Raw genomic sequence first — 288,358 nt, 5'->3', positions numbered from 1 at the left:
CTCCTACATTTGAGAAACATTCCCAGTTAGGGAGATTTGTTAATACCTGTGCACAGGAAGAGTGAAGCGGTTGCCCATAGCAACCAATCATATTGTTTCTTTCATTTTTCAGAGGCCTTTATTTTTAAAATGAAAGAAGCCATCTGATTGGTTGCTATAAGCAACTGTACCATTTTTACAGGTTTTTTGAGGTCTTTGGGTCCCCCTCAGCTTATCAAAGATGTTCTGCAGCTTCTATTGCCCCATTGTCTTTTAACAATGTTCCACCTAAACTAATGAGCATTTCCAATTATGTCAAAACTACAACTCCCAGCAAAACTACAACTCCCAGCATGCCCGTTGTAGTTTTGCAACAGCTGGAGGCACATTGCTTGAAAAAACACTTCCCTAAAATAAAACTTGTAGTTAGTAGAGGTCTTTGAGTTTTCCATATGCTCCTAAAGATGTTCTGCAGCTTCTATTGACCTTATTTCAGGATCCTTTTTATAAGTACAAGTCATTGAGTCACCCTCAGCTCCTAAAGATGTTCTGAGTCTTCTATTGATCCTACTGAAGGATCCTTCCAGTAACTACAAGTCTTTGAGTCACCCCTAGCTCCTTAAAGATGTTCTGCAGCTTCTACTGACCATAATGCAGGATCCTTCCAAAGCCCTTAAGTCACCCTCAGTTCCTTAAAGATGTTCTGCAGATTCTGCGGGCCCTACTGCCGAATCCTTTCAATAACTGTACGTCGAGTCACCCTCAGCTCCTTAAAGATGTTCTGCAGCTTCGACTGACCTTATTGCAGGATCCTTCCAATAACTGTAAGTCAAGTCACCCCTAGCTCCTTAAAGATGTTCTGCAGCTTCGACTGACCTAATTGCAGGATCCTTCCAATAACTGTAAGTCAAGTCACCCCTAGCTCCTTAAAGCTGTTCTGCAGCTTCTATTGACCCTAGTGCAGGATCATTTTAATAATGATTAGGTCCCCCATCCCCTAAAAGACATTCTGCAGCTTTTACTGACCCTATTACAGGGTTCTTGAAGAAAGTTTCCACCTACATGCCCCCCTCATCTCCCTAAAGATGTTCTGCAGCTACTATGGAGCCTATAGTAGTGTCCTTGAAGGAAATTCCTCCTAAATTTGAGAAACATTCCCAGTTAGGGAGATTTGTTAATACCTGTGCACAGGAAGAGTGAAGCGGTTGCCCATAGCAACCAATCATATTGTTTCTTTCATTTTTCAGAGGCCTTTTTTTTTTAAATGAAAGAAGCCATCTGACTGGTTGCTATGGGCAACTGTACAATTTTTACAGGTTTTGATAAGTCTTTGGGTCCCCCTCAGCTCATCAAAGATGTTCTGCAGCTTCTATTGACCCCATTGTCTTTTAACAATGTTCCACCTAAACTAATGAGCATTTCCAATTATGTCAAAACTAAAACTCCCAGCAAAACTACAACTCCCAGCATGCCCGGACAGCCAAAGGCTGTCCGGGCATGCTGGGAGTTGTAGTTTTGCAACAGCTGGACACCCATTGCTTGGAAAAACACTTCCCAAGAATAAAACTTGTATTTGATAGAGGTCCTTGAGTTTTCCATAGGCCCCTAAAGATGTTCTGCAGCATCTATTGATTTAATGGCAGAGTGGTGGCCAATCCAGGGGGGTCACTATCCTTTCCTTCACCCGAGGCAAAGATTTAGTTGTCACAATAGTCCTGGTATCTAAATACCCTGGAAAAAATATTCTGCCCTTCCCCCAAGTCATGTCCTTGCTTACAGGAGTGGTCTCCCAACTTTACATTCATTCAGGGCAATACTGCAGATAGAGCAGCCATCTGTTTGCCACCCAGCTTTCCCAGGAATTAAATGTCTGAAAATTATTATAGCTAAAGAAGATAGATAGATAGATAAAGGCACAATGGCGGCAATCCTCACCCTGTGGCTCTTTAGCATGTGCAGAACTACAACTCCCAGCATGCCCAGACAACCTGTGGGCTGAGCCTTTTGATGTCTTAGAGAAGGGTTTTCTAACTAGTCGCTCTCCAGCTGTAGTAAAAGTACAACCCCCAGCATTCCTTAAAGGCATTCGGCTGTAGTTGTAGTTTTGCAACAGCTGGAGAGTGGGGAATACAGACGCAGGTTGTCAGGGCATGCTGGGAATTGTAGTTTTTCAAGACCTAGGAAGCCACATGTCAGAGAACACTGACCTATAACAGTGTTTTTCGACCAGTGCCTTCAGCTATTGCAAAACTATAACTCCCAGCAAGCCCGGACAGCCTTTGACTGTCTGGGCATGCTGGGAGTTGTAGTTTTGCAACAGCTGGAGGGACTCGGGTTCGAAAAAAACTGCTGTAGGGGACGGGAAGGTAGATACTTAGCTTTCCTATGCTCCTGAGCTGCAATGGGTAAATCAGGTGGGAACCCAGACTCCTGATAGCCCAAGATACAAAAGAGAGATCAGGTGGGCACCCAGCTTTCCAGGACTCCTGATAGTCCTAGATACAAGATAGATGTTGTGGGCAGCCAGCTTTCCTAGCCTCCTTATTATCAGGTAGTCGCTCAGTTATTCCAGGCTTCATACCTATAAAAGGAGATCGGGTAGTCACCCAGCTTTCCTTGGCTTCTGATAGCCCAGGATATAAGGAAGAGATTAGGAGGCACCCAGCTTTCCCAGGCTTCTGAAGATACAAGAGAGAGAGAGAAAAAGAGAGAGATTTTACAACAGCTGGAGGCACATGGGTTGGGAAACACTGATCGATAATATCAAAGTATAAGACTCAGGTTGTCAGCTCATGCTGGGAGTTGTAGGTACACAAGAGGGCATGCTAGGAGTTGTAGTTTTGCAACAGCTGGAGGCACACTGGTTGGGAAACACTGATCTATAATATCAACCTATCAGATCCTGGTGGTCAGGGCATGCTGGGAGTTGTAGTTTTGCAAGAGCTAGGATGGGAACACTGACCTATAACAGTGTTTTCCGAGCAGGGTGCCTCCAGCTGTTGCAAAACTTCAACTCCCAGCATGCCCGGACAGCCGCTGGCTGTCCGTGCATGCTGGGAGTTGTAGTTTTGCAACAGCTGGGGGCACATTGGTTGGAAAACACTGATCTATAACATCAAGCTATCAGACCCAGGTTGTCAGGGCATGCTGGGAGTTGTAGTATTGCAGTCACTATAGATTTCCTTGCAAGTTAGATGCAAATGCAATTTGATGGACAGTGAATAGCAGCTGCAGAACATCTTAGGAAGATAACATTTCTTCCTGCGCTGACCTTTACCTATTGCAACCATTGTCACCCCTAGGCTCTATTATGTTGAATTGATGTAAAATATTAGAAACAACATTTTTTAAATTATTATTATTTTGCACATTTTAAATACATTCAACATATTTCCTTCCCAGATGGAGGAGATTCTGCTGAAAGAAATCTGCTCATTCCACAAGTTGCAAGTGTCTGTCCCCAGCCCTGCCTAGTGCAATGTTTGGGGCTAAAATAAGAAGCTATCCCCAAATTATCTTCAAAACTTCTCCCCCCTCCTCCCTGCAACCCCATCATCCATCACTCTCCCCTATTCATTGATATTACAGAGGATAAAAAAGAAGTCTCCCCTGAGTATCCTTCCGCCTCAGTAGGCAAAAAAATAGTCCCCTCCACTTCTAATTCTTTGTATTCCCTTTCAAAGTGTCTCCTCCGCCTGCTTGAGGCTCCTCGCCTCCTTCCCTTCAGGTTTCCCACTGAGTTTCATTCAGCTGTGTTCCCATTTTCTTATTATTTTACCTAAAAATAATTTAAAAAAAAAACCTTCCCTCACAATAAAAAAAAATATATAAAGAACCTGATATCAAGGGGCGTAGAGATTGCAAACCCCAAACCCACGTACAAGAGAAGAGAGAGAGAGAGCTGCGCGCCTCAACCAAACGCGATGCAAACGGAAGCGCCGGCTTCGGTGACAGACAACAGCCCCGGCCAATAAGAAGCGAGAGCCGCGTCCAAAATTTCCCAAGCGTCCAATAGGAAAGCGGGAAAGGCGGGAAGAGCAGGAGCAGCGGGTTAGGTTCTCCCCCCCCTCCTCAGCCGCTGTGGCTGTGAGGCAGAGTGTGTGCGGCTGTAGTGCGGGCGGCGATGTGACGGGAAAGTTGTCGCTTGTTTTGTGGGGGACTCGTCAGGCGGCGGCTGCGACTTCTCATCGGTATTCAGTCTGAGGGATCACTATCGCAGCCGCGGTTTTAAGTCATTGTTCACACTTGGTGCCTACTGCGTTATCCATATATATATATTTTTTTTATTTTTATTTTTTTTCACCTCCGGAGGAGCACTACTCTAAATGCCCGCAGCCATGATAGAGAAGGGGGCAGAGGGGTCGGGCAAAAGGAGGGGCAGGAATAACGCTGCCAGCAGCAAAAGTTTGACGGCTCCGAACGGCAATGGCAGCAACTCGTGGGAGGAAGGCAGCAGCTCGACCTCGTCCAGCGACGATGAGCACGGTGAGTGTGGTAGCCTCGGAGCGGTGGTAGCCTCGGAGCGGTGGTGGTAGCCTCGAACTCTCCCGCCCTGCCCGGCTGACTCGTCCTATCTTCTCTATTACAGGGGGCGGTGGCATGAGAGTGGGCAGCCAGTACCAGGCGGTGGTGCCGGACTATGACCAGGGTAAGTGATAAGGCTATATACACCGGTGATAGCCTCAAACTCTCCTTATTGTTTGCTTAGTGCTGTGCTCTAGGGGGCGCTGTGAGAGGGGGGGGGGGGGAGGAGGAGTATCGCGATGGCTGCGGTGTGGGGACATATCGAACGAAATCAACTTTTCATTGCCTCCTTTTAGCGGACTGTTCACATGGAGTGTTGCGGGAAACGCGTGCGGTCTCCGGGAAGGAGGGAGTGGGGGCCCCTGCTGGCCAGACCTGGGTACTGTCTGTGTTGTGGAGGAAGCAGAACTGCTGTCTGGGCATGCTGGGAGTTGTAGTTTTGCAACAGCTGGAGGCACCCTGGTTGGGAAACACTGGTTTAGATAATCTACAACTCCTTGCATGTCTAGTCCAATGTTTCCCAGCCAGTGTGCCTCCAGCTGTTGCAAAAACTACAACTTCCAGCATGCCCAGACAGCCTTCGGCTGTCTGGGCATGCTGGGAGTTGTAGTTTTTGCAACAACTGGAGGCACACTGGCTGGGAAGCAGTACTGTAGTAGGAAGTCGGGTAGGTATTGCAGCTTTCCTAGGCTCCTGAGCAGCAGCTGCAATGGAGATCTCGTTAAGGTGGGCACCCAGACACCTGATAGCCCAAAATACTTGATACCCAGCTTTCCTATACTCCTATATACAAGAGAGATGACATGGGTACCCAGCTTTCCCAGCCTCCTGACCAGCAGGTATAGTGGCTCACTTATCCCAGGCTTTATTCCTATAGAAGGGCTAAATCAGGAAGTCACCCAGCTTTCCTGGCCTTTCGATAGTCCTGGATACAAGGTAGTGATTAGGTGGTCACCCAGCTTTACCAGACTCCAGATTAGTACAAGATATGAAAAAATATCAGGTGGGCACACAGTCTTCTTACTATCAGGTAGTTGCTCAGCTTTTGCACACTCCCAGGCTTTGCACCTATAAAAGGGGAAGGTCAGGTAGTCACCCAGCTTTCCTAGGCTTCTGATAGCCCAAGATACAAGGAAAAGATTAAGTAGGCACCCAGCTTTGCCAGACTCCTGATAGTCCAACATATAACAGAGATCTGGTGAGCACCTAGCCTTCCCAGGTTCCTGATGGTCATAGATACAAGATAGAGATGGGATAGTCCATTAATTTCCCAAACCTCTGACCTTCATACCTATAAGGGGGAGACTGTAGGTACTTGGCTTTACCAGGCTCCTGATCATCAGCATCTTTTCTAGTCTCCTCATTGTCATAGCGATAAGAATAACATCAGGTAGGATACTTAATCCCTCAACCATATACCTATGGCCGGGTAGAACAGGGGGGCATCCAGCTTTTCCAATTTCCCGAGAGTCATATATGTAGGGGAGTGATCAGTTAGTCAATGTTATTCCAGACTTTGAGTATGATACCAGTATTGGGTTTAGAACAGGTAGGCACCCAGCTTTCCCAGACTCCTGAACATCAGCTATAAGGTGGACATCAAGTGGTCATCCATCTTTCCTAGTCTCCTGAGCATTATAACTGCAAGAAGGGAAACAGTAGCTTAGCTTTTCTGGTGTCCGGAGTGTTATAACTGCAAGGTGGAAAACAGTCACCCAACTTTCCGGACTGCTGAAGACCATTTAGCTCCCATCTCTCCCAGTCTCCCGAGTTTTGTAGTTATAAGGCAATTGAACCCAGCTTTCCCTGACTCGACTCATGAGTGTCCAGACTCCTCCACCTGTACTCAGGAGTTTGGAAAAGCTGGGTGACTACCTGTTCTCTCCCATGTCGCTATTAGGCTTAGGTCTGGTCGTCTCCTTGTTTTCTAGACTGAGTTACATAACTTCAAAAGGAAGAACAGGTAGTCACCCAGCTTTTCCAGATTACCTATTGTCGCCTGTCCTTTTTTCTTTTTTTTTTTTTTCTTTGTTTAATCGATTTCTGGGAAAGTTGGGTGGTAGCTGGTATGATAGCTTTTATAACTTGGGTAGAGGGATATCACTTGACTTTTTGAGATTTCTAAGCCTTGAATATGCTTGGTTAGGGTGGAGCATATGAGAGATCACTACACAAGTAGACACATTTGCATTTCAGGAGCCTGGAAAAGCTGAGTGACAAGCCCCAATAGGTCTTGCAGTGGAGTCCTGTTTTGTATTCAATCAGGAACAGGTCTAGCAAAGCAATACATCAATGTCGTTTTTTATTTTTTTACAGCCTTTAGAAGTCAGGGCATGCTGGGAGTTATAGTTCTGCAACATCATATTGCATTGTTTTTATATAGATTTGCTTAACCCAGTGTTTCCCAACCAGGGTGCCTCCAGCTGTTGCAAAACTACAACTCCCAGCATGCCCGGACAGCCAACGGCTGTCCGGGCATGCTGGGAGTTGTAGTTTGCCATGACTGGAGGCACCCTGGTTGGGAAACACTGGCCTAACATGTGGCTCTGCAGCTGTCGGGCATGCTGGGAGTTGTAGTTTTGCAACTGCTGCAGAACCACATGTTGGGCCAGTGTTTCCCAACCAGGTTGCCTCCAGTTGTTGCAAAACTAAAACTCCCAGCATGCCCGACAGCTGCAGAGCCACATGTTAGGCCAGTGTTTCCCAACCAGGGTGCCTCCAGTTGTTGCAAAACTACAACACCCATTTTTTTTGGGTAAAGAGGGCGCCAGGACATGATGTCGTGACCTATTCTGTGCCGTCCTAAAAGAGCCCTAATATAAGGTGTAGTCCCTTCTTTTTACCAATAATTTGGCTTTATTTTGTATACTTTGTATTGGTTTGTATCAATTACTAAAACATTGTTGCAGTTAACACAAGTACCGTAATTCTGATACAAAAGAGCACAAGTCCCTGAGACAGTCCTGGGTGGTAGCCTCAAACTCTCCAGCACTTGCTGCCTGCCACGCTGCAGCTGTCTGTTATCTTGTGTAATTCCATAAACGCACAGCAGGGGGTGCGATCCCGGGAAAAAAATAAAAATAAATGATCAAAATCCCTCCCATATCCATCTTTACTTGTATATTTACAATTGAATAAGAGAAAAAAAATAGAGAAAAAAAATCAACTTCCCCCTTCTGTTGTAAGATAGAGAATATCTGGCAAATCCACCACCAGACTTGTGCAAGACGAACCGAGGGCATCACAGCAGGGGTGAGAAGTATCGAAAGGGGGGAGGGGAGGCATTAACATTGAAAAGACCAGATCGTCCTCTTCTAGTTTGATCAGTGTTTAGGTTTGTTGCAATGTTTTTATATTTTTTTATTTTTTACATTTGTTTTGTATATACAATTAAATTTTTGCAAAGAAATATAAGTGCACACCCAGCTTTCCCAAAATGCCGAGCCTGCGAACTGACATAGCCGTTCACACGCCAGTGATGTTACGTCATTGCCGCCAGTCGTAATTGTAGCTGTGGTTTGGAGGGGTGCGGAGATTGTCTGTCAGTCCGGGTGCCTCAGGGGCCGATAGTTTCTCCTCCAAAGAAGACATCGCCTCTGTTAATAATGTATAAGGAATCTATAGGTAGAGAGCACTCCTGTTATACTATAAAGGGATCTATAGGGTCAGTGCAATCCTGTTATACTATATAGGGATCTATAGGGTCAGTGCACTCCTGTTATACTATATAGGGATCTATAGGGTCAGAGCACTCCAGTTATACTATAAAGGGATCTATAGGGTCAGTGCACTCCTGTTATACTATATAGGGATCTATAGGGTCAGTGCACTCCTGTTATACTATATAGGGATCTATAGGGTCAGTGCACTCCTGTTATACTATATAGGGATCTATAGGGTCAGAGCACTCCAGTTATACTATAAAGGGATCTATAGGGTCAGTGCACTCCTGTTATACTATATAGGGATCTATAGGGTCAGTGCACTCCTGTTATACTATATAGGGATCTATAGGGTCAGTGCACTCCTGTTATACTATATAGGGATCTATAGGGTCAGAGCACTCCTGTTATACTATATAGGGATCTATAGGGTCAGAGCACTCCTGTTATACTATATAGGGATCTATAGGGTCAGTGCACTCCTGTTATACTATATAGGGATCTATAGGGTCAGAGCACTCCTGTTATACTATATAGGGATCTATAGGGTCAGAGCACTCCTGTTATACTATATAGGGATCTATAGGGTCAATGCACTCCTGTTATACTATATAGGGATCTATAGGGTCAGTGCACTCCTGTTATACTATATAGGGATCTATAGGGTCAGTGCACTCCTGTTATACTATATAGGGATCTATAGGGTCAGTGCACTCCTGTTATACTATAAAGGGATCTATAGGGTCAGTGCATTCCCGTTATACTATATAGGATCTATAGGTTCAGTGCACTCCTGTTATACTATATAGGATCTATAAGTTCAGTGCACTCCTGTTATACTATATAGGGATCTATAGGGTCAGTGCACTCCTGTTATACTATATAGAGATCTATAGGTTCGGAGCACTCCTGTTATACTATATAGGGATCTATAGGGTCAGTGCACTCCTGTTATACTATATAGAGATCTATAGGTTCGGAGCACTCCTGTTATACTATATAGAGATCTATAGGTTCGGAGCACTCCTGTTATACTATATAGGAATCTATAGGGTCAGTGCACTCCTGTTATACTATATAGAGATCTATAAGTTCAGTGCACTCCTGTTATACTATATAGGATCTATAGGTAGAGAGCACTCCTTTTATATTATATAGGGATCTATAGGTTCAGAGCACTCCTGTTGTGGAATCTATAGGTCGGGTGCACTCCTGTTATAATGCATAAGGAATCTTTAGGTTCAGTGTATTCCTGTTATAATGTATAAGGTATCTTAAGGTTTTTATATTGCTGTAAAATCATATGGGGCAGTGGCCTCCAAACTGCAGAACTCCAGCTGTTGCAAAACTACATCTTCCAGCATGCTGGGAGTTGTAGTTTTGCAACAGCTGGAGGCACCCTGGTTGGGAAACACAAAACTAACACACCTGGATAGTGTTGGGCATGGTCTAATGCAATAGACACCAAACTGTGGACCTCCAGCTGTTGCAAAACTACAACTCCCAGCATGCCCGGACAGCTGTTGCCTTTCCCAGCATGCTTAGACCTGCCCTGTGAAGTGTATCCGTGTGGTCTGTCCTCTGCAATGTGTACGGTTTAGGAGTTAGTGCCGTGCAATACCAGCCACGTGATAAGAATAATGCAGTACCCTGTGGAAACATCTTTTGGCGCTCCGTTTCTTTCTATGGCATCAGTTTTCCGTAGCGTGTGACTTTTCGGCGGATCTCCTAAGTCGCTGACCACTGCAGCTTAGGGGCTGGGAGCGAACGAGAGCGGCGCGGTGCCAGAGTACAGGCCACAATGTTGGCAGAAGTTATGGTCTGGCCCAGACTTTATTCTTTCTATTATGTGTCCTATTAGTATCCACGCTTAGTGGTGGTGGGGGGGGGGGGGGGCATAATATTGTAGTAGTATAGCTGGGAAGGCTTGTGTATGTTCTATTGTATTATCCCTTTGGTTGTACAGTCTTATTGAGTGGGCCTGCTGGATTGTGCAGTGTTTTTCTATATTTTTTGTTGATGCGGTGTATCGGAGTTGGCCGTGCGTTCACCGTCTCGCACCTTTTGTCGATGATGTAGGGTGTTGAGTTTGCTGGAAGGTGCAGTATCTGCGACTCTGCCTGCACTGACTAATAGACACATGTCATATCACCCGACCCCCGCTGCTCATTGCGTTGTCATCAGACCGCATTAACCCTTTGAAGGCTGGCTGGAGAGTGTACATACACGCATATATATATAATTTATAATAATGAATAACTATAATATTATTAAAAAAAAAAAATGTATGTATATATATATATATATATATATATATATATATATATAAATATAATTTTGTTATTAAAAAAAACATATTTATAGATATATATTTTTTTTCTTTATAAAAAAAAAAAATATATATATATATATATTTTTTTTAATATACAGTATATTATAAAAAAATATATTTTTTTATTAAAATATATATTTTGATTCCCTTCTTCCAATTTGGGCACTTTCATTTCATGCCTGCACATATTGCACGCCCTCCCCTTTTGCTGAGCGAGACGCGCGCGCTCTCTCTCTCTTTTTTTTTTTTTTATTTGTATTTTTTTTAAGCTATGCAAATGGTGGGTGCCTGGGCCAAGACAGATTCAATCACTTGTTCGCAGCAAAAGACACTCCTGCATTGTATTTCTTATGAGCTGTGACACTACTCACCCGCCTGCTTTACAATATGGTGAACGTGAGCTGGGGAAGGAGAAGGGGGGGGGGGGGGGGGGTCTGCTGTCATGGTGGTGAATAACTTTAGCACTTATCCCCTTCTTTGTACAACACCCCCCCCCCCCCCCCTTGCTGCTGCTCACTATAAGCTATATGGCATTGTGTCCTCCTTCCTTTTGTAGAATTATATTTATGGTGCTGTATATAGGGATTACAGGGATATCGATGGCAAGGAAACTCCTTTTAACTTTCTTGCTGCATTGTGTATTGAGTTTCCTGTTATTTTTAATCCATGTCATCTACTTCAGGCAACTCTCCAGCTGTTGCAAAACTACAACTCCCAGCATGCCCGGACAGCCAACGGCTGTCCGGGCATGCTGGGAGTTGTAGTTTTGCAACAGCTGGTGGTCTACAGTTCGGAGACCACATATCAACCATTAACTCACCCAGTGGTTTCCAAACTGTGGACCACCAGCAAAACTACAACTCCCAGCATGCCCGGACAGCCTACTTTTATTTAGAAGGAAGTAACTGTGGTGCTGTAGTTCTGCGTCTCTCATCCGTACGGGCGACTGTGCTTGGTACTGCAGCTCACCCTCTATTAAAGTGAACAGGACCGGAGCTGCAGTACCAGGCACGGCCTCGCTCCTGTATACGGGGATGTGGTGCTCGTTGCAGAGATACGATCCTATAATTCTTCTGGGATATGGGTTTTTAAGCCGCAGGAGGAAAAAAAAAACAAACAAACCAAGCCTTATTGAATTGGTAAGGAATACCATTAATCTGACATCCAGTAATCCGGCGTGGTTTCCAATAGAGATGAGCGAACTTACAGTAAATTTGATTCGTCGCAAACTTCTCGGCTCGGCAGTTGATGGCTTTTCCTGCATAAATTAGTTCAGCTTTCAGGTGCTCCGGTGGGCTGGAAAAGGTGGATACAGTCCTAGGAAAGAGTCTCCTAGGACTGTATCCACCTTTTCCAGCCCACGGGAGCACCTGAAAGCTGAACTAATTTATGCAGGATAAGTCATCAACTGCCGAGCCGAGAAGTTCGTGACGAATCGAATTTACTGTAAGTTCGCTCATCTCTGGTTTCCAATTTGGAGCTGCGTGATGGGAGGGCTGGGCTGAGAAACTGGATTGTGAGGTTTTTGTGAACATAGTCATAATAGCGTAATTGGTTTATTCTGGTCTTTCTGACCTGTATCTCCACCTGTAGACATAAATGTATACACTTAGATAATGACTTCTGGCATTTTGCAACACCGGGGGGGGGGGGGGGGGGGGGTAGGGGGAGGATTTAATTAATTTATCTATTGAATTTATTGGAATTTCCTGAACTGTGATATATCCATAATTTTTTTCTTAAATCTATTGTATTCTATTTTTATTTTATTTATTTTTTTATGTTTCTTTTCTGCCCTGGTAACAGATATTGGGCATTTTTAGGGCTTAGGCTATGTTTATACACCAGAGTTTTTTGCATGGAATTCCCCATAATTCTGCATGAGTTTATAGCCAATACACTTTAATGAGATTCTGTTGTCCCATTCACGCAGAATTTCTGCTGCAGGAATTTCATTGAAGTGAATGGGCTTTTAATTTCTGAGGAATTTACTGCAGAAGTCCATGCAGAAATTCTGCTGTGCGAACATAGCTTTAAAGTTACCGTATGTGCTTTTCCAAAAAGGAAAAAAATCTCATTGATTTCAATGGGTAATGTTAATAATAGACATGTTTACAGTCAGGTTCTGCATAAAACTTTCCATTGCAATGTAAAAAAAAGTACTGTAGCTATGATCATTTTTGTTTGCATTCTCCTTTAAGTTTAATAAAGGGGGGCGCGTCATTCTTCCTTAAACTTAAAGGGGTATTCCAGGCAAAAACTTTATATATATATATAATATATATATATATATATATATATATATATATATATATATATATATATAATAAACAGATTTGTAAATTACTTTGATTAAAAAAATCTTAATCCTTTCAATAGTTATTAGCTTCTAAAGTTTTCTGTCTAACTGCTTAATGATGATGTCACGTCCCAGGAGCTGTGCATGATGGGAGAATATCCCCATAGGAACTGCACAGCTCCTGGGACGTGAGTCATCAGAAAGCAGTTAGACAGAAAACAGCAACTCAACTTCAGAAGCTAATAACTATTGCAAGGATTAAGATTTTTTAATCAAAGTAATTCACAAATCTGTTTAACTTTCCAGAGCCAGTTGTAGTATACAAAAAAAGTTTTTGCCTGGAATACCCCTTTAAAGGGGTACTCCGGTAAAAAACTTTATTTATTTTTTAATCAACTGGTGCCAGAAAGTTAAACAGATTTTGTAAATTACTGCTTTGAAAAAAAAATCTTAATCCTTCCATTACTTATTAGCTGCTGAATACTACAGAGGAAATTCTTTTCTTTTTGGAACACAGAGCTCTCTGCTGACATCTCTGTCCATTTTAGGAAATGTCCAGAGTAGGAGTAAATTCCCATAGCAAACATATGCTGCTCTGGACAGTTCCTAAAATGGACAGAGATGTCAGCAGAGAGCACTGTGCTCATGATGTCAGCAGAGAGCTCTGTGTTCCAAAAAGAAAAGAATTTCCTCTGTAGTATTCAGCAGCTAATAAGTACCGGAAAGGATTAGGATTTTTTAATAGAAGTAATTTACAAAACTTTCTGGCACCAGTTGATTTTTATTTTATTTTTTATTTTTTATTTTTTTTACACTGGAGTACCCCTTTTAATGGAGAACGCCAGCAAAAAATGACTTTATCCCTCCCCACAGGATAGGGAAAAAGTAGTTAAAGGGGTATTCCAGGAAAAAAAACTTTTTTTATATATATCAACTAGCTCCAGAAAGTTAAACAGATTTGTAAATGACTTCTATTAAAAAATCTTAATCCTTTCAGTACTTATGAGCTTCTGAAGTTAAGGTTGTTCTTTTCTGTCTAAGTGCTCTCTGATGACACCTGTCTCGGGAAACGCCCAGTTTAGAAGAGGTTTGCTATGGGGATTTGCTTCTAAACTGGGCGTTTCCCGAGACAGGTGTCATCAGAGAGAACTAAGACAGAAAAGAACAACCTTAACTTCAGAAGCTCATAAGTACTGAAAGGACTAAGATTTTTTAATAGAAGTAATTAACAAATCTGTTTAACTTTCTGGAGCCAGTTGATATATAAAATATTATTTTCCTGGATAACCCCTTTAATCGCGGGGCATCCAACTGCTGCGGCCGCCCAGCAAACTCCAGGATGGGACCCCGGTGCACTCGGTGAGGAGTGAGTGTCATAGATGGCATGCGCTCCGTTCATTTCTATGAGAGCCTGATGATGCCTGAGAGCTGTACTCTGGTCTTTTCGGCACTCCCGTAGAAATGAATGGAGCGCGTGCCTACTGCAGCACGCGGTCCTCACTGAGCGCCATGTCCCGTCCTAGTGATCCTTGAGTTGCTTGATCAAAGAATCAATGACCTGCAATGATAAAAGTGCAACTGAGAAAAACTCACAAAAAGAAAAAAAAAGTCATCAAATACACCTTTTGGGTTGGAAGATACAAGACTGCATCATGAAGCACCAAAAAAAAGCTATCTATTTATTTATTTATTTATTTATTTTTAAAGCTAAAAAAAAGCCACAAAAAAAGTGTATGCAAGAGCAAAAGACACGCCCGAGTGAAGAGCTGCACCACTGCTCTTTCTGTGCCGCTGGCAGCTGGAGGTCGGCCCTGAATCTCACTACGTTTCCACACGTTTCCCTCCTTCCAGCTCCCATTAAAGCCAGTCGAAGCTGGGAGTGCTCTAGCAAAACCGTGCATTTTTTGACATGTTTTATTTAATTTTGTATTTTTTTTTTTTTTTACTAAATACTGCAGTGTGAACGTATGCAAACAGCCCGGCTGTAAGTCCAGAGGTCTGAACTGAAAGTCCAGGCCTTGTGTCTATAATGGAGAAACTCGAAGCATTTCCATATATTGCACATATACAAATACCTTTTTTTTATTTTTTATACTTATTCATTTGCTTTGATATACTACAATACATTCCTCCCAGTCATGCCATTCTCTCCCACTGCTTTTTTTTTGCAATATTTATATGTAGTTCTTTACTGTCGTTTATGCATTTTGCATTTTATTCATGCACCACGAACCTGTAGGTTCCAAAGAGGCACGTGTATCTCTGCTGCAGTGTGTAACAATGCCATAGGGCAGTGTTTCCCAACCAGGGTGCCTCCAGGTGTTGCAAAACTACAACTCCCAGCATGCCCGGACAGCCTTTGGCTGTCCGGGCATGCTGGGAGTTGTAGTTTTTCAACACCTTGAGGCACCCTGGTTGGGAAACACTGCCATAGATCAATGTTTCTCAACTTATATAGTGAACAAGTATATGGTACTCGCTCTAGCCCAGCGTTTTCTAACCAGGGTGCCTCCAGCTTTTTACTTCATTAAGGGTACATTCCCACACGGCGTATTTGCTGCGTATTTGCTGCGTATTTGCTGCGTATTTGCTGCGTATTTGCTGCGGCGTATTTTATTTTCTCTGTTGAAGTCAATGGGTAAGAAAATACGCAGCACCAAATATGCAGCAAAATACGCCGCGTGGGAACGTACCCTTAAGGAGTAAATAACCATATTACAAAAAGGTCTTTAATTTTCATCAGTAACAACATATAAAAAGTTTTTGCATCTAAAAGTGCCCATTTAAAGGGGAACTCCAGTAGAAAACTTTTTTTTATTTTTATTTTATTTTTTTATGAACTGGTGCCAGAAAGTTAAACAGATTTGTAAATTACTTCTTTAAAAAAAAATCTTAATCCTTTTAGTACTTTGTAGCAGCTGTATGCTACAGAGGAAATTATTTACTTTTTGAATTTCTATTTTGTGTTGTCCACAGTGCTCTCTGCTGACCCCTCTGTCCGTGTCAGGAACTGTCTAGAGCAGCATAGGTTTGCTATGGGGATTTTCTCCTGCTCTGGACAGTTCCTGATACGGGCATCAGGTGTCGGCAGAGAGCACTGTGGACAACACAAAAAATAAATTAAAAAAATATTTTCCTCTGTAGCATACAGCTGCTAAAAAATACTGAAAGGATTAAGATTGATTTATTCTTTTTTTTTTCTTTTTTATAGAAGTAATTTACAAATCTGTTTAACTTTCTGGCACCAGTTCATTTAAAAAAAAAATAAAAAAAGTTTTCAACCGGAGTACCTCTTTATGTGGTCACAGATCCTTTCTAGAGCATTCTGAGGGCTGTAGTACATATATATACAACACCTAAATAAGGGATGTACTGCATGATAGGTGTAGTTGTACTTTTAAAGTAGCCTCTCCTAGGCTTTCGCAGGCCCTTACTAGAGCATGCTAGTTCTTGTAGTTCAAGCATAGCTATGGGGGTTGTAGTAAACAATAAGGCATGCTTGGGCTTGTAGTTTAAAGGGTTACTCCGGTGGAAAACATATATATATTTTATTTAAATAAACAGGTGCCAGAAAGGTAAACAGATTTGTAAATTTCTTCTATTAAAAAAATCTTAATCCTTCCAGTACTTTTTAGCGTCTGTATGAGAAGAGGAAATTCTTTTTTTGTCTTGTCCACAGTGCTCTCTGCTGACACCTGATGCCAGTCTCAGGATCTGTCCAGAGCAGGAGAAAATCCCCATAGCAAACCTCTCCTGCTCTGGACAGTTCCTGACATGGACAGAGGTGTCAGCAGAGAGCACTGTGGTCAGAAAGGAAAAGAATTTCCTCTGTAGCATACTGCTGCTAAAAAGTACTGGAAGAGTAAAGATTTACAAATCTGTTTAACTTTCTGGCACCAGTTGAATAAAAAAAAGTACCCCTTTAAGCACAGATATTGAACTAAAATTGGGGTGTGTGGGGTTTATACATGAAATCGAGAGAATGGAACTTAAAATTGGGTAAGATTGCAATCGCAATATGACATTTCCCCAAACTCATTCAGCCCTAATTCAGGCAAAATCTTTTGCGCAACGGAGAAATGAAGTGCACTATCCAGTGCATTTGTTGGCTATGGCCCCTGGAAGCCTGTGCAAACATTGGATGCGCAAAATAAAAACTCACTGCACGTGCAATTCTTCCGATGTACGCCAGTTAATAAATTCCCCCCACGTGTTTTTCTACCGCCTGTTCTGTTGCTGTAAGGCCCTTTCGCAGATGTACAGCCATAGCGTCCTAGTCTGTGACTTTAAGCAGGAACGTTACACATCGTTTCCTCAGCGCAGAAAGGTCTTCAGACGGCAGACAACCTTCAGGATTGTGCAAACACCGGTGGCGCGTAGCTGAACCCTGCGTCGTAATGCGTAACGTTCCCACGCGGCTTTCAACACCCACAAATATATCCTGGTGACTCCATAGTCACCGTGAGCTCTGAAAAGTCTTATTGTGTCTGCAGCTTTTTCTGCAGTTCTCTTCAATAAATGGATCACTGACATCTATTTTCTGTACCTTCTGCCTATGCACGATGCATTTATATAAGAGTTTATACTGGGAAAAGCATAGAAAGGATTGAAAGAAAGAAAGCGCTGCATCGGCAGAATCCTTGGTTGCGGTATCTGTGCATAGTGCTGTATTTTACTGCTCAGCAATGGGAGTTTGAAAGCAGATACAGTCGAGCGCCTTCTATGATGCTTAATCTATCATACCTGGATTTGCTATTATTTATTATTGTTAGTATCATCATTAATAATAAGCATAATACATATAAAAACATCAAAATACAAGAGAATGATGATAAAATATTACTAATAATAAATTATTTTTTATTCTTATTATTTATGATTATTATTATTAATACAATAAAACATAAATACTAATAATTATTATTTTATTATAATATTAAATATAAAATATACTACAGTAATAATTATAATAACTTTAATATTAAAATTATTATAATAAAACATTTATTTATTTATTTATTTTTTTTAATTTTTTGCTTTGATCAAATTGCCGAATTGGTGACATCTGTGGCCTGCTGAAAGTAATACTAAAATATAAATAATAGAGGGGGAGGAAATCCAGCAATTTTTCCTTGGGGTTGCCTCCATTACCCACCTCTCATCCATGCCCTACTCTTTGTCGCAGATCTAGGGCTGCGGTTCTAGCCATGCTTTTGCAATAGCTGTCGGAGCATGCTGGGAGTTGTAGTTTTTGCAACAGCTTAGGTTGAATACGATTTGGTCTAATGTGTATGAGATATTTACCCAGCGTTCAGTTGTGTATGTTAAACATGCTGGGAGTTGTGGTTTGTTACTTGTTGGAGACCATTAATTGAGAGCAGAGTTTCCCCCCCCAACTAGTGTGTCTCCTGCTGTTTCAAAACTGCATGCCCGGACAGCCTTACCCGGACAGCCTTACAAACACTGATCTAGAGGATGTAAGCATGCTGGGAGTTGTAGTTCTCCAAGTGCAGGATATTTATAAGTTGCAGACCATCTAGTGTGTATGGGGGGGGGGGGGGGATTTATCAAAACCTGTGTAGAAGAGTGGTGCTGTTGCCCATAGCAACCAATCAGATCCCTTTCAGTTTTAGAGGCCTGTGAAAAATGAAAGTAATCTGGTTGCTATGGGCAACTGCACCAGTTTTTTTTTATTTTTTTATTAATCTCCGCTTATGTATCTAGATATTCGCTCGGCGCTTGTTCAAACTAAATAGGCCTGATCCTTTGTTCTCTAGTGACAGGTTTCTTGAGAAGTCTGTCAGCAGTTTACTTCCCTTTCCCCATAGAAAACACATGCACGCTCATCAAAATGGAGCATGCATGTATATGAAGAATTCATTAACTATTAAAAAGTGTTTGGCCACCTTATCTGCTGACAGGTGTCTGGCAATAACATATCAATATGCAGTAATAAAGCACCTGGCATATTGAAAACCACATTCCCTATTCTCCGTTCCTCCAGTATTTGCACGGTAGACTGACCTTAATCTACCCCCCCCCCCTCCTCCCTGCTCCTCTTTGCTATAGGAGACAGGAAGTAAAAAATCCTGCCCCTTGTCCCTTTGTCAGCGCAGATGCTCAGCCGTCAAGAGGACAATAAAGGGGTTATCCAGCATTAGAATAACAGAGCAGCTAATGAACCGCACCACTACTGTCCTCCTCAGGTTGTGTGTGGTATTGCAACTCTGCTCCATTCACTTCAATTGGACTGAGGTGCAATACCACACACAACCTGAGGACAAGTGTGGCACAGTTTTATTTTGAATTTTTTTTATTTATTTTTCAATAAAGCATTTGGATAACCCCTTTTTAACCTATGTTCTCTGAATCCTGCGGACAGTTCTGTCTATATTTATTAATCCTATATGGGTCTAGCTTTATTTTTAGAATAACTGCAAATGTTCTCAGATTTTCCCGTAGCCGCTGCTGCTCCATGTGGTTGATGACCCCCTAGTGGTAGAACAATTGTATAATGCAATCAACTAAAAAAAAAGAAACTGAAAGCATGCTGACAAGGTTTCCCCACCAGTGTGTCTCCAGCTGTTGCAAAACTACAACTCCCAGCATGCCCGGACAGCCGTTGGCTGTCCGGGCATGCTGGGAGTTGTAGTTTTGCAACAAGCAGAGGAACACTGGTTGGGAAAAATACTGTTGTAGTGTTGTGTTGAATAACTACAACTCCCAGCATTCCTGAACAACCTGGGTCTGATCTTTTGATGCATTCGATCTGTGATCGCCCAAGCTGTGGCTCACGAGCTGTTGCAAAACTACAACTCCCAGCATGCCCTGACGACCTTTGTCTGATATGTTGGTTTTGGATCTGTGGGGGAGATTTATCAAAACTTGTCCTATAGCAACCAATCAGATCACTGCTTTCATTTATCAGAGCTTGTGTAGTGTTCTCCTCTTGTGCAAATATTAGTGTATTCACCCCCCCCCCCCTCCTATACTGAATATACTAATATACGGACCCCCAAAGTGTTTTAACTAGTGTCCTGGTCTCTAATGCGTAGGTTGGTGCAGTGATCCCCAATCAGGGTGCCTCCAGCTGTTGCAAAACTACAACTTCCAGCATGCCTGGACAGCCAGAGGCTGTCCGGGCATGCTGGGAGTTGTAGTTTTGCAACAGCAGGAGGCACCCTGATTGGGAGACACTGGGGGGAGATTTATCAAAACCTGTCAAGAGGAAAAGTTGCCGAGTTGCCCATAGCAACCAATCAGATTGCTTCTTTCATTTCTAAAAAATGAAAGAAGCGATCTGATTGGTTGCTATTGGCATTTCAGCAACTTTTTCTCTGGAAAGGTTTTGATAAATCTCCCTCGTGTCCCCGAACATGTGGCTTTCTACTCCTTCAAAACTACAACTCCCAGCATGCCTGGTAACCTTTGATCGATTTTTATTTTATTTTTTTTTATTTTTTTTGATGTTTTAGCTCGGTGTGTGCCCCAGTATCCAGCTGTTGCAAAACTACAACTCCCAGCATGAGCTACAGGTAAAATAAAAAAGGAAAAATTCCCTTTATAGTGTTTCCCAATAGAGATGAGCGAACTTACAGTAAATTCGATTCGTCACGAACTTCTCGGCTCAGCAGTTGATGACTTTTCCTGCATAAATTAGTTCAGCTTTCAGGTGCTCCCGTAGGCTGGAAAAGGTGGATACAGTCCTAGGAAAGAGTCTCCTAGGAATGTATCCACCTTTTCCAGCCCACCGGAGCACCGGAAAGCTGAACTGATTTACGCAGGATAAGTCATCAACTGCCGAGCAGAGAAGTTTGTGACAAATCGAATTTACTGTAAGTTCGCTCATCTCTATTTCCCAACCAGTGTGCCTCCAGCTGTTGCAAAAATCTTGCAACTGCTGGAGGCACACTGGTTGGGAAACGCTGTGTGCTGGTTACTTTTCCTCTGCTGCAGACTATAAACAAGTTGGTATCATTAATCTGATTCATTTGTTAGTAACCATAAGTATCTAATCTTAGTTGGGTGTCGGCGGTCTGGATACTGTAGGACTCCGCTGTCAGCGACTTTGTATCATTATCTTATCGCCATTTGCTCAGTCAAATGCATTACAGTTATGGTTAAAAAAGGAGTCCCCCCCCCCCCCCCCAACCGCAATTTAAGTTTGTATAAATGTAAAGGACATAAGCGGCTAACAGATCCGTGGTGCCGCTTAACTCAAGAGTAAGGAGGGGGATCGAATAGAACTAGTAAGATTTAACTTGTCAGGATAGGGCAGTGTTTACCAACCAGGGTGCCTCCAGCTGTTGCAACACTACAACTCCCAGCATGTCCAGACAGGTGGTTAGGCTGTGCTGAGAGTTGTAGTTTTGCTCAAATTTCCAGGGATGAACGAACCCTTCTAGGTTTCTACAGTACGTGTTGTTGGATTTGCCACACGTCTTGGACCTGTTTAATGGAGTTTTTATCTGATTAGTAAAATTACAGAATATTACCATGAATTAGAAGCCGGATTCATTGATTTTCCACATTGATTTCCTATTTAGATGGGGGATAAGATGTCTAGGGGTGGAGTACCCCTTTAATGAAGTGTTTTTTCTTTTCCAAGGACGGTTTGATCTAGGTCTTATCTATAGACCTTCTGTCAGGGGTGAAAGGTAAATCAATGCTTTCCTGGAAGTCTCCCCGTTTGACTTCCTGTTAAGAGCAGATCTGCCGCAGGTTACCAACACGAAGTTTAATGGCTCTGGACTCCTTTGAAGATGAGCTATGAAAAGATATGACGGAATGATTTGTAAGAGCAGAGTCTTCTGGCGGTGACTCCTGGTGAGGTCATAGATCGTCCTGCGGTTGTATAGGGTCCTGTATTGGCATGCCTGTGTGAGGACGCACAACCTCAAGTCTGGAGCAGGGATTCCAGAGATCAACTCCTACCAAGATCAAGAGAAACAGCGCCACTCTTGGCTGTGACTTGCATTGTAGTTCTTCTTTATTTAAAGTCTTGGTGAAAAAAAAACAGAATAGGGGATGACTTTTAGATTGCTGGGGGTCCAACCACCGGGGCACAAAGCGGGGGCCGCCTTGCCCTCTCCATATATCTTTATAGGAGAGCCGTTTGGCTATTTTTGGCTCTGTCATAGAGCTATATAGAGCGTGCGTGAAGACCCCGCGTCAGTGTGACGTGCCGCTCCGGAGAAGAGCTGGGGCTCCATACAGGAGATCGCGGAGGACGGGTCCCAGCAGTCGGACCCCCGCTATCCTAGAGTTAGATATGTTATTCACCACAAGACTTCTCCTTTTAAAAGAAATATGCAGCCGTAACAACTTATCCACAGGCTAGGGGATAAGTGTCTGACCGCTGGGGATCCGAACGCTGGGACCCACCACAATCTCCTGCTTGGGGCCCCTGCTCTCCCGTGCATGACGCCGCGGCCGACACGCCTCCTCCATGTAGTTCTATGGGAGAGGCGGGGAAGCGGCGTTCCTGCCTCTCCCATAGAACTGTATGGGAAGGGGGGGTAATGCCAGGGCCCATTTGAGAGGTCACAGGGGTCCCAGCAGTCGGACCCCCCCGCGATCAAATGCTTATCCCCTATCCTGTGGATAGTGTATAAGTTATGGCTGCATTTGTCCTTTTTAAGTGAAGTGCTGCAATGTCTATGGAATGTAGATGTATAGCAGTTGTACACCTCCCCTCCCAGCTCTATCTGTATACTGCAGCTCTCAATGGGATCAGGATATATAGTAGTTATACCCCTCCCATCCAGCTATATCAAGGGGAGGGGGGTACCGAGAGTACTTCTCTAAGACAAACTTAACTGGTAGACATGTAATTTTTTTTCCCATTGACTTGTATACTTTGTTAGGTAAGGAATTAAAACAAAGTTAGAAAATAGCGAACCAGTTATTTTTTTTTTTTAAATCTTATTTATTTATTAATTATTATTCACAAAAAAAAATGTACACACTTATATGTATATTTCTGTGTTCACACATTGCTTTTAAATCTATTTGTTTCCAGGTTGTGGCTTTTGCTGCAGATGTGCCACAAATTAGTCTCCAATATTCTAATGGCAACCAGGAGAAATAAGTGGAAATAAGTTACATGTTGTTTCTATAGATGGACAGAAACCTTTATGCAGATGTGTTCCTAGCATGTGACCGAGGTTGCTGGACACCCCCCCCCCCCCCCCCTCTTTTTCCCATGTATTGGATGCAGTTTGTTACTGGATTTGGGTGCAGATTTCGCATCAAAACAAAGTGTAAACAGGGCTCTAGGAAGGAATGTTTGTGATCTTGACACAGACTCGTAATATTTCCTGTTTTCGCTCAGTGATTAAGATAATTTCACCCAGAACGCATTACGTCTCATTAAAAAATGTTTTTTTACATACATCTAGAAGAGCTTCGTTCTACTGCTAGTGTTTCCCGACCAGCGCGCCTCCAACTGTTGCAAAACTACAACTCCCAGCATGCCCAGACAGCCAAAGGCTGTCTGGGCATGCCGGGAGTTGTAGTTTTGCAACAGCAGGAGACACACTGGTTGAGAAATGCTGATCTAGACGATTATATATTTCTTTGCCATATGCCTAGAATGCTGGGAGTTGTAGTTTTCCAAGTGCATTATATTTACTTGCTGGGAGTTGTATTTTTGTAACAGCTGGAGGCACACTTGTTGGGAAATTGAGGGAGTTTTTTTTTTTCTCTTTTGTATTTTTCTACCTGTAGCTCAAGGGAATGAAACGGAGAAATGTTTTTGTTCCGATAATTATATGGATATAACTACACCCGTATGGCTCCTTGTCTCTTACTAATCCCAGAAATTCCCTGTATGACGAGCGTTTATCTTGTTACCTCTGGGAGGTTTTCCGGAGTCTTATCATCCGATATTGAGCGATGAGACTCGCGGGCCATTAATACGAATCGATCGCCAATTATTCAGCATATACGATATGTATGTATATGATCTCTCCGGTCCTCCACCATTAATGCTCCTTTTCACATTGTCGCCCTCGTGCCTTCAGGAGGATGTAATGTGCGGCTCCGTGCTCTTCCATGTATCGATCTCTGTTTACGCTATCCCGGCTACTTCTTCATCACCATAAAGGCTCTTTGCTATATGTTAAAATATGTATAAGAAAAGATGATCTTAGGAAGCAAACAGTCGTATTTTGACTTACATCTTCTGTAAGGCGTCTTAATATAATGGTGCAAGACCACACTGGAGGTAAACCTAAGAAGGCAGAGTATATTAAAGAGCAATGTATGTATGTGTGTATATATAATCGCCATGGCCGTAAATGTTGGCACCAATGAAAATTTTCAAGAAAATGAAATATTTCTCACAGAAAAGGATTGCAGTAACACATGTTTTGCTATACACATGTTTATTCCCTTTGTGTGTATTGGAACTAAACTAAAAAAAGGAGGGAAAAAAAGCAAATGGGACATAATGTCACCAAACTCCAAAAATGGGATGGGTTATTGGCAACCTTTCAAAATTGTGGATAAATAAGATTGTTTCAAGCATGTGATGCTCCTTTAAACTCACCAGGGGCAAGTAACAGGTGTGGGCAATATAAAAATCCCACCTGAAAGCAGATAAAAAGGAGAGAAGTTCACTTAGTCTTTGCATTGTGTGTCTGTGTGTCACACTAAGCATGGACAACAGAAAGAGGAGAAGAGAACTGTCTGAGGACTTGAGAACCAAAATTGTGGGAAAATATCAACAATCTCAAGGTTACAAGTCCATCTCCAGAGATCTAGATTTGTCTTTGTCCACAGTGCGCAACATTATCAAGAAGTTTGCAACCCATGGCACTGTAACTAATCTCCCTGGGTGTGGACGGGAGAGAAGAATTGATGAAAGGTGTCAACGCAGGGTAGTCCGGATGGTGGATAAGCAGCCCCAAACAAGTTCCAAAGATATTCAAGCTGTCCTGCAGGCTCAGGGAGCATCAGTGTCAGCGTGAAATATCCGTCGATATTTAAATGAAATGAAAAGCTATGGAGGAGACCCAGGAGGACCCCACTATGGAGGAGACCCAGGAGGACCCCACTATGGAGGAGACCCAGGAGGACCCCACTATGGAGGAGACCCAGGAGGACCCCACTATGGAGGAGACCCAGGAGGACCCCACTATGGAGGAGACCCAGGAGGACCCCACTATGGAGGAGACCCAGGAGGACCCCACTATGGAGGAGACCCAGGAGGACCCCACTGCTGACAGAGACATAAAAAATGAACTTGAGTTACCAAAATCCTTCTGGGAAAACATCTTGTGGACAGATGAGACCAAGATAGAGCTTTTTGGTAAAGCCCATCATTCTACTGTTTACCGAAAACGGAATGAGGCCTACAAAGAAAAGAACACAGTACCTACAGTGAAATATGGTGGAGGTCAGTGATGTTTTGGGTTGTTTTGCTGCCTCTGGCACTGGGGGCCTTGAATGTGTACAAGACATCATGAAATCTGAGGATTACCAAATCTGAGGATTGTCAGAAAGCTGGGTTTGCGTCCAAGATCTTGGGTCTTCCTGCAGGACACTGACCACAAACATACGTCAAAAAGCCCCAGAGATGGATGGCAACAAAGTGCTGGAGAGTTCTGAAGTGGCAGCAATGAGTCCAGATCTAAATCCCATTGATCACCTGTGGAGAGATCCTAAAATTGTTCTTGGGAAAAGGCGCCTTCCAATAAGAGACCTGGAGCAGTTTGTAAAGGAAGAGTGGTCCAACATTCCGGCTGAGAGGTGTAAGAAGCTTATTGATGGTTATAGGAAGACACTGATTTCAGTTATTTTTTCCAAAGGGTGTGCAACCAAATATGGAGTTCCAATAATTTTGTCCAGCCCATTTCTGGAGTTTGGTGACATTAATTTTTTTCCCTCTGTGTTTTGGTTTAGTTTAAATAAACACAAAAGGGAATAAACATGTGTATAGCAAAACATGTGTTACTGCAATCCTTTTCTGTGAGAAATACTTCATTTTCTTGAAAAATGTCAGGGGTGCCAACATTTAATGTAATTATACACTTAATCTATATAAAGGGTGACCTATGCATGGGGTGAGCTATTGCAAATGTCAGTCTCTGCCTTTTTAATGCATTGCTGCCTGTGTAACTCTACACTTCCCTACTGTAGCTCTCAATGGGGCTCCTTGCTTCAATGAGGAGGGTGTCTGGTTGAGCGATATCTCATCCAAATTGCAGTAATTCAGGGAGGAGGGGGTTAATTTACCATTGATTTTTGTTGCGAAACCTGACGGTCAGCATGGAACCACCCTGCACTGGCTGCTAACAGTGTACAGGGCTGTGGAATCTGGTTGTTGTTGTTGTTGTCTTCCGTCGTCGCTGTCGTCGTCGTCTCCTTCTCCTTCCAGCAGATGGATTTTAGGGGTTACTGTCCCTTTAAAGGCCAATCATGGTTGTTACTGAGTTGTAGTTTCATTGCTGTATTGTCGCTACAATGTTTTATCCACAATTTTGCAACAATACTACAATGTTTGAATACAGCCTGAAACTATAAAGTGCAGCTGCATAACAATTCTCCCGGCTGCTGGATGTGAATGTACAGGACCCTATTGTGGGGACCTATAGAATCGAATATCTAGGTTTGGATATTGAATTGTAGCCATGAAATAGGTTTTCTTAATCTGATGTTAGAAAGAATACATTCCTATAAATGGCATCAGTCCAAACTGCAGTGATACTCGCTGCACTGTCTGAACACCCGTGTACTGCAGCACAGACAATAGGCCGGTGTTTCCCCAACCAGGGTGCCTCCAGCTGTTGCAAAACTACAACTCCCAGCATGCCCAGACAGCCTTTGGCTGTCTGGGCATGCTGGGAGTTGTGGTTTTGCTACAGCTGGGAGGCACCCTGGTTGGGGGAAACACTGCAATAGGCAGATGGACGGCACGCGACGTGGCTGGTTGTGTATCAGGTAGACGACCTGTTGTTAAATTATTTATCAGACGTTATTCTAGGGCCGCCCTGACTGAGCGCAGGAGTCGGTAATCGCATAGCTTGTATACTCTGTTTCCTAGTCTGGAGATGTCGGTGTTAGGTCAGGGATCTGTACAGGAGACATCTGCACTGCTCAATGCAACTTACTGCTCAACTAAATCATTAAAGTATTGACCTCTAACACCCTGGTTATCTGCACAGTATTTCACCACTTGCCATTTGGCTGTGTAGATCTTCGTGACTAGCAAAGGAAGATTGATATTTGCCACTGTGTACATACATTACATTACTTATCCTGTACTGATCCTGAGTTATATCCTGTATTATACTCCAGAGCTGCACTCACTATTCTGCTGGTGAGGTCACTGTGTACATACATTACATTACTTATCCTGTACTGATCCTGAGTTATATCCTGTATTATACTCCAGAGCTGCACTCACTATTCTGCTGGTGAGGTCACTGTGTATATACATTACATTACTTATCCTGTACTGATCCTGAGTTATATCCTGTATTATACTCCAGAGCTGTACTCACTATTCTGCTGGTGAGGTCACTGTGTACATACATTACATTACTTATCCTGTACTGATCCTGAGTTATATCCTGTATTATACTCCAGAGCTGTACTCACTATTCTGCTGGGGAGGTCACTGTGTACATACATTACTTATCCTGTATTATACTCCAGAGCTGCACTCACTATTCTGCTGGTGAGGTCACTGTGTACATACATTACTTATCCTGTATTATACTCCAGAGCTGCACTCACTATTCTGCTGGGGAGGTCACTGTGTACATACATTACTTATCCTGTATTATACTCCAGAGCTGTACTCACTATTCTGCTGGTGCAGTCACTGTGTATTGTACACACATGACATTAGGTATCCTGTATTAAACCTCAGAGCTGTAGAAAGAGTTTAAGATATTTCTTATACAGAATTTCTTTGTACCTGTTTGTAGTCTTTATACGTCTTGAACGTTTATAATCTGCAGATCCTTCTACATACCACAAATACAGATCAGTGGTTGAATTTATTGTTTATTGTATCTGATGCTGAGCAGGATCTTTCCATAGTGTGTACACTGCGCCCTCTACAGGCAAATGCTGGAAGTCCTGCACAGTTTTTACTGAAGATTGGAAACTATGATTTCTTACATTTATGAATTTATGATGTTAGTCTCTGCACAGGAAAAGTCCAGAAGGACTGGGGGTTGTTTTTTCTATTTGTTTGTTTTTGTTTTCTGCACCTCAATAGCTTTGTAAAAAGAAATGGTGATGTAGTAGGATGATGATATGTATGTATATGTCCTGCTCTGTATTATTGTTGTACTAAACATATTAGTACACAGTTTACATTCTTTGGTGACCTTTTCCAGGCAATAAACTCTTAGTATGCATTAAAGGGGTTCTCCACCATAAGGTGATTTTAGTACGTACCTGGCAGACAGTAATGGACATGCTTAGGAAGGATCTGCGCTTGTCTTGAGGCTAAATGGCTATGCTGTGATATTACCATAACACTGGCTAGCTTTCTGTGAACTTGTATTTCCTGTTTTCAGTTTTCTTGTTTGACTACAAATCCCATGATTCAATTTTCCTCCCTCCCACACATCAGGCACCCCACCCATTGAAACATAAATGAGCTGCATCCATTCAAAAGACCTGTGGTTTTCAATCAGGGTGCCTACAGCTGTTGCATTAGTAGCAGATTGACCTCTCTCCCACCAAGTGATCTCTCCACCCATTGAAGCAGACAGACTCCCTGTCATCAGCTGACTAGCGATGTCAGGTCTCAGCCGCATTGTAAGCTTGGAAAAATCTGACACAACAGTAATTTTGTTTGCTATTAAAAATAAATAGTGGGGTGAAAATCACAGAAGAATTGTGAGAAAACCATCACACACAGGTACAGACACTATATTATGAACTACACTAACTTTACAGCCCCTGTAGTATAGTCAAATTGATGAATCTGCATGGTATATATAGGTGACGCACAGGATGCTCTGGCTCTGTGTGAACTATTATGTTTTGAAGGTTAAGTTTTACAGCGTACTTTTTATTTCAGGTAATTTTCCAGGATGCACTGCCCTATATGTGTACATAAGGAGCAGCACTTTGTGGCAATTATATAACTTGTATATGGTATATTTTAGCAGATTTCTGCTCTGTGTGTTTCACCTATAATTTGCAGTTCTCCCAGACCTGGTGGGCGTGAAACTCCCTCTTCCCCCTCCTCTATAGACTTGTATTGCTTGTCTCTTAAAGGGGTATTCCAGGCCAAAACTTTTTTTTATATATCAACTGGCTCCGGAAAGTTAAACAGATTTGTAAATTACTTCTATTAAAAAACCTTAATCCTTCCAATAGTTATTAGCTTCTGAAGTTGAGTTGTTGTTTTCTGTCTAACTGCTCTCTGATGACTCGCATCCCGGGAGCTGTGCAGTTCCTATGGGGATATTCTCCCATCATGCACAGCTCCCGTGACGTGACATCATCATTGAGCAGTTAGACAGAAAACGTCAGAAGCTAATAACTAGAGATGAGCGAACTTACAGTAAATTTGATTCGTCACGAACTTCTCGGCTCGGCAGTTGATGGCTTATCCTGCATAAATTAGTTCAGCTTTCGGGTGCTCCGGTGGGCTGGAAAAGGTGGATACAGTCCTAGGAGACTCTTTCCTAGGACTGTATCCACCTTTTCCAGCCCACCGGAGCACCTGAAGGCTGTACTAATTTAGGCAGGATAAGTCATCAACTGCCGAGCCGAGAAGTTCGTGACGAATCGAATTTACTGTAAGTTCGCTCATCTCTACTAATAACTATTGGAAGGATTAAGATTTTTTAATAGAAGTCATCATTTACAAATCTGTTTAACTTTCCGGCGCCGTTATCAAGCTTCTTCCCTCTTCCCTAAACTCACTCTAAAAATCATCACAGCTTTGTCCTGTGTTTAAAGGGGTATTCCAGGAGAATATATATATATATATATATATATATATATATATATATATATATATATATATTCTCCTGGAATACCCCTTAAAACACAGGACAAAGCTGTGATGATTTTTAGAGTGAGTTTAGGGAAGAGGGAAGAAGCTTGATAACGGGCGAAAGAAGCATTTTTGTTTTAAGATATATTACAAAGTCTCTTATATTTGCTTTTGATATTGATTTATGCAAAGTTTTTTTTTTTCCATGACACAAACTGCTGTCAGTATTGTTTAGTCTCCCGATTGCAGAAAAAACAGATTTTTATATATTGTTAGTATTTGTATTGTTTTTATTGATTCATGTGTATATATAGTATGACATTTTTTTCCCCCCCCTACAGAAGTGGCAAAGACATGTCAGGAGCGGGAGAACCTCGGCATGTTGGTGTGGTCACCTAATCAGAATTTATCTGAAGCCAAATGTAAGTATCTGTTCCTCTATATTGACTTTATTCAACCTGTGGCTTTTTACCTGTTGCAAAACAACTCCCATTATGTCCTTAGGCTGTAATGACTTGATGGGAGTTGTAGTTTTGCAACAGCTGGAAAGCCACAGGTTTGCAAGCACCTGCCCCTGTATAGAACAATGCATTATGTCGTACAACTACAACTCTCAGCATGCCTGTGAAGGCATGAAAGTTGTAGTTTTCAACGTTATGAATGCCGCCGTGGCATGATGGGAAGTGTAGTTTTGCAACACCGGGAAAGCCACAGGCTATAAATCCTTATTCATTTTTTTTTTTTTTTCTTTATATATACTTCTAATGCTTATTATGTTGCAACACTACAACACCCAGCATGGCCTATGATGGCTCTTAGGAGCCGCTTGGAGAACATTGCTCTATAACAAGGTTTTCAAAACAGTGTGTCTGTAGCTGTTGCAAAACTACAACTCCCAGCATGCCCGGACAGCCAAAGGCTGTCAGGGCATGCTTGGAGTTGTAGTTTTGCACAGTTTAAAGGGGTAATCTAGGAAAAAAATATTTTTGATATTTATATATCAACTGGCTCCAGAAAGTTAAACAGGTTTGTAAATTACTTCTATTAAAAAATCTTAATCCTTCCAATAATTATCAGCTGCTGAAGTTGAGATGTTCTTTTTTGTCTGACAACAGTGCTCTCTGCTGACATCTCTGCTTGTTTCGGGAACTGCACAGAGTAGAAGTGGTTTGCTATGGGGATTTGCTTCTACTCTGCTTCTTCTCTGGACAGTACTTAGAAAAGTACTGAAAGGATTAAAGTGGTATTCCAGGCAAAAACTTTTTTTTTATATATCAACTGGCTCCGGAAAGTTAAACATATTTGAAAATTACTTCTATTATAAAATCTTAATCCTTCCAATAGTTATTAGCTTCTGAAGTTTTGTGTCTAACTACTCAATGATGATGTCACGTCCCGGGAGCTGTGCATGATGGGAGAATATCCCCATAGGAGCTGCACAGCTCCTGGGATGTGAGTCATCAGAGAGCAGTTAGACAGAAAACAGCAACTCAACTTCAGAAGCTAATAACTATTGGAAGGATTAAGATTTTTTAATAGAAGTAATTTACAAATCTGTTTAACTTTCCGGAGCCAGTTGATATATAAAAAAAAGTTTTTGCCTGGAATACCCCTTTAAGATTTTTTAATAAAAGTAATTTACATATCTGTTTAACTTTCTGGAGCCAGTTGATTTATAACCCCTTAAGTATGCAGGACGTAAATGTACGTCCTGGTGAGCTGGTACTTAACGCACCAGGACGTACATTTACGTCCTAAGCATAACCGCAAGCATCAGAGCGATTCCAGGATCATGCGCGGCAGGTCCCGGCTGCTGATCGCAGCCAGGGACCCGCCGGTAATGGCGGACATCTGAGATCCTGCGGATGTCTGCCATTAACCCCTCAGATGCTGTGATCAATACAGATCACAGCATCTGCAGCATCGAGGTCACTAAATTGGATGATCGGATCGCCTGCTGCGCTACCACGGCGATCCGATCATCCAGCACGGCAGACGGAGATCCCCTCACCTGCCTCGGCTGCCTTCCCGGCGTCTTCTGCTCTGATCTGCCTTCGAGTAGACGATGTCCAATAACCCTGATCAGTGCTATGTCCTATACATAGCGAATAAAGAATAAACACTAATGAGGGTAAACCCTCAGACTGATGCCCCAAACTAGGAAACCCCCCCTAATACTTGTAAACTTTATTAAGCTCTGTAGAGCATAAAACCCAAAAGTGCAAACTAATTTAAAAACAGAGTGCTACCGATCCAATGCTGCTGCATTAATGATTAAGTGTCAGAATGCACATCACATTTGACTTTAGTGTGTGATACGCTGCTTAGTATCTATATCGCCGCAGTGGTAACTAGATGGAGGGATTTGCATTCAGTTGAGAATACTACTGAGTTATTGTCGGTATAAAACTCTGCTAGGTAAAATCGCATTGTTAGCCTGTCCAACGTTTCACCGATGGACTCTGCTTTGTCAAAGACTCGTAGGCTATACATAGGACTGAACAGTATTAGCAATCGAATGATTGCTATAAATAGTCCCCTATGGGGAATATTAAAGTGTAAAAAGTAAAAAAAACTAAGTTAAAAAAATGTGAAAAACCCCCCTCCCCCAATAAAAACGTAAATTGTCCCATTTTCCCTATTTCACCCCCAAAAAGTGTTGAAAAAAATATTTTATATACATATTTGGTATCGCAGCGTACGTAAAAATAAAATGTTAATGATACCATACGGTGAGCGGCGTGAACGTAAAAAAATAAGTCCAAAATAGCCGCTTTTTTATAACTTTTTATTCCCCCCCAAAAAAAAGGAATTAAAAGTTTTATATAAGCAAATTTGGTATCACTAAAAAATACAGATCACGGCAATGCAAAAAAAGAGCCCTCATACCGCCGCTTATACGGAAAAATGAAAGTTATAGGTCTTCAAAATAGGGGGATTTTAAACGTACTAATTTGGTTAAAAAGTTAGCGTTTTTTTTTTTTTTTTTTCTTTCTTGCGCAACAGTAATAGGAAAGTCTGTTATTATGGGTATCATTTTAATCGTATTGACCCAAAGAATAAAGAACACATGTAATTTTTACCATAAATTGTACGGCGTGAAAACAAGACCTTCCAAAATTTGCAAAATTGCGTTATTTTTTTTTCCCCCCCACACAAATAGTATTTTCTTGGTTGCACCATACATTTTATGGTAAAGTGAGTGATGGCATTACAACAGACAACTGGTTGCGCAAAAAAACAAGCCCTCATACTAGTCTGTGGATGAAAATATAAAAGTTATGATTTTTTGAAGTTGAGGAGGAAAAAAAACGAAAACTTAAAAATAAAATTGTCTGTGTCCTTAAGGGGATAAAAAATAAATAAAAATTTCTGGATAACCCCTTTAACATGCACAGTTTGAAAAACGAGGGGTGGCTGGACTACATTGCACTTTTGGTCTTGTAATGTAGCTTTTTGCGTTTTTAAATTAGTGTTTCCCAATCAGTGTGCCTCCAGCTGTTGCAAATGTACAACTCCCAACATGCCCTTTGGCTGTCCGGGCATGCATGAATAGTTATATTTCACTCTAAATACTTTAATTTTTCAATTTTTGTCACATTAACCAGACTATGGGCAGGTTTATGGGGGAAAAAAACTGTTGCCGATAGCAACCAATCTGAGCTCAAAGCTGCACTCTAATTGGTTGCTGTCAGCAAGAGAGTCTTTTTCTTTTTTAGACGGTTGCATAAATCTCCCCATGACAGTGTGTGCTGCATTCTGTGTTCTGCCAGCAGATGGCAGTCAGGGACTGTGTATGAGTCACATTGCACGGTGTCTTGCTGCAGGCGTTCCAGTCCCAAATCGCACATTACTCGAACATTGTGTCGTGCCCTGTGGGCAAATCATCATTTTCTATTTTGGTTTTTCTGTTTGACATTTTGTTAGGTCACTAATGGAGCTATATATATATATTTATTTCACAGTTCCTTTCTGAATTTTCAGTCTCACCTACCTATTTGAGCAGCCTGAAGCCGATACTTGCCATTTTTAAAGCCGTGTTTTTCAAACAGCTGTCTAGGCATGCAAGGAGTTGTAGTTTTGCAACAGCTGGAGACACTCTGTTTGAAAAACACTGCTTTAAAGGAAATCGGTCACCCTAATCACCCACACTAAACCCAATACACTAGGTGAGGCATAGGCAACCTTCGGCACTGCAGATGTTTTGGACTACATCTCCCATGATGTGTTTCCAGCCAAAATGCTGACAAAGCATCATGGGAGATGTAGTCCAAAACATCTGCAGTGCCGAAGGTTGCCTATGTCTGCACTAGGTTATAGTGTGGGTGACCAGGAGTCCAACGAGGTGTCACTTACCAAAATTGGTCCTTTGATATTTCCCCGAGAATTTCCTTTGCTCCATTGAGTTAATTGCGCACAGGAGGCGGGGCCCAGCCGGCTGCCCGCCCCTGTTTCTTTAAGCCTCCTCTACTGCCGGCCCCTCTTATCATATTCAGCGACTCAACGTCCTAGTGATGTGAGCCACATGTCACATGAGCGCAGCGCTTAAAGCAAGGAGCACATGCGCTCACGTGACATGCGACACGTCACTAGGACGTAGAGTCGCTGATTATTATAATAGAGGGGCCGGCAGTAGAGGAGGCTAAAAGCAGGGGGTGGGCAGCTGGCTGGGCCCCGCCTCCTGCATGCAATTAACTCAATGGAGCAAAGGAAATTCTTCAGGCAATATGAAAGGAACCACTGGACCGATTTTGGTAAGTTACACCTTGTTGGACTCCTGGTCACCCACTCTGTAACCCAGTGTTTTGGGTTTAGTGTGGGGGATCAGGGGGACAGGTATCCTTTTTAAGGCATTAAATGGTGTATCCAGGAATAGAAAAAGAGCTAACTTCTTCCAAAAAAAAAAACAGCACCACCACTGTCCTCAGGTTGTTTGTGATATTGCGACTTTGTTCGCAATACAGGTGTGGTGCTGTATATGTAAGAGATCAGCTCTGTTTTTCTAATCCTGGATAACTCCTTTTTTAATGCTCACAGAACAGATTTGCTGTTGAAAATTTCTGCAACAAATCTGCACAAGAAATCCTCACCAAATTGTGCAGATTTGAAGCAAAAGCTACAAGGTTACATTTTATTTCCCATTTTAACTTCTATTAAATTGAATATGCAGCAAATTCCTGATCATTCAGATAGGTTGCACATCCATACAGTAGGTCAGTTTCTGCACGTGTATAAGACACATTTCTGGAGTTTTCTGCTTTCAGCACCGTTCTGCAGCATTTTCGTCTCTTTATGCGATCAAGAATTTTTATGCATCGTGTTAGGGTTGACAGAAGTGTTCATCATGTGTCCTTACACGACTATATTATCAAAGCAGCAGTCGTCGTCTCTATGAAATGTTTTGGTGTGAACCCCCCCCCCAATATTCTGTGCAAAGGTTTAAAGGGGTACTCTACTGGAAAACAGATTTAATCAACTGGTGCCAGAAAGTTAAACAGATTTGTAAATTACTTCTATTAACATTTTTTAATCCTTCCAGTACTTATCAGCTGCTGTATGATCCACAGGAAGTTTTTATTTATATATATATATATATATATATATATATATATATATATATATATATATATATATTTTAACTTCCTTTCTGCCTGACCACAGTGCTCTCTGCCGACACCTCTGTCCATTTAAGGAACTGCTCAGAGGGGTGTTAGCAGAGAGCACTGGGGTCAGGCAGAAAGGAAACTCAAAAAGAAAAGCACTTCCTGTGGATGATAGCAGCTGATAGGTACTGGAAGGATTATTTATTATTATTATTATTATTATTATTATTATTATTATTATTATTTATTTTTTTTTTTTTTAATAGTAATTTGCAAATCTGTTTGTAACTTTCTGGCACCAGTTGATTAAAATTTTTTTTTTTTTCCAGTGGAATACCACTTTAAGACAAAGACATGCTGGAAACATAATCACTTTCACTGGCAGAAATGCCTTTTGAGGAACCCTAGAAGAATTTATATGCTGATCGTAGGATTTTCATTGTATGCGTTAATGTAACCTCCTTTTTTTTTTTTTTTTTTTTTTTTTTCCCCTCCCCAGTGGATGAATATATTTCTGTTGCAAAAGAGAAACACGGCTACAACATGGAGCAGGTAATGGATTATTTGTACTGATGCCGTCAGGTTTTATCTTTTATTTTTCTACACCTGTATCATAAATATGTCTTTGCAGCTGCCATGCTTGTAGGAATGGTCAGCACCGTGTAGGCCAGTGTGCCTCTAGTTGTTACAAAACAACAACTACCAGCATGCCCGGACAGCCAAAGGCTGTCCGGGCATGCTGGGAGTTGTCGTTTTGCAACAGCTGGAGGCACCCTGGTTGGGAAGCACGGTGTTACACAATAGGTAAAGCAATGCTTAGATGAGCATACAGTAGGTGAGCAGATGAAATATACAATACAGTACAATCTGTAGGTAACATATTATAGAGCAGGATTTGGTGAGCAGATGATATACACTGCTCAAAAAACTAAAAAGAGAGGAAAGAGCGTTCCATAGTGGAATACCGCAGGTATGGGGTCCACAAATGTAGTAGAAAAGGCTCTTACCAAATGCGGTTGTGTAAGCTCACACACAACAGTGGTCAGAGTGAGTGAGAGACGGGTCCAGTCTGCAGCCTTCCCATCCGAGCAAGACAATGGCAGGAGGAGACTTCTGGATGTGGAGGGATTCAACAGCGCTGACCAGGAGCAGACACGTCAGGTAGGTAGCTTTATTAAAACAATGCAACACGTTTCACCGCAGGTGCGGCTTCATCAGGCAACTGCCTGATGAAGCCGCACCTGCGGTGAAACGCGTTGCATTGTTTTAATAAAGCTACCTTCCTACCTACATGACGTGTCTGCTCCTGGTCTGAGCCGTTGAATCCCTCCACATCCAGAAGTCTCCTCCTGCCATTGTCAAAAAACTAAAGGGAACACTTAACCAACACAATGTAACTCCAAGTCACTGACACTTCTGTGGAATCACTCTGTCCACTCAGGAATCAACACTGACTGACAACCAATTTCACATGCTGTTGTGCAAATGGAACAGACAACAGGTGGAAATTATAGGCAATTGGCAAGACACCCCTCCCCAATAAAGGAGTGGTTCTGCAGGTGGTGACCACAGACCACTTCTCAGTTCCTATGCTTCCTGGCTGATGTTTTGGTCACTTTTTAATGCTGGCGGTGCTTTCACTCTAGTGGTAGCATGAGACGGAGTCTACAACCCACATACGTGGCTCAGGTAGTGCAGCTCATCCAGGATGGCACATCAATGCGAGCTGTGGCAAGAAGGTTTGTTGTGTCTGTCAGCGTAGTGTCCAGAGCATGGAGGCGCTACCAGGAGACAGGCCAGTACATCAGGAGACGTGGAGGAGGCCGTAGGAGGGCAACAACCCAGCAGCAGGACCGCTACCTCCACCTTTGTGCAAGGAGAAGCAGGAGGAGCACTGCCAGAGCCCTGAAAAATGACCTCCAGCAGGACACAAATGTGCATGTGTCCACTCAAACGGTCAGAAACAGACTCCATGAGGGTGATATGAGGGCCCGACATCCACAGGTGGGGTTTGTTTTTACAGTCAAACACTGTGCAGGACGTTTGGCATTTGCCAGAGAACACAAAGATTGGCAAGTTCACCACTGGCGCCCTGTGCTCTTCACAGATGAAAGCAGGTTCCCACTGAGGACATGTTACAGACGTGACAGAGTCTGGAGACACAGTGGAGAACGTTCTGCTGCCTGCAACATCCTCCTGCATGACCGATTTGGCAATGGGTCAGTAATGGTGAGGGGTGGCATTTCTTTGGGGTCCGCACAGCTCTCCATGTGCTTGCCAAAGGTAGCCTGACTGTCATTAGGTACCGAGATGAGATCCTCAGACCCCTTGTGAGACCATATGCTGGTGCGGTTGGCCCTGGGATCCTCCTAATACAAGACAATGCTAGACCTCATGTGGCTGGAGTGTGTCAGCAGTTCCTACAAGAGGAAGGTATTGATGCTATGGACTGGCCGCCCGTTCCCCTGAATCCGATTGAGCACATCTGGGACGTCTCGCTCCATCCACCACAGACTGTCCAGGAGTTGGCGGATGCTTTAGTCCAGGTCTGGGAGGACATCCCTCAGGAGACCATCCTCCACCTCATCAGGATCATGCCCAGGTGTTGTAGGGAGGTCATACGGGCACGTGGAGGCCACACACACACTACTGAGCCTCATTGGGACTTGTATTAAGGACATTACATAAAGTTGGATCAGCCTGTAGTGGGGTTTTCCACTGTGATTTTGAGGGTGAGTCCATATCCAGACCTCCATGGGGTGATACATTTGATTTCCATTGATAATTTTTGTGTGATTTTGTTGTCAGCGTCAACTATGTAAAGATGAAAGTATTTCATACGATTAGTTCATTCATTCAGATCTCCGACGTGTTATCTTAGTGTTCCCTTTATATTTTTGAGCAGTGTATATAATACAGTACAATCTGCAGGTATCATGTTATAGAGCAGGAGGAGGTGAACAGATGATCTATACGAATGGTCCTAGGTGAGGTACACGCAGGATATCCCCTGAAATACATTTTCTGTTAGTGTTTTCTATCAAATTGAATTTGTCTGTGTTCTCCCATGTTGTCGGTTCCTCTGCTAAGATTATCCATTGGACTAGTGGTGCCCGTGTGTGTGTGTTATATGTAAACATTGGCAGCGTACTTGTGAAGTGTCATTCATAGTCCCAGTATGGCTTACACGATTACACGCTTCCCTCGCAGGCTCTTGGAATGCTTTTCTGGCACAAGCACAACATCGAGAAGTCATTGGCTGATTTACCTAACTTTACCCCGTTTCCTGATGAATGGACAGTGGAGGATAAAGTTCTGTTTGAACAAGCGTTCAGCTTTCATGGAAAAACCTTTCACCGCATCCAGCAAATGGTGAGAACAACGCAGGGAAACTGTTTGCTGCATCGAAGCCCATAAACTCTTGGTTAAAGTTACACTGGGACCATACAGGGGGATGTGTTACGTATCATTGTTTACAAGACTGCATTATATACTAACAAAGCATTGCCTGATCTCTCCTGAGAGGTTACTGTACATTCCCAAGGCTAAAGCAAGGGTCAAAAAGGTCCCGTTTACAGATCACTATTTCATCAATTTACTGATCTAGCTGCTGTATTGCTGCTTGTATTAGAGATGGTCATGATCAGTACTGATCGCTTCATTCAAAGGGAGAAACTGAGGGAACCCATCACAGTGAATTACTATGACGTGATCCAGGCTTGTATGGATGGACAGGCCGGGGTTCATTAAAGTGATACTCCACTGGCCAGCGTGGCCACACCCCTCAATGGAAGTCTTTGGGAGAGGGCGTGTGCGGGCCGTCATGTCCCCTCTCATTGACTTGCATTGAGGGGGCGTGGCCGACCCCTGCAGCAACTAAATGTTCCGAACGCTGGCCAGTGGAGTACCCTTTTAAAGGCCCCCAGGACTTTCTCACTGCATTTCCTATTGTTAGTGCATACTTTGGTGCTTCCTTAACAACATTTGTTTGGTCTTTTTTCAATCTTATGAACTATGTTACTAAGTGACTATGTTAACAGAGTCCATAAAGTTCAACCCATATCCCTAATGAGTCCCTACGGAGTTGATCCAGAGGAAGGCAAAAAAAAAAACTCACATTAGAGGTAAAAATTCCTTCCCGACTCCAAATATGGCATCAGAATAAATCCCTGGATCAACTTTCTGTCCTTATAAATCTAGAATCCATAAACTGTAATGTTGTTGTTCTCCAAAAATGCATCCAGACCCCTTTTTAAATTCTTCTACAGAGTTCCCCATGACCACCTCCTCAGGCAGAGAATTCCAGTCTCACTGCTCTTACAGTAAAGAACCCCCGTCTGTGCTGGTGTAGAAACCTTCTTTCCTCTAGACGTAGAGAATGCCCCCTTGTTATAGATACAGTCCTGGGTATAAATAGGTCATGGAGAGATCTCTGTACGGTCCCTGATATATTTATACATAGTTATTAGGTCGCCCCTGAGCCTTCTTTTTTCTAAACTAAATAACCCTAATTCTGATAATCTTTCTGGGTACTGTAGTCCTCCCATTCCCCGTATTACCCTGGTTGCCGTCTTTGAAGCCTCTCCAGCTCCACTATATCTTTCTTGTACACTGGTGCCCAGTACTGTACACAGTATTCCATGTGTGGTCTGACCAGTACTGTACACAGTATTCCATGTGTGGTCAGACCAGTACTGTACACAGTATTCCATGTGTGGTCTGACCAGTACTGTACACAGTATTCCATGTGTGGTCTGACCAGTACTGTACACAGTATTCTATGTGCGGTCTGACCAGTACTGTACACAGTATTCTATGTGTGGTCTGACCAGTACTGTACACAGTATTCCATGTGCGGTCTGACCAGTACTGTACACAGTATTCCATGTGTGGTCTGACTAGTGATTTGTATAGCGGTAGAATTATTTCCTTGTCGTGGGCATCTAGGTCCCTAAGCCAAAGGCTGTCCGGGCATGCTGGGAGTTGTAGTTTTGCAACAGCTGGAGGCACCCTGGTTGGGAAACCTGTTGTTACACAATAAATAGGTAAAGCGTTTACTCTCTATCACGAATCTGCCTCTTTGTCCTGGACATATCCCCATGCATATCCACCTATACCACCATTTACCGTGCGCTAAATCTTTGCATTTTGTTTTACTCACAGCTTCCCGATAAATCCATTGCCAGCCTAGTCAAATTTTACTACTCATGGAAGAAGACCAGATCCAAGACCAGCGTGATGGATCGCCACGCACGCAAGCAAAAACGTGAACGCGAAGGAAGGTAAGCGAAGGATTGTAAGCGAGCACAGATGGCTCTATCAAGGACTTATACAAGAACTTGTGCAGTGGAGAAAAACACTAATGCGCCTTTAATTGCGAAAGGAACGATTTTCATGTCTTTGGCACAAAAGTGGACATGTTTGTTATCATAAGTGATATATATTGTACAGAAAGGAAAAAAAAAAGATAAAAAGAAAATGTCTTTGCAAAGAAACAGTGGTGCTTCGTTTTGTCATTCATATAAAGACAAGGATTGTAATCTGAGGAGCGCGCGCCCAAAAAAAAAAATTACACTTCTTCAACCGTCCCTGCTTCGCATTAATTGGTGTATTTTCTATCCCCAGTGCTGTATTTTACAGCAAAAAGTGTCCTTTTCTTAATCCCTACAGGAATAAGCTAGAATGGTCTTCAATTCACTGGGGGAAAATATCCATAGCAACATTATTTTCAGCTGAGCGCCAGCATTATTCGGACAGTCTGTGGCTTTGTTAATTACACGTAGGGGTTTTGCTGAATGTACTCACCCCCACTTGACTTTTTTCGTATTTTGGTACATTAGAGCCTAAACTTCAATGTTTTGTAAGGGCGTGTTCCCACAGGGCGTATATGCAGCGTATTTGACGCTGCACAAAATTTATGGCAGCAGCGGGAAATACGCTGCGAAATCCTTGCTCACTATACACACAGGGCTTTCCGGTGGCAGCCCTATGTGTGTAGTGAGTTTTGGAGGCGGGGCTGTGACACGTGGCTCCGCCTCCAAAACTGACTACATGCATAGGGCTGCCGCCGGAAAGCCCTGTGTGTATAGTGAGCAAGGAATACGCAGCATAGTTCCCTCTGCTGCCGTAAATTTTGCGCAGCATCAAATACGCTGCATTTACGCCCTGTGGGAACGCACCCTTAATCTGAGTTTTATGTGATAAATCAGAACACAATAGTCTAAGGCTGCATTCACATCACATTTTTGCAATACAGTTCCCGTATCAGGTTTTGGATGAAAAACGGATTCCTTAAAAACCGGACTAAACTGTATTTGTGTACAAATTTTAAACCGTATATAGCTTAAAAATGATGTTCGGTTGCATCGGTTTTTAACTTTTCACTCCATTATGAATAAAGTTTCACTTGTTTGATAGAAATTCCAAGAAAAAAGCTGTGCAAAGTCAAAAACCGTATGGTGAAAACCGGTTGGAACCGTACGCACATAAGGTTCTGTATGGTTCCCATTGACTCCCATGTTTAAAAAAAATAAAAAACGTATGCGGTTTAATAAGGTTTTTCACTCGGACTAAAAACCATGGTAGGCTACAATTTTGGGTAAAGGAAAAAACCTGACAAAACCCGATGCATCTTTTGGCATACGGTTTTCAATGGCGTCAATGCGTACGGTTTTCACATTGAAAACATATTCGGGAACTGTATAGCAAAAACGTGGTGTGAATGCAGCATAAGTTGAAGTGAAATGAGAAAAATATATAAATAAATCTACTGTTTAGAAATAGAAAACAGAAAATTGGCATGTGCGTATGTATTCACCCCCTTTGTTTGGAAGCCCATAAACTCTGGTGCAACAAATTACCTTCAGAAGGCCCATAATTAGCGAAATGATGTCCACCTGTGTGCAATCTGTGTCACATGATCTGTCATTACATATACACACCTTTTTTGAAAGGGCCCAAAGGCTGCAACACCTAAGCAAGAGGCATCAGTAACCAAACCCTGCCATGAAGACCAAGGAACTCTCCAAACAAGTAAGGGACAATGTTGTTGAGAAGTACAAGTCAGGGTTAGGTTATAAAAAAAAAAAAAAAAAAAAAATATATATATATATATATATATATATATATATTCTCTATATCACCATCAAATCTCATAACCAAATGGAAAGAACATGGCACAACAGTAAACCTGCCAATAGACGGCCGGCCACCAAAACAAACAGACCGGGCAAGGAGGGCATTAATCAGAGGGGCAGTGCAGAGACCTAAGGTAACCCTGGAGGAGCTGCAGAGTTCACAGCAGAGACTGGAGGATCTGAACATAGGACGACAATAAGCACATAGAGTTGTGCTTTATGGCAGTGTGTCCAGAAGAAAGCCATTACTTTCTGATAAAAAAAAAAAAAAGGCACGTTGGGAGTTTGCAAAAAATGCAAAGGAGTCTCCCAAAATGTATGGAGGAAGATGCTCTGGTCTGATGAGACTAAAATTCTACTTTTAGGCCATGAAAAAAAAATGTCTGGAGCGAACCCAACACATCACGTCACCCAAAGAACACCATCCAGCAGCCAGGACTGGGAAACTGGTCAGAGTGGAGGGAAAGATGAATGATGCTAAATACTGGAATAATCTTGAGCAAAACCTGCACCACTCTGTGCATGATTTGGGGCTAGGACAGAGGTTCACCTTCCAGCAGGACAATGACCCCAAACACACTGCTAAAGCAACACTCGAGTGGTTTAGGGGGAAACCTGTAAATGTGTTGGAATGGCCTAGTCCAAGCCCAGATCTCAATCCAATTGAAAATCTGTGCACAGACTTAAAGATTGTGTTCACAAGCTCCAACCATCCAACGTGAAGGATCTGGAGCAGTTTTGCAAGGAGGAATGGGCAAAAATCCCAGTGGTAAGATGTGGCGGCTCATAGAGACTTATCCAAAGCCACTTGGAGCTGTGTTTGCTGCAAAAGGCGGCTCTACAAAGGATTGACTTTAGGGGGTGAATAGTTATGCACATTGACGTTTTCTGATGTTTTGTCCTATTTATTATTTGCTTCACAAAAAAAAAATTGTGGGTATGTTCTGTAAATTAAATTATCTAGATCCTGAACAATCCATGTTATTTCCAGGTTGTGAGGTAACAAAATGTGGAAAAAGTCAAAGGGGGTGAATACTTTTGCAAGGCAGTGTATTTTGATGCTGACTTAAGATGCATAAATGCTCGTTCAATCGACTTCTCTCTTGTCCCGGTAAACAAGCATTGAATTCTATTGGGAAAGGGGTGAGAACTGTGCCCAGACACAGGGGGGCAGTATTAATATCCTGGCTGTGGCATGTTAAAGCGGAAGTCCTACAAATTTAAAATGGCATCACATTGGCTTCTAGAAGTTATATAACTTTCCAGAAGGCAACTTACATTTTCCTAAAATTTTTTTTTTTACTTTTCTGTCTTTAGCCGCTGCAGCAGCCATTTTGTATGCAATATGTCATCGATCTATGCAATATGCTGCTCTGTGGACGGCTAATGCGCGTAGCATTGCCCTCTCTGAGGTCGACGGTACGCCCCCTCTACATACAGTTCTATGGGGGAGGCACGAACGCTGCATCCCTGCCTCTCCCATAGAGATATGTGGAAGAGGTGTGTCGGCCGTGACGTCACGCTGCGGCCGGAATGCCACCTGCATGGGAGAGCCGCGGCAGGGCCGTAGCCCCGTACAGGAGATCACGGGGTATCCCAGCATTCGGACCCCCCACGATCAAACACTTATCCTGTGGATAGGGGATAAGTTGTCTTTTGCTGCACATGTCCTTTACATTCTAGTGGGAGGTAGGTAATACTGCAGCATATACATAATGACTCATATAAATTCTATTGTTACCAGGGTAAACCAGAGCACATGCCTGATTTTAATTTAATTTAATTAATTTTTTTTATTTTTTTTTTTATTTAAAGAAATGGCTGCACTGTGTGCAGGGGTTTGTTACATGTAGCCACGAAAGATTTCTCCTTTCCTCTTGAAACCTGTCCCTATGTCTGGTATTGCGACTTCTTTTGTTTATATATAAAAAAAAATTATGCCGAGTTGCCATACCACGCACAATCTATGAGTTAGTATGGCGCTGTTTTAGGAAAAAAACATGGCTGCCATCTTCCAGAGCTTGGACAAGCCCTTATAAAACATTACTGCCATTTGAATTAAACTTTTGACATGTCGCACAGATCGTTCAGGGTCTCTGTGTTGAGACCCCCTCCCCCTCCCATTGTTATGTAAAGAAGGGCTTTACTCCCTGGCTCAGCACTTAGTTCATCTGATTGCAGGAGATAAGGTCCATTATAGTTTATGGCAGTGGCATGCTGGGAGTTGTAGTTTTGCAACAGCTGGAGGCACACTGGTTGAGAAACGCTGGTCTGTGGAGCTTGTCTCCTGCAATCAGATATACTAAGCACTAAGCCAGGAAGAAAAGTGCACTTTACCTAGCTATGTCTGACATTTCAAGGGGGTCTTGGCACTAAGCCCCCAATAGACCTAAACTTTTGACATGTCTGTGCAACATGCCAAAAGTTTAAATCCTAGTAATTCTTTAAAGGGGTACTCCGGGGGAAAACAAATGTTTTCAAATCAACTGGTGCCAGAAAGTTAAACAGATTTGTAATTTACTTCTATTTAAAAAATCTTAATCCTTCCAGTACTTATCAGCTGCTGTACACTACATAGAAAGTTGTGTAGTTCTTTCCAGTCCGACCACAGTTCTCCCTGCTGCCACCTCTGTCAGTGTCAGGAACTGTCCAGAGTAGAAGCAAATCCTCATAGCAAACCTCTCCTGCTCTGGACATTTGCTGACATGGACAGAGGTGTCAGCAGAGAGCACTGTGGTCAGACTAAAGAGAGATACACAACTTCCTGTGGAGCATATAGCAGCTAATAAGTACTGGAAGAATTACGTTTTTAAATAGAAGTAATTTACAAATATGTTAACTTTCTGGCACCAGTTGATTTTGAGAAAAAGAAAAATCTCACCGGAGTACCCCTTAAAATTTTCTAAACCTCAGACCTGACCAATCAATTTCCCACCTACAATCTAAGGCCGGATGAGCTTCAAACTGATTTGTCAATAATTTGCAAATATGTAGAATACCTAGACTGGGTTCTCACTAATGTAAATTACATGCGAGTCCTAGTCCAGTCACTGGACTGATGACCCCAGCGATCTGTTCTGGTCATCAGATTTGTCTGTATTATGCTAATGTGAACCCAGCCAGATAGTACATTGAGTTATGTAGTTTTGAGATTGCAATTATTATAATTATTTTGTTTTTAATAAACTAGTGGAGACGAGATGGAAGAAAACAACAATGCCGGAAACAACCCGATTGACATGGAGGTCGATCCACAAAAAGAGCCTAAAAAAGAGGTTAGTAACCCTGAAATGTTTCCGTTAGTGTAATACAGTGTGTCCCAGCCAGTGTGCCTCCAGCTGTTGCATAACTACAACTCCCAGCATGCCCGGGCAGCCAACAGCTGTCCGGGCATGCTGGCAGTTGTAGTTTTGCAACAGCTGTAGGCCTCGCTGGTTGGGAACAAGTCTGCAATGGCTGGTCGGGCATGCTGGGAGCTTTAGTTTTGAAACAGCTGGAGGCACTCTTGTTAGGGAACACTGATCTAATGTAACAGACAGGTCATTGAGGGAGATTTATCAAAACCTGTCCAGAGGAAAAGTTGCCCATAGCAACCAATCAGATTGCTTCTTTCATTTTTTAGAATCCTTCCTACAAATGAAAGGAGCGATCTGATTGGTTGCTATGGGCAACTGGGCAACTTTTCCTCTGCACGGGTTTTGTTAAATCTCCCCCATTGTCTTTTAAAAGACATCTGGTGAGTTCAGAATTAAAGACATTTTGGGGGAGATTTATCAAAGAATTTAGACTGTTTTTCCTGTCTAAATTTGTCGCACAGAAAGTCGCAGTCTAAATATGTGTGACTTTTTCGCGACTTTTGCTTTTAGAGTATTTTTAGAGCATGATGCATTCTAGTCTATTTTAGACATTAAACTTTATTGGTGCTGAATTTATCAAAAGCGACTTTTTGGCGAAAAGTCACATTGGCACAAAGTACGCTGAAATGTCAGACCATGCTGGAGCAGGTTTAAAGGGGTTATCCAGGAAAACTTTTTTTTTTTTTTTTGTAGATCAACTAACTCCAGAAAGTTAAACAGATTTGTAAATTACTTCTATAAAAAAAAAAAAAATCTTAATCCTTTCAGTACTTATGAGCTGCTGAAGTTGAGTTGTTCTTTTCTGTCTAAGTGCTTTCTGATGACACCTGTCTCGGGAACCACCCAGTTTAAAAGCAAATCCCCATAGCAAACCTCTTCTACTCTGTGCAGTTCCTGAGACAAGCAGAGATGTCAGCAGAGAGCACTGTTGCCAGACAGAAAACAACAACTCAACTTCAGCAGCTGATAATTATTGAAAGGATTAAGATTTTTTAATAGAAGTAATTTACAAATCTGTTTAACTTTCTGGAGCCAGTTGATGATAAAAAAATTTTTTTGCCGGGAATACCCCTTTTAAATATAGTCAAAAGCAGTGGTCTTCAACCTGCGGACCTCCAGATGTTGCAAAACTACAACTCCCAGCATGCCCGGACAGCCGTTGGCTGTCCGGGCATGCTGGGAGTTGTAGTTTTGCAACATCTGGAGGTCCGCAGGTTGAAGACCACTGGTCTAAGGCATAGATCCCGAAGTCCGTGCACAGAATTTATCAAGAGCCGTGCGACTTTTGATAAATTAAGCGCAAAATAGACCGGCCTAATGCTCTGTAGGTTGGTTTATATGGATGCCGGAAATGGACAGCTTTGACAAATCTCCCCCTCCGTATACTGAAGACTTGGAGGCAGCGCTATGGTCGCTATTTTAGATGCAAAATTTTTTTTTTCCTGGGGTAATTTTGCACTATAAATGGCAGCACGAATCTTTTTGCTTTGAATGTGGAAAATGATTGTGTTGTGTTTAATTGTCAGCCGGCTTTTGTGCGCTAATGGTGAATATTCATCTCTCGCTGTTCTCTACGTGTTCTACATTCACCAGCTAAAATTGAATTAGAAGATTGGTCGCTGCTGAGGAAATTCATTATGCAACACTTGTTCTTTGTGTCTTAATACGGCATTTATTCCGCTAAAAGTGTCTGGAAATGGCCCCTGTTATGTAAGATTATGGACGTGAGGATTAAAGACTCACTCCAGGGGTCAGATGTTTTACTAAAGGGCTGTGTGATTTTATTTTCTCTTAGTGTTAATTGTGTGTTTTTATTTTCTTTGTTATGTCCAAATGGGCCTATAATAAATTAATTTTATTTTAAAGTTTCTAAACTTCTATGAGGCATTTTAAGATGTTCAAAATCCCACACTGGTGAAAGAGAGTTTTGATTGTGATTGATTGAATACATGTTACTGATATATGTCAAATGACAACCCAGTAAAATCTATAAGGTTTTTCCTTTGACCTCCCTTTGCATGATTTACATCCTGTATTATACTCCAGAGCTGTACTCACTATTCTGCTGGTGAGGTCACTGCGTACGTACGTACATACATTACATTACTGATCCTGAGTTATATCTTGTATTATACTCCAGAGCTGTACTCACTATTCTGCTGGTGAGGTCACTGTGTACATACATTACATTACTTATCCTGTACTGATCCTGAGTTATATCCTGTATTATACTCCAGAGCTGTACTCACTATTCTGCTGGTGAGGTCACTGTGTACATACATTACATTACTTATCCTGTACTGATCCTGAGTTATATCCTGTATTATACTCCAGGGCTGCACTCACTATTCTGCTGGTGAGGTCACTGTGTACATACATTACATTACTTATCCTGTACTGATCCTGAGTTATATCCTGTATTATACTCCAGAGCTGTACTCACTATTCTGCTGGTGGGGTCACTGTGTACATACATTACATTACTTATCCTGTACTGATCCTGAGTTATATCCTGTATTATACTCCAGAGCTGTACTCACTATTCTGCTGGTGAGGTCACTGTGTACATACATTACTTATCCTGTACTGACCCTGAGTTATATCCTGTATTATACTCCAGAGCTGTACTCACTATTCTGCTGGTGAGGTCACTGTGTACATACATTACATTACTTATCCTGTACTGATCCTGAGTTATATCCTGTATTATACTCCAGAGCTGTACTCACTATTCTGCTGGTGAGGTCACTGTGTACATACATTACATTACTTATCCTGTACTGATCCTGAGTTATATCCTGTATTATACTCCAGAGCTGTACTCACTATTCTGCTGGTGAGGTCACTGTGTACACACATTACATTACTTATCCTGTACTGATCCTGAGTTATATCCTGTATTATACTCCAGAGCTGTACTCACTATTCTGCTGGTGAGGTCACTGTGTACATTACATTACATTACTTATCCTGTACTGATCCTGAGTTATATCCTGTATTATACTCCAGAGCTGTACTCACTATTCTGCTGGTGAGGTCACTGTGTACATTACATTACATTACTTATCCTGTACTGATCCTGAGTTATATCCTGTATTATACTCCAGAGCTGTACTCACTATTCTGCTGGTGAGGTCACTGTGTACATACATTACATTACTTATCCTGTACTGATCCTGAGTTATATCCTGTATTATACTCCAGAGCTGTACTCACTATTCTGCTGGTGAGGTCACTGTGTACATACATTACATTACTTATCCTGTACTGATCCTGAGTTATATCCTGTATTATACTCCAGAGCTGCACTCACTATTCTGCTGGTGAGGTCACTGTGTACACACATTACATTACTTATCCTGTACTGATCCTGAGTTATATCCTTTCTTCCACAGAGACAAAATGTATGTAAGGAAATAGCACAGCGAGGTGTATGTGCTTATAGGGTCAGTTTAGGTGACAGATGCCCTTTAAATAAAAGTTTTGATATTTCAGAACATCAGGACTAAAATGCCCTTAATTTCTGGAAATATCTAATAGAATGATTTTTTTTTTCATTTTTTTTTTATTTTTATTTACATGTGGACAGGAGCCAAAAAATGATACCATCCCTCATGTGAAGAAAGACAAACATCCATCCCAGGCAAAGAACAGAGCAAAGAGGAAACCTCCCAAAGGAATGTTCATTTACAAGGAAGATGTTGCAGCAGTTTCTGCAAATGCCAGTGCAGCTACCACCCTGCTGAGACAACTAGATATGGAACTAGTCTCTATAAAAAGACAGGCGAGTACCACCTAACAGTGCCCAGAGAATTCTATGTGCTGTATTCCTTAAAGTCCACCCATCTCTGCAAAAAAAAAAAAATATTGTTGTAATACATTAAAAATGAAAAATCAACATTGCAATAGATCTTGGTTAAAATGTTCCTTCTGATTTTATCTGTCGCTCCTTTGGTGACTCTGCTTCCTTATTGGAATAGACAATTTAAAAAGGCACGGTCACTTAAAGGGGTAATCAGTCTTGAAGACATCTTATCCCCTATCCAAAGGATAGGGGATAAGATGTCTGACCGCTGGGGACCCCCGCAATCTTGCATTTGGCACCCACCTCTTTGAGCTGCACTCCGCGCTGCCAGCTCACAAACTGCCGGGTGCCGACCACGGGGCCAGAGTATCGTGACGTCACGACTCCGCCCCCGTGTGATGTCGGCCCCCGCTATGCAGGTCTATGGGAGGGGGCGTGACGTCCGTCACGCCCCCTCCCATAGACCTGCATAGCAGGGGGTGACGTCACGCGGGGGCGGAGTTGTGACGTCACGATACTCTGGCCGTGTGTTCGGCACACGGCAGTTTGTGAGCTGGCAGCGCGGAGTGCAGCTCAAAGAGGTGGGTGCCGAATGCAAGATTGCGGGGGACCCCCATGGTCAGATATCTTAACCCCCTAGGGCTGGAGTACCCCTTTTAAACAGCAAAAAAACTATTTTGACTTATTGTAGAGACATGTCAAAACTTTTGAATTGGTGTCCATGTTCAGACCCCAGCCGATTGCTAGAATGAGCCTGGAAAAGAGCGCACTACGTGTGTTCTCTCTCCCTACTCGGTGCCACAAGACCAAGGAAAACTTACAATGTAATTCTGTAGGAAACCAGGGTGCCTCCAGCTGTTGGGGGTAAAAAAAAAAAAATAAATAAATATATACCGTATTTATATAATCTCTGTTCTCTTTATTTATTTATTTTTTTTTTTTAAACTGTCCTATACTTTTCTAGCCTATGAAACTTCCTTCTGTCCACACTTGCGGTGCAATGTTAAAGTATCACAAGACCCCGGAGAGTTTGTTTTCTGCCTAGTTACATTTTGAGATGCCTAGGAACTGTAAAACGGAATCAGAAATATTTGAGCTGTGATAGTTGCTTTAAATTTTTTATTTTACATTTTTTTTGAAGAATAAAACATAGGGTGTAAGTGTGCATCTTTGACATTATTGGACTGTCCTAGGATAAGGCCATCGGTTTATTTGTTTGGAGGTCCAAACTCTTATTGTGGCCTAATTGTAGTTACAGCCTTTTAAAAATTGGGGTCCTATTGTCCAAGCAAATGTCACCTTTATTCTACTGGGGATAGGATTACCACAACTACACATTGATGTCCTAATGGGGACTGGAAAACCCAATTCATTTTACTATCTTAACCTGTTAATATGAATGATAAGATTATAAATGGATTCTCTCATATTCTTAGATCCAGAATATTAAACAGATGAACAGTGCTCTTAAGGAGAAGCTACAGGGTGGAGTAGAAGAGTTCAGGATTCCTGAAGTAAGTACAGGTCTATTAGCCTTTAGGGTATATTCACACTGAGGAATTAGTAATCTACTCCCGTAATTATGCGCCAGTAATCCTCTTAAATTCTGCCTTAAATAAGTTACATTGACTTTGCTACCACTCTGTTCACACTGAAGAATTTCCTCAGACGAAATTCCCACACAGAATTGTATTCTGCCAGAAGACTGAACATGTTTATTCTTGTGACAGAATCCGCAGGTAAATACCCATTTAAGTCAATGGGACTGTATTTTTCCTGACAAAATTGGTTTGGAGCTGATTTGACGCGGCTCAAACCACAAATGGCTGAACTTCCTCGACAGCATTTCCTGATCCTCCTCCTGACTTCCTCTTACAATTCTGCACAAAATTCCACACCAAGCAGATTAGGGCAGATTTGCTGAATTACCTGACCAAAAGGATTCCTGATCAATTTCTTGAACATACTCTTAAAGGAGTTCTGCAGTATAACAAAACTTATCTGCAGGATAGGGGATAAGTGTCAGATCTCAGGAGGTCTGACTGCTGGGACTCCCCCCCCCTCGATCTCCCGTATGGTGCCCAGGCTCTACTCATGAATGGAGGCGTGATGACAACCGCACAAAGCTGTGGCATTCACACCCCCTACATGCATCTTTATGGGAAAACCAGAGATAAAGCGTTCCAGTATCTCCGGCTCTCCCCTAGAGATGCATGGAGGGGGTCTGTACGCCTCAGCTTTGTGCAGAGGTTAACATGCTGGATTAATGCAGGGAGATCAATGGGGTCCCAGCGGTCAGAACCCTCTTCATCTGACACTTCTGCTGATAGGGGATAAGTATTGTTATACTGGACTACTCCTTTAAATGGGTACTTTCATAAAAAAAATTTTTGCTATTACACCCCTCATGGTAAATAAAAATTCTTTCTTATACACTTTGTTTAAAATTTTTTTTATTTGGGTTTAAAAGAGTTGCCACGAAGTGTCTCCCTACTTCTCCAGAGCACATCCCCCCCCCCCCCCCCCCCCCCCCATCTTTTGCACAGACTTTGATCTTGCAGTCTGGAGTGCTGAGGGGTGTGTGTGCAGCCTTATCCAATCATAGCTCATCTCACACTAAACTGCTCTGGGCTGTGTAGCAGAGTGAGGGAGGAAGTTCTCCCCTGTATGGCTTCAGATGATGTCACGCCTGCTGGGGAACGCCCCTTCCCAGTCTGTGAATCTGACTGAAACTAAGCAGAAAATACAGAACAATATCAAGGTAGAAAACTAACAAATAATAAAAATAAAGGTGGGGGTTTATCATGATGGGGGCAGTGAACTGGGAGGATTATAAAATTTAACAAGATCATGGCAGGTACTCTAAGAATTGTTGGCTGCTTTTAGCAATTCTTGTTTTATTCAAAGGGGTCCCCAAAAAATAAGCTGATCCCTGGGTCCTTGTCAGGCCCTCCCCAGCTGTAATGTGCAGAGTAACTCGATAGAAATAAAGTTCCCCTGCAGTTTCACCCTGGGAAAAATGAAACATGACCTTTTTATCTTTTTATTTGAAGACAAAGGCGGGAAATTGCCCATGGCAACCAATCAGATCTCTTTATTTTTAAAAAATGCCTCTGTAAAGTAAAATAAACGATCTGATTGGTTGCTATTGGCAACTGAACCACGTTTCCTCTGCACAGGTTTTGATAAATCTCCCCCAAAATTTTATGTGGCCGCGGTCCACAAGTTTTGTATTTACTATCTATCGTTATTATAAAATATTCTTTGCTAGCAAGAATAGAACTGAATGCTGACCGTAAACATGGCCTAATATGTATACACCCCCTCTCTTTCTAATGGGGTTTACTAAAACTAAATTGTGTGATGAAAAGCTATGTTATTTATGCCATCCTGATCACCTCCGGCTGACACAAAGCTGCACCTGTCAGTTGAATATAAGCTATAGATGCTATGTTATATGGTTAATTTCTCTTTTTTTTTTTTTTTTCTTCTATTTTTATATGCTTAGGTTGCTCAAAAGATTAACGCCCGCTGGACAACAGAGGAACAACTCCTCGCAGTACAAGGTAGTAATATATGAGAATTCAGGTAGAAGAAACAGACCTGGTCTCACATCTACAATCTTGTATAATGATCTGATTGCTTCTCAGCATAATGTCAAAAACTAACAGGTTGTTGTTATACATTTTTAATCAAAAAGTACCAAGCCCACTCGCCACGTCAAGGCCACCTATTTAGAGTGGGTCCCTAACGTCCCTAGCATAAAATGGCGTAGCACTGGGCGGCGACCACCACCGCCGCGACACCAGTGCCCACAGGGGGAATGACCCACTGGCAGAGCGGCCCCAATGCCACTCAAACCAGTCTATGGGCCGCACCCGCCCGCAGACACGGCACCACGGCAGCAACGGACGCCGCACAGCACCACACCATAGTAATGTATGACCAACACAATCATGTATTAAGAGGCCTGTATCAACTGTATGTACTGTACATATGTTTTTCTTCACTTTCCGGACCAGTGTTTCCCAAGCAAGGTGCCTCCAGCTGTTGCAAAACTACAACTCCCACCATGCCCGGACAGCCTTTGGCTGTCCGGGCATGGTGGGAGTTGTAGTTTTGAAACAGCTGGAGGAACCCTGCTGGGAAACACTGGCCTAGTCACTAATGCAAAATCTGGACAATGGTTATTTTTACATATGCTAAATATTTGGTTGTTTTTGTTTTTTCTACCACAGCCATCAGAAAATACGGACGCGACTTCCAAGCAATCTCTGACGTGATCGGAAACAAGTCCGTGGTCCAAGTGAAAAACTTCTTCGTGAATTATCGCCGTCGTTTCAATATTGACCAAGTTTTGCAAGAGTGGGAAGCTGAACACGGGAAACCCGAGGAAAACGGTGAATGCATTGACAAGCCCATGAAATTGACAGATACTGCTATTAAGATGTCAGATGAGGAGGAAGAGGTAAGACTTTGCTCTGGCTTATCTTGTATATTGAGGAGGGGGCACTGAGAGTTTGAAAATGGGCGGGGTCTCCACTGGCTATCCTGTATGTCTGTTCATAGCAGAATCCGCATTGCATTCCCCACTACCCAGGGGATTTTCTGCAGCGTGAAATACGCTGTGGATGTGCTGTGTGTGACCCACCCTAAGGGACTATTCACACGTGCAGTATTCTGTGCATATTTGATGCGCAGGATTTGAAGCAGTGTTCAGTCATTAAGTTTACATTGAACTCTGCAGTATAAAATCTGCAGCTTCAAATATGCACAGGATGCTGTATGTGTGTCTAGAACCTTAAGGGCAAATTAATGTAATAGAGGAAGGAGGAGTCCTTGTTATTAACCCCTTAAGGACTGAGGGTTTTTCAGTTTTTGCACTTTCGTTTTTCTAAAAATCATAACGCTTTCAATTTTGCACCTACAGACCCATGAGGGCTTGTTTTTTGCTCCACCAATTTTACTTTGTAATCACATCAATCATTTTATCATCCAATCTATGGTGAAACTGGGGAAAAAAAATATTTGTGGGTCAAAATTGAAAAAAAATGCCATTTTGTAACTTTTGGGGGTTTCCGTTTCTACGCAGTGCACTTTTCGGTAAAAATGACACCTTCTCTTTATTTTGTAGGTCTATACAATTAAAATGACACCCTACTTATATAGGTTTGATTTTGTCGTACTTCTGACCCCTATAACTTTTTATTTTTCTGCATACAGGGCAGAATTAGGGTTAATTTTTTGCGCCATGATCTAAAGTTTTTATCTGTACCATTTTTGTTCTGATCAGGCTTTTTGATCGCTTTTAATTAATTTTTTTTATGTTATAAAAAGTGACCAAAAATACGCTATTTTGGACTTTGGAATTTTTTTTATGGGCACGCCATTTACCTTGCGGTTTAGTAATGATATGTTTTTATAGTTTGGATATTTACAAATGCGGCGATACCACATATGTTTATTTTTTATTTACATAGTTTAAAAAAAAAATTTGGGAAAAAGGTGGTGTTCCAAACTTTTATTAGGGAAGGGGTTAAATCATATTTATTAACTCTTCTATTTATAATTTTTTTTTTTTTTGCAATGTTATAGCCCCCATAGGGGACAATAACAAGCATTGCACTGATTGAATACGCTGATCAATGCTATGCCACAGAATTGCATGGATCAGTGTTATCGGCGGTCGATTGCTCAAGCCTGGATCTCAGACATGGAGCAATCAAGCGCCGATTGGACAGCTGGGAGAAAGGTAAGAAGACCTCTCAGCTCCACGGTGTCCCGAAAAGCCCACTGAGTTAACCGGCGATACCTTTCTCCCATTTTAGATGCCACGATTAACTTTGATTGCGGCATCTAAAGGGTTAACACCAGACATAAGCCAGATCAGCAATGTCTGGTATTAGCCGCGGGTCCTGGTTGCTGATAGCAACCGTGACCTGCCGGTTATGAAGCGCGCTCAGCTCCTGAGCGCACTTCACATAACGGGAGCCGACACAGGACATAAATATATGTCGTGTGTCGTTAAGGGGTTAGACATTCTACAAAGAACTCCTGTCCCTTGGAAATGCATTACATAGACCGGCCATTGATTATAAGGTTGCCTGTTGTGGTCGAACCTAGACAGCACGATTGCACCCATTGAAATTATTAGGATTTCTGATGCACTGGGTCCCTCTGGAGATGTTTTACTACTAATGTTACTTTGGTTATTATATTTTGAGTAATTTTTATGTCTTTTTGTATCCCTTTAGGCTGCTCTTCTGGACGTCAGATTCACCCCTGCTTCATGAGACCAAGAACTGTTAGTGTTAAATACTTAGTTTGCCCGGAATTTCAGGTATTAAAAGAACTCAGCCAACCACCCGCTCCATGCTTCGTGGACAAGCAGCTACTTACCAAAAAGGCAAATAACTTCCAGCCCTTTGAGATATCTGCCTTAATCATCTCTGGTCACCCCCTCCCCACAGACACACATCCAACACTCGGCTTCCACTCCTATTAGTGATGACGGAGACAATAAAAGTCCATTAACTTCTTCACACCATTGGAATAATGTGATCATCTTCAGCCTGTAAATATCCCGCAACCCACCCTCCGTCCCCCCGCCCCCCCCCCCAATTCTGAAATGTTCTCGGCTGCCTGACGACCACGGTCCCGGCTGTACAGATGCTGCATGCACAAACTTGTGTTCTTTGCTTTTTTGGATGTTGTAAAATTAGTTTAGCATTAATGAAGACCACCTCCTGTACACACGAATTAGCCTCCTTTAGGATATTGTTTTCACTTTTACGGACAAAAACTCTGCAACCGACTTGTCAGATCTCAGTTTTTCGTTTTGTCTGGGATGATTTCTGCGGACACATTAAAAAATCTCCAAATAATATTTCTGGGTTCCGGGCGTTGTCTCCAAGCCGGATATTGTTTTTTGACCATTGTTCGGGAAGGAGAAGAATCAGTTTAGTTTTTTTTCCTGATTTTCCATAACTGTTAGGGAATTTGTTAATTTGTTTTTATTTCTCATTGTATAGATTTTTATTTCTTTTTTAAGATTTAATATTTTATTTAAATGGCTGCGTATTGTCTTGATAGGAAATTCTCTTCTACACAAGTAAAAAAAAAAAAAAATTTGTCAGCAAGTTATAACTTACCCCCTGTAATCTTAAAAAAATGTTGAACAAGTGTGAACATAATTTTATGGGGAATATATTCTTACCACGGACTCCAAGTGACTGATTTTTTTTGTATCAGAACTCTGAACTCCGCTGTTGGGCTTTGGGGAACCGATTGTTCTTCATTGATACAACCCAATGAAGAACTATGACCCGGGTCTGACAGACTACCACGCACTGCACTGTAGTTACAGGGAACCAATAGAATTCAGTATACAATAGAGATGAGCGAACTTACAGTAAATTCGATTCGTCACGAACTTCTCGGCTCGGCAGTTGATGACTTTTCCTGCATAAATTAGTTCAGCTTTCAGGTACTCCGGTGGGCTGGAAAAGGTGGATACAGTCCTAGGAGACTCTTTCCTAGTAATGTATCCACCTTTTCCAGCCCACCGGAGCACCTGAAAGCTGAACTAATTTCTGCAGGATAAGTCATCAACTGCCGAGCCGAGAAGTTCGTCACGAATCGAATTTACTGTAATTTCTCTCATCTCTAGTATACAACATTGGTTTTAAAGGGAGCATAAAACACGTAACTTGAAAGCTGATGAGGATGATTCATTTTACAATTACCGTATATACTCGAGTATAAGCCGAGTTTTTCAGCACGAAAATGCCCTCCATGGCTTATACTCGAGTGAACTCTCCCCCTCTCAATCCCTTCATCAGTGGTTTTCAACCTGCGGACCTCCAGATGTCGCAAAACTACAACTCCCAGCATGCCCGGACAGGCTGGATGATGAGGAAGGCCGCAGTGGTCTTCAACCTGCGGACCTCCAGAGGTTTCAAAACTACAACACCCAGCATGCCCGGACAGCCGATGGCTGTCCGGGCATGCTGGGAGTTGTAGTTTTGCAACATCTGGAGGTCCGCAGGTTGAAGACCACTGATGAAGGGATTGACAGGCGGTGATGATGAAAGGGGTGGGGGGATGATGACATGGGGGGATGATGTATTTCCCACCTTAGGCTTATAGTCGAGTCAATAACTTTTCCTCGGTTTTTGGGGTAAAATTAGGGGCCTCGACTTATATTCGGGTCGGCTTATACTCGAGTATATACGGTACTTTTTCTTTACCAAACTTTTTGCATTAGATCAAAACTGTGAAAGATGCAAAAATGTTCATCAGAAGCGAAGCTTCTCTTTAATTTCCGAGCATTAAGAGATGTGCAATGTCCATGTGACCCTTCTTGCAGTGCTTACTCGTTTATGCACATGTAAAGTTGATATCATTTCTATGATTTGAGCCTTTTTTTATTTTTTATTTATACATTTTTAATTTTACAAAACCCTGGAAACCAATTCCTTCACATCCCATAATACTAGTAAAACTTTTTTTGTTTTCCTGATAATTTATTTCTACTACAGATCATGTTTATTTAGTCAGGCTTTTTTTTTTTATTTATATCCTTTTTTATATTTTTTTATTTTTAATTTTTACTTTTTTTTACATTGCATCTTACTACTGGTTAATATCCTATTTCTTGTATAATGTGTAGCTACTTTCTATGTTTTTGTTTTTATTTTATTTTTTCACTTTTTGTTTCAGAAAATTAATATATTATTTTTTTTCTGTTTATATGCAAACACTTTAGAATTGCATTTTTTATATTTATTTGACATTGATTTTTTTTTTTTGTGAAGGTAATAGTTTTACCATGGATTTATTGATGTTACTGTATAAGCAGATTTCTCAGTCTTTAGCTCAGTGTTTCATAACCAAGGTTCCTCTAGCTTTTGCAAAAACTACAACTTCCAGCATGCCCGGACAGCCAAGAAAAGGTTCGGTCGGCTTATCGCCCCTTTTACACAGGCCCGATGTCGGGAATGAGCTTTCCTTGGAATGCTCATTTGATTTTCCCAATGTAAAATTGTCTTAAGGCTAGGTTCACATTATAGCATTTTGTAACAGGATTTTGCAGCAGAGTCCTATTGCTCTCTGAGATTCCGCTGTACAGTTCATACTATGGAACTTTATCGCCGGAACTTTCCACTTCTGAATATCATCTGCTGCAAGAAAGGACTTGACGGAATACTGCACAGAAAACCTTACAGTCTATGGGGACAGGCAATGTCCGTACAGCCTTAGTGCTTGGAACCCAGCCTAAGTGTTCAGTCTTAAAGGGGTTATCTGCTATTGGAAAAATCTAGCTGTACTCTTCCAAAAACAGCACCAAACCAGTCCCTAGGTTGTGTGTGGTATTGCAACTCTGGTCCACTAACTTTAAAGGGTCACTCCACCGAAAAAAAATTTTTTTTACTGATGCCAGAATGTTAAACAGATTTGTAAATTACTTCTGTTTAAAAATCTTAATCCTTCCAGTACTTGTCAGCTGCTATATGTTCCACAGGAAGTTCTTTTCTTTTTGAATTTCTTTTCTGTCTGACCACAGTGCTCTCTGCTGACACCTCTGTCCATTTTAGGAACTGTTCAGAGTAGGAGCAAAGCCCCATAGAAAACCTCTCCTGCTCTGGACAGTTCCTAAAATGGACAGGGGTGTCAGCAGGGAGCACTGTGGTCAGACAGAAAGGAAATTCAAAAAGAAAAGAACTTCCTGTGGAGCATACAGCAGCTAAGTACTGGAAGGATTATGATTTTTAAATAGAAGTAATTTACAAATCTGTTAATCTTTCTGAAACCAGTTGATTTAAGAAAAAAAAAATCCAGGGGAGTACCCCTTTAAAGGAGAAGTCTTGTCCTACAAAATTTTGAAAAACATATCCCCGATCTGCAGGATAGATCACGCGCGAGGGGGGGGGGGGTTGGTCTGACCGCACTGATTGCAGGGTATCCAACAGCGGGCCCCGTGCGATCTCCTGTACGGTCTCTCTGCTTTCCCTGGGAGTGGGGCCACCACACCCCCTCCACATTTCGCTATGGGAGAGCCCAAAAAGAGCCAAATGGCTCTCCCATAGAGGTATATGGAGGAGGCATGGAGGCCCCTGCTTCGGGATTGGGGCGTGACACGCCGCTTCCGGGGAGGGCCCGTACAGGAGATCGCAGGGGGCCATAGGACCCCCTGTGATCCAAATCTTAAAGTTTGTCCGAATTTTGTAGAATTAAACGTTCATGCAGTGTTTCCCAACCAGTTTAGCAACAGCTGGAGGCACCCTTGTTGGAAAACACTGCTTTAATACAGCAGAGCTGCAATACCTCTTCAATCCCCTGCAAGGAAAGTTGATGAGCTATGCTTGCTGTCATTGAATGTAAACCTTCTCCTGATCATGTGAAGCTGAGAGATGTTACCAACATGGCATGTCATACTCTGGATATAAAAAAAAATAATTCTATTCACTGAGATCATAAAATGGTAAGGAATTAAAATACAAAAAAAAAATTGCAAAACTTTTCATCCAATTAAGTAAAATGAAATCAGGAAGAAGGGATCCTTTGTACGTAGCATATCTCACGTTCTAGCTTTTAGTATTTTTTTATTGTAATATAGAGAATAGTTGCACAGAAAAAAAAAAAAAAACTTCCGTCATGTAGAATTGAATTTTCTATGTTTTTTTTTTTTTTTCCTTCCCTTTTTAATGCCAGGAAGAATAGTTACTATTGTGCTGAAGAAGGGGGGGCTGAAACGGACTCCCCTGAATTTATGTAAGTTCCTATTAGTATAAATTTAAGAGAATAGGAGGGTCCAGGAAATTAATTCTAGTTTAATATATTCAATCCAATTATTTTTTTTTTTTATAATAAGTAATAGCAATGTGAATGTTTAAAATGAAATATTTTTTGGGGATAGCAGTAAATATAATTTATTGTGCAAAATATATAATGAGGGGTTAGGTCGACCGAACGTTTTACCAGCTTTATGAATTTTTTTTATTTTTATTATTAACATTAGTTTATTTAATTTAAGCAACAGTCTGATACGGACTATGAGAGGATGAATTATTTTGCTGTCATGGTTTTCAGAAATTTCTCACGTGTTTTTTTTTTTTTTTTTATTGTACTATATAAAAATATCATAAGCTATTTAATGCAAATATTTAATGGTTTCTATGTTTTAGATGTGCCCGTTCCTTTTTCATGTAGCTGAGAAATCTTCCTTCTGTTAAAAACCAACAATGCTGTAAATTATGATCACATACGACCACTGCAACCCCCTTTGAATCTCAAGATTGGGGGCTCTGTCGGAGCTGCGGTCATTTGTTCATACTTGTTCGTTCACTGTCTATGGGACTGAAAGCGATGGACTAGCGCAGTGTTACCAAACCAGGGTGCCTCCAGCTGTTGCAAAACTACAACTCCCAGCATGTCGGGAGTTGAAGTATTGCAACAGCTGGAGGCACACTGATTGGGAAACACTGGACTAACGCTTGTCTACCTTCACTAGTCCTACAGAGAGAACACAGTGTAGGTTAGCAGATCCCTTTACTGGGGCGACAAGGGACCCCCTGTATTCATTCCACGGGTCAGACCAACCAATCTGCTATCTATTCCCTATCCTGTGAATGGGGGGGGAAGAGGGTCTAATCTTGCTCCATAGTGCAGCCTATCCTATCGCCGCATGTGGAATGTCAGTGCGGAATTCCATCCAGAAATTCCATAGTGTGAACATAGCCTCAGAATGACTAAAGTGTCTTAACGCAATGTTTCCCAACCAAGGCGCCTCCAGCTGTTGCAAAACTACAACTCACAGCATGCCCGTACAGCCGTTGGCTGTCCGGGCATGCTGGGAGTTGTAGTTTTGCAACAACGATAGGCGCCCTAGTTGGGAAACACTGGTCAAACATGACACAGTGCAGAAAAATCATGTTTTATTTTTTTTCACACATTGCTTTGGTGCCCAGTCTGCGGCCCTCCAGCTTTTGCAAAACTACAACTCACAGCATGCTCTGAGTTGTAGTCCAGGCATGCTGGGAGTTATAGTTTTTGCAACAGCTGTAGGGTCACAGGTTGGACATCTAGCAATAGAAAGTGAAAAAAAAAAGTGACGCGTTTCGGGAGCTCTTACCACCCTTACTAATACTTAGGACTATGAATAAGGCTGATAAATGCACCTGAAACGCGTCCTCATGCACCTTTTTATATAGGAATAAACATCTATGATTTTAATGCATATAATGTATAACCTGTATCTTATCGATTGGAAGCTCTACTTCAGTCTGTGCTCAGGAGTCCACTGGGCGGTCCTATTCAGTGATTGACAGACTGAGCACAGAACAAACAGCGATTTCAATCAATAAGTGGCACGTTGCACTGAATCTTTCCCCTCTCAATCTACAGATCAGTCCGCTCGGCTCGTCCAGCTCTTTACCTTCATGTCAGTAAATTTAACAGAATTTTCAAGGCAACAGGTTCCCTTTATAAATCCGGTGCTGCTTCGGGAGGGAGCTCGAGCGATTATATTTTGATGCTTTCAGAGTAATGAATATGTAAAGTGCAGATTTTGCTTTTGATCATCGTTTTGCAGTTTACAGCACAGAATGTCACATCAGTCACATCCAATCCTGGATACAACCACCAGAGCAAAGCTTTTTACCAGTCACTGTTGCACATTGTAAGTTGTCAGACGCTGATCCTGCAGGGGGCAGTAAAGAGACGCAAAGTCGTGCACATTCAGAATGCAGGTCTGGGTGTGACTGGAGTATACAACAAAAAATAAACGAAAAATAATTTATTTATTTATATATATATATATATATATATATATATATATATATATATATATATCTCGATCTATGTGTGTGTGTGTATATAGATATACACACACACATATATAGTCAGTGTTTTCCAACCGGGGTGCCTCCAGCTGTTGCAAAACTACAACTCTCAGCATGACAGCATGTTTTGCAACAGCTGGAGGCACCCTGGTTGGAAAACACTGACTATATGTGTGTGTGTATATACACACACACACACATATACGATAAATGCTAATAAATATATATATAATTTATTATCATTTATCGATCTATATGTGTGTGTGTGTGTGCGCACACACACACATAAATAGTCTGTTTTCCAACCGGGGTGCCTCCAGCTGTTCCAAAACATGCTGGCATGCTGAGTTGTAGTTGTGCAACAGCTGGAGGCACCCCGGTTCGAAAACACTGAATATATATATATATATATATATATATATATATTATATTACACATATACACACAGTATCATTTATCTATCTATATATGTGTATATATACACACACACATACATATTCAGTGTTTTCCAACTGGGGTGCCTCCAGCTGTTGCAAACCTACAACTCTCAGTGTACCCAGACAACATGCTGGGAGTTGTAGTTTTGCCACAGCTGGAGGCACCCTGGTTGGAAAACAATTGGATATATAGATATAGATAGACAGATATATAATATTTATTTTAATTTTATTTTTGTATACTGCAGTCACACCTAGAGCAGCATAATTACTTTACAAAAGTGTGTGTGTGTGTGTGTGTGTGTATATATGTATATATATGTATATATATATGTATATGTATGTATGTATGTATGTATGTATGTGTGTGTGTGTGTGTGTGTATGTGTGTGTGTATGTATGTATGTGTATGTATGTAATTATCTATAGCCGGGGTTAGACTTGGAGGCCTGTCCTGCATTCCCTGGAAATCAACTCATTCATTCTTTTACAGTAGGGCTGTTCAGCTCTTTCTAAACTACAACTCCTATGTCGGCATGCTGGGAGTTGTGGTTTTGCAACAGCTGGGGGCACCCTGGTTGGGAAACACTGAACTAGAGAGCCACAGGTTGGGGGAACACTGTAATTCAGCTATTCAATTTTAATACAAGTAAAGCACAATAGCCGTTTGGCTTTGTAAACTGGGAGGAAAGTGTAGGACCAGGGGTATAGGTTTTTTTTTTTTTTTTTTTTTTTTTTTTTGGGCCGGGTCTGTGTCCTCAATCTGTAACTTTGGTCATTCACTGGCAAAAGGATGATAGGGGTTGTATTACCGTTGCGGCAAATCATCATGCCAAGAACTGCCTGCCCCTGTCTTTTAGACTATGCATGTTGTATAATAGGGTGTTTACATATATTTAATTGCATTTATACTGGATTATTCCATTAAACAGTTGTTACCTGATGCTCACAATTTGCTACAGATTTACAGGATAAGAACAACATGCAATACTTTTAGAAATAAAATAAAAAGGTGTAAAATACGAAGATGGCCGGAAAGGGTTAACATGGTGTGTTGTGATAGATGTATTTGTAAGTAAACTTGTGTTTATATATATTTTTTTGTCTCCTTTACTTTCATTGGGAGATGAATGTCCATTGCTTACCATGCCTGTTTAGTCACTGGCGTTTTATTTTTTATTTTTTTGACTTTCAATATTTTACTGTACAAGAAAAAAATAGTGGAAGCTGAATTTATTTGTGATCTTACATAATTAAATATATTCTTTATACATGATTAAGTGTCTTTTTTTTTTTTTTTTTAATCATTTTTAAAAGGAGATACTGAGTCTAAATTCTTTGCATTTTCTGTAAATATTTCATATCTAAAAGTTGAAAACCTGTCAAAACATTACATTACTGATCCTGAGTTATATCCTGTATTATACTCCAGAGCTGTACTCGCTATTCTGCTGGTGAGGTCACTGTGTATATACATTACATTACTTATCCTGCACTGATCCTGAGTTATATCCTGTATTATACTCCAGAGCTGTACTCACTATTCTGCTGGTGAGGTCACTGTGTACATACATTACATTCCTTATCCTGTACTGATCCTGAGTTATATCCTGTATTATACCCTAGAGCTGTACTCACTATTCTGCTGCTGAGGTCACTGTGTACATACATTACATTACTTATCCTGTACTGATCCTGAGTTATATCCTGTATTATACCCCAGAGTTGCACTCACTATTCTGCTGGTGAGGTCACTGTATATATCCATTACATTACTTATCCTGTACTGATCCTGAGTTATATCCTGTATTATCATTTATTACCATAGACAGATCATCAATGTAGCGTGTTATTCTAGTCCATAGAAGTTAAGCCTTATGAACAGAAGTTACAAGCAGGTTTCTTGATTGATTTTGGTCTATATTTCTCTAGGTTCTCTAAACAAATGTTGCTAAAATTAACTTTTCTAATAATTTTTTTAATATTTTGTTGGGCATTAAAGGAATCCTTGTATGGTGCCATCTAGTGCTGGAGAGTGTGTACTGCTATTTTTGAAGTTATTCATTTATCTGCGAGTTGCCATGGGGATCCAATTACCCTCGGATCCTGATCCTTCTTTCTGCCGCTCAAAGCGGTTGACATCCTAGAATAAAAATGAAGAGGCGCTACTGACACCAAGCGGGAAAGGAAAAGGGGTCCAGAAGCGTTGTGCGTATTGCCACAAATGAGCATCTGCATTTGGTATGTGGGGATATACAGCAGTGTTTCCCAACCAAAGTGCCTCCAGCTGTTGCAAAACTATCTCCTGGCATTCCTGGAAAGCCATTAAAGGGGTACTCTGGCCCCAAGACATCTTATCCTCTATCCAAAGGATAGGGGATAAGATATGTTCGGCCCGGAGTACCCCTTTAACTATTGATCAATACAGGAAGAGTAATGTATGTACACAGTGACCCCACCAGCAGAATAGTGAGTACAGCTCTGGAGTATAATACAGGATATAACTCAGGATCACTACAGGATAAGTAATGTAATGTATATACACAGTGACCTCACCAGCAGAATAGTGAGTACAGCTCTGGAGTATAATACAGGATATAAATCTAGATTTTCCTAGCTTGTGACGGAAAATATTAGTTATATGAAGACAGGAGGCGAGTATCTTATGCATTAATCTTTCTTTATTAATGCCCATAGCAGAATTTTTATAACTTCTTTTTAATAAAATTCAAACAAAAACTACAACTCCCAGCAGTCCTAGCAATGCTGTAAGCCACACCTAGGCTGGTGGCCCCTATATAATGGACTGCCTCGGGATGATCCTCCTCTTTCTTGATGCGATGAACTCAGCAACACTGGAACACGATAGCCATCCGGAACACCGTACCGCCACTGGAGCTTTCGGCCAGCCGGCCCGCACTTCCCGACTCCAAGTCTGGAACCTCACCAACAATTCTATCCCAACGGGGATTGTAACGGAGGGACGTCATCCCAACAGGGGATGAAGAAAACTGAAGAGCTGCACGAACAGGTCAATCACCAACGTGGACACGTCGTCGATTTTCAGTAACCTGAGGAGAGACAAAGACATCCGTCACAGGGTTGGGTTGGGAGGGAAGATACTCGCCTCCTGTCTTCATATAACTAATATTTTCCGTCACAAGCTAGGAAAATCTAGATTTATATATCAGACAGGAGGCTCATATCTTATGCAGGTTCAAAGCCAGCAACCAGATAAAATACATACGAACATAAGCAAAACATCACAAAACCGACATGGAGACATGTTCCTCCGGTCTGAAGTAGAAATGACGAAAGGTAGATTCAGAAGACCAGTCAGCCGCCATTAAGAGATCAGCAAGGGAGCCACCCGTCGTGACCACTTTAGTGGCCATAGCGCCCCTGGATGAGTGTGCTCCAAAAAGGGACACGTCTATGCCCGCCATTTCCATGGCGGATCGGACCCACCGCGCCAGGGTTGCGGAGGTGACCGGATGGTGAGGCTTGACATAAGAGACAAGGAGTTGAGAAAAGTCAGGAGAGCGCAGCTCAGCAGTGAGTGACTCGTAAGTTTGAAGGCAACGAACAACACAGAGGCGAGGATGTGCTGGAAAATAAGGGTAGAAAACTGAATGCAAACTCGTTTTGGTCCTGCGTACCACCGAGAAGTTTACACCTCGAGGCGAGAATTGACGCCTAGAGATGTCCAGGGCTCTAACATCCGAGACTCTCTTAATGGAGACCAGGCACAATAGGACCGTTAGTTTGTAGGACAACAGGCGCAAAGAAAGCGCCTCATTGTCCTCCCAGCCGGAGAACATGTCCAGCAATCGGGAAACATCCCAAGTGGATTGATATTTTGGACGAGGAGGACGCTTAAATCTTATACCGCGCAACAACCTACACACCAATGGGTGTTTGCCAACCGGCAATGAGTCCACCGGGTAGTGATAAGCGGAAATTGCCGACCGGTACACGTTGATGGAGCTGAATGATTTACCGGATTCAAAAGAATCCGCCAGGTAATTTACTATTATGGATATAGGTGCTTGTATGGGATCAACCTGTCGTTGATCACACCAACGCACCCAAAATCTCCAGGCTGATCGATATGCCGATCGAGTCCCGGGGGCCCAGGCCAGGGCGAGTAGGTCCCTAGCTGATTGAGAAAGGTCGCCGTCTGTGTCCGGCACCCTGAAACCAACCACGCTAGGAGAGTCAGGTTGCCCTCCGCTACTAGAGGGTGGATACACCCGGTTGGGTTGGAGAGAATTTGCGGGAAACTCGGCAGTAACCTGGGATAATCCAAGGTCATCCCCAGAAGGAGGGGAAACCAGGGTTGTGTCGGCCACCATGGGGTGATCAACACAATGTTCGCCCTCTGGTTCGTTAGATGTAGAAGAACTTTGGGGATCATGGAGAACGGGGGAAACGCATAGTGCGTTCCCTCCGGCCATATTTGGCGAAAGGCGTCGACCGCGACTGCCTCCGGGTCTGGTCGCCAGCTGAAGAATCGAGGAAGATGATGATTGAGTCGTGAGGCAAAGAGATCTATGCTCAACGGACCCCAAAGGAGATTCAGCTGAAGGAAGATGGAACGATCCAGACGCCAATCGCTGGAGTCCAGGAGATAGCGAGAATTCCAATCGGCTACCGCATTGGAAACCCCTGGAATATATTCTGCCAACGGTACGATGTTGCGGGAGAGACAGAAGTTCCAAAAACCCTTCGCGATGTCGGCAAGGATCTTGGATCTGGTGCCCCCCAGGCGGTTGACATATTGCACCGCCGCAACATTGTCCATGCGTAATAATACGCAGCAATTGGAGGCCTCCGACAGGAAGCTCTTGACGGCAAATGATGCCGCCAGAAGTTCTAATGCATTGATGTGGAGGAGGGTTTCCTCTGAGGACCAGGTCCCTCCTGTAGTGGCGTCTCTAAAACGAGCGCCCCAGCCTAGGCGGCTCGCATCCGACTCTAGAATGAAGTCCGGACTGGAATTGAAGATCGTCTTGCCATTCCATTCGACGGCATGACGTAGCCACCACCGCAATTCTGCCGTGGCCTCCGCATCGAGGGGTATCTCGTCTGCGTACTTGAGGCCTTGCCGAAGATGAAGGATTTTGAGTCTCTGGAGGGCCCTGTAGTGAAGAGGGGCCGGAAATATGGCCTGAATGGAGGCCGCCAAGAGACCCACCAAGCGAGCTAGGGTTTGCAACGACAAAAAGCTTTTGCGCAAAACTGCCCTGATCTCTTTGCGAATGAGAGCCAACTTTGCTTTGGGCAAGCGCAATACAGCTTGATTGGTGTCCACCAAGAAACCCAAGAACTCCAGCTCCTGTACAGGGGCGAGGACTGATTTCTCGTGGTTGATTAGAAATCCTAGGCCTTGTAGGAGAGAAAGCGTCCACCCCAAGTGGAGAGAGGCTTGGTGCTTTGAGCGAGCCATGATGAGGATGTCGTCCAGATAAATGATCAGACGAACCCCTCTGCTCCTCAGGGAAGCCACCACCGGTTTCAATAGTTTGGTGAAACACCAGGGGGCAGACGAGAGACCGAAAGGAAGGCAAGAAAATTGCCACATCCGATCTCTCCAGATGAAACGGAGTAGTTGTTGGGAAGCCGTGTCCATGGGGACGGTGAGATAGGCGTCTTTTAAGTCCACCTTCACCAGCCAGTCTCCCGTTTGAAGAAGGTCCCGAAGGCAATGTATGCCCTCCATTTTGAAATGTCGATAGGCGACATGTTGGTTGAGATCCCGAAGGTTTATCACGGGGCGGAATCCGCCTCCTTTTTTCTTGACGAGGAAAAGGTTGCTGACAAACCCCGGGGATGACGGGTTGACCTCTACAACCGCTCGCTTGGACAGAAGGTCTTGCAATTCTTTGTCTATGAGGGTAGTGTTTTGAAGTGAAAACCGGATGGGAAGGGGTAGTATGCCCAATTCCGGAGGGGTGAGAAGATCTATATGGCAACCCGTTATAGTCGTGAGAATCCACGGGTCTGCCGTAATCGCAGACCAGGCGTGGATAAAATACTGAAGACGGCCCCCAACAGGAATGTGTGATAGTGGAATGGGTGGAACACTTACCGGTAGGAGGGCGAGATCGGGGATATCCTCTGCCTCCACGGCCGCGCCACGGTCTGCCCCTGGGCGGGAAGAATGGCGCCGGTTGAGCCACTGGCATGGTATAGGAGGGTGGAGCCTGGGGATACAGCGGTGGAGCCGTTGCCCTGGAATACGGCCTGTATGAAGGGGTCCGGCCGGCAGAACGGCCCCTATTTCTGCCGGCCCGGGGGAAAACCTTGTTGGCCCCTGATTTCTTTAGAGAAGTTTGGGCCTTGTCCAGACTATTGAAAAGCCCAACAAATTTGTTAATGTCTTTTACCAGGTTATCCCCAAAAAGCATACCCTCTGCCGAGGGTCCTGGTTCAGTTTCGGCTAGGTGGGTCAATTGCGGGTCAAGCCGCATCAGGATAGAGCGCCTGCGCTCAGTAGAGCACGCTGTATTGGCGCTGCCGACCAGACATATGGCCCTTTGGGCCCACCCCCGGAGTTGGGTCAGATCCACGGGTTGATCTGCTGCAGCGGCCTGTTCTGAAAGGTTCAGGATCTTTGTGAGTGGGCCTAATAGGTCTAAGATACGATCCTGGATGGTCTTTAAAGACCGTTCTACTCCTTTTTTCGGGAATTTTCCCGACTTACCCAGATATTTGGCTAGGATAGGGTCTACTTCGGGGGTAGCGACCACTTTCTTAGGTATAAAAGGTCTGGGACATTCCGCCCGTAATTTGTTACGGTTAGTCCTTTCAATGGCCCTACGAGCCCAGAACTCCACATACTGGGATACATGAGGCAACGGGGTCCAGTCACCAGAGCGAGGATGGGATATCGCGTCTGGGTGGAAAAATGGTTCACCTAGGGCATCTAGGAGTACCTCACCCTGTGGTTCAGGGTCGGCGTTGGTGGTGAACGCCGAGGGCCCAGCATCCTCATCTTGGGAATCAGACTCGGAGACCGAAGTCTCGCCCGATCCATCATCTGATTCCTCGTCAGAGGGTTCTACATATGAATCGGGCTTGGCCCGCCTGGCGGACCTCTGCCTCTTTGGTAACTCCCTGAGGCCCAGGGGTCGTTTAGAGTCTGTGGGATGCATGGGTCGGCAGACCGTGGGGGGAACTGCCTGTGGCATATTATTTACTTCCCCTGCCGGGGAGTCAGAAGCCGCAACTGTATGCTTCCTTTTCTGAGAGGCTTTACCTTTCTTTGAAGGCGGCTCATCGCTGTGAGACAGCGGAATAGGGGTCAAAGACATCACCTGATGTGGGCCTGTTGGAGCAATAGCTGAGGCCAGGGCAGCTTGAACGGACCTATTTATGAGTTCCTGTATTTGGGCTGCACTCATGAACTGTGCTGTATCTAAATTTAAGTCATCCCCCCCAGTGGGAGCAGATGTGGAAGCATCAGACATGGTAGGTATTAGTAAGTAATAGCTAGGGGAAGAGAACTGACCGGCTAACAAGTATCCTGACAGTTCAAAAGTAGTTGATAAACTTATTATATATATAGGGCTTACTGGGGAGAACAAGTCCAGGCTCCGACCTCCACACCGTCAGCACTGCACTGGCGTTACGGTGGGAGGAGAGCCGGAGGTCTAGAAGGACGCCAGGGACGAAGTCTCGCGAAACTACGTCTCCCGGAATCACTATTGGCTGTGCCCGGGACCGCCCACTAAAACATCAGTGGGGAACCGCCCATAGAACCAGCAAGGGCCGCGCCGAACGACGCGGCCTGACGAGAGGACCCGCCCCCCGCCCGCGCGCGCGAAAAGGCGAAGGAGAAGGAGGACGGGAAAAGCGCAAGGTAAGATGGCGGAAAAGGGATAGCTAGGACAGAGAAAAGTAATAGAAAGGAAAGGAAAGCCGCGAAACGCCGCTACAGGCAGCGATACACAGAATAATGAAAGTAAAACAAAATAGTCAATTAATTATCAATAATTAACAATAAATAAATATGAGTAAAGAATATGAATAAAGAAATATGAATAAAGACAGAAATATGAATAAAGAAAAAACACTATATATTGAGGGAGAAAAGACAGCTCCCTCAGCTATAAAACGCGAAATATAACTGAAAGTATATATGTGGAAATGGAATCACTTATCTGAAATCTGCTATGAGCAGAAAGAAAGAGGAGGATCATCCCGAGGCAGTCCATTATATAGGGGCCACCAGCCTAGGTGTGGCTTACAGCATTGCTAGGACTGCTGGGAGTTGTAGTTTTTGTTTGAATTTTATTAAAAAGAAGTTATAAAAATTCTGCTATGGGCATTAATAAAGAAAGATTAATGCATAAGATATGAGCCTCCTGTCTGATATATAACTCAGGATCAGTACAGGATAAGTAATGTATGTACACAGTGACCTCACCAGCAGAATAGTGAGTACAGCTCTGGAGTATATAATACAGGATATAACTCAGGATCAGTACAGGATAAGTAATGTAATGTATATACACAGTGACCTCACCAGCAGAATAGTGAGTACAGCTCTGGAGTATAATACAGGATATAACTCAGGATCAGTACAGGATAAGTAATGTATGTACACAGTGACCTCACCAGCAGAATAGTGAGTACAGCTCTGGAGTATAATACAGGATATAACTCAGGATCAGTACAGGATAAGTAATGTAATGTATGTACACAGTGACCTCACCAGCAGAATAGTGAGTACAGCTCTGGAGTATAATACAGGATATAACTCAGGATCAGTACAGGATAAGTAATGTAATGTATGTACACAGTGACCTCACCAGCAGAATAGTGAGTACAGCTCTGGAGTATAATACAGGATATAACTCAGGATCAGTACAGGATAAGTAATGTAATGTATGTACACAGTGACCTCACCAGCAGAATAGTGAGTACAGCTCTGGAGTATAATACAGGATATAACTCAGGATCAGTACAGGATAAGTAATGTAATGTATGTACACAGTGACCTCACCAGCAGAATAGTGAGTACAGCTCTGGAGTATAATACAGGATATAACTCAGGATCAGTACAGGATAAGTAATGTAATGTATGTACACAGTGACCTCACCAGCAGAATAGTGAGTACAGCTCTGGAGTATAATACAGGATATAACTCAGGATCAGTACAGGATAAGTAATGTAATGTATGTACACAGTGACCCCACCAGCAGAATAGTGAGTGCAGCTCTGGAGTATAATACAGAATATAACTCAGGATCAGTACAGGATAAGTAATGTAATGTATGTACACAGTGACCTCACCAGCAGAATAGTGAGTACAGCTCTGGAGTATAATACAGGATATAACTCAGGATCAGTACAGGATAAGTAATGTAATGTATGTACACAGTGACCCCACCAGCAGAATAGTGAGTGCAGCTCTGGAGTATAATACAGGATATAACTCAGGATCAGTACAGGATAAGTAATGTGATATTTACACTGACTCTTTAACCTTTGTTTTCACTATATAAAGGTAATCAGTGTTGCACAAAAATGGCAAAAAGTTCCACACGGTTGTTTTGCAATAATTAACAACTTCTATACATCAGAAAACTGGTATAGATGATGTAATATAGTCCTCACAATGTATATGTAAAACTGGAAACCCTCTTTAGTGTTTTTAGATCTTTCCATGGCCCGTAGATATGTCACATTTTGTTATATTCCGGTCTCTTTTGCTGCCTCATAAATGCTCCATTACCCAGGAGAGTGGTGTAAAAAAAATACAAGAATTAACCACTTATCTCTTCCGTGTGATAATGGAGAGCGAGTGTTACAATGTGTTCCCTCCGCCACTAATTAGAACCATAAAATCTGCAAAGATGACACCATAACAGGTAGCCATGAAGAATCATGGGGAAAAAATTGTAATGTTGTAGCATCCGTATAGGACGATCCTCATGTCTGCGTCTTCTCTCTCAGCAGTTATATATATATTGTTATTGATACACAAAGTCAGTGTTTTCCAACCAGGGTGCCTCCAGCTTTTGCAAAACTACAACTCCCAGCATGCCCAGACAGCTCTGGGTTATAATGCAGGATATAACTCAGGATCAGTACAGGATAAGTAATGTAATGTATGTACACAGTGACCTCACCAGCAGAATAGTGAGTACAGCTCTGGAGTATAATACAGGATATAACTCAGGATCAGTACAGGATAAGTAATGTAATGTATGTACACAGTGACCTCACCAGCAGAATAGTGAGTACAGCTCTGGGGTATAATACAGGATATAACTCAGGATCAGTACAGGATAAGTAATGTAATGTATGTACACAGTGACCTCACCAGCAGAATAGTGAGTACAGCTCTGGAGTATAATACAGGATATAACTCAGGATCAGTACAGGATAAGTAATGTAATGTATGTACACAGTGACCTCACCAGCAGAATAGTGAGTACAGCTCTGGGGTATAATACAGGATATAACTCAGGATCAGTACAGGATAAGTAATGTAATGTATGTACACAATGACCTCACCAGCAGAATAGTGAGTACAGCTCTGGAGTATAATACAGGATATAACTCAGGATCAGTACAGGATAAGTAATGTAATGTACGTACACAGTGACCCCACCAGCAGAATAGTGAGTACAGCTCTGGAGTATAATACAGGATATAACTCAGGATCAGTACAGGATAAGTAATGTAATGTATGTACACAGTGAACTCACCAGCAGAATAGTGAGTACAGCTCTGGAGTATAATACAGGATATAACTCAGGATCAGTACAGGATAAGTAATGTAATGTATGTACACAGTGACCTCACCAGCAGAATAGTGAGTACAGCTCTGGAGTATAATACAGGATATAACAGTTATTTATTGTTATTGATACACAAAGTTAGTGTTTTCCAACCAGTGTGCATCCAGCTGTTGCAAGACATCAATTCCCAGCATGCCCGAACAGCCAGCAGCTGTCTTGTTGGCATGTTGGATGTTGTAATTTTGCAACAGCTGGAGGCACCCTGGTTGGGAAACATTGACTACAGACAGACAGATCTGCCTTGGACAGTGATACAAGATTTAGAGATGTCATAGCCTAAGTATTGCTTAAAGTTTAGCTATCAGGGCAAATTGGGGGTTGCAGTTTTGTAACAGCTGGAGAGCCCCGGGTTGGGGGAATACTACTTTTATAGGAAAAACAATGTTGCAAAAAACCATTAGAAGAAATAAATTGTTCCTTGTTTCTAGGAAGTTTCAAAGAACTTTATAAAACTCGCAAGTCGGATTAGCTGCAGATCTACAGCGGACTTCTGTACCATCAAGGGAGATGTGATTTTGCACATGTCGTCTTGACACTGTGGAAATATTTCTGATGTAAAAAAATTATTTCAGTAAATTGATTACTAAATTTTTTTGCTTTTTTTTGTATAAAAAATAAAAATTCTATTAGAGAACAATGTACTGTAGGGTGTGTGCCTTTTTCCTCACCTCTTTTTGCTGATGTGACAGTCATAGGATAAGCCCCATCATGGTTTACAAATACACAATGATTTAGGTTTTTTATTGCAGCCTACATTGCTGGAGGTCACCCAGGTGAACTCATTAGACTCATAGGTGGGTTGGGGGTCAATTCACACTGCAGTTTTCCTACTTAGGGTAGGGTCACACGTGCCGTATTTGGCTGCGCATTCGCTGCACTGAATTTGCCTACCCATTGAAGTCAGTGGGGGAGATTTATCAAAGGATTTAGACTGTTTTTTCCAGTCTTAATTTGTCGCAGAGAAAGTCGCAGTCTAAATATGTGCGACTTTTTTGCGACTTTTGCTCTAGAGGATTTTTAGAACATGATGCATTCTAGTCTATTTTTGACTGAAATGCATTGGAAAATGCATTGGTGCTGAATTTATCAAAAGCGACTTTTCAGCGACAAGTCGCATCGGCTGAAGGTACGCTGAAATGTCAGACCATACTGGAGCAGGTTTAAATATAGACTAAAGCATAGATCCCAAAGTCCATGCGCAGAATTTATCAAGACCCGTGCGACTTTTGATAAATTAGGAGCCCAATAGACCGGCCTAACCCTCTGTAGTTTGGTCTATATTGATGCGGGACATAGACAACTGTGATAAATATCCCCCAGTGGGTAGCAAAATCAGCTGCAGAAAATGCGCAGCCAAATCCGACACGTTTGACCCTACCCTTTCAGTGCATTTTTTAGAGAAATGTTGCCATGAGACAAAAGTTATTTATAATCATAAATTAGGTGTTTTATTGAGATTTAACGTCTGTATGCTTTGCTCACATGTTGATGTTTATTTTTACTGCATTTTCACACTTTTTTTTTACAGCGTTTTAGCTGTTTTTGCTGTAATTTACTGTATAAAGGACATCCTTTTACTATATCTTGTACAATTGCAGTACTATCTCCATTTTTGCCTTGATTTGTGGAAAAGTAAAAAAAAAACGGCAAAAAAAAGAAAAAAGCAACAAGAAATGTTATGTATAAAGTGGGGGTACACTTTTATGTGTGAACACAGCCTCAGGGGTAGGTGTTTAACTACTATAGATCCTGATCCCATATGGATAGCAGCAGTATACAGATAGATTTAGAGGGGAGGTGTATAACTACTATATATCCTGGTCCCATATAGATATCAGCAGTATACAGATAGAGCTGGAGAGGATGTGTATAACTACTAGATATCCTGATCCCATAGAGATAGCAGCAGTATACAGATAGAGCTGGAGGGGAGGTGTATAACTACTATATATCCTGATCCTATAGAGATAGAGCTGGAGGGGAGGTGTAGACCTACTATATATCCTGGTCCCATATAGATATCAGCAGTATACAGATAGGGGGACATGTATCATTATTTGTGTATGGTAGAAGCATTTTACCCCTTTTCCCGAATTCTAAATTATGTGCAGAAGCGCTAAATTTATCAATCAAGCGCAATGAGCTTCAGAATTTGCGGGTAAATATAGTCATCTCCTCAATCCACTCTTTGAAAAATAGAATCAATGATTTAGAGCATCTTGCTACATTTAGTCCAAGATGGCTTATATTGGCGCAAAAAAAGCAGCTCTTGCGGCAAAATTTTTGGTGTAAAGGAAAAGTGCCAGTTAATAAATCCATGTGTACTATAGAGGTCACTCCAAGGTACCCTGATTCAGCCACATCTGGAGGACATGCTCTACCAAAACGTGTGCAAAAATATGCGCAAAAAAAGGGCTTGCGCAAAATTTTGCGCAGAAAAATACACACAAAACAGGGGTAAAATCTTTGATACATGTCCCCCATAGAGCTGGAGAGGATGTGTATAACTACTATATATCCTGGTCCCATATAGATATCAGCAGTATACAGACAGAGCTGTAGGGGAGGTTTATAACTACTATATACCTTGATCTCATAGAGATAGCAGCAGCCGTCACACCCCCTCCCATAGACTTGCATTAAGGGGCGGGGCTATGACGTCATGAGCTCTCGGCGCCGGCTCCAGCATTTAGAACAGTTTGTTCCAAACGCTGAGCAGTGGAGTACCCCTCTAAGGACGAAGCCCATTTTGGCCTCAATGACCAGGCCAATTTTGCTTTTTGCACTTTCGTTTTTTCCTCCTCCCCTTCTAAAAATCATAACGCTTTAAATTTAGCACTCACAGACCAATATAAGGGCTTGTTTTTTGCGCCACCAATTGTACTTTGTGATGACATCAATCATTTAATAACGAAATCTTCTGCAAAACCAAAAAATGTATATTTAATTGATAAATTGAAAAAAAACTAAAACATTTTGTAACTTTTTTTGGGGCTTCCGTTTCTACGCAGAGCACCTTTCGGTAAAAATGACACCTTATCATTAGTTTGTAGGTCCTTATGGTTACAAGGATGCCCAATTTATGTAGGTTATAATTTTTTTACAGTAGTAAAATACTAATTTTGGTGCAAGTAATTTTATGTTTAAAATTGTCATTTTCTGACACCTATAACTTAATTAATAAATTACATTTTTCTGCATACGGGGCTTATTTTCTGCGCTCTGGTCTGTAGTTTTTATCGGTACCATTTTTGATTTGATGGGACTTTTTGTTCACTTTTTATAAAATTTTTTATGGTTTATGAAGTGACCAAAAATTAGCAATTTTGGACTTTGGTATGTTTTTTTTACATGTATGCCATCGACCATGCCTTTTAGCTAACCTTATATTTTAGTAGTTCGGACTTTTACGCATGCGTTGATACCACATATGATTATTAAAAAATGTTATTACATTATTTCATAAAAAAAATGGGAAAAGGGGTGGATTCACTTTACATATACTGTTCAATGCTATGCCATAGCATAACATTAATCAGTGTTTTTGGTGCTCTGCTGCTCCAGCCTGCTAAAGCTTCCTGGAGTAGCAGAGGACTGACCGGATGGTGAAGAGGCAGGTAAGGGCCCTCCTGCTGTCCACACAGCTTTTTGGGACATCGCGATTTTACCGCGATGGTCCTGATCTGCTCCGCTGAGCTGCCGAGATCGTTTCACTTTCATTTTAGATGCCACAACAAACTTTCCACAGCATATTACACTGACTTCAATGGGGTCTGCAACGGAAATTCAACTGCCAAAAATCTGTCTTGGTGAGTCCACCCCCAATTCAGACTCGCAGCGGGAAACAGGCTGCTATCTGGCAATGAAATCTTCCAGTGTGAATGAGCCCTAATGGAATATTCACACGTACAGGATTGCGCATATTTCATGTGCAGGATTTAAAGCTGTGTTCAGTCATTTAGTTTACATTGAACACTGCAGCATAAAATCTGCAGCATCACATATGCGCCGGATACTGTATTTCTGAATACACCCTTAGGGTGCGTTCACACGCTACTACTAGCAGCGGGTTGCCCGCTGCGGGAATCCCGCAGCAAGTTATGCTACCATTGATATAAATAGGTCCACAGACAGTTCGCAATAGTGTCAGATTTGCGTACTGTCCGGAAACCCGCTGCTAGTTACTAGTCTGTGAACTAAGGGTGACACTGCAGATGCGCTACTGACCATCCCTAGAGTGTGCCTCCTGCTGTGTGTCCTGCTTTGTCTGCTCATAGCAGCAATCCTCCACTATGAGCATACGCACAGGGATCTGTGAGTCACCCGCACATGGACAGTGTGTGTACTCACAGACATCGCAGACACACTCAGCCTAGCCCAGGGAGCAACCGCGATGTCTGTCAGTACACAGCAAATGTGCTTGCGACTCACAGATCCCTGTGTGTATGCTCGTAGCAGAGGATTGCTGCTTCCAGAAGACAGAGCAGGACACGCAGGCACAGCACAAGGCACACTCTAGGGACAGTCAGTAGCGCGTCCGCAGCATTAAATACTCTGCATATGCGCGACGTGTGACCCTACCCATAGTATGCATTCACACACTAAGGTAATTTTTATGTATTTTTAATAGGCATAATGATAAGGTGAATGTCTTGTGAAACCCTGAACTGCAGATCCCTAACTTCAAACCCGCTGTTGAGACTGTGTGTGAGAGTGCACCAGTAGGGTACGTTCACACGTGCGGATTTACAGCGTATTTTATGCTGCAAATCCGCTGGTGAAGGCCCGCTCTATGCTGGCTTTACATGTGCCTGCTCGTAGCGGCAATACGCCGCTACCAGCAGACACCCTGCGATGTGCGAGTTGCAGTATACTCGCAGGGAGAGCGGCTGTGATGTGCGAGTAAGTCGCGCACATTGCTGCACTGTGTCTGCTCGTAGCGGCGTATTGCCGCTACAAGCAGGCTCATGTAAAGCCAGCATAGAGCGGGGCCTTCACCAGCAGATCCGCAGCTAAATACGCTGCGAAAATCCGCGCGTGTGAACGTACCCTTAGGGTCTATTCACACGTACAGTATTCTGCGCAGATTTGATGCGCAGGATTTCAAGCTGTGTTCACTCATTCAGTTTACATTGAAATCTTCAGCAGAAAATCCTGCGCATCAAATCTGCGCAGAATACTGAACGTGTGAATAGACCCTAAGGGTACAGCCATGTTCAGTCTTCCGATTCCGTGCAGAACATTGATGGACATTCTGCACATTTGCACAATTCAGCGGGCGCTAGGACTGCTCGGAAACAGCAATGCATTTCTGAGTGGAATCTACATAAAGAATAGACATGATTGTTCTTTCTGCAGACGCCGGAATCGGAATTTCTTCGGCTCGGGCACAGTGCAGCAGAATCCCACTGAAATCAATGGGACTCTGCTGCAGCGGAATTTCCCGAGCAGAATTCCGTATGAATATTCCCGCTTGGAAATTCTGTCATGTGAACACAGCCTTAGAATGAATATAGATATTAAGTTGAGACCACACCCACTCCATGTAAACCACACCCCCCCCCCAAAAAACTGGCGAGAAAAAACACCACATTTTTATGTTGACCGTGGTGCGTGCCAAACCTTTAATGCCAAAAAAAAAAAAAAAAAAATAAACAGGTGCAAATCGATAAATACATTTCCCAGCTTTGATAAACGCCTTCAGCCATCTTAGCGATTGCCGATCGGATGTTGAACATTTCATTTGGTGAATTGGCTGAAGACTCGATTGCCTTTCCCCTCTGCTGGATACTATATGATACATTGTATACACCAGTGGTCTTCAACCTGTGGACCTCCAGATGTTGCAAAACTACAACTCCCAGCATGCCCGGACAGCCAACGGCTGTCCGGGCATGCTGGGAGTTGTAGTTTTGCAACATCTGTAGGTCCGCAGGTTGGAGACCACCGTTATACACTGTTGTGTTGTTGATGAAGCTTTATTATTATTATTATAATTATTATTATTATTGTTGTTATTATTATTATTACATTTAAATTTGTATCTTATTTTTTTCCTGCCATCCATAGACTGCTGTGTAAAACTGCCCAGTCTGATCATTCTATTTTTTTTTTTTTTTTTTATATTCCTTGGGCTCAACCATTAGCATTTGCACAGGGGGTGAGCTCTGCCTATAGTCTCCTTTTCATTCTTTCAGGCAATCCTTTAAACAGGCAATACCCCTGTGCACTGGTGGCACCCAGCTGGAGTTACAGCAGCAGTCTATGGGCGCTATGCTGTCTGCTTATAGAATCTGCAGCTGCAGCATCTGTTCCTCCCCTGACCCCTCACCACTGCAATGGCCTCATTCCTACAAGCAGCCTGCAGATAACATGCTACCCGCTCCTGTGCAACTAGTAGATGCCAGATGCCCGCTTGGCCCATGCCTACCTGGTCGCTTACCTCTACCCCATCACATCCTGAACAGTTTTGCTTGCAACTTGCTTTTTAATTATTTGCATTATTTAATTTTATCTTTTTCTTACCATGGAATCTAGAGACCTTTGGCAAGGCGCCAGCAGTGAATTCATTAAAGTCAGGAAAAGGTAAGTGTTCACCCCCCCCCCCCTTTATATTCTTAGCACACGGGGACGAGTGACCTTAGTGCACTGGATCAGGCTCTGGGGATGTACTGGTTTTCACATTGCACCTTTTTAGTGCTGCAAAAAAAATTGCCCTCTTTTCCTTACCCCGTGCCCATGTTGGCACGCTGCATGCAGAGATGGGGGAGTGCTGCAAAGCAGGTTACACTCTGTGCCAGCTATGGGGCAGGTGATGAAACAGGGAATTGATTGCATCCTTATGCATCTGGATATGAGGGAATGTCTGCAATTATTCAGAATGTATAGTCTTGAAGAGAAATGCATAGAAATCATTCATTAAATTTATGCCCCCCCCCCTTTCCCCAGGCTACCTGGCTAATGATACCGCAGTGTTAGATCTGGGAAAAGATCATAGTGATATACACTGTATGTCTGCTTTATGCAGGGAGGAAAAAAAAAAAAAACATCCGAGATCACTGAGCGTCTGCTAAGTGGGGAGGAAGCGTGCGAATCTACGGCTTAGTCTGTAGGGTGACGGCGTGAATAAATAAATCCAGGAGTGAGCGGCGGTTTAGGGATATCCATCAGGTATGCAGCGAACGATCATGGCACAAATATTCCTGACTCTTATCCTGAAATGGCATGCGAGTAAGGCTCCGCTATCCGGATGCTGTGTCATCCAGAGAAAAAAAAAAAGGAAATTTGAGGATGGTGGAGGAGAAAGGGGTGCGAGGTCATGGGGGGATAAAATAAGAAAAAATTGTATATTATATCAGGAATGTATCATAGTCCAATGGGGAATTTAGTCAGTAGTTGTGCAATGGTGGAATTTATGAAATGCAAAATGAGCAATGAGACCCCAAAGTAAAAGCATGAAGCCTTTTTCTTATTTTTTTTTATTTTTTTCTTTATTTTTTTATTATCTAGATTTTTTTTTTTTCTCCCCCCCTACGGATCACTTATATCAATGGTATGGAATGTTAAAAAGATTTTTCCGTTTTCTGTATAATAAATGGCTTGTTGGTGTTACAGGGTATATTACTTAAGATGCTGATCCACTGTGATGATGATGATGATGATGATAATGATATAGGAAATTTGCTCTTAATTTTGCCCAATATGGAGGCCATGCCCAGGATTGGTGTCATTGGAAAAGAGGGTACATGGTATTTGATGAGTGATTATATGAAGTAATGGAACGGTTGTAGAATGTAATTTTGGGTGCAGTAACTGTGCCGGAAGCTAGAGGTCTCTGCGTTATTGTAAGAAGAACGTCCTGTACTTCTGTACTGGATTGTAAGAACATCCATTGCTCAAAATTTATATAGCGGAAAAATGTTCTGCAGAATGTGACCTGTACATCACGTCCCCGGTGGGGGTGGGGGGTTGGGGGGGGGACTCATCTGTAGTCAGACATAGAGACCAATATAATACATTTAAAGTGTGGAAAGAAACATTAGATACACACATAAACATGGGAAGAACATGCAAAATGCATGCAAACCTGCAATCCCAGACAACAATGCGCTGAGTCACTAAGACCAGTTTCAGACGGGCAGAATGTGTTTGCAATATTTGCATAAATGTGTATTACGGCCACAAGTCCCAGCCTGACCATAAGTCTGATGATCCGAAGTGACAGCTGTCATCCTTATACTCAGGACCAAACTAGCACCTCTCCACAAAACTTATTTTTGCAGTTTTTTGTTTTTTAAATGTGATTTTTGAAAACTGCGACCGAGCCTAAAAATGCCAATAAAGAGTAAAGAAATGCCAAGTGGGTTTGGAGCTTCATATTTTCTTTTGACTCCCAGCTATCATCTGCCACAAAAATCACTATGTAGTGAATTTGGTGGATTATTTTGGCCCTTTTGGAGAAAAAAAAAGTGGAAACATAGCCTAAAACAGGCACAAAAATGCAGATTGTAGTGAGTCCCAATATATTAAACCGCTAGGCAATGTAATTAAATGTTCTGAATGTTGTTTTCGCGCTGCGTGGATCAGCCACACCCCTCGTGACCACACGGCCACGCCACCTCAATGCAAGTCTATGGAAGGTGCGTCACGCCCCCTCCCATAGACTTGCATTGAGAGGGCATGACCGTGACATCACGAGGGGTGTGGTCGACCCACGCAGCACGAAAACAGCGTTCGGAACATTTAGTTCTGAACGCTGGCCACTTGAGTACCCCTTTAAAAGCATAAAGTATTTTAGAAAGTTGCAGAAGTTTTCGTTACTCCAGGTTCAGCTTTAGTTACATCAGACTGGACAAACCCTTGAACCCTTGATTTAGTGTCATTGTGTTGTCACCCGATATTACCGGTAAATGGTGTTTCCTCATTTGTAAAGTTCTTTCAAGGATCCAGGAAGATGATGATCTCGGTCAGTTTCCTGTCCCACCAGTTGTCGACAAGGATCAGTCACCGGCTGCAAATGAGAAGTGTTGTCCTTGATGATATCATATGTATTGTCTCCAAACACGAGGCGGCTACGGTGGTGTGATCCATCATACAACAAAAATTCTAGAGAATAAAAAATGTTAAATATTTTATAGGTAATGGGGAACAGCTTCCAGATCTTACTGGGCAGTGGATAAAATGGCCACAACAATCTATCACTTGTATCATTGGAAAGGATTATACAACCCCTTCAAGACGGAAATTCATCACAGAGTGTGGAAGAAGATGGATGGTTGTTCCCAGTCAGCTGTGTGAAAGATGTTGGTTGTTCCCAGTCAGCTGTGTGAAAGATGTTGGTTGTTCCCAGTCAGCTGTGTGAAAGACGTTGGTTGTTCCCAGTCAGCTGTGTGGAAGACGTTGGTTGTTCCCAGTCAGCTGTGTGGAAGATGTTGGTTGTTCCCAGTCAGCTGTGTGGAAGATGTTGGTTGTTCCCAGTCAGCTGTGTGAAAGATGTTGGTTGTTCCCAGTCAGCTGTGTGAAAGAGGTTGGTTGTTCCCAGTCAGCTGTGTGAAAGAGGTTGGTTGTTCCCAGTCAGCTGTGTGAAAGATGTTGGTTGTTCCCAGTCAGCTGTGTGAAAGACGTTGGTTGTTCCCAGTCAGCTGTGTGGAAGATGTTGGTTGTTCCCAGTCAGCTGTGTGGAAGATGTTGGTTGTTCCCAGTCAGCTGTGTGAAAGATGTTGGTTGTTCCCAGTCAGCTGTGTGAAAGAGGTTGGTTGTTCCCAGTCAGCTGTGTGGAAGATGTTGGTTGTTCCCAGTCAGCTGTGTGAAAGATGTTGGTTGTTCCCAGTCAGCTGTGTGTAAAATACAGAGTAAGTAGAAGGAAAATGGGAAGGTTATAAAAGGGAAGTGATAGTTGGACTAAGTAAGACATGAAAGCGTCAAGATAGACAACTCACTGCAATATGCATAGAAAATAGAGAATATGCCACACAACAAATCGGAGGAAAAAGAAATAGACCTCTCACCTAAACGGAACAAAACAAGAGAGTGTGGAGGATTGGATGAAAGTGGTATCATTGATCAGACCTATCTGCATTGGCCAAGGAGAAGTTATGGGAACTGTCTAGGGTCATACAAAGATGACAACCACTTCCCATAATTTATAATATGGGGCTTGAACAAAGGAATTTGATTGCCACATTAGTTTTTCGTTTTTTGCTGTAATTTTCCCCAAATTGCACCAGAAATGGTGCTATTTTACCACAGTAAAAAACTAAATTACATAAAAATTTGTGAAAAAATGCAGTAACAATTCAACATAAATACTTCGACTTTTCATAAAACCCCTCAGCTGTGGCTATAGGTCAAATAACTTTTGCCTAAAGGCAGTATTTAAGAAAAATGCACTTTAAATAAGATAATGTATCAAAACTGCACATAATGTGTACTGACCCCTACCCACTTATCAATCTAATCAGTTCGCCTGTGTAAACTCCAGCTCCAGCAGCCTAATAAGATGACCAGGTGCACTGATCAAACTCCACCCCCTCTCTCTCTCTCTCTCTCTCTGCAAAGCCAGATGAATCTCATGAAATTAGGAAATCATTTCAGTGATGGAATAACAGACAAAATAGAGATTATCCCATGCCTGCCACATCAGCTAAAACAGGTGAGCACAAGACATACAAAAAAAAAAAAACCCTATGCATTATTTTCTAATAATAGCCTATGCAGCACTATATAGGCGTAAAAAAAAATTCTCGGGCTCTAGAAATCACCCCTATGACTAGATTCCGTCCTGTGATGCTGACACTGTTATGTGAAAAAATTCGAACTCTTATGATGTGGAATATTATCGTCTGAACTTCGGGGAATTCAGGGATCAGAAAGGCTGAGAAGAACAACAAAGGACAAAGGGGAATTTTTTTTCTTCTCATTGGTGATTCCCGAATGTGTATGATCTGGAAAAACATCATAATTAAAAATAATTTCCTTTTATATGAATGAGGAATGTGGCCTGAAACTCAATGTACAGCTATAAAACAGCTGAAACATTAAACAGCTATAAAAAAAAAAATCTTTGACTTGCTATGAAGAAATAAAGCTGGTGAGTCCCGAATTTTTGCCCAGGATTATAACTAAAACTGGAGCGCTCTTTGCTCAGAGCAGTATTTTCCAACTAAGGTGCCTCCAGCTGTTGCAAAAGTACACCTCCCAGCATGCCCGGACAGCCTTGGGCTGTCCGGGCATGCTGGGAGGTGTAGTTTTGCAACAGCTGGAGGCACCCTGGTTGGAAAACGCTGTGCTCACATGGCAGAGGGATTTCCTTATCCCTATGTTTTAGGGAGAATAAAGGGAATGTTGTTGTGATTATCATTAGGGTACAGGGTCCCTTTAAAAGCTATATGAAGAATTGCCGCTTATGTACCTACATATTGCCTATAGAAATTCATGCTTCAGCAGTCACACCTCTCCTGGGAATTTTCTTTCTCTCCTTCCCTGTTATAAACCTAGCAGCCATTGAAGGTAATCTTAGTAGACATAGAGAAAACATGTCTGTGCAATGACCTTTGTATTGTAACAACAACCAAGACCTTAAAGAACCTCCTTTATATGATATAGGGGAATTTCCTGCCTGTTGATCACTGTAGATTGTTACCTCAGCTTTATATGACTTTTACCGTCTTATACCAGGGTCTACCAGGAACAACCATTTCCTGATCCTTTTAAGACAGTGAATGTCCAGCTGTTGCAAAACTACCATTCTCAGAATGCCCTGTAAAACAGGAGAGCCATTGATTTAAATGGGTCTAAATAGAAAGCAATGAATTACCTGGTCGAACTCATTTCGGTGATCATAGTTAGTGTGGTCATACAGGTACAGCTGCACAGTCCTCTCTGTCCCCTCCCTGCACTCATCACTATGATCATAGAGAGAACTGCGTGGCCATACAGTATCAGCTGCACAGTCCTCTCTATCCCCTCCCTGCACTCATCTCTATGATCATAGAGAGAACTGTGTGATTATACAGTTACAGATGCACAGTCCTCTCTGTCCCCTCCCTGCACTCATCTCTATGATCATAGAACTGTGTGGTCATACAGTTACAGCTGCACAGTCCTCTCTGTCCCCTCCCTGCACTCATCTCTATGATCATAGAACTGTGTGGTCATACAGTTACAGCTGCACAGTCCTCTCCATCCCCTCCCTGCACTCATCTCTATGATCATAGAGAGAACTGTGGGGTCATACAGTTACAGCTGCACAGTCCTCTCTATCCCCTCCCTGCACTCATCTCTATAATCATAGAGAGAACTGTGTGGTCATACAGTTACAGCTGCACAGTCCTCTCTATCCCCTCCCTGCACTTATCACTATGATCATAGAGAGAACTGCGTGGCCATACAGTATCAGCTACACAGTCCTCTCTATTCCCTCCCTGCACTCATCTCTATGATCATAGAGAGAACTGTGTGGTCCTACAGTTACAGCTGCACAGTCCTCTGTCCCCTCCCTGCACTCATCTCTATGATCATAGAACTGTGTGGCCATACAGTAACAGCTGCACAGTCCTCTCTATCCCCTCCCTGCACGGTAAGATACAGTAAACAATAAGTTACAGGTGGAACATCGCTGGACACCAGCTATGTAACATTCACCCCTTCACTACCCTAAACCACAAGCAACACCACAACTCCCAGCATGTCCGGACACTGTCGTCAAGGGATCGCTGTACTTTGGAAAGACATATCCAAAATTGGAGTAAAGAATTTGGGAGTCGGCTGTAACGCTCATAGTTGAGAGAATTTTATATTCCATTTTATGTCTAGATACAATTTGTGTATAATGATGGCAAAGTCTGCCAATACTTTCTGTTTTTTAGTGGATTCTGAGGGCTTTGTACATTGGATGGATGCCTATTTGCATTGCATTACTGGTTCTGTATGTAAGCGCAGCTCTGGAACTCCGACCAACCAGTGTGCTAGAGGCACACTGGATGGGAAATACTGCATTATAGAATAAAATGCTGGGAGTGGTAGTTTTGCAACAGCTGGAGGTACACTGGATGGGAAATACTGCATTATAGAATAAAATGCTGGGAGTGGTAGTTTTGCAACAGCTGGAGGTACACTGGATGGGAAATACTGCATTATAGAATAAAATGCTGGGAGTGGTAGTTTACAACAGTTGGAGGTACACTGGATGGGAAATACTGCATTATAGAATAAAATGCTGGGAGTGGTAGTTTTGCAACAGCTGGAGGTACACTGGAATGGAAATACTGCATTATAGAATAAAATGCTGGGAGTGGTAGTTTTGCAACAGCTGGAGGCACACTGGAATGGAAATACTGCATTATAGAATAAAATGCTGGGAGTGGTAGTTTTGCAACAGCTGGAGGCACACTGGATGGGAAATACTGCATTATAGAATAAAATGCTGGGAGTGGTAGTTTTGCAACAGCTGGAGGTACACTGGATGGGAAATACTGCATTATAGAATAAAATGAAGGATGCAATGAAAAAGTACACCTTGTTCTGTGATGAAATAAGCCCCCAAGGAGGAACAAACTAAAACACGGGCCCTCATTTACTATTCTAAACCCGACCTCTTTTGTCGGGTTTTTTTGGCGCATCTTTGTCTGTGCCATGTCGCAGACATCGTGCGCCAGTCTGCGACACTATGCGACATTTTTTCCCGACGGACCCGATGTGGATTCTCCCAAACCCGAAAAAGGGGCGTAACCCGACATTTCTGAGCTTTCCCACGTATTTATTAAGGTTTCCAACCCGAATTTGTTGAATTGTTGTGGATTTTTTCCCGACAGCTCAGAGAAGTTGGAAACCAAAACCTACAAAACCCACGTGCGACAAACAGGATGCGACATAATAATAATAAATACCAGGGGAAAAAGCAGTCGGGTAAGAAAGCAACATAGACTTACAACCCGATTTTCTTAGTAAATGAGGGCCACTGTCGCCAAGAATTACTTTGACAGGAAGGGGTTAATACTTACAATCGGCCTGGTCAATCTAGCCCATGGCTGTCAAGGTTATGGTGGGAGTTGTATTTTGCAACAGCTGAGGAGCCACAAATTGACGCCCACTGCCCTGTGGCTATTAAGGCATGATGGGAGTTGTGGTTATGCAACAGCTGGAGACACACAGGGGTTGGGCTGTGCTGCCTAATAGTAAAAGTATCACATGTAGGCTAAGGCCTCGTTCACATTGCCGTTGTGCTCTGCTGTATTAAAGGGGTACTCCAATGGAAAAAATATATTTAAATCAACTGGTGCCAGAAAGTTAAACAGATTTGTAAATTACTTCTATTAAAAAAAATATTAATCCTTCCAGTACTTATTGGCTTCTTTTATGATCCACAGGAAGTTCTTTTCTTTTTGAATTTCCTTTCTGTCTGCTGACACCTTTGTCCATTTTAGGAACTGTCCAGAGCAGGATAGGTTTTCTATGGGAATTTGCTCCTACTCTGGACAGTTCCTAAAATGGACAGAGGTGTCAGCAGAGAGCACTGTAGTCAGACAGAAAGGAAATTCAAAAAGAAAAGAACTTCCTGTGGATCATACAGCAGCTGATAAGTACTGAAAGGATTAAGATTTTTTTTTGATAGAAGTAATTTACAAATCTGTTTAACTTTCTGGCACCAGTTGAGATATATATATATATATATATATATATATATATATATATATATATATATAAAATTTCCAGTGGAGTACCCCTTTAAGCTCTGTTGGAAGTTCCGTCAAAACGGATTTTAGCAAAGAAGCAAATAGGGTATGCACTTTTTTTCTCCCGTAAACTACCCGATCCTGATGGACCCCATTCAAATCAATGGGATCTGTTTGGACCCAGTAATGTCCGTTTTGGGGCCGTTTGGCGCAAAAAAAAAAAAAAAAAAGCCAAACTGACCGAGAATGGGTCAAAGCACAATAGCAATGTGAGCGTAACCTAAGTTTCCACCGAAAAAAACAAAACTGCCCTGTAATTTTTCACTTCCAAGATGCAGTTTTTGTGGTGTTTTTCTTTTTCTTTTTAAATAGTGGGGGAGATTTATCAAAACCTGTGCAGAGGAAAAATTGCCCAGTTGCCCATAGCAACCAATCAGATCGCTTCTTTCATTTTTACCTAAGGCCTCTGCAAACTGAAAGAAGTGATCTGATTGGTTGGACTCTTCCTCTGGACAGGTTTGAATAAATCTCCCCCAGTGGGTTTTAGTCTTGGCGTTTTCCCCCTGCCTTTTTAACATGACAAGTCACGCTAAACCCATGTGATGTTTTTTATGGCAAATTTTAATTTTTTTTTGCTCCCATAGACTCCTAAGGCTGGGTTCACACCACGTTTTTCAAGTACGTTTCCCGTATACGTTTTCATTATTGAAAATGTATGTGACCATATTTAAAACCGTATACATAGACAAATAATTGAAAACCGGATGCGTACAGTTTGCTTGCAATACGGTTTTCTCCCGTACTCAAAATCGTAGTTGACCACGGTTATGTCTCCGGTTTAAAAACCGTACTGCAACCGCATACGTTTTTTTTTTTTTAACATGGACATCAATGGGAAACACACATGTATACGGTTCCATACGAGAAACCGTACACGTTTTTTACTTTGCACATGCGCATTATTATCCTAAAGTCCCCACCTAAGACCCCTCCCATTAAAAATGGACAACATTTTCAAAAACGTATGTTTTTTTTAGATAAAAACGGACGGAACCGTATGCACTTTTAAAAACGCATACGGTTTACTTTTTCCCATACTGTTCCATCCGTTTTTTTGCCATACGGTTTTCTTTAGAAAAACTGATTGAAAACAGTATGGCAAAAACGTGATGTGAACCCAGCCTAAGGGAGAGATCCACCAAGATTTTGTCCAACCAGCCCCCCCCCCCCCCACCTTCTAAAAAAAAACGCTATAGTCTCAACATACTGCGATTTTGGAAAACTGCTGCTGATCCCCAAAACCGCAGAAAAGCGCCAAAGATGAGTGAAAAAAGGCCAAGTGTTTTCGGCTTTTCAAAAATCCCTATTGACTTTCAGCTAACATCTGGCCGTGGCCTTTTTTTTTTTTTTTTTTTTGTGTGTGTGTTTTTTTACCAAAAAAAACATGGTGGACATTTGTGGCGATTTTGCAAGAAATGAAAACAAAAAACGAGTGTAAATGTAGGGGCATTTTGTGGTGTTTCTGGCCCATCCCGGACCCGCTCCCCCCCCAGCGATGACTGTTCTGGGTCTTTTTTAGACTCTCAGCCTTAAAATACATCCATGGGGCTTTCCTGAACCTCCCTGTCTGGTTTTAGAACATTTTTCTTCTCTTTTTATTTTTTTCTGGCTCCGATAAAGTGGCTCACATGGTTTCCATGTAAAAAAAAAATTAAAAGGTCACCCGGCCCGACACCATTTAACTTCAGACGACCCAATTCTAATTTTATTTTTCCTTTTATGTGACGGATCAAAGTGACCGGGCGTTCTCCTGTTACTGCTAATATAGCCGTCTACTGGCACCTCACTACTCCATGGGGCCCCGGCAGAAGATCTACCAGCTTGTAGGGCAGTGTTTCCCAAATGGAGTGCCTCCAGCTGTTGCAAAACTACAACTCCCAGCATGCCCGGACAGCCATCGGCTGTCCGGGCATGCTGGGAGTTGTAGTTTTGCAACAACTGGAGGCACCCTGGTTGGAAAACACTGATATAGGAGTTGCTCTGTAATGTATGAGCAGCTATAAGTGAAGGTGCATGATAGTCCGGGCTTGCTGGGAGTTGTAGTTTTGCAACAGCTGGAGGCACCCTGGTTGGGAAACACTGTTGCAGACTGAGAGTGACAGTGGAAGGAGCATTAACCTCCCAGCAGTACAGAGTATTTCAGACAATGATCTTGTCTAAGGGTACAGACTACTTTAGTTTTTCCCAACCGGTGTGCCTCCAGCTGTTGCAACACAACTACAATTGCCAGCATGATTAGGAAACACAGTTGTAGGGTATAGGTGACCGTCATCTATGAGCATAGATCTGTCCCTGTAGATTTAGGACAGTGTTCCTCAAGCTCTGGCTCTCCAGCTGTTGCACAACTACAACTCCCAGTGTTTGCCTGTCGCAGGGCATGCTGGGAGTTGTAGTTTTGCAACAGCTGGAGGCACCCTGGTTAGAAAACACTGTTGCAGACTGAGAGTGACAGTGGAAGGAGCATTAACCTCCCAGCAGTACAGAGTATTTCAGACAATGATCTTGTCTAAGGGTACAGACTACTTTAGTTTTTCCTAACCGGTGTGCCTCCAGCTGTTGCAACACAACTACAATTGCCAGCATGATTAGGAAACACAGTTGTAGGGTATAGGTGACCGTCATCTATGAGCATAGATCTGTCCCTGTACATTTAGGACAGTGTTCCTCAAGCTCTGGCTCTCCAGCTGTTGCACAACTACAACTCCCAGTGTTTGCCTGTCTCAGGGCATGCTGGGAGTTGTAGTTTTGCAACAGCTGGAGGCACCCTGGTTGGGAAACACTGTTGCAGACTGAGAGTGACAGTGGAAGGAGCATTAACCTCCCAGCAGTACAGAGTATTTCAGACAATGATCTTGTCTAAGGGTACAGACTACTTTAGTTTTTCCCAACCAGTGTGCCTCCAGCTGTTGCAACACAACTACAATTGCCAGCATGATTAGGAAACACAGTTGTAGGGCATAGGTGACCGTCATCTATGAGCATAGATCTGTCCCTGTACATTTAGGACAGTGTTCCTCAAGCTCTGGCTCTCCAGCTGTTGCACAACTACAACTCCCATTGTTTGCCTGTCGCAGGGCATGCTGGGAGTTGTAGTTTTGCAACAGCTGGAGGCACCCTGGTTGGAAAACACTGATATAGGAGTTGCTCTGTAATGTATGAGCAGCTATAAGTGAAGGTGCATCATAGTCCGGGCTTGCTGGGAGTTGTAGTTTTGCAACAGCTGGAGGCACCCTGGTTGGGAAACACTGTTGCAGACTGAGAGTGACAGTGGAAGGAGCATTAAAGGGGTTATCCAGGGAAAAACTTTTTTTTACATATCAACTGGTTCCAGAAAGTTAAACAGATTTATAAATTTCTTCTATTAAAAAATCTTAATCCTTCCAGTACTTATGAGCTTCTGAAGTTAAGGTTGTTCTTTTCTGTCTAAGTCCTCTCTGATGACACGTGTCTTGGGAAACGCCCAGTTTAGAAGCAAATTCCCATAGCAAACCTCTTCTAAACTGGGCGGTTCTCGAGACAGGTGTCATCAGAGATTACTTAGACAGAAAAGAACAACCTAAACTTTAGAAGCTCATAAGTACTGAAAGGATTAAGATTTTTTAATAGAAGTAATTTACAAATCTGCTTAACTTTCTGGAGCCAGTTGATAAAAAAAGTTTTTTCCTGGATAACCCCTTTAACCTCCCAGCAGTACAGAGTATTTCAGACAATGATCTTGTCTAAGGGTACAGACTACTTTAGTTTTTCCCAACCGGTGTGCCTCCAGCTGTTGCAACACAACTACAATTGCCAGCATGATTAGGAAACACAGTTGCAGGGTATAGGTGACCGTCATCTATGAGCATAGATCTGTCCCTGTACATTTAGGACAGTGTTCCTCAAGCTCTGGCTCTCCAGCTGTTGCACAACTACAACTCCCAGTGTTTGCCTGTCGCAGGGCATGCTGGGAGTTTTAGTTCGCCACAGCTTGGAGAACACAGATTACGGGTCTCTACTGCTGTACAATGCACATGTACTATTACTAATGATTTCTTATTATTATAATAATTAAATTTTTTTATTTAATAAATATGCAGTACAAAGTTTTTTAGGAGAGAGAATTATGCAGACCTTGTTGAACTTCCCATAGTGCAAATAGCAGGATCCCTAGCAGCACAGAGTATTTCAGAAGTGGAGGGCGCTGATCTTATGGAAGGTTACAGGCTACTGTTTCCCAACCAGGGTGCCTCCAGCTGTTAGAAAACTACTGGAGGCACCCTGGTTGGAAAAATTTACCGACTGAGAGTGACATAATAGAAGGAGCAGTGTCCTCCCAGCAGCACAGAGTATTTTAGGAGAGCACTGTGCTGATCTTGTGGAAGGTTTCGGATTAGTGTCTCCAAACCAGGGTGCCTCCAGCTGTTGCAAAACTAGAAATCCCAGCATGCCGGGACAGCCTTTGGCTGTCCCGGCATACTGGGAGTTGTAGTTTTGCAACAGCTGGAGGCACCCTGGTTGGGAAACACTGTTACAAACTAAGAGTGACATAGTGGAAGGAGCAATGTCCACCCAGCAGCACAGAGTATTTTAGGAGAAAATTATACTGCTCTTGTGGGAGACACAGACTGAGAGTTATATTATAGTAGAAAGAGCACGGCCTCAGCAGCACAAAGTATTTCAGAAGAGGAGTGCGCTGGAAGGTTACAGACTACTGTTTCCCAACCAGTGTGCCTCTTCTGTTTCAAAACTACAACTCCCAGCATGCCCGGACAGCCAAAGGCTGTGCCAGCATGCTGGGATTTCTAGTTTTGCAACAGCTGGAGGCACCTTGGTTTGAAAACACTAGTCCGAAACCTTCCACAAGATCAGCATAGTGCTCTCCTAAAATACTCTGTGCTGCCGGGAGGACACTGCTCCTTCTATTCGACATCACCCTCAGTCGGTAAATTTTTCCAACCAGGGTGCCTCCAGCTGTTGCCAAAGGCTGTCTGGGCATGCTGGGAGTTGTAGTTTTGCAACAGCTGGGGCAGTTTGTATCCGTATAATTTATACCACTATATGAATCTAATGTTAAAGGGGTTATCCAGGAAAAAACTTTTTTTTATATATCAACTGGCTCCAGAAAGTTAAACAGATTTGTAAATTACTTCTATTAAAATCTTAATCCTTTCAGTACTTATGAGCTTCTGAAGTTAAGGTTGTTCTTTTCTGTCTAAATCCTCTCTGATGACATGTGTCTCGGGAACCGCCCAGTTTAGAAGCAAATCCCCATAGCAAACCTCTTCTAAACTGGGCGGTTCCCGAGACACGTGTCATCAGAGAGCACTTAGACAGAAAAGAACAACCTTAACTTCAGAAGCTCATGAGTACTGAAAGGATTAAGATTTTTTTTTTTTTAATAGAAGTAATTTACAAATCTGTTTAACTTTCTGGAGCCAGTTGGTATATATAAAAAAGTTTTTTCCTGGAATACCCCTTTTAATGCTCTGGTAGTCATTTCCCCTTTAAGAAGAGACGAGTAGGATAATGTTGATGTTTCTTTCCTTGGGGAGTTCCCTATGGTAATTACATGGTTGCTCATGTTCATATTCCACACGCTACAGTCGGGCAAGAAAAGGCACCGAGGGTGAACATCGTCCTTGCGAGATCCATCAGCAAAGCCGGGCCTCCCATGTACCCGTGAGTGCTTACCTGCGTTTATTCAACCAACTAAGCTATACCGAGCCACTCCATGAATGGTGCGCACATTAAAAATGCATTATATAGGATATACCTTTACTGGATCTGAATGGATACCATTCCACCCAGCTACTTGAGCTCTGCTATGTCACCTACAGTCCTGAGGAACTGCAGGGCAGACTCTTATATTACCTGTGCGCCTTAAAAATATTCCCCAACATATACCTGCAGCTATATAGACCTGCTTTTACAAACCAGGGTGCCTCCAGCTGTTGCAAAACTACACCTCCCAGCATGCCCGGACAGCCTTTGGCTGTCCGGGCATGCTGGGAGGTGTAGTTTTGCAACAGCTGGAGGCACCCTGGTTGGTAAACACTGTTTTAGAAAACCCATACTTCTATAAGGCTAGGTTCACACTGTGGAATTTCTGGGCAGAATTTCTGCAGGAGATCGAGCCGGCGGCACTAGGACCGCGCGGACTACATTGCCGTCCCCATAGATGGCAATGTATTTTTGAGCAGATCTCCCAAAAGATCCACCCAGAAATGCATTGCAGTCTATTGGGGCAGCAATGCAGTCTGCTCGGTCCTAGCGCCACCAACTTGATCTCCGGCAGAAATTCTGCCCAGAAATTCTGCAGTGTGAACCTAGCCTAAAGAGAGCGATATGGATGCTACTCCTGGCCCGACTGAGGGACAAAAGAGGAGAATTCATATTGCGCTCATCTGATACCGGCCTTAAAGGGGTACTCCGGTGGAAAACTTTTTTTTTTTTTTAATGAACTGGTGCCAGAAAGTTAAACAGAATTGTAAATGACTTCTATTAAAAAATCTTAATCCTTTCAGTACTTTTTAGCAGCTGTATGCTACAGAGCAAAATCTTTATTTTTTTAATTTCTTTTTTGTCTTGTCCACAATGCTCTCTGCTGACACCTGATGTTCGTATCAGGAACTGTCCAGAGCAGGAGAAAATCCCCATAGCAAACCTCTCCTGCGCTGGACAGTTCCTGACAAGGACAGAGGTGTCAGCAGAGATCACTGTGGACAACACAGAAAAGAAATTCAAAAAGTAAAGAGTTTCTTCTGTAGCATACAGCTGCTAAAAAGTACTAAAAGGATTAAGATCTTTTTTTAATAGAAGTAATTTACAAATCTGTTTAACTTTCTGGCACCAAAAAAAAAGTTTTCCACCAGAGTACCCCTTTAATGGGGTACTTTGGTGGAAGACAATTTATTTTAAATTGCCTGGTGAAAGTTATTACAGATTTGTAAATTACTTCTATTAAAAAATCTTTACCCTTCCAGTACTTATCAGCTGCTGTATGCTCCACAGGAAGTTGTGTTCTTCTTTCCAGTCTGTCCACAGTGCTCTCTGCTGACACCTCTGTCCATGTCAGGAACTGTTCAGAGTAGGAGCAAATTCCCATAGCAAACCTATCCTACTCTGGACAGGTCTTGACATGGACAGAGGTGTCAGCAGAGAGCACTGTGGACAGACTGGAAAGAAATTCTAAAATAAAATAACTTTCTCTGTAGTATACAACAGCTGATAAGTACTGGAAGGATTAAGATTTTTTTAATAGAAGTAATTTACAAATCTGTTAAACTTTCTGGCACCAATTGATTTAAAATAAATTGTTTTCCACAGGAGTAACCCTTTAAGGGTGTATTCACATGTAGCAGTTTTGTTGCAGAAATTTCTTCGACTGTCCCATTCACCTAAATGAAGCCACATTGCAGAACATTCTGCAACAAATTGGTCACATATATCATTACATTAGGTTCAATGTATCAATGCAGATAAAATGGATCAGTCTGGAGACCAGGCATGTAGAGGACTGTTCAGACTTCAGATCGGGTATGCTGAAGTCATTAGCAGCTGTGGCATCTAGGCTGTTAGTAGGTGCAGGCCCTAAGCCATCCACTTGGCTCTACTCTGACCTGGTCACATGGTGCCTGACTTGTTACGATAGAAGCCAGGGGCGTAGTAAGGTCCATTAGGCCTGTCATCTAAGCACCTCTAGTAGGAGAGCAGTCAAAACACACTACAATATATATATATATATATATATATATATATATATATATATATATATATATATATATAGTAAATTAATGAGTGCCATTTAAAAGTACAACTTGTCCCACAAAAAACAAGCCCCATATGTCTGGTTAAATAAAAATAAAAAATTGAACGTTATAGCTCCCAGAAGCTACAACTCATCCCACATAAAACAGGCCCCATATGGCTGTGTTGATGGGAATATAAAAACGTTAGAGCTCTCAGAAGCTACATTATGTCCCGCAAAAAACAAGCCCCATATGTCTGTGTTGATGAAAAAATAAAACATTTTATAACTCGCAAAAGCTATTACTTGTCCCACAAAAAAACAAGCCCCATATGGCTGTCTAAATGCAAAAATAGAAACGTCGTATCTGTCAAACGTAACAACTTTTCCTGCAAAAAACAAGCCCCATATGGCTGCGAAAGGGGTTAAAGTGAACGATACATTCCATGTGCCGAAATTACGCCATTTTGCCCAAGCCTAATATTAGAAAAAGTTTTGAATGTGCAAAATAAAAAATAGAAGAACCTTGTACATGAACTTTGCCGGTGGTGATGGGATCCTGTGACAGATTATTGTGCCGTTTGATGAACTACAGTGCACAGAGGATTTATTTTACAGTGGTTTTACCTATATTGCTTTTACAGCATTATATATATATATATATATATATATATATATTATGTTTTATTTTTTTTATAATCTTCATGTAGTCTCCAGAACAACCATTATGTTGACATATTCATGTGTAGGGGAAACTCCAGAGAGTCCGTGTAAGGAAAGATCACAGCAAATTCCTCTGTGCCTCTTATTCCAAAAATAATGTTTACTATTATTAAGCCACGATAATCGTACAGATTTCATCCCATCGGTTTATTTACTTGTGGGTTAAGTATTTGTGAGGGAATAAAATTGCAATTACCGTAATTCCTTGGATAGAAGATAATGTCAGGGGATTTTCAGGCAATAAAATGTTACAAAATCTGCACAGAATGGGACAGGTGTAAAGATACCGCATACAGCAAGGATTATAGGAATATTATTGGAAGTATAGAGTTCACCATGACGTCCACCAGTCTTGTCTTGTTATAGATAAGTTGTTGGTTTATTACATATACAAAAATATAACTACTATAATACTGCTCCTATATACAAAAATATAACTACTATAATACTGCTCCTATATACAAGAATATAACTACTATAATACTGCTCCTATATACAAGAATATAACTACTATAATACTGCCCCTATATACAAGAATAGAACTACTATAATACTGCCCCTATATACAAGAATATAACTACTATAATACTGCTCCTTTATACAAGAATATAACTACTATAATACTGCCCCTATATACAAGAATAGAACTACTATAATACTGCTTCTGTATACAAGAATATAACTACTATAATACTGCTCCTATATACAAAAATATAACTACTATAATACTGCTCCTATATACAAGAATATAACTACTATAATACTGCTCCTATATACAAGAATATAACTACTATAATACTGCTCCTATATACAAGAATATAACTACTATAATACTGCTCCTATATACAAGAATATAACTACTATAATACTGCCCCTATATACAAGAATATAACTACTATAATACTGCTCCTATATACAAGAATATATCTACTATAATACTGCTCCTATATACAAGAATATAACTACTATAATACTGTCTCCTATATACAGGAATATAACTACTATAATACCGCTCCTATATACAAGAATATAACTACTATAATACTGCTCCTATATACAAGAATATAACTACTATAATACTGCTCCTATATACAAGAATATAACTACTATAATACTGCTCCTATATACAAGAATATAACTACTATAATACTGCCTCCTATATACAAGAATATAACTACTACAATACTGCTCCTATATACAAGAATATAACTACTATAATACTGATCCTATATGCATGAATATAACTACTATAATACTGCTCCTATATACAAGAATATAACTACTATAATACTGCTCCTATATACAAGAATATAACTACTATAATACTGCTCCTATATACAAGAATATAACTACTATAATACTGCTCCTATATACAAGAATATAACTACTATAATACTGCTCCTATATACAAGAATATAACTACTATAATACTGCTCCTATATACAAGAATATAACTACTATAATACTGCTCCTATATACAAGAATATAACTACTATAATACTGCTCCTATATACAAGAATATAACTACTATAATACTGCCTCCTATATACAAGAATATAACTACTATAATACTGCTCCTATATACAAGAATATAACTACTATAATACTGCTCCTATATACAAGAATATAACTACTATAATACTGCTCCTATATACAAGAATATAACTACTATAATACTGCTCCTATATACAAGAATATAACTACTATAATACTGTACAAAATGCAAATATATATCAATATCTATTTATCAGTCTGTGCAGGATACATTTTGCCTTCTGATTATGTTCCATATATTTGTACGTCGCTGTTATTTTATCTCCCCACCTCCGCATTTAGCTGTAAGTGGAATAGAAATATATTTCTTTAAATACCGAGGAGATGGCGGTCGGAGGAGCTGGTCTCTCATTACGACACTTAATCCAGCCTCAGTTATTTATTTATTTCTAATAAGTGCACTCATGAGAAGAAAAGCTAGCTGAGAAACCCAGAATTGGCGCCACCAGGTTAGGCCCCCCCACCACCCCGAGCTATACAAGGATAGCAACCGTCCTAGAAGGAGACTTGGCTGTCACTATGCCAGCTATCAGGTTCCCATGTCCTGCATTGCCGGCTTAGTCTTCCCCTACCAGCTGTTTATTTTCTCATATGTGCTGCAGGTGACCTCACAGGGCAGGAGTCACTCAGTCCTTTAAGGGATACTCTGTTGCTAGACATCTTATCCCCTATCCTATGGATAGGGGATAAGATGTCTAGCAACGGAGTACCCTTTAGAGGGGTTGTCCATCTTTGAGCTGAGTCCCCCGCTGACAGATATAAGGGGGTTGCAGTACCATGCTACATGTTGTAGCCCTCCTTTGGCGTAATGTGTAAACTCCCATTCCTGTAGTGTTGCCATTCAATGAAATTAATGTTTCATGGCTTATAAAAAAACACCACTAGGGGTCCCCACACCATACAGAACATAATCCTGTCCAGCTGCAGCATCATCTTTGTCCCAGCTGAAGCACAGGCAGGGACAAAATCCAAGAAGGGAGGGCGAGACTAGCACTTCTCTGTGCTCACTCCTGTCCTATTGTCACGTACCGGCAGGACGGGTAGTGGATCCTCTGGACCTGAGAGGCGATGGCACGGGTTGTACTGGAGGACCGGTTCTAAGCAGTTACTGGTCTTCACCAGAGCCCGCCGCAAGGCTACCAGGTCGTATCCCCCAGTAACAACTCGACCTCTCTGGCAGCTGATATAGCGTGGTACACAGGGAGCGGGCAAGAGCGAAGTAGGACGTAGCAGAGGTCAGGGCAGGCAACAAGGGTTCACAGGCGAGTATACGGTAGCAATGGGTTCGGCAACTGGCAAGGCAATATCACAGTAGGGAACGCTTTCTCAAAGGCACTAGGCACAAAGATCTGGCAAGGGCAGGAAGGGGCAGGTGCCTTTTATTGGGAAGGGCCAGTGGGAGGTGAGGAACCAGCGCACCAATTACCGGTGCGTTGGCCCTTTAAATTTACTGAAGCCGGCACGCGCGCGCCCTAGAGAGCGGGGCCGCGCATGCCGGAATCCAGGAGAGCAGAGCGCCGCGTGGGGAGCAGGTAAGTCGAACAGGGACGCGGCGCGTGAGCGGGGACCAGCCGCCACACTAGCCGCGTCCCTGCCACTGTGAGACCCAAGCTCCCGGTCAGTACGTCTGACCGGGAGATGCCGAGGCCCCAGAGCAGAGGACAGAGGCAGCGGGCGCTCCGGTCCGGAGGTGAAGACCGGAGCGCTTGCTGTGACAGTACCCCCCCTCCCCCCTTAGGTCTCCCTCTCTTTTTGGCACCAAGGAATTTGAGGATGAGACTGCGCTCCAAGATGTTATTTTCAGGCTCCCAAGACCTTTCCTCAGGACCGCAGCCCTCCCAGTCAACCAAAAAAAATCTTTTCAACCGAACAAGCTTGGTGGCTAGGATTTCTTTAACAGTAAAAATATCAGAGGTACCGGTGACAGGGGTGGGAGAAAAAAGTTTAGGAGAGAAGCGATTAAAGATAGCAGGCTTGAGAAGGGAGACATGAAAAGAGTTATGAATTCTGAGGGAGAGAGAAGGAAGATGGAGCTGGTAGGACAACGGATTAATGCGGCTCTTGACTCTCAAGGGACCCAAGTAACGAGGGCCCAGCTTGTAACTTGGTACCTTAAATCTGATGTACTTCGAGGAGAGCCACACCTTGTCACCGGGACTGAATTCTGGAGGAGCTCTACGACTTTTGTCGGCCTGGAGCGTCATACGGGTCGAGGCCTTGAGGAGGGCTGAGTGGGTCTCTCGCCAAATAGAAGTGAAGTCCAGAAGGCGGTCCTCTACAGCTGGTACAGAGGAGGGGGCGGAGGTCCTAGGCAGAGGAGGCAGAGGATGACGGCCATAGACTGCAAAAAATGGAGACTTATTGGTGGCGGAAGATTGTTTGAAATTATAAGAGAACTCTGCCCAAGGGAGTAAATCCGACCAATCATCTTGGCGAGAGGACACATAATGGCGTAGATAATCTCCCAGAGTCTGGTTCACCCTTTCTACTTGGCTGTTGGACTGAGGGTGATACGAGGAAGAAAAATCCAGCTTGACTCCGAGTTGACCACAGAGAGCCCTCCAAAACTTGGAAACGAACTGCACCCCACGGTCTGAGACGATGTGTTTGGGAAGATCGTGGAGGCGGAAGATGTGAAGAAAAAACTGTTTGGCCAACTGAGGCGCAGACGGGAGACCAGGCAGGGACACAAAATGAGCCATCTTTGAAAAACAGTCAACCACGACCCAAATGACTGTCATACCATGGGAGGAGGGAAGATCAGTGATAAAGTCCATGGCGATTTGTGACAAAGGGGTCTCCAGAACAGGAAGGGGCAGAAGAAGGCCCGCAGGTTTCTGGCGAGGAGTTTTGTCCCGGGCGCAGATTGCACAGGACTGGACGAATTCAGTGACGTCTCTGTCTAGCAAGGGCCACCAATATCTTTGAGAAATTTACTGCAGAGACTTCTTAATCCCAGGATGACCGGCAAGGAAGGAAGCATGGCCCCACTTGAGAACTTGCAACCGCTGGCGAGGAGGAACATAGGTCTTACCCGGAGGAAGTAGCCGTAAGTCCACAGGTGCTACCGAGATGAGACACTCAGGTGGAACAATGTGTTGAGGAGTGGGTACGTCGCCCACCACATCCGAAGAGCGTGAAAGGGCATCTGCCCTGATGTTCTTGGCAGTGGGACGGAAGTGAATCTGGAAGTTGAAGCGGGCGAAGAAGAAGATGGACCAATGGGCTTGGCGGGGATTTAGTCTCTGAGCAGACTGGAGGTAGATTAGGTTCTTAGGGTCAGAGAAAATGGTCATAGGGTGAGGAGCACCCTCGAGAAGATGTCTCCACTCCTCGAAGGCCAATTTAATTGCCAACAGTTCTCTGTCCCCAATAGCGTAATTCTTCTCGGCGGAAGAAAAGGTTTTAGAGAAGAAGCCACAAGTTATGGTCTTGCCCCTGGAAGACTTTTGAGTTAATACAGCTCCAGCTCCCACCGAGGATGCATCCACTTCAAGATAGAATGGCTTGGAAGAATCTGGCCGGAAGAGAACAGGTGCAGATGCAAAAGCAGCTTTCAGGGACAGAAAGGCCTCTTCAGCGTGAGGAGGCCAGATCTTGGGATTGGCACCCTTTCTAGTCAAAGCCACAAGAGGAGCCACCAGGGTGGAATAATGAGGAATAAACTGTCTGTAGTAATTGGCGAAACCCAGGAATCTCTGTATGGCTCGGAGACCAGAGGGGCGTGGCCAGTCCAGAGCTGCAGATAGCTTGGCAGGATCCATTTGCAGACCTTGGGCAGAGATGATATACCCCAGGAATGGCAAGGAGGTACGCTCAAACAGACATTTCTCAATTTTGGCGGTTACTTCTGAGTCGGGTGAGAGCTTTCCGGACATGCACTCGATGTTTTTCCAGATTGGATGAAAAAATAAGGATATCATCCAGATATACTACAACGCAAGTGTAGAGAAGGTCCCGGAAGATGTCGTTCACGAACTCCTGGAAGACTGCGGGTGCGTTACAAAGTCCAAAGGGCATCACTAAGTACTCAAAGTGACCATCCTGGGTGTTAAATGCGGTCTTCCACTCGTCTCCTTTACGAATGCGGATCAAATTGTAAGCCCCGCGGAGATCCAACTTGGTGAAAATCTTGGCTCCTCTGAGACGGTCAAACAGCTCAGAGATTAGAGGCAGAGGGTAACGGTTGACCGTAGAAATAAGGAACGGCTTGGGCAGACGGGTTGTAGGAATTTTATACTTGTCGACCAAGGAGGCGTGGATGAAGTTGCCGGCAGAGCCGGAATCCAAGAAAGCAGCAGCAGAGAAGAAGGACTTGGCCGAAAGGAATAACTGCACAGATATAATGAGGTGTGGAGAGGAAGAATCCACACCTGGTAATGCCTCTCCCACATCCACTAGGTGCGAGCGTTTCCCGAACGTGGAGGATGAAGAGGACAGTCCTTAAGGAAGTGCTCAGTACTTGAGCAGTACAAACATAGGTTCTCGTCTCTACGGCGACTCCGTTCTTGAGGGATCAGGCGAGACCGGTCCACCTGCATGTCCTCCACAGCGGAAGACCCAGAGACAGGTAGAGGTGGATGCTGGAACACTGGAGTCAGACGAAGGCAGCGTTTGGAACAAGCTTTTTCCTTTTCAAGATGGAGTTCCTCTTGTCTCTCAGAGAAACGTTTGTCAATCCTGGTGGCTAGCAAGATGAGGTCACTCAGGGTGGTAGGCAGGTCACGTGCAGCAAGGACAGCTTTAATGTTACAATTAAGTCCCTTCTTAAAGGTGGCACTAAGAGCTTCATTATTCCAGTTCAGCTCGGAAGCAAGGGTGCGGAACTGGACGGCATAGTCACCCTATGGACAGGTTTAGCAAAGCAGTCTCTGCGGAGGTAACCCGGGCAGGTTCCTCAAAAACACTACGAAACTCCTGACAAAAACTCTGGACAGAAGCGGTGGCTGGATCAGCGCAGTCCCAAAGCGGTGTAGCCCAGGCCAGGGCCCTCCCGGAGAGCAGACTGAGGATGAAGGCTACCTTGGCTCGCTCGGACGGAAACTGGTCTGATAGTAGCTCGAGATGAAGAGAGCACTGAGACAGGAACCCACAGCCTAGTTTAGGATCTCCGTCGTATTTGTCTGGTAGGGACAAACGGATTCTGGCTCCAGTGGTAACTGTGGGCGGAGGTGATGCAGCAGGTGCAGGTGGTGGTGCAGGCTGTTGCTGAGCAGGCAGGAGCTGTTGCATCATGGCGGTCAACTGGGCCAGCTGCTGACCTTGCTGGGCCACAATGGAGGTGAGGTCCGCTAGACTTGGTAGGGGAACATCAGCGGGATCCATGGCCGGATCTTACTGTCACGTACCGGCAGGATAGGTGGTGGATCCTCTGGACCAGAGAGGCGATGGCACGGTTTGTACTGGAGGACCGGTTCTAAGCAGTTACTGGTCTTCACCAGAGCCCGCCGCAAGGCGGGATGAACTTGCTGTGGCGGTAACTACCAGGTTGTATCCCCCAGTAACAACTCAACCTCTCTGGCAGCTGATATAGCATGGTACACAGGGAGCGGGCAAGAGCGAAGTCGGGCGTAGAAGAGGTCAGGGCAGGCAGCAAGGGTTCACAGGCGACTCGGCAACTGGCAAGGCAATATCACAATAGGGAACACTTTCACAAAGGCACTAGGCACAAAGATCCGGCAAGGGCAGGTGCCTTTTATTGGGAAGGGCCAGTGGGAGGTGAGGAACCAGCGCACCAATCACCGGTGCGCTGGCCCTTTAAATTTAATGAAGCCGGCGCGCGCGCCCTAGAGAGCGGGCCGCGCGTGCCGGGATCCAGGAGAGCAGAGCGCCGCGCGGGGAGCAGGTAAGTTGAACAGGGACGCGGCGCGTGAGCGGGGACCAGCCGCCACGCTAGCCGCGTCCCTGCCACTGTGAGACCCGCGCTCCCGGTCAGTACGTCTGACCGGGAGACGCCGAGGCCCCGGAGCAGAGGACAGAGGCAGCGGGCGCTCCGGTCCGGAGGTGAAGACCGGAGCGCTCGCTGTGACACCTATCAGACTGCAGCATGAAAACAGAGAGGAGGGGGTTACAGAGCAGCCTGCAGTGATTGGATGAAGAGACCCAGCACTGCACAGACGGAGAAAGTGAATGCATGGTGAGTGAGGGCGGGCTCAGTGCTTGCCTCAGACATGCCCCTTCCTGAGCAATGGATGACAGAATGAGTGAACAGCAGAACAGAGGGATTTGTGAGCCAAATACAGAAGCTAGACACATAAAAAACACATGTAAAGAATCTACATAACCTAGTGAGTAACATATAGAAGCATTATTATTTTCTGTGATATGACAGGTACACTTTCATAAACCTTCATACCGTTTATACTCATTTTTAGTAACACGTAAGCATTCCAAATGGTACCCATAAAAACTACAAGTTATCTTGCAATAAATAAATTAATAAGCCCTTACATAGGGCCGTAAAATAAAAACATTAATTATTCTTTCTTATTAATGTTTCCATTATGGCAAAGAGGCAACTACCTATAGAAATTTAGCATGGCTGTAGTTGTCCTAACCTGCAGAATAATTTTTACCGTATGGTGAACAACAAAAATGTAAAATGCTAAATAGCAGAATGACAAAATTGCATGTTTTTTTTTTTTTACCATTTGACCAGCAAAAAAAATAAAATAAAAAATAAGTAATTAAATTTAATAAAATTTTTAATTAAAAAGTACAATTTGTCCCACAAAAAACAAGCCCTCGTATGGCTTTATCATAGGAAGGATAAAAAAGGTAGGGTACTTGAAAGGCGACAATGGAAAAACTGTTAGTTAGTTAGTGCAGTTCATAATATAGTGTCTGTGCCTGTGTTTGATGGTGAACTCGCATTTTTTCTGTGATCTTTGCCCTGATGTTTATTTTTGACAGCATACAAAATCAAAGTCGTCTAAGGTTTTCCCAGGTTGCAGTGCGGCCCGAGACATTACATCACTAGTCGGGGGATGACAGGGTGAAGCGACCGCTGGGTGGAAGGGAGATCATTCTGCATGAATTGTGGTTTTGCAACAGCTGGAGGCACCCTGGTTAGAAAGGAATGGTCTACTGCATGGAAAGGAGCACAGGTGTGTGGCTGATGGGTGAGAGGGAGAAAAGTGACCTCAAACAAGGGATCATGGGACTTGTAGTTCGAGGGAATTAGGGGTTAGGGAAATGTTTCAAACTCTTGTTAGCCATTCTATTGGATAAGGTCTAAGCCCACTGTTTCCTAACCAGTGTGCCTCCAACTGTTGCAAAACTACAACTCCCAGCATGCCCGGACAGCCTTTGGCTGTCCGGGCATGCTGGGAGTTTTAGTTTTGCAACAGCTGGAGGCACACTGGTTGGGAAGCATTGTCTTAGACTATGTTCACACAGTAGAATGTCCGCCTGGAAATTTTCTGGTTGAACATTCCGCAGACAGTGGGCACAAAATATGCCGGCGCAAGTAGCGCTCGGAATTCTCCATAGGCGATTCGGCTGCGACAGAATTTCCGAGTAAAATTTTTCCGCTCTGACATTCCGCCGTGTGAACATAGCCTTAGACAATGTTTGTTTGTTTCTTTCTATCCCATCATTGGCCACGCCTCTTTCTGCCTCTTGTTCCGCCTCCCTATGACATCACACACTACCCCTTTTGCCACAAGGCCACGGCGGTCCCACCTACTGTAATAGTAAAGGGACTTTAGGATCTTATCCTGGAAGGAAATGAACAATTACTCAAAGTACCAAACGGCTCCCAGACTGATGCGACAGCTGATCCGATATCACATAATCTCATCCAAAACAATCGGTAATTACCACTTGAAAATCCCCAAACAGCCCAATCCACGTCCATAAAAATGATCATTGTGATTCATCATCGGGTGGCGCAGTAAACACGTCTCTGTGACATTAGTCAGTGTTATCACAGGAACCGATTCCCATACGAAAATAAATGTTGTATCTATCTGATGTTTTTGGACAAAGCAATAAGTATTCCATGGAAGCTTTTGTCCTCATATTCCGTTCATATATCCTGACCCCATATCCCCCCTCATATCCCAGTCCCATATTTTGTCCTCATATCCCGTCATCATATACCGTCCTTATATCCCGACCACATATCCCATCCTTATATCCCGTCCTCATATCCCAACCTCATATCCTGTCTTTATATCTCATCCTTATATCCTGGCCTCATATCTGGTCCTCATATCCCAACCGCATATCCCATCCTTTTATCCTGACCTCATATCCCATCCTTATATCCCTCCCTTTTATCCTTACCTAATATCCCATCCTCATATCCTGTCCTCATATCCTGACCTCATGTCCCGTCCTTATATCCCGTCCTCATATCCTGACCTCATATCCCATCCTCATATCTCGACTTCATATCCCGTCCTCATATTCTGTCTTTATATCTCATCCTAATATCCTGGCCTCATATCTGGTCCTCATATCCCGACCGAATATCCCATCCTTTTATCCCTCCCTTTTATCCTGACCTCATATCCCATCCTTATATCCCTCCCTTTTATCCCATCCTCATATCCCATCCTCATATCCCGTCCTCATATCCTGTCCTTATATCCCGACCTCATATCCCGACCTCATATCCCAACCTCATTCATATCCTGACCTCATATCCCGACCTCATATCTCGTTCTCATATCCTGTCCTCATAGCCTCTCTTTATATCTCATCCTGACCTCAGATGGGCTGAGTTGTGAAGATATTGTAAGCCTATAACAGAAGGGGGCATGGCTTTGTGGGAGTGGGCGTGATTTGCAAGCCGGACTGATGCACAAAAAGGGTAGAAAATAAAAGGGGAGTGGCTTAAAGTGCAGGCATGGCTTTTCAAGATGGGGCGTGGCAGCATGCGAGTAGATGTGGCTCGCAAGTTGGACTGACGCGCTTACCAGGAGATACAGAGCGGAGTAAGGTACCAGAAGTCCCATAGACTTGCATGAAAATTGAAACAAAAACCCCATCATTCCCGTTAGTGGTAGGTTAGGGGTTAATTTAATTATCTTATATTTTTATTTGACATATAAGTAACATGTGACCAAGTATTATTGAAATATCTCCAGCCGTAACGAAGTTATGCTGGAACATATATTTTCCATAGACTTGCATGGGACTTTAAACAAAAACCCCGCCCCTTCAAATGGGGGTGAGTAAGGGTTAATTTACCTATCCTATATTTTTAGTTGACATATTAGTAACATATGATCAAGATTCATGTTAATATCTTTAGCAGTTTGGAAGTGATGCTGGAACATACACACATAAAAACATATATACATACTGTACATACACACATATATACATACTGTACATAGACACATAATACATATATACATACTGTACATACACACATATATACATACTGTACATAGACACATAATACATATATACATACTGTACATACACACATATACATACTGTACATAGACACATAATACATATATACATACTGTACATACACACATATATACATACTGTACATAGACACATAAATACATATATACATACTGTACATAGACACAAATACATACTGTACATACACACATATATACATACTGTACATAGACACATAAATACATGTATACATACTGTACATAGATACATAAATACATATATACATACTGTACATACACACATATATACATACTGTACATAGACACATAATACATATATACATACTGTACATACACACATATACATACTGTACATAGACACATAATACATATATACATACTGTACATACACACATATATACATACTGTACATACACACATAAATACATGTATACATACTGTACATAGATACATAAATACATATATACATACTGTACATACACACATATATACATACTGTACATAGACACATAAATACATGTATACATACTGTACATACACACATATATACATACTGTACATACACACATAAATACATGTATACATACTGTACATACACACATATATACATACTGTACATAGACACATAAATACATGTATACATACTGTACATAGACACATAAATACATGTATACATGCTGTACATACACACATATATACATACTGTACATAGACACATAAATACATGTATACATACTGTACATAGATACATAAATACATATGTACATACTGTACATACACACATATATACATACTGTACATAGACACATATATACATACTGTACATACACACATATATACATACTGTACATAGACACATAAATACATGTATACATACTGTACATACACACATATATACATACTGTACATAGACACATAAATACATGTATACATACTGTACATAGATACATAAATACATGTATACATACTGTACATACACACATATATACATACTGTACATAAATACATGTATACATACTGTACATAGATACATAAATACATATATACATACTGTACATACACACATATATACATACTGTACATAGACACATATATAAATACTGTACATACACACATATATATATACTGTACATAGACACATATATACATACTGTACATACACATACTGTACATAGACACATAAATACATATATACATACTGTACATACACACATATATACATACTGTACATACACACACACATATATATACATACATTCACTCACATACTGTATACATATATATATATATATATATATATATATATACACACACACACATACTGTATACATACTGTATACACACATAGGGCAACATTTATCAAAACCTGTACAGAGGAAAAGTTGACCAGTTGCCCATAGAAACCAATCAGATCACTTCTTTCATTTTAAAGAGGGCCTCTCAAAAATGAAAGAAGCGATCTGATTGGTTGCTATGGGCAACTGCTCCACTTTTCCTCTGCTAAGATTTTGACAAATCTCCCCCATACTGTATACATACACACACATACTGTATACATACATATACATACATACATTCACTCACATACTGTATACATATATATATATATATATATATATATATATATATATACACACACATACACATACACACACATACTGTATACATGCATACACATATACATACATACATATACATACACACACACACATTGGGGAAGATTTATCGAAACATGTCCAGAGGAAAAGTTGACCAGTTGCCCATAGCAACCAATCAGATCTCTTCTTTCATTTTTGAAAAAAGGGCCTCTGAAAAATGAAAGAAGCGATCTGATTGGTTGAGCTGAGAAACTGGTCAACTTTTCCTCTGCACAGGTTTTTATCTCCCCCATTACATTGAGTTTTAAATACATAGATTTTGTTTAAGTTCACACTACAGAAAACGGGGACAAAATAAAAAGAACAAAAAACGGGGCGCTCTCTCGTGTAGTATTGTGGGATCAAGGGAACATGACCCACCATCACACCTTATGGTGTTGTACTGATCTGCTGGAGTTATGCAACAGGGCAGACACAACACTGTGATAGGTTTGGGGTGGAGTAGGTTGATGCAGTTTGCAGCTCACTGCCATATATCCGTATCCCCAAGGGTACGGAATATGGAAACAGGATAACAGAGAAAAATGGGGAATCGGTAGAGCGCTACTGCTTGTAAGGAAAGGACTCGATGCCACAGATGCACAGGACGATTTATTAGAATAAAAAAATACTGGACAACACGTTTCGGTGCTGGCACACGCCTTTCTCAGGTCCACAATGAATTAATGGAATAGTAATACATACAAATATTGTTTCACATAAAACAGTATAAAATAATAGTAAATAAGTGGTTGGATCATATGTATTCAATACGTAAAACAGGTCAAACAGGAGATTAAAACCAATAATAAGAGAATACATAGGATGAAATAATGTGGACATGAAAAGACACACTGAACTGCACAAAGATACCTATGTCTTGGTGTTTTTGAGGAGTCTGAGAATACTGTAAGGGAAGCCTATAAGGATATAAAAAATGGCTTTTATTGCCATAGAGTATATATATATATATATAAAAAATTTTATATAATCTATACTCTATGGCAATAAAAGCCTTTTTATTTATATAATCTATACTCTATGGACATATGGCAGTATTTCTCCGTACAGCGCCACTTTTGCCTTTCCTTATAGGCTTTCCTTACAGTATTCTCAGACTCCTCACAAACACCAAGACATAGGTATCTTTGTGCAGTTCAGTGTGTCTTTTCATGTCCACATTATTTCATCCTATGTATTCTTTTATTATTGGTTTTAATCTCCTGTTTTACGTATTGAATACATATGATCCAACCACTTATTTACTATTATTTTATACTGTTTTATGTGAAACGATATTTGTATGTATTACTTTTCCATTAATTCATTGTGGACCTGAGAAAGGCGCGTGCCAGCTCCGAAACACGTTGTCCATTATCTTTTATTCTAATAAATCGTCCTGTGCATCTGTGGCGTCCAGAGTACATTCCTTGCAAGCAGTAGCGCTCTACCGATTCAGAAGCGCTCTACCGATTCCCCATTTTTGTCTACAGAAGACGGAAGTTCCAAGTGCAGCTGGCACCGACTGAATCATTTGGTGCTCTGACTGTGTGGACATTCGCCGTCCCCATAGACGTGTCTATGTCTTCCGCGCAGACTCCGCCTAAAGGATGACCGAGATCATTCCTTTGGCGCCATTATCTCATTGTTGGAATCCCATTAACTGCCATCAGATTCTGTTGCGTTGGAATTTCCGAGAGCGGAATTTCAAAACAGAGAACCGCAGTGCAAACCTATCTAAATAGTTTGGACATTTCTGCTTGTGATGATACCAATTATTTTCTTTTGGAAAAGGGGGATTATTTGAATGTTTATTACGGAAGGGGTTCATTTATATTTGTTTATTTATTTAATATTTATTTATTTGTCCCAGAACTCTGAGTTGTGGGAACAACGTTGCCGGGATGCAGTTTTTTTTTTCCAGGTATTTTCAGCCACATCTAGGTTTGCAAAATTCTTTCCATTATGCCTTTCTTATGCAAATACTGCCCTGTGTGAACAAGGCCTTACTGTCTATTTAGTTTGCAAAAGAACCTTTTAGGCCGCATTCACACAACAGAATACATTTTGGCTCCAATTCCGTATCTGTCCAGCATTTGTGGAATTGATGCAGAATTGATGCAGAATTTCCGGATGCTTTCTGCATTATTCCGCAGCACAGTTAAAAAGGTGGTCTAAAAATGTTAAATTCCGCATGATTTCCACACCAATTCCGCATTTTTTGCAGATTAATCCCATTTACTTTAACAGGATTCCGCAGCCGAAGTCTGGAAAAATATAAGACCAGACATAGTTTTTCAGAGCGGGGAAAGCGGGATTTCCGCAAAAAAAAAAACATTTCTTAGCATAAATTCTGCTGTGTGAATGACCTTGCGGAATCTCATTAGAATGAATGAGCAATACATTTAGGTGAAATTCTGTGCGGAAATATAATGTGGAATTCCGTGCAGTATTTTTGCCATGTGAACGGGGCCTTAGGGTAAGGTCACACGTAGTGCGTCCGCAGGGTATGTGACACTGCGGATGCGCTACTGACCGCCCCTAGAGTCAGCCTCCTACTTTGCCTGTGTGTCCTGGTTTGTCTGGCAATACACAGCTACGAGCAGACACAAACTGAGCTGCGAGTCGCGCATGCGCAATGTACTCAAAGACATTGCGACATCTATGTCTTCTTATAGCGGCGTATTGCCAATCAAACCAGGACACACGGGCAAAGTGTGATATGTGTGACCTTACCCTCAGGACTTTGCCTTAATTTTATTTATTTTAATTTATTTTTTATTTTTATTTTTTATAAACAGCAGAACAAAGTCTGCCAACTCTGTTCCGTAATGCTTCGGGGCACCTCTGGAGTTCCCAGCAAAAGAAATGACCCCTGAGTTGAACTTTCACTGGCGAGAAATTGACCAATATTTTTACGAAAAAATTGAAACAACTAGGATTCCCCTTTTGTCATTTCTGGAGAAACAAATGATGAATATGTATCACCGAAAAACTGTATTGCAGCAAAGTGTGAAATGTAAAAAAAAATAAGCTTGCTGACCTAACTCCTAACAGCTTAGGGCAGTGTTTCCCAACCAGTGTGCCTACAGCTGTTGTAAAACTACAACTCCCAGCATGCCCGGACAGCCGAAGTACAGGATAAGTAATGTAATGTATGTACACAGTGACCTCACCAGCAGAATAGCGAGTGCAGCTCTGGAGTAGAATACAGGATAGCAAGAAAGTAGGATGTCCAGCGCTTTTGGTGCTATTTCTTAGGCTTTATTGGGTTATAAAAGCATATACAGAACAGAGACAGGAACGCCGACGCGTTTCGGATCCATATGATCCTTAGTCATGGCAATAAATGTGACAAACTTTCTCATATAAATACACATACTAGTAAGTCACATGGTCAATGACATTGCAATTAAGAATGGGTAACATTAAAAACCTGGAGATACCACTGGAGGGAGGCAGCAAAACAAAAAACCTGGGACACAGAATCCACCTACCAGGGATACAAAGAAGGGGATACATAATTCTAACCCAATATTGGTTTACACAGGATGTCCATAGACTGGAGTATAATGCAGGATATAAATCGAGATTTTCCTAGCTAATGTGACGGAAAATATTAGTTATATGAAGACAGGAGGCGAGTATCTTGCATTAATCTTTCTTCTTTAATGCCCATAGCAGAATTTTTTTTTTATACAATTTTAAAACGTATATTAAAGAAAAAATCTTCAAAACTACAACTCCCAGCAGCCCTTTGGGCTCTCTTCACCCCTCCCAGCTCGACTGGCTCCTATATAAAGGGCTGTCTGGGACATCTCCTCCTCTTTCTTTATGCGGCATCCAGCACAGCAGACTCCATATGAAGAACAGGAACTGCCACTCGATGATGCTTCTTGACAACGTGGTCAACAGGACCGCCGTGACCTGAACGAACTGGAACAAAAATCCGATGAACAACGGATCAGGAACATATCAGCCTCCTTGCAGAAGGTGGAAGACTTTCTCTTCAATAACCTGGAAAGACAAAAAAGAACACCATGATAGGGTTGGGTCGGGAGGGAAGATACTCGCCTCCTGTCTTCATATAACTAATATTTTCCGTCACATTAGCTAGGAAAATCTCGATTTATATATCAGACAGGAGGCTCATATCTTGCAAGTTTAAAGCTTACCAAGATAAGTAGGAATCAGAATCATAAAACCGACATAGAGACATGTTCTTCGGGTCGAAAATAAAACTGACGGAAAGTGGTCTGGGACGACCAGTCAGCGGCCAGTAAGAGATCCGACAGAGAACCTCCTGATATAACAACCTTAGTGGCCATAGCCCCTCTAGAGGAGTGGGCGCCAAATAAGGATACATCAATCCCCGCCATCTCCATGGCTAGACGAACCCACCGAGCCAATGTAGCCGAGGAGACCGGGAGATGAGGTTGGACATAAGAGATGAGTAATTGAGTATGACTATTAGATCGGAGAGGTGCTGTTCGCGTCTCATACTCTTGAAGACATCGAACCACACATAGTTTGGGATGAGCCGGAAAAAACGGATAAAAGACGGATTGAAGACCCGTCTTAGTCCTGCGGACAACCGAAAACTGAACACCTCCAGGCGAGAATTGACGCCGAGAGACATCTAAAGCTCGAACATCCGATACCCTTTTGATAGAGACCAGACATAAGAGAACGGTCAGTTTTACTGAAAGAAGCTTCAAAGAAAGATCCTTGTTATCTTCCCATGAAGAAAACATATCTAGCACGCGGGAAATATCCCACGTAGCTTGATATTTAGGGCGAGGAGGACGCTTAAATTTGATTCCCCGTAAGAGTCTGCAAACTAAAGGATGTTTGCCCACCGGTAAGGAATCCACCGGATAGTGGTATGCAGAAATAGCTGATCTATAAACATTTATAGAACTATAAGATTTGCCTGAATCGAATGTGTTGGCTAGGTAGTTGACTACCGCCTGCACAGGTGCCTGAACGGGACTAATCTCCCGTTGATCACACCAACGCACCCAGAGTCCCCATGCAGATCGATACGCCGATCTAGTCCCTGGGGCCCAGGCCAGGGCGAGGAGATTTCTAGCTGATTCAGAAAGATCATTACCTGATGTCGGCACCCCGAAACCAACCAAGCAAGGAGAGGTAGGCTGCCGTCCAGAACTAGAGGGTGAAGACCCTTGTTCGGGTTCGAGAGAAGATGAGGCAGAGGGGGTAACAACCTGGGGAAATCTATCGTCATCCCCAACAGAAGGGGGAACCACGGCTGAGTCGGCCACCATGGGGTGATCAACGTTACTGTTGCTTTCTGAGACAGGATCTGGAGAAGAACCTTGGTGATCATCGGAAAGGGGGGAAATGCATAATGCGTCCCTTCCGGCCACCGTTGGTAGAAAGCGTCCACAGCTGACGCCTCTGGATCTGGCCTCCAACTGTAAAACCGAGGTAATTGTCGATTGAGTCGCGAGGCAAAAAGATCCATATAGAATGGACCCCAAAGGTCCTGAAGTGACAGGAAGACTGACCGGTCCAGCGTCCAGTCGCTGGAGTCGATCAAGTAACGGGAATTCCAGTCTGCCACGGAATTGGAGACTCCTGGAATATATTCCGCAATAGGAATAAGGTCGCGAGACAGACAAAAATGCCAGAAGTCGGACGCTATGTCCGCTAACACCCTGGACCTCGAGCCCCCAAGGCGGTTGATGTATTGAACCGCTGCTATGTTGTCCATGCGTAAAAGTACGCAACAATTGGACCTCTGTGATAGAAAGCTCTTGACCGCAAAGAATGCTGCCAAAAGTTCTAGAGCATTGATGTGGAGAAGAGATTCCTCTTCTGACCAAATCCCGCCTGTTGTGTCCTGACCACAGTGGGCTCCCCAGCCTTGTCGACTCGCGTCGGATTCTATGATCACGTCTGGACAAGAGTTGAAAATGGTCTTGCCATTCCACTCCACAGCGTGACGGAGCCACCAACGTAGCTCCTCGACCGACTCCGGACAAAGAGTCACTTCGTCTGCATAACGTAAACCTTGTCGAAGATGAAGGGTCTTGAGGCGCTGTAGTGCCCGATAATGCAGCGGGGCCGGAAAGATCGCCTGAATGGAAGCCGCCAACAAGCCGACCATGCGAGCAATTACCCTCAAGGATACTTGACCCTTGCGTAGGATTGCTCTGATTTCTTTGCGAATGAGGGACAGTTTTGTTTTGGGTAAACAAAGGACAGCTCTTCTGGTGTCCACCAAAAATCCCAAAAACTCCATCTCTCGTGTTGGGGACAGAACCGATTTTTTGAGGTTTATGAGAAAACCTAGTTCTTCTAACAGAGATACCGTCCAATGACAGTGTAATCTGGCCAGTTCTTTGGAGCCGGCCATGATGAGCAGGTCGTCCAGATAAATTATCAGACGTACCCCTCTGCTCCGGAGAGCTGCCACAACGGGTTTCATCAACTTTGTGAAACACCAAGGGGCGGACGACAGGCCAAATGGAAGGCAAGTGAACTGCCACAGGCGGTCGCCCCACCAAAACCTTAGTAATGGTTGTGAGGTCAGATGCATAGGGACTGTGAGGTAAGCATCTTTCAGATCTATTTTCACTAGCCAGTCTCCTATGCATAGAAGGTCGCGTAACAGATGGATGCCCTCCATCTTGAAGTGACGGTAAGTCACATGTTGGTTTAAGTTCCTCAAGTTTATTACGGGGCGGTACCCGCCATCCTTCTTCTTGACTAAGAAGAGGTTGCTTATGAACCCCGGTGACAAGGGGTCTACTTCCCGTACCGCTTGTTTGCCTAGGAGCTCCTGAAGCTCCTCGTCTATAAGGGATTTGTTTATGTCCGAGAAATGAATAGGTTGGGGTGTAAACCTCATGTCTGGCAGGGATTGGAGCTCTATTTGGTAACCTGCCACTGTGTTCAGTATCCACGCGTCTGCTGTAATCATGGACCAGACGTGGATAAAATGTTTCAGCCTGCCCCCCACATAGGTGTGTGGGAGATGTGGAGAATCTGTACTCACCAGATGATGGTCTGGAACGTGGGTAGCCTCTACCGCCCCGTCCTCTCCAGGGTCGACCTCGGGGTGGAAAGAAAGGTGCAGGTTGTGCCATCGGCATGGTATATTGTTGTGGAGGTGGCACATAGGGCTGAGCGGGAGGTCTAGCATAGGGTCTATAATAGTTGCCTCGGCCGGCAGAACGACCTCTTCCTCTGCCGGCCTTGTTAAAAACCTTGCCACTGGATTTTTTAAGCGAATTTTGCGCTTTGTCCAGTCCTGTAAATAGGCCTACAAATTTATTAATATTCTTGAGAAGGTCCTCTCCAAAAAGAAGACCTTCTGCCGATGGGCCGGGTTCATTTTCCGCCAAATGTGAAAGCTGGGGTTCCAGCTTCATGAGGATGGATCTCCTGCGTTCAATGGAACAGGTGGTATTCGCCGTTCCCAACATGCACATTGCACGTTGCGCCCATCCTCTGAGTTGTGTGATATCCACAGGGTCACCCGAGGAAGCTGCTTGCTCCGAAAGATTAAGGATTTTTGTTAGTGGACCCAATAGGTCCAAAATCCTGTCTTGGATGGCCTTGAACGACCTTTCAATGCCCTTTTTTGAGTATTTTCCGGATTTTGTTAAGTATTTCATAAGGACAGGATCTATTTCCGGAGTTATGGCCACTTTCTTGGAGAGGAAAGGCCGTGGGCATTCTGCCCTCAGTTTATTACGGTTGACCCGATCAAGGGTTCGCCGGGTCCAGTATTCTATATATGCAGCCACCTGGGGCAAGGGGGCCCAATCCCCTGAGCGGGGGTGTATGATGGCCTCTGGATGGAAAAAGGGTTGCCCCAAAGTATCCAGGATAGTCTCTACTTGGACACCCGGATCGGTGGATGGGAAATCCGCCTGTAAACCCGCCTCATTTTCAGACCCAGAATCTGTGCCTTCTGGTTCACCAGATTCTTCCTCCGCCGAGTCCTCCTCCGACGTATCGAAGGAGTTAGGCTTGGAACGCCTGACGGACTTATGCCTCTTAGTACACTCCCCGAGGCCCGGGGGTCGAATGGGGTCGTTTGTCATTGCGGGGTGACAGGCCATGGTGGGCTCTGTCTGTTGCATATATGTTTCTTCCCCTGCCGGGGAGTCGTATGCGACAGTATGTTTGCGCTTATAAAGCGCTTTGCCTTTCTTGGCAGAGTCAGCAGTAACTGGCATATGAGATACCGATGGTGCAGCAACTGTCGCCAGAGCTGCCTTAACTGATCTATTAATAAGCTCTTGTATTTGTGCTGCAGATAGGGGAGCTTCTGAGAGCATATCCTGCCCCAAACCTGACTGGGAAGATTCTCCGGCCATTATAGATTAGAATAATAAGTAACACTATTCAGGCTGTGAAATAATCAAAGCTAAGCCTTTTATGTCAGAGGGAATGATCTATATAAATTTATCAGAGTGCCCAGTCTCCTACCAGACAAGCTAACAAGCTGACAGGTAAGGTACAATGAGTTAATATATGCAGCGATACCTGAGGCTCTATCTAATACCAGACAGTGACTGCTCCGATGCTAAACCCTCCACCGCTCGCCACGGAATGGCGAGAGGGGAAGGAGGGGTTGTTAGTATACAGCGCTCGGGGCCGTAATCACATGCGATTACGGCCGTGAGCGCCGCAATTGGTCAGACGCGCGGTAAGCCGCGCTATGATTGGCTGCAAGGAAGGAGCGGCAGGCCGCCTCTGGGACTATGCGACTCCGCCCCTAAAGGTTCCCGCGCGCGGTTTAGCAGCGAGAAGAAGGGGAAGGGGAAGAAAGCCACAGAGGACCTAAGATGGCGTCTGTGAGTAAAACAGGAATGGGAAAAATCTGTGTAAATAGAGAACGAAGCCCCTTACCCTTCCGACCGCAACCAGGGGTCTGCGGTCTATAAAGGACTCGTCACAGGACTAAATAAAAGAAAATATAAGAAATCTAGACAGAGAAAATATATACATATACAGTTACAGAAAATAGAAATGTTCAGATAAATCTGAAGCTACAGTAAATATAGAGTAGAGAATGATAAAACGAATTATACAAGAAAAGGAATCCAAAGGATATTAAAACTAGTGTTGCTCGCGAATATTCGCAATTCGAATTTTATTCGCGAATATCGCATATTCGCGAATTCGCGAATATTTGCGAATATAGCGCTATATATTCGTAATTACGAATATTCTTTTTTTTTTTTTTACAGTACACATCACAGTGATCATCCCTCTCTACTTCCAGCTTATGTGGTGTAAAGAAGGCTCTAATACTACTGTGTGAGACTGGTGCGCGAATTTTCGCATATGCGAACATTTGCATATGCTAATTTTCGCATGTGCGAATTTTCGCTTATGTTAATTTTTGTATATGCTAATTTTCGCATATGCTAATTTTCGCACACGCGAATATTCGTATATGCGAAAATAAAACGAGAATATTACGAATATGCGAATATTCGCAAATATGACGAATATTCGTCCATATATTCGCGAATATTCGCGAATTCGAATATGGCCTATGCCGCTCAACACTAATTAAAACAACATGAATCACTTAACTGATGTCTGCCATGAGCAGAAAGAAAGAGGGGGAGATGTCCCAGACAGCCCTTTATATAGGAGCCAGTCGAGCTGGGAGGGGTGAAGAGAGCCCAAAGGGCTGCTGGGAGTTGTAGTTTTGAAGATTTTTTCTTTAATATACGTTTTAAAATTGTATAAAAAAAAAATTCTGCTATGGGCATTAAAGAAGAAAGATTAATGCAAGATATGAGCCTCCTGTCTGATATATAACTCAGGATCAGTACAGGATAAGTAATGTATGTACACAGTGAACCCACCAGTAGAATAGTGAGTACAGCTCTGTAGTATAATACAGGATATAACTCAGGATCAGTACAGGATAAGTAATGTAATGTATGTACACAGTGACCTCACCAGCAGAATAGTGAGTACAGCTCTGGAGTATAATACAGGATATAAATCAGGATCAGTACAGGATAAGTAATGTAATGTATGTACACAGTGACCTCACCAGCAGAATAGTGAGTACAGCTCTGTAGTATAATACAGGATATAACTCAGGATCAGTACAGGATAAGTAATGTAATGTATGTACACAGTGACCTCACCAGCAGAATAGTGAGTACAGCTCTGGAGTATAATACAGGATATAACTCAGGATCAGTACAGGATAAGTAATGTAATGTATGTACACAGTGACCTCACCAGCAGAATAGTGAGTACAGCTCTGGGGTATAATACAGGATATAACTCAGGATCAGTATAGGATAAGTAATGTAATGTATGTACACAGTGACACCACCAGCAGAATAGTGAGTACAGCTCTGGAGTATAATACAGGATATAACTCAGGATCAGTACAGGATAAGTAATGTAATGTATGTACACAGTGACCTCACCAGCAGAATAGTGAGTACAGCTCTGGAGTATAATACAGGATATAACTCAGGATCAGTACAGGATAAGTAATGTAATGTATGTACACAGTGACCTCATCAGCAGAATAGTGAGTACAGCTCTGGAGTATAATGCAGGATATAACTCAGGATCAGTACAGGATAAGTAATGTAATGTATGTACACAGTGACCTCACCAGCAGAATAGTGAGTACAGCTCTGGAGTATAATACAGGATGTGAATATATACACACAGTCATGTGAGTTTGCATGTAACATAATGTAATTGGAGCGGTGTATCATTGCCACATGCAAAATAGCGCGACATGAAAACAGTCACAAAAAATTAGTCTGTAATAGAATTTTAGACGCATGTTGCACGCGACTTTGTTTCCGTTGACCCCAATGAAACTTGCATTCGACTTGCTTGCGACTTCTCTGCGATTTTGCTATTTTGTTAACTAAGTCGCAGCCCTAATAAAGTCCGGATTGAGACATTTGTCATTGTGTAGCCCTAGACCAATAAAGGATGTGACTCAGGATCTTTGGGTGTTTAAAACATGATGGAAAATAAACACTAAGGACACAGTATTTAATATTGTTCTATAAAATGTATTTCATTTAATGAAGCATTACAGTAAAAACATATTTTACATTCACAATGCAACCAGCCATCCAATATACATGATTTATCTAATATCTGAAGTAGTTCATGTCTCACTCAGTTCCTGGAATCTCTTTCTTCTGCTGGATCATGTGATCTCATAGGGACTCCTGGGAATAGCTTGTCTTTGTGTTCTCTAGTGGGGGGGTACTACCATCATTACCAGAATGATGAATTCCTGTAATATGAATTTGCATGAGGGTAGAAACCCTTATCAGAAACTGACAGACAGACAGATAGATAGATAGATAGATAGATAGATAGATACAGTCATGGCCGTAAATGTTGGCACCCCTGAAATTTTTCAAGAAAATTAAGTATTTCTCACAGAAAAGGATTGCAGTAACACATGTTTTGCTATACACGTTTAGTTCCAAAACACACAAAGGGAATAAACAAAAAAAGAGAGGGAAAAAAACCAAATTGGACATAATGTCACCAAACTCCAAAAATAGAAAAGTAGAGGAATGTCCAGCACAAAGCACGATGCAAGATGGAAATTTATTGTAGATACACACAGCAAACAGCAACACGGATCATAGAGTAAAGTGACGCGTTTCAGCAACCTTGGTCGCCTTAGTCATACAATGGTATACTCAGATCAGTTCGGCTCTTATAGTAGGCGGCACCGCCCACCTCACCAGGTGAAAACACCTGAGTGGGACGGGGCGGCGCACACCCACACACAAGGGCCAGACTGACGTCTGCGTTCACACTAAACAAAAAAAGGGGAGGAAAAGAACACTAAACAGAATGTACATAGCTCACATATGAAATCAGCTGTGAAATATCATAAACGAAAAATAATAATGTACATAATCAAAATTTCCAGGGATAGGGACTAACCAACATATATAAAAGACATGATAATAAATCAATAGTTTAAAACCACATGGTAATATAAACTGTCAGTCACATCCTAGGTGTGCTCAGATTTGTATACCATTGTATGACTAAGGCGACCAAGGTTGCTGAAACGCGTCACTTTACTCTATGATCCGTGTTGCTGTTTGCTGTGTGTATCTACAATAAATTTCCATCTTGCATCGTGCTTTGTGCTGGACATTCCTCTACTTTTCTATTGTTCGTCTTCGTGGTGTCCGCACGAGTCCGTGCACTGAGGCGGCGGTGGAGAGCTGGATGACCTTTCTATTTCTACAAACTCCAAAAATGGTCTGGACAAAATTATTGGCACCCTTAACTTAATATTTGGTTGCACATCCTTTGGAAAAAATAACTGAAATCAGTCACTTCCTATAACTATTGATAACTATCAATAAGCTCCTTACACCTCTCAGCCGGAATGTTGGACCACTCTTCCTTTGCAAACTGCTCCAGGTCTCTCTTATTGGAAGGCGCCTTTTCCCAACATCAATTTTAAGATCTCTCCAATCGTCAATTTTGGACTCATTGCTGCCACTTCAGAACTCTCCAGCACTTTGTTGCCATCCATTTCTGGGTCTTTTTGACGTATGTTTGGGGTCATTGTCCTGCTGGAAGACCCAAGATCTCGGACACAAACCCAGCTTTCTGACACTGGGCTGTACAGTGCGACCCAAAATCCATTGGTAATCCTCAGATTTCATGATGTCTTGTACACATTAAAGGCCCCCAGTGCCAGAGGCAGCAAAACAACCCCAAACATCACTGACCTCCACCATATTTCACGGTAGGTACTGTGCTCTTTTCTTTGTAGGCCTCATTCTGTTTTCGGTAAACAGTAGAATGATGGGCTTTACCAAAAAGCTCTATCTTGGTCTCATCTGTCCACAAGATGTTTCCCCAGAAGGATTTTGGCTAAGGCTGGGTTCACACCACGTTTTTGCAATACAGTTTTTTTAATCAGGTTTTTGATTTAAAAAAAACGGATTCCTCAAAACCTGACTAAACTGCATCAAAACGTGTGTAAAACGTTTTATCTGTATACGGTTGAAAACCGTATACGGTTTGAAAAGTGATGTCCGGTTGAATCTGTTTTTTAAGAAAAAAAAAGTATATGTTTTGAACTTTTCACTCCATTATGAATAAAGTTTCACTTGTTTGATTGAAATTCCAAGAAAAAAAACTGTGCGAAGTCAAAATCCGTATGGTAAAAACTGGATGGAACCGTACACACATACAGGTCTGTACTGTTCCCATTGACCTCCATGTTAAAAAAACGTATACGGGTCAATACGGTTTTTCACCTGGACCAAAAACCGTGGTAGGCCATGGTTTTCTGTCCAGAAAAAAAAAAGTTAAAAACCGTGTGGTGTGAAAAACGGAGACACCCGTATGCAATATGGTGCATACGGTTTTGAATGGAAAGTCTATGGCCGCGGTTTGCTGTACGGTTGCATACGGTTTTTTAAAAAAACGTATCCAAAAACTGTATAGAAAATCGTGGTGTGAACCCACCCTTACTCAAGTTCATTTTGCCAAAATATAGTCTTGCTTTTTTATGTCTCTGTGTCAGCAGTGGGGTCCTCCTGGGTCTCCTCCATAGTGGGGTCCTCCTGGGTCTCCTCCATAGTGGGGTCCTCCTGGGTCTCCTCCATAGTGGGGTCCTCCTGGGTCTCCTCCATAGTGGGGTCCTCCTGGGTCTCCTCCATAGTGGGGTCCTCCTGGGTCTCCTCCATAGTGGGGTCCTCCTGGGTCTCCTCCATAGTGGGGTCCTCCTGGGTCTCCTCCATAGTGGGGTCCTCCTGGTTCTCCTCCATAGTGGGGTCCTCCTGGGTCTCCTCCATAGCGTTTCATTTCATTTAAATGTCGACGGATAGTTCATGCTGACACTGATTCTTCCGGAGCCTGCAGGACAGCTTGAATATCTTTGGAACTTGTTTGGGGCTGCTTATCCACCATCCGGACTATCCTGCGTTGACACCTTTCAGCAATTTTTCTCTTCCGTCCACTCCCAGGGAGATTAGCCACAGTGCCATGGGTTGCAAACTTCTTGATAATGTTGCGCACTGTGGACAAAGACAAATCTAGATCTCTGGAGATGGACTTGTAACCTTGAGATTGTTGATATTTTTCCACAATTCCTGTTCTCAAGTCCTCAGATAGTTCTCTTCTCTTTCTGTTGTCAATGCTTAGTGTGGCACACACAGACACACAATGCAAAGATTAAGTGAACTTCTCTCCTTTTTATCTGCTTTCAGGTGTGATTTTTATATTGCCCACACCTGTTACTTGCCCCAGGTGAGTATAAAGGAGCATCACATGCTTGAAACAATCTTATTTTTCCACAATTTTGAAAGGGTGCCAATAATTTTGTCCAGACCATTTTTGGAGTTTGGTGACATTATGTCCAATTTGCTTTTTGTATTTAGTTCCAATACACACAAAGGGAATAAACATGTGTTACTGCAATCCTTTTCTGGAAGAAACACTTCATTTTCTTGAAACATTTCAGGGGTGCCAATATTTATGGCCATGACTGTAGATAGGTATGAGATAGATAGATAGATATATATTAGAAAGGAAGATATTAGATAGATATGAGTTAAATAGATATATATGAGATAGATAGATATTAGATAGGTAGATAAATATTAGGTAGATATTAGATAGATATGAGATAGATATGATATAGATAGACAGATAGATATTAGATAGGTAGATATTAGATAGGTAGATATTAGATAGATATGATATAGATAGATAGATATTAGGTAGATATTAGGTAGATATGAGATAGATAGGCTCCTGCCACACAGATAAAGGTTCAGACTCCCTGACTGTATGTTTTTTTATCTTGACCTATTTAGGGAAATATAAAGGGGAGAACAGAAGCAGACAGGTGGCTAAACTGCAGGAAAGTGAGTGCTCTCTACATTAAGCAGTGTTTCCCAACCAGGGTGCCTCCAGCTGTTGCAAGACTACAACTCCCAGCATGCCCGGACAACCAAAGGGAGTTGTAGTTTTGCCACAGCTGAAGGCACCCTGGTTGGGAAACACTGACATAAAGGAAGTGTTAAAGGGGTTATTAACCATAAAGTGACTTAAGTACTTACCTTCTAGATGCTGCTGCTTTCTTTTTGTGAAATGTCTATTTCCTGTTGGAGTTCCCTCCCTCCAATTAGAAGTCCCAGGATCCATCGTTTGTAAGTGTGAGTTCACTTTTCTCCCTCCCACACATCAGTCACCTCACCCTTGCACACATGAGCTACAGTTCCCTGCAGCCCTGTGGAGAATGACCCAGTAGTCCCTCCAGCCATTGAAGCACAGACAGGCTCCCTATGGACACTTGACTAGTGATGTAATGTCTTGGGCCGTACTGCAACCTGGGAAAACCTGAGACGACATTCATTTAGTATACCTCTAAAATAAACATTGGGTCAAAAATTACATAAGAATTGTGAGATCAGCCATCAAACACAGGTACAGACACTATATAATGAACTACGCTCATTTTACAGCCCCTGTAGCACGGTCAAATAAAAAAAAAAGTTCCAGGAATACCCCTTTAAGTGTGATATACGGCGGGGGGGGGGGCAAAGGGGTACTCTGGAGGAAAAAGAAATGTTTTAAAATATCAAATAGTGCTAGAAAGTTATACAGATTTGTAAATTACATTCATATAGAAGTCTAGAAGACCCAGGAGGACCCCACTATGGAGGAGACCCAGGAGGACCCCACTTATGGAGGAGACCCAGGAGGACCCCACTATGGAGGAGACCCAGGAGGACCCTACTATGGAGGAGACCCAGGAGGACCCCACTATGGAGGAGACCCAGGAGGACCCCACTATGGAGAAGACCCAGGAGGACCCCACTATGGAGGAGACCCAGGAGGACCCCACTATGGAGGAGACCCAGGAGGACCCCACTATGGAGGAGACCCAGGAGGACCCCACTATGGAGGAGACCCAGGAGGACCCCACTATGGAGGAGACCCAGGAGGACCCCACTATGGAGGAGACCCAGGAGGACCCCACTATGGAGGAGACCCAGGAGGACCCCACTATGGAGAAGACCCAGGAGGACCCCACTATGGAGGAGACCCAGGAGGACCCCACTATGGAGGAGACCCAGGAGGACCCCACTATGGAGGAGACCCAGGAGGACCCCACTGCTGACACAGAAACATAAAAAAGCAAGACTACATTTTGCCTAAATGAACTTGAGTAACCAAAATCCTTCTGGGAAAACGTCTTGTGGACAGATGAGACCAATATAGATCTTTTTGGTAAAACCCATCATTCTACTGTTTACCGAAAACGGAATGAGGCCTACAAAGAAATGAACACAGTACCTACAGTGAGATATGGTGGAGGTCAGTGATGTTTTGGGTTGTTTTGCTGCCTCTGGCACTGGGGGCCTTGAATGTGTACAAGACATCATGAAATCTGAGGATTACCAATGGATTTTGGGTCGCACTGTACAGCCCAGTGTCAGAAAGCTGGGTTTGTGTCCGAGATCATGGTCTTCCAGCAGAACAATGGGGGAGATTTATCAAAACCTGTGCAGAGGAAAAGTTGCCCAGTTGCCCATAGCAACCAATTAGATTGCTTCTTACATTTTGCAGAGGCCTTGTTAAAAATGAAAGAAGTGATCTGATTGGTTGCCATGGGCAACTTTGCCTCTGCACAGGTTTTGATAAATCTCCCCCAATGACCACAAACATACGTCAAAAAGCACCAGAAATGGATGGGAACAAAGCGCTGGAGAGTTCTGAAGTGGCAGCAATGAGTCCAGATCTAAATCCCATTGATCACCTGTGGAGAGATCTTAACATTGTGGTTGGGAAAAGGCGCCTTCCAATAAGAGACCTGGAGCAGTTTGTAAAGGAAGAGTGGTCCAACATTCCGGCTGAGAGGTGTAAGGAGCTTATTGATTGTTATAGGAAGCCACTGATTTCAGTTATTTTTTCCAAAGGGTGTGCAACCAAATATTAAGTTAAGGATGCCAATAATTTTGTCCAGCCCATTTTTTGGAGTTTGGTGACATTTTGTCCAATTAGCTTTTTTTCCTCACTTTTTTGGTTTAGTTCCAATACACACAAAGGGAATAAACATGTGTATAGCAAAACATGTGTTACTGCAATCCTTTCCTGTGAGAAATATTTAATTTTCTGGAAAAATTTCAGGGGTGCCAACATTTACGGTCATGACTGTATGTATTGCACTTGTTACGCCGAGCGCTCCGGGTCCCCGCTCCTCCCCGGAGCGCTCGCAACATCCGCGCATTTGCAGCGCCCCGGTCAGACCTGCTGACCGGGTGCGCTGCAATACCTCTCTCAGCCGGGATGCGATTCGCGATGCGGGAGGAGCCCGCTCGCGATGCACATCCCGGCTCCCGTACCTGACTCGCTCTCCGTCGGTCTTGTCCCGGCGCGCGCGGTCCCGCTCCTTAGGGCGCGCGCGCGCCAGGTCTCTGCAATTTAAAGGGCCACTGCGCCACTGATTGGCGCAGCTGGCTTAATTAGTGTGTTCACCTGTGCACTCCCTATTTATACTTCACTTCCCCTGCACTCCCTCGCCGGATCTTGTTGCCATTGTGCCAGTGAAAGTGTTTCCTTGTGTGTTCCTAGCCTGTGTTCCAGACCTCCTGCTGTTGCCCCTGACTACGATCCTTGCTGCCTGCCCTGACCTTCTGCTACGTCCGACCTTGCTCTTGTCTACTCCCTTGTACCGCGCCTATCTTCAGCAGTCAGAGAGGTTGAGCCATTGCTGGTGGATACGACCTGGTTGCTACCGCCGCTGCAAGAAAATCCCGCTTTGCGGCGGGCTCTGGTGAATACCAGTAGTGACTTAGAACCGATCCACCAGCACGGTCCACGCCAATCCCTCTCTGGCACAGAGGATCCACCTCCAGCCAGCCGAATCGTGACAGTAGATCCGGCCATGGATCCCGCTGAAGTTCCACTGCCAGTTGTCGCCGACCTCACCACGGTGGTCACCCAGCAGTCACAACAGATAGCGCAACAAGGCCACCAGCTGTCTCAACTGACCGTGATGCTACAGCAGCTACTACCACAGCTTCAGCAATCATCTCCTCCGCCAGCTCCTGCACCTCCTCCGCAGCGAGTGGCCGCTTCCGGCCTACGATTATCCTTGCCAGATAAATTTGATGGGGACTCTAAGTTTTGCCGTGGCTTTCTTTCGCAATGTTCCCTGCACTTGGAGATGATGTCGGACCAGTTTCCTACTGAAACGTCTAAGGTGGCTTTCGTAGTCAGCCTTCTGTCTGGGAAAGCTCTGTCATGGGCCACACCGCTCTGGGACCGCAATGACCCCGTCACTGCCTCTATACACTCCTTCTTCACAGAGATTCGAAGTGTCTTTGAGGAACCTGCCCGAGCCTCTTCTGCTGAGACTGCCCTGCTGAACCTGGTCCAGGGTAATTCTTCTGTTGGTGAGTACGCCATCCAATTCCGTACTCTTGCCTCCAAATTATCCTGGAATAATGAGGCCCTCTGCGCGACCTTTAAAAAAGGCCTATCCAGCAACATTAAAGATGTGCTGGCCGCACGAGAAATTCCTGCTAACCTGCATGAACTCATTCATCTAGCCACTCGCATTGACATGCGTTTTTCCGAAAGGCGTCAGGAGCTCCGCCAGGATATGGACTTTGTTCGCACGAGGCGTTTTTTCTCCCCGGCTCCTCTCTCCTCTGGTCCTCTGCAATCCGTTCCTGTGTCTCCCGCCGTGGAGGCTATGCAAGTTGACCGGTCTCGCTTGACACCTCAAGAGAGGACACGACGCCGCATGGAGAATCTGTGCCTGTACTGTGCCGGTACTGAACACTTCTTGAAGGATTGTCCTATCCGTCCTCCCCGCCTGGAAAAACGTACGCTGACTCCGCACAAAGGTGAGACAGTTCTTGATGTCAACTCTGCTTCTCCACGCCTTACTGTGCCTGTGCGGATATCTTCCTCTACCTTCTCCTTCTCTACTATGGCCTTCTTGGATTCCGGATCTGCAGGAAATTTTATTTTGGCCTCTCTCATCAACAGGTTCAACATCCCGGTGACCAGTCTCGCCAGACCCCTCTACATCAATTCTGTTAACAATGAAAGATTGGACTGTACCGTGCGTTACCGCACGGAACCTCTCCTAATGTGCATCGGACCTCATCACGAAAAAATTGAATTTTTGGTCCTCTCCAACTGCACTTCCGAAATTCTTCTTGGATTACCGTGGCTTCAACGCCATTCCCCAACCCTTGATTGGTCCACAGGAGAAATCAAGAACTGGGGTACTTCTTGTTTCAAGGACTGTCTTAAACCGGTTCCCAGTACTCCCTGCCGTGACCCTGTGGTTCCCCCTGTAACCGGTCTTCCTAAGGCTTATATGGACTATGCTGACGTGTTTTGCAAAAAGCAAGCTGAGACTTTACCTCCTCACAGGCCTTATGACTGTCCTATTGACCTCCTCCCGGGTACTACTCCACCCCGGGGCAGAATTTATCCTCTGTCTGCTCCAGAGACTCTTGCCATGTCAGAGTACATCCAGGAAAATTTAAAAAAGGGGTTTATCCGCAAATCCTCCTCTCCTGTCGGAGCTGGATTTTTTTTTGTGTCCAAAAAAGATGGCTCCCTACGTCCTTGCATTGATTACCGCGGACTTAATAAAATCACGGTAAAGAACCGCTACCCCCTACCTCTTATCTCAGAACTCTTTGATCGCCTACAAGGTGCCCACATCTTTACCAAACTGGACTTAAGAGGTGCTTATAATCTCATCCGCATCAGGGAGGGGGACGAATGGAAGACTGCATTTAACACCAGAGATGGACACTTTGAGTATCTGGTCATGCCCTTTGGCCTGTGCAACGCCCCTGCCGTCTTCCAAGACTTTGTTAATGAAATTTTTCGTGATCTCTTATATTCCTGTGTTGTGGTTTATCTGGACGATATTCTGATTTTTTCTGCCAACTTAGAAGAACACCGCCAGCATGTCCGCATGGTTCTTCAGAGACTTCGAGACAATCAACTTTATGCCAAAATGGAGAAATGTCTGTTTGAATGTCAATCTCTTCCTTTCCTAGGATACTTGGTCTCTGGCCAGGGACTACAAATGGACCCAGATAAACTCTCTGCCATCTTAGATTGGCCACGCCCCTCCGGACTCCGTGCTATCCAACGTTTTTTGGGGTTCGCCAATTATTACAGACAATTTATTCCACACTTTTCCACTATTGTGGCTCCTATCGTGGCTTTAACCAAGAAAAATGCCAATCCTAAGTCCTGGTCTCCTCAAGCGGAAGACGCATTTAAACATCTCAAGTCTGCCTTTTCTTCTGCTCCCGTGCTCTCCAGACCGGACCCATCTAAACCCTTCTCACTGGAGGTAGATGCCTCCTCAGTGGGAGCTGGAGCTGTCCTTCTACAAAAAAATTCTTCCGGGCATGCTGTTACTTGTGGGTTTTTTTCTAGGACCTTCTCTCCGGCGGAGAGAAACTACTCCATCGGGGATCGAGAACTACTGGCCATGAAATTGGCGCTTGAGGAATGGAGGCATCTGCTGGAGGGATCAAAATTTCCAGTTATCATATACACTGATCACAAGAATCTCTCCTATCTCCAGTCTGCCCAACGGCTGAACCCTCGCCAGGCCAGGTGGTCGTTGTTCTTTGCCCGTTTTAACTTTGAAATTCATTTTCGCCCTGCCGACAAGAACATTAGGGCCGATGCCCTCTCTCGTTCCTCGGATGCCTCGGAAGTAGAGGTCTCTCCGTAACACATCATTCCTCCTGACTGTCTGATCTCCACTTCTCCAGCCTCCATCAGGCAAACTCCTCCAGGGAAGACCTTCATTTCTCCACGCCAGCGTCTCGGGATTCTCAAATGGGGACACTCCTCCCACCTCGCAGGCCATGCGGGCATCAAAAAATCCTTGCAACTCATCTCTCGTTTCTATTGGTGGCCGACTCTGGAGACGGATGTTGTTGATTTTGTGCGGGCCTGTACTGTCTGTGCCCGGGATAAGACTCCTCGCCAGAAGCCTGCTGGTCTCCTTCATCCTCTGCCTGTCCCCGAACAGCCTTGGTCTCTGATTGGTATGGACTTTATTACAGACTTACCCCCATCCCGTGGCAACACTGTTATTTGGGTGGTCGTTGATCGATTTTCCAAGATGGCACATTTTATTCCTCTTCCTGGTCTTCCTTCAGCGCCTCAGTTGGCTAAACAATTTTTTGTACACATTTTTCGTCTTCACGGTTTGCCCACGCAGATCGTCTCGGATAGAGGCGTCCAATTCGTGTCTAAATTCTGGAGGGCCCTCTGTAAACAGCTCAAGATTAAATTAAACTTCTCTTCTTCTTATCATCCCCACTCCAATGGGCAAGTAGAAAGAATTAACCAGGTCCTGGGTGACTATTTACGGCATTTTGTTTCCTCCCGCCAGGATGACTGGGCAGATCTTCTACCATGGGCCGAATTCTCATACAACTTCAGAGTCTCCGAATCTTCTGCTAAGTCCCCATTTTTCGTGGTGTACGGCCGTCACCCTCTTCCCCCCCTCCCTACTCCCTTGCCCTCTGGTTTGCCCGCTGTGGATGAAGTGACTCGTGATCTTTCCACCATATGGAAAGAGACCCAAAATTCTCTTTTACAGGCTTCATCCCGCATGAAAAGGTTTGCCGATAAGAAAAGAAGAACTCCCCCCATTTTTGCTCCCGGAGACAAGGTATGGCTCTCCGCTAAATATGTCCGCTTTCGTGTCCCCAGTTACAAACTGGGACCACGCTATCTTGGTCCTTTCAAAGTCTTGTGCCAGATTAACCCTGTCTCTTACAAACTCCTTCTTCCGCCTTCTCTTCGTATTCCCAATGCCTTCCATGTCTCTCTCCTTAAACCACTCATCCTTAACCGCTTCTCTCCCAAACTTGTTTCTCCCACTCCTATTTCCGGTTCTTCTGACGTCTTCTCCGTGAAGGAGATTCTGGCCTCCAAGACGGTCAGAGGGAAAAAAAATTTCTTGGTGGATTGGGAAGGCTGTGGTCCAGAAGAGAGATCCTGGGAACCTGAGGACAACATCCTAGACAAAAGTCTTGTCCTCAGGTTCTCAGGCTCCAAGAAGAGGGGGAGACCCAAGGGGGGGGGTACTGTTACGCCGAGCGCTCCGGGTCCCCGCTCCTCCCCGGAGCGCTCGCAACATCCGCGCATTTGCAGCACCCCGGTCAGACCTGCTGACCGGGTGCGCTGCAATACCTCTCTCAGCCGGGATGCGATTCGCGATGCGGGAGGCGCCCGCTCGCGATGCGCATCCCGGCTCCCGTACCTGACTCGCTCTCCGTCGGTCTTGTCCCGGCGCGCGGTCCCGCTCCTTAGGGCGCGCGCGCGCCGGGTCTCTGCAATTTAAAGGGCCACTGCGCCACTGATTGGCGCAGCTGGCTTAATTAGTGTGTTCACCTGTGCACTCCCTATTTATACTTCACTTCCCCTGCACTCCCTCGCCGGATCTTGTTGCCATTGTGCCAGTGAAAGCGTTTCCTTGTGTGTTCCTAGCCTGTGTTCCAGACCTCCTGCCGTTGCCCCTGACTACGATCCTTGCTGCCTGCCCTGACCTTCTGCTACGTCCGACCTTGCTCTTGTCTACTCCCTTGTACCGCGCCTATCTTCAGCAGTCAGAGAGGTTGAGCCGTTGCTGGTGGATACGACCTGGTTGCTACCGCCGCTGCAAGACCATCCCGCTTTGCGGCGGGCTCTGGTGAATACCAGTAGCAACTTAGAACCGGTCCACCAGCACGGTCCACGCCAATCCCTCTCTGGCACAGAGGATCCACCTCCAGCCAGCCGAATCGTGACAGCACTCTTGTGCACGCTGTATATATGTATCGCACTCTTGTGCACGCTGTATACATGTACTGCACTCTTGTGCACGCTGTATACATGTACTGCACTCTTGTGCACGCTGTATACATGTACTGCACTCTTGTGCACGCTGTATACATGTACTGCACTCTTGTGCGCACTGTATACATGTACTGCACTCTTGTGCGTACTGTATACACGTACTGCACTCTTGTGCGCGCTGTATACATGTACTGCACTCTTGTGCACGCTGTATACATGTACTGCACTCTTGTGCACGCTGTATACATGTACTGCACTCTTGTGCACGCTGTATACATGTACTGCACTCTTGTGCACACTGTATATATGTTTTGCACTCTTGTGCACGCTGTATATATGTATTGCACTCTTGTGCACGCTGTATACATGTACTGCACTCTTGTGCACACTGTATATATGTTTTGCACTCTTGTGCACACTGTATATATGTATTGCACTCTTGTGCACGCTGTATACATGTACTGCACTCTTGTGCACGCTGTATATATGTATTGCACTCTTGTGCACGCTGTATACATGTACTGCACTCTTGTGCACGCTGTATACATGTACTGCACTCTTGTGCACGCTGTATACATGTACTGCACTCTTGTGCACGCTGTATACATGTACTGCACTCTTGTGCACCCTGTATACATGTACTGCACTCTTGTGCACGCTGTATACATGTACTGCACTCTTGTGCACGCTGTATACATGTACTGCACTATTGTGCACGCTGTATACATGTACTGCACTCTTGTGCACCCTGTATACATGTACTACACTCTTGTGCACGCTGTATACATGTACTGCAGTCTTGTGCACGCTGTATATATGTTTTGCACTCTTGTGCACGCTGTATACATGTACTGCACTCTTGTGCACGCTGTATATATGTTTTGCACTCTTGTGCACGCTGTATACATGTACTGCACTCTTGTGCACGCTGTATATATGTACTGCACACTGTATACATGTACTGCACTCTTGTGCACGCTGTATATATGTTTTGCACTCTTGTGCACGCTGTATACATGTACTGCACTCTTGTGCACGCTGTATATATGTACTGCACACTGTATACATGTACTGCACTCTTGTGCACGCTGTATATATGTACTGCACTCTTGTGCACCCTGTATACATGTACTACACTCTTGTGCACGCTGTATATATGTACTGCACACTGTATACATGTACTGCACTCTTGTGCACGCTGTATATATGTTTTGCACTCTTGTGCACGCTGTATACATGTACTGCACTCTTGTGCACGCTGTATATATGTACTGCACACTGTATACATGTACTGCACTCTTGTGCACGCTGTATATATGTACTGCACTCTTGTGCACCCTGTATACATGTACTACACTCTTGTGCACGCTGTATATATGTACTGCACCCTGTATACATGTACTGCACTCTTGTGCACGCTGTATACATGTACTGCACTCTTGTGCACCCTGTATACATGTACTGCACTCTTGTGCACCCTGTATACATGTACTGCACTCTTGTGCACCCTGTATACATGTACTGCACTCTTGTGCACCCTGTATACATGTACTGCACTCTTGTGCACCCTGTATACATGTACTACACTCTTGTGCACGCTGTATATATGTACTGCACCCTGTATACATGTACTGCACTCTTGTGCACCCTGTATACATGTACTGCACTCTTGTGCACGCTGTATATATGTACTGCACCCTGTATACATGTACTGCACTCTTGTGCACCCTGTATACATGTACTGCACTCTTGTGCACCCTGTATACATGTACTGCACTCTTGTGCACCCTGTATACATGTACTGCACTCTTGTGCACACTCACACTCATGCCGCCGCTGCTCGGGCCCAGCACTAGGGGATTTCCAGAGGAAGTGCCGGGACTTTCCAGCAGACAGAAGTGGGCAGGGACAGCGCACACAGCAGCAGAGGGCGCCGGGAAGGGGCTTTTTTCTTTTCTTTTCTTTTTTTTGTGTGTGTTTTTTTTTTGCACATGCCGGAGCTGAATCACCTTTCTCCCAATGTGTTTTGGTGCTTTAGCTGTGAGCAGTGGCCGGGGCTGTCAGTGACCCGTCCGGGCGTCCTCCAGGCTGCTGACGCTTCTCGGATGAATAGTAAGTAGTCTCCGCCGGGACCCCCCCCCCAGGTATCCCGCTCCCCTCCCCCACCCTGCCGGGCACCCCATTGATCCCACGGTCCCTTATCTGTTACAAATGTAGCACTGTCTGCTCGTGTGGGAGGACCGTGGCCTTAAAGGGCCAGTGCCCCTCTTTGGGCTCCTGGGGTTGGGGGGGTATTGCTATTGCTGGAGCCAACTAAATTAGGAGCCTGGACCACTATTATGGGGGTGACAAATTATAAAGAGGGGGGTCCTGCTCTGCAGTTGGGATGTGACAGGCAAGGGTTAAAAGTTCCTGTATGACTGATGCTGTAAAGCAGTGTTTTCCAACCAGGGTGCCTCCAGCTGTTGCAAAACTACAACTCCCAGCATGCCCGGACAGCCAACGGCTGTCCGGGCATGCTGGGAGTTGTAGTTTTGCAACAGCTGGAGGCACCCTGAATGGGAAACACTGCTGTAAAGTGAGGTATGAGGGGGTTTGGTGGGCCTGGACTGCACACGGATGGTCTACTGTGTCTTCTAGGATACCATGAATATTATATATAGATATATACACACATATATGTGTGTGTACTTATACTTTCATTCATACCTATACATACAAAAATGTTTTTATGCGCAAATAATACAGCTGAATATTTGTAATATATACGTGTGTGTGTGTGTATACACTTTTACATAGCTAGATAAACTTACATATATACCTAAATATAATTTATATACACTTTTTTTAAAATATATTTATATATAATGTAACCACAGTATATTCATTCAAATACACGCATATCTTTTACGTGCCTATATGTGTATACATGTGTACGAAACGCACACAAACATGCCTATATTTATATATACATTCCTACATACACGAATATATATGGTCATACATACACACCTGTATATTCAATTACATGTACACATAATATTTTGATATATACATTCACGTCCATTTATACGCTGTAAAAGGTCATCCTTCTACATATACACTCCTACACACGTATGGCTTCATATATACACTCCATCTCTACTTATATACAGTCATACACAGATATATCTTCATATACACACCTATGTTTTTATACATACACATAATTGTTATACATACGCATATATATATATATATATATATATACATACATACACATACAGTCATACAAAATATTTTCATACTTGCACACCTATATTTATATACATTCATTCATACACAACTATGTTTATATACATACACATATATTGTTATACATACACACACACACATACACACACACACACACACACACACACACACACACACACACACATATACATACACACACACATACAGTCATACAAAATATTTGCATACTTGCACACCTATATTTATATACATTAATTCATACACAACTATGTTTATATACATATATTGTTATACACACACACACACACACATACAGTCATACAAAATGTTTGCATACTTGCACACCTATATTTATATACATTCACTTATACATCTGTATCTCCATACATACACATATACCTTCATGCATACACACATATATAGATATAGATTTATTTATTTTTCATAGTCATACTTACACACCTATATTTATATACTGTACATTCATACATGCACACCTATGTTATATACATACACATATATTGTCATACATACGCACCTACACACACACACACAAATATACACACACACAGTGATACAAAATATATTTTCATACTTACACAGCTATATTTATATACATTCATACACACCTATGTTGTATACATTCACATATATTGTCATACATACGCACCTACACACACACATATATATATATATACACACACACAGTGATACAAACATATTTTCATAATTACACACCTATATTTATACATTCATACATATACATATATACATTATACCTATATTTATACATTCATACATATACATATATACATTCATACATACACACATATGTTTATATGCATACACATATATTGTCATACACACACACACACACACACACATATATATATATATTCAACCATACAAACATGTATTTTCATACTTACCTATATTTATATACATTCATTCGTACATGTCTTCATACATATACACCTATGTTTATATGCATACACATATATTGTCATACATACACACACACATATATATATATATATATATATATATATATATTCAGCCATACAAATATATGTATTTTCATACTTACCTATATTTATATACAATCATTTGTACATGTCTTCATACATACACACCTATGTCTATACACATTCATACAAATACATACTCACATATGTAGATATAGATTAATACATACACATATGTTGTCATACAAATGTATCTATATTTATTCACAGTCATACAAACACATACACATGTCATACATACACATTTTTTTCATACATAGACAACTATATATACATCGTATACATACACACATACCCTTTGCATACAATACACATAGGCATTCAGGTATACACCTCTATATTTATATTCCTACATGCTAGGGTTTCCCAACCAGTGGGCCTCCAGCTGTTGTAAAACTACAACTCCCAGCATGCTGTGAATTGTAGTTTTGCAACAGCTGGAGACACCCTGTCTGGGAAGCTTTGCTATATACACACACTTATATATATTTTTCTATACCCCTCTGTATGCATTCACACATGCCTTTATTTCTCTACCTTTATACATAGATGCACATATACACCTTCCTACGTACACACCTATAGATGCGTACACACACCCATCTCCATACATTCCTATATAAACGCTCACATATAGCGACGTTCACTTCCATAATTGTTTCTTTCTGATTCATAATTTGCTCCGGATCATCTGCTTCCTGACTCACCCTGGATAAACTTGTTTTCTCGTGGCTGTATAAGATATTCCTTTATTTTTATATATTATTTTTCAAATTATTATTCTTTGAATTTATTCCTATATTTATTTCTATTTTATTTATTTATTATTCTTTGCATTTATTCCTATTTATTTTTATATAGATATATATATTTTTAGAATTTTTTTTCACCTCCAGTGTTTACTGTATATGGCCCAATATTTTTTAGAGTTGTTGTTGTTGTTACATATTATTTTTTGTTAAGTACTTTTGTATCACATTGTAACATTGTGATACATTGTTGCATCTGTTGAGCTCACACACAGCTGTCTCCCATGGGCTTGTGAAATTGTGAAGTCATTGGAATGGGATGGCAGCGTGACAGCTGAGCGGTGCCCGGCCCTGTGCCCGGCCTCCGGTGACCTCACTACAGACGTCATGTTCTGAGCATGTGAGGCAACGTTACGGCCGCTCTTGCGCAACCTTTTTACTATCAGCCTTGTGTCATTCTTCGTGTTCCCTCCTCTTGACTCATTGAGAAACCTTTTTCATCCGGATGTTTAATTTCTCCTGGAATTTTTTTTTTTTTTTTATCTCCACATTCTTAAGACAAGGCTCTCATGGTAAATTAAGGAAATGTTTTGTTTCGGGGGCGGTCAGCGGTGTGATGTAAGTATATGACGTCGTTTTTGCAATATGTGAACTAAAGTATCAGGAAATTGCATTACAAGTAAAGAGAATCTAGTTCGGCTCTTTAACTGTGTCGGTTATGACAGTCTGTGATAGTGGTGGTCGACCAGATCTTATGGGGCCCTCTGATGTGGCCCTTGACTATTTTAGGGCCAGGAACTCTACAGCCTGTATTCATTTATTTGTTATTTTTATTTATCTATCTATCTCTATATATATTTTATTTATTTATATTTTTATTTACACCAATGTTCCTCAACTTGTTGCTCTCGGGCTGTTAGGGCATGCTGGGAGTTGTAGATTTGCAACAGCTGGAGGCACACTGTTGGGAATCACTGAGCTAGAGGGTGACAGGTTGAAGAACCCCAAATATGTTGTTATCTTTGTATGAAACCTGGCACACATTGTCATTTCTGATCTTTAGCGTGTATCTCATGGGTATAGTTCGTGCTGCATGGATTATGGGCTCATCGTGTACACAGCGCTATTACAGATCCAGTGCACATCCGTGAGCACATACTGTAGCTTTTATCTGCCTCTAGTTTTGTTTATATGTGTGTGTGTGTGTGTGTATGTGTATATATATATATATATATATATATATATATATATATATATATAACATTGGATACCATATTATGAAGAAATTATCAGTATGGACTCCATTAGTTGCTGTATTGGCGCAGGGGGACACACTGCTTTCTATGGGTATAAGGCATAAGGCAGTGGGGTCCAAACTGTGGACCTTCAGCTGTAGCAAAATTACAACTCCCAGCATGCCCAGATGGCTGTCTGGGTATGCTGGGAGTTGTAGTTTTCCACAGCTGGAGGTCTGCAGTTTGGACCCCACTGGCCTATGGCTAAACATGGGGACTTCCACTAAGTATATTGGGGAGGTAGTAGGGGTGTAGGGCATTCACTTGAATGGGACATGGCTGAAGCTGCTACTTAGTGTACGGAGTGTAGGACTACAGGGCACAGAGTAGATATGTGCTGCCCCTTCAAACAGCTTATCAGTAGATGTTCAACACTTTAACCCCAAACACCCACACTAAGGACCCAATTACACAGCCGACATGGTCCATTGTAACAGGGCCAGTGATCAGCTGGTGACAGCATACACTTGTTTGCCGACTGATCAGGCTGTTTTGACCCACCACATTCTATGGGCGGATGTACTTTATGTTAGCGGAAAATCTGCAGATTGCACCAGAGAATCAGAATCCGCAGTGTGAACATACCCTAAAACGTACCTGTTATTTTAGGTGACCTGTCGGGATCTGCTGTCCTATTGTGGGTACGTGAGGAGCAGCACTATTTCTGACCACTATATAACTTGTATATGGTATTTTTCAGCCGATTTCTGTTCTGCTGCAGACTTTAATTTGCAGTTCTCCCAGAGCTGGTGGGAAGAGCTTCCCCTCCATAGACTTGTATTGCTTGTTTTGAGCTCCCCCTCCCATAAACTTGTTTTGAGCTCCCCCCCCCCATAGACTTATAATGCTTGTTTTAAGCCCCCCCTCTATAGGTTTGTATTGCTTGTTTTAGTTCCTCCCCCCCCCCCCATAGACTTGTATTGTTTGTTTTAAGCTCCCCCTCTATAGGTTTGTATTGCTTGCTTTAAGCTCCCCCCCCCCATAGACTTTTATTGCTTGTTTTGAGATCCCCCTCCCATAGACTTGTATTGTTTGTCTTAAGCTCCCCCCCATAGACTTGTATTGTTTGTTTTTAAGCTCCCCCCACCCCATAGACTTTTATTGCTTGTTTTGAGATCCCCCTCCCATAGACTTGTATTGTTTGTCTTAAGCTCCCCCCCATAGACTTGTATTGTTTGTTTTAAGCTCCCCCATAGACTTGTATTGTTTGTCTTAAGCTCCCCCCCCCATAGACTTGTATTGTTTGTTTTTAAGATCCCCCCACCCCATAGACTTTTATTGCTTATTTTGAGATCCCCCTCCCATAGACTTGTATTGTTTGTTTTAAGCTCCCCCCTCTATAGGTTTGTATTTCTTGTCTTGTAGACACAGGACAAAACTGACCTGATTTTAACAGCGGGAAGGGGGGAGAGGAAAAGTTTGATAACCAGAATATAAGATATATGACAATGTTTCTTATATTTGCTTGTAGTATTGATCCATGCAAAGCTTGTTCACGTGCCTATTTAAGGGGAAGCCAAGCCCTCTTTCCAAATTTCATTCCTGTTCTGTATATACAAATTGTGTTCAGGTGCAAGATTTAGAAATAGGGCTCGGCTTTCAGCTGACTGTCAATCAAAACATGATTGGGGGGGGGGGGGGGGGGGGGGGGGTGGAGAACATGTTCCAGTCCTCAGCCCTTTAGGGGCTTGGAAATGCCTCTTTGTCACTTTGCATCAGAAAATAGAAGCATATGTCTACAATATGGAAGCACAGATTATGGAAGGTGCCATGTGTCTCCTTGCCCTAACAGCGTCAGCAGTTTGGAACGTGAATTGCATTTGACAGATCCCCTTTTAAGACTGTTTACACATTGCAGTAATGTGACTGCTGCTTTATTTCGGAGATATTGGCACACCTGTTCTTGGGTTGTGTCTAACATTGCATCCCAGCTCAATTGGCATCAGTGGAATTGCAGACAAGCCTAAAACGAGTGCCCACATCACGGTCGCAAGTCCTTGCCCAACCGCGGTTCTAATGGCCCAACCAGAAAGCTTTACAGGTCCCTTAGATCTTATCTGTTTGGGGGGCGCCATGTTGAGCTGGGACTTACAACTGAAATATGAATGCAATTACCGGTCTGTATTACACATTTGTGGACACGGCCTTACCACTCATGTGGGGTTTGGAGCCAAAGTCAGAAGTGGATTAAAATAGAAAGATAATTATTGGAAAGGAAACATAAATGGACTTCTCCTTCCTGCTAAATTAATTTCTGACCTTGTGTAATTCCAGCCTTAGGCAGGGTTCACACCACGTTTTTTGCAGTACAGTTCCCATATAAGTTTTCAATTTGAAAACCGTTCGGAACTTATTGTAAACTGGATGCATTGACTCTCCAATGAAAACCGTATGCCAAATGATGCATCAGGTTGTGTCCGTATGCCAAATGATGCATCAGGTTGTGTCCGTATGCCAAATGATGCATCAGGTTGTGTCCGTATGCCAAATGATGCATCAGGTTGTGTCCGTATGCCAAATGATACATCAGGCTGTGTCCGTATGCCAAATGATGCATCAGGCTGTGTCCGTATGCCAAATGATGCATCAGGCTGTGTCCGTATGCCAAATGATGCATCAGGTTGTGTCCATATGCCAAATGATACATCAGGCTGTGTCCGTATGCCAAATGATGCATCAGGTTGTGTCCGTATGCCAAATGATGCATCAGGTTGTGTCCGTATGCCAAATTATGCATCAGGTTGTGTCCGTATGCCAAATGATGCATCAGATTGTGTCCGTATGCCAAATGATGCATCAGGTTGTATCCGTATGCCAAATGATACATCAGATTGTGTCCGTATGCCAAATGATGCATCAGGTTGTGTCCGTATGCCAAACGATGCATCAGGTTGTGTCCGTATGCCAAATGATGCATCAGGCTGTGTCCGTATGCCAAATGATGCATCAGGTTGTGTCCGTATGCCAAATGATGCATCAGGTTGTGTCCGTATGCCAAATGATGCATCAGGTTGTGTCCGTTTTGCATCCTGTACGGTTTTGTCAGTTTTTTTCCCCGTACCCCAAACCGTAGTCTACCACGGTTTTTGGTCCGGGTGAAAAACTGTATTGAAATGTTTAGTTTTTTTTTTTTAACATGGGAGTCAATGGGAACCATACAGAACCGTATGTGCGTACAGTTCCATCCGGTTTTCACCATATGGCTTTTGACTTTGCACATTTTTTTTTCTTGGAATTTCAATCAAACAAGTGAAACTTTATTCATAATTGAATGAAAAGTTAAAAAATTTTTCTTAAAATAACGGATGCAACCGGACATAATTTTTCAAACCGGATACGGATTAAAATTTGTACACACGTTTTGATACAGTTTAGTCAGGTATTGAGGAATCTGTTTTTTCTTTAAATCAAAAACCTGATACGGAAACTGTATTGCAAAAAACGTGGTGTGAACCCGGCATCAAAGCGGTATCCTAAAGATTTCAGATTAACTGGTGCCAGAAAGTTATACAGATGTGTTAATTACTTCTATATAAAAATCTTCATCCTTCCAGTACCTATCAGCTGCTGTATTCTCCAGAGGAAGTTGTGTAGTTCTTTCCAGTCTGACCACAGTGCTCTCTGCTGACACCTCTGTCCGTGTCAGGAACTGTCCAGAGCAGGAGAAGTTTGCTATGGGGATTTGCTCCTGCTCTGGACAGTTACTGACAGGGACAGAGGTGTCAGCAGAGAGCACTGTGGTCAGACTGGAAAGAACTACACAACTTCCTCAGGAGCATACAGCAGCTGATGGAGTACTGGAAGGATTAAGATTTTTATATAGAAGTAATTTACAAATCTTTTGTCCCCTCCGGAGTACCGCTTTAATAACAAATCAGTTGTGTTTCCAAAGAGTTGGACTGACAAACATTTCTCTCCAGGACCGCCTCTGCATTTTTCGGAATTTGCGATATTTTAGGTGCAATTTCCCTTTAAACTTTGACACCCGTTCTAGAATACATTGTAGCAATAAAATGTTTCCATGTATGGGCAGGAAGCCAATGCTGTTAACCCTTAATGTGCTTGGACACTTGTGTCTGTGCGGGTTTTGGTTTTTCTGCTTCTCCCAACCTGTGGCTCTCAGTGCATGATGGGAGTTGTAGTTTTGCAACAAATGGAGAGGCACAGGTTTAGAGAGGTGCTGACTCCGACCCCCTCCTGTGGTCTCCTGTCCCCCCCCCCCCCCCCGGGGGTTGTGCATTGTAATATTACTATCAGCAGAATCCATGGCCCCCACCTGACCAAGCTGCTTACAGACCACATGATCCTAGGGCCCGGGATCGCTATGTTGCAATGGACATGTGTCCGGGAGAAATATTAGGGGATTTTTCTTAAAGGGCCGGTACATCCTGAAAAAAGGGAAAAGTTGCGTAAACTGTAAACAAGGTGTAGATTTCGGCAGAATATTTAGGCATCATCTTGACATCCTGACGTGGCCTATATGTGATTCGCGTAATTCTATTAGGAAATTCTGAGTTAATAAAGAAAAGGGCTTCCTTGTTCTGGATACAATAGAGAGGGACTCTTCATCTGGAGGACCAGGCACATCCATGCATTGTGATTCCTAACCACTGTTGCAGAACTACAACTCCCAGCATGCAGTCTGACCACAGTGCTCTCTGCTGACACCTCTGTCCGTGTCAGAAACTGTCCGAAGCAGGATAGGTTTGCTGTGGGGATTTGCTTCTGCTCTTGACAGTTCCTGACATGGACTGAGGTGTCAGCAGAGAGCACTGTGGTCAGACTGGAAAGAACTACACAACTTCCTGTGGAGCATACAGCAGCTGATAAGTACTGGCAGGATTAAGATTTTTATATAGAAGTAATTTACAAATCTGTATAATCTTCTGGCACCATCTAATTTGAAAACATTTTTTCCCCCTCCGGAGTACCCCTTTTTTGACCACTTTTTAGTCTGTATTCCAATCCTAAGGGAAAATCAATTTGCTTCCGATTTTACAAGGATGGCCGTAGGGTCATTGCATGCCCTTTTACAGGAGTATTTACCTCAATAAATAGTCCCCAAACCAGTTGTCTTAGGGCCCAAAAGGGCAGAATCCACTGCCAGACACCTGGTGGCCGCTTATATCCTAGAGGAAAAAGGATCAGTCAGTGGAAATCCAACATGCCTGATCCTTCTGTATCCTACTATCAGGATTCCCATCATACTCCATTAGACGTCAGCCAGTCCTTCCAAATTTGAGAGGATCCGGCGAACGTCTACTGCAGTGATTCCCAACCAGGGTTCCCAGACAGCCTTTGGCATGCTGGGAGTTGTAGTTCAGCACTGTTTGGGAAACGCTGGAATACGGTGATCGTATTTTATGGTCGCTAGTAGCCAGAATCGTTACCTGCCTGGACCAAAGGTGAAGGAACCTTTTCATATTTGGAGACGTCATAATCCATTATTGCTTAAAGGGGTTATCCAGGAAAAAACTTTTATATATATATATATATATATATATATATATATATATCAACTGGCTCCAGAAAGTTAAACAGATTTGTAAATTACTTCTATAAAAAAAATCTTAATCCTTTCAGTACTTATGAGCTTCTGAAGTTAAGGTTGTTCTTTTCTGTCTAAATCCTCTCTGATGACATGTGTCTCGGGAAACGCCCAGTTTAGAAGAGGTTTGCTATGGGGATTTGCTTCTAAACTGAGCGTTTCCCGAGACACATGTCATCAGAGAGCACTTAGACAGAAAAGAACAACCTTAACTTCAGAAGCTCATAAGTACTGAAAGGATTAAGATTTTTTTAATAGAAGTAATTTACAAATCTGTTTAACTTTCTGGAGCCAGTTGATATATAAAAAAAAGTTTTTTTCCTGGATAACCCCTTTATGACTCTTCTATCCTGGGACTTTTTTCTTGCTTTTTATGAACAAATCGAGCAAGGAAGTGACATTCCACCTGTCTCCCCTGCACTCTCTCAGCAGACTGCTGGCTGCTTCCTGCTGGTATACGGCGTATCTGATGGTCGGACAGGAATTAGATTTCCCCGCAGCTGCCCGGCTCGGTCATTGGGTTCTTCTTCCTTCTAGACCAAGTATGTGCCCTATGGAAATAAGGGAGATATCTGTGTGGAATATAAGGCACTTTAGGGTAGTGGTCTCCAAAAGGTAGCCCTCCAGATGTTGCAAAACTACAACTCCCAGCATGCCCGGACAGCCAACGGCTGTCCGGGCATGCTGGGAGTTGTAGTTTTGAAACATCTGGAGGGCTGCCGTCTGGAGACCACTGCTCTGAAAGGATTGTCCAAAGTGGACAATTCCTTTATAAGGCTTCTATTCTATCCCATTATTGATACATATAAAGGTGACCAGCGATTGGTTGGACAAAGCGGACAATGTCCAGTCGTCTTTTTTATTTCTTTGAATTTACTTTTTGGATTTTTGGATATGTTCTTCTATTGGTGCTAGAGGCTTTTTTTATTTTTTTTTCCCCCGGTGGTTTTTAATCTGTTCCAATCTACTGATGGCAGTAGTAGCTTCATAGATGGTGTTCAGAGAGTAATCGTGCTTTCAGTGATAGTGCTCTGAGGATAGTCATATCTTTAGTGATAGTGCTCTGAGGATAGTCATATCTTTAGTGATAGTGCTCTGAGGATAGTCATATCTTTAGTGATAGTGCTCTGAGGATAGTCATATCTTTAGTGATAGTGCTCTGAGGATAGCCGTACATTCAGTGATAGTGCTCTGAGGATAGTCGTATCTTTAGTGATAGTGCTCTGAGGATAGCCGTACATTCAGTGATAGTGCTCTGAGGATAGTCGTATCTTTAGTGATAGTGCTCTGAGGGTAGTCGTACCTTCAGTGATAGTGCTCTGAGGATAGTCATATCTTTAGTGATAGTGCTCTGAGGATAGCCGTACATTCAGTGATAGTGCTCTGAGGATAGTCGTATCTTTAGTGATAGTGCTCTGAGGGTAGTCGTATCTTTAGTGATAGTGCTCTGAGGATAGCCGTACATTCAGTGATAGTGCTCTGAGGATAGTCATATCTTTAGTGATAGTGCTCTGAGGATAGCCGTACATTCAGTGATAGTGCTCTGAGGATAGTCATATCTTCAGTGATAGTGCTCTGAGGATAGCCGTCAGTGATAGTGCTCTGAGGATAGTCGTATCTTTAGTGATAGTGCTCTGAGGATAGTCATATCTTTAGTGATAGTGCTCTGAGGATAGCCGTACATTCAGTGATAGTGCTCTGAGGATAGTCATATCTTTAGTGATAGTGCTCTGAGGATAGCCGTACATTCAGTGATAGTGCTCTGAGGATAGTCGTATCTTTAGTGATAGTGCTCTGAGGGTAGTCGTATCTTTAGTGATAGTGCTCTGAGGATAGCCGTACATTCAGTGATAGTGCTCTGAGGATAGTCGTATCTTTAGTGATAGTGCTCTGAGGATAGCCGTACATTCAGTGATAGTGCTCTGAGGATAGTCGTATCTTTAGTGATAGTGCTCTGAGGGTAGTCGTACCTTCAGTGATAGTGCTCTGAGGATAGTCATATCTTTAGTGATAGTGCTCTGAGGATAGCCGTACATTCAGTGATAGTGCTCTGAGGATAGTCGTATCTTTAGTGATAGTGCTCTGAGGGTAGTCGTATCTTTAGTGATAGTGCTCTGAGGATAGCCGTACATTCAGTGATAGTGCTCTGAGGATAGTCATATCTTTAGTGATAGTGCTCTGAGGATAGTCATATCTTTAGTGATAGTGCTCTGAGGGTAGTCGTATCTTTAGTGATAGTGCTCTGAGGATAGCCGTACATTCAGTGATAGTGCTCTGAGGATAGTCGTATCTTTAGTGATAGTGCTCTGAGGATAGTCTTATCTTTAGTGATAGTGCTCTGAGGATAGTCATATCTTTAGTGATAGTGCTCTGAGGATAGTCTTATCTTTAGTGATAGTGCTCTGAGGATAGTCTTATCTTTAGTGATAGTGCTCTGAGGATAGTCGTATCTTTAGTGATAGTGCTCTGAGGATAGTCTTATCTTTAGTGCTAGTGCTCTGAGGATAGTCTTATCTTTAGTGCTAGTGCTCTGAGGATAGTCTTATCTTTAGTGATAGTGCTCTGAGGGTAGTCGTACCTTCAGTGATAGTGCTCTGAGGGTAGTCGTACCTTCAGTGATAGTGCTCTGAGGATAGTCGTACCTTCTCAAATAGCACTCTATGGGCAGTTGTACTATCCTATGTGGCATTCTGAGGGTAGCGGCACCTTCCAAGATGTCTCCACTAGTCGTTCTAGCCTTGATCTTTGCTTCATCGCCTTTTTTCCGATCAGTGACTTGTTGGAGTGACGTCTTGTAGACCCGGGGGTTACACGGGTCGGAGATGGATGGAATGAGTCAGTGCTATTCCCCTGGAGTGGGCAGTGAGTTGAGTACTCTCTGTATTTTCGTAGAGTAGGCCTGGATCTCTGTGAAGACAGTGGGCTGCCGCCAGATTATAGAGCTCAGCAAGACGTACTGTAGGTGGCAGGTGAGTCGTCTCCACTGAAACGTCTAAAGTTTATTTTTTTGGAAAGGGAAAAAATATATATATTTTTATGGGGAAGAATATAATTCTGATGGATCTCGTATCGTTCTCTGTTTTTCTGTTTATTTTTACTTGAAATTTTCTGAATTTCAAGTAACATTTTAATGTGTTGATTGTTTCTTTTTCTTTTTGCTGGGGATTTCCCTTGCCTGCTAAATTTATTAGCGATGACACGCACACACACTCTTCCCTAAACTTTTTACCTACATAATCCTTCACACAGGGGAACTAGCTCCCCTCCTCCCTCTCACAGTCTAAATATAGGTTTAGGAATAGAATGACAGAACTTCAATGAAGACTGACATATAGGTTTAGGTGAATGACTGGGGGAGGGGGGAAATTGTAACGCTACTATACTGTTGGCTTGTCCTCAGTGTACAGAGCCCCGCTAGTCCTCGGTGTACAGAGCCCCGCTTGTCCTCGGTGTACAGAGCCCCGCTTGTCCTCGGTGTACAGAGCCCCGCTTGTCCTCGGTGTACAGAGCCCCGCTTGTCCTCGGTGTACAGAGCCCCGCTTGTCCTCGGTGTACAGAGCCCCGCTTGTCCTCGGTGTACAGAGCCCCGCTTGTCCTCGGTGTACAGAGCCCCGCTTGTCCTCGGTGTACAGGGCCCCGCTTGTCCTCGGTGTACAGGGCCCCGCTTGTCCTCTGTGTACAGGGCCCCGCTTGTCCTCTGTGTACAGGGCCCCGCTTGTCCTCGGTGTACAGGGCCCCGCTTGTCCTCGGTGTACAGGGCCCCGCTTGTCCTCGGTGTACAGGGCCCCGCTTGTCCTCGGTGTACAGAGCCCCGCTTGTCCTCGGTGTACAGGGCCCCGCTTGTCCTCTGTGTACAGGGCCCCGCTTGTCCTCTGTGTACAGGGCCCCGCTTGTCCTCGGTGTACAGGGCCCCGCTTGTCCTCGGTGTACAGGGCCCCGCTTGTCCTCGGTGTACAGGGCCCCGCTTGTCCTCGGTGTACAGGGCCCCGCTTGTCCTCAGTGTACAGAGCCCCGCTTGTCCTCGGTGTACAGAGCCCCGCTTGTCCTTCCCACACTTTCTGTATTTTGTCTCTGCACAGAGGCACACCCACAATATTGGCAGTGGTCTCTAAACTGCAGACCTCCAGATGTTGCAAAACTAAAAAGCTGTCCGGGCGTGCTGATAGTTGTAGTCTTGCAACATCTGGAGGCCCACTCTTTGGAGACCACTGCCATAAAGGGCTTTATATTCCGTTAGGCCTTCTTTTTAAGGGAAATGCTGGGTGACAGAGGTAGAGCTGGATTTGTCACTCGGCTTTCCCAGAGACAGAGGTGGATTTGTCATTTGGCTTTCCCAGTGCACTGAATGGTAGATTTGCATCATTGTGCATTAACACATCCCTCATAGTCAGATTGCAACCTCACTAGAGAGATTTACCATTCAGGATCCCTAATATTTATTTAGCTATCTGGATCTTATGGAGACAACGTACTTTGATGTTATTTATATGGGCCCAGAGGATATACTGGAATTGGGAATATGTTGTCTGTAAAGAGGAAGAGGAGCTGTTATGAGGTTCTGCAGCAGCTGAGGTCTGTATTATGATGTTCTCCAGCAGCTGATGAGATCCTCAGACCCCTTGTGAGACCATATGCTGGTGCCGTTGGCTCTGGGTTCCTCCTAAGGGCGCGTTCACACGGAGTAATTCAAGAGGAATTTACTCGAGTAATTCCTCTTGAATTCTCCGCTCCAAATTAATGCACCTCTCCTCTGCCCAATGACTTTAAAGGGCACCTTTCATCAAAAAAACTTTTGATATATTATAGATGAATGTATGCAGAATAACTTTCTAATAGCATGTTATTAAAAAATATGCTTCTTTCTATTTAATTTTCCACTTTGAAAAATGACCACTAGGGGTCTCCCTACCAGTCCTTGTTTATAGATTTCAGACTCATGCAGGAGTCCTAAATCTCAAACTGCCGCTGGAACACAGACAAACTCAGCACTGCTGCCTGCCAGGGAGCAGTGCTGTGCTTGTCTGTGTCCCGGCTGCAGTTTGAGGGGGCGTGGCGGGATGTCATAAACACAGAAGCTCGCTGGGACCCCCGTGATCAGACATATTATCCCCTGTCCTCCTTTTAAGACTTGACATGAAAAATCTGGTGATGCTGCTGTATTTCACCTTAAAGAAAAGTGTCTAGACTTGATCTAATTGTACCAAACCCTCAGCTGTAAATAGTTTGAGGTCTATATTCATTTTCAGCTTCTGAGATTAAACTGTGTCACAAGAATACGCCATAAAATACACGGCAGGAGATCCGATGGTTGCCCTTGATTTCTACTGTGCATTTTGACTCCTTTTTTTTTCCTGTTGCCTTTTTTTTTTTTTTTTTTTAACACGTTTTCCTCGAGGATATACACGGAAAACATTTGACTTTTTTCTAGCATATTCTATTCCTTCTTGGTTTCCTTGTTAAAGGGGTAGGTACTTCACTGGAAAACGTATTATTTTTTTTTTTTTATTCAACTGGTGCCAGAAAGTTATAAAATTACATTTCCGTTTTCTTTATCTACTATCCATGTTACAATTTTTTTTTTTTACCCCCCCCCCCCCCCCAAACAATTCTCAGATCCGGTTCCAGTGCCCTGTCCGACCCACATCATCCGCATACTCCTTCAGATAGAGCCAGAAAGTTATACAGATACAGCTGGTGCCAGAAAGTTAAACAGATATGTAAAGGACTTCTATTTAAAAATCTTAATCCTTCCAGTACTTATAAGCTGCTGTGTGATCCACAGGAAGTTCTTTTCTTTTTGATTTTTTTTTCTGTCTGACCACAGTGCTCTCTGCTGACACCTCTGTCCATGTCCGGAACTGTCCAGAGTAGGAGCAAATCCATAGCAAACCTCTCCTGCTCTGGACAGTTCCTGACACGGACAGAGATGTCAGCAGAGAGCACTGTGGTCAGACAGAAAAGAAATTCAAAAAGAAAATAACTTCCTGTAGAGCATATACAGCAGCTGGTAACTACTGGAAGGATTAAGATTTGGAAATAGAAGTCATTTACAAATCTGTTTCACTTTCCGGCGCCAGTGGAGTACCCCTTTAAATAAAGAGAAAAGAAAGAAATTGCTCGCCAAGAAAATTCTCGCCGTAGGTGACAACGTTTACACACGTTGTTCCTGTTCAGGTTTTTATTTCTTGTTTTTTTTGGCAAGGTTTTTGGCATGTACCAAAATAGGCGAAGAAAAACTAGTTACTTGTTGCTATTCACTTACAGCAAGCCAAGCTCCTGATAAGTGTAAATGAATAACTTAAACCTTTAAAAAAAAAAGAAAGGGTAAATTTATATATTATTTGTTGATTTTTATTCCCCACCGGCTGTGCAGGAAAAAAGAAAGTGATGTAATGTCTTGGCCAATAGTCAAGAGCACAGATTATACTTGTTCATAATAGACGGGGGAAGCAAAGGCAAGAGAGGGGGCAGCGTGCCCGCTGTATTATAGCGTTCACAATAGGTGTGCAAATTGCCGCAGTATTTGGTTGTGGGGGTGGGGGCCCGATACAGAAGGCACAGCGTGCACCCGCCGCCATTGGATGGTTCCCGTGTTGTCAGGGCGATGTAATAAAGGTATAATTTGTTATAATTAATGCATAAAAGCGGAGTACAGCGCCCCCCAGAGATTTTCCTATAAAGCTTCCAGATTTAGAACAACTTTAGGACTGCATTCCCTTACCTGTGGGTCTCCAGCTTATGTGCAACTACAACTTCCATCATGCCAAGGGCCCCTCACATAACGTCCTCTGCTGGAAGCACAACACTACAACTCCTATCATGCCCCCGGGTAGGAAGTAGCATGATATCAGTGTTTCCCAACCAGTGTACTTCCGAACCAGTGTGCTTCCTACTGTTGCAAAACTACAACTCCCAGCATGCCCGGACAGCCGTTGGCTGTCCGGGCATGCTGGGAGTTGTAGTTTTGCAACAGCTGGAGGCACACTAGTTGGGAAACACTGCTATGTATATAAAATTCCCAGCGTATAGCGTCCTCTGCTGGTCACTGGCTGCTCTCCAGATATAGGGGGGCTACTTATTGACTTTTTATCCGACTTGTTATCCGACTTTTTGCTTTCCGGTTATTGCAAAACTACAACTGACATCATGCTACTTCCTACCCCCAGGGCATGATAGGAGTTGTAGTATTGCAACAGCTAGAGAGCAAAGAGTTGGGAAACACCGTCTTATGTGATAAAGGGGCCCATAGAATGATGTGAGTTGTAGTTTTGCAACCATTGGAGTGTTGTAGTCTAGGGAACACCCTTGGCGTGAGGGGGAAACTCTTTCCATGATGGGAGTTGTAGTTTTAAAACAAAATAGAGATCTTCAGATTTAGGAATACTGGTGTATGTTGCACTTGTTGCTATTTTCTAGTGGTAAACTGTATGTTAGGGGGAGTGGGGGGGGGTAGATGACTTTCGGGTTCGGATGGTAGGTTGGGGATGCCGACTGTTCTGCTGATTGGGGTTGAGCAGCTATGGTGGCACATATAGTCCCTGTGATCTGTATATAGTATTATCTATCATTGTTTCCCAACCAGGGTGCCTCCAGCTGTTGCAAATCTACAACTCCTAGCATGCCCGGACAGCCTGAGCCAGTCTGATCCATATGGAGGTGCAGCAGAGCCCTATATAATTTTATGGGTGTGGTATTAAAGGGGTAATGCAAAGGAAACAATTAAATAAATTATATTTAAAAATCTTAATCCTTCCAGTACTTATCAGCTGATGCCAGAAAGAACAGATTTGTAAATTACTTCTACTTAAAAATGTTAATCCTTCCTGTACTACTGTATTCTTCAGAGGAAGTTGTGTAGTTCTATTCTGTCTGACCACAGTGCTCTCTGCTAAAAACCTGAACAGGAACAACGTGTGTAAACGTTGTCACCTACGGCGAGAATTTTCTTGGCGAGCAATTGCTTTCTTTTCCCTTTATTTAAAGGGGTACTCCACTGGTGCCGGAAAGTGAAACAGATTTGTAAATTACTTCTATTTACAAATCTTGATCCTTCCAGTACTTATCAACTGCTGTATGCTCCACAGGAAGTTCTTTTCTTTTTGAATTTCTTTTCTGTCTGACCACAGTGCTCTCTGCTGACACCTCTGTCCGTGTCAGGAACTGTCCAGAGCAGGAGAGGTTTGCTATGGGGATTTGCTCCTACTCTGGACAGTTCCTGACATGGACAGAGGTGTCAACAGAGAGCACTGTGGTCAGACTGGAAAGAACTACACGACTTCCTCTGAAGAACACAGCAGCTGATAAGTACTGGAAGGATTAACATTTTTAAGTAGAAGTCATTTACAAATCTGTTCTTTCTGGCATCAGTTGACTTGAAAACATTTTTAAGGAGTACCGCTTTAAGGTGTTGTATAACTCAACGCTTTTAAGGAGCTATGATAATAAGTCTTTACCCCCCAAATACTAATCCTCTAATGCAAGGCTCAACAAATCCTAGGCGCCAGGTTGTCAGAATTTCATCCTGGCGCCTAGGTTTATGTCCGCCCTTTCCATTAACCCCTTCCTGACTCATGTCCTATATTTACGTCATGGGTCGGGTGAGGGAGTAAGTCAAAGAAATGGAAAAAAGAAAGAAATTTATTAATAATAAAAATGGACAAAAAAAAAATAAAATAAAATAGAAATATATATATATATATATATATATATATATATATATATGTCCCCAACCTTTTTATCAGCGCCATAAACACAAAAAAATTTCAAATACCAAAATTGATGGAACTGAAAAATAGCGCTGGACATTTAAAAATAAATAAATAAAAAATCCTACTCCTAGATTTGCCACAAATTTATCAAGCCCTGTTCTAATGTACAAGGGTGAACAGTCTTGCCATAAAAATCCTGGCACAGCCCCAGTCGATCCAACCCGCCGCCTATAACCGAATGTATCCGTGTGATAGAATTTATTCTTCGAAATTTTTTCTACTTCTCTGTTCAGCTGTGCTTCTCTTGGCCACTAGGGGAGCTCTTCTATTGGCTTAAAATTTCATGATTTTCTTTTTTATTTATTTATTTATTTATTTATTTTATTTCCAGCAAAGCAACAGATTTGTTTGAGTTCATTAAGATACAAATAAAAGTTGTCGAGTAGGAGGAAGCGTGTCCCAGAGCAAGCGGGATTCTGCCTTTCTAGCCAGCATCAGATCTGCTATATTTGCATTGCAAAGGCTTTATATTGCTGTTTTCCATCCAGTTTGCTTTCGACTATTGAAAAACTACAACTCCCAGCATGCCCGGACAGCCGTTGGCTGTCCGGGCATGTTGGGAGTTGTAGTTTTGCAACAGCTGGAGGCACACTGGTTGGGAAATACTGCTATTTTGATATAATTCCCAGAGTATAGCGTCCTCTGCTGGTCACACAGTGTGACTGCTCCTGGCTGCTCTCCAAGTAGGGGGCTACTGGGCCAATCCCTCACTGTAAATAGGTTTATTATTTTGCAAATTTGAAAAGAAATGAAGGATTTCACTTTCAGTTTGATACAGAAAAAAAAATCGCTTTAGTCATTTATTATTACACATTAAACTCTTAAAAACTTTCCGCAGAGGAAGTTGTGTCTTATATGGACCGAGAAGAAAAGAGTCTGCAATCTTCCGTACAGGTAATCCCCTAGACATGACATATAGTAACACAGCTGGGTGAGGAAGAGGACGGCAGTGCAGCACAGTGCAGGGCGCATGGAGGCCGGGGAGGACTGACAGCAAAAAGGCTTCTCTCCTGGATGGAGATGGAGGGGGGCATGGTGGACAGAGGATGGGGAGCACGGGGACCGAAATAATGGTTACTATATTCTGTATGTGGTGAGTAGGAGGAAGTAATGGGTGTTGCATGGTGCCTGAGTATCATCTATCTATCTCATATCTATCTATCTCATATCTATCTATCTCATATCTATCTATCTCATATCTATCTATCTCATATCTATCTATCTCATATCTATCTATCTATCTCATATCTATCTATCTCATATCTATCTATCTATCTCATATCTATCTATCTATCTCATATCTATCTATCTCATATCTATCTCTTATCTATCTATCTCATATCTATCTATCTCATATCTATCTATCTCTTATCTATCTATCTCTTATCTATCTATCTCTTATCTATCTATCTCTTATCTATCTATCTCTTATCTATCTATCTCTTATCTATCTATCTCTTATCTATCTATCTCTTATCTATCTATCTCTTATCTATCTATCTCTTATCTATCTATCTCTTATCTATCTATCTCATATATATGTCTGTATGTGTCTATCTCAGCTATTTCAACTACTCGCCCATGTCAGTATCTCTAAATGCTGTCAGTGATTTAGAACAGCAGCAGAATAGTAAGTGCAGCTCTGGAGTATAATACAGGATATAACTCTGGATCAGTACAGGATAAATAATGTAATGTATGTACACAGTGACCTCACCAGCAGAATAGTGAGTACAGCTCTGGAGTATAATACAGGATATAACTCAGGATCAGTACAGGATAAGTAATGTAATGTATGTACACAGTGATCTCACCAGCAGAATAGTGAGTACAGCTCTGGAGTATAATACAGGATATAACTCAGGATCAGTACAGGATAAGTAATGTATGTACAGTGACCTCACCAGCAGAATAGTGAGTACAGCTCTGGAGAATAATACAGGATATAACTCAGGATCAGTACAGGATAAGTAATGTAATGTATGTACAGTGACCTCACCAGCAGAATAGTGAGTACAGCTCTGGGGTATAATACAGGATATAACTCAGGATCAGTACAGGATAAGTAATGTAATGTATGTACACAGTGACCCCACCAGCAGAATAGTGATTACAGCTCTGGAGTATAATACAGGATATAACTCAGGATCAGTACAGGATAAGTAATGTAATGTATGTACACAGTGACCTCACCAGCAGAATAGTGAGTGCAGCTCTGGAGTATAATACAGGATATAACTCAGGATCAGTACAGGATCAGTAATTATGTATGTACACAGTGACCTCACCAGCAGAATAGTAAGTGCAGCTCTGGAATATAATACAGTATGTTACTCAGTAGCAGTGCATTGACTCTGATTTGAACATTCTTGGAATAGACTCAGCCGGTTGACTCCTCCAAGGAATTCACTACAATTGGTGGAGAAGTATTTTATGTGGCTGTAATCAGGTTCTTTCATTGTCTCTGCTTTTTATGGTATTTTTGTTTTAGTGTGACCTTTATTACTCCATGTAATCGGTTCACATGGGGAATTCCGAGTGACCTTATATCCCAGTACAGACCAGAAATTTGGGTTGTCATAGGGCCCGTGTCCCTGTATAGCAGTGGTCTTCAAACTGTGGACCTCCAGCTGTTACAAAACTAGAACTCCCAGCATGCTTTGTGAAGCAGGGCCTTAAAATATATACTAGCTGAGTACCCGGCGTTGCCCGGTTTTTCCTTCCTAATCCTTGTTGGGGAGGAAAATCAACAGAGGGGGAAGTTTTTGACTTCATATCCCGTCCTCCTATATTGTTGTCATATCCCAACAGCATATCCCGTCCTCGTATGCCAACCTCATATCCCGTCATCAAATCTCAACCTCATATCCTGACCTATCCTGTCCTCCTATCTCGACCTCCAATCCCGACCGGCTTTGTGGGACTGGGCGTGATGTGCAAGCTAGACCGATGCACAAAAAGGGTAGATAATAAAAGGGTTGGGGCTTAAAATGTGGGCGTGTCTTTGTGAGATGGGGTGTGGCTTGCAACCCAGATTGCACATTCACCAGGAGATGCAGAGTGAAGCTTGTGGAGTAAGGTACTGGAAGTCCCATATACTTGCATATCCCATCTTTTATATAAGGGTGTAGGTAAGGGTTAATTTAACTATCATATATTTTTATTTTACATATGAGTAATATGTGCACCAGGTATTGAAATATCTCCAGCCGTACGGAAGTTATGTGGGAACATACATTTCCGATTGATTTGCATGGGACTTTAAACAAAAACCCCGACCCTCACAAATGGGGGTAGTTAAGGGTTAAATTAACTATCCTATATTTTAAGTGGACTTATCAGTAACATGTGACCAAGTATTATCAAAATATCTCCAGCCGTTTGGAAGTTATGCAGTAACCTATATTTCCCAAAGACCTGTATGGGACTTTATACATAAACCCCACCCCTGGCAAATGGGGGTGAGTAAGGGTTAAATCCCCTATCCTATGTTTGTTGATGACATATAAGTAACATGTGGCCAAGTTTCATGTTAATATCTTTAGCCGTTTGGACGTGATGCTGGAACATACACACATACACATATATACACACATACATATACACACATACACATACATACACACACACACACACACATACACACACATATATAAACACATACATACACACACACACATATACATACATATACATACATACACACATACATACACACACACATATACATACACACACATATACATACACACACACATATACATACATACACACACACATATACATACATACACACACACACACACACATACATACATATACATACATACACACATACATACACACACACATATACATACACACACACATATACATACATACACACACACATATACATACATACACACACACACATATACATACATATACATACATACACACATACATACACACACACATATACATACATACACACACACATATACATACATACACACACACATATACATACATACACACACACACACACATATACATACATACACACACATACATACATATACATACATACACACATACATACACACACACATATACATACACACACACATATACATACATACACACACACATATATACATATACATACACACATACATACATACATATAAATACACACACACATATACATACATACACACACACATATATACATATACATACATACACACATACATACACATACATACACACAAATTGAGTTTTATAAATATATATATTTCTTTTTTTAAATTATAATTCTTAATATATATATTTTTTTCCCCCTCTCTTCTCACCTCGAGCCTTAAAACTCATTATATCCGTTTTCAATGTGTTAAAGAGCGATAGATTTCCATGAGGACGCCCTCGAATGCCGCTCTCAATTAAAGGCGAGTGCGAAATTAGTGTCTGAGGAGGACGACGGCTTTTAACCTATTTTTTTACCCTTCTTTGTATCTGGCACCGGCAGAAGGATTCATGTCTCTAGTTTATTATCTAAGAAAATTATCTTCCCTGGGTACAAGTAGGGGCCACAAAATTAGGCTAAATTCACATCTGCATTTGGCATCTGTTCAGAATAGAACAGTGTTTCACAACTTTATATATTTTTTTTATATATATAGCTCTTCCAGTAAAATTTTAACTGTGAGGCACATAGACATTGCCTCCAGCCTTATATGCAGCTTGCCCCCGCCAAATGTTGGATTCCTCTGTAGGTAGTAAAGCTCCCCCATTGGATGTAGGATTCTCCTATAGCAAGTAATGCTCCCTCCCCTTGGATATAGTATTCCCCTGTAGGTAGTACCGCTCCCCCCTTGGATCTAGTATTCCCCTGTAGGTAGTACCGCTCCCCCCTTGGATGTAGTATTCCTCTATAGGTAGTACTGCTCCCCCCTTGGATGTAGTATTCCCCTGTAGGTAGTACCGCTCCCCCCTTGGATGTAGTATTCCCCTGTAGGTAGTACCACTCCCCCCCTTGGATGTAGGATTCCCCTGTAGGTAGTACCGCTCCCCCCCTTGGATGTAGTATTCCCCTGTAGGTAGTACCGCTCCCCCCTTGGATGTAGTATTCCCCTGTAGGTAGTACCGCTCCCCCCCTTGGATGTAGTATTCCCCTGTAGGTAGTACCGCTCCCCCCCTTGGATGTAGTATTCCCCTGTAGGTAGTACCGCTCCCCCCTTGAATGTAGTATTCCCCTGTAGGTAGTACCTCTCCCCCCTTGGATGTAGGATATCCCTGTAGGTAGTACCGCTCCCCCCTTGGATGTAGGATTCCCCTGTAGGTAGTCCCTCTCCCCCCTTGGATGTAGGATTCCCCTGATGGTAGTACCGCTCCCCCCTTGGATGTAGGATTCCCCTGTAGGTAGTACTGCTCCCCCCCTTGGATGTAGGATTCCTCTGTAGGTAGTACCTCTCTCCCCTTGGATGTAGGATTCCCCTGTAGGTAGTACCGCTCCCCCCTTGGATGTAGGATTCCCCTGATGGTAGTACCTCTCTCCCCTTGGATGTAGGATTCCCCTGTAGGTAGTACCTCTCTCCCCTTGGATGTAGGATTCCCCTGTAGGTAGTACCGCTCCCCCCCTCCCCCCTTGGATGTAGGCTTCCCCTGTAGGTAGTACCGCTCCCCCCTTGGATGTAGGATTCCCCTGTAGGTAGTACCGCTCCCCCCCTCCCCCCCCCCTTGGATGTAGGATTCCCTGTAGGTAGTACCGCTCCCCCCCCCTCCCCCCCTTGGATGTAGGATTCCCCTGTAGGTAGTACCGCTCCCCCCCCTCCCCCCCTTGGATGTAGGATTCCCCTGTAGGTAGTCCCTCTCCCCCCTTGGATGTAGGATTCCCCTGTAGGTAGTACCGCTCCCCCCCCTCCCCCCTTGGATGTAGGATTCCCCTGTAGGTAGTACCGCTCCCCCCTTGGATGTAGGATTCCCCTGTAGGTAGTACCGCTCCCCCCCCTCCCCCCCCCCCCCTTGGATGTAGGATTCCCCTGATGGTAGTACCTCTCTCCCCTTGGATGTAGGATTCCCCTGTAGGTAGTACCTCTCTCCCCTTGGATGTAGGATTCCCCTGTAGGTAGTACCGCTCCCCCCCCTCCCCCCTTGGATGTAGGCTTCCCCTGTAGGTAGTACCGCTCCCCCCTTGGATGTAGGATTCCCCTGTAGGTAGTACCGCTCCCCCCCTCCCCCCCCCCTTGGATGTAGGATTCCCTGTAGGTAGTACCGCTCCCCCCCCTCCCCCCCTTGGATGTAGGATTCCCCTGTAGGTAGTACCGCTCCCCCCCCCCTCCCCCCCTTGGATGTAGGATTCCCCTGTAGGTAGTCCCCTCTCCCCCCTTGGATGTAGGATTCCCCTGTAGGTAGTACCGCTCCCCCACCTCCCCCCTTGGATGTAGGATTCCCCTGTAGGTAGTCCCTCTCCCCCCTTGGATGTAGGATTCCCCTGTAGGTAGTACTGCTCCCCCCCCCTCCCCCCTTGGATGTAGGATTCCCCTGTAGGTAGTCCCTCTCCCCCCTCCCCCCTTGGATGTAGGATTCCCCTGTAGGTAGTAACCGCTCCCCCCTCCCCCCCTTGGATGTAGGATTCCCCTGTAGGTAGTACTGCTCCCCCCTCCTCCTCCCCCCTTGGATGTAGGATTCCCCTGTAGGTAGTACCGCTCCCCCCCCCCTCCCCCCTTGGATGTAGGATTCCCCTGTAGGTAGTCCCTCACCCCCCTTGGATGTAGGATTCCCCTGTAGGTAGTCCCTCTCCCCCCTTGGATGTAGGATTCCCCTGTAGGTCGTACCGCTCCCACTACAGCAGGAGGAGAAAAACACAGAACTCAGCACTATTCCAGTGAAATGCGCCATGTGGTAACCTCTGCTCTGCTACATCCCTGTGTTTGTGTATAATCCCTGTGTTTGTGTATAATCCCTGTGTTTGTGTATAACTATTTACAACATTCTGATTTGTAGAATGCCCTTAGTTTCCTCGTATAAGTTCTCACAATTTCTAGTGTCCTGAAAAATGTCATAAAGTAACTATAAGATCATGTGTTGTTCTAAGTAGATAAACTACAAAGCCCAGCCTGTCATAAAGGGTAAACATTCATATAGTGGTTATGTAGGAAACACAGGGCCTGGTGGGTGATCACAAGACAAAACCTGCCTGACAACTGGGCGGGGATGAAACGACTGATTCCAACCAGATTGACAGCAGCTTTGGTTGGAAATGGAGGAAATTGTGGAGCATGATGCGCGAACCATAATGTGCCGCTCCATGCTAACTCTATGGATGTTACCAAAGACATGATAAATGTTTCTTGCTGGAGTACCCCTTTATATTTTTTGTGTATGTTAACATTTTCACAGCAGCATTGGGTGCATCTAGACACTTGGGTTGTTTTTTTGTTTGTTCTTTTACTTTTCGTGCTTACAGGAAAGTTATCAGAGCTCTATACTGCCATGAACCTTGAGAATTTGCTCACAGTAAACCAGCGTCCAGAACATGGGATTCCCCTCACTGAACATGAGAGGCGGCTCGTCTCCTGATCTCTGCACAGAGAACATAGTTCTGCTGGATATGTTACTGAACTTGTTTAGAATTTATACAAAGAATGACTGTGCAAGACTAATTGTTCTGTACATACATTATAATACATCCTGTAATATACTCCAGAGCTGTACTCACTATTCTGCTGGTGAGGTCACTGTGTATATACATTACATTACTTATCCTGTACTGATCCTGAGTTATATCCTGTATTATACTCCAGAGCTGTACTCACTATTCTGCTGGTGAGGTCACTGTGTATATACATTACATTACTTATCCTGTACTGATCCTGAGTTATATCCTGTATTATACTCCTGAGCTGTACTCACTATTCTGCTGGTGGGGTCACTGTGTACATACATTACATTACTTATCCTGTACTGATCCTGAGTTATATCCTGTATTATACTCCAGAGCTGTACTCACTATTCTGCTGGTGAGGTCACTGTGTATATACATTACATTACTTATCCTGTACTGATCCTGAGTTATATCCTGTATTATACTCCAGAGCTGTACTCACTATTCTGCTGGTGAGGTCACTGTGTTCATACATTACATTACTTATCCTGTACTGATCCTGAGTTATATCCTGTATTATACTCCAGAGCTGTACTCACTATTCTGCTGGTGAGGTCACTGTGTACATACTTTACTTGTCCTGTACTGATCCTGAGTTATATCCTGTATTATACTCCAGAGCTGTACTCACTATTCTGCTGGTGAGGTCACTGTGTACATACATTACATTACTTATCCTGTACTGATCCTGAGTTATATCCTGTATCTAGAGCTGCTTTACCTTTGTATAGTGGGGTTCTTTTTTAGTACAGATGCTCAGCAGAGACAGCAGGATATAAGGGTCAGTAAAAGAGCATCCAGTGGAACCGTAATGGAAACAGTAATTCATTCCAGAGGGGGCGGGTAATGTGACATTACTTTGATATGTTATGTTCTCTCTTTGAATATTATGTAATGTGAAAGTGGAAAAAGAATGATAGACATGGAAGAAGTTTTACCTAAAACAAAAGATACAAAAAAGGTTAATAGCTATATATAGCTACTTTATATGGAACAATATTATAGTAGTTATATTTGTGTATATAGTGGACAGTATTATAGTAGTTATATTCTTGTATATAGGAGGCAGTATTATAGTAGTTATATTCTTGTATATAGGAGCAGTATTATAGTAGTTATATTCTTGTATATAGGAGGCAGTATTATAGTAGTTATATTCTTGTATATAGGAGCAGTATTATTGTAGTTATATTCTTGTATATAGGAGCAGTATTATAATAGTTATATTCTTGTATATAGGAGGCAGTATTATAGTAGTTATATTCTTGTATATAGGAAGCAGTATTATAGTAGTGATATTCTTGTATATAGGAGCAGTATTATAGTAGTTATATTCTTGTATATAGGAGCAGTATTATAGTGGTTATATTCTTGTACATAGGAGCAGTATTATAGTAGTTATATTCTTGTACATAGGAGCAGTATTATAGTAGTTATATTCTTGTACATAGGAGCAGTATTATAGTAGTTATATTCTTGTATATAGGAGGCAGTATTATAGTAGTTATATTCTTGTATATAGGAGCAGTATTATAGTAGTTATATTCCTGTATATAGGAGCAGTATTATAGTAGTTATATTCTTGTATATAGGAGCAGTATTATAGTAGTTATATTCTTGTATATAGGAGCAGTATTATATTAGTTATATTCTTGTATATAGGAGCAGTATTATAGTAGTTATATTCTTGTATATAGGAGCAGTATTATAGTAGTTATATTCTTGTATATAGGAGCAGTATTATAGTAGTTATATTGTATATAGGAGCAGTATTATAGTAGTTATATTCTTGTATATAGGAGCAGTATTATAGTAGTTATATTCTTGTATATAGGAGCAGTATTATAGTAGTTATATTCTTGTACATAGGAGCAGTATTATAGTAGTTATATTCTTGTATATAGGAGCAGTATTATAGTAGTTATATTCTTGTATATAGGAGCAGTATTATAGTAGTTATATTATTGTACATAGCAGTATTATAGAAGTTATATTCTTGTATATAGGAGCAGTATTGTAGTTATATTCTTGTATATAGGAGCAGTATTATAGTAGTTATATTCTTGTATATAGGAGCAGTAATATAGTAGTTATATTCTTGTATATAGGAGCAGTATTATAGTAGTTATATTCTTGTATATAGGAGCAGTATTATAGTAGTTTTATTATTTTACATAGGTGGCAATATTAGAGTATTTTGTTTTGTACATAGGTGACAGTATTATAGTTGTTTTATTATTGTATATGTGGCAGTATTATAGTAGTTTTATTATTGTACATAGGTGGCAGTATTATAGTAGTTATATTCTTGTATATAGGAGGCAGTATGATAGTGGTTATATTCTTGTATATAGGAGCAGTATTATAGTGGTTATATTCTTATATATAGGAGCAGTATTATAGTAGTTATATTCTTGTACACAGGAACAGTATTATACTAGTTATATTCTTGTATATAGGAGCAGTATTATAGTTGTTATATTCTTGTATATAGGTGCAGTATTATAGTAGTTATATTCTTGTATATAGGAGGCAGTATTATAGTAGTTATATTCTTGTATATAGGTGGCAGTATTATAGTAGTTATATTCTTGTATATAGTAGGCAGTATTATAGTAGTTATATTCTTGTATATAGGAGCAGTATTATAGTAGTTATATTCTAGTATATAGGAAGCAGTATTATAGTAGTGATATTCTTGTATATAGGAGCAGTATTATAGTAGTGATATTCTTGTATATAGGAGCAGTATTATAGTAGTTATATTCTTGTATATAGGAGCAGTATTATAGTAGTTATATTCTTGTATATAGGAGCAGTATTATAGTAGTTATATTCTTGTACATAGGAGCAGTATTATAGTGGTTATATTCTTGTACATAGGAGCAGTATTATAGTAGTTATATTCTTGTACATAGGAGCAGTATTATAGTAGTTATATTCTTGTATATAGGAGGCAGTATTATAGTAGTTATATTCTTGTATATAGGAGGAAGCATTATAGTAGTTATCTTCTTGTATATAGGAGGCAGTATTATAGTACTTATATTCTTGTATATAGGAGCAGTATTATAGTAGTTATATAACTACTATAATACTGCTCCTATATACAAGAATATAACTACTATAATACTGCTCCTATATACAAGAATATAAGTGTAAAGTGTATATAAGTTATAAAATGTAAAGACCACACTCGCCCACTGTAATAGCTTGTGGATCGTTGATTTATTCAGAATGTAAAATACAATTCCATCAGGTGGAGGATGTGGAGGGGAGAAGAAGCCAAACGGACTAGTTTCGCGCCGGCCGGCGCCTTCTCTGACTGGGCTACCAGTCCAGTATTATAGTAGTCATATTCTTGTATATAGGAGGCAGTATTATAGTAGTTTTATTATTGTACATAGGTGGCAGTATTATAGTAGTTTTATTATTTTACATGCTCTGGAGGACCGTCACCCACAGTATTTTAGTGATAATTTCTATATACTATCAGTCTTTTCTCTATAGGCCCCAACCAGTTTATATAGTCACACTCTATGGACATGTTCGCACGTGTTTGCTGGTTTTTATGTTCCTTCCCTCCAGGTATTGCTCGGTGTTTTTGCTCTGTGCCTTCCTGAAATGAGTCCTGTTTGGGGTTTACCATGCGTTGCCATTCATGTAAATGTTTGTTTTACTTTTGAATTTCCCCGTCAGACTTTATTGTTTCGTTGTTTTGCAATGACGAGCATTTCCACCGTGAGAACATAGAAAAGGACAGATAGGTTTTTTTTTTTGGTCCACATTAATTGATTTCCATCAGTGATTGAGAACATTATTGTGCCTGTCCTTGCTCGCAGTTGTAGGTTTGTTTCAGTGTATCACTGTAGGTTAATACTAGCAGCTTGGAGGGAGAGAGATTTGTGCTGCTGTTGTGTTAAGCTCATAGGATCTCCACCATTGTATCCCAACCAGGGTGCCTCCAGCTGTTGCAAAACTCCAACACCCAGCATGCCCGGACAGCCTTTGGCTGTCTGGGCATGCTGGGAGTTGGGGTTTTGCAACAACTGGAGGCACCCTAGTTGGGAGACACTGGTCTAGATATGTGATTCTATATGATTTTCAAGTTCCCTGGAAAGAAGAGTTCTGCACAGGGATGGGACAAACCAGAACAGGGCCCCCTCTCTCCAAGGGCCCCATAGCAACCGCATGGTCCGACTCTATGGTACGCACATTTTCTGGTATTCCTTGTTTTTCAATTTCTATCCCTCTATCTCATACTGGCCAAAGCTTAAAATGCCCAATTTGGGTCAACGAAGACCCATATCTGTCAGATGTGGAACAAGTCCAATGGAGAGGAGATAAACGCATCTCTCGGCGCAGTTACTGGTAAAGTTTTGGTCTATGGGTAAATGCTAAAAGAAGCATCCATCTTCTCCTCATTGGACCTGTTGAATATCTGATCGCTTTTACCGTTCATGGATCGGGCATACGGTTCAGATGGGGGCGGCTCACAGCACAGAACCCTGAGGAGGGCATTCTATGTCTTTACACCCCACAGCAAAGGAGAGCGGCACATGACTGCCCTCTGTGTGTTGTTTGTATATGCATTGATGGCACATAGCTGGCAATGCCCCAAAAATGGCTAATTTTGGGTTTACATACACTTTGCCTCTTTTGTAGGCATGCTGGATTGTTCTGCCAAAATCAGGACTATTGGCAAATGTTCTATCTATATATCTCTTATCTATTTATCTATCTCATATCTATCTCTCTCATATCTATCCATCTCATATCTATCACCTATATATCTATGTTATATCTACAGTGGGGATCAAAAGTTTGGGCACCCCAGGTAAAAAATGTGTATTAATGTGCATAAAGAAGCCAAGGAAAGATGGAAAAATCTCCAAAAGGCATCAAATTACAGATTAGACATTCTTATAATATGTCAACAAAAGTTAAATTTTATTTCCATCATTTACACTTTCAAAATAACAAAAAACAAAAAAAAGGCTTCTGCAATAGTTTGGGCACCCTGCAGAATTTATAGCATGCACTGCCCCCTTTGCAAAGCTGAGACCTGCCAGTGTCATGGATTGTTCTCAATCATCATCTGGGAAGACCAGGTGATGTCAATCTCAAAGGTTTTAAATGCCCAGACTCATCTGACCTTGCCCCAACAATCAGTACCATGGGTTCTTCTAAGCAGTTGTCTTGAAATCTGAAACTGAAAATAGTTGACGCTCACAAAGCTGGAGAAGGCTATAAGAAGATAGCAAAACGTTTTCAGATATCAATATCCTCTGTTCGGAATGTAGTTAAGAAATGGCAGTCATCAGGAACAGTGCAAGTTAAAGCAAGATCTGGAAGACCAAGAAAAATATCAGACAGAACAGCTCGCAGGATTGTGAGAAAAACAATTAAAAACCCACGTTTGACTGCACAATCCCTCCAGAAAGATCTGGCAGACACTGGAGTTGTGGTACACTATTCCACTATAAAGAGATACTTGTACAAATATATGGTTTCATGGAAGAGTCATCAGAAGAAAACCTCTTCTATGTCCTCACCACAAAAATCAGCATTTGAACTTTGCAAATGAACATATAGACAAGCCTGATGCATTTTGGAAACAAGTTCTGTGGACCAATGAGGTTAAAATGAAACTTTTTGGCCGGAATGAGCAAAGGTACGTTTGGAGAAGAAGGGGAACAGAATTTAATGAAAAGAACCTCTGTCTAACTGTTAAGCATGGGGGTGGATTAATCATGCTTTGGGGTTGTATTGCAGCCAGCGGCATCGGGAACATCTCACGAGTAGAAGGAAAAATGGATTCAATAAAATTTCAGCAAATTTTGGATGCTAACTTGATGCCATGTATGAAAAAGCTGAAGTTAAAGAGAGGATGACTTCTACAAATGGATAATGATCCTAGACACACCTCGAAATCCACAGGGGATTACATCAGGAAGCGTAGACAGAAGGTTCTGCCATGGCCTTCACAATCTTCTGACCTCAACATAATTGAAAATCTATGAATAGACCTTAAAAGAGCAGTGACAGACAGCCCAGAAATCTCAAAGAACTGGAAGACTTTTGTAAGGAAGAATGGGCAAAGATACCTCAAACAAGAATTGAAAGACTGTTGGCTGGATACAAATAGTGTTTACAAGCTGTGATACTTACCAAAGGGGGCAGTACAAGATATTAACTCCGCAGGGTGCCCAAACTTTTGCAGACGACATTTTTCTTTTTCTGTTATTTTGAAAGTGTAAATGATGGAAATAAAATCTAACTTTTGTTGACATATTATAAGAATGTCTAATCTGTAATTTGATGCCTTTTGGAGATTTTTCCATCTTTCCTTGGCTTCTTTATGCACATTAATACAAATTTTTACCTGGGTGCCCAAACTTTTGATCCCCACTGTATATATTACCTGTCTATCACAATCTACTCTGATATTTCTTTTTCCTTCTTCTTCGTTGACATCCTATCCTGGTGGATGTGGGGTTATGACTTTAAAGGAGTACTCCACCCCTAGACACCTTATCCCCTATCCAAAGGGGACACCCCCGCGATCTCGCTGCAGAACCAGGCCTTCGCTGCGGCAACGGAGGCTCGTAATGTCACAGCCAAGCCCCTTGTGATGTCACGCCACGCCTTCTCAATGCAAGTCTCTGGGAGGGGGCTTGGCGGCCGTCATGAGGGGGCGTGGCCATGACCTCACGTGCCTCCAGCGCTGCATTGATATTCATCTAGCATGGAGCTCCGTGCACCAGATGACTGGGTTGCCGCAGCAGAGATTATGGGGGTCCTACCGGCAGCGGGGCCACTGCGGTCAGAGATCTTATTCCTTATCCTTTACCTTTTTAATATGTAATGTGTCTTTTCATAGGTGTAGCTTTTATATTGCATTCAGACAATGTCTGTTTTACACTTATTCTTTTGTAGATAATATTGTCAAACTGTTGTGATGAATAGGCAGGTAATATTGATTTTTTTTGTTGTTTGCAACATTTAAATTAATACATATTAGGCATTTATATTCCGATATATGTTTGTGTAAACTATTGTACATTGTTTACGAATTTATTATTAGTGTCACACTTATTTTTTCCCCTACGTCTCAGACTTCACTGCTACAGACTTCCCTGTTTACTAGATTTATAGGGACAGAACATTGATCCAGGGATTTATTCTGACGCCATATTAGGTGTCGGGAAGGAATTTTTACCTCTAGTATGAGGGTTTTTTGCCTCCTCTGGATCAACTCATTAGGGATGTAGGTTGAACTTGATGGACTCTGGTTTATTTTTCAACCTTATTAACTATATTACTGTGTTTATAAAATTGTCTTTTTTTTACTTTTTCATTTTTTTTATTTTTAAATGTGATACAGTGATCCCTCAACTTACAATGGCCTCAACATACAATAGTTTCAACATACAATGGTCTTTTCTGGACCATTGTAACTTGAAACCAGACTAAACATAGAATGTTACAAACAGTCCAGATCTGTGAAACGTGTCAATCGCTGGAAGAACTGACCAACCAGAATGGGCATTCACTGGTAAAACCCCTGTATTACTGAAGTGCATGCACTGACTGGTGTCTGGTAGCGCCCCCTACAGTACAGGGAGGTATTACATGTTCTGTACTCTTTACCTGTACCTGGGTTAGCTGCTCATTTGGACACCAGGTAAGGGCGGCTCCATGTTACTTTTTTAGGACACTGTGTGTACTGTACAGGACCCTGAAGAAGCTCCTGTCCTCTACATAGACCAGCGTTTTCCAACCAGGGTGCCTCCAGCTGTTGCAAAACTACAACTCTCAGCATGCCCGGACAGCCAAAGGCTGTCCGGGCATGCTGAGAGTTGTAGTTTTGCAACAGCTGGAGGCACCCTGGTTGGGAATCACTGACATAGACAGTGATTTACAGCTCCCAGCAGATCTTTCTTACTTTTATATGTAAGGATTTGCTTTATCTGTATTAGTTATCTACTTATTTTTCTTTAATCCTCACTTTTTCCTATTTTTGGATGACCTTTTGGTGGCTTCAGAACCAATTACCAGGTTATCACAGAGTTCTGGTCTCAACATACAATGGTTTCAACATACAATGGTGGTCCTGGAACCTATTAATATTGTAACTTGAGGGACCACTGTATAAATGGTCTTTTATATTCGCAATCCTTTCCTGGTTGCCCACACAGGTTGTGTGCAGAATGTATTTTTACTATGTCCCTACTGTATGTCTGAGTCAGATTGTAAAAACAAAATTGCTGCCTCAGTTATAAAAATGTCAAAAGGCATAAAAAAAAAAATAAAAATAAAAAAGTCTCTTGTGAGTCGCGGTCACGTGGTCAGAGCTTCTGTTCGCTGCGGTGGTGACTCTTCACAGCCGGCTCCGAGGCTTGGTCCTTACTATCACATTACCGTGGCCCCTCGGAGGAGGAGGAGGAGGCGTGCTGCGGGGTGATGGCGGCGCGGTGACATTTTCACACCCATTGACAAATACTTTATAGCAGATGGAATTCCGAGAAAGACGAGTAGGTTTAGGTTTTTTGCAATCTTACACAGAACTTAGCAGCGTCACCGCCGCTTCATTCATATCATACATTGCCTCATTCTCTCCGTGATGAAAGACGATGATACGATAAGAGAGACAGGTTCCTGGGAAACGTATCCTCTCACGGCTGCGCCCATAAGAGAGAGAACCGGAATCTGGGCTGAAACTAACTGAGTATTATGTATCTGTGTCAGCTAATGGGAATTATGGACAAGCCAGGTATATATAACAGAAGGTATAGCAACACTACTAAAAAAAAAAAAAAATTTTTTTAAATCAACTGGTGCCAGAAAGTTAAACAGATTTGTAAATTACTTCTATTTAAAAATCTTAATCCTTCCAGTACTTATCAGCTGCTGTATGTTCCACAGGAAGTTCTTTTCTTTTTGAATTTCCTTTCTGTCTGACCACAGTGCTCTCTGCTGACACCTCTGTTCATTTTAGGAAGTGTCCAGAGTAGGAGCAAATCTCCATAGCAAACATATGCTGCTCTGAACAGTTCCTAAAATGGACAGAGGTGTCAGCAGAGAGCACTGTGGTCAGACAGAAAGGAAATTCAAAAAGAAAAGAACTTCCTGTGGAGCATACAGCAGCTGATAAGTACTGGAAGGATTAAGATTTTTTAAATAGAAGTAATTTACAAATCTGTTTAACTTTCTGACACCAGTTGATTAAAAAAAAAAAAAAAAAAAACTGTTTTCCAGGGGAGTACCCCTTTAAATCCACCAAGGAAAGCGGTTGCCGGCTATCTGAACCCAATAACGGATCACTTTAGGTAAGTATACAACAGCGCAGCGCTCCCAAATAATATGAAACAACTAGCTGGGGGTCATGGGCTGAATGAATTAATTTGTTGTTTCATACTTTTCGGGAGTGCTGTGCTGTTGTATACTTTTATATATAGTTCTTTTTTTGTCACATGATGAGTTAAATGCCGACAAATTTTGCAGCAAGATGGAATATTTAAAAAAAAAAAAAAGTTGCACAGTTTTGTTTTTACTTTTGCAAAGTAATATGTATGTGTCATGTTACTTGAGGTTTTGCCTGTGATACTTTATTGGGGTGGGGAAAAGAAATGACACTGTAAAGGTACAAAAAAAAAAATGTATCTTGCGCAACTAAATTCACGTACAAGTTGCATCATGTGAGGTTTTTCCAAGGGTGGTATATGTAACACAAGTCACATGTTGACCTAAGATCTTATTAATAAGATTTGTTAAGAGTTAAAAAATAAATAAATATATTTATTTATGTGTGTGTGTGTATATGTATGTATATATATATATATATTTATTATATTTTATTGCGTATATATTTTTAATTAATCAATAACAATGTGAATGTTAATAATGGATTTTATATGTTTATATTTTAATTATATACACTTATTATTAAAGATTTTTCTATTAATTAAATTACACACACACACACACATATATATATATATATATATTTATATATATATATGTATGTATAATTTTAATATAAATATATAAAATCCCTTATTAATATTCACATTGTTATTGATTAATTAAAAATAAATGCGCAATAAAATATAATTATTTTATATATATATATATACATACATATACACACACACACATAAATAAATATATTAATTTATTTTTTAACTCCTAACAAAACTAATTAATGAGATATTAGGTCAACATGTGATTTGTGTTACATATACCACCCTTGGAAAAACCTCACATGATGCAACTTGCACATGCAAGATATATATATATTTTTTGTACCTTTTCTTATTTTTTTTTTTTTTTTTTTTTTTTTATTATTATAACCTAGGATTTGCTTTTGTTTTCCATGATATATAGCCCACATGATAATATTGGGATGTGATCTGTAGACGTGGGTTCTTCCCATGCTAAGATGTAGCACGTCGCTTCAGTACCTTAGAACTGATCATGTACATGCTGGATTGCCCCTTTAAAATTTTCAGAATTGATTGAAAATGTATTTAAGCTCAATTTGTCTTAAAATTCAGTTTTAATCGTTAACTTGTTAACCAAGCATTTTGCCTCTGCTACATTTGTCCAATTGTTGTTTCTCTCCATATTCTCTGAACAATATAGTGGAGCTGAACTTGTAATGTAACTCTAATGTTGAGATAACACGTAAGACTTTACTGCAGTCCTATGTAAAATCACTTAAAGCGTACCTGTCAAAAAGTGATATGTTACTCAGGACCCAATCCTGATCATGTGCATATAATTTTTGTGTGTCTCGGACCTATATATCCAGAGATATAAGCATTTATCTGCTGGTGAGTTACTTTTTCATTGTGCAGGCTGGAGGGGGCGTGTCAGTCTGTCTCCCTCACAGGAGCAAGCCTGGGCAGTCAGCCAATCAGTACTCTCTACTCTGTAACCCTTTCCTCTCTGGTTTTATGCTGTGTCATGTTACACAGAGGAAGATGCTTGGAGCTTGCCTGCAGTAATCAGAAGACATTATGGTGAATTCATAACAGGATAAAATGTATAAGAATAGATCTTTATAAAATGAGTGCAAGGATTTTTTAGATAAAAGTACAGCATTTTTATGAATACATGTTCTATCTGTTTTATCTTCTCCTAGTAAAGCTGGATGCAAATCAGCATAGCTGTCACTATGTGTGTCATTCATCTTTCACAGACTCCTGAATGTCTGATAAACTTCTTTGTCATTCAGGAGTCCGAGAAAGCTTTGACTATTTCAGCATGCTGGGAGTTGTAGTTTAGTAACAACTGAATGTTTGCAATGTTTGTAAATAACTGTGTTAGAGCAGTGTTGCCTCCAGCTGTTGTAAAACTACAGCTCCCAGCATGTCCACACATCCTTTATCTGTAGTTTTGCATACACAATAGAAATCTCCTATACTGGATACTGGTATGCTTTACGGCCGGTATCCAATATGCTGTAAAATCTAGACTAGTCTGTCTGGCTAAAAGACAGGCGACCCCTAGTGGTGGCTATTTTGAGCTTGAATTTCAGGTGAAAATTAAATATTTTTTTTTAACAGGTGTATATTGTGAAATGTCATATTATAATGAGTCCTGCAATATATGAAAAGTTTTTAACAATGACAGTGTCTCTTTAAAGGGGTACTCCCATGGAAAACAATTTTTTTTTTTAAATCAACTGGTGCCAGAAAGTTAAACAGATTTGTAAATTACTTCTATTTAAATAAAAGCGTAACCCTTCCAATACATTTTATGGGCTGTATACAGAAGAAATGCTTTTCGTTTTGGATTTCTCTGATGTCATGACCACAGTGCTCTCTGCTGACCTCTGCTGTCCATTTTAGAAACTGTCCAGAGCAGCATATGTTTGCTATGGGGATTTTCTCCTGCTCCGGACAGTTCCGAAAATGGACAGCAGAGGTCAGCAGAGAGCACTGTGGTCGTGACATCAGAGAAATTCAAAAAGTTAAGCATTTCTTCTGTAGTATACAGCCAATAAAAAGTACTGGAAGGATTAAGATTTTTTAATACAAGTCATTTACAAATCTGTTTAACTTTCTGGCACCAGTTCATTTAAAAAAAATAAAAAAAAAAGTTTTCCACGGGAGTACCCCTTTAATCCACAAATTCAACTCTGCTCTACTACATGTTAACATCTGCTCTCCTTCTGTTGCCCATGTTCCATCTATTTATCTGTTGATAGCTGCATTAACCTTTTCAAGGCTGTCCATTTGCCATAGGCATCGGGATATCTCCTGTTACATATAGCAAATATATCTATAGACACCAGTGTAATTTAAAGAAGTACTCCGCCCCTAGACATTTTATCCTAACTTTGCGGCGATGCGGGGAGGAGGCTCGTGTTGTCACGGCCACGCCCCCTCAATGTAAGTCTATGGGAGGGGGCGTGACGGCAGTCACGCCCCCTCCCATAGATTTGCATTGAGGGGGCGTGGCCGCAACATCAAGAACAGGGCGTGATTGTGACGTCACGAGCCTTCGGCGCTGCACCAGACGCTCTAAATGAACGCCGAGTCAACAGGGAGATCGCAGGGGTCCCTAGCGGCGGGAACCTCGCGATCAGACATCTTATCCCCTATCCTTTGAATAGGGCATAAGATGTATAGGAGCGGTGTACCTCTTTAAGCCTTGGGTGGTTTTTGTCAGGGTTTCCTTTTATTTTCTGGATGAAATAGTGCAGACCCTTGAGCTTTCTGCCGAAAAGGATCTAGTAGAAGAATGTATACGTTACAGTTGGGAAACACTGCTACACGGTATACAATTTTTAACATGCGAGTCTAGATGTACTGCCGCCAGACGCTGCAACAACTTTAGTGTGTAGAGGGCCTCACAAATGCATAGCAACGTCAGAGATTTCCAAACAACATGTAACAATTTTCGGATGGTATTTTGTAGCGTTGTGTAATCGTGGCGGTGCAGACAATGGCGTTGATTGGTGTAAACTCTGATTCTGCTTGGATTGTACCTGCGTTATTGATGCCGCTCACCGATTGACGCCCGTCTCCTTCCCTCCCGTTCCAGAATTTAGCTGTTATATCATGGATGCCAGCAAACGGATCGAACCACAAACACTACAGCAGAGAGCCAATCCCGACCGCAGTCTCGCCACCACCATCTACGTGCCAGAGCAAGGAGGGTACAAGGAAAAGTTTCTGAAACAGGTGGAAGAGAAGTACAAGTGCGAGAAGTGCAGGCTGGTCTTGTGTAACCCTCGGCAGACAGAATGCGGACACCGCTATTGTGAGACCTGCATGAACTCCTTGTTAAGGTGAGACGAAGGGTGGGAGCGCAGAAGGGCGGGTGAAGAGAAAGTGACAAGCACGTAAAGGGGTACTCCGCCCCTAGACATCTTATCCCCTTTCCGGATAAGATGTTTGATCGCGGGGGTCCCGCCGCGATCTCCGTGCTGCACTGCTCTGGAGACGTCACGGCCGCGCGCCCTCGATGCAAGTCTATGGGAGGTGACGGAAGTCACGCCCCCTCCCATAGACTTGCATTGAGGGGACATGGCCGTGACGTCACGAGCCTCTGCATCGCCAGTCATCTGGCACAGAGCAAAGTTTGCTCCATGCACCGGATGTATGGGGTGCCGCAGCTGAGATAGTGGGGGTCCTGCCGCTGACATCCTTTGTCTAGGGGCGGAGTACCTTTTAAAGGGGTATTCCAGGCGAAAACTTTTTTATATATATCAACTGGCTCCAGAAAGTTAAACAGATTTGTAAATTACTTCTATTAAAAAATCTTAATCCTTTCAGTACTTATGAGCTTCTGAAGTTAAGGTTGTTCTTTTCTGTCTAAGTGCTCTCTGATGACACCTGTCTCGGGAAACGCCCAGTTTAGAAGCAAATCCCCATAGCAAACCTCTTCTAAACTGGGCGTTTCCCAAGACAGGTGTCATCAGAGAGCACTTGGATAGAAAAGAACAACCTTAACTTCAGAAGCTCATAAGTACTGAAAGGGTCAAGATTATTTAATAGAAGTAATTTACAAATCTGTTTAACTTTCTGGAGCCAGTTGATATATATAAAAAAGTTTTGGCCTGCAATACCCCTTTAAGTTCCCATTCACACTACAGATTTTCCCAGCAGAATTCCACTGAGATATTCTATTGCTCCAGCAGCCTCCCATTATGCTCTGGAATGTCTGAGCATTCACACTACTGAATTTCCACACTGGATGTTCCGCCCTGGTTATGCCAGATTAATTCTTTTGGCGAAATTCTGCACGGACTGCATTGCCATCAGCGAGGACGCTCCTAGCACTGACTTGTTCTGCCGGCACCAGACGTCCTTCAGACAAAACTTCAGATCAGTGCTTCCCAACCAGGGTGCCTCCAGCTGTTGCAAAACTACAACTCCCAGCATGCCCGGACAGCCAAAGGCTGTCCGGGCATGCTGGGAGTTGTAGTTTTGCAACAGCTGGAGGCACCCTGGTTGGGAAGCACTGCTTTAGATCACTCTGGTCTCAGTAACCAGTTGAAGTGCGCGGCAGCCACCCTCTCCGGCTGTCACTCAAACCCAACTCATTCACCATAGACTCTTAGTGACTAGATCAGATTTGGCCGCTACCGCGCAATTCACAGGGTTATAACTCGCGATCGCTGTGCGTCTCAGGACTGCGATCCGGTGGGTTCTAAACTTTTGAGACGTCTGAACGACAAGTGAATTTTTTTTTTTTTTTACGAGTTTCAGTGACACTTGAACCTTGTCAGATAGGTTGTCACTTCATCTCCCCTACACAGTAACCAGAATGACCTGCAAAGCATCATGGTCCAAGGTTTTGTCAAAGGGTCAAGATTTGTTAAGATACTTACATGTTTATTCCAGAAACCCTAGAAATCCGGTTCACAATTGCAAGATAATCTGGATCCTTTAAACAGGGGAAAATTCAATTCTCTTTCGGTTCGTCTTCATTAAGGATCTGAACGTTTTAATTGGAAATCAAGAATATTTAATATTAAAGGGGTATTCCGGTGGAAATTATTATTATTTTTTTTTTATATCAACTATAAATATCTATTATCTAAAATATCATACAAGTGAGGTGGAGGAAGCGGAGAATCACTCTGCAGCATCCTATTCCATATTTGCCAATAGTCTTGATTTTGGTGGGACAATCCTGCGCAGGTGGGGGACTTGCAAATCGCTCCCAGAACTATGAATTCTAGAGACAATCCCGGAGGTGGAGCTTTAGCGTTTCTACGTTGAAGAATTTAAAGGGGTACTCTGGTGGAAACCTTTTTTATTTTTTATTTTATTTTTTTATCCACTGGTGCCAAAAAGTTAAACAGTTTTGTAAATGAATTCTATTTAAAAATCGTAATCCTTCCAGTACTTATCAGCTGCTCTATGCTCCACAGGAAGTTCTTTTATTTTTGAATTTCCTTTCTGTCTGACCGCAGTGTTCTCTGCTGGCACCTCTGTCCATGTCAGGAACTGTCCAGAGCAGGATAGGTTTGCTATGGGGATTTGGACAGTTCCTGTCATGGACAGAGGTGTCAGCAGAGAGCACTGTGGTCTGACGAAATTCAAACAGAAAGGAACTTCCTGTGGAGCATACAGCAGCTGATAAGTACTGGAAGAATTAATATTTTTAAATTAGAAGTAATTTACAAATATGTTAAATTTTCTGGCACCAGTTGATTTAAAATAATAATAATAAACTAAATAAATAAATAAAGTTTTCCACCGAAGTGCCCATTTAAATTCACCAACATTGAAACGCTAAAGCTCCACCTCCAGGATTGTCTCTAGAATTCATAGTTCTGGGAGGGATTTGCAAGTCCCCCACCTCTTTCTAGTGCGCAGGATTGTCCCACCAAAATCAAGACTATTGGCAAATATGGAATAGGATGCTGCAGAGTGATTCTCCGCTTCCTCCACCTCACTTGTATGATATTTTAGATAATAGATATTTATAATACAGAATAAAATAGGCACATGGACATCATGCAGAAGTAAATATGTGGTGTATATCCAGGGGTCAAGTCCTGGAAAAAAAAGTGAGGGAACTCACCCATGATTTCCACTAAAAAGCCTGGTCCTGCAGGACACCTGTTAATGGGCATGGTCATCCTGCGGTGGAAAAAGTGCAGGAACTCAGTTCCCACGTTCCTGCAGGACTTGACCCCTGGTGTATATAATACCCTATTGTCGTAGCAGAATGTATCCAGTGAGGTCCCTCTTGGAATATTGTGGACATTTCATTAGTTTTTGCCCTTTTAATCTTTGTGATTTTTTTTTGCCCTCAGCTCCCCCACCCCACAATGTCTGTCTTGTGAAGAAATTATTATTAAAGATAAGGTAAGAATTTTTTTCCTTTTCAAACTTTGTTGCATGGTTTACAGAAATCTTTTAGCATGATTTCAATAAAAAGTAGAACAAAGGAACATCCCCAACACTTCTCTAGAAGCAAAAGAGTCCGATGATACCTATTGGGTGATGAGAAAGTCTTTTTGTAAATGAAAAACTTCTATGGAGTTTGTTTTAAAGGGGTACTCCACTGGCCAGCGTTTGGAACATTTAGTTCCGAATGCTGTGTGCGTGCTGCGGGGGTCAGCCACGCCCCCCACACCCCCCCCCCCCCCCCCCCCCGTGGCGTCACACCATGCCCCCTCAATGCAAGTCTGTGGGAGGGGGCGTGACGGTCGTCACGCCCCCTCCCATAGACTTGTATTGAGGGGGGTGTGGCCGTCGTGCGCAGCACGCACACAGCATTCGGAACTAAATGTTCCGAACGATGGCCAGTGGAGTACCTCTTTAAGGTCCCCAAAGATGTATATGGTACAGAGATGAGACTTGACTAGAGTGAATGCCAGATATCTAAGAGATCTTCCAACATGGCTGTCTTGTCTATGGTCCATTCATGTGGTGGCCATGGAAAAGTGTATAGAGTTGCTCAGTCCATCTGGTAACCATCAGCCATCTTGGCTGTACTAGATATATTTAGATAACTGATCCATGGGCCAGCTTCATTCCCTTAGTATAGGGTATTGAGCTCCATTGGCCATTTGGTAGCCATCGGCCATCTTGGCTCTGATAGACACGTCTGTCTGATGAGGAGGCCATCTTCACTTTATATGAGAAGATGTTGTTTCCAGTTGGTGTCCGTGGACAGTCTTCGCTCTGATAGACATGTTTCTAGAACAACTTCATACATGCAGTGACAGTAGGACAACTTTACTCCACTAGTATAGGTTGTAGCTCCTCTGTCCTATTGGTAGCCATCGGCCATCTTGGCTGCCTATTGAGCTTGTCTACCGTCTTCATTGTATTGGTGTAGTAGCTCTATTAAACTTGTGATCATAGATGTTCTCTTCTGGACATGTTCATAGAACTGGTCCGTCCATGTGGTAACATGGGGGCCTCTTTGTTGTATAGGATTGCCATGTTTTATAGGACTGTTTTGACCAACCTGAGGTCTTCCATCTTCATTCTGTAAAGAAATTTGATAGAGCGGCTCTTTTCAACTCCTCCATGTCTAGTAGACTGTCACTGATGGTCATGGAGAGTTGATGGTCACCAATTGAATTTCATGAAAATTGTGGGATCACATGTGTCCCCCACACTTATAGGGGTACTCCGCCCCTAGACATCTTATCATTTATCCAAAGGATAGGGATAAGATATCTGATTGTGGGGGTCCCGTCGCTGATTGTGGGGGTCCTCCGCCCCTAGACATCTTATCATTTATCCAAAGGATAGGGATAAGATATCTGATTGTGGGGGTCCCGTCGCTGATTGTGGGGGTCCCGTCGCCGAAGATTCGTTACATCATGGCTAATCCCCTTTGTGATGTCACACCACACCCCACTCAAATTCCTTAGACTCGCATTGAGAGGGAGGACGTAACTGTGAAATCACGAGCCTCCGTCGCCGCATCACTACGTAACCCATAGACTCGCATTGAGAGGGAGGACGTAACTGTGACATCACAAGCCTCCGTCGCCGCATCACTAGTCGTCCGGCACACTCACTCTGAACTTCATTCCGTGCATCAGATGACTGGGGTGCCGCAGCAGAGATCGCAGGTGGTCCCAGCAGCGGGACCCCCGCGATCAGACATCTTATCCTTTGGATAGGGGATAAGCTGTCTAGCGGCGGAGTACCCCTTTAAGACTTAGATCAGTGTTTCCCAACCGCTGTGCCTCCAGCTGTTGTAAAACTACAACTCCCAGCATGCCCGGACAGCCTTTGGCTGTCCGGGCATGCTGGGAGTTGTAGTTTTACAACAGCTGGAGCCACACTGGTTGGGAAAACACTGGCTTAGATGAAAGCATTGGAAGTGTTAGTAGGTAGTTTTTTTTTATTGCATTAGGTCATTACAATAATACCTTCATGTAGTTCTGATTTATTATTTACCTCAGTTACGATATTTGGTTAGTGAGGTTACGCGGCTTCCCATAGAATGTGGGAAAGTTTTCTTGTGCAACACGATCGCTGTTTACGTGACTGAAGAATTGCAACAATGTCTTTTTTTTTTTTTATTTTGCCAGTAACTTTTTGGGTCCAACCAGTTTTGTATAACTAATGCCCGAATTGTTTAAGGGAAAGTAAATATTTAATTCAGCAGCTTTTTTTAACCATTGGGGCAGATGAGACTGGTAAAGTTGGGGCACGGGTACTAGGGGCCAACCAGCCCGTACCCGGATCCAAAGGGCAGATTCTGAAATACTCTTGTTGGGAATGGGATGTTTAGATGGTGTTGATCCCCTTCCTTTCCATTCTCTGATGTATACATTAGAATACAGTCCTATCCAGGGGTGGACTGGCAACACTCAGCCCGCTCCACCACAAACAATTATAATACATTTAAAAAAAAAATAATAAATATATATATATATATATATATATATATATATATATACTCTAATATGGAAAATATATAATGTTAATGATATTAACAGTATACAATAACTATACTTATATACACAAACATACATATATAAACATATCATACACACGCACATCGCACATATATTCACACACACACATACGCTTATTAACAGACACAAAGATACATATAAATCACATAAATAAATGCAAATACGCATACATGTATAAACACATTCATAAACACACACACATACATATAAACACACACCTATATAAACACATACACACACATACATATATAAACAGAGACACATACATATATGAACACACATAAAGATACATATATAAACACATATATATACATGTATAAACACATTCATAAACATACATACTGCTGCAATTCCCCTTGGGGAAGCCTTGCAATTGCTCTAAAGCTTATGATATTCGGAAAGAGAAAACCTTTTTTTTTTTTTTTCCAAAAAGGGTTAAAATTAAAAAACATTACTAAACATTACTAATTCCCCCCCCCCCCACTGCTCTTGTGATGGTCACCCGGTCCTGTCTCAACACACCAGGAATAGCTGCTCAGCCAATCACTGCCCGTGGTGATGTCCTCCCCCCCAGTCTGGCATTTCCTGGACATATTGAGCGTCAGAACAGCAGTGGCAGAAGACTGGTGAGGTGAACTATGCCGGACATCTCTATTGACTGACTACAATTTTGGGTGTTCGAAGCCTCACAAATGGGTTAATGCTAGGAAAGAACATTGAAATGGAATATGAAAGCAAGTAGGGCTGTGGATGTAGGTCCCAATGTTGCATATTATTTAAGCCCTTTCTTTAACTTTGGCCTTGGTGGTCATGGTAGATGACCAGCCCAATGGACCCTTCGAATGAGTTCTCCATTTGCTAGTTATGGCAGATTCTTTATTTGGGCATAAAGAGCTCTTCTCAAGATGCATCCAAGTCTTCATTTGGGCACAAGGGGGGAGATTTATCAAAACCTGTCCAGAGGAAAAGTTGAGTTGTCCATAGCAACCAATCAGATCGCTTCTTTCATTTTTCAAGGCCTTTTCAAAAATCAAAGAAGTGATCTGGTTGCTATGGGCAACTCAACAACTTTTCCTCTGCATCCAAGTCTTCATTTGGGCACAATATTTTTTCTCAAGATGGATCAAAGTCTTTGTTTGGGCTCAAGAACTCTTCTCAAGATGGATCCAAATCCTTAATGACGAAGAATGTTTTCCAGGGTATTTGTACGAGATGGCCCATGAGGGTTCCGGAGTTGCCTCTGATCTGGTTTGTACTATTTTTAGGAACATCTCTAGTAATTTGTTCCCTTTATCTGTAGTACAAATTTCTTAGCGTCTGGCGCCAATGTGGGAGGGCTTGAATGGAAAATGCGACTCATTCAGACTCCGTGCAGAACAGAGAACTGCAATTACACAGGAACTGTTAACTCTTTCGTCGCCATGTGTTAACAAATAATGAAGGGGAATCCAGGAAGATGAAAAGGGGTGAGAAATCTGATAGGCGAGAAAACAGGCAAGAGTTTAGCCAAGGATAATGCGAGCCCCAGCGCTCCTGCGTAAACATGAATTTGAGTTCTGGGAGGTCCCAGCGTGGCTCACGCGTATGACTAAGACTAGCTGACAATGTGTGACTACTGCATGAGACATGCTTAAACGTCAGCCACAATTCTCCAGCGAGGAAAACAATGTTGTAGGTGATCGTAGAGCTTCTCTGCGCCACCCACACCATATTGTAAAAACTTGAGGTATTGAGCTCTGAAAGGGAAGACCAAATGGGTCATATATATTCGATTGGTGGGGTGCCGAAACTTGGAACCCCACGGATCAGCTGCTTGCCAAAACCAGGGTGCCCAATTATACAAAGAACAGAGTTGGCAGCCATCAACTCCATACAGTGTCTAGTGGCTGTGCTGGGTTATTGCAGCTCAGCTCCTATTGAAGTGAATGGAGAGCTGAGCTTCAATAACCCAGAATGACCACTAGACAATGTTTATTCTGAGAAGAAAGCATATGCGAAGCAGATCTCGGGATACCTTTTAATATGAGCTTTCCAATTAGAAGTCTTAGACCATGTCTGGGAAGCCATACATTCCCAGTCATGTTCTAAGGCTAATTGGAGAGAAATATTGAGTTTAAGGGAAAGCAACCTTGAAAAGGTGGCATGAGAGTTGCTTTGCATATACTTCTTGCCAGAATATAGGTCTCCACACCTCTTTATGATGCTCTCCACAAGGTGAAACATTAACCCTTTGGTCTCTGTGTATGCAGGCAGCATTGCCCTGGTAAACAGCTGACCAGCGAGGGTGCTAGATTTAGCAGCTCACAATCTGATATTAATTATCTAGCCCAGTGTTTCCCAACCAGACTGCCTGCAGTCGTTGCAAAACTACAACTCCCAGCATGCCCGGACAGCCTTCAGCAGGTACCTTGGTTGGCAAACACTGGGCTAGATCATCAATATGAGCTGCTATCAGTAAATTTTGACTAGAAAAACCCCTTTTAAACTTTTGCTGTGGCCCTTTTGTATTCTCGGAATCATCAGGGATTAAGATCATATTCATATTAATACTTTTAAAATTAAATTAGGGCAGTAAAAGAGGAAGTAGGACCGGAGCAGAGGAGTTGAATAGGAAAAGAGGAAGATGTTTCAGTAATTGATAAGAGGGAAGGTTAAAGAGGAGGATAATACGCGGGAAATCCTAAAAAAGGAAGATGCGCCGGGAAATCTAAAAAGGAGGATGCGCCGGGAAATGATCAATCAAAAAAATTATCTGACTATAAGTACCAATCTGTCAGCTATTCAACTTGGGCACTTAAAGCATATTAAACACTTAAAAAAAAACAAAAAATACCTTCTATATTTTAGCATAACCATCCAACTATCCAATGGGAATTGGGGACTCTCCGCTCTCCCTTGACAGATGATGCTGAGAAAAAAAGGATTAGACATATTTAATTTCATTGCCCGATCCTTTTGTTCTGCTTGGCAGAGGTATCTCTTCTCAGCAGAGCCGAATGTGCATGTGGGAAAGGGAAGGAATACCTGTTAGTTCAACAGCTAATGAAGGTAAAACTGGATTTTAACTTCAGAGAAGACCTTCTACAGGTTTGTGTCTCCTCCCCAACATTAAAAAAAATGGATTTCGTAGGAAATACAACAATGACTGGTTTAGAAAAAAAAGATAATTTGTCTCTCTTGCGTGATCCAACATTTCAAGTAAAACTCACGAACTACAACATGCGAGAAAACAAGAATCGGGGAGTGCTGGCGTTATGAAGACAGAGTTGACATCTTCAGCATTGTTTGTATGAATAAGCCTCGAGTTGAGAAGGTTTGGAAAGTCCCAAGCAAGAAACAGGATGCGTGTCTACAGGATACTTCTGTCGAAATCTGATCTTAACTCCTTGGAGTATGGTGGATGCATCTATAGGCTTTCTGAAACAAAGGGAAGCTGCGTGCCAGGGAAATTTCTGAGATGTTGACTGATAAACACGTCTTGCTCTCAACCCAATTCTATGACTACTTCATGTAGCAATGCTCAGTGGCTCAAACTTTGGCTCTAAAGTTTGGCCAACGCTTTGCGGACCAATTCTGGTTTCAAATAATTTCATGAACTGGACCATCCAATAGATGTGGGAGAGGATTGTGTCCATTTTGGACAATACATGCAAGACGCCAGGAGCAAACAGGTAACAGCCGTTTCACGCGTAACGCGTGAAACGGCTGTTACCTGTTTGCTCCTGACATCTTGCATGTATTGTCCTTGATTTGCTATTTACATGGTTCTCAAATGAAGACGAACAGAGAATAAGTTGCACTCACCCCAATAATGCAAGGGTTGAGCACCATCCATCTTTGTGTCACCCTGTTTCTTGGCCGAAGATTGGGACTGTATATGTATGCGTAGTGCCAGCTACCTTTTTTTTTTATTTTTTATATTTGTGTGTCCATCAAGTTTGTAATGGATAGATGCCGTCATCTTTCAAAGCAAGAGTGACAATTTTAGGGTGCTTGAGATTTAGAGACAAAAAGTCAGAATATCAGAAAGGGGTATAAACATGCAAGGGATCAATAAGTTTCTGTTTGGGGCAGCACTACTGAGAGTCATGTCTTTGTAGCATAGCTGATGTATTTTTCATATTGTTGTCACAAATGGTTTCAATACGGTGAATATTGGCGCCGACACCTTTCTTCCCGGGGAAGAAATGTTTTCATGAGAATCTTAAATGGGCACTGTCAGATATAAAAGCTTCTTATATGTTGTACATCTTGGCAAAACAATAGTTTTTCTAATATTATTCTTTAAAAATTTTTTTTTTTTAAATCACATTTTATTAAAGAAAACTGCCTTTGAAAATCCCACCACTAGGGTTCCCCATACCTCCTGGGACACTGATGAGTCCTACAGCAGCATGAGGGTGTCCAAGGGTCATGGACACGAGATGGCTGATTGACAAGGCTGCAGGAGGAACACAGCCTGCAGCAACACTGCTGTAACATGGAGTTTTACCAAACATGTGCCTCCAGCTGTTGCAAAACTACAACTCCAAGCATGCCTAGACAGTCAAAGGATGTCTAGGCATGCTGGGAGTTGTAGTTTTGCAAAAGCTGTAGGCAGAGGGTGGTAGGGGGAGGAGTCATCACTGTGCAGGCAAGAGAAGGACATGCCCCCTCCTTTTGACAAAAGTGAAAAGACATTGAGCAGCTGTAATATGCTATTTTTAAGTGAAATATGGGAGACATAAAAATTACATGTGCACAATCAGGATGAGGTACTGAGGAACATATAACGTTTTTTGTTTTTTTTTGTTTTATGTGGGATCTGACAGGTACGCTTTAAGGAAACCAAACCAAGACTTGTCTTTTCATGTCATCCATCATGTAGACATATTATTACAATTATAGTAATAATAACTAAGTAATATGGTGTCATTTGAGAAGCCACCACTAATTTCTTAAGGGAGAACTCCAGACAAAACTAACTTATCCCTATCCACACGATAGGGGATTTGTAGCTGGGACCCTCCACGATCTCCGGAACGGGACCCTGGTTGTCAAGATGGGACCTGGTAGACAACATTCATTTCTACAAGAGCACTGGAGATGCCCGAGTGCTGTACTTGGGTCTCTTTGGCGCTCCCATACAAATTAATGGAGCGCCTGCAGCATGCGCTCCTCACTGAGAGCCAGGTCCCATTTTGGAGATCACGGGAGGTCCCAGTGGTGAGCTACTAATCCCCCTATCCTCTTTATAGGGGATACGTTAGTTTTGGCTGGAGTTATCCTTTTAAAGGGGTACTCCGCCCCTAGACATTTTATCCTCTATCCAAAGGATAGGGGATAAGATGTCTGATCGCGGGGGTCCTGCCGCTGGGGACCCCCAAGATCTCTGTGCTGCACCCGGCGTTCGTTTAGAGCATCGGGTTCAGCGGCTGGAGGCTTGTGACATCATGGCCACGCCCCGCTCGTCACGCCCTCTCCCATAGATTTGCATTGAGGGGGCATGAAGGTGACATCACAAGCCTCCGCCCCGTGTACCGGATGTCTGGGGTGCCACAGCCGATAGGGGATAAGATGTCTAGGGGCGGAGTACCCCTTCACTATGTCTTCTGGTATCTTCTTGGTGTATAGTGGAGGTTGTTCTGGACCACACGTGTATTGGTTACTCTGGATTCGGGATGCAGTATCATACATGGAAAGCTGGTCCTGACTTGTGATTTGTTATACAGTATAACCTCCAAAATTGCATTAAAAGTGATCTTGTAAAAAAAAAAAAATGCACAAAATATATGGTGAGCTGAAAATCCATCACACAAAATGAAGTTTGGATAAGGGGGGGATCTTTTGAGGTTTCACTGTATATTAAAGAAAGAAGTTTTCACTTTCTGTTCCCACTTCCGCTTCTTAATAGCCGACTTCTGGTGCCGAAAATTAATCTTCGTTTTGTAAGTGAATTATTTCTGGGTGGGCTGAGGGAAAAGCTGGAGTTGGCATCCCGTGCCGCTAAGCATATTAGTTCCGAGGGTATAAACATGACTGTTCCGGATTATACAAAGCGTCCGAAGGAAAATGAGTTCTACAGGCAATAAAGTAATCTCTTGATTTCCAGGTGTTTAAGGATAACTGCTGCCGGAGAGAGGTGCTCGCACTTCAGATGTACTGCAGGAATGAGAGCCGAGGCTGCAAGGAGCAAATAACACTAGGCACTTTATTGGTGAGCTGTAAATGAAAGCTTTGTGGTAAATATTGCTGCCTTGTCATTACCTGTAGATTCTGTACAAAGTGTTATCATGACTGCAGACACAGGTTTCCATGCTGCCCCCACCTGACCTGTGAGGAGTGTGATAGATCAGTGTCCTGGGGATAGGTCAATGTCCTGGTGATAAGTCAGTGTCCTGGTGATAAGTCAGTGTCCTGGTGATAAGTCAGTGTCCTGGTGATAGGTCAGTGTCCCGGTGATAGGTCAGTGTCCCGGTGATAGGTCAGTGTCCCGGTGATAGGTCAGTGTCCCGGTGATAGGTCAGTGTCCCGGTGATAGGTCAGTGTCCCGGTGATAGGTCAGTGTCCCGGTGATAGGTCAGTGTCCCGGTGATAGGTCAGTGTCCCGGTGATAGATCAGTGTCCCGGTGATAGATCAGTGTCCCGGTGATAGATCAGTGTCCCGGTGATAGATCAGTGTCCCGGTGATAGATCAGTGTCCCGGTGATAGATCAGTGTCCCGGTGATAGATCAGTGTCCCGGTGATAGATCAGTGTCTTACATAGGAAGGTTTTGTCCTTTGCAGAGATTACATTTGCTTCTTTCCTTTCTTCATCCTGCCTCTCTTGCATTTTTCTTCCTTCCCGTCTGTAGTCTCACCAGCCCTTCTTTACACACTTCTCCCTTCTTTTTGTAATTTTTTTTACATTCCTCTCTTGAATCTTTCCTTTTTATACTGTCTTTTTACTCTTTACTGTCCCTCCATATTTCCATATGTACTTGCTGACCACCTTCATTCTTAAATGTGTTCTTTCCTCCTTTGCCTCCCCTTCTTTCTCTTTGTTCTCTTCTTTCTTTTTTTCCTCTTTCTTTTTTTCTTTCTTGCATTAGTCTTTCCTTTTCTTTACGTTATTTTCTTTTTTCTCCCTCTAGTCATTCCTTCCTCCCTTTCCTTCATTCCAACCTTCTTTCTTTTGCTCACCTTACTCTTTTCCTTACTGTTATTTTTTTCTCCTATCCTCTCCTCCTTATTTTCTTCCTTTCTAATATACAATTCCTTCCTTCCTACTTTCCTTCCTTCCCTCCCCACCCGCTTCTTTTTCTTCCTTCAATGTTTTCCTTTTGTTTCCTTCCTCCTCTCCTTTCCCCTTTCTTCCATTCATTCATCCATCCATCCTGTATTCTTTTCTTCCACATTTTCCTTTGTCCTTTCTCTTCTTCCCTCCTTCCTTATCCCCTACTGCTTTCCCTTCCTTCACTTATCTCCTTTTATTTCCTTTCTTCTTCCTTTAATCCATTCTTCCATCCACCCGGTATTCTTTCCTTACACACTTCATACCTTCTTTTCTTTCTTTATTCCCCCCCCCCCCCTCCTTATCCACCTACTGCTTTCTCTTCCTTTACTATTTTACTTTTCTTTCCTTCCATCCATCCATCTGTCCTTATTCTTTCCTTAAACACTTCCTTCCTTTGCCCCTTCTTTTCTTCATTCTTTTCCTCTGAATGTCATATAAGGTCAGACCCCCCCCCCCCAATCATTTACTCCTATGCTCTGCAATCCGCTATCCATTTGAAAACCAAAAAGAGAATGGACATCAGTGAAACACTAAGCTACCGCCATGACACCCTAAACCCTTGAGAAGTGTTATCAGTCTATCCCTAGAATCAGATCAGTTACATTACCAAGAATAGCGGCCTCTACATTTACCGATGTGACAATGAGTCGGTCCCTTATAGCTGGGATTACCACGGAATTATTAATGTAAAGTAATGAATGAGCCGCATTAATGTGTATTAGTAGCATTACAAGCGATAACCAGGTGCCCGGTGCCATACAGCTCAGATCGGGGTAGTCTTTCACTCCAGACAGGCCTCACCCTAGACCAGGGTGCCTCCAGCTGTTGCAAAGCTACAACTCCCAGCGTGCCCGGACAGCCGAAGGCTGTCCGGGCATGCTGGGAGTTGTAGTTTTGCAACAGCTGGAGGCACCCTGGTTGGGAAACACTGGTCTAGGGTGAGGCTTGTGGACACAACTGCAGCTCTCTCCTTGACTCACATACCCTCCTCTATATACCTTTTTAATAAAGCCCTATTACAATCATTGATTTTATTTAGCAAATATTTAACATTAAGCCATTCTGAGCACCTAATGCCAAGTAGCTGCTGCCAAGGCATGTTACGATTTGTGGTCCACAAGTTGTCCTTTCTCTTTGCAAAGACGGAATCAGTGGAAGGCCGGCTTTGTGTAACCATCTGCCCCTATAGAAAGCTTTTATTTTAAGGAATATTTACACACCAGTCTTGAATAAATCGTGAATCACGCTCCCAGCAGCTGGCATGGTTTACCTCTGGCCTCTCAGGAGCTGGCACGGTGCTATCGAATTCACGAAGAGAGAGAAATTCCCCCCCCCCGACGTCATTTGTAGAAATTCAGTAAAATAATATTTAGACAGCTGCTAAACTGTTGGGTCCGTCCTGGTGCCTCCTAATGTTACCCGTGTTTCGTTTCTTTAGATTCACTTAAAAAGTGATTGTCAGTTCGAGGAACTCGCCTGTCCCCGTGCGGACTGCAAGGAAAGAGTCATCCGCAAGGATCTCAGTGACCACATAGAGAAGACATGCAAGTACCGAGAAACGCCCTGTCAGTACTGCAAAAACCAAGTACCGCTGGTAGAAATGCAGGTAAAGTCGCCAGACGGCGCCGTCGGCCCTGTGCAAGGTTGTTTATCAAAATATTTAGGGGCATGCAAAGCCTTGATGTAGTGGCAAGTTTTTGTGGAAGCCCCAAAAAATGTACAAATGTTTCTGTGTTTTGCACAAAAATCTCATACTATTTTTTTATTTTTTTTATTTGATTTATTTATTATTATTATTATTATTTTTAATTAAATGCCAGTATTGGTATAAACAATGATACATTTCCCTAGAAACAGTGCCACCCTCGACCTCAGTTTGTGAGTGATATTGCAGTTCAGTTCCATTCAAATAAATGGAGTCAAATTGTAATACAAAACACAACCTAAGGACAAGGGTGGCGCTGATTTAAAAAAAAATAAATAAATAAATAAAAGAAACAATGTTTTTTCTTATCTTCAATAACCCTTTTAAAGTCTTTTCTTCTGTCTCCCTTTATTTTTTATGATTTTATCTTAAAGGAGATTTCCCAAAGCATTTTTTTTTCCATCTAAATATTTATGGTCTAGCCCTGGGTTTCCCCACCCTGCGGCTCCTCCAGCTGTTGCATAACTACAACTCCGGTCATGCCCTGGCAGATGAAGACTTGTCAGGGCATGATGGGAATTATAGTTTTGCAATAGCTGGAGAGGCTGCAGGTTGGGAAACACTTACCTGACCTTTTAGGGTACGTTCAGACGAGCGTATTTTTACGCTGCAGATCCGCCGCTGAAGGACCCCTACAGGGTGCCTTTAGATGTGCCTGCTCGGAGCGGCAATCCATCGATACGAGCAGACACACTGCTGCAATGTGCGAGTCGCCGCGCATGCGTGGTGCACTCGCACACATCAAGGCCGCTCCCCCTGCTCCCTGAGCTAGGACGAGAGTAGCCACAATGTGCGAGTATACTGTGCATGCGCGCGGCGACTCGCACATCGCTGTGTGTCTGCTCGTATCGGCGGATTGCTGCTCCGAGCTGGAACCTGTAAAGGCAGCATACAGCAGTCCTTCAGCGGCGGAACCGCAGTGAAATACGTGCTGGGGATCCGCTCGTGTGAACGTACCCTTGAAGGGGTTATCCAGGTAAACAGCGCCAACCCCTATCCTCAGGTCATGTGTGGTATTGCAGCTTGGCTCCATTCACCTTTAATAGAATGGTGCTGCAATACCACAGGGGTACAGGGGTGGTGGTTTAAAAAAAAATAATAATTTTTTTTTATAGCTCTGTGTGTTTATTTCTGGATAATCCCTTTTAATATCAGATTATTTGGGGGTCACCTTTCAGCACCCCTCCGATAAGGTGATAGAAGGGGCTGCCGAGTACTGCGGCCTCTTCATTTCCAGACATAGGTTCATATATTTTGTGGTGGTTATGCATTGCGGGGGAGATTTATCAAAACCTGTGCAGAGGAAAAGTTGTCCAGTTGCCCATAGCAACCAATCAGATCGCTTCTTTAATTTTTAACAAGGCCTCTGCAAAATGAAAGAAGCTATTTCATTGGTTGCTATGGGCAACTGGGCAACTTTCCCTCTGCACGGGTTTTGATAAATCTCCCCCTATGTCCCTAGAGGTTGCAAAACTACAACTCCCAGCATGCCCGGACAGCCAACGGCTGTCCGGGCATGCTGGGAGTTGTAGTTTTGCTACCGCAGTTTGGAGACCACCGCTCCAGAATGGACTTGGCACCCTAATCCATTTACATTGACATTGACTTTTATAGACTGCTTTATAATGGGCGGCGTATTCTACTGGTTTACGCAGTCCGATAACTGGGTTCCCTCTTTGTCTCTTGCAGAAGCATGAAGATATGGATTGCCCGTCGGTCGTGGTGTCCTGCCCTCATAAGTGTAGCGTAAAAAGTTTATTGAGAAGTGAGGTAGGTGCATCGCTGCCGACATGGAGCACGTCAAGTCATGCACCTATGTATATATTGGGGAGAAGGGAAAAAAAATGTAAAATCTTATGGCCGGAACCATAAGATTAACCTTAAGAAATAACAAACTCCATTATAGTACCAACACAGTGGGGAGTGATTGTTAAAACATAACTTTTACTACTCATCCATTAAAATGTTGATATATTTAACTAAACACCCCATTTATGAGGAAAAAATACAGAATCTCTAGTCCTGCCGGACCGCATAAGCAAATAAATGTTTAGATACAAATTGTAAGAGAGATACTATAAACACAATTAGCTCAGTATTTACTCGTGCACTGTAAACACAATTGTCATGGGTAAGCCCCTGAGATAGCTCAATGGTTTCTCGACGCGTTTCTGCCGAGATATAACGGCGTCCTCAGGGGAAACCAAAAAAAAGAAGATTGCGTAAAGTGCAGTTTGCATATAGTGATAAAATGATAATACAATTAATAGAATCATCCCATGTAGCTCAATATAAGACCGATACTTGGCGGCAACATTTAATGGCTGCACAAGTGAATCGCAGGATTGTTCGTGCGGCCCTTTGTCGACTGACTTTCCTTTGTTAGGGGCCCTATTACACAGGGTGATTAAGGGTGAAAAATGTGCTTTCTTGGGTGATCGGGTTGTTTTGCTGCTTAAAAAAATCAGCCTCGCATCTCCCCGCGTAATAGGGGATACGCGGTCAGTGACTGCCTTTTTTTTTTTTTTAAAGGGGTACTCCGGAGGAAAATTGAAACCAAATCAACTGGTGCCAGTAATTTATACAGATTTGTAAATTACTTCTACATAAAAATCTTAATCCTTCCAGTACTTATCAGCTGCTGTATGCTCCACAGGAAGTTGTGTAGTTCTTTCCAGTCTGACCACAGTGCTCTCTGCTGCCACCTCTATCCGTGTCAGGAACTGTCCAGAGCAGGAGAGGTTTGCTTATAGGGATTTGCTTCTATTCTGGACAGTTCAGAGGTGTCAGCAGAGAGCACTGTGGTCAGACTGGAAAGAACTACACAACTTCCTCTGGAGCAAACAGCAGCTGATAAGTACTGGAAGGATTAAGATTTTCAAATAGAAATAATTTACACTATATATAATATAATTCTAACCTTGGAAATCATCTAGAATCGTATATGTAGACCAGTGTTTCCCAACCAGTATGCCCCCAACTGTTGCAAAACTACAACACCCAGCATGCCCGGACAGCCAAAGGCTGTCCGGGCATGCTGGAAGTTGTAGTTTTGCAACAGCTGGAGGCACACTGGTTGGGAAACACTGCCCTATAGGGTTTACGAGATGTGGAGTGAATGCATTCTGCACACATTCATAAGCTCCGGCCTCCATAGAGAATTATCATTAGATGAAAGCCGCGTCCACATCCCATACTTAAATGTAATTACAGGCTTTTAATATATATCTCCACTTTAGAGCCCATGTGATGTCGCCAAACTGATATTAATTGCCGGTAACATTTAATTAAAGTTCCTTTCCTGGGTTTAATAAACTTCTTAATAATTGGCTGAATGTTACCAAGTAAATGAATGGATCCCGGTTGAGGGGAGGTTCTTGGCACCAGTGGTTCTACTTGTTTGGGCTTAAAGGGAAATTTCAAATTGTGGCAATTATATATATATGATATAAAATGTTCAAAATTTTATTAATTAGGGACAAAATAAATATATTATTATTTTTTTTATCTTTATTTGCTTTATCTCTTGGCTTTTGTGTTTTTGTTTTTTAACATCATTTTTCTTTTCTTCTTCTTCTTCCAGTTGAATGCTCATTTATTAGAATGTGTGAATGCCCCAAGTACCTGTAGTTTTAAACGTTATGGCTGCAGTTTTAAGGTCAGTATTCCTGCATTTTCTTTATAACAGCATGTCCCAACCAGTGTGCCTCCAGCTATTGCAAAACTACAACTCCCAGCATGCTTGGACAGTCAAAGGCTGTGTATGATTTATTATTATTATTATAATTTTATTATTATAATTTTATTTATATAGCGCCTACAGATTCCGCAGATTTATAAATAAGTTGTCCAATGAAAAAAAATTAAAAAATTTAGGTTGGCAATCCTGACCACCATGACATTTTTTTACCAAAATGATCCAATATACAAGCAACCAGTAGTGATTTTTAGTTGTCATGTGACACATACTACAGTCATATCAAAAGCTAAATTTATAAAAGTAAAATGATATGTGCCTAAGCTAAGTAGCTACTATAATACTGCCCCACTGTGAAGAGAAACATAACAGCTATAGTACTGCCTCCTATATACAAGAATATAACTACTATAATACTGCTCCCTATATACAAGAATATAACTACTATAATACTGCTCCTATATACAAGAATATAACTACTATAATACTGCTCCTATATACAAGAATAACTACTATAATGCTGCCTCCTGTATACACGAAAATAACTACTATAATACTGCCCCTATATACCAGAATATGACTACTATAATACTGCTCCTATTTACAAGAATATAACTACTGTAATACTGCCTCCTATATACAAGAATATAACTACTATAATACTGCCTCCTATATACAAGAATATAACTACTATAATACTGCCCCTATATTCAAGAATATAACTACTATAATACTGCTCCTATATACAAGAATATAACTACTATAATACTGCCTCCTGTTTACAAGAATATAACTACTATAATACTGCTTCTATATACAAGAATATAACTACTATAATACTGCCTCCTATATATAAGAATATAACTACTATAATACTGCCCCTATATTCAAGAATATAACTACTATAATACTGCTCCTATATACAAGAATATAACTACTATAATACTGCCTCCTGTTTACAAGAATATAACTACTATAATACTTCCTCCTATATACAAGAATATAACTACTATAATACTGCCTCCTATATATAAGAATATAACTACTATAATACTGCTCCTATATACAAGAATATAACTACTATAATACTGCCCCCTATATACAAGAATATAACTACTATAATACTGTCTCCTATATACAAGAATATAACTACTATAATACTGCTCCTATATACAAGAATATAACTACTATAATACTGCTCCTATATACAAGAATATAACTACTATAATACTGCCTCCTATATATAAGAATATAACTACTATAATACTGCTCCAATATACAAGTATATAACTACTATAATACTGCTCCTATATAAAAGAATATAACTACTATAATACTGCTCCTATATAAAAGAATATAACTACTATAATACTGCTCCTATATACAAGAATATAACTACTATAATACTGCTCCTATATACAAGAATATAACGACTATAATACTGCTCCTATATACAAGAATATAATGACTATAATACTGCTCCTATATACAAGAATATCACTACTATAATACTGCCTCCTATATACAAGAATATAACTACTATAATACTGCTCCTATATACAAGAATATAACTACTATAATACTGCTCCTATATACAAGAATATAACTACTATAATACTGCTCCTATATACAAGAATATAACTACTATAATACTGCTCCTATATACAAGAATATAACTACTATAATACTGCTCCTATATACAAGAATATAACTACTATAATACTGCTCCTATATACAAGAATATAATTACTATAATGCTGCTTCTATTTACAAGAATATAATTACTATAATACTGTCCCTATATACAAGAATATAACTACTATAATACTGCTCCTATATACAAGAATATAACTACTATAATACTGTTCCTATGTACAAGAATATAACTACTATAATACTGCTCCTATATACTAGAATATAACTACTATAATACTGCTCCTATATACAAGAATATAACTACTATAATACTGATCCTATATACAACAATATAACTACTATAATACTGCCTCCTATATACAACAATATAACTACTATAATACTGCTTCTATATACAAGAATATAACTACTATAATACTGCCTCCTATATACAAGAATATAACTACTATAATACTGCCCCCTATATACAAGAATATAACTACTATAATACTGCCCCCTATATACAAGAATATAACTACTATAATACTGCTCCTATATACAAGAATATAACTACTATAATACTGCTCCTATATACAAGAATATAACTACTATAATACTGCTCCTATATACAAGAATATAACTACTATAATACTGCCTCCTATATACAACAATATAACTACTATAATACTGCTTCTATATACAAGAATATAACTACTATAATACTGCCTCCTATATACAAGAATATAACTACTATAATACTGCCCCCTATATACAAGAATATAACTACTATAATACTGCCCCCTATATACAAGAATATAACTACTATAATACTGCTCCTATATACAAGAATATAACTACTATAATACTGCTCCTATATACAAGAATATAACTACTATAATACTGCCTCCTATATACAAGAATATAACTACTATAATATTGCTCCTCTATACAAGAATATAACTACTATAATACTGCTCCTATATACAAGAATATAACTACTATAATACTGCTCCTATATACAAGACTATAACTACTATAATACTGCTCCTATATACAAGAATATAACTACTATAATACTGCCTCCTATATACAAGAATATAACTACTATAATACTGCCTCCTATAGACAAGAATATAACTACTATAATACTGCCTCCTATATACAGGAATATATCTACTATAATACTGCTCCTATATACAAGAATATAACTACTATAATACTGCTCCTATATACAAGAATATAACTACTATAATACTGTCTCCTATATACTAGAATATAAGTGCTGTAATACTGACCCGCATAGAGAAAAATATATATAAAGCATAAACAACTTTATTAGACTATTATTGTTTTCTTAGATCATCTGGCAGTAATCTGGATTTCCTTTTTGATGTACTTTAGTGTAAACAAGCAATTTGTCTGTAAACCCTTTTTTTTTTCTGCTTTCAGGGAACAAACCAGCAAATTAAAGCACATGAAGCCAGCTCTGCTGTTCAGCATGTCAACTTAATGAAAGAATGGAGCAGTTTTTTGGAAACCAAGGTAATTTTATTTTATGTTTTTTCTTTGTTGCCCTCGGTAAAGATTCATCCAATGTATCGAAATACAGATGAAAAGTACAAACAAAAAGATAGAATTAATTAGAAGAGTAATAGAGACCTATTAACACTGTTCATGTTTTTCTTTTCCTTACTGGTTAAATGAATAGAAAAGTTACCGTAATACTTAGGGGTTATTTCTGTGTCTTTGTTGACTTTATGGTATTATGGGGTTTGCTTCCTTTTACTTGATGGTCGTGAATCACTGGAAATCCCAGGATTTGCCAGTCTGACTACAGCCCTGTTCTCTGTTTGTATAAGACAACAATCAATAAGGAACCATGTCTTTTCTTTATCTCGCAGATTTTTTTGTTTTGTTTTTTTATTGTTTTGTTTTTTTTAACACAAAAAGTTGCTGTAAAAAAAAATAAAAAAAACAACCCAAAGTTTATTCAACTAATAATTAAAAATTTAAACCACTCACAATAAAAAAATATTGTAGGTTTATATGTTTCATGTTTGAACTAAAAGGTTTAGGTTGGGTTGACACTGTAAAATCCGGGCATGTAAGGAATGTAACTTTTATTTTTTTATTTTTTTTTATGTTATGAAATATCAACAATTCCAGCACTTTGTAATCTCCACTCTGAATTGGCTTAAAGGGCTACTCCGGTGAAAAACTTTTTTTTTTTTAAATCAACTGGTGCCAGATAGTTAAACAGATTTGTAAATTACGTCTATTTAAAAAAATCTTAATCCTTCCTGTACTTATTAGCTGCTGAATACTACAGCGGAAAATTATTTTCTTTTTGAAACACAGAGCTCTCTGCTGACATCACGAGCACAGTGCTCTCTGCTGACATCTCTGTCCATTTTAAAAAGGAAATCCCCATAGCAGATTTTTTAGATAGAATTTTTTAATAGAAGTAATTTACAAATCTGTTTAACTTTCTGGCACCAGTTGATTTAAAAAAAAAAAAAAAAAAAGTTTTTCACCGGAGTACCCCTTTAAAGGGGTACTCCGCCCCTAGACATTCTTATTCCCTATCCAAAGGATAAGGGGATAAGATGTCTGATCGTCAGGGACCCACGATCTCGGCTGCGGCACCCCAGACATCCGGTGCACAGAGCGAACTCCGTGCTGGATGACTGGCAATGCGGGGCGGAGGCTTGTGACATCACGGCCATGCCCCCTCAATGCACGTATGTGGGAGGGGGCGTGACGGATGTCACGCCGCCTCCCATAGACTTGCATTGAGGGGGCATGGCCGTGATGTTACGAGCCTCCGGCGCTGCACCCGATGCTTCAAACAAACGCCGGGTGCAGCAGGAAGATCACAGGGGTCACACAAATTGAGGAATAAAGGAGATAAAAATACAAACTTTATTGACTTACTATTACAACATTGTGAGGGACAGGACATTCCCAATTTGTGCTTATTATCTTAGGTGTAGCACTAATCGCCATCGTACAGCCGCCATTATTCCTTATAGGCAAAATAAGTAACCACGCTTCTATTTGTCTTTTTATACCAAAGATTACTTATTGCACAGTCCCGGACCAGTATTTGTTCCGTTAATACACATGTACTCAACGTAGCACAGTGTATCAATCTCAAAAATTTTACTTAACCCCTTAAGGACGCAGGACGTAAATGTACGTCCTGGTGCGGTGGTACTTAACGCACCAGGACGTACATTTACGTCCTGTGCATAACCGCGGGCATCGGAGCGATGCCCGTGTCATGCGCGGCTGATCCCGGCTGCTGATCGCAGCCAGGGACCCGCCGGCAATGGCCGACGCCCGCGATCTTGCGGGCGTCCGCCATTAACCCCTCAGGTGCCGGGATCAATACAGATCCCGGCATCTGCGGCAGTGTGCGATTTGAATGAATGATCGGATCGCCCGCAGCACTGCTGCGGGGATCCGATCATTCAGAACGTCGCACGGAGGTCCCCTCACCTTCCTCCGTCCGGCTCCCGGCGTCTCCTGCTCTGGTCTGTGATCGAGCAGACCAGAGCAGAAGATGACCGATAATACTGATCTGTTCTATGTCCTATACATAGAACAGATCAGTATTAGCAATCATGGTATTGCTATGAATAGTCCCCTATGGGGACTATTCAAGTGTAAAAAAAAATTTAAAAGTTAAAGTTAAAAAAAAGTGAAAAATCCCCTCCCCCAATAATAAAGTAAAATGTCAGTTTTTTCCTATTTTACCCCCAAAAAGCGTAAAAAATAAATTTTATAGACATATTTGGTATCGCCGCGTGCGTAAATGTCCGAACTATTAAAATAAAATGTTAATGATCCCGTACGGTGAACGGCGTGAACGGAAAAAAAAAAAAAAGTCCAAAATTGCTACTTTTTTAATACATTTTATTTAAAAAAAATTATAAAAAATGTATGAAAAGTTTTTTATATGCAAATGTGGTATCAAAAAAAAGTACAGATCATGGCACAAAAAATGAGCCCACATACCGCCGCTTATACGGAAAAATAAAAAAGTTAGAGGTCATGAAAATAAAGGGATTATAAACGTACTAATTTGGTTAAAAAGTTTGTGATTTTTTTTAAGCACAACAATAATAGAAAAGTATGTAATCATGGGTATCATTTTAATCGTATTGACCCTCAGAATAAAGAACACACATCATTTTTACCATAAATTGTACGGCGTGAAAACGAAACCTTCCAAAATTAGCAAAATTGCGTTTTTCTTTTTAATTTCCCCACAAAAATAGTGTTTTTTGGTTGCGCCATACATTTTATGATATAATGAGTTATGTCATTACAAAGGACAACTGGTCGCGCAAAAAACAAGCCCTCATACTAGTCTGTGGATGAAAATATAAAAGAGTTATGATTTTTAGAAGGCGAGGAGGAAAAGACGAAAACGTAAAAATTAAATTGTCAAAATGAGTCCTTAAGGGGTTAAAGGGGTATTCCAGGAAAAAACTAAAAAAATTTTATATATCAACTAGGTCCAGAAAGTTAAACAGATTTGTAAATGACTTCTATTAAAAAATCTTAATCCTTCCAATAATTATCAGCTGCTGAAGTTGAGTTGTTCTTTTCTGTCTGGCAACAGTGCTCTCTGCTGACATCTCTGTCTGTCTCGGGAACGGCACATAGTAGAAGAGATTTGCTACAGGGATTTGATTCTACTCTGGACAGTTCCCGAGACAGGTGTCATCAGAGAGCACTTAGACAGAAAAGAACAACTCAACTTCAGCAGCTCATAAGTACTGAAAGGATTAAGATTTTTTTAATAGAAGTAATTTACAAATCTGTTTAACTTTCTGGAGCCAGTTGATATATGTTCCAGGATAACCCTTTTAATCCATATGGTGTATTAATCAATTTTTAGTAACCAATTATTCCATGCGCTCCAGTTTAGTCTCTATATTCAACATCCAACACTTTTATAGTGATTTGCGCGTATAGTTAAAGGGGTACTCCGGTGGAAACTTTTTTTTTTTTTTTTTTTTTTTTTTTTTATCAACTGGTGACAGAAAGTTACAGATTTGTAAATTACTTCTATTAGAAAAATGTTAATCCTTCCAGTACTTATTGGCTGCTGAATACTACAGAGGAAATTCTTTTATTTTTGGAACACTGAGCTCTCTGCTGACATCACGAGCACAGTGCACTCTGCTGACATCTCTGTCCATTTTAAGAACTGTCCAGAGTAGGAGAAAATCCCCATAGCAAATATTTGTTGCTCTGGACAGTTCCTAAAATGGACAGAGATGTCAGCAGAGAGCACTGTGCTCATGATGTCAGCAGAGAGCTCTGTGTTCCAAAAAGAAAAGAATTTCCTCTGTAGTGTTCAGCAGCTAATAAGTAGTGGAAGGATTAAGATTTTTTTAATAGAAGGAATTTACAAATCCTTTTAAGTGACCCAACAATGTCAATCTTTATTTCATTTTTTACCCCCAGGTGTCGAAGTTACAAAACGAAAGCTCTGAAAAGAATAAAAGTATCCAGATATTGCACAACCAGATGTGTAACTTTGAAGTGGAAATTGAAAGACATAAAGATTTGTTACGAAACAATGAAACAAAAATTCTCCATTTACAGGTAAAAGAAGAAGAAAAAAGTAGCAATGTTCAGTTTTTGTTCTTTAATATTATTTTTTCTTATGTCATTTTGTTTTCCTTTTTTTTTCTAGCGTTTTTTACAATTTATTTATTTTTATCACATACTACTCTTTTTTTTCCTTTTAAAAATTGTTGTGTTTAATCTAAATTTGATGGACTAAATAACTTTTTTTTTTGTGTACATACTTTGTACCATTGCAACACACCATAACTGAAAATGTAAAGAAGAAAGTTCTAATTTTTGCCAAAACCATTCTTCTAGGTTTTATTGGGGAAAAATCTGATTAAAGGGGTTATCCACCATAATGTGATTTTTTTTTTTTGTGCACTGGTTATATCCTGTTGGAGTTTCCTTCTCCAACTACAGGTCCCATGATTCCTTGTTTGCAAGTGTGAGGTCACTTATCTCCCTCCTACACATCAGCCACCCCACCCACTGAAGCACAAATTAGCTTTATTCCATGCAAAAAGACCAGTGTTTTCTAACCATGGTGCCTCCAGCTGATGCAAAAATACAATTACTTGCAGAATGATCCCCTTCCCACCCAGCGGTAGCTCCACCCATTGAAGCACAGATAGGCTCACTGTCTTCACCTGACTAGTGATGTAATCTCTCGGGCCGCACTGCAACCTGGGAAAACCTGAGATAAAAATAAACTTTGGGGCAAAAATCACAGAAGAACTGCGAGACCACCATGAAACACAGCTACAGACACTATTTTCCAGGTGAACATTCCTCTGCGTGAACATAGTCTTAGACAATGTTTGCCAACCAGGGTGCCTCCAGCTGTTGCAAAACTACAACTCCCAGCATGCCCGGACAGCTAATGGCTGTCCAGGCTTTCTGAGAGTTGTAGTTTTGCAACAACTGGAGGCACCCTGGTTGGGAAGCTCTGTTTTAGAAAATACATATTTCTATATAGAACCAAAGTAATATCCGCCAATCCAATAATACTGCCTTAATTTCGTAACATAGTGTTGCCATATAGTTCTCACATATAAAACATTGATTCCTATCCCAAATGATACCATGACACACTGCTAAAAAACTGTGCGGCTTTAGTTTGCTCTTGGAAATTCCATCCTCTGGCGCCTCCCAATTTGGCAACCCTTAAAGGGGCATTCCAGGATTTTTTAAATTTGACTATGCTACAGGGCTGTAAAGTTAGCATAGTTCATGATATAGTATCTGTACCTGTGTTTCATGGTGGTCTTGAAATTCTTAGTTGGCAAAGTGTTTATTTTAAACAGCATAGAAAACGAGTGTTTTCCCAGGTTGCAGTGCAGCCCGAGACATTATATCACTAGTCCAGGTGTTCAGAGGGAGTCTGTCTTTGCTTCAATGGGTGGAGTGACTGCTGGGTGGGAGGGAGATCCTTCTGCAGTGAATTGTAGGTTTGCAACCGCTGGAGACACCCTGATTAGAAAACACTGGTCTATTGCATTGAAGGGAGTTCAGGTGTGTTTCAATTGGTGGGGGTGACCTGTGGGGGGGAGAAAAGTGACCTCACACTTACAAAAAAAGAATCCTGGGATGAGTAGTTTGAGGGAGGGAAATAGCTGTTTCACAAAAAGATAAATACAGCATTATGGTTGACTCAGAACACAGCCGTTTAGCTGCAAGACAAGCACGGATCCTTCCTAAGCCTGTCCATTACTGTCTGGCAGGTAGGTACTAAAATCACCTTATGGTGGAGAACCCCTTTAAAACCGGCCCTGGGTCAGCTCCAGACTTGGGTTCCATAAATAATGTCTCATCCAGGAATCTGTAACCCACAGGGACTTTCTTCAGGGGGGGGGGGTTAGAACCTTGTGTCCTAGAAGCAAAGGTCAATAAGCTGCCTGTAAAGTATTTCTGCCTTCCTGAAAATCTCCTCCGCAGCGGAATCGTTCTCAGACCAGTCACTTCTAGATTATTATTTTTTTGTTTTATTTCAGTTCTGTCATTCACAAAAATGTCCCCGCTGGCTCATCCTGACACTCGTCCATTCATTACACATAGGGGAGAGCCGATGAGACCAGAATCCTAGACTAATAACAATAGAGTTTAAGGGTGACTCCCCCCCCCCCGCCCAAATCGGAGGAAGGGTCTGGTATAAAAGACTTATTGCAACTACAGGACAGCTTAAAGGGGTATTCCATTACTGTAAAAGATAAGTGTCTGACCGTGCGGAGGGTCCAACATGTGAGACCCCTAACGATTTTCAGATCAAGGTCCTGTCTTTCATTGTGCATGGTCTATGGCAGTGGACTCCAACCTGAGGACCTCTAGATGTTGCAAAACTACAACTCCCAGCAAGCCCGGACAGCCAACGGCTGTCCGGGCATGCTGGGAGTTGTAGTTTTGCAACATCTGGAGGTCCGCAGGTTGAAGACCACTGGTCTATGGGGACACCAGAGATACCCAGTACAGCGCTCATCTATCTCCCATAGAGAATGCATGGAGTTTATGCTCATATTCCACTCCATGCACAGGGTGAGACGGGGCACCATTCTGGAGATCAAAAGGGGGCTCCCAAAGGTTGGACCCCCCCCCCCCACGATCAGACAATTATCCTGTGCATAGGGGATACGTTTTTAAAGGGGCACTACCGTGCTGACAACTTATCCCCTATCGCTCCGGGGCCTGATGAGAGCGGGGTGCTGCGTGCGAGATCGTGGGGGTCCCCAGCGGTGGGACCCTGCAACGATCAGGCAACTTATCCCCTATCCTTTAGATAGGGGATAAGTTGTCAGCACAGTAGTACCCCTTTAAGTAGTGGAGTTATCTATTAAAGGGGTCTCAGAATATTGACATTTATTATGTATTTATAGGATCGGTGGAGCCCCCGGCAATCATACATTTAGGTGGTAGGTAGGAAGACCCCTTTAAAGTGATAACGTCACATCACTGTAAAACAACAGGACAGAAACCCCCTAAAGGGACAGTGCAGGAAGCCCTAAAGCTACAGGACCTTAATGGAAAACTATGGGGACTTAGGGTTAGATGAAAAACCTAAAGGAATAGGACAAGCAACACTAAAGTGTCCAGAGCCTAAAGGGACAGGGCAGGGCACCTTAAAGTGACCAGACCCTAAAGAGACAGAGAAGGGCCTTGATGGGTCCGGACCTTAAAATGACAGCACCATAAAACAACAGGACAGGACACCCTAAAAAAACAGGACCTTTAAAAGGGTTTTTCCAGGATTAAAAAAACAGAGCTGATTTCTTTAAAAAAAAAATAAAAAAAAAAACAGCACCACAGGTGTCCTCAGGTTATGTGTAGTACTGCAGCTTAGTTTCTTTGAAATGAATGGCTCGAAGTCGTAATACCCAACACATCCTGAGGACAGGTGTCGTGCTGTTTTTTGAAGAAATCAACTCTGGATAACCCCTTTAAATAGAAAGGGCAGAGCACCACCGGGCATGCTGGCAGTTGTAGTTTTACAACAGCTTAAAGGGGTATTCCAGTGAAAACTTTTTTTTCATATCAACTGAATCTAGAAAGTTAAACAGATTTGTAAATAACTTCTATTCAAAAATCTTAATCCTACTAGTACTTTTCAGCTGCTGAAGTTGAGTTGTTCTTTTCTGTCTGACAATAGTGCTCTCTGCTGACACCTCTGTCTGTCTCAGGAACTGTCCAGAGTAGGAGCAAATCCCCATAGCAAACCTCTAATGTTTCGGACAGTTCCTGAGAGAGACAGAGGGGTCAGCAGAGAGCACCGTGGTCAGACAGAAAAGAACAACTCAACTTCAGCAGCTGATAAGTACTGGTAGGATTAAGATTTTTTAATTTACAAATCTGTTTAACTCTCTGGAGCCAGTTGATGTGAAAAAAAATAATAATAGTTTTTCACTGTAATACCCCTTTAAGGGCCTTAGTTTGTAGACAACTGATATAGAACTTATAAGTCATGTTCCCATTGGATCCATGATTTTTTTCTGTATAACTAATAGAACACTTTACATTAAAAAAAAATGTATATTCTGTTTCTATGTCATGGATTTTCTCGCTCCTCAATATTCACATTGTGACACTGAGGACTGCGGTGATGTCGGAAATTATATGAGATATTCGAGAGAACAAGGAACCGACATGGCTCAAACCTTTCTCGTTCTGACACAACAGTTTCACATTGTCTTAAAAGGAGCCATTTCTTTGAAAAGATTTGCATTTCGTAGGCCCTGGGGTCTGTATGTGGCATCAATATGTGTATAGACAAGTGTTTCCTAACCCGTGTGCCTCCAGCTGTTGCAAAACTTCAATTCCCAGCATTCCCGGACAGCCAGAAGGCTCCCTGTTTCGGAAACACTGCCTTTGGCTGTCAGAGCATGCTGGGAGTTGTAGTTTTGCAACAGCTGGAAGCACCGGCTATATTTGTATATTTCCATGTTGGGTCCACCGCAGTTCTGGATGATTTAGCATTCTTCTTTTATGTATTCTGCAGCCATGTGTTATAGCTGGCACCGCTGTGGTTTACTTGTGGCTGCCAGACTTGCAGGAAATACCCGGTGTGGTTTGGGTGCGAGTACTTGTCATGCACTTGGGTTCTAAATATTAAAGTTGAAACAAAGACTGTGGACGGATCAACCCAACAAATGTGCTTAATTGTTAACCTTAATAATGTGTCTTAAGTCTCCTGTTTGTCAGTGCGGTATAATAATGTGTGATTTATCTACATAAATAGTTGTCACTTTGCTTATGTAAGCCTTTACTTATCCTGGGTAACATCCTATATTATATTCCAGAGCTGCACTCACTATTCTGCTGGTGAGGTCACTGTGTATATATACATTACATTACTTATCCTGTACTGATCGTGAGTTATATCCTGTATTATACTCCAGAGCTGTACTCACTATTCTGCTGGTGGGGTCACTGTGTACATACATTACATTACTTATCCTGTACTGATCCTGAGTTATATCCTGTATTATACTCCAGAGCTGTACTCACTATTCTGCTGGTGGGGTCTCTGTGTACATACATTACATTACTTATCCTGTACTGATCCTGAGTGATATCCTGTATTATACTCCAGAGCTGTACTCACTATTCTGCTGGTGAGGTCACTGTGTACATACATTACATTACTTATCCTATACTGATCCTGAGTTATATCCTGTATTATACTCAAGAGCTGTACTCACTATTCTGCTGGTGAGATCACTGTGTACATACATTACATTACTTATCCTGTACTGATCCAGAGCTATATCCTGTATTATACTCCAGAGCTGTACTCACTATTCTGCTGGTGAGGTCACTGTGTACATACATTACATTCCTTATCCTGTACTGATTCTGAGTTATATCCTGTATTATACCCCAGAGCTGTACTCACTATTCTGCTGGTGAGGTCACTGTGTACATACATTACATTACTTATCCTGTACTGATCCTGAGTTATATCCTGTATTATACTCCAGAGCTATACTCACTATTCTGCTGGTGAGATCACTGTGTACATACATTACATTACTTATCCTGTACTGATCCTGAGTTATATCCTGTATTATACTGCAGAGCTGTACTCACTATTCTGCTGGTGGGGTCACTGTGTACATACATTACATTACTTATCCTGTACTGATCCTGAGTTATATCCTGTATTATACTTCAGAGCTGTACTCACTATTCTGCTGGTGAGGTCACTGTGTACATACATTACATTACTTATCCTGTACTGATCCTGAATTATATCCTGTATTATACTCCAGAGCTCTACTCACTATTCTGCTAGTGAGGTCACTGTGTACGTACATTACATTACTTATCCTGTACTGATCCTGAGTTATATCCTGTATTATACTCCAGAGCTGTACTCACTATTCTGCTAGTGAGGTCACGGTGTACGTACATTACATTACTTATCCTGTACTGATCCTGAGTTATATCCTGTATTATACTCCAGAGCTGTACTCACTATTCTGCTGGTGAGGTCACTGTGTACATACATTACATTACTTATCCTGTACTGATCCTGAATTATATCCTGTATTATACTCCAGAGCTGTACTCACTATTCTGCTGGTGAGGTCACTGTGTACATACATTACTTATCCTGTACTGATCCTGAGTTATATCCTGTATTATACTCCAGAGCTGCACTCACTATTCTGCATTAAGAGCTGCAATCTCTGTCATCTCTTCTCATTCACTGTTGCTTACTCTGGTGATATTCATTCTGGGCAGGACCATCTTTACACCAGGCACTGCACAGTCATTTGATATTGGTAACATTTCTTGACCTTCTATAATATATTAGCTGACAAGCTTGCTGACTGTTTCCAATAACAACCAGCAGAATCATTTTATTTTTATTTTTTTATCATTGAAGTTTCATTCATTCATCTTTTTCCTTTTGTCAATTATTTTGTTTTTCTCTATGTACAGAAGGTGATTGAAGGCCAAGCAGACAAGCTGAAGGATTTGGACAAGGAAATTCGGAGTTTGCGGCAGACGGGAGATGACGAAGAAAGCGTGAAAAGCACCATTGATGCCTTTAAGGCTCGTTTAGTGCAATTGGAAACTCTCAGTAAAACTGCAGTCGCGTGGAACCCTGGTGAGAGCCGTATCTGTCTAATTATGACTAAAAAAGTGATAGGGAAGCCCGGGAGTTAAAAACATTACTGATATAATACTCTATTTAAAGGGGTTCTCCATTCTCCCCACTTGTTAGAAAGGTCCCTTAACAAAGCGTCTTCCTGCTGGGATCTCCAGTGGTCTGTGAGGAAAGCCTTTGCAGGAAGTGTTTGGCGCCGCCACAGGGCAAATAAAGGATTACACAGTGCACATTCACATCAGTGGTCACTGTAATACAGGACAGGGGGGCCTCCAGAATGAGCCTCCAAGGCTTTAATTTACTATATGTACTAAATATTTGTAATAAAAATATATTTTCAAATAATACAATATAAGGAAACAAACTAAAATAGGTGTGAAATAGTATTAAATATACTAATAACAAAAATACAAAAAAATAAATATTTACTACATATTACTAATAAAAATATCATTTATTTTAAAATAATACAATATAAAGAAACAACAATAAAAAACAAAAATAAGAGTGAAATAATATATATACTAATAACATAAATAGTAAAAATCTTTTACAAAATGACAAAAATATTTGAAAATAATACAATATCAAAAAAATAAGAGTGATATAATATTATATACTAATAACAAAAATACAAAACAATTTGCTAAATTTTGCTAATAAAAAATAATAATTTCAAATACAATATAAAAATAAAATAATATATAAAATAATAAAAAAAACTATAGAAACAAAAAAATTTGAGTAAAATTTTATTATTCATATACACACATACTAAGAATAAATATTTATTTAATATGGCTGATAAAATGTTTTATTTTAAAATACAATATAATACAAAACAACAATATAAACAAAAAATTAAAGTGAAATAAATGATATGTATATACTAAAATACTAAAAATAAATATTGACTTAATATTGCTAATAAAAAATAAAATTTTGAAATACAATATAATAAACAAATATAACTAAATTTAAGAGTTACATATATTAAAAACAAAAATACTAAAAACAAATATTTACAAAATATTACTAATATAATATTTTTAAATTTTACAGCATAATAGAAAACGAATTCGTAAAAAATATAATATTGTAAGATAATACTATGATAACAACATATAAATACTAAATATTGGTAAAAAAAATATAATATTTTAAAATACAATGTAATATAATAATATTTAAAATGTGTGTGTATATATATATATATATATATATATATATATATATATATATATATATACTAAAAGAATGCAAAATTGTATTTGGTTTTAAGAATTTTCTTTCCTCCCTTCTTCCTAAGGTGTCTTGGAGACTCAAATCAACAGACACGATCAGATGCTGAGCGTTCACGACATCCGTCTGGCTGATATGGACCTCCGGTTCCAAGTACTGGAGACGGCAAGTTACAATGGCGTCCTGATCTGGAAGATCCGAGATTACAAGAGGCGGAAGCAGGAGGCTGTTATGGGGAAGACGTTGTCTTTGTACAGCCAGCCCTTTTACACTGGATACTTTGGATATAAAATGTGCGCAAGGGTCTATCTCAACGGGGACGGCATGGGGAAGAACACGCACTTGTCCCTGTTCTTTGTCATCATGAGGGGAGAGTACGATGCTCTGCTGCCTTGGCCTTTCAAACAAAAAGTCAGCCTTATGCTCATGGACCAGGGACCATCCAGACGGCATTTAGGGGACGCCTTCAAGCCGGACCCGAACAGCAGTAGCTTCAAAAAACCCACCGGGGAAATGAACATTGCCTCCGGATGCCCCGTATTCGTCGCCCAGTCCGTCTTAGAGAATGGGACGTACATTAAAGATGATACTATTTTTATTAAAGTCATAGTTGATACCTCGGACCTGCCAGACCCCTGATAGTAGGCGGCCCGGGTGTTGTCAGGTAGAAGACAGACCAGCTTTGGGGTGTTTTGTACGTCAGGAGGGAGGTCCACAGGTTTAAATGAGGACCCGACGGTGCTCGACGAGAGAAGGCTAAAGGAACAAGGATGTAGGGTCCGGCGCGCAAGACCGCAACTTTCTGCGCATAAAAAGATCGAAATTTCTTTGTTGTGTTGATGAGAATGTTAAGAGTAGTGTAACCATTGTGAAAGTTGCAGTTGTATTTTTTTTTTTTCGTGGGTGGGTGGGCAGGCTTTAGGGATGAAGGTGGGGGCAAAATTCAAGAAATTGGAGGGAACTTTTTTTTTTAACCATCCAAAAACTGGTATTATTCAAAATTCTGTACTATTATCTCAAGTTCTTCCCGTTAACCCATTAGGTGCTATACTTGGCCGCCATCAGCAATAATGCTCTGTTGATTCCGGCTTCAAATGGGTTAATGGTGGGGTGATGTGGGACAGTCCTGATGGAAGAATTTGGGTCCAAAACTAATTGCTTCCAAGGATCCGATGCCTTATCATTAACAGTAGTATTTGAATTTTTTTTGGCGGTATTTGCCCGGTGTGGCTGAGCCATGTTTTTGAGAAGTAAAGAAACCCCAGCAAGTTTTTCAGATAACGTATGGTTTAGGCCTTGTTCACATCTGCATAGGCACCATAGGAGCAGAACAACAAAAATGAAGCCATGCCTGAACAACCTGCTGCATTCTGGGCACCAACAGCTCTCATTGGGCCCTATTGACTATAAAGGGGTCTGTCTGGTTTCCAGGATGGCGACTGGCATTTTACCAGATAAAATGTTGCTGCATTACGTGCCATTTGCCAGATGTGAGCATGTCCTCATACCGAGCCGTTACTAGTAGAGCCGCAAAAATGTGCAGCATGACCGCACTGTGCGAATACCCCTTTAATATCTTATGGTCACAGGCGATTGATGTCCGCATCTCTCTCCTAACACCATTTATTTTCATACCAGTGATGTTACGTTTGTGGTCCTCACAAGACATTTGAAAATGTTTTTTTTTTTGTTTTTATTTCCTTTTTTATGTTTTTTTTTCCTGGTGAATATGCTTAAAGTTACTAACAGAAAAGCGTCAGGTTTTTCTTAAGACTTCTAAGCTATTCAGTGTCGTATTATTTCACTTTTGAAATGTAAAACCAACCACGTGTCGTAGGTTATGACAACAATACCAATCCTTCTTCTTAATATAATAATTATTATCACATATCTGAACACTTCTTCGATGCTGTGCATCTGAAACAGAATTCAGGCTTTCACCCTAAACTAGGGATTTGTTGAACTTTGAAGTTCTCAATAAATAACTTTCGTGGTTTCTCTGGTTCTGCCATATGCATTGAAATAATTGAACAAAAAAAAAATTCATTAAAAAAATTGCCACGATGTTCCGCTTTTACAGGGTTAGATTAGAATTCTGCTTTCTTGCGCTTTGTGACCTTCCACAGCTTTGCTACGACCAGTTTGTAACTCTGTCATCTATGGAACCGCAGGTTCAAGAACAGCTGGGACTTTTCGTATAGTTCTGGCAGGCCCGCCCGGCTTCCCTACAACTAAAATTTTACAACATTTCACAAATTTACCAACATTTTTGAGTAATGAACAATATACACAATAAAAAAAGCAACTTGCATGTTTATTTACAATCGTATAACAAAAAACAATTCTGTAGTTTTCTGTGTAACAACTTTTTGTAACCAAATGAGGTTTACAGAAATTGGTGCAAAGAAAAAGTGTTAGGATAGCAAATAGTGGCCGATCAGAAAATTGTGTAGTTACTTCAAGAATCTGATCACTTGGTGTTACAGGCCCGAAACCTGAGGCTGCACAACTGAGAGATTCTGATGTCTGACAGGTGCAGGTTTATTTTAGAGGCCTGGTGTCATCTGACTAGCCTCTGTGGGCAACACAAATTTTTATTTGTATCAGTCTTTTGTACCTCTATTCCTTATTGCTACAGGGACATAGAAGGGCAAGTAGATGGGGGGGGGGTCTATGTAGCAAACAATTATAATTGGCGCCGTGCCTCTGGTGCTATGTTCTGCTGCCATACCTCTTATACAGTATAGTGGTGGACCCAGTTAAGGGATAAGGGCCTTGAACCCCACCACCACTGTTACCTGCTTATGTTGTGTGAATGGGAGAAGCTTTTTCTTAAGTTCAAGCAACTATAAGTTAATTGTGGCCAGAGGTCGTAGTTATCCCTTGGCCCTGGTGCTTGAGGGGCCACATAAGAGCAAGCAGCAGTGCGTTATAAATAGCATGTGATGCCTTAAGGGCTCCTTGGTACAAATTTTGCAATGGAGCACTGAAGCTTGAAACCACACCCACGAGGAGCTGGGTGCACAAGCCATGACCAACTTTATAACCAATGTAGAGTCATGTGATGCAGTGCCCTAGGCTTCTCAATACAATGCCTTCTTTTTATCGGGTAGCGTCTGTAAAAGCGACAGTGGATGCCGTTTAAATGAAGGGAGCAACACGTTAAGCGAGGTTGATATGATGTGCATAGACCTGGTAACAGCAGGGGATGCACGGATGAGGAACTCTGCAATTCAGCAAACACAATGAACTTCATGGATAAAAATGAACAAAGATGGAAGTGTCACTCACGGCAACCAATCAGATTTGAGCTTCAATCTTGTTTTCTTTTAGACAGTTTAAAGCAGTGATGCGATTGTTTTCCGTGAACGATTGTTATTATTTGAGCGGCTCAATATTACGTTATACAAGTCTGGTTATTCACGCTAGATTTCCTTTTTAATAACTACAATTTTCCTGCCTGCAAGCAAAAAAATAAAAATAAAAGTCTGGTCACAGTGGAGGCAGCCATTTTGTGGGCCTGAGATGGACCTAAAGGGGGACTTAGAGATTAAAATATAAAAAAATTGTGAGACAACATGGACTTGGGGACTGATGGCCATTCAGTATGTGGATGACCAACCTCCCCCCACCACCACCGCCGCCATGGCGGACACAATGCATTTTTATATCTTTTGCAATATCATTGGTCCTGATCCTTTTTGAGTCCATAAGATGGCTGCCTGTGATATAACGAGACCTGGGCACATTTTACCCTTAAGCTATATAACTTGCTCACCAACAGGCCGGTCTCAGATTGTCGCAATATGGCTGCTTCACCATGTAACCCCCCGCAGTTATACTTAAACTGGATCACCATAGAATCCTACAGCGTTACGGTCGTAATACAGTAACCACCATCTAAAAACGTGTTCACACCGCGTTTCAGTTTCCATTTAACATAAATACTTTTTAAAGGGGGGGGGGGGGAGCTGCTGTATGCCACCCATTACCTATCCACATACACTGAAAAAAAATGGACCGTAACGTGCACATTTTTATCGGCTTACACAATAGCGAAGTCCAGTGGTCTCCAAACTGCGAATCTGCAGTTGTTGCAAAACTACAATTCTCAGCATGCATTGTCCGGACATGCTTGGATTAGTAGTTTTGCAACAGCCGGAGGTCCACAGTTTGAAGACCACTAGCATAGGTGACTATATTTTTGCGAAATTAAACATTCTGTAAAGGAAACTGTGAAACGGAAGCAAAACCGCCGTGTGAACGCACCATTACTGTGTGGTCTAATTTCCACCCCTATATTAGTTTACTTTTTTATTTTATTTGTTTATGTCTATGATTAAAAAAAATTTTTCTTTACCTCCCAAAATCTTCAGCGCCTGAAAAAATAATAATCTATATATCTAATCGATTGTGAGCTTTTTGTCCCAGAGACTTCTTGCTGTATTCTATACGATGGGAGTGAATGTAATCTTTTGCATTGTACGCAGCCGCCGTTCACATTCTACTATTATGCGTCATAATGATAATGTTTACAGTGTTAGCAATTTTACTGGCCTTGTCCTAAACTTTATGGGGTGATGGTGGGGGCCAACGTCACCCCAGGACGTCACTAGGCTGTGTAGTATTTAGGAAAATAGGAAAAAAAAATACCAATTTTATTTTTGTACGGACCCTAACAGAAGAAGTATATAAATATATATTTACTACACCAAAATCTGTATTATATGTGTTTGTCTTTTGTTTTGCTCTTTTTAAACAGATTCAATTCTAGGATGACATAAGTATAGTTAAAAATATATTTAAAAAAATATATATTATTTTGCAGTATAAAAGAAAATTATTTTTTTTATTTGCCGTATGGCCCATGACTAAAACACAATGGGCGTCATATACTAAACCAGGGAGCCATAATAAGAAAGCAGACTATTTCATTGAGCTCCTGTGTTGCTATGGTCTTCCATAGCAACCAGTCAAAATTCAGCTTTCACTTTCTAAACGGCACTGGTAAAATGAAACCTGGAAGCTGATTGGTTGCCATGGGCAACAAAGCCACTTGCTCAAGCTTTGAGGCCTAGTGTTCTGCCATCACTTGCTTTAGCAGACGAGGGGGAGGGGCTTAGCAATCATGGTGGCCCCCCCTCATTTCCTTAAGGCCCTTGTACCTGATGGAATTTCCACCCGTAGAAATTCCGATTGGATATTCCGTATACCGCAGCCACAGCCGGTATTATTTGGTGCTATGATCGCGCCGGCCTGAGCAGTCTGCGTGGAATTCAGCCAAAAGAATGAACATGTTCGGAATTTTCGCTGCAGAATTTTCCGCCTCGGAAATTCCGCCATGTGAACAGAGCAGTAGAATCCCATTGAAAACAATGTGAGCCTGCTGCAAGGGGAATTCTGTTCTGAATAAATCTCAGCAAAACTTCACTTAGGGCACGTTCACACTACGAAAATTCACAAGGATTCTGCTTGCAGAATGAACGCTTAATGTCCGCGCAGGCCTATTCACTAAAGCGCAGTCCCGGGACTTTTCAGTTCAATCTTAAGGCAGCAAACGTAGTGTGAACACAGTCGAATAGGGCACATTTTATATATATATATATATATATATGTATATATATATATATATATAATCAGTGTTTCCCAACCAGGGTGCCTCCAGGTGTTGCAAAACTACAACTCCCAGAATGCCTGGACAGCCAAAGGCTGTCCAGGCATTCTGGGAGTTGTAGTTTTGCAACATCTGGAGGCACCCTGGTTGGGAAACACATATATATATATATATATATATATATTTATAATGTGTATATAAAATGTAATTATTTTTTGGTAAAAAAAACAAAAACACAGGATTGGGTCCCAGCAGATTCCCTCTAAGGGAATCTACAGAAATTCAGTAAGGAATTCCCTCAGTGAATGAATCCACACCACCCAGAATTCAGGTTAAATGGGTATTCCGGTGAAAAACTTTTTTTTCATATCAACTGGCTCCAGAAAGTTAATGTAAATTACTTCTATAAAAAAAAAAAAATCTTAATCCTACCAGTACTTATCAGCTGCTGAATTTGAGTTGTTCTTTTCTGTCTGACCACAGGTAGAGATGAGCGAACTTTATAGATATATATAGTAAATTTGATTCGTCACGAACTTCTCGGCTCGGCAGTTGATGTCTTATCCTGCGTAAATTAGTTCAGCTTTCCGGTGCTCCGGTGGGCTGGAAAAGGTGGATACAGTCCTAGGAAAGAGTCTCCTAGGACTGTATCCACCTTTTCCAGCCCACCGGAGCACCTGAAAGCTGAACTAATTTATGCAGGATAAGTCATCAACTGCCGAGCCGAGAAGTTTGTGACGAATCGAATTTACTGTAAGTTCGCTCATCTCTAACCACAGGAACTGTCCAGGGCAGGAGAGGTTTGCTATGGGGATTTGCTGCTACTCTGGACAGTTCCTGAGACAGACAGAGGTGTCAGCAGAGAGCACTGTGGTCAGTCTGGAAAGAACAACTTCAGCAACTGATAAGTACTGGTAAGATTAAGATTCCCCCCCATCCCACCCCCCTGGTCTGCTTACCCATCCACTGCACACTCGGGCCCCGGAGTAAGTAGACGGGGCCCCGTGCAGGAGATGGTGGTGGGTCTGACCTGGATAGGGGATAAGTTATTTTCCCTGGACTACCCCTTTGATATCGCTCGGAATATATAGCAGAAATCAACCCAGCAATTCAAAGTCCTACTGACTAATGGGCTTTTCTGGGGGCGGATTCTTGTTGGACGTTCCGTAGTGTGCACTGAGCAGCAGAAACTCCTTGAGATCAATGGGATTCTGCTGCAAGCGGATTCTGTAGTGTGCGTGGGGCCCGAAGAAATTACATTGGAAAACAATATAAAGGGTTAATGTAACGGGTACAGATACGGTGCAGTGTATGCCCACATAAAAGGGTCATCCAGGGTTGGAAAAACATAGCATTTGCAAACTTTTCCCCTATCCAGACTGCTGGGACCCCTTGCGATCTCCCCAGAACGGACCCCAATCTCCCTTTGCACGAAACATAGGGTTGACCCCCCCCCCCCAATGCATTCTTTAAATTGTGGGGGGGTTGTCCTAGTGGTCCGACCCCCTCTGGGTTAGACACTTAGGAGATAAGTTTGCAAATGCTAGAGTGCCCCTTTAACCCTTCATGTGTTGGTTCACAATGTAATTCCTACAGGTCAGAAACTTCATGGGTCTTACATGGTCCCTCGTGATTTGTTAGATACTTTAGGGCCCTGTTCCCCAACATGTAGCTCCCTAGCTGTTGCAAAACTACAACACCCAGCATGCCCTGACATGCTAGAGGGCCACAAAATGGGGCGGGGGTCATTGGTTGCTGGTGCACATGGGCCCCAGATACGACCACCAGTGGTGTAAACGACACATGATCACTGTAGGGGGCCCTGGTGCCCAGGAGCCCATACCTCTCTCTATATACAGAAGCTGCTAAATTATTTTTTAAATAATTATTATTGCTGTTATATATTATATATTTAGGTCTGTCGCCTTAACCCAGTAAAAGCTGTTACTTTTTGTAAGACGCTTAGTGCCTGGCGCAGTGGTCTGCAAACTTTGGACCTCTAGCTGTTGCAAAACTACAATTCCCAGCATGCCCGGACAGCCAACGGCTGTCCGGGCATGCTGGGATTTGTAGTTTTGCAACAGCTGGAGGTCCACAGTTTGCACAGACCAACGGCCTAGAGGCTCATTGACCTCATAAGTCCTACATGGTGCATATATATATATATATATATATATATATATAGCCAGCCTTCACATTGCGTAGTCGTGGGCAACGCTTAAAGGGGTATTCCAGGAAAATAATTATTTTTATATATCAACTGGCTCCAGAAAGTTAAATAGATTTGAAAATTACTTCTATTAAAAAATCTTAATCCTTCCAATAATTATCAGCTGCTGAAGTTGAGTTGTTCTTTTCTGTCTGACAACAGTGTTCTCTGCTGACATCTCTGCTTGTCTCGGCAACTGCACAGAGTAGAAGAGGTTTGCTCTGGGGATTTGCTTCTACTCCGGACAGTTCCCGATGACACGTGTCATCAGAGAGCACTTAGACAGAAAAGAACAACTCAACTTCAGCAGCTCCTAAGTACTGAAAGGATTACGATTTTTTAATAAAAGTAATTTACAAATCTGTTTAACTTTCTGGAGCCAGTTGATATATAAAAAAAAAGTTTTTTTCCTGGATAACCCCTTAAAACCTTAAAATATCTGTATCTTCTGTGCACTAGCAGATCGCAACCTGAAGAAGCACCCGAGACGCAGGGACAATGGCGCGTATTCTTTTCAGCCACAGGATCGAATATCGTCTTGGTGTAGAGACGCTGCTTCCATATCACATACAGATCATTGGTGCTTATTTTTAAGGTAAAAAAGCCAAAATGTATGAAAAAAACAAAAGCTTGAAAATCAGCAAAAACTTGTTTTACAAAAAATAGATATATATAAAAATATATATATATATATACCAAAAGGAAGATGTGGTGTCCTGTGTGTCAGGGTGAGGAATGTATCATGTACTGTCTGTATATTCACTCGTGCGTCAGCCTCACGTGGGGGGGTTTATTAAAAAAATATATATTAATAATAATAATAAATAATTGCACATGTTTATTTAATAGGCCGGTTGTCTGGATTCAGTCCCTTGTAGATATATGGGGGAGGGGGTGGGGGTGTCACGGTCTTTATTATATTATCTGTGTGTTATACTCTGTTTCTGAAACAAAATTCTAAAGTAATAAAAATTTATAATGTTATCATTGTGTATTATTCCAGGATTTTTTTATATATATATATATATATATATATATATATATATATATATATATATATAATTATTTTTAATTTTTTTACATTGGAAAGGTTCAAGGTCTTTGAACAATCCCCACTTGTCAGAATGGTCCCTTTAAATAAGCACTCTGATTTTTTCTTTTGTTTGCTTCTATAGTACAACATAGGCTAGTATTAGAGAATAATGTAGAGGTTTTTGTGTATGCCTTGTGCTTACCTGTTTTAGCTGATGTGGCAGGCATGGGTTAGGCTCCATTTTGGATGCAAATCCAATCTCTGGAATGAATTTTTAATGCTGCCTACTTTTCCCATGAATCGTTTGGCTTTGCAAAGAGATTGGGTGTGGTGTCCGATCACTGCACCTGGTCATCTAAATACGATGCAGGTGCTGAAGCAATAAAAGGAAATGTGTGAACAACCTCGGGAGGCGCATATCTGCTATAAATTCTGATCCCATATAGATAGCAACAGCAGTATACATATGGAGCTGGAGAGGAGGTGTATAACTACTGTATATCCTAATCTCATAGAGATAGAGCTTGGAGGGAAGGTGTATATCTACTATATATCCTGGTCCTATAGAGATAGCAGCAGTATACAGCTAAAGCTGGAGGAGAGATGTACAACTACTATAAATTCTGAACCCATATAGAAGCAGCAGCAGTATACAGCAACAGGACAATACAGCAGCACACTGCTAGCACAAAGATATAGATGAAACATGAGTATATAGATAGAACATGAAAAGCTACACAGCTGTAATGCAATAAATGAAGATATGAAACTATGAAAATATGAGGTACTTAGCTTGCAAATTTGGCACCAAATAGCGTGAACCGTCCCACCACGGTAAGGTGACCTCATTCTGGGACGGACCCTACACTGTGTATATGCCTCTGTGTGAACAGTACAACATGCATTGCAAGGTCTGAAACATCCAAGGCACCTAATATACACCTAATAGAGGTAGGTGGGGTGCAGGAGCCAACATGGAGGTAGCAGCAGTATACAGATAGAGCTGGAGAGGAGATGTATTACTACTATATATCCTGATCTCATAAAGGCAGCAGTGTATAGAACTTTCTGTCACACTGGTGATCACATGACCCTGTTACAGTAATAAATAGCATGGAGGCAGATGTGCCTGATATAGGCACTGTCAGAATCAAAAACATTTTATATGTTGTACAAAACATAACATTAACCTTTGTAATATACTTCATAAACACAAATTTATCTCCTTTTTTTTTTTATAGAAATCATGACATAAAAAAAGACCACTAGGGGTCCCCATACCATCCAGAACATAATCCTGTCCAGCTGCAGCATCATCTTTGTCCCAGCTGAAGCACAGGCCGGGACAAAGTCCAGGAAGTGCGGGTGGGACTAGCTTTCCTCAGTGCTCACTCCTGTTCTATCAGACTGCAGCATGAAAACAGAGAGGAGGGGGTTACAGAGCAGCCTGCAGTGATTGGATGAGGAGACCCAGCGCAGCACAGCAGATGCAGGGAGGAAGTGAATGCATGGTGAGTGAGGGCGGGCTCAGTGTTTGCCTTGGAAACGCCCCATCCTAAGCAGTAAATTTCAGAATGAGTGAGCAGCAGAATAGAGGGATTAGTGAGGCAAATACAGAAACTAGACATGTAAAGCAACTGTATGAACTAACATAACATCTGTACATGGGTAACATATAGAAGCTTTATTATTTCCTGTGATATGAAAGGTTTAACAATAAGCTGATCACAAAGGTTCCCTAATCAATTGGCTATAATCAGTGGAGAAATGTGACAATAAGCGTTAAATGTACTGCAGCGCCACCACAGGAAAATGAAGCATTAAAGGGGTACTCCACTAGCCGTCACGCCCCCTCCCATAGACTTGCATTGAGGGGGAGGGGTGTGATGTCATGAGGGGGCGGGGCTATGTCGTCACGAGCTCCCGGTGCCAGCTCCAACGTTTGGAAGAGTTTGTTCCAAACGCTGAGCAGCGGAGAACCCCTTTAAGCAGTGACTATTTAGGTTAATGGAACGTCTGTGTAATGCAGGACAGGACGGGTCCTCCAGAGAGAGAGATGCTCTTTGTAATCACTCTCCAAAAGATGAGGATCCTGAGCAGCCTGTACTGATGCCCCTAGACGCATTAGACGTGTTAATCAAAATATTTTTGCCATCATTTAGATAATTGGGGGGGGGGGGGGGGGGGGGGGGTTTGGGCCAAGCATGAGGTCAGGTCATGGTGCCATGCAGCCCCAGCCCTGGCAGACAGGCAGAGGAGGTGGCAGCTTCTGTCCATGGTCTTTTGGGTAGAGGTTGTGGTTTGACCTGAGGTCAGTGTGCATCCTGTGGGGGGGGGGGGGGGGGGCTGCATGTTGGCCTATAGTGGGGGCTGAGCTCCGTGTAGGCTCTGTGTAGGGGGACTGAGGTCCATAGGTGGGGGCTGCTGAGGTAAGTGTTTACGGGCTGAGGTCAGTGTGGGTCCTTTGTGTGTGTGTGTGTGTGTGTGTGTGTGTGTGTAGCATTAACCCATTAGTACCTGAAAGTCTGTTCGCAAGACGGATTACAACCGGGTGCCTGCAAAATAGAGGGGGAGCATCCATTACAGTACCCCCATCAGTCAAGTCCAAGCCACTGCAGCGCTTCAGCAATCATCTTAAAGAGATTTTCAGTTTTTGCACTTTCATTTTTTCCTCCTTACATTTTAAAAATCATAACCCTTTAAATTTTGCACCTAAAAATCCATATGATGGCTTTTTTTTTTTTTTTGCGCCATCAATTCTACTTTGTAATGACATCAGTCATTTTACCCAAAAACCTACAGTGAAACAGAAAAAAAAAATAATTGTGCGACAAAATTGAAGAAAAAAACGCCATTTTGTAACTTTTGGGGACTTCTGTTTCTATGCAGTACATTTTTCGATAAAAATAACACCTAATCTTTAATCTGTAGGTCCATACAATTAACATTATACCCTACTTATATAGTTTTGATTTTGTCTTACTTCAACTTTGATCGCGGCGTCTAATAAGCTTATATTAAGTGGGACAAAGCCCAGCTGAGAATGTTAGCGGTCCAAAACCCCAACTTGTCCTTCCTTGCTTTCAAAAGACCGGCTATCCAAGTGACTGAGCCCGGGACTGAGTTAGAGGAAGCTTGTGCGCCCCTTACACCTGTTCCAGAGCCACTAGGGGCGATAGCCAGATCTATACCATCACCAGCTCCCGACCCAGTGTCATCTACTTTGCCAGTCACTGCAGCCTCAGAATTACAGAGTGTTAGGCAGGACATTGGACAACGGACTAAGGCTGTGAAGGAGATTGCCACTCGGGCCGCTCCACCTGACTCTCACTTTATGTCGTCTCCTGCCCCTATGTAAAAGTTATTGTAGAAGGTGTACCGTTGGAGGTGTTGATAGATACAGGGTCACATGTTTCTACTATACCTAAAAGTGTTTTCTATCAGCATTGGGATGCCAGTTCATCCATTGCCAAGGATCGAGGAATCACTCTCATCTCTAGTGGTCGGGTCTGGTATAAGTAGCATTGCTCCCTCTAGTGGTCAGGTCTGGTATAAGGAACAGTGCACCCCTTAGTGGTCAGCTGTGGTATAAGGAGTAGTGCGCCCTCTAGTGATCAGGTCTGGTATAAAATCACAATAAAAACAAGCAAGCAATCTCCAGGTAGCAGAGCGGGATCAATGGAAGCGCTGAGACCAGATAAGAAGTTAAAAGGATTTATTTCCCATAATGCAACGCGTTTCGCAAGGATGCCTGAGAAAGCGGGTGACCGTGAAACGCGTTGCATTATGGGAAATAAATCCTTTTAACTTCTTATCTGGTCTCAGCGCTTCCATTGATCCCGCTCTGCTACCTGGAGATTGCTTGTTTTTATCGTGATTTTATTTCAGCGGGACGAAGCTGCAGAGACCCTTTGATGATACACCCTGTTCCATTGTTGTACTTGGTTGGAGTACAACTTCATGTGGTAAGCGCAATTCACACTTAGCGTTACCAACTCACCTTTGGTGTTACACTACGGAGCGCATGCGTTTGTGCGTTTTAATTTCAGGTCTTGTATTAGGAGCAGTGCGCCCTCTAGTGGATTGGGTCATGTTGTCAGCGCAGAGGAAGTCCAGCCTCATCCTGAAAAGGTGGAAGTTGTCAAGAACTGTCCAACCAGGACGGGCAAGAGCGAGTAATTGGCTATGCCAGTCGTAACCTGCGAGGAGAAGAGAAGAACAATGTGAATTACAGCTCATTCAAGTTGGAACTTCTCACCCTGGTGTGGGCCGTGACCGAAAAGTTCAAAGACTATATGGCCGCAACGCCATTTACTGTCTACACGGATAATAACCCGTTGTCCCACCTGTACACTGCCAAGTTGGGTGCCATTGAGCAGCATTGGGCTTCAAGATTAACCAATTACAGTTTCACCATCAAATACAGAAGCGGCAAGTCGAATGTCAATACCAACGCACTGTCTAGGATGACCCCGGGCAAAGAACCATCTGTCGAAGACGTGTGGGAAGACGTGGAGATTGCCCCCCATTTTATCAACGGTTCATGAACCAGAATGTTGTGACCGCCCTAAAAGACAGTGAACTCGGGTCCGAAAAGGTTAAAGAAGACCTTTACACCTGGAAGACTCTTCAGGACGAAAATCAACTCATGGGGGATCTGTTGGACTACCTTTTGGCAAAAAAGCTATCAACCCGTCTAGGCCGGGCACAGTGTGACTACGAGCTGAAACGTCTGTGGCGACAGAGGAAGCAACTGTTTGTGCATATCCTGCTGCAGTGCGTCATCGGAGTTAACCATGCAAAACAAATGGGAATATTTAAATAATTGCAAATATTTACCTAAAGTTTTATTTAAAAAATAAAACAAAAACCATACTCCACCCCCCTTCCATTTTACAGAACCCATCATTACATTTCCTTCATTTACATAGTACAGGCCTATACGGGTCCTGAATTAGGATATCTTTGTCTGGTAGAGCAGACATGAGGAATTCATTAAGGCTGGGTTCACACTCCGTTTTTACAGTACGGGAACTGGATCCAGCTTGGGGAGCGAAAACCGTGCACTCCTGTATCTTAGCCGGACCCGGCCACCATCTAATTTCAATGAACCGATTGGAGTCAAACGGTGACTCCGGTCGGCTCATTTTGCCCCATATCCGGTTTTGTGGCCGGACCTAAAACCGTGGTATGCAGTTTGACTCCGGTCAGCTCATTGAAATTAATTAGATACGGGCCGGGTCCGCCTGGGATACGGGAGTGCCCAGTTTTCGCTCCCCCGCCAGCCGGATCCGATTCCTGTACTGTAAAAATGTAGTGTGAACCCAGCCTAAGGGCTCGTTCACACGGATGGATCAGCACCGTATTTTACGCTGCGGATCCGCCGACGATGGCTCCCTACAATGTTGCCTCCATCTGTGCCTGCTCATAGCAGCAATCCGCCTGCGCAGTATACTCGCACACATCGCGGCTGCTCTCTGCCTAGCTCAGGGAGCAGGGGGAGTGGCCACAATGTGTGAGTATACCGCGGATGCGCGCGGCGAGTCGCACATTGCAGTATGTCTGCTTGTGGCGGCGGATTGCCGCTTTGAGCAGGCACAGATGGAGGCAACACTGTAGGGTCCATTGTCTGCGGATCTGCAGCGTAAAATACTACTAAAATTTCTACTAATCCGCTCAAATTCTGCACAGAAAAGCAGAATGTGGATTTTTCGCAGTTTTGAGGAATCTGAGGAGAACTCCAGCCGAATTCGGGCAGAATTTTTGTGCTTTCAAAAACACAGATTCCTCTTGAATTCAGATCCCCAATAGCTTCAGTGGGGCTCTGAATGGAGTTCCCGCAAAATTTCAAGACATGAATCCAAAATGTCATCGGTGGCGTGTCCCCATTGACGTTGATGGGCAGTAAATTATGTGGAATTTTCAAGCAGAACTTTCTGGCAGAATACTGCCCAGAGATTCTGCCGTGTGAACATAGTCTTAAAGGGGAACTCCAGTGGAAATATATATAAATACTTTTTTAAATCAACTGGTGCCAGAAAGGTACAGATTTGTAAATCACTTCTATTTAAAAATCTTAACCCTTCCAGTACTTATCAGCTGCTGTATACTACAGATATACTACAAAGAAATGTGTGCAGTTCTTTCCAGTCTGACCACAGTGCTCTCTGCTGACACCTCTGTCCATGTCATGAACTGTCCAGAGCAGGAGAGGTTTTTATATGGGGATTTGCTTCTAATCTGGACAGTTCCTGACACGGACAGAGGTGGCAGCAGACTGCAAAGAACTGCACAATTTTCTCTGTAGTATACAGCAGCTTATAAGTACTGGAAGGATTAAGATTTTTTAATAGACGTCATTTACAAATCTGTATAACTTTCTGGAGCCAGTTGATTTAAAAGCATTTATTTTCCCCTTGAGTACCCCTTCAAGCAGTGTTTTCCAAACAGGCAACCTACAGCTGTTGCAAAACTACAACTCCCAGCATGCCTGGACAGCCAAAGGCTATGAAAGGCTTGAACCCGGCCTAAGGGTATGTTCACACTTCGGAATTTAGAAATGGAGAAGTCCCGCTCTGAAATTTCTGTGCAGCAGCCTCCCATTGTCTACAATGACAATTTTGTTGCACCGTGCACACTGTAGAATTTACGGTCATGCTTTCGGTGGACATCGGCGCAGACTGTGTTGCTGGCAATGGTGATGGCGCCGGTTTGCGCAGTCCTAGCGTAGATTGATTTTCGACATTGGCTCCTGTAGTCTGAACATGCCAGTAGAGTGTTAGCTTTTAACAAATATGGCTCAATGTTCCTTTCTTGTTGCTAAGCGACCATAACATTGATATCTGTGAATTACATCTACTTTCCGCAATATGAGGCAGCTGTACGGATAATACCGTTTCTATATCACGGGGGTGGGGGGGGGGGGGGACCCATATACTCGAGCTTTAGTAATAGGGGACTGAGTCCAAACACAGCGGATAGAACATTTAAAAAAACGATATACTTGAAACCTTCGCCGATATGAGCACAACGAGCGATCTGAGATTTGCGCCATCTGTTTCCTTTCTGTAAATATCCTTCTGCATATGGGAATAATAAACCTTATATTCTGTACAGGAGGCAGGTGACTGTTCTGTAAAGACGTCTGGAATATTTCCCGTTCCCTTTTCTCTTTGCAGAATAGAGAAAATATTAGCAATTTATGCCGTAACTTTTATTTCAATATATAGATTTTTTTATTCTTTAAGGGGGGGGGGGGGGGGGGGGGAGGAGACTATTGTCCCAAAATTATGTGGATTTGCCTCCAGCTGTTGCAAAACTACAACTCCCAGCATGCTGGGAGTTGTAGTTTTGCAACAGCTCGAGGCACCCTGGTTGAAAAAAATTCTCAGAGATGGACACAAGTTGTATACTTAAAGGGGTACTCCACTGGAAATCATTTTTTTTTTTTTTTTTTTTTAAATCAACTGGTGCCAGAAAGTTAAATGGGCACTGTCACCAACTTTATTTTTTGATATGTTGTAGTACTTATGTACTACAACAGATCTCTAATATACTTTTATTATAATTTTTTTCATTAAAAAGGTTTAATTTACATTTAAAAACCGGCCACGGAAAAAAGGACTGATTTTGGAGTGGCAATCAGTCCTTTTTCAGTTAGGCTGTCAACCAGACAGGCGGGAGCAAGTGCATTGGCTCCCCGGCCACTGGCTGGGAGGCCACTCCTCCCGCACATCGCCGGCACCGCTCGTTGCCGCCGCTGTCCCTGCACGCCCGCTGCCGGACTCTGCAGTAACTGCAAGTGTAATGAGGGAACGGGGTATGCAGAGCCTGGGGGGGGGGGGGAGGAGTGAACGGGCTAGTGCCGTAGCGGGGGGGGGGGGGGGGCGGTTGGAAACGGGCTAGCAAAAAAAAAAAAAAATAGGATGATGGGAGCTACCCTTTAAAAAAAATCTTAATCCTTACAGTACTTGTCAGCTGCTGTATGCTCCAGAGGAAGTACTTTTCTTTTTTAAAGGGGTATTCCAGGAATTTTTTTTATTTGACCATGCTACAGGGGCTGTAAAGTTAGTGTAGTTCATAATATAGTATCTGTACCTGTGTGTGACGGTTTTCTCACAATTCTTCTGTGATTTTCACTCCAATATTTATTTTTAACAGCATACAAAATGACTGTTGTCTCAGATTTTTCCCAGGTTGCAATGTGGCCGAGACCTGACATCACTAGTCATCTGATGACAGGGAGCCTGTCTGCTTCAATGGTTCTATCTCTGGGAGGTCTGCATCCTTTGGGATTTAGTGTCTGGACATGACGATGTATGCAAACAATAAGTCAAAAACCTTTGTTTTGTTTAAGAGATTCAACATTTGACTACATTGTGGACTGACCTGTAATACAGTAGAAATATACTGAAAAGTAATATATAAACAATATACAGAAAAGTAATGTATAGTAATATCCTGAAAAGTAATATCTAAGTAATGTAATACTGTATAATAAACTGAAAAGTTATATATAAACATACTAAAAAGTAATATACAAGTAATATACTGAAAAGTAATGTATAGTAATATCCTGAAAAGTAATATATAAGTAATGTATAGTAATTTACTGAAAAGTAATGTATAGTAATATACTGAAAAGTAATATATAAGCAATGTATAGTAATTTACTGAAAAGTAATGTATAGTAATATACTGAAAAGTAATATATAAGTTATGTATAGTAATTCACTGAAAAGTAATGTATAGTAATATACTGAAAAGTAAATTATAAGTATTGTATAGTATAGTAATATAGTGAAAAGTAATATATAAGTAATATACAGAAAAATTATGTATAGTAATATACTGAAAAGTAATGTATAGTAATATAGTGAAAAGTAATATATAAGTAATGTATAGTAATATAGTGAAAAGTAATATATAAGTAATGTATAGTAATATACTGAAAAGTAATGTATAGTAATATATATGTATAGTAATATACTGAAAAGTAATGTATAGTAATATACTGAAAAGTAATATATAAGTAATGTATAGTAATATACTGAAAAGTAATCTATAAGTAATGTATAGTAATATACTGAAAGTAATGTATAGTAATATACTGAAAAGTAATATATAAGTAATGTATAGTAATATACTGAAAAGTAATATATAAGTAATGTATAGTAATATACTGAAAAGTAATGTATAGTAATATACTGAAAAGTAATATATAAGTAATGTATAGTAATATACTGAAAAGTAATATATAAGTAATGTATAGTAATATACTGAAAAGTAATATAATTAATGTATAGTAATATACTGACAACTAATGTATAGTAATAAACGGCAAAGTAATATATAGTAATATACTGAAAAGTTATATACAGAAAAGTAATATATAGTAATATACTGAAAAGTTATGTACAGAAAAGTAATATATAGTAATATAATGAAAAGTTATATACAGAAAAGTAATATATAGTAATAAATTGAAAAGTAATATATATTATAATATCCTGACAAGGTATATTTAAGTAATTGAGTAATATATATATATATATATATATATATATATATATATATAAATATATAGTAATAAAAGTACCGTAATGTATAAGTAATATACTGTCAAGTAACATAAGTAATAGAGTAATACAATGAAAAATACTGAAATGTAATACATAGTAATTTACTAAAATGTAAAATATAGTAGTATACTTAAAAGTATTTTATATGAGTAAAATACTGATAAGTAATAAATAGTAATATCTTGGAAAGTAATATACAGAAAAGTCATATATATATATGCATATACATATGCGAGAAAGAAAAATGCCTATACTAAACTGTTTTAGGAAGGTTTCACCTTGATGAGACCCCAGGTGTGACCCCCACCTGCCCATCAGCCCTGCTGACCACATCCTGATCCTGAGCCCCCAACCACCTCAGCTCTTCTGCTTCACCCTGGATCTTCCCTGCTTTCTACCTTCATGTGCAATGCTGGGCCTTGTAGTCCTACAGAAGTGCACACAGGAAAGCTCTGATCCCCAGGACTGCACCGCCAGATCGCAGGTGAGCAAGTATTAGTGTGTGTTACCTGTTGTGCAAAATTGTGAGTCAGTGTGTCATCCAATGCTACAAGATCACACAACTTTTATTTTGCGGCCCCCCCCCCCCCCCCCCAAAAAAAAAATAAAAAAATTTTAAAAGTCAGAAAAATGTCCCCCTCACTTTTCACTTCCAAGATGTGGTTTTTGTGTTTTCTTTTTTTTTTTTTTTTTTGTTCTTCCAAAAAATACTGTGTATTATTATTATGTATTATTATTTTATTTAGTGTTTTCTCCCTTGCGTCACATGATTGTTTCATGGCATGGCACAAGGATTTCTATTGATGAATTGGGAGGAAGGAGGAGCAATGGCAGCAGGAAACACGCCAACATACATGCACTTATGGCGTCTTTTCTGGTGCTTTTTTTTTTTCCCCACTCATACAAGTCTATGGTAGAAAAAATGTGAACATTTCTTAAAAAAAGAAAAAGCAAAACCATACCCTTAGCATGCTGCCATTTTAAAAAACTGCCACTAAAGGGTTAAACGCAGAAAATAAAAACACCATGTAGGTCTGGCATTTCATATTTCCCTATCAACTCCTAGATCACAACTGGCGACTCCCAGCCTTCTGGCGAATATGGCATTTTTATTTATTTATTTTATTTTATTTTTTAAACAAAAATGTTGCGTCTGTTTCAAGCCCGAGGATGCGGTTTTCTTGAATTTTCTTTTTTTCTTTTTTTTTTAAACGTTTCAACCAAAAAAAAAAAAAAAACACCGACAAATTTGCTGCTTGGTGTTTTGTTTTTTCACTCCTTTTTGGCGTTTTTAAGCTATGGCATATATTTTTTACCAGGAGTCTTGCCATTTTTTTCTCCCATAGACTTCTATGCTGCAAAATGGAGCTCCAGTCTGCAGAGCGACGGTTCCCAACCAGGGTGTCTTAGCTGCTGCAAAACTACAACTCCCAGCATGCCCGGACAGCCGTTGGCTGTCCGGGCATGCTGGGAGTTGTAGTTTTGCAATAGCTGGAGGTACACTGATTCAATATTCAGCATACCTTTTGGCTGTCCAGGCATACTGGGAGTTGTAGTTTTGCAACAGCAGGAGGCACACTGGTTGGGGAACGCTGTCCTACAGCATTGTTGCTTTAATGTATACACTTTAAAGGATTTCTCCTCTCCCCAGCGTCTGGAACATTGAGTTCCGAACGCTGGGTGCGGGCTTCCGCGTTCACGCCCGCCCCCTCGTGACGTCACACCCCGCCCCCTCAATGCAAGTCTATGGGATGGGGTGTGACGGTCGTCGGGCCCCCTTCCCAAAGACTTTCATTGAGGGGGCAGGGCATGACGTCAAGGGGCGGAAGCCCGCACCCAGCATTCGTGACTCAGTGTTCCAGATGCTGTGGAGCGGAGTAACCCTTTAAAGTTTATACATTAAAGGGGTACTCCGGTGCTTAGACATCTTATCCCCTATCCAAAGGATAGGGGATAAGATGCCTGATCGCAGGAGTCCCGCCGCTGGGGACCCCCATGATCTTGCACGCGGCACCCCGTTTGTAATCAGTCCCCGGGTCTGATTACCGGCGACCACAGGGCCGGCGGCGTATGACGTCACGCCTCCGCCCCGTGTGACGTCACGCTCCGCCCCTCAATGTAAGCCTACGGGAGGGGGCGTGACAGCTATCACACCCCCTCCCGTAGGCTTGCATTGAGGGGCGGAGCGTGACGTCACACGGGGCGGAGGCGTGACGTCATACGCCGCCGGCCCTGTGGTCGCCGGTAATCAGACCCGGAGCGAACACGCATTACATTACAAACGGGGTGCCGCGTGCAAGATCACGGGGGTCCCCAACGGCGGGACTCCCGTGATCAGGCATCTTATCCCCTATCCTTTAGATAGGGGATAAGATGTCTAAGCACCGGAGTACCCCTTTAAAGCAACAATGCTGTAGGCCAGTGTTCCTCAACCATTGTGCCTCCTGCTGTTGCAAAACTACAACTCCCAGTATGCCCGGACAGCAAAAAGGTATGCTGAATATTGAACCAGTGACACGCCCGTGAACACGGAAGCCCGCACCCAGCATTCGGAACTCAATGTTCCGGACGCTGGGGAGCGGAGTAACCCTTTGATGTCATCTATAGTACACTATTTGGTTTTCTGAATGCAGTCTGCAGTGTTAAGAATGGAGGTTTTCATTGTCTAGAGCAGCTGTCTACTGACCCTATGTAAAAACCGTACCACCTGCATCCCTAGTGGCAACACAGGTCATCCATGCGTTTCCGCAGAACCTTAAAGGTTTCCATCTGCATCTTGTCAAAAAAAAGCGATGCCGACATATACTGTAGTGTACTGCAGCAGGCGCTATTCATTTCAATGGTCCGAATAAAGTCACAGCTGAATACGCAATTGTGTAGCGCCATATTAATGTATACTAGGGGGAAATAGCCCGGGCCGCTAAAAGGAAATGGGGCCCACTACACTATGGGGGAGATTTATCAAAACCCGTCCAGAGGAAAAGTTTCTGAGTTGCCCATAGCAACCAATCAGATCACTAATTTCATTTTCCAGAGGCCTTTTCAAAAATGAAAGAAGCGATCTGATTGGTTGCTATGGACAACTCAGCAGGTTTTAATAAATCTCCCCCTATATGACAACAGCCAACACATACCTCTAAAGTAGAGCAGAAAGGCAGTGTGAATGGGGCCTTAGGGAATCATTGACACAGTGGGGGAGATTTATCAAAAATTGCGCAAAGGAAAAGTAGTGCAGTTACCCATAGCAACCAATCAGATCACCTCTCTAATTTTTCAGAGGCCTCTTTGAAAATGAAAGCAGTGATCTGATTGGTTGCTATGGGCAACTGCACCACTTTTGCTAAATCTCCCCCAGTGTCCTCAAAACTGTGACACAACTACAACTCCCAGCATGCCTTGACAGCTAGAGGCTGTCATTGAATACTGGGAGTTGTAGTATTGCAAGAAACTGGAGAGCCCATAGCAGTGTCCCCAAATAGACAGCAGACCACTATCCAACCATAACAGCAGTCAGTGCATGCTGGGACTTGTAGTTTTGCAACACGTTTGAAATCCCCCGGAAAGTACAAAATGGGAGAGGAGGGGGCATATTACAGGGGGTGTAGGTAGCGGACATAGGGTTAACAGGTTAGAGCTAGGCTGGGGGGGAAGAGGGGTTAAAGTGGGAGGAGCTAGGCAGGCAAGGGACTTGGGGTTTGCAGGAAGAGGAGGAGTCATTCGGGGGGAGAAGCTGTGTCCCGCCCGCACTTTGAGCTGGTGATGATGGTTTTGGGGGGTTTGTTTTTCATGGGGGGGGGGGGGGCTTGGTTTTGTTATGTCATGGCGGCGTGAGCTGGAGGGGGATTTGGAGGCATGCTGGAAGGATGGTGGAGGCCCTGGTCATAATGTCCGAGGGGAGCTGGGTTGGTAGCCAGCTAATCATGGGGGTCCCTAGCGGAAGGGACAGAGTGGGTCTCCAAAGGTGGTGCCCTTGGGTCAGGTGATGGTCGACCAAGGGCAAAGTAGGAGACCGTGCTTGGACGAGAAGCTGCCTTCAGGTCCTCTTCCAGAATGGGGAGGGTTATTTATTTTTTGATGGGGGGTTATGTTAATCCTGGATCAGGTGTTTGAAATTCTGTTATTTATTTATTTCATTTTGTTGTTGTTTATTAAAAGAGTAAAATGGTATATAATTGTTATTTTGTTAATAAAACGGTTGGTCCGCTGTGGCCTTTGCACCATACAAAGAGTCTGTGGTTATTGATGGGGATGGTGGTAAGTAAAAGGGTAAAAGAAAAGAAAAAAACTCCAAGGTGGCGCTGTTCCAGCAAAAACATGAACTTCTGGTATTTCGCTTAAAAAAACATATTTATTGATAAAATCAGTTTAGCAAGCCCATAACAAAGCAAGACGCGTTTCGGGTCCCTGCGTACCCTTTCTCAATTGCAGATCTAAGTAAAGTAAAAGGGGGTAGTCAGGGTGCAAGGGTAGCGTAACTGTACTCTCCCCTAGTCATGGAAACTCTGCAATAGGGTTTATTCATGTATTACAATTTTATGCCTGTTTTTTTTTTTTTTTAAATTATGTTTTGTTACAATAGTGAACCCTGAAATTGCATCAAAGGAAGACTCCAGCCAAAATTAACTCATATGTAGCTGGTCACCGGGGGTCTGACTGCTGGGACCCCCCTCGATCTCAGGAACGGGACGCGGCTCTCAGTGAGGAGTGCATGCAGTAGACGGCACGGGCTGCATTCATTTCTATGGCAGTGCCGAAGAGACCTGAGTCCAGCTCTCGGGCATCATTGGCGCTCTCATAGAAATAAATGTAGTACGTGCCGTCTACCTGCAGACGACACGCGCTCCTTACTGAGAGAGCTGGGGTCCCACTCTGGAGATCGCAGGGGATCCCAGTGGTCGGACCCCCCACGATCTGCTACTTATCCCCTATCCTGTGAATAGGGGATACACTTATTTTAGTTGGACTTCTACTTTTAAAGGGGTACCCGGGTGGAAAACATTTTTTTTTTTTTTTCAAATCAACTGGTGCCAGAAAGTTATACAGATTTGTAAATTACTTCTATGAAAAAAATCTTAATCCTTTCAGTACTAATCAGCTGCTGTATGCCCCAGAGAAAGTTGCGTAGCTCTTTCCAGTCTGACCACAGTGCTCTCTGCTGACACCTCTGTTCATGTCAGGAACTGTCCAGAGCAGAAGAGGTTTGCTATGGGGATTTGCTCCTGTTCTGGACAGTTCCTGACACAGACAGAGGTGTCGGCAGAGAGCACTTTGGTCAGACTGGAAAGAGCATACAGCAGCTAAGTACTGGAAGGGTTAAGATTTTTTCATAGAAGTAATTTACAAATCTGTTTAACTTTCTGGCACCAGTTGATATGGGGGGGGGGGGGGGGGGGAATAAATAGTTTTCCACCGGAGTACCCCTTTTAAGGCCTTATTTATACTGCTGTAATTCGGCAGCAAAATACCACAACCTCATCATTAATCCCTATAGTCCAGTGAGCTCAGGTTATGAGACCCAAAACGCATGACTATTATCTATCGGTGATGCCAGAATTGGAAATGTGATAAGGGGGAAAACAAATGGGTAAAAAAAAATGTTTCTTGGAAACTTGAGTTACTTTCTAACAGACTGCAGGTAGTTTCGTAAGAGGCAGCGGATGTCGCCGGAGATGTCGGGGGAATCTTAGAAGTTTTTTCTTTTTTTTTTTTAGAAGATTGAAACTTTTAAAGTTTTTGCACCTGCAGCAGCTGTTGTGGTCACATCATCATCATCATCATCATCATCATCATCATCATCATCATTCAGCCAAAGGCTTTCCAATATCGCCACTAGAGATGAGCGAACTTACAGTAAATTTGATTCGTCACGAACTTCTCGGCTCGGCAGTTGATGACTTTTCCTGCATAAATTAGTTCAGCTTTCCGGTGCTCCGGTGGGCTGGAAAAGGTGGATACAGTGCTAGGAGACTCTTTTCTAGGACTGTATCCACCTTTTCCAGCCCACCGGAGCACCTGAAGGCTGAACTAATTTACGCAGGAAAAGTCATCAACTGCCGAGCTGAGAAGTTCGTGATGAATCGAATTTACTGTAAGTTCGCTCATCTCTAATCGCCACCTCAGTGGTGGAAAAAAAAATCTCTCCTCATCTTCTTGAGTGAAATCAGGAGACTAATATAGAAAGTGATTGTCGACTTCCATAGCTCAGATGACTGTGGAGCGTCTGGTCGGCCCGGCTGGGAAACACGGCTGGAAAATCCAGATTAGTTCTCAAAGAAACGATTTACAGAGCGCAGATTATGCTGAGCTGGACAGCGAAGGACACAGACCTCCATTGTCCTTTACACAGGAAGCACACGGGACATCCATATTTAATGTGACCACTACTTGTATGACAACTAAAAAATGGCAGAACCCCATCAGGCTCGAGGCATCTGCATTGAAATATTGCCCAGCTCTGCACAGTCAGCTTGACACTGAGCGCCAGAGGTCAACACAAGGTCCTTGCAAAACTTGGGCTTTATTCAGGCAGCTCATCTGCATTCTAATGTCCCAATTATGGTGCAACCCCGAACCAAACCAAACGTCTAATGATTTGAACAGCATCATAGATTTTGCTGCGGCAGGCAATCTTTGAACCAGGATTCCTCGCAGGCTGTCCCTCTCTGTGTCCTCTCTCTGCCTGCTCAGCAGGAACTGAGAAATCTAAGAGGGCTACAAGCAAATGTCCACAAAAAACTCCTCCTTCCTCAGCTTTAGTCACTGCTCAGTTCATTTGTTTGTTCAACCTGCCATCTACTAGGCACTTTATGTATTGTGTGTAGTCTGTGTATTGTCCCAGTACAACCTTTTCAGCAACTATCAACAAGAAGTTGCCATGTGGCTGATGGTAAAAGGTTAAAGGGGTACTCCAGCCCTAAGACATCTTATCCCCACTCCAAAGGATAGGGAACCCCCGCAATCTTGACATCAAGATACTCCGGACCCGTGGTCGGCTCGTCCCCTCCCTCCCATAGACTTGCATAGAGGGAGCGGGGCGTGATGTTTCCACGGGGGCGGAGTCATGATGTCACGATACTCCGGCCCGTGGTCAGCACCCGGCACCCGAATGCAAGATTGCAGGGGTCCCCAGCGGCGGGACCCCCGCGGTCAGACATCTTATGCCCTATCCTTTGGATAGGGGATAAGACATCTTAGGGCCGGAGTACCCCTTTTAAGCATAATGCATAAATGTATATGAGGTATTGGAGGCATGTAAAGGGTTAAAAAAAACTGTATTCACAGTAGCCTTATGAATAATGCTTTGGTCACATGATCCAACTGTTGCAGGAGAGAAACCAATCAGGGCTTTGTTTTTGCCAGAGCCTCACCTAGGTACAATCTTGTCTACAATCACGTCACTGTTCCTGTCTACGCTGTGAGGATATCGCACTAAAGTTCTACATTTCCAAGAGGCAGTTTATCGTTAGAGAAAAGAAGGTTGAACAAGGATCTTTCTGCAATACACTAATATCTACATTTTGACTCGGTCAGAGTTATCACGTCACAAGAAGTTTTCCTGCATATGTCCCTCTAAGTAGCAGACCCAGAGTTGTGTGAACAAAGAAAAGTCTACATATGGCAGCACAGTAAACCAATTGGTATGTAAAGCTGCAAAAAAAAAAAAAAAAAGATCACATAAAGGGGCAGCGACCAAATATCCATTCTTACTCTCGCAAGCTGTAACGTTCTAATCTGTACCTAAGCAACTACATTTTGTTGAAACTTTCATAGAGCCTCACTGCACAGAGCCCTGCTTGTCCTCAGTGTACAGAGCCCTGCTTATCCTCAGTGTACAGAGCCCCGCTTGTCCTCAGTGTACAGAGCTCTGCTTGTCCTCAGTGTACAGAGCCCCGCTTGTCCTCAGTGTACAGAGCTCTGCTTGTCCTCAGTGTACAGAGCTCTGCTTGTCCTCAGTGTACAGAGCTCTGCTTGTCCTCAGTGTACAGAGCTCTGCTTGTCCTCAGTGTACAGAGCTCTGCTTGTCCTCAGTGTACAGAGCTCTGCTTGTCCTCAGTGTACAGAGCTCTGCTTGTCCTCAGTGTACAGAGCTCTGCTTGTCCTCATTGTACAGAGCCCTGCTTGTCCTCAGTGTACAGAGCCCTGCTTGTTCTCAGTGTACAGAGCCCTGCTTGTTCTCAGTGTACAGAGCCCCGTTTGTCCTCAGTGTACAGAGCCCTGCTTGTCCTCAGTGTACAGAGCCCTGCTTGTCCTCAGAGCTCTGCTTGTCCTCAGTATACAGAGCCCTGCTTGTCCTCAGTATACAGAGCCCTGCTTAATCTATAACAGGCCTCCATCTACTCCTTCCCCCATATTTTACTGGTGTCTTCTATGACATTTAAAGGGGTACTCCGGTGTTTTCCACCGGAGTACCCCTTTAAGTTAGCACAAGAGGAACACGTCCACCTCTGCTTTTCCTATATGTCCAGCCTTGGTATTGGAAACCATTCCATACGGAAAAGCCTTAGAGAAAAAAAAAAGTTTTAAAAATATTTGCAAATGGGGAAAAAAATCTAAATTCCAGTTCTCCTTTAAAAAGAACTTGCAGGAAATATACTGGCAGTGAAGGTTTTTGCTGAAGCTACAGAATTCCTGGCGTCTTTCTTTTGATCACATGACGCGACTCAGGTCAAGGTGCAGCGATCACTTGTAAGTCGCCTCAAGGGAAAATGTATACAGGACAGATCCTGCTGTCACTCCTGTTAGTCAGTAAGTATGGATTTTTACTAACCTATATCGCACTGTAATAGTACAGGTCAGTGACACCAATGTAGGCTGGTATCTGTGGGGGGTCCATCAGCTGGGGACCCCCAAACACCCCTCTGCCCTAGGTCCAAAATGTCAAGAAATGGAGCTCCGTGTGAGCAAAAATGTTAACGTTTTAGGGCACGTCCACACATACAGGATCCTGCGCAGATTTGACGCGCAGGATTTGTAACTGCAGATTAGAAGCTGCGCTCAGTCATTTAGTTTACATTGAAATCTGCAGCAGAAAATCCTGTGCATCAAATTTGCTATTATTTTCCCCACTATACTACAGTATATGACTTGGTGGTTTAGTCTAGTGTTTTCCAAACAGTGTGCCTCCAGCTGTTGCAGAACTACAACTCCCAGCTATTACTAGAAGTATTTGAAGTAATATACATGTGCTCCTACTCCTATGGCTAGGTTCACACTACGGAATCTCCGCCTGCAATTCCGCTTTGAAATTGCAGGCAGAAATTCCTCTTACTAAAATCTATAGTGTAGTGAATGGGTTTCCGTTCACACATTCACACTTCGGAATTTGTGAAGCGGAATTTGTGAACGGAAAATCCGCTTGGAAATTTCCGCCTGAAGAATGGCGTTGCTCATTTTTCAGGCGGAAATATTCGTGGAACACATTGCAGTCTATTGGAAACTGTAGTGTCCGCACGGTCCTAGCGCTGACTGATTCACTCAGCGCTGGCCGCACTCGGAATCTCTGGGCGGAAATTTTCTGCCCGGAGATTCCATAGTGTGAACCTAGCCTATCTGTGTTGTTTACTGCTCACTGTCCCTCACAGAGATCTGCATCTAACACCTGCTATCTCTAAAATGGATGCTGAATATGTGCATAGGCCAGTGTTTCCCAACAGGGCACCTTCAGCTGATGCAAAACTACAACTCCTAGCTTGCTTGGACAGCCATCGGCTGTCCGGGTATGCTGGGAGTTGTAGTTTTGCAACAGCTGGAGACACTCTAGTTGGGAAACATTGTCTTAGACTATGTTCACACAGTGGAATGTTTGCCTAGAAATTTTTTGGGTGAACATTCCGCAGACAGTGGGTGCTGGCAAAACATGCACTAGGAATGCTTGGAAATCTCAGACATGCTGGGAGTTGTAGATTTGCAACAGCTGGAGGCACCCTGTTTGGAAAACTCTGGTTTGGCTGGTTGCACACAGTGATGTAGAAGGGCTAGGAAAAGCTTCAAATAACAATCAGAATGCATTAGAATTGGGGAAATATTTTTGAAAAAAAAATGCTAATATTCTAAGGGTCTGCCCTTGGGCAGTAATAAAATAAATAAAAATAGTGGCCAAATAGGTTTAGCATAGATTTTTACTACAATTTACACCAATTTCTGGTAAACCTGTTGGTCCACTTCGGTGTACGCAAACCCACACTTTTGCATTTCTCTTGTCAAGTGATGCGAAACAGCAATGGAAATTTTGGCACAAATTTGGTTGGCGCAAATTTTTTTTTTTTACTAGACAATTACATTTCTTACACCGCTAGCCCCGCCTTTTCAGCTGAACCATCCCAATCACAGCTGAACCCGCCCCTTTCTTTCAGCGATCAATGGAAATTTAAAATATAATAATAATAATAATATTTATATATATTTTTTGATAATATTTTTATAACTAATAGAATATTAATGAAATCATTTTTTGTTAGGATTATTATTAATATTATTTTAATTATTATTATTATTTTTTTTAAATGCAGTGTAATGTTAAATTCTATCAAATATGTGAGCCTGATGCTCCAAGGTGCTTCATTGATAAATATAATTTAAGATACAAAAAACAGGCTATAAAATGTGTTGAAAAAAAATCTTGTAAGTGGATTTTTGTGGATTTATTTAATTTTTTTTAAACGCATGAAAACTGGCAACTAAAATTAACAAAGTATTAAGGTGTAAAAATTAGAGGACATTAAGTATTGAGATGTGAAAAATAATAAAATAGAGCTGAAATAATTGGAAGGAATGATTGGAAGGAATTGTAGCTATTAGTTCCATAACAAAAAATACAATAATAATGTGAAACAATAAATGAGTGAATAATAACCTAAATTTTATTTTTTGATATATTTTAGGTTTTGTAGTTTTTATTTTTATTTTAATCGAAGTATTCTTCAGCTGTAGTTAATGACAGGACTGTATGGGAAAAATACCTATTTGTATGTAATAGACATGTGAGTAATGGACGGACTGTGAGTCATGATCTATGGGAAGTGCCTCGGGGTGAATTCACAAGTTGTGTGGTTTTTTTTTTTTGGTTTTTTTTTTTTAGCACTGACTACTTTGCATGTCTCTCAGGTCTATCATACTCAAATGGTCCTTCAAAAATTTACCTACAAAAATGTTCCTTCCCCATTATTCTACCCTCCTGGCTACATGATAACATTTTGTTAGAATAAGTTCACACAAAGAAGTTTATTTTCTGTTATTTAGTTTTTCCTTCAGCATATTAGGCTATTTTATTTGGGAATGTACTTTTTCCTGTGTTTAAGGTGTATCTGACATTTCAGGTAACTTTTTAGGATAAGGAGTAGCACGATTTCTGGCTATTATATAACTTGTATATGACGTTTTTCACCAGGGATTCCCTATGAGGGCTCCCTTTCTGATTTTTATTTTTCCCTGAGCTGGTAGGTTTAGACAAGCTGCTATGATGTCTCCCATACACTCCACACATACTATACACTATATAACACACGCTCAGAAGCAGCAGTAGCATGGAGGACATTAAAGAGAAGTGCTGAGCAGTTTAAGCTGTAAATCCAGCAGTGGGGTCAGACATTACACTTATAGAGCTTTCAGAAACTTCTCTGTGTTGTTATGTCTGTCTCTCTCTGCAGTTGCTTTCTTCCTCTTCCTCTCCCTCTCCCTCTATACACATTTATAAGCAGCTGTAACGTGATCCCTCAGTAAGCAGTTTTGCAGAGTGAATGATGAGTCTGGCAAGGAACATAATAAATGGAGACTGAAATCTTTATAATGTATGTATGTTTTTCTGTTTTTTATTTTTTAAAGAAGCTCTCTGTAAGCGTCCAGGACGTGGTCGCAGGTTTTAAGGGGCGATTTATTTAATCAGGGGTTGTAAATACATGGATGCTATCTTCAAAACACAGCCCCACATCTGTCTACAGGTTACTTGTGGTATTGTAGCTCTGTTCCGTTTACTTCATTGGAGCTGAGCAGCAAAACTGAAAACAACGTATAGACATGTGCGGGGCTCTATGTGGAAGAAAACAGCCATGTTTTCTTGGATGACTCGCTTGAAGACTAAGGCCATTTTTGCACAGTGTTTTTAAGGAGAATACATGTGTAATACGCCTACAAATCATACTTGAAATCATTTATTCCAAAGGGTTACCTCTCATTTCACCCAGGCAGCAGGATCCAATCGCCATTCACCGCCATTATAGTGAGTGGTATATGGAATTCCCATAGACTTGTATCGTATTACACTTGCAATGCAAGTCTATGGGGCTTCAGGTAATTCCATATACCGCTCACTTTAGCAGAGGAGAATGGGGCTTAGATAGGTAGTTTGCGTTCTGTGCATATGCCCTGTAGGTATCTTGCCCCTGTAGGTAGGTCACCCCCTGAAGATTTAAAAAGAATAAATAACATACTCACTAGAGATGAGCGAATTTACAGTAAATTCGATTCGTCACGAACTTCTCGGCTCGGCAGTTGATGACTTATCCTGCATAAATTAGTTCAGCTTTCAGGTGCTCCGGTGGGCTGGAAAAGGTGGATACATTCTTAAGAAAGAGTCTCCTAGGACTGTATCCACCTTTTCCAGCCCACGGGAACACCTGAAAGCTGATATGCAGGATAAGTCATCAACTGCCGAGCCGAGAAGTTCGTGACGAATCGAATTTACTGTAAACTCGCTCATCTCTAATACTCACCTTGGCTCCTTCACAGTCACCAGTGTTTACTCCTGCATCTAGGTCTCAGGCAGCTTCTTCCTGCAGTCACTAGAGGCTGGAAAGGTCTATACCAGTGGTCTCCAACTTGCTGACCTCCAGATGTTGCAAAACTACAACTCCCAGCATGCCCGGACAGCCAACGGCTGTCCGGGCATGCTTGGAGTTATAGTTTCGCAACAACTGGAGGTCTGCAGGTTGAAGACCACTGGTCTATACCATTGAGACAGCACTCATTGTGTGCCTCCTGGAGGAAGAAATGCTACCAGCCTCTAGTGGCTGCAGGCAGCATCACTACAGACCGGTGTTCACCCTAGAACATGCGAGGACATCTGTAGTGTACTAAGCCACAGGCATCCTAGCGCGTCCTGTCGCCATCTTCCCCACCGAAATGCAACAGCCACAAAAAAGTATGTCACGGTCCTTAAAGGGGTACTCTGGCGCTTAGACATCTTATCCCCTATCCAAAGGATAGGGGATAAGATGCCTGATTGCGGGGGTCCCGCCGCTGGGAACCCCCGCAATATAGCACGCAGCACCCACCTGTATCTGCTACCGGCAGCGCTGGAGGTTCTGGCTCCCGACCACGGGAACGGAAGATCGTGACGTCACGCCCCGCTCCCTCAATGCAAGTCTATGGGAGGGGGTGTGACACTGGGGGCGGAGCCATGACGTCACAATGCTCCGGCCTTGTGATCGACAGTAATCAGACCCAAACACGCTCCGGGGACTGATTTTTAACGGAGTGCGGCATGCAAGATCGTGGGGGTCCCCAGTGGCGGGACCCCCGCGATCACACATCTTATCCTCTATCCTTTGGATAGGGGACAAGATGTCTAAGTGCCGGAGTACCCCTTTAAACATGTAAAATATGCTTCAAATATGTCTGTAGTTAAGCTTAAAAAATGCAATAAAAAAATTCAATAAAATAATAATAATAATAATAATAATAAACACCCCCCCATCTAAAATGCACACATAAGCGTGTGTATTTCAGAGGTATTTTTTTTTGTGTGTGAAATACACATGTATTTAATTGCTTCTATTTTACACTGTGTAAATTCAGTATTGCAGATATTTAATGGTTAATTCACATCCCTTTGCAGACCTATCAGGAATGTGGCTGCATTTTCCACCAATGCAGTCTGGTCCACCAATTTCATGCTGTGATCGCGCCCCCTCTAGTTTGGTGTAGATCCCATGTACACATGTATAACTGCACAAGTCAAATTCGGAAAATGGGACGTCCCCCTTTGTATATCTCTAAGTCACGCAGAGCATCGATCTGAATAGTCAATCAGAGCTTGTTACGTCAATTTTCCGGTTATCATTTTTGATATTATTATAGTCACCGCTCTGTAAAGAGGAACTTCCACGTTCTGGAGAAGTTTATAGGTCACCGCCCCAGCCCCCCCCCCCCCCCCAGCCTCTCTATAGGGGGTTTTATCTGCGCTCCCTCAGGACTGCTGAGTGAAAACCGCCGCGATACCAATCGTAATGACGACGCCATCTATACTGATAAGGTGACACCAGGGGAATTATACCTAGGGATTTTTTTTTTGGGTCTCTCAATCTTGTTACTTCTCATACTTTGAGTTTTATGACTGGACGTGATCTGGAATAGACTGTAATAGTGAGACCCAGAAAATAGAATTCTACAACTCGAGAAGGAAAGTGATACAAAGTGATGAAACTTCAGAATGAAAACTGAACTTTGACATCCCTTCCCCCATGGCAAAGTGGTATGGCCCAGGGTCGGATTGGGGCAGAGTTCTAGAGTGATCGCCCAGTCCAGGAGTTGAGCAAATTACTTGCACTTGGGTTTAACTTTTTGCCAAAATAATAATAATAATTAAAGGGGTAGTCCAGTGCTGAAAAACTTATCCCCTATCCTAAGGATAGGGGATAAGTTTCAGATCACGGGGGGGGGTCCGACCGTTGGGGCACCCTGCGATCTCCTGTAAGGGGCCCCGGCTCGCTGGCCAGATAGCGGGTGTCGACCATTGCACGAAGCGCCGGCCGACACGCCCCCTCAATACATCCTTACGGCAGAGCCAGAGATTGCCGGAAGCAGCGCACCGGCTCTGCCATAGAGTTGTATTGAGGGGGCGTGTCAGACGCCGCTTCGTGCAGTGGTCAACACGCCCCCTTCCAGTGGTCTGCCGTGGCCCCCGAACAGGAGATCACCGGGGGCCCCAGCGGTCGGACCCCCCCGCGATCTGAAACTTATCCCCTATCCTTAGGATAGGGGATACGTTTTTCAGCACTGGAGATCTCCTTTAATAAAAATAATATTGACATTTTAATTTTAATTTTTTTTATAATTTTACAGTTGCGGTTTCGGAAGCCTTGTACAAGCGCTGGATCCCTAATACGAATTTTGAGAATGCCTCCAACTGGATGGAGCAGAGGGTTCCCTGCGCCCAGGATAAAGCCGTGTTCCCACGAGACAAGGTACGTCCTACCGTGTTTCTCCGAAAATAAGACCGGGTCTTATATTAATTTTAGTCACAAAAAACACACTAGGGCTTATTTTCGGTATGTACATTGAACATACATTGCCCCCCAACGTCCACCCCCCAGGTTTATCAGCCCAGCGCTGCACCCCACATCGGGGGACTAATCGTACTGTATGTCACAGTACCCTGCGCTGCTTCTCTCCCCCCCCTGCCAAATAATTGTACTCTGTATTCCTGTGCCCGGGCTGCAAATATTGAAAAAAACTAACTTTAACTTACCTTCGTCCTCTGTTCCCCTGTTGCTAAGGAACCGGCCTCATGGTCCCTCCGCTGCTCTTGCTGCTTCCTGGTGTTGGGACGTCACAGAGCCTTCAGCCTATCACCGGCCGCAGCGATGTCCCGCCTCTTCCGATGATAGGCTGAGCCCACTGTCATGTAAGAAGCCGGCCGGCTCCTTACATGACAGTGGGCTCAGCCTATCATCGGCCGAGGCGGAACATCGCTGCGACCGGTGATAGGCTGAAGGCTCTGTGACGTCCCAACACCAGGAAGCAGCAAGAGCAGCGGAGAACAGGGACGCCGGTTCCTTAGCAACGGGGGAACGGAGGACAAAGGTAAGTTAAAGTTTGTTTTTTTAATATTTGCAGCCCGGGCATTGCCTAGGTCTTATTTTCGGGGTAGGGCTTATATTGCAGCCCACCCCGATAATCCAGCTAGGGCTTATTTTCGGGGTAGGGTGTAGGGTACCTATTTACTGTATTTCGGGAAAGGTAGAATAAGGCGATTGTGCTATAATACTTTGCTATGGTCAGAAAACAATCCCCAAGCAGATTAACCGCTGCTGTCAGATCTCATGTGACTGCTCAGGACAAGTAAATAATGCAGGAACATCAAAAATATTCGAGATATAGGCCCAGATTTATCAAGCTGTGTGAGAGAAGAAATAGAGAGATTTTCCCACATGAACCAATCACAGCTCAGCTTTCACTTTACCTCAACTAGTTACCTGAGCTGTGATTGGTCGCTGGGGGAAAATCACTCTATATTTTCTCTCACACAGTTTGATAAATCTGGGCCATAGTGTAGCGTTATGAGCCAATACAACACCCAGCAGCACATTGTTAGGGTGAGTTTCAATGTGGCGGTCGCCGCTGCCGCGTGGTTTCGTCAGCAAGATAGAGACACGCGGTCAGATGACCGGATCTGTCTACAGCGGCTTGTTGACATTTATTGCTATCTAGGCCTTAAACTGCCCTGTTGCCCATAGCAACCAATCAGAAGTCAGCTTTCGCTTTCTAAACTGCTCTGGTAAGATGAAAGATGAGCTCTGATTGGTTGCTATGGGCAACCAGGACGGTTGTGATCAATCAAGGCCTTTAGTGTTTTGATTCCACATCCGCTTGCTGTCAGTGAATATAAACTTGGTCTTATGACAAGAAAGTATTAAGGCATTTCACGTGAATATGACCTGGATAGTTTTATGACAAATTTGGGGGGGGGGGGGGGGGGGGGTGGTTAAAGGGGTATTCCAGGAAAAAACTTTTTTTTTCTTATATCAACTGGCTCCAAAAAGTTAAACAGATTTGTAAATTAGGAACAAAATTTCAACCACCCCTCAAGGATACCACCCTACTGGGTGCACAGTGAAAAAATGGTTTGAAGACAGTTTGTTTGAACAATGCAAAAAATATTATTTATTAAAATACAATTAAAATTATTCAATTAAAAAACATTTGAACAGAGCAATATTGAATGTAGTTGATTACCATAGGGTATAATGGTATATATTCATAGTAATATATGAGGCACTGCTGTTGTAAATAATGGCCGACTGTCCGGATTGTACTGTTAAACCGGCAATTTGTATACCGTGGTCCCTCAAGTTACAATATTAATCGGTTCCAGGACGACCATTGTATGTTGAAACCATCGTATGTTGAGACCATAACTCTATGAAAACCTGGTAATTGGTTCTGAAGCCACCAAAATGTCATCCAAAAATAGGAAAAAGTGAGAATTAAAGAAAAATAAGTAGATAAGTAATATAGATAAAGCAAATCCTTACATTTAAAAGTAAGAAAGATCTGCCGGGAGCTGTAATCACTGTCTATGTCAGTGTTTCACAACCAGGGTGCCTCCAGCTGTTGCAAAACTACAACTCCCAGCATGCCCGGACAGCCTTTGGCTGTCCGGGCATACTGAGAGTTGAAGTTTTGCAACAGCTGGAGGCACCCTGGTTGGAAAACGCTGGTCTATGTAGAGGACAGGAGCTTCTTCAGGGCCCTTCTGCTCCACGGGAGGTTTCTGTCCTCCCTGAGCTCGCCTTAGGACACCTGCGTTACGGTTTGACAGGTGTACCGCCCCAGTCAGTACAGTACAGTAAACACAGTGTCCTAAAAAAGTAACATGGAGCCGCCCTCACCTGGTGTCCAAATGAGCAGCTAACCCAGGTACAGGTAAAGAGTACAGAACATGTGATACCTCCCTGTACTGTAGGGGGCGCTACCAGACAGCCAGTAAGTGCATACACTTCAGCAATACAGGTAAAGAGTACAGAACATGTAATACCTCCCTGTACTGTAGGGGGTGCTACCAGACAGCCAGTAAGTGCATACACTTCAGTAATACATGGGTTTTACCAGTGAATGTCCATTCTGGTTGGTCAGTTCTTCCAGCGATTGATACATTTCACAGATCTGGACTGTCTGTACATTGTATGTTGAGTCTGGTTTCAACTTACAATAGTCCAGAAAACACCATTGTATGTTGAAACTATTGTATGTTGAGGCCATTGTAAGTTGAGGGATCAGTGTATCTGGTTTAAAGTCCTTTGTGTGGATTGGACTAAAAATGCCTGTAGTCTCTATGGAGACTATAAGCGTCTGGAGCGGCGGGTCTATAAGCGTCTGGAGCGGTGGGTCTATAAGCGGCTGGAGCGTTGGGTCTATAAGCGTCTGGAGCGTTGGGTCTATAAGCGTCTGGAGCGGCGGGTCTATAAGCGTCTGGAGCGGTGGGTCTATAAGCGGCTGGAGCGTTGGGTCTATAAGCGTCTGGAGCGTTGGGTCTATAAGCGTCTGGAGCGGCGGGTCTATAAGAGGCTGGAGCGTTGGGTCTATAAGCGTCTGGAGCGGCGGGTCTATAAGAGGCTGGAGCGTTGGGTCTATAAGCGTCTGGAGCGGCGGGTCTATAAGCGTCTGGAGCGGCGGGTCTATAAGCGGCTGGAGCGGCGGGTCTATAAGCGTCTGGAGCGGCGGGTCTATAAGCGTCTGGAGCGGCGGGTCTATAAGCGGCTGGAGCGCGGGTCTATAAGCGGCTGGAGCGGCGGGTCTATAAGCGGCTGGAGCGGCGGGTCTATAAGCGTCTGGAGCGGCGGGTCTATAAGCGGCTGGAGCGGCGGGTCTATAAGCGGCTGGAGCGGCGGGTCTATAAGCGGCTGGAGCGGCGGGTCTATAAGCGTCTGGAGCGGCGGGTCTATAAGCGTCTGGAGCGGCGGGTCTATAAGCGTCTGGAGCGGCGGGTCTATAAGCGTCTGGAGCGGCGGGTCTATAAGCGTCTGGAGCGGCGGGTCTATAAGCGTCTGGAGCGGCGGGTCTATAAGCGTCTGGAGCGGCGGGTCTATAAGCGGCTGGAGCGGCGGGTCTATAAGCGTCTGGAGCGGCGGGTCTATAAGCGGCTGGAGCGGCGGGTCTATAAGCGTCTGGAGCGGCGGGTCTATAAGCGGCTGGAGCGGCGGGTCTATAAGCGGCTGGAGCGGCGGGTCTATAAGCGTCTGGAGCGGCGGGTCTATAAGCGTCTGGAGCGGCGGGTCTATAAGCGGCTGGAGCGGCGGGTCTATAAGCGTCTGGAGCGGCGGGTCTATAAGCGTCTGGAGCGGCGGGTCTATAAGCGGCTGGAGTGCGGGTCTATAAGCGTCTGGAGCGGCGGGTCTATAAGCGGCTGGAGCGGCGGGTCTATAAGCGTCTGGAGCGGCGGGTCTATAAGCGGCTGGAGCGGCGGGTCTATAAGCGGCTGGAGTGGCGGGTCTATAAGCGGCTGGAGCGGCGGGTCTATAAGCGTCTGGAGCGGCGGGTCTATAAGCGGCTGGAGCGGTGGGTCTATAAGCGTCTGGAGCGGCGGGTCTATAAGCGTCTGGAGCGGCGGGTCTATAAGCGGCTGGAGCGGCGGGTCTATAAGCGGCTGGTTTAGGTTAAGTCGGCTTCTGAATGGGCAGTGGCACTTTGTGGTGCTCTGTTCAGACAAAGTCTTAAGCCTAGACGCGTTTCACGGTACTGCAACTAGACCCCTTCCTCAGTAGGCAAATTTTGTAAGTAAATTAAAATAAATTGTAAATTACTTTAGTAGAAGAGGTTTTCTATGGGGATTTGCTTCTACTCTGGACAGTTCCCGAGACAGGAGTCATCAGAGAGCACTTAGACAGAAAATAACTCCACTTCAGCAGCTCATAAGTACTGAAAGGATTAAGATTTTTTTATAGAAGTAATTTACAAATCTGTTTAACTTTCTGGAGCCAGTTGATATATAAAAAAAAAGTATTTTCCTGGATAACCCCTTAAAGGCATAACGTAGTTTGGAAGACGGGTTAGCGGACAAAATCCCAATGACAATGGGATAACAGCGGGTTGTGGGTACTGGATCCGGAATGAGAAAAAACATGGCCGCCGACACTTTCTGGTATTGCAGTGAATAGAGTGGAGATGCAATACCACACACAACCTGACGACATTGGTGGTGCTGTTCCTTTAAGTGAGCGGCCATGTTTTTTTTTTTTATATTTATTTTTTTATTCTTTCATCACAGCCGCACTTATGTTGCCCACAACCTTCCACGAATAGTCCCTAGTGTAATCTCCGGTGGATTTCCTCTGCCCTCATTTGACTGTGCGCCTCGGCCGTATTTAGTTTCATTTTAACGCAAGCGCCTAAAAATGGAAATGTCTTAACACTTTGCTGCCAGGAAAGAAGTGGCACCCAGCGGCGGGGGGAGGCTCGGGTAAGGATTTCACGTATCTTACATGATCTTATATAGTGTAATAGGTCGTGTGTTTTGTCTCTGCAGAGAGTCTCCATCTTTGTGCAGTCTCCCCACCCCCTGACCGATCTGGTAAGTAGCCTTCGGATTATTATTGACTTGTCATGTCATCCACCGGCCCAGATTTACTAAGATCTGTCTGTTTTTCAATAACACGAAATTCGGGCAGATTCTACTTGCAGCTGGCAGAATTGGCGCTTAATGTCTGTGTGGGCATTAAAGGGGTACTCCACTGCTAGACATCTTATCCTCTATCCAAAGGATGGGGGATAAAATGGCTTATCGCGGGGGGGGCCTCATGATCTCCCGCAGCGCCTGGCGTTCTATATAAATGCCACGGCCACGCCCCCTCCATTCATGTCAATGGGAGGGGGCATGTCTGGCGACATGCCCCCTCCCATAGACATGAATGGAGGGCGTGATGTTACAAAGGGGCATGGCCATAATGTCACGATCACTGCCTCCGGCTCCGAGCGTTCTGAAAAAAAATGCACCGGAGTGCCCCTTTAAGCACCGTCCCATTCACTACACCGCAGTCCCGCTGTAACACGTTCAATTGTCCGGCAGAATCGGATTCAGTTCCAAGACGGAACTTTCCAGGTGTGAACAGAGCAGCGGGGGATCCCTCTGAAATGGATGGAGGGGGCTGCAAGTGAATTTCCGTAGTGTGAACGGGTTTTAGGATTTTAAGGTGGAAAACTTTTTTTTTTTTTTAAATCAACTGGTGCCAGAAAGTTAAACAGATTTGTAAATCACTTCTATTAAAAAATCTTTACCCTTCCAGTACTTTTTAGCAGCTGTATACTACAGAGGAAATTCTTTTCTTTTTGAATTTCTTTTTTGTCTTGTCCACAGTGCTCTCTGCTGACACCTGCTGCCCGTATCAGGAACTGTCCAGAGCAGCATAGGTTTGCTATGGGGATTTTCTCCTGCTCTGGACAGTTCCTGACACGGACAGAGGACTGTGGACAAGACAAAAAAGAAATTCATAAAGTATAGAATTTCCTCTGTAGCATACAGCTGCTAAAAAGTACTGGAAGGGTAAAGATTTTTTAATAGAAGTCATTTACAAATCTGTTTAACTTTCTGGCACCAGTTGATAAAAAAAAAAAAAAAAAAAGTTTTCCACCGGAGTACCCCTTTAACTTCTCATCCCGCATAGATTTACTATCTGATTTCCGCTTAGTGCATTTGTCTGTTTTTGTCGCATGTGTGCATCACATTGCGGCAAACTGCACCAATCGTGTCACAAATGTGAAAACCAAGTTAAAGTTGGTTAGAAAAGTGCAAACACCATGGGGTTCTTTTGCGCCATTACAAAACGATTCGAGTAAGAAAACCCTTAGTAAATATCTTTGGGAGAAAAGGCTTCCTTTTAGGGTTACTATGCTGCTGCTGATGAAGGGCGCATGAGCCTGAAACGCGTCTGATCTGATCTGCTGGTTGTTTGTACCGTTTTTACCGTGAGATAATAAAATCTGGATTTTCTACTGACCCACGCTGGATTACCGTTCTTGCATTTGGATTTGTGTGCACCAGGCTGGGTGCGAATCCGTGTCGAGGGTGAACGGGTGGAGCGAGCTGGATCACATTGCCATACACTTACTGTTGTGCTTACCTGATAAAAACACTTGATAAACCTCAAAATACATCCTAAAAATAATAGGAAAAAAATAAACCCAACAAAAAATAGTAACTACCCACCACCCAGCTTTCCCAGTTATAGATACTTCACTACTGTTCTCATCGGTTTCTTGGAAAGCTGGGTGGCAGCCGATATGGCGGCTATGACAGATATCACCCCTAAGGGTCCTGAACCACAAATCTGCCCAGTTGGGTAGTGCTATGGGCAGAGGACGATGTGTCATTGTATGGTCCTCAAGATTATAAATCGCAGAATGCACAGGACTGCTTTCATCTAGAAAACAGCGCCGCCCCTGTCCACAGGTTGTGTGTGGTATTGCAGCTCAGTCGCATTGGGTTCAATAGAGCTATTCCTGGCAATACGAACCTGTAGACAGGGATGGCACTGTATTTGCAAGAAAACCTTCCAATCTGACCGTGTAAAGCATGGTGGAGATGACGATGGTAAAGCTGGGTCAGCTCCAATATGGCTGCCATCACAACTTCTACAACCTTTTCAAACGGGCCTGATTACACTGTGACACATCTGTAGCACTACCTAACTGGGAAGATTTGTATTTCAGAGACCTGTATTAGCTGCCATATCACCTGACACCCAGCTTTCCCAGACACAGATACGACAAATAGTAATATATCTATAACTGGGAAAGCTGGGTGGTGGGTGGTTTATATCCTTTTTCCCTACTTGTAATGGAAATCATATTTCTTCTTTTTATACTGATTTCCTGCTGAACAAGAAGAGCTGCAGCAGCTGAGAATGAAATCAGATGGTATTTTAATATCCAGTGCAGCTAAGAGTTGGCAGAATAGAAAACCCCAGAAATACATATTCAGCAGAGTTACGTTTGTCATTTAACATTTGTGAGAGACTAATTTTGCTTAAAAAGATTCACTTTTTTTTTCTTTTACTTTTGTGCGCCTCTTTTTTGAACAATGTACATTTACTTAAGATCGCCGTATAAAATCTGAGGCTTTGATAACTGCATTGTCTTCACTCTTATCACTGCATAGGAGAAATGGGGAGAGAACATTGTCAGCTCTGCTACATCTGCCTATAGGAAATGTTTATCTTATTAAAAAATGACGCGCCATCAGGGCTGGTGCAAAGATTTTTGTCTAACTCTAGGCGAAAGCTAATTTTGCTGCCTCTTGACCCCGCCCATTGGCTCCACCCTTTGACACGCCCCACCTTACTACTGGGGTGACACACTGTAACAAATCTCTCCTCATGTAATCCCCTTACTACTGGGGTGACACACTGTAACAACCCGCCTCCTCATGTAATCGCCTTACTACTGGGGTGACACACTGTAACAAACCTCCTCCTCATGTAATCTCTTTACTACTGGGGTGACACACTGTAACAAACCTCCTCCTCATGTAATCCCCTTACTACTGGGATGAGACACTGTAACAAACCTCCTCCTCATGTAATCCCCTTACTACTGGGATGACACACTGTAACAAACCTCCTCCTCATGTAATCCCCTTACTACTGGGATGACACACTGTAACAAACCTCCTCCTCATGTAATCTCCTTACTACTGGGGTGACACACTGCAACAAACCTCCTCATGTAATCTCCTTACTACTGGGGTGACACACTGTAACAAACCTCCTCCTCATATAATCTCCTTACTACTGGGGTGACACACTGTAACAAACCTCTTCCTCATGTAATCACCTTACTACTGGGGTGACACATTGTAACAACCCGCCTCCTCATGTAATCACCTTACTACTGGGGTGACACACTGTAACAAACCTCCTCCTCATGTAATCACCTTACTATCCGGGTGACACACTGTAACAAACCTCTTCCTCATGTAATCTCTTTACTACTGGGATGACACACTGTAACAAACCTCCTCCTCATGTAATCACCTTACTGCTGGGGTAACACACTGTAACAAACCTCCTCCTCATGTAATCACCTACTGGGGTGACACACTGTAACAAACCTCTTCCTCCTGTAATCTCCTTACTACTGGGGAGACACACTGTAACAAACCTCCTCCTCATGTAATCTCCTTATTACTGGGGTAACACACTGTAACAAACCCCTCCTCATGTAATCACCTTACTACTGGGGTGACACACTGTAACAAACCTCCTCCTCATGTAATCTCCATACTACTGGGGTGACACACTGTAACAAACCTCCTCCTCATGTAATCTCCATACTACTGGGGTGACACACTGTAGCAAACCTCCTCCTCATGTAATCACCTTACTACTGGGGTGACACACTGTAACAAACCTCCTCCTCATGTAATCACCTTACTACCCGGGTGACACACTGTAACAAACCTCCTCCTCATGTAATCTCCTTACTACTGAGGTGACACACTGTAACAAACCTCCTCAAGTAATCTCCTTACTACTGGGGTGATACACTGTAACAAACCTCCTCCTCATGTAATCACCTTACTACTGGGGTGACACACTGTAACAAACCTCCTCCTCATGTAATCACCTTACTACTGGGGTGACACACTGTAACAAACCTCCTCCTCATGTAATCACCTTACTACTGGGGTGACACACTGTAACAAACCTCCTCCTCATGTAATCTCCTTACTACTGGGGTGACACACTGTAACAAACCTCCTCCTCATATAATCTCCTTATTACTGGGGTGACACACTGTAACAAACCTCCTCCTCATGTAATCTCCTTACTACTGGGGTGACACCCTGTAACAAACCTCCTCCTCATGTAATCTCCTTACTACTGGGGTGACACACTGTAACAAACCCCCTCCTCATGTAATCTCCTTACTACTGGGGAGACACACTGTAACAAACCCCCTCCTCACACAACAGTGGTTCTGGCTGTATGGGTGCTTCAGATGCCGGCTGGTTAACTTTCTTGCAGTGGGCAGAGGGGAGCCCCCATCAAGAGGGCGCTCTAGGCAGCTGCCTATTTTGCCTATAGGCAGAAGCGGCCCTGCGTGCCATAGCGGCCTCCTTTCTCTTCCCCAGGGCCTATGCTAAACCATTGGTTGCAAAACTACAACTCCCAGCATGCCCGGAGTTGTAGTTTTGCAACAGCTGGAGGGCCACAGTTTGTAGAGCACCATACGTAATGTATTTGTCTGTGCTATTTGAATTTTGGCTCCAGCAGACTAGGGCAAACTTTACGAACATAGGGGGGGTCACAAACTTTATTTTTATTTTTTTAAGGTCTGTCCAAGACCACAAAGAACGCTTTTGTTTTCTTCCTTCCCACTCGCCGGGATTTCCCTAAGATTCTTGAGCAGTTGGGATTGGAGATCTTTGGGGGGTGAGGGTGTCAAACGAAACAACAGGAACAATGAGGCAATGAACTCCGAAAAGTGGAAAATCCCTCTTCAAAACCGAAAATCAACCAAAACCGTCAAATGAGAGAAAGACGAAACAAAACCCAGCTGCGCTACGAATGGGGAGGAGAAACCTGATAATCCGGCATCTGATGATCCAGAAAGTCTGATAATCCAGCACAAGACTGAGCCAAAAAATTGGAAACATTGTAGCATTGGGGGAGAGAATGTATTAACTGGCGCGCACCTGCAAAATTGTGTACAGTGTTTTTTATTTTATTTATAAATTTTTTTATTTATTTTGTAAATTTTGCACATTAAAGGGGTATTCCAGGAAAATCTTTTTTTTATATATATATCAACTGGCTCCAGAAAGTTAAACAGATTTGTAAATTACTTCTATTAAAAAATCTTAATCCTTCCAGTACTTATCAGATGCTGAAGTTAAGTTGTTGTTTACTGTCTGGCAACAGTGCTCTCTGCTGACATCTCTGCTTGTCTCGGGAACTGCACAGAGTAGAAGAGGTTTGCTATGGGGATTTGCTTCTACTCTGGGTGGTTCCCGAGACAGGTGTCATCAGAGAGCACTTAGACAGAAAAGAACAACTCAACTTCAGCAGCTCATAAGTACTGAAAGGATTAAGATTTTTTTAATAGAAGTAATTTACAAATCTGTTTAACTTTCTGGAGCCAGTTGATTATATATAAAAAAGTTTTTTCCTGGATAACCCCTTTAATCTTATTTTTACCTGTTTATTTCCTCGCTGTGCTGGGAATTTCCCAGATAAGAGAAGCGGAGCAGGTTATGGAAGAACTAAAAATATAATATTGTAGCCGTTTCCTCCATGTGTCATCTGCCGAAGATCGTCCTGTCAGGATCAGACGCGGGCATGACACAATGCCGCCTCACAGAGCGGGCGCAGGTTACCACAGGTCGCTTCCTCTCCTACTATCGGGGCATGTCACTCACCCTACTGGGGCGGAGGAATTCCTCCTGTGTAGAGTCAGACTTGTCTTAAAGGGGCACTCAGGTGGAAAACTTTTTTTTTTCTTTTTCAAATCAACTGGTGCCAGATTTGTAAATGGCTTCTATTAAAAAACCTTAATCCTTCCAGTACTTATTAGCTGCTGAATACTACAGAGGAAATTATTTTCGTTTTGGAACACAGAGCTCTCTGCTGGCATCACGAGCACAGTGCTCTCTGCTGACATCATGACCACAGTGCTCTCTGCTGACATCTCTGTCCATTTTAGGAACTGTCCAGAGCAGCATATGTTTGCTATGGGGATTTTCTCCTACTCTGGACAGTTCCTAAAATGGACAGAGATGTCAGCAGAGAGCTCTGTGTTCCGAAAAGAATTTCCTCTGTACTAGTCAGCAGCTAATAAGTACTGGAAGGATTAATATTTTTTAATAGAAGTAATTTACAAATCTGTTTAACGTTCTGGCACCAGTAGATTTAAAAAAAAAAAAAAAAAAAAAAAAGTTTTCCACCAGAGTACCCCTTTCAGAGTACGTTCACACGTACGCAGATTTGATGCGTAGGATTTTCTGCTGCAGATTTCAATGTAAACTAAATGACTGAGTAGTTACAAATCTATGCAGTTTTCGCATTGCGCAAAACCCCCCCCAAAAAAACAAACATTTGTGTTAATGATAATTTCCCCTCCTGTGTGTCAGATGTTCCTTAGGGTGTTGAACCATTACATATAATTTGGAATATTTTGTTAAAGGGTACCTTTCATCAAAAAAAAACTTTTGATATATTATAGATTAATGTATGCAGAATAACTTTCCAATTGCATGTTAGTAAAAAAAAATATTGTTCTTTCTATTTAATTTTCCACTTTGAAAAAATGACCACTAGAGGTCTCTCTAGCAGTCCTGGCCACAAGCCTTTTTTATAGATTTCAGACTCATGCTGGAGTCCTAAATCTCAGACTGCGGCCGGGACACAGACAAGCTCAGCACTGCTCCCAGACAGGCAGGAGCCAGCACTGTGCTCATAGCCTAGCAGGGCATACTCCTGACTCTGCCTTACTGCATGCCCTCATTCATAAACAGACAGGAGAAGATTCAGAGCTGCCAGCTGAGCTTGTCTGTGTCCAGGTTGCAGTCTGAGATTTAGGACTCCAGCATGAGTCTGAAATCTATAAACAGGGCTTGCGGCCAGGACTTGTAGGGCGACCTCTAGTGGTCATTTTTTTAAAGTGGAAAATTAAATAGAAAGAAGCATATTTTTTAATAACATGCAATTGGAAAGTTATTCTGCATACATCAATCTATAATATATCCAAAAAAACTTTGATGTAAGGTACCCTTTAATTTCTGTGGAAATCTGCGGAAAATCCTGATTCCGGCATCTGCAAAAAAAAAAAAAAAAAAATAGAAGGATTTCGCTTGGAAATGCATTGGTGTCTATGAGACAACACATTTCCGAGTGGTCCTGGCGCCTGCCGGATTATTCAAATTTGCAGAATGTAGGCCTCTGTTTCCTTGCGGACATTCCGTTCCGGCCCCCCTTATCCTTTCACAGGGGGAGCCAGGACCACCCAGTGGAGGGATCCCCAGGTTAAGCAGATCCTGTTACTGATCCTCCAGAGCTCATGTCGGTGTAATACGCCGTTTCCTTGTATGAAGGACTGTGCGCCGACTGATGTTTTCCCCCTTTGTGTCGCTCTCGCTGCTGATTCCGGATGGTAACACAAAATGAATTTTCAAGGTACGAGTTGCCATGGAAACATATTGCCTGTGTCAGCAGCCATCAGTGATTTGCGGGGTAATGAGGGACGTTCATGTATCTACATCCTCCGCACCATTCATTACCGCGCCAGCAGGTGAGACACGGAGGTCAAATGTCAGGAAATGCGCTGACCCTAAAAATTGTAGTTAAAGAAGTATTTACAGTGAAGGCTTTAGTGACCAGAATATCTATCTGTCTATCTATATATCTATCTATCACATATCTATCTATCTCATATCTATCTATCTATCTAGCAACAGAAGAATGCAGCAGCACACTGCCAGCACAAAGATATAGGTGCAACATGAATATGCAGTTAAAACATGGAGAGCTATACAGCTATGGTGTAATAGATGCAAATGTGAAACTATGAAATAGTGAGGCACTTAGCTCGCAAATTTGTCTCCGCCGGCGGTCAAATAGCTTGGACCGTCCCACCGCGATAAGGTGGCCTCATTGGGATGGACCCTACACTGTGAATATGCCTCTGTGTGAACAGTTCAGTAAGCATGGCAGGGTCTGGAACATCCAAGACACCTTATATACACACCTGATAGAGGTGGGTGGGGTGCAAGAGCCAACATGGAGGTAGCCCCTCCCCCGTATGTGCAATACAGACAAAGAATAAGTCAGCCAGCACTTTAGTTGATACCAAACTATTATATGGACCTGGCCTACAGGTGCACGCTACTAGGCTAGATATACAGCAACAGAAGAATACAGCAGCACACTGCCAGCACAAGGATATAGGTGAAACATGAATATGCAGTTAAAACATGGAGAGCTATACAGCTATGGTGTAATAGATGCAAATGTGAAACTATGAAATAGTGAGGCACTTAGCTCGCAAATTTGTCTCCGCCGGCGGTCAAATAGCTTGGACCGTCCCACCGTGATAAGGTGGCCTCCTTGGGACGGATTCTTTGTCTGTATCTATCTATCTATCTATCTATCTCATATCTATCTATCTCATATCTATCTATCTATCTATCTATCTATCTCATATCTATCTATCTCATATCTATCTATCTATCTATCTCATATCGATCTATCTCATATCTATCTATCTATCTATCTATCTATCTCATATCTATCTATCTATCTATCTCATATCTATCTATCTCATATCTATGTATCTATCAATCTATCTATCTATCTCATATCTATCTGTCTATCTGTCTATCTATCTATCAATCTATCTATCTCATATCTATCTATCTATCTATCTATCTCATATCTATCTATCTATCTATCTATCCTTGTTACACTCATAAGCAATTGTGGACAACTGTATGCAGGGAGCTCCCCCTAGTGGCAGCTGGAAGCAGCCAGTAAGCAGTGTCATGGTAAGCAGGGGATGTGGCCCCAACCGCTAGGGCAGTGTTTTCCAAGCAGTTTGCCTCCAGCTGATGCAAAACTACAACTCCCAGCATGCCCAGGCATCCCTTGGCTTTCTGGGCATCCTTAGTGTTGTAGTTTTGCAAACGCTGGAGGCACGCTTGGTAGGAAACACTGTTTAAGGACAGTGTGCCCTAACATCTGGCCTCCTATCTGTTTCAAAACTACAACTCCCAGCATGCCCTGACAACCTGTGTCTGATAGCTTGATGCTATGTATCAATGTTTCCGAGTCAGTGTGCCACCAACTGTTGCAAAACTATAACTATAGTTTTGCAATAGCTGGAGGCACCCTGGTTGGAAAACCCTGTACTAGGTGGCGCCATTTTAGTCATATGCTCATCCTTTATGGTAGGCACTCTACTGGGGCCAGTAAAAAGACCCCATCATATGGAAGATGTAGAGACCAGGGGGCCGCGCTGATCGGTGTAACTGTCCACAACGGGTTACAGGTTCTTTACGGTCATCGACTTGTGATTAACAAAACAGGAAAATGTTACTGATGAACACGTTCCCTGCAGATTACAGGGGCATCGACTGCGACTCTTCTTATGTATACTGACGTCTGGGCCAGACCTAAGTGACATCAGACTCTTCCCATCATTTATGAATCATTTATCTTCTCTAATCTATAACATTCTGCATAGGAAATACTGAGCAGAGACTGGAATGATAAGAATATCCTGCATACTCCAGAGCTGTACTCACTATTCTGCTGGTCACTGTGTGCAAACATTACATTACTTATCCTGTACTGATCCTGAGTTATATCCTGTATTATACTCCAGAGCTGTACTCACTATTCTGCTGGTAATGTTACTGTGTACATACATTACATTACTTATCCTGTACTGATCCTGAGTTATATCCTGTATTATACTCCAGAGCTGTACTCACTATTCTGCTGGTGAGGTCACTGCGTACAAACATTACATTACTTATCCTGTATTGATCCTGAGTTATATCCTGTATTATACTCCAGAGCTGTACTCACTATTCTGCTGGTCACTGTGTACATACATTACATTACTTATCCTGTACTGATCCTGAGTTATATCCTGTATTATACTCCAGAGCTGTACTCACTATTCTGCTGGTCACTGTGTACAAACATTACATTACTTATCCTGTACTGATCCTGAGTTATATCCTGTATTATACTCCAGAGCTGTACTCACTATTCTGCTGGAGGAGTCACTGTGTACATACATTACATTACTTATCCTGTACTGATCCTGAGTTATATCCTGTATTATACACCAGAGCTGTACTCACTATTCTGCTGGTGAGGTCACTGTGTACATACATTACATTACTTGTCCTGTACTGATCCTGAGTTATATCCTGTATTATACTCCAGAGCTGTACTCACTATTCTGCTGGTGAGGTCACTGTGTACATACATTACATTACTTATCCTGTACTGATCCTGAGTTATATCCTGTATTATACCCCAGAGCTGTACTCACTATTCTGCTGGTGAGGTCACTGTGTACATACATTACATTACTTATCCTGTACTGATCCTGAGTTATATCCTGTATTATACTCCAGAGCTGCACTCACTATTCTGCTGGTGAGGTCACTGTGTACATACATTACATTACTTATCCTGTACTGATCCTGAGTTATATCCTGTATTATACTCCAGAGCTGCACTCACTATTCTGCTGGTGAGGTCACTGTGTACATATATTACATTACTTATCCTGTGCTGATCCTGAGTTATATCATGTATTCTACTCCAGAGCTGTACTCACTATTCTGCTGGTGAGGTCACTGTGTACATACATTACATTACTTATCCTGTACTGATCCTGAGTTATATCCTGTATTATACTCCAGAGCTGTACTCACTATTCTGCTGGAGAGGTCACTGTGTACATATATTACATTACTTATCCTGTGTACTGACCCTGAGTTATATCCTGTATTATACTCCAGAGCTGTACTCACTATTCTGCTGGTGAGGTCACTGTGTACATACATTACATTACTTATCCTGTACTGATCCTGAGTTATATCCTGTATTATACCCCAGAGCTGCACTCACTATTCTGCTGGTGGGGTCACTGTGTACATACATTACATTACTTATCCTGTACTGATCCTGAGTTATATCCTGTATTATACTCCAGAGCTGCACTCACTATTCTGCTGGTGAGGTCACTGTGTACATACATTACATTACTTATCCTGTACTGATCCTGAGTTATATCCTGTATTATACCCCAGAGCTGTACTCACTATTCTATATATATATACTGCATGTATACAATGTAGCAGACTATCAGGAACAGTATGTGATCCTGGTTGGTTTGGTGTATAAAGTATTTCCTAATCTAGATATCAGCTCTTTTTCGATGCCAAAAACCACACAGTGTGAACACGCACGTACAGTATTTTTTCCCAATGTCGGGTACAGTATGTTTCGTACATGTGAGTTTCATCCCAGTCGCAATCTGTATTGAGTGCAGGGAATATATTGGAATTTCCAATTTATCATTCGAAGTCTTGGAAATGTTTATAAGTCTCTGGAAATGGAGACGGGAGAAGAAAATGAAGAATTAAAATAACAAAAAAAGGAAGGTGGAGGGCGCTGCACGGCGGGCGAGCAGCTCCGGGGCCTCGTGTCATCTGATTTGGTTACAGTCAAGGAATTTCTTTATTAAAAAGCTTTGGGTAGTTTCCGCAGCGGTTACATGAGATTATTGATGCGCTTCCTTCTAGATAAACCGGCCGCAAAAAATAAAAAGAGCAATGCGCCACCTACTGGCCAATACTTGAAAACGTTTATTCCATGTTTATTTATTAATCTACATTTCTTTGGCTTTCTTTTATGGTTGTTGAAGGTTTTGGTCTGGATGACGTTTACGACTACGAAATATTGAAATTAAATAAAATAAAAAAAACGAGAAAAAAAATGTCATTATTTTTTTTTTTTTTTTTTTAATAATCGCATTACAGGATGTGCATATTTTAGCTCCACTATATTAGGCACCTAAACTTCACTCTCTGGGGGAAGATTTATCATCTATCAACCAGTCATTCTTGGACAGCCAATAGCTCTCTGGGCATGCTGGGAGTTGTAGTTTTGCCACAGATGGAGGCACCCTGGTTGGGAAACACTGATTTAGATAGATAAACTACAACTCCTAGCATGTCTAGTCCAATGTCTCCCAACCAGTGTGCCTCCAGCTGTTGCAAAAGCAACAACTTCCAGCATGCCCAGACAGCCTTTGGCTGGGGGGGGGGGGGGAAGGGATAGGACGAAAGAAAAGGAAATTCCAGATAAAGAAACAAAACTCTGAGCCGGAGGTGGGGCGGACATTTAGGGGAATTGTAGGGAAGTGCGTCTGGTGTTCAAGGAATAGGGAGCAGGTTCAGTAAATGAGGCGACAAACGTCATCGGGTGACATCGTTACATTGTCATTACTAATCGCTACGGAAGAGTCACCCAGAAGAGGGCGCTGGTAGTTGGGCACCCTCTAATTTGGGTCACGTCTGGAGTGGGCATTTTCTGGGGAGTATTGTGAGGGGAAGCTTCTGCTATCTCATATATTCAGTGATCAACCATTATTATGGGGCATGTGAGAAGTGGACCCTATATATTATGGGGCATGTCAGAAGTGGACCCTATATATTATGGGGCATGTCAGAAGTGGACCCTATATATTATGGGGCATGTCAGAAGCGGACCCTATATATTATGGGGCATGTCAGAAGCGGACCCTATATATTATGGGGCATGTCAGAAGCGGACCCTATATATTATGGGGCATGTCAGAAGTGGACCCTATATATTATGGGGCATGTCAGAAGTGGACCCTATATATTATGGGGCATGTCAGAAGCGGACCCTATATATTATGGGGCATGTCAGAAGTGGACCCTATATATTATGGGGCATGTCAGAAGCGGACCTTATATATTATGGGGCATGTCAGAAGTGGACCCTATATATTATGGGGCATGTCAGAACTGGACCCTATATATTATGGGGCATGTCAGAAGTGAACCTTATATATTATGGGGCATGTCAGAAGTGGACCCTATATATTATGGGGCATGTCAGAACTGGACCCTATATATTATGGGGCATGTCAGAAGTGGACCTTATATATTATGGGGCATGTGAGAAGTGGACCCTATATATTATGGGGCATGTCAGAAGTGGACCCTATATATTATGGGGCATGTGAGAAGTGGACCCTATATATTATGGGGCATGTCAGAAGTGGACCCTATATATTATGGGGCATGTCAGAAGTGGACCCTATATATTATGGGGCATGTCAGAAGTGGACCCTATATATTATGGGGCATGTCAGAAGCGGACCCTATATATTATGGGGCATGTCAGAAGTGGACCCTATATATTATGGGGCATGTCAGAAGTGGACCTTATATATTATGGGGCATGTCAGAAGTGGACCCTATATATTATGGGGCATGTCAGAACTGGACCCTATATATTATGGGGCATGTCAGAAGTGGACCTTATATATTATGGGGCATGTGAGAAGTGGACCCTATATATTATGGGGCATGTCAGAAGTGGACCCTATATATTATGGGGCATGTCGGAAGTGGACCCTATATATTATGGGGCATGTCGGAAGTGGACCCTATATATTATGGGGTATGTCGGAAGTGGACCCTATATATTATGGGGCATGTCAGAAGTGGACCCTATATATTATGGGGCATGTCAGAAGTGGACCCTATATATTATGGGGCATGTCAGAAGTGGACCCTATATATTATGGGGCATGTCGGAAGTGGACCCTATATATTATGGGGCATGTCGGAAGTGGACCCTATATATTATGGGGCATGTCAGAAGTGGACCCTATATATTATGGGGCATGTCAGAAGTGGACCCTATATATTATGGGGCATGTGAGAAGTGGACCCTATATATTATGGGGCATGCATGAAGTGGACCCTATATATTATGGGGCATGTCAGAAGTGGACCCTATATATTATGGGGCATGTCAGAAGTGGACCCTATATATTATGGGGCATGTCAGAAGCGGACCCTATATATTATGGGGCATGTCAGAAGCGGACCCTATATATTATGGGGCATGTCAGAAGCGGACCCTATATATTATGGGGCATGTCAGAAGCGGACCCTATATATTATGGGGCATGTCAGAAGCGGACCCTATATATTATGGGGCATGTCAGAAGCGGACCCTATATATTATGGGGCATGTCGGAAGTGGACCCCATATATTTGGGGGCATGTTGGGAATTGGTGATTAATAACTTGAGGTGTATTAGAAGTGGCTGCCTTTTGTTTGGAGACATGCTGGGAATGGGCATTCTCTGTCCTGGGGTATTATGAGGGCAGGTGCTGTATGTTTTGAGGTGTGCCCATAGTGGACAATATGGGTGCCCTCTATATTGAAGCATGTAGGACAGTGTTTCCCAAACAGGGTGCCTCCAGCTGTTGGCTGTCCGGGCATGCTGGGATTTGTAGTTTTGCAACAGCTGGAGGCACCCTGGTTGGGAAGCACTGATGTAAGAAGTGGGTTCTCTCTATCTTGGGGTATTGCTGATCATATGGAAAGTATTGATCCCATTTGAGTTTGGATATTTACCTATCACCTTCATTTTTTTCTCATCTTGATAAGTGGCGCCAGAAATTTCTGACTGTCACTTATCTTTGTTTTTTAAATAATCCGCACATCCGTAAAATCTATAGACATGTGAGCGGGCAGTGTTATTATGGGAGACATTGGGGAGGTCACTGACTGAGGGTCACAGAGTATTTCAGTATTAATGTAAATAACTTAATGTCCTGTTTCTAGTTCCTGCCCCTGGATGGAGAATTCATCCTGTCACATGGTGCTGGATTTATCGCTGCTTCCTGGGAGGATCCAGGTTGTGGTCAAGGTGAGATGAAGCGTTTCTATATGATGGAAATGTGATGTATTCTAGTGCCCCCTAGTGGGCAGCTCCAACAATGCATGGATTATATACTGTAAATTCTAGGAAAACTCAAGGCAATAGGAATTCTGTTGGGAACATTACATCCTATAGAATACACAATTCAGCGGCTGCAGAACCTCATAATATGCACCTCACCTGCTGCAGAACCTCATAATATGCACCTCAGCTGCTGCAGAACCTCATAATATGCACCTCAGCTGCTGCAGAACCTCATAATATGCACCTCAGCTGCTGCAGAACCTCATAATATGCACCTCAGCTGCTGCATAACATCATGGTACACCTCATCTGCTGCAGAACCTTATAATGTTCACCTCAGCTGCTGCATAACATCATGATACACCTCAGCTGCAGTACCTCATAATATACACCTCGGCTGCAGTTCCTCATAATACACACCTCAGCTGCTTCAGAACCTCTTAATGTGCTCCTCAGCTGCTGAAGAACCTCATACTACACGCATTTGCTGCTGGAGAACATAATACACACCTCAGCTGCTGCAGATCCTCATAATATGCTTCTCAGCTGCTGCAGAACCTCATAGTATGCTTCTCAGCTGCAGCATAACATCATGATACACCTCAGCTGCTGCAGAACATAATACACACCTCAGCTGCTGCAGAACCTCATACTACACGCATTTTCTGCTGGAGAACATAATACACACCTCAGCTGCTGCAAAACATCGTAATATGCACCTCAGCTGCTGCAGAATATAATACACACCTCAGCTGCTGCAGAACCTCATACTACATGCATTTGCTGCTGGAGAACATAATACACACCTCAGCTGCTGCAGAACCTCATGATCTACACACCTCAGCTGCTGCAGAACCTCATTATCTTTACACTTCAGCTGTGACATGTCTTGTATGGGTTTTGTATCTGACTCTGGGCCTCTTTATATTTAGGGACATTTATAAACTTCCACAATGCAGATCGGCATCAATGGACCGACCCAAAGCTGTGGTGCTCGGCTCTGACCACCGATGATCTGGACTCTGGCAGGTTCCTCTTTGCCGTGGATGCAGAATCCGTCCCCTGTCGCTATGACGATGTCATCTTCTCCCCTGACACTTCTTTCCAGGTTCAGTTCAAGGAGACTGGATCAGACGTTCAGCTCAGGAGCATTTCTGTGCTGGGAGAGGTAAGTACATTAAAGGGTTACTCCAGTATAAAAAAAAAATTAAATCAGCTGGTACCAGAAAGTTAAACAGATTTGTAAATTACTTCTATTAAAAAATCTTTACCCTTCCAGTACCAGTACTTTTTAGCAGCTGTATGCTACAGAGGAAATTCTTTTCTTTTTGAATTTCTTTTTTGCCTTGTCCACAGTGCTCTCTGCTGACACCTGATGTCCGTATCAGGAACTGTCCAGAGCAGAATAGGTTTGCAATGTGTATTTTCTCCTGCTCTGGACAGTTCCTGATACAAACATCAGGTGTCAGCAGAGAGCACTGTGGACAAGACAACAAATAAATTTAAAAAGAACAGAATCTCCTCTGTAGTTACCACATACTGCCTGCTGGGGGAGCAAGGAAGCTAAATTGTCAAGTTAGGATCAACTAAACATTTCTTGGCATTTATAGTAAACCAATAGAACATAAGGATATTGTCCGGCATTTATCATTGTAGGTGTAAGTGAAGCATTGATCATTGTAGGTGTAAGTGAAGCATTGACCATTGTAGGTGTAAGTGAAGCATTTATCATTGTAGGTGTAAGTGAAGCATTGATCATTGTAGGTGTAAGTGAAGCATTGATCATTGTAGGTGTAAGTGAAGCATTTATCATTGTAGGTGTAAGGGTAGCATTTATCATTGTAGGTGTAAGTGAAGCATTTATCATTGTAGGTGTAAGTGAAGCATTTATCATTGTAGGTGTAAGGGAAGCATTTATCATTGTAGGTGTAAGGGAAGCATTTATCATTGTAGGTGTAAGTGAAGCATTTATCATTGTAGGTGTAAGTGAAGCATTTATCATTGCAGGTGTAAGTGAAGCATTTATCATTGCAGGTGTAAGTGAAGCATTTATCATTGTAGGTGTAAGTGAAGCATTTATCATTGTAGGTGTAAGTGAAGCATTTATCATTGTAGGTGTAAGGGAAGCATTTATCATTGTAGGTGTAAGGGAAGCATTTATCATTGTAGGTGTAAGTGAAGCATTTATCATTGTAGGTGTAAGTGAAGCATTTATCATTGCAGGTGTAAGTGAAGCATTTATCAGTGCAGGTGTAAGTGAAGCATTTATCATTGTAGGTGTAAGTGAAGCATTTATCATTGTAGGTGTAAGGGAAGCATTGATCATTGTAGGTGTAAGTGAAGCATTTATCATTGTAGGTGTAAGTGAAGCCTTTATCATTGTAGGTGTAAGGGAAGCCTTTATCATTGTAGGTGTAAGGGAAGCATTGATCATTGTAGGTGTAAGGGAAGCATTTATCATTGCAGGTGTAAGGGAAGCATTTATCATTGCAGGTGTAAGTGAAGCATTTATCATTGTAGGTGTAAGTGAAGCATTTATCATTGTAGGTGTAAGGGAAGCATTTATCATTGTAGGTGTAAGTGAAGCATTTATCATTGTAGGTGTAAGTGAAGCATTTATCATTGTAGGTGTAAGTGAAGCATTTATCATTGTAGGTGTAAGGGAAGCATTTATCATTGTAGGTGTAATGGAAGCATTGATCATTGCAGGTGTAAGTGAAGCATTTATCATTGCCGGTGTAAGGGAAGCATTTATCATTGTAGGTGTAAGGGAAGCATTTATCATTGTAGGTGTAAGGGAAGCATTGACCATTGTAGGTGTAAGGGAAGCATTGATCATTGTAGGTGTAAGTGAAGCATTTATCATTGTAGGTGTAAGTGAAGCATTTATCATTATAGGTGTAAGTGAAGCATTTATCATTGTAGGTGTAAGGGAAGCATTTATCATTGTAGGTGTAATGGAAGCATTGATCATTGCAGGTGTAAGTGAAGCATTTATCATTGCCGGTGTAAGGGAAGCATTTATCATTGCCGGTGTAAGTGAAGCATTTATCATTGTAGGTGTAAGGGAAGCATTTATCATTGTAGGTGTAAGGGAAGCATTTATCATTGTAGGTGTAATGGAAGCATTGATCATTGCAGGTGTAAGTGAAGCATTTATCATTGTAGGTGTAAGGGAAGCATTTATCATTGTAGGTGTAAGGGAAGCATTTATCATTGTAGGTGTAAGGGAAGCATTTATCATTGTAGGTGTAAGGGAAGCATTTATCATTGTAGGTGTAAGTGAAGCATTTATCATTGTAGGTGTAAGTGAAGCATTAATCATTGTAGGTGTAAGTGAAGCATTTTTCTGCACCTTTTTTCTGTGTGTGCTGTAATGTGTAGGAGAACCAGATTTATTAAAAGGGTCCCAGAGCATTTGATAAATTTTGTGCAGGTCACATTTTCAGAAATTTCTCTCTTCTCATACACCGGAAAGCTAAGTCTGGGCTGGTGTAGTGTTAGAGACTTTTCAGTGGCTTTGCACTTTTTTTTCACCTTTTCACAAATAGGCGCATTTCATAAAACCCGTCCATATCATGTGTATTGCCAAAATCTGTGGATTACAACTCAAAATCAGCAGAAATGTGTAAACCAAAAGACGCAAAAAACCCTGCTTGCGCCTTTTTTGTACCTTTTCTAGACACAAAAAACAGTTTAAAGACCATGATAAATGTCGGCCATAATGTTGCCACATAGAGACTTTGCCGCCCCAATGTAATGGCCGGCAGAACAGTGCGGCCATTGTGCCCCTCACAGTTGTAGAAATGTATTATACAATAACTAAAGTGTTTTTTGTCTTTTATGAAATCTGGCGCAGCAGAAAAGCAGATTTATCCCATTTATAGGGAATCTTGTGCCCCCTGTGGCCAAACCAGCCCCACTATTCCTAAAACATGATAAAAAAATGTCCATAAGTTAAAATTTTAGCTTCAAACTACTATCAACCCCAATTGTATGTTAGACTGTATCACCATTCTCAAGATCTCTGTTTCCTGTCAGTGAATGGGGTGATTCCTGATTACATCAAGAAGCAGAAAACTAGTCCTCACAGCAGAGGGTTTGTTACACCTGCATCTAGTCTAGACAGTCTAAACCTGTGACCTAGAAACACTAGTAGCTCCGATCTTGTTCTAATGTTACAGATAGAGTTTGGCGCAATGTATCAGTCTGGACCGGATACAGTTCTAACAGACTCTCAGCTGTAAGAAGTAAAGGTCTGTACATGGTTTGATTCTTTGTAGACAGACAAAATGTCTCCAGACACTGACAGCAAGCAGAGGTCTTGACATGCCGAGGAAATACGGAACCTTTCTTATTAGAAGCACTACCTGTATGGCGAACTGCTTAAAGGGGTTTTCCAGGATTAGAAAACCAGAGCTGATTTCTTCCACAGTGCCACCCTGTCCTCAGGTTGTGTGTGGTATTGCAGTTACAACCTGAGAACAGGTGTGGTGCTGATTTTGGAAGAAATTAGCAGTTTTTTTAAATTCCTGGATAACTCCTTTAAAGGGGTACTCAACTGGCCAGTGTTTCGGCTGCGTTACGCCGGGACCTCCACGATCAGACATCTTATCCCCTATCCTTTGGATAGGGGATAAGATGTCTAGGGGCAGAGTACCCCTTTAAAGGGATTTTGTCAGCTGCAATTCCCCTTTCCAAACTGCTGACACTGTTATGACAGTGGTCTCAAACTGTGGGCCTCCAGATGTTTTAAAACTTCAACCCCCAGCATGCCCGGACAGTCAACGGCTGAGTTGAAGTTTTAAAACATCTGGAGGGCCACAGTTTGAGACCACTGTGTAAGGCAAGGAGACGCATGGTGCCTTTCATACATCAAGCTTTTCATATCTAGGGCAAAGTCTCAAAGAGGTGTCCCCAAGCTCCTAAAGTCCTGAGGACTAGAACGCCTCCTCGCTCCCCTCCCATCCTCCTTCCTGCTTGATTGACAGTCAGCTAGAAGCTGAGCGCTGTTTAAAAACCTAATTCCTGCAAACTATTTGTATTCACGAGATTTGAAAACAGGGCTCGGCTTCCAGCTGACTGTCAATCAAGCAGAGACAGGAATCCAAATATATGATGGAGCCTCCACAAGGACGGATTTCTCTTCACAGCTGTAGTCTCCAACCTGTAGCACGTTAGGGGTTGTAGTTGTGCCACAGTTTGGAGACCAGCGCTCTGCAGACCATCCTCCTGTGCCAGCTCTTGTGTCACCACTTAGCTCCCCTCCACTTGTAGCAGAACAGGATGTGGGTGCAGGCGGCGGCTCGTGTGGCCCCCCCCCCCCACCTGCGCTGACTTGTCCCCCTCCCCCCCTCACCTGCGCTAACTTGTCCCCCTCCCCCCCTCACCTGCGCTGACTTGTCCCCCCCCCTCACCTGCGCTGACTTGTCCCCCTCCCCCCCTCACCTGCGCTGACTTGTCCCCCTCCCCCCTCACCTGCGCTGACTTGTCCCCCTCCCCCCTCACCTGCGCTGACTTGTCCCCCTCCCCCCCTCACCTGCGCTGACTTGTCCCCCTCCCCCCTCACCTGCGCTGACTTGTCCCCCTCCCCCCCCTCACCTGCGCTGACTTGTCCCCCCCCCCCCCCCTCACCTGCGCTGACTTGTCCCCGGCGGCTCTCAGGTGACTCACATCTTCAGACTCCACAAACACCTCTCAGGTTTCTGGGCGTTTTCTTCAAACTTTAATTAAAGATCTTTATTTCTTTGATACAATAGCAAATTCTCCGGCGCAGAACATTCACCCCTCCTCCCCCTCCATCCTACAGATAGAGACATATTGATATGTTCTGCAGATTATTACATCACTGTCCTCGAAAGACATCTGCAGAACATTACTTTCTTCCCTCTACCTTTTGGTTCATATTCTGCAGATTATTACAATGCGTACATAGAGACATCTGCAGAACATTACTCTCTTCCCACTACCTTCTGGTTTCTATTCTGCAGATTATTACAATACTCACCTATAGACATCTGCAGAACATTACTCTCTTCCCACTACCTTCTGGTTTCTATTCTGCAGATTATTACAATACTCTCCTATAAACATCTGCAGAACATCACTCTCTTCCCTTTATCTTCTGGTTCATCTTCTGCAGATTATTACAATACTCACCTATAGAGATCTGCAGAACATTACTCTTCCCTTTACCTTCTGGTTTCTATTCTGCAGATTATTACAATACTCTCCTATAAACATCTGCAGAACATTACTCTCTTCCCACTACCCTCTGGTTTCTATTCTGCAGATTATTACAATACTCGCCTATAAACATTTGCAGAACATTACTCTCTTCCCACTACCCTCTGGTTTCTATTCTGCAGATTATTACAATACTCTCCTATAGTCTATGCAGAACATTACTCTATTCCCTCAACCTTCTGGTAAATATTGCCACATTCTGCAGATTATTACAATACTTCCCTTTAAAGACCTGCAGAACATTACTCTTCCCTCTGCCTTATGTCACATATAAGCATATTCGGCAGATCTGCAGAACATTGCTCTGTTCCCGCCTCCCCTTGACAAACACATATTGCTACCTTCCGCAGACTATTCCACCGCTGCTCCTTTAGTCGTCTGCAGGTCATCACTCAGCTCTTTTTCCATACAGATCGATATGTTCTGTACAGCGTTATGCTACTGTCCTCTCTAGAGATCTGCAGAACATTGCTCTGTCTGCTGACTCCTGATGCCCAGTTATATATTCTGCAGATTATTACTTTATCTGCAGAACATTCCTGTGACCCGTCTTCCCCGTGACATAGCATTACAGTCAGACATCTGCAGAACATCGCTCTGTACTCTCTAACTCATGACCTAACCTTTTATATCCTGCAGATTATTGCATTACAGACTTTGAGAGACACCTGCAGAACATTGCTCTGCTACCTTATTACTGCTGGTGTATGTAAATGTGTATTGTATATGCTGCAGATTATTACATTGTGGCCTGATGATTTGCAGAACATTGCTCTTTTCACTCTCCTGAAATTGATCTATTCTGCAGAGTATTACTTTACTGCAGTGTTTCACCACCAGTGTGCCTCCCGCTGTTGCAAAACTACAACTTCCAGCAGGCACCCTGGTTGGGGAATAATGGTTTTTGGCAGTGTTTTCCATTCATTGTGCCTCCAGCTGTTGCATAACTACAACTCCCAGCATGCCCGGACAGCCAAAGGCTGTCCGGGCATGCTGGGAGTTGTAGTTTTGCAACAGCTGGAGGCACACTGGCTGGAAAAACACTCCCCCCCCCCCCCCCCCCCCAATAACTCAAGACGGATACATATTGCTGATTCCTGCTGGGCTGTGTCTATACACAGTAGCCTAACAGAGCAAGCAGAGCTGCAGTGTAAAGCAATGTCCTATTATTACTTTCTACTGTACTGGTTAACTGGTCTGGTTAAAGGGGTTCTCCAGGGAACTAAACCCATAACCCATCCTTTCCCTCTAATCAACCTATTTAATTGTCTAAATATCCTTAATTAGCTATATAGAGCAGTTTCCCCTATTTGGTCGTCACTTACATGCATGAAGTTAGGGAATGACATCATCCAGCCATCCACTCTGTCTCTGTCAAAATCCCTCTCTGAAAGCAGCCACCACCCTCCTGAGAGACACAGACCATGTAGTTTCTGCCCTGCACTGATTAGTCATGCTCCCTTTAGTGCCGAGAACTGGGAGATGTGTGAAGCCTTAGCCAATCAGACACTGAACCTCTCTCTGCTGCTCAGAGCAGGAGGGTGTGGGCTGCTTTTAGAGAGGGGGCTGGCTGGCAGAGCTGCAATGATTGCTGGGAGATGTAGGCATGGAAGGCTGGCAAAGAATATCAAGCAGCCAGAGAAGACAACAGGGGCCACAGGAGCCATGTATATCAGGCAAGATGGTTTACAGGGAACATATCCAGGTAGTGTGGTGGCTTTGGAGCTTTAATTTTAATTTATATAATTCCCTGGAGAACCCCTTTTAATAGAAAGGGAAAATGGGTTCAGGGCTAATGAACTTTACTATTAACTCTATACTGTTCCAAAATGGACAATTCCTTTTTTTCCCCCTGACCTTTATAATTCTTCCTATTTGTCTCTTATTCCCCCAGAAATTCACAGACAATGAAGAATTTTCACAATATCTTCAGTCGCCCACTGGAAAGCTGCAGTTCCCCGGCCCGGCCCATCCTCAAGTTACCAACCAGAGATGCCAGGAGAGCACGGGCTGCTTGTGCGGCAATGATGGGGTAAAGGGGTGGGGGATGGGGCACCGGATTTTATACCATAGAACAACTTGTACTTTGTGAAAAACCACATAATCCGCTCAAGTGTTTATCTACATGGAGAGGATAAATTCTCGTCTCTTGTGGTTTCCTTTTAGATGCTGCAAGAAATTTGTTCTGCGCTTCTCCAGGACACTGAGAACAAGTGCCCAGAGGTGCCCTGTGCCGACCCCCTGCTGCCTGTAGGACATTGCTGCGGCGTCTGCGGTAGGTGGATGCAAAAGACGGCATACTACCCACCACCAGGACTGACCGTCCCCATTGCCACAATGTATTTCTGCACTAAACAGTTTTTATTTAAACATTTCCAACCATTTTGGCGCTACACAATCTGTGCAATTCCTTCACATAGTCGGCTGTCCTGCTGCTGTCTATTTTAAGATGCTGAGGTACGTGCATCTATTACCCAAGTGCACAAAAAGTGCAAATGTGTCACACAAAAAGTGTACAAGGATGCGGTCCATCTCAAGCCCTTCTCTTAAAGAGAACCTCTCATGATCTTGTTACATTTTATAATCCTCCCAGGTCACTGCCCCCATCATGATAAATCACCCCCCGCCTTTATTTTTTATTATTTGTTAGTTTTCTACCTTGATATTGTTCTGTATTTTCTGCTCAGTCTCAGTCAGATTCACAGACTGGGAAGGGGCGTTCCCCAGCAGGTGTGACATCATCTGAAGCTATACAGGGGAGAACTTCCTCCCTCACTCTGCTACACACAGCCCAGAGCAGTTCAGTGTGAGATGAGCTATGATTGGCTAAGGCTGCATTTCCTGATTTTGGACTTCTGCCAGGCCAGCAGGAGTCCGAAGTCTGTGCAAGAGATAGGGGAAATGTGCTCTGGACAAGTAGGGAGACACCTAGTGGCAGCTTTTTTTAAACACAAATAAAACATAGAAAACTTAATTTTTTTTAAAAACAAAGTACATTAGAAAGATTTTTTTTATTTACCATAAGGAGTGCAATAGCGAAAATAGTTTTAGTGAGAGTGCCCATTTAAAAAAGAGAGCCCCCAACATCCTTCCCTTCCCCTCTGCGCAAGAAGGCCCTGCAAGGGTTCCTGTCTGTGTTGGATATCTGCTCTCTCTCCATTTTCTTATAGATATAATCATAGAAGGGGAGGAGTTACTGAAGGTCAGAGAATTGGCGGGTGTTATTCAAATGATAGGGAGGCAATCACATCCGCTGAGCACAAGTGTAGAGATGGGGTAGGGGAAGTCACACAGGCTGTATAAGTGTACAGAGGGAGGAGAGAACCCACAGCAGACTCCACTGGTGAAGGGAGGGTGAACCATATAGGTTCCATAGGTGTAGAGGGTATCACACAGGCCGGGTATTAGTGTACAGATAAAGAGGAGAACCTAAGGGTGCGTTCCCACCTGGCGTATACGCAGCATATTTCACACTGCGCAAAATTTACGGCAGCAGCGGGAAATACGCTGCGTATTCCTCGCTCACTATACACACAGGGCTTTCCGGCGGCAGCTCTATGTGTGCAGTGAGTTTTACAGACGGAACCGCGCATCACAGCCACGTTGGCACACGACCCCGTCTCCAAAACTCACTGCACACATAGGGGTGCCGCCGGAAAGCCCTGTGGGTATAGTGAGCGAGGAATACGCAGCGTATTTTCCGCTGCCGCCGTACATTTTGTGAAATACACTGCGTATACACCAGGTGGGAACTCACCCTAAAGCTGACTCTGCAGGGGAAGGGAGGGTGAACCACACAGGATGGGTGTCATTGTACAGGGTTAAGAGAGAACACAAAGAAGACTCCGTGTGGGCCAAGATAAAACACATAGGATGTATCAGAATGGGGGGGGGGGGGGGGGTGGGGTGCAGACTCTGCCCCCTTGTGTTAACAGATACTGATGCTGTGAAGTGTGCGATTCTTCCTCCCCTGCAGAGATGTCTCATGGGCTGTAGGAAGTAAAATCAGTCCACGAATGAAGCTGTGCTCCTGCATATCAAGTGGGGGGTTAAGTGATAAGTTTTGGATCACTGGGGTCCAACTGCCATAACCCCCCAATCGCAAGAAAGGGGGTCCCTAGTCCCTCATGTGAATGGAGCAGCTATGGAACTGCCAAAGATAGGCTCTAAGGGGTTTAAGGGGTTGGATCAGAGTTGTATCCTATGACTCCACTAGACTGGGGTGTTACTTCTATGATACAGCTGGCGCCCACAAATGATACCGCTCCTGTGGGTATGGCCCCTGCGTGTACCACTCCTGTGGGTACGGCCCCTGCGTGTACCACTCCTGTGGGTACAGCCCCTGCATTAATGGCTCCTGTTTGTACCACTCCTGTGGGTACGGCCCCTGTGTGTACAGCCCCTGTGGGTACCGCTCCTGTGTGTACAGCCCCTGCGGGTACCGCTCCTGTGTGTACGGCCCCTGCATCTACCGCTCCTGTGTGTTCGGCCCCTGCGGGTACCGCTCCTGTGTGTACGGCCCCTGCATCTACCGTTCCTGTGTGTACGGCCCCTGCATCTACCGCTCCTGTGTGTACAGCCCCTGCGGGTACCGCTCCTGTGTGTACGGCCCCTGCATCTACCGCTCCTGTGTGTACGGCCCCTGCGGGTACCGCTCCTGTGTGTACGGCCCCTGCATCTACCGCTCCTGTGTGTTCGGCCCCTGCGGGTACCGCTCCTGTGTGTACAGCCCCTGCGGGTACCGCTCCTGTGTGTACGGCCCCTGCATCTACCGCTCCTGTGTGTTCGGCCCCTGCGGGTACCGCTCCTGTGTGTACGGCCCCTGCATCTACCGCTCCTGTGTGTTCGGCCCCTGCGGGTACCGCTCCTGTGTGTACGGCCCCTGCATCTACCGCTCCTGTGTGTACGGCCCCTGCAGGTGCCATCACTGTGAGATTTTTTATGGCTCACCAGTAATAACCTAGTTCTTACGATCATATATTACGGTACAGAGCAGGAGGGGACAGTAACACCATTTGATACATTAATAGTCTATTCACACGTTCGCAGATTTTATGCGCATATTTGATGTACAGGATTTTCTGCTGCAGATTTCAATGTAAACTAAATGACTGAGCGCAGCTTCTAATCCTGACCAGGATCCTGTACGTGTGAATAGACCCTTATAGATACATTTTATAATAAAATCTTCTGGTCCTGTTTGTCACCAGGCGTCCTCATCTCCATGGATTACTCCTCTGCATTCAACCTAGAGGCCTACAGAAGCCGCCTCCTCCACATGTTCCTCAGTCTGGTACGATATATCTTCTCCTTATTAATCAACCACTGGGTTCTCACACAACTGTTTCATAGTCCAGAATGGCCAGTTCTGCCACCATTACAATAGACATTAAAGGGGTACACCCCTGTTCAGTGTTTGGAACGAACTGTTCAGAGCGCTGGAGCCGGCAGCTCGTGACATGATTGCCCCACCCCTTCAATACAAGTCTATGGGAGGGGGTGTGACAGCGTCACGCCCCCTCCCATAGACTTGCATTGAAGGGGTGGGGCGTGACGTCATGAGGGGTCGGGGCAATGACGTCACGAGCTGCCCGCTCCAGCGTTCAGAACAGTTTAAACGCTGAGCAGTGGAGGACCCCTTTAAGGAATATAACTAGGCAGCTTCTGCCATTCAAAACCGCAGGAAAGCTGTGTGAATGTGACAACCATTAGAGCTCTGTTACATTTCCCACTGGAGTCCTCATCCAGCTTTCCTAGGGGCCTGATGGAAAAGAGGCCCAGTTATAAAAACATGGGTCCAGTTACAGTTAGGGTCCTACCAATCAGAACTATAAGAAAGCTGGGTGATGATACCCGTCAGGGCTGTAGTGGAAACAATATTGTCGCTCAGCTTTCCTAGGAACCTGAGTGGCCATGGGTCCAGTTACAGATGATGTCACCTGTAGGCGTTGTTGAATATTGTCACCCAGCTTTCCTGTTACTTGCTCTGTGTCCGTTGTAGACGGTCTCCTTCTCATACAGTCATTCTGGTTCCTGGCAGCGTCTTTTCTCCTCTTCCTCTTCTCAAGCCGGGAAGGTCAGGAAGTCGTCTCCGCCGGTTGGTCGGTCACTTCCTATCCTATAAGTCACCATTTCTCTTTTCTAGTGATGTATAATGAGCAATCACTGACAGTAAAATGTTTTATATTTAACTCTTTCACTTATTTTTGCCTGGTTTCATTACTGAGCACAGACTATGCAGTGAGCTCCCCCTAGTGGTGACTGCAGGCAGCCTGAATTGTATCGTTTCATTCTTCTCATACGAGGAATTTGAAGTTCTGACCACGATACAAGTCTATGAAGAATCATTACACATAGAATTACGGAAGATTTATAGTTTTTTTTCCATTTAAAACACAGGAAAAATATTCTTCCATCAAATTGGCGATTTCTAAAGTGCGGAATCCGTCGGCCATCTTGAGTCTAGTTCGAATCGGTGAAGAACTAACAATCCAGATCCTACTGATTGATGGGAAGGAAGGGGCCCTGGCGGGAAGCGATGCTCTGCAGCTCGGCTATGACATCATGGCAGATATTGATACACATGGTAAATAAATAAATCATTTATTTTTTATTAGGGTCTCCAGATGTGTGGTCTTCAGCAGTTGCAAAACTACAATTCCCAGCAGGTCCTGATAACCCAACATGTGGCTCTCCAGCTGTTGCAAGTTGGAGGTTAATAGGAGTTGTAGTTTTGCAACTGCTGGAGGTCCCTAGGTGGGTAGGTCAGTTCATAGTGTGCAATTTATATTAGTATAGAACAGTGTTTTCCAACCAGGGTATCTCCAGGTGTAGCAAAACTACAACTCCCAGCATGCCTGGACAGCCTTGGGCAGTTTTTACAGCTGTTGCAAGTTCCGCTATGATGGAAGTTGTAGTTTTGAAACAGCTAGAGGTCCCTAGGTTGGTAAGTCAGGTCATAATGTACATTTAAATTTTATTATTATTATAGAACAGTGTTTCCCAACCAGTGTGCCTCCAGCTGTTGCAAAACTACAACTCCCAGCATGTTGGACAGCCTTTGGCTCAGCTAGGACATCATGGCCGATATTGATACACATGGTATTTAAAAAAAATATATAAATGAATAGGGTCTCTAGTTGTGTGGTCTTCAGCAGTTGCAAAACTACAACTCCCAGCAGGTCCTGATAGCCCATGTGGGCTTTCCAGCTGTTGCAAGTAAGGGGATAATGGGAGTTGTAGTTTTGCAACAGCTGGAGGTCCCTAGGTTGGTAGGTCAGGTCATAGTGTACAACTTATATTTTATATTATTGGTATAGTACAGTGTTTCACAACCAGGGTTCCTCCAGCTGTTGCAAAACTACAACTCCAAGCATGCCTGGACAGCCTTCGTTTTTCCAGCTGTTGCAAGTTCGGGTATGATAGGAGTTTTTGTTTTGCAACAGCTGGAGGTCCCTAGGTTGGTAGGTGGGGGTCACAATGTACATTTATATTTTATATTATTATTATAGACCAGTGTTTCCCAACCAGGGCGCCTCCAGCTTTTGCAAAACTACAACTCCCAGCGTGCCTGGACAGTTGTAGTTTTGCAACAGCTGGAGGCACCCTGGTTGGGAAACACTTGTATAGAAGTACAGATCAATAAAGATTCAAAGGTTCAGTTGGTTGGAGGACTACTTGGTTACTTCCAATAACAGCGCCACACCTGTTTACAGGTTGCGTGTGGTATTGCAGTTCAGCTCCATTCACTTATATAGAGCTAAATTGTAATATCGGACACAACTGAAGGCCAGGTATGGCGTTCCGTTTCTGGAGGAGAGCAGCCATGTTTTTTTTTTTTTTTTAAATCTTTTCCTAAATGTTTTTATCTCCCTCCACAGGACAATCTTTTGGCATTACGAAGGCAGAGATGCGTTTTGCCACCGGGGGTGTAACAAGTCCCCAAACAGCACCGTCCATGTCCGCCGGGGCCATTTCTGCAATAGTCATTGGCGTTGTTCTCGGGTTGTCAATTATCGGTGCCTCCTATTTCCTGTACAGAAGGGACGGCTGCAGGTAATATTAATGCTGCCCGATCCTCATATAGACACCTATAGGGCATAATACTATGAAGCAGTGATCTCCAGCCTTTTCAAAACTACAACCCCCAGCAGGCCCAGACAGCCAATGGCAGCTGGAGGCACACAGTTTGGAGACCACTGATATAAAGTAAATACATGAGATGGTGTTACGTCAATAGGACTATAGGAATTAACCTGTGCAGTATAAGTACCCCTCCTAAATAATAGGCAGTTCTGCAGTGTAAAGCATGGTGGAGGAACAACTAAGGAGGACGGTTTTAGGTTACGATAATTTTAATATATATATATATATATATATATATATATATATATATATATATATATATATATATATATATATATATAAATAAATTTGTATGTGTCTAGCACCTATATTTCTCTCGCAAATATCTTCTGTTGCTCATTTTCCTTGTCATTCTGTTCTATGAAGGGGGAGTGTCCTCACTCAGTCCTCCCTGAGTCTGATGTGCTGGGTCTCTTTATCCAATCATTGCAGGCTGCTCTGTAACCCCTCCTCTCTTTTTTCATGCTGCAGTCATGTGCTAGTCCCGCCCTCACTCCTTGGAATTTGTCCCAGTCTGTGCTTCAGCTAGGACAAAGATGATGCTGCATCCGGACAGGATTATGTTCTGGATGGTATGGGGACCCCTAGTGGTGTTTTTTTTTTTTTTTTTTTTTTTTTTAAATAAGCCATGATTTTAATAAAAATATATTATTTCACTTAAAGGGGTTCTCCGCTGCACACATCATATTCCCTATCCAAAGGATAGAGGATAAGATGTTAGATTGCGGGGGTTCCGCTGCTGGGGACCCCCGCGATCTCCGGGCTGTCATCTGCAGCGTCCGTGTTTGTGATGTCACACCACTCCCTCTCCATTCATGTATGGACTTGAATAAAGGGGGTGTGTCTGCTTGCATCGCCGGTCATCGGGCACGGAGCGGCGTTCACTCTGTGCCCCCAATGACCGGGGCGCCGGCCCAGAGATCGCGGGGGTCCTAACATCTTATCTCCTATCCTTTGGATAGGGGATGATATGTTTGCAGCGGAGTACCCCATTAAATATATTAGGTTAATGTTTTGCGAAGATGTACAACATATAAAAAGTTTTTGAACCTGATAGCGCCCATTTAAAGTTTAATTCCACTACTGGACACCCATTTTTTTTATTCAATATTTCTTTATAGTGGTCAGAGTTTATTTTTTAATACAGATCTCCAAAACCCTGCACAGACATAGGATTTAAAAAAATATATATATTTATCTTTCTTTATCTTTCCTCTTAGGTTTCCATACTTACGGTCTTTTCAGTTTTGGAGGAACGGCTCTAGATTGGAGGACACAGTCTCAGAGGATCGAAAGGGATTTGAAAATCCAATTTTTGAGCCATCACCAGAAAATAACCAGGTAAAATGATAGGAGGAGGGGGGGCGGGGGGGGGGGGGGAGTAAATTCATCTATAGACATAAGATCAGCACCAGATCCCACAGCCACTAGGTACGTACATTACTGATCCTATACTGATCCTGAGTTATATCCTGTATTATACCCCAGAGCTGTACTCACTATTCTGCTGGTGGGGTCACTGTGTACATACATTACATTACTTATCCTGTACTGGTCCTGAGTTATATCCTGTATTATACTCCATAGCTGTACTCACTATTCTGCTGGTGAGGTCACTGTTTACATACATTACATTACTTATCCTGTACTGATCCTGAGTTATATCCTGTATTATACTCCATAGCTGTACTCACTATTCTGCTGGTGAGGTCACTGTGTACATACATTACATTACTTATCCTGTACTGATCCTGAGTTATATCCTGTATTATACTCCAGAGCTGTACTCACTATTCTGCTGGTTGTTACCCGGCAATAATTTTCATAAATTTCGGACTGATCCCGTACAACGTTTCTCTCTGTATAGGATTTGGCTATTGGAGGAGACGACGTGAAGGAAGTGACTGTGCAGGAAAGTGGATTTCATTTCTCCAATCCTGTATTTGATTCTAATATTGATGTATAAAAGGTATTTTACATGATACATTTCTGCTATTTAAAAAAAACAAACATAAAACCAATCTGAATATCACAATGGCTCAGTGTTAACTAATGTGTACAATGCGCTATGTATTAGATGGTGGGTAGGTCACTGGGGTGAGGCCCACTATGGAATAGGTCAGTGATTTCCAAACTGTAAACCTCCAGCTGTGGCAAAGCTACAACTCCCATCATGCCCCGACAGCCGTTGGCTGTCGGGGCATGATGGGAGCTGTAGTTTTGCAACAGCTGGAGGTACCCTGACTGGGAAATACTGGCCTAGAAGAATAAATGTGTTGTGCACAATTTTTTGGCCCATACACAGCCACAATCAACCTGTATATGCAAATTATAATAAAGCAACTTAATATATAGTGCACATATCTTCTATATTAGTGGTGTCCTCTCCCTTGTAAGCTGTGATGTCACGTCACAGGCTCTGAAAGCAAGTCTGCTCAGTCATTCCTCTGCTTATGTCCGCTGCAGAGTCACTGATGTGAAGGAGGGAGATGATATGACTGCTAATTAGATAAGGCAGAGGTGAGCCCGTTCTGATGTAAACTGCAACTGAGAATAGGCTTCCTGCAGACTTATCTAAGGAGCAGTAATACTAGCTTCCCCCACTTAACATCACTGGTCTCATTCCCTGCTGACAGGAGGAGAGAGGAGAATGCTTTCTTTCACAGCCTGTGACAGGACATCACAGCTTACAAGGGAAAGAGCATAGCTAATATAGAAGGTCTGTGCACTATGGGTAATAGCTTTATATTTAGTAAGTTGCTTTATTATACTTTTTGACACCAAACCCAGTTTTTTTTCTAACCCTGGACAACCCCTTTAAAAGGTAAACTGTTAGATGCTGTTGGGACAAGGAAACACAGACTATTCATATAACAGTATGTGCTTACATAAAAAGGTACTCCGGTGGAAAACATTTTATTTATTCAACTGGTGCCAGAAAACCAAACAGATTTGTAATTTATTTCTATATACAAATCTTAATCCTTCAGTTGCTGTCTGACATCTCTGTCCATGTCAGGAACTGTCCAGAGCAGGAGCAAATCTCCATAGCAAACCTCTCCTGCTCCGGAGAGTTCCAGTTCCAGACACGGACAGAGGTTTCAGCAGAGAGCACTGTGGTAAAACTGGAAAGAACTGCACAACTTCCTCTGGAGCATAAAGCAGCTGATAAGTACTGGATGGATTAAGTTTAAATGGAAGTAATTTACAAGTTTGTATAAAACTTTGGTGCCAGTTGATTAAAAAAATATATATATTTTCCACCGGAGTACCCCTTTAAGGTTAAAAATTATTTTACTGCCTGGTGCAAAGAGGCGACCCTGAATCGCTGAGAACTGGAACCTCTAATTGCTCCCCCTCTCATCCCTGCTTGATTGACAGTCAGCTGGAAGCAGGGCCCTGTTTCCAAGTATCGCACCTGTGCATGCTGGAAGTTGTAATTTTTCAACAGCTGGAGGCCCCCTGGTAGGGAAACACTATGCTGGGCACAGGACTGCTGCCTCTACAACTGTTCCACCTACGCCCAATGTCAGAGCGGTGCAGAAGGGGCCGGACCTCTCTGTTTTTTTTTTTTTTTTTTTTTTTAAGGGGAAGGACATCATAACAAAAAGACAATGTAACCATGTCATTTTTTTATTAATAAGTTACATTTAAAATTTTTAGACAACATATGAAAACCGCCGTACATTTCTTGTAACTGTATTTATCTTCAAATCAGCGATTAGTGAATTTTTTTCTTTTTAATTACAATGCTCCAGGCTTCCATCATTGATCTAATCTAGGTTTGTGAGTTCTCGCTGCTAAATATATACAACACAAAAGAAAAAAAGAATAACTACATTCAAAAAGGACACGTGTCGCCTCCATGTGATGTAATGTTTTAATGTGTCAAAGACAGACCAGTATGACGTTCAGAACTGCTCACTGTGGATTTATTAACAGGTCACATGTTTAAAAACAAAAAAACCTTACAATTTATAATTACAAAGACACATAAAATAACAAAAAAAATAAAAATAAAGTAAAAACCAGACATCTCCATAGCAGTAGTGTGTGACCCCAATAAGAGCCTTCTCCTCCCCCAGCCTGAAGCACAGCGGGCAACCAATCACGCAACAGAAGTCCTCGGAGACCGTCACTTAAAAAAATTATTTTTTTTGTATTTTAGAAACATTAAAATAAGTGCAAGTCCTATACAGTGTTTCAGAGAAAACAAGATCATCATCATTAGCCTTTGGCTGTCCAGGCATGCTGGGAGTTGTAGTTGTGCCACAGCTGGAGGCACCCTGGTTGGGAAACACTGGCCTAATGGAACCAAGGGAATTTAAATTACTGACAATCCAACTGTCAAAGAATTGGCACGAAAGGCACGCTAGTCATGACAGTGACAAAAAAAAGAAAAAAAAATACTTTAATTACAAGCTTTTAATGGAACATGGTCACGGATCTTTGATTATAAAATGTATTATACATGGAAGCATGGCGATTAAATATACACGTGGGGGAGCGGCGCGACTGAAGCAAAATATACATGTGATGTGTGAAATCTATTCCGACAATAATACTCACGTGTCCTCTTGGCTCAAAAAAAAAAAAAAAAAAAAAAGCAGCAAATATCATGATTCCCTGCAAAACTAAACAAGCTGAAGGGCCTGATGGCAGTGAGAAATACACTGCGCAAAAAAATAAAGGGAACACAAACAACACAATGTAACTCCAAGTCACTGACACTTCTGTGAAATCCCACTGTCCACTCAGGAAGAACACTGATTGACAATCAATTTCACATGGAACAGACAACACGTGGAAATTATAGGCAATTAGCAAGACACCCCCCAATATAGGAGTGGTTCTGCAAGTGGTGACCACAGACCACTTCTCAGTTCCTATGCTTCCTGGCTGATGTTTTGGTCACTTTTGAATGCTGGCGGTGCTTTCACTCTAGTGGTAGCATGAGACGGAGTCTACAACCCACACAAGTGGCTCAGGTAGTGCAGCTCATCCAGGATGGCCCATCAATGCGAACTGTGGCAAGAAGGTTTGCTGTGTCTGTCAATGTAGTGTCCACAGCATGGAGGCGCTACCAGGAGACAGGCCAGTACTCCAGGAGACATGGATGAGGCCGTAGGAGGGCAACAATCCAGCAACAGGACCGCTACCTCCACCTTTGTGCAAGGAGGAGCAGGAGGAGCACTGCCAGAGCCCTGCAAAATGACCTCCAGCAGGACACAAATGTGTATGTGTCCACTCAAACGGTCAGAAACAGACTCCATGAGGGTGGTATGAGGGCACGACGTCCGGGGGGGGGGGGGGGGGGGGGGGGGTTGGGGTGGTGTGTTGAGCTTAAAGCCCAACACCGTGCAGGACATTTGGCATTTGCCAGAGAACACCAAGATTGGCAAATTCACCACTGGTGCCCTGTGCTCTTCAGAGATGAAAGCAGGTTCACACTTAGCACAAGTGACAAGACAAGACAGAGTCTGGAGACGCTGTGGAGAACGTTCTGCTGCCTGCAACATCCTCCAGCATGACCGGTTTGGTGGTGGGTCAGTACATAAAAGTTGGATCGGCCTGTAGTGGGGTTTTCCACTTTGATTTTGAGTGTGACTCCATATCCAGACCTCCATGGGTTGATACATTTGATTTCCATTGATAATTTTTGGTGATTTTGTTGTCAGCGCATTCAACTATGTAAAGAGGAAAGTATTTCATACGATTAGTTATTCAGATCTGGGATGTGTTATCTTAGTGTTCCCTTTATTTTTTTGAGCAATGTATAGAAGGTTAAAAAAAATAAAAAGCTTGGTCCTATGTGGGATCTTTAAAAAAAAAAAAAAAAAAATCAAGGTTTAATTTGCTAAATAAAAATTTAAAAAAAAAAGCAAAAATTTTAATGCAATGTAATCAGTGGCTGATGCACATTAAGAGTACGTTCAAACGTGCTGTATCTTTCTGCAGCTTGTTTTTTTACCCACTGACTTCAAAAACGTAACGAAGCAGCAAAGTACGGTACATGTGACCCTACCCTAAGGGCGCGTTCACACGTAACAGATTATGTTGCTATATATTGAAGTTGAAGATTAACAACATAACTTGCTATCGGAATTTCCACGCCAGATTATTTACATGTGAACGTACCCTGATGGGGTTAAGCAGGATTGGGGGAAAACAGCGCCACACCTGTGCCCAGGTTGGGTGTGGTATTGCAGCTCAGTTCCATTGAAAGAGTTGTCATACCAAACACAACCTGAAGACAGGTGTGGCGCTGTTTTGGGAAAAAATTTGCTCTTTCCCCCCCTTTCTGGATGTGTTTCAGAGATTTGGGATGGAGCTGGGTACATGACAAATTAAGTAGCGCCTATAAACGTTCACTTTTGGAAAGGTTACTTGTCCCCCCCCCCCCTATATTGTTAAGTCACACGTAGCATCGTTGCGACAGATTTTCCATGCAGCATCAGGATCACAATGCAGGTGCATCGCTTTATAATTAGTGGCGGGAATTTATTACAGGCCTGCATTTTAATGCCTGAACACACATTGGCGTAGGATGCCTCAAATATGTTTGAGGGGTCGTACAGAATTACAAAACATTGCTGCACCTGTCCAATGTGACAATGCAAGAATAATAGAATATATATATCTATATTTGCATGATTTTGCACAAAATTTGGCATACGGAGTTTGATAAATGCCCGCCCCCCCCCTTTAAATTTTTGTCGTAAAGTCTGCAGTGTTTTTACTAAGTCTAACCCTAAATTAAGGTTGTATTCACACTACTATGTGCATTGATATTCTTCCCATTAAAGGGGTACTCCGGTGGAATTCAACTGGTGCCAGAAAGTTAAACAGATTTGTAAATTACTTCAATTAAAAAAATCTTAATCCTTCCAGTACTTATTAGCTGCTGAATACTACAGAGGAAATTCTTTTTCTCTTTGGAGCACAGTGCTCTCTGCTGACATCCATGACCACAGCGCTCTCTGCTGACCTCTGCTGTCCATTTTAGGAACTGTCCAGAGTAGGAGAAAATCCCCATAGCAAACATATGCTGCTCTGGACAGTTCCTGAAATGGACAGAGATGTCAGCAGAGAGCACTGTGCTTGTGATGTCAGCAGAGAGCTCTGTGTTCCAAAAAGAAAAGTATTTCCTCTGTAGTATTCAGCAGCTAATAAGTACTGGAAGGATTAAGATTTTTTAATAGAAGTAATTTACGAATCTGTTTAACTTTCTGGCACCAGTTAATAAAAAATAAAAAAAAGTTTTCCACCGGAGTGCCCCTTTAAATTGATGGACTCCATTATAAGTCTATGGGGGAGGGGGGGGGGGTTTGCATTTGGTGCAGGATTCATGGCTAACTGTTAATACTTTAAATCAGTGGTCTCCAAATTGTGGCCCTACAGATGTTGCAAAACTACAACTCCCAGCATGCCCGGACAGCCAACGGCTGTCCGGGCATGCTGGGAGTTGTAGTTTTACAACATCTGGAGGTCCACAGTTTGGAGACCACTGCTTTATATCATGGTTTTTCTGTTCCAGTCACATCCAGAGCTGCAGCATGAATGCAGCTCTGGATGCAGTACAATGATACGAGACAACGTCAGCAGTGACCTTTTCGAACCTCCCCAACGCGAATGTTAAAGGGGTTATCAAGGAATAGAAAAACAGAGCTAATTTCCTTTATTAAAAAATAAATAAATAAAATAAAATAAAAATTGCTCCCCGTCTGTCTCCAGGTTGGACGTGATTTTGTTGTTTATCCATTTTCTACCAATAAAGATTTTTTGGATCAAGAAGTGAGGAATTTTTTGGGTGACAAAAAACCTTTGGGTGTAGGAGATAGAGAATATTTATATGTATAAACAGCGCCACGTCCATCCCCAGGTCAGGTGTAGTATTACAACTTGGCTCCATTCATTTCAATGGCCCCGAGCTGGAGGAGATCTATATATATTATGCAGATCTCCAGCTCAGTTCCATTGAAATGAATGGAGCCAAGTTGGACGTGGAGCTGTTTTTGAAAGAAATTAGTTCTGTTTCTCTACTCCCGGAAAAGCCCCTTTAAAGTGAACCCTCACTTTCCCCTTTATGGTCGACACCCAGAACCTCCCCGGGGAAGGGATGCTGTAAATATAATTTCGTCAAAGACAACGTTGATTTCTACGGTGCGTCTATCGCCTACACAAAAAAAAACACTGAGGCGTTAACTATCGAAAAATTTCCGTCTCCGCTCTGTATAGGTAAAGGTGCACACCTCAACATGTAACAAAAAAAAAAAAAAAACATAAAAAATGCAAAACAATAAAATAAAAAAATAAAATTATTACAATTAAAAACTTAAAACATTTCCTTGTTTTCTTCTTACATAACTATGGCGCAATTTTTTTTTTATTTTTTATTATTAAAATGAATTAGGCTTTAAATACTGATTTGGAGAGAACATAATATTTTGCAGCCAGTGATCGGCTTCCTGCTACCGACTTCCCATCATGCCTCAACACGGCATCGGTGGCATGCTGGGAGTTGTAGTAGTTGCAGCACTTAGTCGCCGACCAATGCTCCATGGCCTCTGACAAAAACACAGAGTTAGTGTCTCTTTCTTTCCTATTTGCAATGTCACTACGGGACAAGTCCCGGTCCTATAAAACACCGCTATAGGTGACGGCCCCTATATCGATCTACACATTCCTATACAAAAAAATAAAAAATTCCTACGTCACACGCGTTTCCAATCCCGACCACCAGTTGCCGATACCAATTTACGCTTCTGTAATTTTCCTTTTTTGTTGCGTGTCATTCCCCCCCTCCTCAAAAAAAATAAAAAACAAAAAAAATAAAAATAAAAACTAGCAGCATCATACAAAAGGGTGACGATTATATATATATTTATATTTATAAAAGAAAAAGAAAAAAAAATTTACAAAATAAAAAACCTATCAGGTCTCCGTAGTGTAAAACGAATAGAGCGGAACGGATATTAGAAACGGTGAAACTCATTTTTGCATATAAAAGCTCGATCACATATATTAAACCCCTCTTTTCTTAATGTTGTATCTACAGTGGGGGTGGTATTGGGGGGGGGGATGGGATTGTGGGTTTGACGAGGTCCGTGTGCAACACATCTTGGCACTATTGCGTGGGACTGACACACTAAGACCTCATCTCCGGAGCGAGTGGAACGCCGGTACGGAGCGCTATGCGTCACAAGCTGACTGATCCAGGCCGTCCAGCGTTAGTTGGTTCCTATGCGGGGAGTTGGGGCTTGGCGGGCTGCTCGGGTTGGAGCTGTTCGAGGGCGTGGAATGTTTGGTGGAGTCCGAATCGGGCTGTGTGAGACAAAGCACAGAGTGAAACATATGTAGAGTAGCGGTCACACACGGTAGAATTTTTTTTCTTTTTTACCTGATAAAATGTTTACTTCCTGGAGTCCGTAGGCCAATTTTAATTTTTTTTTTAATTTTTTTTACAGTGTGCTTCCGGCTGTTGCAAAACTACAACTCCCAGCAAGCTGGAGAGCTGAAGGCTGGCTGGGTATGTTGGGAGGTGTAGTTTTGCAACAGTTTGAAGCACCCTGGTTGGGAACACTTGTAAAGAAGCCTTGTTTGTCAATTAGCAAAAGCAGAGATGGTGGGGGAGAAAGGAGGTGTACATGCAGGAAAGGGAAGGGTGGGGGAGGGAGAAAGCATGCATGCTGCGGCTTTGCAACCCTTTTATGACACTTGAGCTCTGACTATGATATATAGCTGACAGGTTACCTTTAAAGTAAGCCAGCAGGCTAGACAGTTATCAGTGTTTCCCAACAGTGTGCCTCCAGCTGTTGCAAAACTACAACTCCTAGCATGCCCGGACAGCCTTCGGCTGTCCGGGCATGCTAGGAGTTGTAGTTTTGCAACAGCTGGGGAGACACTGTTTGGAAAAAACAACAAATTGGACTTGAAATGCGTGTTCTGCCATTGGATGACCAGGAAAACCTAATACAAATCCCTGCCCAGAAAGGATTGGAGCAGTAAAGTTGGGGTTACTTGAGTCATTCGGCCAAAGGGCACCATGTTGTACTCGATAAAAGCGAATGGGATCACAACGCAACCAGTCATCAGACCAGCTGCACGATGGACTACAGTTAGCGGTGACTTGCGGGTTGCAACGCGCCTCCATTCACTGCAATGTACTAAGGCAATCTTGGCCACCTGTTATGGTCAAACTTGTGGTACAACCCTAGCACTATCCAATAGTCTATTCACAAACCAGTGCGTTATGGGGGAGGGGTTACCTCTCTTTCCAGATCCGCATCAGCATCGGATATACTCCGCGATGAATCACCGGTACCTGGCAGACAAATATATTTCAAGTTAGTGAAGATTCTGCACAGCTGGATACATTTCGCAACATTTATAAAGAGGATTGTCCTATATTTTACTCTTATGGATGCGTTGAATGTACCGTATATGCCGGCGTATAAGACGACCCCCAACTTTTACAGTTAAAATATAGAGTTTGGGATATACTCGCCATATAAGACTACCCCTCCTACCGCGATGTACGGTACCTTGTATTTTCCCCCACATAAGGTAGGCATCATGTTCCCCCCACATAAGGTAGGCATCATGTTCCCCCCACATAAGGTAGGCATCATGTTCCCCCCACATTAGGTCGGCAGCTCCCCCCACATTAGGTCGGCAGCTCCCCCCACATTAGGTCGGCAGCTCCCCCCACATTAGGTCGGCAGCTCCCCCCACATTAGGTCGGCAGCTCCCCCCACATTAGGTCGGCAGCTCCCCCCACATTTGATTGGCAGCTCCCCCCAACCGACATACAGCTTCCAGCCATATACAGTATATGGCTGCAGGCTGTATGTCTGTACTGCCCCACAGTGTTCCGATCACCGCTCCTCCGGCCCGGGTCACCATCTACTGCTATGGCCTATGGACCATAGAAGTAGGTGCCGGGATCGGGGAGTGGTGAACGGATCACTTAAGATAGCACAGCCGGTCACTCACCAGGCCCCGGCCAGCGCGTCCTCCTGCACTCCTCTGCCTCTATGGTTGTACGCACAGGTCACTGACGTCCCGTGCGTACAACCATAGAGACGGAGGACCGGACCGCAGGAGGACCGAAGGAGGGTCGCAAGAGGACGCCGGGGAATGGTAAGTGACCGGCGGACATCCTTATGTACTGAAAAGATTTTTCGGGACACAGGGATGTCCGGGATAGGAATACCTATGATTATCTGCCCGGGCCGGCTCCCGTGTGTGGCTGCAGGCGGGGGCCAGCCAGAGCAGGTAAAAACTAATACTGTATACTAAAAACCAGGGGGCCTCCAGCTGTTGTGAAACTACAACTACCAGCATGCCCGGACAGCCTTTGCTGTGCTGGGAGTTGTAGTTTCACAACAGCTGGAGGCCCCCTGGTTTTTAGTATACAGTATTAGTTTTTACTTGCTTTGGCTGGCCCCCGCCTGCAGCCACACACGGGAGCCGGCCTGGGCAGATAATCAGAAGTTTTCCTATCCCGGACCTCAATACCCGGCGTATAAGACGACCCCCGACTTTTCAGAAGAAAATTCGGGGTTAAAAAGTAATCTTATACGCCGGGATATAGGGTATTTTTTGGAAGATCGCACATAACAGTCCTGCCTGGGGGAAGAATCATTTTTGGATGGTGCTGATTGTGTAATGGTAACAAATGCCATACGTCTGATATAGTTAAAGGAGTACTCTGCCCCTAGCATCTTATCCCCTATCATTACTGAGCAGAGAAAACTCGCTCTGTGCGTAATGACGGGCAATACAGGGGCCGGAGCATCGTTAAGTCACGGCTCCGCCGCCTCAATACAAGTCTATGGGAGGGGGCGTGGCGGCCATCACGCCCCGTCCCATAGACTTGCATTAAGGGGGCGGGTCATTACATCACGAGGGGCGGAGCCGTGACTTAACGATGCTCCGGCCCCTGTATCGCCAGTCATTACGCAAAGAGAGAGTTTTCTCTGTGCAGTAATGATAGCGTTGTGCCGCAGCGGAGATCTCGGGGGTCCCCAGCAGCGGGACCCCAGCGGTCTGACATCTTATCCCCTATCCTCTGGATAGGGGATAAGATGTCTAGGGGCGGAGTACCCCTTTAAGGAATAAATAAACTTTTTTCACCACTAGCACTTTGATATTTTTTTTTTATGACATATTTGTAAGCAGCTTGTCTGGTTATATGGGGGCCTACATCGTAACATAAGGTTGGATTGGTTACCCTGGGAGATAAGCGGTGCCGGATGATCAAGCGACACTTATCTTTCTATGAAAAGGATAGGATCTTTGAAAACAATGGGACATGCGTATAATGCGATACAAAATAAGTCACGTATATCCTATAGCTATGCAATGTCAGTGTCCTTTATACTGAATATTTCTTGTATGGGTCTCACCTATGCACAGAGTCTAGTGTCTGTATACAGGTGAAACCATACGCCTGCACAAAAGGGTCAATAGTTGGACGATTTGGCAGCTGAAATTGCCGTATTACCATAAGAATTGTGCCGTCACTGTGTATGCGGGCGTGGGTTTGAGCAATTAGGGACTCTACCCCTATAAGCTGCAGAAGGGACCAGTGAAGGGCGACCCCTTACCTGATGACGGCCAGGAGATGTAGGACCTGCTTCTTAGCTGCTGCTGTCGAGGCAGGTTGGTGGAGGGAGGACGTGATTTTTCGCGAGGGTTTTCCTCTTGCGCTGAAGGCATGACGGTCTACGGAGGAGAAATCGTACTATTAGTATTAACTAGAGCACATGGTGTTGTAAGGGTTAAGGACGGCAGAGCTGACACAAGAGCTCATAGTCTATACCATCCATATGTTGAAAAACTACAACTCCCAGCATGCCCAGACAACTGTTGGCTGTCCGGCCATTCTAGGAGTTGTAGTTTTTCCAATATCTGGAGGGCCGTACTTTGTCTAGTACATAGTTTCCCAACCAGGGTGCCTCCAGATG

At 42.7% G+C, this 288,358-nt stretch overlaps 5 protein-coding genes across 15 annotated transcripts in view; 3 read left to right on the top strand and 2 right to left on the bottom strand.

Annotated features, from left to right (window-relative positions):
• ANKRD9 (ankyrin repeat domain 9) overlaps positions 1 to 3,832 on the bottom strand; it is a 111,781-nt gene extending 107,949 nt beyond the window's left edge. The window contains exons 1-2 of the mRNA XM_056545388.1: positions 3,816 to 3,832; positions 2,561 to 2,657 (exon numbers count right to left, since the gene is read on the bottom strand). The gene's annotated coding sequence lies outside the window, so the exon portion shown is untranslated. The remainder of the gene's footprint in view (positions 1 to 2,560; positions 2,658 to 3,815) is intronic.
• A 57-nt stretch (positions 3,833 to 3,889) lies between these two features.
• RCOR1 (REST corepressor 1) lies at positions 3,890 to 56,890 on the top strand. 4 transcript variants are annotated; one of them, XM_056545380.1, is made up of 12 exons: positions 3,896 to 4,464; positions 4,568 to 4,627; positions 30,110 to 30,190; positions 35,871 to 35,923; positions 38,582 to 38,743; positions 40,535 to 40,653; positions 45,698 to 45,782; positions 49,453 to 49,647; positions 51,105 to 51,182; positions 53,177 to 53,234; positions 53,907 to 54,136; positions 55,923 to 56,890. In XM_056545380.1, exons 1-12 carry the CDS (start codon positions 4,305 to 4,307, stop codon positions 55,959 to 55,961), a joined length of 1,320 nt encoding a protein of 439 aa, XP_056401355.1. In that variant the 5' UTR covers positions 3,896 to 4,304; the 3' UTR covers positions 55,962 to 56,890. The 4 variants fall into 4 exon arrangements, with proteins under 4 accessions (XP_056401356.1, XP_056401355.1, XP_056401357.1 ...); XM_056545381.1 differs by lacking the exon at positions 38,582 to 38,743 and having other exon boundaries at positions 3,890 to 4,464; XM_056545382.1 differs by lacking the exons at positions 3,896 to 4,464; positions 4,568 to 4,627 and adding an exon at positions 21,653 to 21,769.
• A 23,137-nt stretch (positions 56,891 to 80,027) lies between these two features.
• On the top strand, positions 80,028 to 208,208 carry TRAF3 (TNF receptor associated factor 3). 6 transcript variants are annotated; one of them, XM_056545485.1, is made up of 11 exons: positions 80,028 to 80,347; positions 173,731 to 173,977; positions 176,960 to 177,011; positions 185,685 to 185,789; positions 188,288 to 188,455; positions 190,244 to 190,324; positions 192,138 to 192,212; positions 195,336 to 195,428; positions 199,368 to 199,508; positions 205,908 to 206,076; positions 207,386 to 208,207. In XM_056545485.1, the coding sequence occupies exons 2-11, from the start codon at positions 173,748 to 173,750 to the stop codon at positions 207,955 to 207,957; spliced, it is 1,686 nt and encodes a 561-aa protein (XP_056401460.1). In that variant the 5' UTR covers positions 80,028 to 80,347; positions 173,731 to 173,747; the 3' UTR covers positions 207,958 to 208,207. The 6 variants fall into 6 exon arrangements, with proteins under 6 accessions (XP_056401460.1, XP_056401458.1, XP_056401459.1 ...); XM_056545483.1 differs by lacking the exon at positions 80,028 to 80,347 and adding an exon at positions 125,790 to 125,879 and having other exon boundaries at positions 207,386 to 208,208; XM_056545484.1 differs by lacking the exon at positions 80,028 to 80,347 and adding an exon at positions 134,413 to 134,519 and having other exon boundaries at positions 207,386 to 208,208.
• A 26,175-nt stretch (positions 208,209 to 234,383) lies between these two features.
• The window catches only part of AMN (amnion associated transmembrane protein), a 72,032-nt gene continuing 18,057 nt past the window's right edge, over positions 234,384 to 288,358 (top strand). The window contains exons 1-12 of one of the 3 annotated variants that reach the window (XM_056547243.1): positions 234,384 to 234,500; positions 240,813 to 240,934; positions 245,995 to 246,039; positions 260,876 to 260,960; positions 261,929 to 262,164; positions 269,137 to 269,274; positions 269,409 to 269,517; positions 272,453 to 272,535; positions 273,642 to 273,828; positions 275,123 to 275,297; positions 276,608 to 276,728; positions 277,255 to 277,354. In XM_056547243.1, the coding sequence (XP_056403218.1) occupies positions 234,461 to 234,500; positions 240,813 to 240,934; positions 245,995 to 246,039; positions 260,876 to 260,960; positions 261,929 to 262,164; positions 269,137 to 269,274; positions 269,409 to 269,517; positions 272,453 to 272,535; positions 273,642 to 273,828; positions 275,123 to 275,297; positions 276,608 to 276,728; positions 277,255 to 277,353 (1,440 nt within the window). In that variant the 5' untranslated portion in view covers positions 234,384 to 234,460 and the 3' untranslated portion in view covers position 277,354. Of the gene's footprint in view, positions 234,501 to 240,812; positions 240,935 to 241,953; positions 242,066 to 245,994; positions 246,040 to 253,637; positions 253,752 to 260,875; positions 260,961 to 261,928; positions 262,165 to 269,136; positions 269,275 to 269,408; positions 269,518 to 272,452; positions 272,536 to 273,641; positions 273,829 to 275,122; positions 275,298 to 276,607; positions 276,729 to 277,254; positions 277,414 to 288,358 lie in introns of those variants that run through there. The other 2 variants (XM_056547244.1, XM_056547245.1) reach the window with 2 other exon arrangements.
• CDC42BPB (CDC42 binding protein kinase beta) overlaps positions 282,869 to 288,358 on the bottom strand; it is a 102,391-nt gene continuing 96,901 nt past the window's right edge. Inside the window, exons 35-37 of the mRNA XM_056547242.1 lie at positions 287,999 to 288,116; positions 285,656 to 285,711; positions 282,869 to 284,711 (exon numbers count right to left, since the gene is read on the bottom strand). Of these exons, the coding sequence (XP_056403217.1) occupies positions 284,580 to 284,711; positions 285,656 to 285,711; positions 287,999 to 288,116 (306 nt within the window). The 3' untranslated portion in view covers positions 282,869 to 284,579. The remainder of the gene's footprint in view (positions 284,712 to 285,655; positions 285,712 to 287,998; positions 288,117 to 288,358) is intronic.

The sequence above is a fragment of the Hyla sarda genome, chromosome 11 (assembly GCF_029499605.1).
Source record: "Hyla sarda isolate aHylSar1 chromosome 11, aHylSar1.hap1, whole genome shotgun sequence".
In the NCBI taxonomy this organism is placed as follows: Eukaryota; Metazoa; Chordata; class Amphibia; order Anura; family Hylidae; genus Hyla; species Hyla sarda.
This window is presented reverse-complemented; position numbering and strand designations above follow the sequence as displayed.

Bases quoted from the DNA above. Each gene is read 5' to 3' on its own strand.
- RCOR1 (XM_056545380.1), top strand. From the start codon at position 4,305: ATGCCCGCAGCCATGATAGAGAAGGGGGCAGAGGGGTCGGGCAAAAGG. The intron at 4,465-4,567 runs GTGAGTGTGGTA...TCTCTATTACAG, and splicing joins GTCCAGCGACGATGAGCACG to GGGGCGGTGGCATGAGAGTG. The intron at 30,191-35,870 runs GTAAGTATCTGT...TCCCCTCCCCAG, and splicing joins GAATTTATCTGAAGCCAAAT to TGGATGAATATATTTCTGTT.
- TRAF3 (XM_056545483.1), top strand. From the start codon at position 125,846: ATGAACACAGTACCTACAGTGAGATATGGTGGAG. The intron at 173,978-176,959 runs GTGAGACGAAGG...TTTTGCCCTCAG, and splicing joins TGCATGAACTCCTTGTTAAG to CTCCCCCACCCCACAATGTC. The intron at 185,790-188,287 runs GTGAGCTGTAAA...TCGTTTCTTTAG, and splicing joins TAACACTAGGCACTTTATTG to ATTCACTTAAAAAGTGATTG.